Source organism: Papio anubis, chromosome 13 (assembly GCF_008728515.1).
Source record: "Papio anubis isolate 15944 chromosome 13, Panubis1.0, whole genome shotgun sequence".
Taxonomy (NCBI): Eukaryota; Metazoa; Chordata; class Mammalia; order Primates; family Cercopithecidae; genus Papio; species Papio anubis.
In genome coordinates this window covers 4509091-4745283 of record NC_044988.1, presented here as the reverse complement: position 1 = coordinate 4745283, position 236193 = coordinate 4509091, and the positions used below count along the sequence as shown (strand labels likewise).

At 49.9% G+C, this 236193-nt stretch overlaps 2 protein-coding genes, 1 long non-coding RNA gene and 1 other non-coding gene across 5 annotated transcripts; 3 read left to right on the top strand and 1 right to left on the bottom strand.

Annotated features, from left to right (window-relative positions):
- Positions 1–29556: 29556 nt before the first annotated feature.
- Positions 29557–165897, top strand: WNK2 (WNK lysine deficient protein kinase 2). The gene is given in 31 exon segments (XM_031654036.1): positions 29557–30237; positions 74390–74562; positions 75574–75794; positions 82022–82179; positions 85724–85812; positions 87213–87432; positions 94996–95254; positions 95257–95283; positions 100381–100580; positions 103841–103996; positions 104475–104666; positions 106470–107081; positions 109344–109637; positions 110197–110246; positions 111087–111255; positions 111409–111525; positions 115223–115393; positions 115496–115541; positions 116093–116212; positions 136424–137256; positions 137614–137683; positions 139938–140026; positions 140120–140808; positions 144776–144819; positions 144822–144983; positions 145989–146180; positions 146974–147072; positions 153632–153676; positions 155163–155419; positions 164218–164329; positions 164571–165897. Coding segments are annotated over 31 exon segments (6702 nt in total). The 3' UTR covers positions 164726–165897.
- A 14615-nt stretch (positions 165898–180512) lies between these two features.
- C13H9orf129 (chromosome 13 C9orf129 homolog) lies at positions 180513–188220 on the bottom strand. Of its 2 annotated transcripts, none has more exons than XM_031654037.1 (3): positions 187962–188220; positions 181617–181717; positions 180513–181397 (listed from the first exon to the last, which is right to left on the bottom strand). In XM_031654037.1, exons 2-3 carry the CDS (start codon positions 181692–181694, stop codon positions 181107–181109), a joined length of 369 nt encoding a protein of 122 aa, XP_031509897.1. In that variant the 5' UTR covers positions 181695–181717; positions 187962–188220; the 3' UTR covers positions 180513–181106. The 2 variants fall into 2 exon arrangements, with proteins under 2 accessions (XP_031509897.1, XP_031509898.1); XM_031654038.1 differs by having other exon boundaries at positions 181617–181714; positions 187962–188133.
- A 166-nt stretch (positions 188221–188386) lies between these two features.
- Positions 188387–194028, top strand: LOC116269984. The gene is made up of 2 exons (XR_004177786.1): positions 188387–188690; positions 193312–194028. It is a non-coding gene; the product is annotated as an uncharacterized LOC116269984 (long non-coding RNA).
- Positions 194029–211653: 17625 nt separating this feature from the next.
- On the top strand, positions 211654–211765 carry LOC116270216. The gene has a single exon (XR_004178131.1). It is a non-coding gene; the product is annotated as a U6 spliceosomal RNA (small nuclear RNA).
- The last annotated feature ends 24428 nt before the right edge of the window (positions 211766–236193 follow it).

Below are 236193 nucleotides of genomic sequence, written 5' to 3'. Positions count from 1 at the left end.
GAATTCCACATGCTCCAGGCCTGCCTGCACCCAGACTTGCTGCACGCCTGGCCAGCAGGGCCCCAGTTCCACAGTGCCTGCACCCCACCAGCAGCGGCTGCAGACTAGCCTGGCCCAGGCAAACCCACGGACCTAGCAGCAGACAATAGCACATCTAGTGGGCCTCAAACACACCTTCTCTGTGGAGGCCTCCTTCCACAAGGGCCTTCCTGGTGCCTCCCTCGGCCCTCGAGCACCTGAGTTTTCTTGTATCTTCTCAGTGTGTTTCCTATCCCTGATGACACGGCCACAGAGATACTCCTCTGTGTCTTCCTCTGGAAGCTTTAGGTCTATGGTCAATGTGACATGAATTTTCTTTTGCCATTTTAACTGCTTTTTTTTTATTTTTGAGACAGAGTCTGTCTCTGTCGCCCAGGCTGGAGCGCAATGGCGTGATCTCAGCTCACTGCAACCTCTGCCTCTCGGGTTAAAGCAATTCTTCTGCCTCAGCCTCCCAAGTAGCTGGGACAACAGGCACATACCACCATGAATGGGTAATGTTTGTATTTTTAGTAGAGATGGGGTTTCGCCATGTTGGCCAGGCTGGCCTCGAACTCCTGACCTCAGGTGATCCACCCGCCTCGGCCTCCCAAAGTGCTGGGATTACAGGCGTGAGCCACCGCGCCTGGCCTTAACCATGTTAAGTGTATAGTTCAATAGTGTAAGTATATCCAGATTTATGAAACAGATCTCTAGAGCTTTTTCATGATCCCAAACTGAAACTCTGTCCCCATTCAACACTGACTCCCTATTCCTCCCTCCCCCAGGCCCTAGCAGCCACCATCTGACTTTCTGTTCCTATGAACGCAGCTCCGCTGGGTATCGCGTATACATGGAATCATGCAGTATGCGTCCTTTCATGATCCAGTTATTTCACTTAGCACAGTGGCTAAATGATGAACCTCAAGGTTCATCCGTGTGTAGCACATGCCAGAATGTCCTTCCCTGTGGAGACTGAATAACATTCCATCATATGGAGACACCACATTTTGTTTATCTGCTCATCTGTTGCTGGACGCTTGTGTTGCTTCTGTATCCTGGCTCTGTGGATAATGCTGCTGTGAACCTGGGTGTGCAGATAGAAGAAAATGTGTCAGTGAATGCGGCAGGTAGCAACAAGGAGATGACTTCCCAGTGCCTGCTCAGTGCTAACGCAGGGCAGTGAGGCTCAGGGCGGTGATGGGGGAAGGGTGCCAATGGAGCCGTCCAAAGCCTGCACATGGTGTTTAGGATTTAGAAGACAAGCAAACAAGTGCAGCGCGGCCTGAGACTGTGCTTTTTCTGCGCTGGTCATGCTGGGATGGACCCAAGAGGCATTAGTACTGTGCTATCCGCCTCCCTGCCTCCCCTCCACACTGTCTCTCACACGCCCCTCCCCTCTTAGTTGACCGTAAACCTATTTTCACAAGTGTTCAAGGTGAGAAGGGCTCTTGACTAAGTTAAGGCTCAGGCGCTGGGCTTGGAAGCGGCCGAGTGCCCAACCCCGTGTGTGGGACCGCTGCCTGCGCACAGGGGCAGCCCAGCATGGGGCCTCCGCAGAACGTCACTGCAGGCTTTGTTCACTGGCGTCTGTGGAGCCTTTTCCATTCTGGGCTGCCATCCCTTTGGCACCCAGAGGACTTTCCTGCCACCCAAACAGCAGATGGTCAGGAAATGAAGACTCACACTAACATCAACCAGAGGAAAATCTCATTCAATTGGCAGAATCTGCAGTGAGCGAAGCACGCGGCTGGACACATGTCATCTTCTTAGGGCAATGCCCTCTGCCAGTGGGACAGTAAGTGCTAGAAACCGTGGGCACTCTGGCCTTCGAAAGCCGATGACCCGCAACCAACCGCTGGGCAGGTTGGGGCCAGGGCTGGCGGGACTTTGTGTCCTCCTCTGGGTCCGCTTCTCTCCCAGGCTCCCAGGAATCGCTGGGCTTCAGGACTGGGTTCCCTTCTCCCTGCTGCAGACATGGGGTTACTGGGGGAGGCTCAGCTGGAGCACCTGCCGTGAGTCAGGCCCTGAGCCAGGGGCTCTATATGCTTTGTCACTCGGGGCTAAGTGTCACTATGAGTGACACCAACTGCAAAGTACCAGTTGCTTAAAGAAGACAGACATTTCTTTATTACACAAATGATGTCTGGAGGTATGCTGTACAAGGCTGGGGTGGCAGCTCCACATTCTCCGGCACCTGTTTCCTCCTAGCTTCCTACCCTGCCATTCTCTACTTACAGCTTCCACCTCATGACCTAAGATAGCTGCTTGAGTTCCAGTCATCACACTTGCATCCCAGCCAGCAGGAAGGAGGAAGGGAGGAAGAAAGGTGTGCTCTGACCCTCCAAGACACTTCTCAGAGCTTTCTGGACACATTCACTCACGTGTCGTGGCCAGAACTTCACCACGTGGCCACACCTAGCTACAAGGGAAGCAGGGAGATGTAATTTCTACTCCAGGCAACCATGTTCTCAAGTAAAGTTCAGGGTTTCTGTGCCTGAGGAAGAAAAAGGGAATGAATAGCGGAGGACACTTAGCCATCTCAGCTACACACACCTAATTTCTATAAGTTCTAGTAATATTTAAAAGTTTAAACCTTATGTATATGTTTTTGTTACAGACTAACCACACAGTATGAAATTCAAAACGTGAACGGTTAACCTTTCCTTCCTTCTCCTATCCCCAAGGTGCCCAGTGCTACCAAAGGCCATCTACGCCAGCAGTCCTCAAAGAGGATCCCAGGACCACAGTGCCAGCATCCTTGGAAACGTGTTGGAAATGCAGATTCTCAGGCCCCGGTCTCCTCCACCCCACCGATTTAGAAGGTCTGAGGGCGAGGCCAGGAGTCTGTATTTTAGCAAGCCCAGTGGAGGGGCTCTGCTGCCTGCTGAAGTCTGAGCACCCCCGGGCTGAGCAAAATCAGGCTGATACATGTAGCTGTGGGTCTCCCTGGCCCCCATCCACACCACTCTCACATTGCTCTGCCCAAGCATTTCAGGGAACAACGTTCAGCACCGTTCGTTTTCCCTTTCCTATTTGTTTGTTTATTTATTTTTATTTTATTTTATTTTTTGAGATGGAGTTTCACTTTGTTGCACAGGCTGTAGTGCAGTGGCAGGATCTTGGCTCACTGCAATCTCCACCTGCTGGGTTCAAGGGATTCTCCTGCCTCAGCCTCCTGAGTAGCTGGGACTAATTTTTGTATTTTTAGTAGAGACAGGGTTTCCCAATGTTGGCCAGGCTGGTCTCAAACTCCTGGCCTCAAGTGATCCGCCTGCTTCGGCCTCCCAAGGTATTGGGATTACAAGCGTGAGCCACTGCAACTGGCCCCCACTTCCTTTTTAAACAGCTTTAGTAAGATATAATTCACATACCATACAATGCACCTGTTTAAAGTGTGCAATTCAGTGCTTTCTAGTATATTTACAGACTTGTACATCTATCAATGCAATTTTAGAGCATTTTCATCATTCCTATTTATTTATTTATTCATTTATTTATTTATTTATTTTGAGACAGAGTATTGCTCTGTTGCCCAGGCTGGAGTGCAGTGGCGTGATCTTGGCTCACGGCAGCCTTCGCCTCCTGGGTTCAAGCGATTCTTCGCCTCAGCCTCCCGAGTAGCTGGGACTACAGGCGCACACCACCATGCCTGGCTAAGTTTTGTATTTGTAGTAGAGACGGGATTTCACCATGTTGGCCAGGCTGGTCTCGAACTGCTGACCTCAGGTAATCTGCCCTCCTCGGCCTCCCAAAATGCTGGGATTACAAGTGTGAGCCACCACGCCTGGCCCCTTTTTATTTTTAATTTTGAATACTGATATTTAACTATTTACATTTTTAAAAGGCCTCCCAGCCATGCCTGTCCCCACCGCCCCACCCAGGTAGCCATGGTTATTTATGTATTTAGGTCTTCTGTTTCCTTCCAGAATGTCTTTTTGTAGATGTGTGAAGCAAACGCAAACTTAGGCTGTCTATCCCCACAGATGGACGAGGGTAGGGGCCCTCCTCTCAGCCCTACACTTTGTTTCTTTCTGTAACTCTTCTGTTTGGTAACAGAACCACTAGGCAGGCCCCTGGAGGGTCGGGGGGCACCTTGAGCAACAGGTTCTGCTTGTAGCAGGATCAGGACCACGAAGCTTCCAGTCCCTACAGTCAGACATCAGCACAGGGCTGTGGGATCCAGGAAAGTGACATTCCTTCCCCCATACTCCCCCCACAGACCCCCAACTCTAAACTCCAGAACCTGGCTCGTGGCTCCTGAGGGTCCTGCCTGGACTTCCTTATGGCTATTTTATTTTATTTGAGATAGGGTCTCACTCTGTGACCCAGGCTAGAGTACAGTGGCGCCATCTTGGCTCACTGCAACCTCCACCTCCCGGGTTCAAGCGATTCTTCTGCCTCAGCCTCCCAAGTAGCTGGGATTACAGGCATGCACCACTACACCTGGCTAATTTTTGTATTTTTAGTAGAGATAGGTTTCACCATGTTTCCTAGGCTGGTCTCGAACTCTTGACCTCAAGTGATCCACCCGTCTCAGCCTCCCAAAGTGCTGGGATTACAGGTGTGAGCCACCGCGCCCGGCCTTCCCCTAGGGCTCTTGTTTGTTGTCTGTTTCCCAAGACTGTGAGCTCGCCAGGACATGGTCTCTGTTTCTCTTTACTGCCATGAGCCTGGGCTCAGCAGGGGGTCTGTGTGAAGTACATCCTCACAAATGTTTGTTGAATGAATGAATGAATGAATGAGTCAGTCAGTCAGTCCCTGTTCTAGAGTTTAGTAACCCTAGAACTTTGAGCACTCACTTCATTTTCCTGAGTCTTGGTTTTCTCTGTTGAATGGGGATGAGAATATTGACCTTGCAGGGTCAAGCATGAAATGAGGAACGGCTGTGGTCTAGTGCTGGACCTGGGCAGGGGAAATGTTTTTCTTTCCTTCCCTTCCTGGGAAAATGACAGTAGCCGTGAGCACAGATGCTGGTCTGTCAAGTTTATCATTTCTAACTCCCATGTTCTCAGAGCCCCTCATTAAGCCAGTCGGCCTTGATAACCAGCCTGTGTGGACAGGGAGGGCAGCAGGCGCCTCCCAGGACTGGGTCTACAGGGCTGGAGATGCCTACAGCCGCCAGCAGGGGCCGCAGTGCACCTGGGCTCTGAGAGCAGGCCTGGTGTGGGAGGGGTAAGGAGGTGACCAGGGGCCCAGAGGGGAGGGGCAGGGACTCGGCCAGAGTGTGGCAGATCTAGCCGAAAGATTGATGGCACAAGCAGCCAAAGAAAAGCAATAGATTATCTGGATTTCATCAAAATTAAAAACTTGTGAAAAGACAACCCACAGAATGGGAAAAAATATTTGCAAGGATCTTATATCTGATAGGTGACCAGTATCCAGAATATAAAGAACTCTCTCTTTTTTTTTTTTTTTTGAGACGGAGTTTCCCTCTTGTTGCCCAGGCTGGAGTGCAATGGCATGATCTCAGCTCACTGCAACCTCCGTCTCCTGGGTTCAAGCGATTCTCCCGCCTCAGCCTCCCGAGTAGCTGGGACTACAGGCGCCCGCCGCCATGCCTGTCCAATTTTTTTCGTATTTTTAGTGGAGACGGGGTTTCACCATGTTGGCCAGGCTGGTCTCGAACTCCTGACTTCAGGTGATCCACCAGCCCAGCCTCCCAAAGTGCTGGGATTACAGGCGTGAGGCACCGTGCCTGGCCCATAAAGAACTCTTAAAACTCAACAACAGAAAGACAAACAGCCCAACTCACAACTGGGCAAATAATCTGAATAGACATTTCTCCAAAAAGAGATACAAATGGAGAATGAATATGGGGAAGCTGCTTGGCATCGTCAGCCACCTGAGAAAAGCATACCAAAGCCACAGCACGATTCTGCCCACACCTTCCAGCATGCCGGCGTTAAAACCAACAGGCAGGCCGGGCACAGTGGCTCATGCTTGTAATTCCAGCACTTTGGGAGGCCAAGGTGGGCGGATCACAAGGTCAGGAGTTCAAGACCACTCTGGCCAATATGGTGAAACCCCGTCTCACTAAAAATACAAAAATTAGCCGGGTGTGGTGGCAGGGGCCTGTAGTCCCAGCTACTCAGGAGGCTGAGGTGGGAGAATCGCTTGAACCCAGGAGGCGGAGGTTGCAGTGAGCCAAGATTGCTACACTGCACCGCAGCCTGGGCAACAGAGCGAGACTCGGTCTAAAACAAAACAAAGCAAAACAAAAAAACAACAGGCATAGGGCAGGTGATACCCTCCAGTATGCTGGCTTTAAAACCAAAACCAACAGTAGCATGAGTGTTTATTGCAAGCGTTGGTGAGGACCTGCAGAAGCTGGAGACAACTCACACATTGTCTACCAGGTGGTGAATGGATGAACAAACGGTGATCTAGCCATTCAGCAGAAAATCGTTTTGGAGCTACAGGGCGCGGTGAAGTACTCAAGCCTGCTAATCCCAGATCAGCTTTGGGAGCAGCTCAGATGACGAGAAGCCGGATCACTGAAGGTCAGGAGACTGCAAGATTCCACTTACCTGGCGATGACCCGAAGTGGAAACCCCGTCTCTAGACTAAAAAATACATAAAAACTAGCCAGGGGCTGAGGTGGCGGGCGCCTGGGTAGTCCCAGCTACTCGAGTAGAGGGTTTCTAGAGGTCAGGAGAATCGGCGTGAACTTACCGGTGATGGTTGCAGAGCTTCGTCAGTGATGCTGAGATCCGGCCACTGAATTATATACTTTAAAAGGATGAAACTTATGCTATGTGAATTTTGTCTCGGTAAACTGTGTTGTTCAGCTTGAGAATTTTGTAGCGGATGGTTGGGCATTTCCCTGCAACGCTGGCCTCTTGGCAACCTCCAGAATGTTGTTATGCATTTCTGCCCAATTTCCAGACCTTTCGACCTTTCTAATTCATGTTCTCATTCATTCACCCCATCATTCTTTCTCTGGGCTGGAAAGTAATGGACCATCTGGTGGTCAGCAGCGTGTCCAGGGACGCACAGCTGAGGGGCCGGGCCATGCAGGCGGGGGCAGGACGATTCACTGTTCCAGGGCAGTGACATGCGAGATGTGAATGCAGTGAGGCACCTCTGGGCAGACACCTGTCAGAGACTTGGGAGGGGCTTCCTGCATCCACTGGAGGTTGGACCTGACCATCCAGACTTTTTGTGTCATGTACAACTTATGCACATTTTCAAAACAATTGCAAAGTTACAAACAATATCTCTGGGTAAATTAACGTATTCAACAGAATGGCAAATTAATATTGTGTTACAAGTGGCCCTCCTGCAAAACTACCCAAAGCTATGTCCCTTTCAGTGAGCTGCTGGCAGTGAGCTGCTGAGCCGAGATGGCGCCACTGCACTCCAGCCTGGGTGACAGAGCGAGACTCCATGTCAAAAAATAAAAAATAAATTTAAAAAAATAAATAAAATTGGAGGATGATTCAGGCAGGGCTGCAAGCACAGAGGAAGGTCACCGGAGAGCCCTGCAGGAACCTCTCCTCTGTGCAGAGGTGACTTTTCAGTTGGGATCTGACTGAGGAGGCAGAACCACAATTGAGTACTGAGGACAAGGGTGTCGGGAGCAGGGAGGGAGATAGATCCAGAGTCCATGGCTGGGCTCCTGGGGTCCTCGGTGTCCTGCTCTGCCATCCAGCTTCTCCCTGGACACTCTGGTGATAGGGCAGTGGGGACAGGGAAATGGACCCAGTTGAGTTGGGGAATGGCCAGGGCCGGGACAAGCCTTTTGCACTGCAGAGCCTCACGTTCCCCTCGGTTAGCCGCGATGATCAGACGAATTTCTGCCGCCGGGCATCGCCGGACACTGACTCTTCTCTACATCCCCAGGAGGAGGTGCCGGTGTTGTTCCTGCTTTCCGGTTATGGAGATGGCAGAGCCCAGGTTTGAGCCCAGTGGTGGGCAGAGAGCCTGGCCAGTCTTGGCTGTGGGAAGGTGCCATGTCCACACCATGCCACACATGAGCTGAGAGCAGGCTCGTGTTGTGGCTGAGGCTCTCCTATTCCCACGGCCAGATACTCGGAGGCTGGGAGGCCTTGTCCTGACAGCCATGCCATCATTCAGGTGTCCCCACACTCAGGACTCATGTTGGAGCTCTGGGCCCTTATAATGGGGCAGGAAGTTGCCAGCCCCTGTGTGGGCAGTTGGCAGAAAAGCGGTAAGAATGACCCCTGACCCGGCCAGGTGCGGTGACTCACTCCTATAATCCCAGCACTTTGGGAAGCTGAGGCGGGTTGATCACCTCAGGTCAGGAGTTCAAGACCAGCCTGACCAACATGGTGAAACCCTGTCTCTACTAAAAATACAGAAAATTAGCCAGGCATGGTGGTGGTCGCCTGTAATCCCAGCTACTCGGGAGGCTGGGGCAGGAGGATCACTTGAACCCAGGAGGAGAGGTTGCAGTGAGCCGAGATAGCACCACTGCACTCCAGCCTGGGCGACGAGAGTGAGATGCTGTCTGAAAAAAAAAAGCCCCTGACCCATGGGAAGACTGCGGAGCCTCCCTTGTAACAAGAGACATGGAAATTACTGCTCTTCTAATCTCAAGGTCAATTAGCGCTCTCGGTGGGAGAGGCCGCAGAACGGAGGCTCCCCTGCCTCAGCTGCAGGGGGTGCGAATTGGTACAATCTCTCTTGAGTGCAATCTGACAAAAGCTATCAAAATTACAAATGCATACACTTTTCCACCCGATAACTTCACTTCTAGGAATTCATCCTACAGAGGGGCATGACACAAGCAAGTCACAAGCTCATTGCAGCCTTATTCGCAAAAGCAGAATGGCCTGGTTACATAAACCACAATCCCTGTCGGATCAGGGGGAATGCCACACAGCTGTCAAAAAGAAGCACCGCTCGTGTAGACCGTATAGAAGATCTCTGAAGCATAGTGTCAGCCTGACAAGGAAGCACTGAGGGGCGGCTTCTGCAGGCTCTTCTGGTGTGAACAAATGAGGAAATTTAAGCACCTGCACTCTTGTTTGTGTGTAAACTTCAGAAATGAGGGTTGGGGTTGTCTGTCAGTGGATGTGTGCTGGGGAATCAGGGGTGTGAGAGAGGCTTTATCTTTTATACCTGTTTATACGTTTTTTTCTTTTTTTTGAGACAGAGTCTCACTTTGTCTCTCAGGCTGGAGTGCAGTGGCATAGTTTTGGCTCACTGCAGCCTCTGCCTCCCAGGTTCAAGTGATTCTCCTCTCTCAGCCTCCTGAGTAGCTGAGATTACAGACGTGTGACTCCTCATCTGGCTATGTTTTTAAGTTTTTAGCAGGGATGGGTTTCTCCACGTTGGTCAGGCTGCTTTCAAACTTCTGGCCTCAAAGTGATCCACCTGCCTCGGCCTCCCAAAGTGCTGGGATTATAGGTGTGAGCCACAGTGCCTGGCCATACCTTTTCATGACAATAATAATTAAATATTTAATGACAATAATAGTTAAAAGATTTCTCACAGCCTCTCTTGGGTCTTGGGAAAGTTTTTTTTGTTTTGCTTTTCTTGTTTTGTTTTGTTTTGTTTTGTTTTTTGATACTGAGTTTCGCTCTATCCCCCAGGCTGCAGTACAGTGGCACGATCTCAACCTCTCAACCTCTGCCTCCAGGGTTCAAGAAATTCTCATGTCTCAGCCACCCAAGTAGCCACCCAAGTAACAATTACAGACATGAGCCACTGCACTTGGCCTTGGGAAAGTTTTATAGCAGACATCCAACACAATGCATTACTCTTGTTATCCTTAAAAAAAAAAAAAAAAAAAAAAAGCCTTTAACATTTATTTGTTGTTTGTAATTGCTAAAGTCACATGGTACAGCTGTAGCTGTCCGTCTGAAAATACCAGAAAAGCACCAAGAGAAAAAGAAATAACCGCAGATAATATTTGGTATAGTTCCTTGCAGTACTTTCTCTGAGGTCATTTCTTTATTTGATCTTTTTTTTTTTTTTTTTTTGAGATGGAGTTTTACATTTGTTGCCCAGGCTGGAGTGCAGTGGCACAATCTCTGCTCACCGCAGCCTCCACCTCCCAGGTTCAAGCGATTCTCCTGCCTTAGCATCCCGAGTAGCTGGGACTACAGTTGCATGCCACCACACCTGGCTAATTTTTTGTATTTTTAGTAGAGACAGGGTTTCACTGTGTTAGTCTGGATGGTCTCGATCTCCTGACCTCATGATCTACCCACCTTGGCCTCCCAAAGTGCTGGAATTACAGGTGTGAGCCAACATGTCCAGCCTATTTGATCTTTTAATAATTGTTCATTGAGTTTCTATGATACACCCAACTCTTGTAGTGCCAGGAACCCAATGCTGAGTGTATCAGTGAACATTTGCTGCAGTAACAAACAATCTCAAAATCTCAGGCACTTAGGATAACAAATATTGACCTTTCATTCAGTTTATGTGAGGGTTTTGTGACAGCTACACTCTGCTCCCTGTACCTTCCCATCCCACAGCCAGAGTAGGCAAGGAGTAGTCACCATCTGGAGGAATACAGGGGCCAAGAGAAACTGAAATCTTATCTGAAGCTGCTGCCAGTGCTGATGCACAGCCTTCTGCACTTGGGACTCTAGGCAAACAGAGTCTCCTTGCTGCGCCTTTCAGTGGGTGAGCTGAGGAGCATTTGCCCCAGGCAGGAACAGCTGCAGACACATGACCAGGAGGAATATATAATCTCCCTACAGTGGAGGGGATAAATGAATGGCAACAGCATTACGACGACCTACCTCAGGGAGCAACAATTAATAAATGTAGCACCTCTTCCAAATAAAAAAGTGAAATTGTTTTACAAGCATTTCCCCGCGCCTTTCACAATTTCCTTACAACCGTCCTCAGCCAGCGATTCCATCTGTTATGGAATAGGACATGTCCTGTTCTCAGCCCCAGGCCCTCTGGCCAGAACCTGTGACTGCTTCCAATCTTTTGGAATTTGTGTTTTTTTAAATGGAGTCTCACTCTGTCACCGAGGCTGAAGTGCAATGGCACGATCTTGGCTCACTGCCACCTCCACCTCCCAGGTTCAAGCGATTCTCCTGCCTCAGCCTCCTGAGGAGCTGGGACTACAGGTGCGCGCCACCACTCCCAGCTAATTTTTGTATTTTTAGTAGAGACAGGGTTTCGCCATGTTGGCCAGGATGGTCTCGATCTCTTGACCTCGTGATTCACCCACCTTAGTCTCCCAAAGTGCTGGGATTACAGGCATGAGCCACCGTGCCCAGCCTAGAACTCTTGACCTCAAGTGATCTGCCCACCTCAGCCTCCCAAAGTGAGCCACTGTGCCCGGCCTCTTTCGGCCTTTTGAATAACTCTTAGATAAACAACTTTATCCTTCAATCTCTGCTTTCCTTGGGGTAAATTCCTAGAAGTAGATCAAAGAGCAGGAAAATGTGAGAGACTTTTGCCAAATTGCTTTCCTGCAGGATTCTGCTGACTGGCCTTCCCACAGCAACATGGAGGGCACCCGTCTTGCCAGTCTTCTGCCAACTCTGGACCTTATTGGAACAAGAACAGCTAAACTCATGTGTGAAGACATCTGTTTGCCTTCATTGCCTCACAATTGTTCCCAATGAAACCACACTGTTGTCTTCTGGGTTTGTGACATTCTGTGACTCCTCCTTTCTTTTGGGAGCTTGGTTTTTACTGTGCCGATCCACATGAGTTTTGTGCATATTAAAAATGCCCTCTTACATTTCATGTCGTGTTCTCAAATCGATGGCTGCCTTCTAATCTCATTTAATATTTTTTAAATAGGTCAGATGTACCTTTTGCTTTTAAAATCTCTCCATCCTACCCCCATTGCTCTTGTGTTCAGGGACACTCCCCACATCTGGCCGATGCTCACAGATAACTAACTCCCTCTGGGCTGGCCGCCCAGGAGCCTAGAGACCTGGCTCTTTGGTGACCTGCTTGCTGGGGGCCCTTGGGCAGTTCTCTTTTCCTCTCTGGGCCTTGGCTTCTCCACTTGTCAAAAGAGTAGAATGTCCAGCCCAGGCATTTGAGGAGCGCCCTGGGAGAGGCCGAGGGCTCCTTGCGCCTGTCACCTCTGCAGCCAGAACGCCCACTGGCTTTCTCTCTCTGAGCCCTGGACGGGTCTGACCTCTGGCCTGGCCTGATGTCCACTCCTCAGCTTCAGCTCCAAGACCCCCTTTCCCCCAATCCTCCGAACCCACATCATCAGAGACCAAAGCCTGTTCAAGCCCCACAAAGCACAAGCGAAGCCTAAGCCACCCCATGTTCCGTAGCCTTGAGGGCTGCAGGGCTCTGCCCCAGCCTGGCCTGTGATGACCCTGTGGGAAAACACCCAGGGGCCCAGGCAGCTGGGGAGTAACCTGCTGCCGCCCTGCAGACATCACTCTTTTCCAGGTCTTTATTTAAAACAAAGAAGCCTTCTGGTCTCACCAAACCAATTATCTTGTGAAACAGCAATTCTTTTCTAAGATCAATATGTATTTGTTCATCAAAAGGGTCACTGCTGTGGTTTATTGATCAGTGACTTCCTTGAGCAGTTCACATAAAGCCTTTTAGAGAAACATAGGTTCCCGTTCCAAAGGCCACAAGAGAATGTGACTCCCTTGCAGGCATGTGCTGAGCACGGAGCCTGGGAGGACAGGGCTGGCATTTGATGGGCACCTCCCATCTGGGGGTCATCTGGGGGTCCTCCCACGACCCCCTCCACAGCTTTTAGTGAGCTGTTTAACAGACCAGCAAACAGAGGCCAAGAGAGTAAGAGTCATGCCTGGGAACCCCTGGGAATTAGTGGAGACCTTCAAGGTGAGCCAAACCAGCCTCCCCAAGATCAAGGTCATGGGAAGGTGGGACAGGTGACCTTCCCCCTTCTTCTGGGATCAACCCCTATTCCAGCACCCTGCCCTCTGACCCCAGGTGCATGTGACCCAGTCTGCCAAATCAGAACACTGCAGCCCTCTTCTTGGTGATTGGTTTAGGGATGAGCAAATCCTTAAGTCAGCCAATAAGATTCCACTGCAAGGCTTTTCCTTGACTGCAGAGACCAGGCCAAGAAGGTCATGTGGGAGCTGCTATGGTCATGGGTATCCCTCTAGGGGGAGTGGGACCAGGCATGACACCTTCATGAAAGGAAGTGGAGGCCGGGTGCGGTGTTTCACGCCTGTAATCCCAGCACTTTGGGAGGCCAAGGCGGGTAGATCACCTGAGGTCAGGAGTTCGAGACCATCCTGGCCAACATGATGAAACCTCGTCTCTAGTAAAAATACAAAAAATTAGCTGGTCATGGTGGCGGGTGCCTGTAATCTCAGCTACTTGGGAGGCTGAGGCAGGAGAATCACTTGAACCCAGGAGGCGGAGGTTGTGGTGAGCCGAGATCGCACCACTGCACTCCAGCCTGGGCAACAGAGTGAGACTCTGCCTCAAAAAAAAAAAAAAAAAAAAAAAAGGAAGTGGAGCTGAAAGAGGGAAAGGAAGCACTTGTGTGCCTGGATCAAGCCATCCCTGAAACTATTACTGCTTACCAGAGTTTCCACTCTAGGAGTCAATGAATTTCCTTTTGGGCTTAAGCCAGTTTGAGCTAGCATTTTGTCACTTGCAAGCAAAAATGCTGAGATGTGCACTAGAGGGAGGACACATACTAGAATCAGCAGTGTCTCCACATTTGAGCTCAGAGTTTTTGAGTGAAGAGAGGCTGGCCTGCAGCTGTGTGCAGGTCACTCATTAGGGGAACAGCCCAAAGGACGGCCAGGGACACACAGAGGCAGAGGCAGTGATACCTGAAGGCAGTCAACGCAAGCAGCAGGGAGAGAAAGCAAAAATCAAATGTGACAAAATCTCACAGTTTTTCTTGTGGGTTTGAAACTGTTCAAAATAAAAGTTGAGCCAGGCAAGGTGGCACACATCTGTAGTCCCAGCTACTTGGGAGGCTGAGGCAGGAGGATCACTTGGGCTCAGGAATGCGAGGCTGTAGTGTGCTATGATGGCGCCTATGAAGAGTCACTGCACTCCAGCCTGGGTGACACAGTGACCCCCCTCTTTATTTGAGACGGTGTCTCACTCTGTCGCCAGGCTATAGTGCAGTGGCATGATCTTGGCTCTTTGCAACCTCCAACTCCCTGGTTCAAGCAATTCTCCTGCCTCAGCCTCCGGAGTAGCTGGGATTACAGGCGCACAACACTATGCCCAGCTAATTTTTGTCTTTTTAGTAGAGATGGGGTTTCACCATGTTGGTCAGGATGGTCTCGATCTTCTGACCTCGTGATCCACCTGCCTCAGCCTCCAAAGTGCTGGGATTACAGATGTGAGCCACTGTGCCTGGCTGACCCCCTCTTAAAATTAAAAAAAGAATGAAAAATTTAGTAAGCAAAAATAACTCCGCTACCAGTCTCATTCTGGCTGACAAATGGGGAATGTCAGGAGGTGCGGTGTCAGGAGCTCTGCCCCACCCTGCTGGGCACCTTTGATTCTTGGAGCTCGGCCTCCTGATCAGTGAGGCCTGGCTCAGGACCACCTGCTTCAGTTTGCACACACTCCCCAGGTACCAGCACATGACCTTGGGCGGGTGACTTCGACTTAGTGTCTCAGAGCCTGGCTTATCTGTAAACCTAACTCTGTGGGAGATCCTTCGCAGTGCACTTTCACACTTTCTCATTTTTGCCAACTCAAGAAGTAGAACCTGGCATCATGAGGACTCTCATTGTGGTTTCCGTTGGCAGTTTTCTCTCCATGAGCAAAGTTGCGCATTTTCATATCGAGAAGCTATTCGTATTTTTCTGAGCAGAATCACAGTTCCTACTTTATAGGGTCACTGTGGGATCTTAAATCAGCACATGTACATCGGGTGTGGACCAAGCTGGTCCAGAGGATGACAGTTATTACTATGGAGTGTTGGAGGGGCATGTCCCGTGACTGCCCTGGGTCTGCCCTAGACCATCGGGCTGGGTGGCACAAAAGTTACCTGTGTGTCTGATCTGTGTGGACTCTCTGTGGTCCACACCCCACATGGGGTCTATAATCTGCCAGCACTGGGTAGGAGGTGGGAGGGGGTCATGGCGGGAGGGATCATGCCCCACCCAGTCCTCAGCAGAATGAGCTCACAGCAAGAAGGCTTGGATCTAGGACCCGCCCCTGCCTAGGCCCCAGCACCCATGCTGTGGTCCCCTCTAGGCCACTGCCCTGTGGCTGGGACTGGTGATCCTGTCAGAGACCCCCTGCAGGGGTTGCCTGAGGCCAATGTACTGGCTCCAGGAAAGGCTGCAGTCCTGCCCACCCACCCTACTCATCAAATGCCTGGGGCCTTGCTCCTCAGACTACTGAAAATGAGATGTGAAGATAACGCAACCCTGCACACACAACTGAAAGAATAGGATGAGCCCTATAGCAACATGAGGGAGAGACAAAAGGCAAGTCACTCATAATGAAATAGTCTGTCCTTGAGCCTATAGAGCAAGCTCCTGGGGAAGAACCCTGCCTCGGAGACCCCATGCATTTGTGACTTTCCTTGACACAAACAGTGGATGGCTGCCCCCAGCAAAGCATGGGACAGCCTGTCCCCACGGCCAAGCCTCTCAGTGCCCTTTCATGCTTCCTCATTTATGCTAGACCAATAGGTAGAACCTGGCGTCATGAGGGCTCTCGCTGTGATTCCAATCGACAATTTTCTTTTCATGAGCAAAGTTGCACTTTTTCCTACCTAGCAGCCATTTTTATTGTGTTTTTTTTTGTTTGTTTGTTTTGTTTTGTTTGAGATAGAGTCTCGCTCTGTCGCCCAGGCTGGAGTGGTGTGGCGTGATTTTGGCTCACTGCACCTCTGCCTCCCAGGTTCAAGCAGTTCTCTTACCTCAGCCTCCGGAGTAGCTGGGATTACAGGCGCACGCTGCTACGCCCGGCTCTCTCTCTTTTTTTTTCTTTTTGTATTTTAGTAGAGACGGGGTTTCACTGTGTTGCCCAGGCTGTTCTCTGAGCTCAGGCAACCCACCCGCCTCGGCCTCCCAAAGTGCTGGGATTACAGGTGTGAGCCACCACATCTGACCCATTTGTATTGTTTTCCTGTTAATTCTCTACTTACATTTGTCCCTTTATTTTCTGGGTTGTCAGTCTTCTGCATTCTATTTAGTGCCACATTTTCTGAGTTTTTGTTGGTGATTTTGCTGTTTCAAATGGCTGCAGGCACCGTGCTGAAGAGCTGCCCTGTTTTTTCTTTGTTTTTTGTTTTTGTTTTTGTTTTTGTTTGAGATGGAGTCTCGCTCTCTTGCCCAGGCTGGAGTGCAGTGGCACAATCTCGGCTCACTGCAAGCTCCGCCTCCCGGGTTCACACCATTCTCCTGCCTCAGCCTCCCAAGCAGCTGGGACTACAGGCGCCTGCCACCATGCCCGGCTAATTTTTTGTATTTTTAGTAGAGTCGGGGTTTCACCGGGTTAGCCAGGATGGTCTCGATCTCCCCACCTCGTGATCCACCCACCTCGGCCTCCCAAAGTGCTGGGATTACAGGCGTGAGCCACTGCGCCTGGCCTGCCCTGTGTTCTGAAGCATAGAGAAGCTGTGATGTGCCTAGGGGAGAAAATGTGTATTAGAGAAGCCTCCATCACATGTGAGTTATGGTGCTATCAGTGCTGTCAGTTATGGTGCTGTTGACTGAGGTTCCCTGTTAGCCAATCAACTGCCCGTCCACAAAGAGGAGAGGAAACGTGCCGGTCTGTACATGGAGCTGATCGGAAAGTGTGTTGTGTTTTGCTGGGAGACAATGGTTTGGGATTTGCTAATTCAGTGTTGGAAGAGACTACAAAGCATCACTTCCCCGGATCCAAGAATCGACTGTATAAGCTGTAGATCCAGCTCCTGGATTGTGTGGCATTCTTAGAAAGCCCTCCCGTTTGGATCCTCTAAGAAATGACATTGTCTCATCATCTTCTTCTTCATCTCCTAATCCTGGGTTCCGTGCCCCTCGTCTGGGCAGCTTCCCGGCTGTCCCGGGTGGATGATGCCTCCCACGTGGTCTGTCACATGCTACAGTCGTTTTCCAAGGCAAGCACTAGGCCATGTGCACAGTAGGCCATTTGATAACGGCCTCATGTCCACCCAGGCACACCTTCAGTCTGAGTGAGCCAGGCACTTCCAGGGACAGGCACAAGCAACATGGACTGAGTCTGCTGGAAAAAAACAGAAATCAGGCAGGCAAGTTCATCAATAAGTGGAAAAAACCCTCTTCTATATTCACATGGAGAATGATGCGGCCCCTTTGTGGGTTCTCAAGGGGATGTGATCGGCTCCAATTGCCAGGCTGCCTGGGGCCCCACTGGGTGCAAATTGGAAATTCTGGGCAGGAGAGACCCCTGCCAGTCCCAGGCCTGAGTCAGCTCCCCCAGCTGAGAGGACAACCTGGCCTTGGCCACGGTCAGAACCTGCCTGGACAGCAAGTGTAGACTCTGGTCTGAGGACCCCGCCAAGCCCATTGGGTGGGGGCCGACACTGGTGGCTGCCCAGCTCCTTCTTTCTGCTCTGTCCACACAGACCCCCGCTGGCTCTGTGGTCTTGACACACCTGTTGCTGTGTTCCCTGAACCCCCGAACCTCCGTGTGCCCCTGTGGAAATGGAGGTGAGGACCTGTGCCCAGGCAGATTGGAACGGGTGGCCATTTCTCTCTCTGTGGGCAGGCATTGCCGGCAAGGCGAGGACAAGGAAGCTGGGGGTCCAAGCCAAGGCCTGAGTTTGCCCAGAGTCAAGTGGACAGCAGTAGCCAGTTTCCCCAAGCTGCCCCAGCACACCTGATGGCCATCTCTGCAGCCTGCAAAAGCCAACACATCTGCCTCCTTTTGGGGCTGCTAAGACCTTCCCCAGGACTCTCTCACAACCAGGGATGAGGCACCTCCATTGTCCCTTTGACTAATGAGGAAACTGACATTCAGATAAATTAACCAGCCAGTTGAAGGTCATGGCCAGAGGGCGTCGCCAAGGCTTAAATCAGAGCCAGGAGCCTCCAGACCCAAGCTTTGAGCTGCGTTCAACACTCTCTGCTGAGCCCCCTCCTTCATCTCATGGTCTCGTTGGGGGTCTGTCAGCACCCCCTGTCTAAAGACACAGGCGGAACTGCCTCTTGTCTGACGTACAGACGTATGTACAAGAGCAGAAGCATTCACTGGCAGTGCTTTGGTGTATTTCCTTCCAGCGTTTCTTCCTGTGTGTTTTCACTTCACAGTATCTCTAATCATTACACAACTCCATGAAGAGAATTTAAATGGCTCAGCATTTTTTTTTTTTAGATAGAGTCTTGCTCTGTTGCCCAGGCTGGAGCTGGAGTGCAGTGGCACGATCTCAGCTCACTGCAACTTCTGCCTCCCGGGTTCAAGCGATTCTCCTGCCTCAGGTTTTCGAGTAGCTGGGATTACAGGCGCCCACCACCATGCCGGGCTAACTTTTGTATTTTTAGTAGAGACGGTGTTTCACCATGTTGGCCAGGCTGGTCTTGAACTCCTGGCCTCAAGTGATCTGCCTGCCTTGGCCTCCCAAAGTGCTGGGATTACAAGTGTGAGCCACCGTGCCTGGCTTGACCATATTTGATTATGTAGGAATAGCACTGTTTCCTTAACTATATTATTCATAATGTTTTATTACAAATAATCCTTCAGTGAACATCTTTATACAACACTATCTGCATTGCTGGTCACTTTGTTAGTGTAAATTCTCCAAAAGAGAATTACTAACTTAAAGGGTCAGAACAATTTTTAGACTCTTGCTCCAGTCACAAATTGCTTTCAGAAAGCCTGTACCAGTCTACACAGGTGACTCGATTTAAAGGCAGCAGGGGCCGGGTATGGTGGCTCATGCCTGTAATCCCAGCACTTTGGGAGGCCAAGGCGGGTGGATCATGAGGTCAAGAGATCGAGACCATCCTGGCCAACATAGTGAAACCCCGTCTCTACTAAAAATACAAAAATTAGCTGGGCGTGGTGGTGCGCAACTATAGTCCCAGCTACTCAGGAGGCTGAGGCAGGAGAATCCCTTTAACCTGGGAGGCAGAGCTTGCAGTGAGCCGAGATTGCACCATTGCACTCCAACCTGGTGACAGAGCAAGACTCTGTCTTGAAAAACAAAAACAAAACAAAAAAGACAGCAGGTATAAGACAGTGGTCGTAGGCTGAGCTGGGGCTGGCAGGAATGGTCAGGGCCAAGGGGGAAGGCCAAATTCAGGGCCTTGGCAGGCAGTGGTTATGCTGGAGGGCAGTGAACACACAGGGTTGGGCCTGGGGTGAACGTAGAATTAAAGGAGGGTCATGACTCAACTTTCCGTTTGTAAGAGAGGAGTCCCAAGAGAGAAGCCTCGAGGGAACCTAGGACTTGCCACTGAGGCCTGGGGACAAGCTGGATGGCAGCTGCAGGATGGAGTCATGGGCAAGTCCTCCTGGGCTCACCTCCAGGCTGCACGACCTGCTGGGTGTGGAGCTGTCATGATGGGTCCCCTCTCCATGCTGCATTTTCATCTCTGAATGCTGCCACATCCAGGGGGTCCTGAGGGTGAAACGAGAGCATTTTTGCAAAGCATTAGCTCAGCACCTAGCATACACTGAGTGCCCAGTAATGGTGGCCATTATTATCATTATTTCAGCTGTAAGACTTAACTGGGGTTTCACCACTTACTGGGCTCAACAATTCAACTCCAGCTTCTCACGAGTCCTAGTTCCTGTTCCTGGTGCCGTTTGGCAGTGGTCTGATCAGAGGAGGCTGGGAGGCAATGACGCTCTCCATGCCTGGGGGCTGGCCCCCCTTCAGCAGGAGTCCTGGTCGGCATCTCAAATACCTGCAATCCCAGGACGTTTGAGGGGCTAAAGCAAAACAGAAAATAGGACCTTTTATCTGGTGTAAGCCTAATCAAGTAAAATTAAATAATAACCCTGTAGTTAGAAGAAAAATGTTCAATCACGTTCATTTATTTGATCTGCACTCCAGCGTGGCCAGCTGCACACAGATAGAAGTGTACTTGCCACAGGGGCTGTGGGGGGGATCATGTTGAGGTAGTGACATTGTGCACAACTTAAAACACTTTTTTTTTTCTTGAGGCAGAGTTTCGCTCCTGTTGCCCAGGCTGGAGTGCAGTGGTGCGATCTCAGCTCAATGCAACCTCCGCCTCCCAGGTTCAAGCGATTCTCCTGCCTCAGCCTCCTGAGTAGCTGGGATTATAGGCACCTGCCATCAGAGCCAGCTAATTTTTTATATTTTTAGTAGAGATGGGGTTTCATAATGTTGGCCAGGCTGGTCTCGAATCTGCCCACCTCGGCCTCCCAAAGTGCTGGGATTACAGGTGTGAGTCACCGCACCCGGCCTAAAACACTTTTATTTGGACTTTTTCTGTTTCAAAATTTTTTGTTTTAGATAGTCTTACTCTGTCTGCCAGGCTTGAGTGCAGTGGTGTGATCTCAGCTCACTGCAACCTCCGCCTCCCGGGTTCAAGTGATTCTCCTGCCTCAGCCTCTGGAGAAGCTCGGATTACAGAGGTGCACCACCATGCTTGGCTAATTTTTTTTGTATTTTAAACAGAGACAGGGTTTCACCATGTTGGCCAGTCTGGTTTCAAACCCCTGACCTCAGGTGATACGCCCACCTCGGCCTCCCAAAGTGCTGGGATTACAAGCATGAGCCACTGCACCTGGCCTTCTAAATTTTTCTTTTTTCTTTTTTTTTTTTTTTTGAGACGGAGTCTCGCTGTGTCGCCCAGGCTGGAGTGCGGTGGCGCGATCTCGGCTCACTGCAAGCTCCGCCTCCTGGGTTCACGCCATTCTCCCGCCTCAGCCTCCGAGTAGCTGGGACTACAGGTGCCTGCCACCACGCCTGGCTAGTTTTTTGTATTTTTAGTAGAGACGGGGTTTCACCATGTTAGCCAGGATGGTCTCGATCTCCTGACCTCGTGATCCACCCGCCTCGGCCTCCCAAAGTGCTGGGATTACAGGCTTGAGCCACCGCGCCCAGCCAAATGGGAGGGCGTGCTGCATGGGCCGGGAAATTTTTCTATAATGAATTTGCGCTCTTAAAAAAATCAATCCAGGCTGGGTGCGGTGGCTCATGCCTGTAATCCAAGCATGGGAGGCTGAGGTGGGTGGATCATCTACCTGAGGTCGGGAGTTCAAGACCAGCCTGAGCAACATGATTAAACCCCATCTCTATTAAAAATATAAAAACTTAGCCTGACGTGGTGGCGGGCGGCTGTGATTCCAGCTACTTGGGAAACTGGGGCAGGAGAATCCCTTGAACCTAGGAGGCGGAGGTTGCTGTGGGCCAAAATCGTGTCATTGCACTCCAGTCTGGGCAACAAAATGAGACTCTGTCTCAAAAAAAAAAAAAAAAAAGAAAAAAAGAAAAAAAAAATCAGTCCGTATATCCACGCAATGGAATATTACTTGGACCTAAAAAAAGAATCGCGGCTGGGGGCGGTGGCTCACGCCTGTAATCCCAGGACTTTGGGAGGCTAAGGTGGGTAGATCACCTGAGGTCAGGAGTTAGAAACCAGCCTGGTCAACATGGCAAAATCCCATCTCTACTAAAAAAAATACAAAAATTAGCTGGGTGTGGTGGCAGGCGCCTGTAGTCCCAGCTACTCGGGAGGCTGAGGCAGGAGAATTGCTTGAATTCCAAGCGTGGGAGGCTGAGGTGGGTGGATCATCTACCTGAGGTCAGGAGTTCAAGACCAGCCTGACCAACATGATTAAACCCCATCTCTACTAAAAATATAAAAAATTAACCTGATGTAGTGGCAGTGAAGCGAGGTTGCAGTGAAGCGAGGCGGCACCACTACACTCCAGCCTGGGTGACAGAGGGAGACTCCACCTGAAAAAAAAAAAAAAAAGAATTGCACCATTGCACTCCAGCCTGGCAACAGAGCGAGACTCCATCTCAAAAAAAAAAAAAAAAAAAGAATCCAAAGAAATGAAATTCTGATACATGACAGAATATGAATAAAGCTTGAAAACATGATGCTCAGTGAAATAATACACAAAAGGTCACACATGGTATGATTCCATTTATGTGAAATGTCCAGAATAGGCAAATCCATAGAGACAGAAAGTGGACCAGTGGGTGCTAGGGGCTGAGGCGAGGAGGGCATGGGGAGCGTCTGCTAGCGGGGACAGGGATTCTTTCTGACGTGATGAAAATGTTCTGGAATTAGATAGAGGTGATGGTTGCACAACGCTGAATGTACTAAAAACCTCCTAATCGCACACTTTATGAGAGTGAGCTTTACAGTACATGAATTCTATCTAAATAAAGCTGTTATTTAAAAATCAAAGTGTTTTGATATTTGGGAGTAAAGGAAATGTTACATAATTTTTTTAAATTATTAAAAACAGAGAAATAAGGACGGTGTTCTAGAACATTGCACCTCCTCCCTCTGCCCTCCAGACCCCCATCTCTGACTCTGGCGGCCAGATGTCCCTAGCAGCAGCAGGGAAGCAGGCCAAGCCAAGCTCACCATCCCCTCCCACAGCACACCCGCTCCAGAGCTCCCTCTGACCTTCGCCAATGGCCCCACATTCTCCCCCACCTCTCTAGGCCCCGATGTCACTCTCCCCTGTGGGCCCATGGGGAACATGTGGTAGCCTAGGCTTGGGGTCAATCAAGGAGATTTGGCCAGATCACCCCTGGGAAGGTCATACCCTGAAGAAAGCAAAATCCTGGCACTTCCCTGGCTTGCCCTTCACATGAACCGCTCTGCTCTGGATGTAAGCTGAAAGCGAGCGTTACCCCGGCTGCTTCTGGTCCCCAGTGAATCCAACCTTGGGTATTTCCTTGAAATGTCAGCCTCAACTTCCTGCAAACATGGCCTCGTTTCCAATTCTTGCCAGCTGTGCCCGATGATTTGTTGTGGCCACTGGGAATACGTCACGCCGGAGGATGCTGCTGGTTTTCCACTACAAACGGGCTGGCGTCAATTCAGCAATCATGGTATGTCAGTTTTTGGCCAGCTGTGCCCCTTAGCTTTTCTCAGGCTCTGTCCTCTGTCTCTGAGGGACTGGTGCCACCCAGTCCTGCACCATCAGACAGGCCATGGGTGTGTCCTCGTGCCTCAGGTGGCCACTGCCCTGGGGCTGTGGACTGCATTGTTTATTTCCTCCTGGGGGCATGGAGCCCCTCCCTCCATGGACCTTTCAGTCAACCCTGAACTCCCTGAGGCCCTGCTGGACCCTGCACCTCCAAGAGCAGAGGAACAGGATTCTTTATTTTATTTTTTATTTTTTCCTTTTTTTCCTTCTTTCCTTCTCTCCCTTCCTTCTCTCTCTCTCTCCTTCCTTCTTTCTTTCTTCTTGACAGAACATAATCTCAGCTCACTGCAACCTCCGCCTTCCGGGTTCAAGTGACTCTCCTGCCTCAGCCTTCTGAGTAGCTGGAATTACAGGCATGAGCCACCACGCCCAGGTCATTTTTGTATTTTTAGTAGAGATGAGGTTTCACCATGTAGGCCAGGCTGGTCTTGAACTCCTTACTTCAAGTGATCCACCTGTCTCAGCCTCCCAAAATGCTGGGATTACAGGCATGAACCACTTCACACGGTCACAGGGTTCTTTAAATAGTGGGTACACTGCAGCCCCTCCACCCCGCTGTGGAGCCTCCCCCGGGGGGCCAGAGCAGCAAGGCCCCCATCATCTGCCCTTTGAGCCACACGAGCTGGCTTAGCTGGCCTGACCCACAAAAACGGAATAAAAGCCTGGGTGAGCAGGACCTGGGGTCTTTTCCGGGGGCAACAGGTACCTGCCTGCCCCTCAGGGCCACCTGGGAGCCGGGTGTCAGTGTCCAAGTCGGGGAAGCTGTGGGGCTCCAGGAGCTGAACTTTCATTCCTCGCCTGAGAGAAACAAGCAACCCCAAGGGGCCCGTGGCACGAGGCTGCTCTCGGTGAGCACGGTAAAACAAGATCTGCGGCCACCCTGGGTGAGCACGGCAATACAAGATTTGTGGCCAGAGAGTGCAGTGGACGGTCTGCTCTGTTGCTCTTTCCATGCAGGTGTGCCCCCCGACGCAGGCAGCTTTTATTGAGTGCCATTGTGTGCCAGACCCTCGCAGCACGTGGAGTCTCCGCAGGACCACCTGGAAGCTTTCAAATACCTGAGGCCAGGCCCACCCCATCCCACACAGCAGAATCTCCAGGGGGTGGGGCGCACCTCAGGCCTTGGAGATGCTGCAGGGTAGCTGTGTGCAAGACTCACTGCGCTAGAGGGCGTGAGACAGGGTCATGCAGGTCTGACAGTGACTTCTACCAGCAGCTGAGATGGCCCAGTGGGGCCCATACTACAGATAGAAAAACCAAGGCCAGAGGAGCTGCCGGGGAGGTCAGGGTGACTCTGCCTTCCTCCCACAACCGTGCACTCTCTTTTCTTCTGTATTTGCAGTTTTACTTTTCTTTTTTCTTTTCTTTCTTTCTTTCTTTTTTTTTTTTTGCGATGGAGTTTTGCTCTTGTCGCCCAGGCTGGAGTGCAATGGTGTGATCTTGGCTCACTGCAACCTCTGCCTCCCAGATTCAAGCGATTCTCCTGCCTCAGCCTCCCGAGTAGCTGGGATTACAGGCGCATGCCACTGTGCGTGGCCTTTTTCGTTTTTGTTTTTTTGTTTGTTTTTGTTGTTATTGTGAGACACAGTCTCACTCTGTTGCCCTGGCTGGAGTGCAGTGGCACAATCTTGGCTCACTGCAACCTCTGCCTCCCAAGTTCAAGCGATTCTTGTGCCTCAGCCTCCTGAGTAACCAGGATTACAGGCACACACCACCACGCCCAGCTAATTTTTTTGTATTTTTAGTAGAGACAAGGTTTCACCATGTTGGCCAGGCTCGTCTGGATCTCCTGACCTCAGGCGATCTGCCCGCTTCGGCCTCCCAAAGTGCTGGGAATACAAGTGTGAGCCACCGCACCTGACCTCCTTTTAGCTGTATAATCTGCCTTACCAGAACTGAACATTACCCCAAATCTCACCTCTCCCTAGAATTGCAAATAAAGTCCTACATAGTGAAGTGTTGACTTGGGAAACTGGGGATCGTTTTCTGATTTGTGTGTCATACTTCAGAAGATTTCTAATGGAACCCTGTTGCTGGAAGGAAACAAGTTCTTCAACCATTCATCCATCACAGCTGAGTCAGAAGCGTTGCGTCATCCCGTACCCGCCGATCTGCCTACCTCAGGCCCTACCCACCGGGAGCTTCCATCCTGCTGGTTGTCCTGAGGCTCTATGACCCACAGCACAAAGATACTGCAGCCTCGTCATGCCCTTTCCATTCTCTGACATCATCTTCCAGGAGTAGGAGCCCAAGCTTCCACAGCCCACCTGCTCCCACCTACTGCCACCTTCCTGCCACCACACACTGTCAGGCCTTTGTCCTGTCCCCATACCCTTCCTCAGGTCACAGGTCTTCCTGCATTCCCCCAAGCCACTTGCCTGGCCTCCCTGGGCTCTGCTCTTCCAGCACTGTCCTCCCCATCTGATGCTCCTACCAGGGTATCCTCCCCATGGTGTGACCCAGGGGGCATTCAGGCAAGTGGCCTGGCCATGCTGGACCTGTGCACTAAATAGGTTGCCTGACTCCACTCAGAGGCAGACCTACCCCAGGGGGCAATTGTAGACTGAGCTCCCACTGGACATGGCCAGACCCTGCTCTTCCTTCTACCCAGTGACCCTCGACAGGCCCTGATGTGAGCAGAGGCAGTGAGGCTGGCCCCATCTCCCTTCCTCCCTTCTTTCATGAGCATTTGTTGAAAGCCTTCTGTTGCCAAGACTGTTGGGCATGACCATTATGCCCATCTCACAGATGAGCAAACTGACACCATGGTCCTGTTGCTTGCTGGGGCCCAGCTCCTGGAACTGCATCTGCATGGAGCAGATGTGTGCCTGCACGTGCCCACTGGCTGGGGCAGGCTGGAGCACAGCCTGGACTTGGAAGAAACTTGTTTCACCAAAGGGGCTCCCTGGCATTGTGGAAGCTAAGGTGATAGCTGTGGATGGAGGTCACTGCCTCCACTCTGAGGCCTTGAGAAAGTTACTTAAAGTTGAAAAGTCTCTGGGCGAGACCTCAATGTACTCATCTGTTCTAAACATTGAAGACAAATGCTGCCCCGTAATCCCGGCACTTTGAGAGGCCGAGGTGGGTGGACCACTTGAGGTCAGGAGTCCAATACCAGCATGAACAACATGGTGAAACCTCGTCTCTACTAAAAATACAAAATTAGCCAGGTGTGCTGGTGGGCGCCTGTAATCCCAGCTACTCAGGAGGCTGAGGCAGGAGAATTGCTTGAACCTGGGAGGAAGAGGTTTCTGTGAGCTGAGCTGAGATCCCACCACTGCACTCCAGCCTGGGCAACAAAGCGAAACTCCGTCTCAAAAAAACAAAAACAAAAACAAAAATAGAAAACAAAAAACAAACCTCCAAAAGACAAATGCTGGCATCATGACCCTGGATCATGCAGCCTCAGGATGCCCAGCAAAGCAGACTACAGTACGTACACTCCCCGTCTTAGCAGCAGGGAGATGGAAGCTCAGAGATATCTAGTGACCTGCCAAAGGGCACATAGCCAGTGCTGTGAAGTCCTGACTTCCAAGGTCGGTCCAAGGATCCCTCAGGCTCCATCTGCCAGGATGCTGAGCTGCTCCTGAGCCCAGCCTGAGATTCCTTGCAGAGGAAACTGTGACCTGTCCACTACTGACTTAGCTGTGTACTCTAATGGTCATGGCTTGGCAGAGAGAATGAGCTCTCCACCATGGGAGGCGTGTAAGCAGGGATGCGTGAATTCACCCCAAGGGCTCAGAGAGCACACAGTGCTCTCTCAGGGACAGGCTGTCCCCCACTCCCCACAGCCTGGGCTGCTCCCTTGGGTGTAGCCATCCTTTCCCACGCATATCTACAAGTGTGAGTGGGCAGCAGCCATGGGTGCTGATGAACCTCCTCCAATGCTGGCAGGTACTTTGCCCACACACTGCCAGTGTGGCCTGTTGGGAGCAGGAGGAGGCCAGATAGGTGTGTGCTGGTCTCAGAACACGCTTAGCTCTGTCCCATCCTGGTTTTCCCTTGGATAGGCTTGAACACACCCACCATGAACAGGTCTGTGGACATGGTGCCCTTCCTAGACTGACTGAATCCACAAGGAATTGGTAGCCTTTTAAGGCGGGCAAGCAGGATGACCAGCCCGCTCCGCAGGGCTGGATACTGGGGCTCAGGAAGGATCAGGACTTGCCCAAGTTCACTCAGCTGGTTAGGGGCAAGGTTAGGGGGTCTTTAGCCTCCAAAGGGAAGACAAAATATCCTTTTCCACCCCTGACCTCTAGCTGGAAGACTCCTGCCCCAGGAGGTGCAACTTAGATCCCTGTCCCTCAGGCCTCTCCATCCTGCAGAGCTGGCATCTGCTGTTTGGCCTCCTCCTCATGTGAGCTCTGGGCTCATGCCAGCGGACTCGAGCCCCGGAGTGCACGCCTGTCTCACAAGGTAGATGTGAGGATTAGATTATATAAATAACAGGCAAGTGCCAAATGCATAGCCCCACACCTAGCACACTGTTTAACCACTGGCTCTCTGGGGAGAAAAGTCCTGATTTGAGGTGTTTGCCAATTTCCATAGTGTAAATACTCCCAGCATTGCTGACTTCAGGCTACAGGGTGGCACTGCTGAACCCAGAGCTGGGAAGGCATGTGCACTATTGCCCCTCACAAGTTAGTTTCAGCCAATGCCAGTGTCCAGCAGGACTCCAGGAAGTCCTGCTTCTCTGGGTAACAGTTGGCTTGGCATATTCTTCCCTCTACATTGCGAAGGTGAGATATCACCTCTGCTGGCTTTTATGCCACACGAGTTACTTTGTGCCAGGGGCTCCAGGACCAGCAGCCCACAAGCATCTTTTCATCTCTGGAAGTGTGTGTGTATCTGATGGGGGTGTCAGCCCAGGGAGATGGGGACTGAGATAAGAATACTCTGGTATCTCCCTTATGCCTCAGTTTCCTCACCTAGGATCATGCAGGCTGGGGTGAGAGTGAGGTGTTAGCTCAGGGCGTTGACAGGAGCAGGGCTCAGAACTTAGCAGTATGGTTACTGACACAGGTCACCTGCTGCATTATGGCCAGAGACGCCCAAGAGAGGGCTTGTCCGTGGGGGTCTAGTGGAGGAAGGACAGAGAGATCATGGAAGACTTCTTGGGAGAGGTGGCATCTGGCAGAGGTGGGAAGGAAGAACACTTTGGGTCAAGGGGCTTCTGGAAGCCTCTCCATATCCCATCCAAGGCATTCCAGCTCAGCCTCGGTCGTGGAAGTTCTGGGATTTAGAGTATATAACTTCTGCCTTTGGCGCCTCAGTTTGCTCTAGATTGTGAAATGGGCACAATGGTCACCAGTGCCTCCCTGGGTGATGATGAGGTCCTCATGGTTCCTGGTGGTGAAGTGAGGGCAGGAAATGACATGCTGACTCCCACCAGGCTTAGCCCCAGGCTGGGCTCCCGACGGTGGCGGTACCCCTGGTCCTTTTCTTCCTAGCCTGCCCATTCTGTCCTAGCACCGGGCCCTGAGGTCTGGCGCGCCGGGCTGCGGCGTGCTGAGGCGTTGAGCCTGCTGCCTCCTCTCAGGAACAAATAGGGTCCTCTGCAGCTGACAGCCCTGCGGAGCGTTCCAAAGAACTTCAGAGGCCAGGAGCGCTACCTCGAGCAAAGAGCCGCGGGTGGGACCCCAGGTAGCCGGCCCGCAGGTGGCCGCGCGCACCCGCCCGCCCGTCCGCCCGCAGCCAGGTGGGCGTGCCAGGCCCAGCCCCCTGCGCCGGTCCGGGGCGGGGCGAACGGAGCCCCGCCCTCCCCGCGCGCCGGGTCGGAGCCGGTGCGGGAGCGGAGTCGCGCGAAGCCGGCAGGAGCACGCGGGAGCGCGGCCCCGCAGTGGCCCGGCCCGAGAGAGCAGCGCGCAGGAGCCGGAGCGGCGCAGCGGCCCCCACCCCAGCGCGGACCTCGCCTGGAACTCGGACCCCGGCCCCGAAGCGTGATCTCGCCCTCCTCGCAAGCCCCGGCCGCCGGGCCGCGGGCATGGACGGCGTCCGCTCGCCCTGTGAGTGCCGAGCCTCCCCCCAACGCCGCTCGCCGCCTTTGTGTGCGCGCCGCGGCGCTGCAGCCCCCTCCCCGCGCGCCCCTCCCGCGCCCCGGGCCCGCGTCCTTTGTGGAGCCGCCGCCAGGCCGGTGCCTTCCTCCCGCCCCAGGGCCTCCCTATCCCCTTTACAGCTACCTCCGGGACAGCCTAGCAGGACCCTCCCGGGCCGGGGCTGGGCAGGGCGCGAGATCCCTCTGCCGGCCTCCGGGGCCCTCAGAGACACCCTAGCAGGTCCTCTCTCCCAGGGTTCCAGGGACACCACAGGCCCGTCCCTCTCCGCAGCCTGGGGCTGAGCCGGGCACGGACCCCTCCTCCCCAACCCGAGCCTCTGGTCCCGTCTGCAGCCCCCCTTTCCCAGGGCCCCCAGAGACGGCCCCCGCAGGCTCTCTCCGCGGTCGGGGCTGGGCAGGGCGCGGACCCGGGGCGGCGCTGTCTCATTCCGCGGCCTGGGCAGGTGCGGCAGGGCCGGCGCTCACGCGGGCCTGTGTGTCCTTGGCCCACAGAGATGGACGGCGATGGCGGCCGCCGAGACGCCCCCGGCGCGCTGATGGAGCCCGGGCGCGGCGCGGGGCCCGCGGGCATGGCGGAGCCTCGGGCGAAGGCGGCGCGGCCGGGGCCCCAGCGCTTCCTGCGGCGCAGCGTGGTAGAGTCGGACCAAGAGGAGCCGCCCGGCTTGGAGGCGGCCGAGGCACCGGGCCCGCAGCCCCCGCAGCCCCTGCAGCGCCGGGTGCTTCTGCTCTGCAAGACGCGCCGCCTCATCGCGGAGCGCGCCCGCGGACGCCCCGCCGCCCCCGCGCCCGCAGCGCCGGCCGCGCAGCCCGGAGCCCCCGGAGCCCCCGCGGACGCCGGCCCCGAGCCCCTGGGCGCGCAGGAGCCCTGCCCAGACCCCATCGCAGCCGCTGTCGAAACCGCGCCTGACCCCGACGGCGGCCCCAGGGAGGAGGCGGCGGCGACCGTGAGGAAGGAGGATGAGGGGGCGGCCGAGGCGAAGCCTGAGCCCGGGCGCACACGCCGGGACGAGCCCGAAGAGGAGGAGGACGACGAGGACGATCTCAAGGCTGTGGCCACCTCTCTGGACGGCCGCTTCCTCAAGTTCGACATCGAGCTGGGCCGCGGTTCCTTCAAGACGGTCTACAAGGGGCTGGACACGGAGACCTGGGTGGAGGTGGCCTGGTGTGAGCTTCAGGTGAGGGCGCCCCAGCACGCAGGGGGCTTTCCGCAGGGTCTTTGCGCGAGTCGTCCTTGGGCCCGTCCTTGCTCCTGCGCCTGGCCTTAACAAGCCCTGGGGGCGACGGAGCTCCATGTGCGTCGCCCTCTGTGTGGGTGGCCTGCAGGATGCGTACCAGGTGTGCGGACTGCATGTGCGGCCCGGCTGTGTCCCTGCGCAGGTTGCGGTTTGTGAGTCAGCTAGTGGCGAGGGCAGGCCTCTGGTGTGCTTTTGGTGTAAGTGTGCGCGCTGTGGGCATAGAGAGGGCCCTGGAGAGTGGGCCTCGGAGGCTGTGTCTCTTAGGCTGCTGCTTCTCCAGTCCTGATGACCTACTTTAATGACCCAGGGAGTCTGGACTGTTGTGTCTTTGCAAAACAGTATGGAGGCTTCAAGGCCCGGTGTGTGCAGTTATAGAGTGGTTTGGGGGTTCTGAGCTGCCCATAAATTAGTACTTTCCTGTGTCCGGCAAGCTGTGGCTGCCCCAGCAGGGATACCTGCAGAAACTGCTTCTGACCCTGGGCCTGTGACCCGGAGGTGGTGCCTGGTAGAGCTCTGGGGCCGGCTGGGCAAGGCCTGGAAGTGTGGTTAGTCGCCTCTGCTGTTCTGAGAACTCTATTTGTTCACAAAATGGACGTGTGAGAGGTCTTAAAACCGAGTCATGCAGAATGCGGGTGGGGGTTTTCTTGGCTGCAGAGGCTCTGGGTATGCATTTTTCATGATCCTGCCATCTCCGTGGTGTCAGCCCCAGCCCTGGAAGATTATATAAACAGCCACCCTAGCTGTCCTGGGCCAGCCTTGGAAGCAGAGGCCATGCCTGTCCAGGGGGTGTTTATAAGCCTCCCTCCTTGGAGGAGGGCAGCTGTCAGGCGTGAGCCAGTCTGGGAGAGTGCTGGCTGGAGGTGTAAATGTACTTCGTTGGCCTGTAAAGTTAGCTGGCCATCCAGTCCGGGCCTGACACGGGGCTGGGGCTAGCTGGGGCAAGCTGTGTTCTAGGGCCGCTGGCCACACTGCAGGACGCTTGTATTTTTGGTTCAGAAATGGGATTCAGTTGCTATATCCTCGGGCCCCTACAGGGTGGCCTGCATGTGTGTGCAAGCCTGGCTGATTCGGTGGGTGTCGACCTGTCGTCAGCCTTTCTCCCAAGACAAAGAGCTCCAGAGACCTGCCTCTCCACCACCTCTTGGTTCTGCCTTGGAGATGTGGCTTTTCAAGGCAGGGGTCAGTGGCATTGTGTGAGGTCCTTAGGAGGGACTGAACAGCTCCCCTTCTTCATGGCCCTGCAGGTTCTGATGGTACGGGAAAGGTGGTGGGTGGGGCAGGGGGCTGTGATCTGGGGGTCCTGGGGTGTGCTGGGCATTCCTGCTGCAAGGGAAGGCAGAGGGAAGAGAGGTCCTGAAAGGGGAGATGACTCTTGATTCTGGTGAGCAGTCTTCCTGCTCTTGCCCACCGACCCGAGCACCCTCAGGTGCTGCCTCCCAGCGCTGCCTGTGCAGGCTGGCGGATGGAGCAGGGGTGCTGCTGCAGACTGGGTTTGAGTTAGATCTCAGCAGCCAGAGCCTGCTGATTTGGCTGGGGCATCTCGGGCGCATGTGACTCTTGGAGCTTGTTCGTTCCCATTCCCTTTAAGGAGAGGCAAGCAGTTCTGTCTCCGGGTCTGTCCCCTGCGGGCATGGGGTGGAGCCTGGCCTCTGTCCAGGGGTCTCTTGCTCCATGACTCTAGATGGGAACAGCAACCTGGAGGTGCTTCTGGTCTATATGCTTCTTGTCTATATGTTGATGTTCCTTGCCGGGATGTTACTGGTGCCCCAAACTGGTGGTTTCCCTGCACCTCCCCCAGAAGAAGTACCTCCAACATTTGTCCCTGGTCGATGTGTGTCATTTAGGATCAGCTCCCTCTGTCTGTGCTGATCTGAGAGGGTTTTCCATGAGAGGGAGTCTGGACCCGCTTAGAATAGCCCCCCCTTTGCTGGGAACCTGGTGTGTTTTGGGGCTGTGCTGGAAGCTGCCTCATCACAAACTGAGGACTGAGGGGAGCAGCCCCCAAGGTCGCCAGTGAGGAGATGGCAGGGCACTGTGGGATCAGGGGAGGAGGGCCCCTGCCTGTGTGTAGAGTGGTGCAGGCTGACTTTGTGCAGAGCTATTGGAGGGACTGATGGGGCTGCCTGTGTGATGTCGTGGGTGTGGGCCAGGGGCTGGTGGGCGTGTGGAACGGAAGAGGGTGGGGTGTAGGGCTGCAGGGAGATCAGGGCTGTGGGAGGGGCGTTGGACTCCACAAGGGGAGTGTGCTTCCGGGTGGGATGTGGGGTCAGGTCTCACTGAGCAGAGGGGCCACCCTGCCAGGGAAGGGCGACAGGTGGCCGCTCCTTCTCTAGGTGTGTTGGCTTTGTGCCGGGAGGGGCTCTCTTAGTCCACAGTGTGGAGATGCCATCCGGCACATGACCCCAGCATTCTGGGCATGGAGAGGGTTCCTGGGAGTCACGCTTTACACAGCGGAGGGAGGGTCTAGGGAGATGTTGCGTTCAGCCAGGAGCCCTTCTTGGAATTGCTCTTGGCCTCCATCCCTTTATTCCCCTACGCCTGCAGCACCTGCAGTCTGCCCAGGTGCCTGGGCTCTGTTCCCCTTCCTGCCCTCCGCAGGCTGGGGGGGCCTCCCTGGAGAACTGAGAGGCACTGGTGGGGCTCACTTGTGTTTTTCAGGGTTCCCTGCCAGACGGGGAAACGCCTTCATGTGGACCTAGTAAGCCTGGCTTAGAGGACGTCTGATTTCCTTTGATAATTAGCGTTGAAAGAGCTCCGTGGAGAGGGTGATGTTTATTTATCTCACATCTAAGGGCAGTGAGGTGTTTCACCTTCTGAATTCTCCAGATGTGCAAAGCTGGAACATGCACTGTTTTTTTGTGGGAGAAGCCGTTTAAAAATACCTCCCTGTCATTCTTCTCTTGAATAAACTTTCATTCTTGGCAGCAGAACACATTACGGTAACAAAGAAGGAAGTAAAACACCAGAATCCCACCGCCTTCCTCCTTGCCCACATGTCCTGTGTTCCTGTGGCCATCTTTGGCCAGCCCTGGTTCCCCTGCAGACCCCTGTACTGTCAGACAGGGTGTGGGGTAGCCTGGGGCTCCGTGTCGGCTCTGGGAGCATCTGCCTCCTGCCATAGCTGGCTCAGCTGCACTGGGGATGCCCATCTGGGTCACTGGCCTGACCTTCTACAAGACCCTCCTCTAGGGGGTGATGAGGCCACAGTACGGCACAACGGGGAAATCCTGACGTGGTGCCGTGGCCACCACTTGCTCTGCCACCTTCTGTTGGGTCAGCACAACCTTGTTCCCTCCTCGTTTTGGTGTTGAACTTTTTTTTTTTTTTTTTTTTTGACGAAGTCTCGCTCTGCCCCCCAGGCTGGAGTACAGTGGCCAGATCTCAGCTCACTGCAAGCTCCGCCTCCCGGGTTTACGCCATTCTCCTGCCTCAGCCTCCCGAGTAGCTGGGACTACAGGCGCCCGCCACTTCGCCCGGCTAGTTTTTTGTATTTTTAGTAGAGACGGGGTTAGCCGGGATGGTCTCGATCTCCTGACCTCGTGATCCGCCCATCTCAGCCTCCCAAAGTGCTGGGATTACAGGCTTGAGCCACCGCGCCCGGCGGTGTTGAACTTTTGTGACTTCCTTGCCCTTCCTGGCTACCCAGGTTGCTGGACCAACACTGTTCCATGTGGCTCAGGGCTCCTGCTCTCACTTGCCTCCACCTTTGAGCTGACCATAGGTCCCCAGTTTGAGAAAAACTAGCCAACTCAGACTCAGGGAGGCAGCCTGTTCACCTTTCCTGGACCTTCCTGTTTCTGCTGTGTCTCCTTTGGGGACCTGGAGTAAGCTTGGTTTTCACCCCCTTTAACAACACTGACCCCTCCCTGTCAGCAGCTCCCCACTTTGGGGGACATAGGATCTTAGGACCTCGGTGCCGCTGCCCCTCAGCTGCTGTGGCAGGGCTGGAACCTGAGTTTCCCGAGGTGGTGCTAGGGCCTGCACCCAGCGTAGGGGTCTTTCTACTTCATGGAGACGTGCATTCCTTGATCCTTGGCTCACAGCACTTGCTGGGCCCTGGCAGGGCGGTGTGAGTCCTACAGAGGACTAAGGGTGGGGGTGCTGCTGCTAGTTCCAGAAAGTTACAAAGTAGGTCTTGCTGCTGTTTGGTGCTGCCCGGAGGGGGCAGGAGTGACGTGTCCTGCCCAGCCGGGTGTCTCAGTGTCCTGTCCATCTTCCTGGGTCTGGGAGTGGATAATGCCCATGGAGACTCGCCCTGTATAGCCTGTGCCAAGCGGGTGGTCCCCCCACCATCCTCCAAGGACAGCCTAGCCACCCGACACCCTCTCTCCCAGCCATGAGCAGCCCCGCCAGTGCCAGTGCTGAGCTGGCCCGCCGTCCCCTGCAGGTGGGATCCTTATCACCTTTCTAGGCAGGCCCTCTGCATGTCATGGGCCATGCAGCCTCCGGCCAGGGTTTGGGGCACTGGAGAGCCCGCGTGCTTTGCACCGATGGCCTCTTGTTGGAGGCCCGGCTGGCAGCCTCACCTGCTTTCAGCCCTGACCCAGCTGACATGGGGAGAAGAGGAGACAAGGGGGCGAGCCAGTGCTGAGCACAGAGGAGGTGCGTGGCACGCACTCACTGGGGCAAGACAATCAGAAGGCTTGACCTGATTTGGCTGGTGGTCACCCCTTTTTACAATTCTCTGAAGTGCTTGGTTTTATTGGGAGAGTTGTGATTTGAAATCATTTGGATGCCAGCACTGAATTCGTTTTCCTGGGTGAGATGTTTTCTGCGCCATGCTGACCATGGTTTTGGGTTAGTTGGCAAAAAAGGCTGGCGCTAGCTGCCTGAAAGGCCTGTGCAGACGGGCTTTCCCCCCCTGCCACCAGGGCAGAAATGTGGGCACTGAGCTCTCAGTGGTGCTTCTGTCCCCGAGTGGTGGTGGCAAGGGGTGTGTCCGCAGCGATGACAGACAGCAGCCTGTGCAGGTCACCGTCATGGGGGACACGTTGAGCTCAGGCACCACAGCTTGTTTTCTGCTAGAAGCAGGTGCTTCCTTGGCTCAGCCGTGCCTCGCGGGCGCCTGGCTGAGCTGAATCAGGACCAGGCCGCCATGGGACTCGAGCGTAGCTGTGCTGCTCTCTGAGCCCTGGAGGGAGGACCCCAGCCCTGGCTCAGATGTGTGGAGGGCCAGCCCCCACATGCTGCTCGTTTGATTTGGTTTTGCCAAAGCTTGTGTTTTCTCATTCCTCGTCAGCGTGTTAGGAGGTCTGCCAGGGCAGCTGGACACGCCCTCCCGCAGCACTGGAACCTTCCGTGGTGGCAGAAACATCCTGCCTCTGCATTTGTGTCTGCAGGCCCTGCGGAGTGCCCGGGATGTGGCTGGGGCAGCTGAGGGTCAGTGTTCTTATTTTTCCTCACATTAAATGCGGATGCAAATGTCCACACGTGCCCTGGCTGCTTCACGGGTCACCCGCATCTCCAGGCTTGGTCTTGGGCCCTCCTCTAGGCGGCTGCTTTTCCAGAGGATAAAACAGACCCAGGTGACCTAGAGGTGGCCACTGGGATACCAGACAGACCCAGATGGGGACAGCTTATAGACCACTTCACAGCAAGGGAGACAAAGGGGCCGGGACACATCAGGGCTGGAGAGGCCCAGGAGGCGTGAGATGGGGCCTGCTGGAGACTCCCGGGGAGGACAGGATTGGGGCACTTGGGCTGTGAGGACCTAGACTTGGTGACAGTGCCATGACCACGTCAGGCTCTGGGAAGCAAGTGGCCACCGAGTCTAGGACGAGCTCCAGGTCAGCGGGAGGATCTCGTGGGGCCTGAGAGTTGCATCCCCCACCTCTGCCCTGTCATTTCCTGGGATAGCTGGGGGCTTACTCTCAGGTTGGGTAAAGCTTTGTTGATGGACAGCTAGACAAAAGATATCATCAAGAGAAGGGGAGAGAGCAGATGTTCCAGAAGGTTCCAGAGGCCTGTGCCCGGGTCTCAACAACGCAGGCTTGTGTGTACGTTGACTCAGTGAGCATTTGTTGAGTGTGTGTCCTGGTTCTAGGCCTGGGGCTACCGTAGTGAGCAGGACAGGTCACCACCATGGGAGACAGAGCCTGCGAGACCCGGAAACGTGTTGGGCAGGTTGGGGAGCTCTGAGGGAGGCCGGAGGAGGGGCCGGAGTGGAGTCAGTTTTTGACAGGATCTCTCTGGCCACCTTGGGTACAGTTGGGGATGAGGGTAGAGGCAGGGGACCAGCAGGGAGGTGACTGCCACTGTCTAGGTGTGAGACTACAGGGCTGGTACTGGGTGGGATAGAGGCGGGGAGGGGAGAAGCATCAGATTCTGGGTGCAGTCGAAGGTGGAGAGCACAGGATTTACATCAGATCTGAAGGTAGAGAAAGTAGGAATCGTCCGGGCGCCGTGACTCACGCCTGTAATCCCAGCACTTTGGGAGGTTGAGATGAGTGGATCACTTGAGGTCAAGAGTTCGAAACCAGCCTGGCCAACACAGTGAAACCCCATCTCTACTAAAAATACAGAACAATAGCCAAGTATGGTGGTGGGTGCCTATAATCCTAGCTACTTGAGAGGGTGAGGCAGGAGAATCGCTTGAACCCAGGAGGCAGAGGTTGTGGTGAGCCGAGATTGTGCCACTGCACTCCAGCCTGGCGACAGAGCAAGACTCCGTCTCAAAAAAAAAAAAAAAAAAAAGGCCAGGCGTGGTGGTGGACGCCTGTAGGTCCCAGCTACTCAGGAGGCTGAGGCAGGAAAATGTTGTGAACCCAGGAGGCGGAGCTTGCAGTGAGCCGTGATTGCACCACTGCACTCCAGCCTGGGCAACAGAGTAAGACTCCATCTCAAAAAAGAAAAAAAGAGAGAGAGAGAGAAAGGTAGGTAGGAATTATGGTGGCAGCAGCTTTGGGCCTGGCAGGATGCGGCTGCTGTCCTCGTGCGGGAGGAGGAAATGTGGATTTGGGGGAAGAGCAGGCCTTGGCTTGGGATGTGCTTAATCTGAGTGCTTCGTAGGTGGCCAAGGGTGGTCTTCGTGGGAGTGGGATCTCCCAGGCTGATCCTGAGTTGGGAGCCTGGGTGGGCACCCCAGGAGTGCAGAGATGGGCCAGGACTGTGTCTCAGGGGGGCCTGGAGGGAGGAGCTCATCACCGTGCCCAGAGGGCCTGCCCAGGACAGGAGGGCGCTCCAGGATGCCAGCACTGTTTCAAAACATGATTCATGCAATGGGCAGCAGATGCCGAGTTTTAGGTGCTCAGACAAAATTGGGAACTGTACTGCACCTTAAAGACAACGGTCCCTTCCCTCGGGAGTTACCCTTCTTCCCACCCCTGGACCCTGCTGGCCACCATGAGTCCATGGTCTGGGTGGGGCTGGCCAGTGGTCCTGGGCTGGCTGGGCTGGCCCCTCACCTTCCAGGACAGCTGGGACCTGCAGCCCTTCTATGCCCATAGGCATCTTATAGGTGTCTCTCAGGGCCTGTGGCTTGGGCCTGGCTTCAGGCTGCAGCTGGAAGATACCCAAGGTGATGGCATGAAGCTTTAGGTCGCCTCGTTGATGGAGAAGAACTTGACCTGGCCCAGCAGAGGTTTGGGCCGTGTGTCTGGGTCTCCCTTGTGGTCCGCCCTGGCTGTGCAGCCGCGATGGGGCATCAGCATCTGCCTGCCGTGATGGGAAGCGGGGTTTGGGAGCCTCACAGCCAGGAAGGACATCACCCCAAAGGTCCCGGCCACCCTGCACTGGTGCACACAAAATACCTCAGGGTTAGGAGGGCCCTGCCATGTTCCCAGTGTGTGGCCGTGGAAAGGCACCTGTTTTTGTGAGCCTCGGTTTACCCTTTTGTGCAGTGCGGATGGTGCTAGCTGCCCTTCACGGCTGGGGGCACTATTGAGAGAAGTGTGTTTCACCTGAGCACACAGGGTCCTCAGGTCAACCTCTTTTCACCCCTCTTGCTCCCTCTGCAAAGTAAACAGTTGTCTCCAGCAGAGCTGTGGAGAGCAAGCTGAGCCAGCAGGTGGAGGCTGGTGCCCGGGGCTGCCTGTCTACCCGCCCAGAGCTGTGGGCACCCATGCCGCTGCTGCCTTAGCGCTTGAGCTCAGATAAGGAAAAGGGTGTGAACAGCAGCAGCTGGGATTTTTGAAAAGCAAGCTAGGATCTGACCATAGACAATTCAGGGCTGCGTTTTGGGGAATCCCAGCTGGGTGGAGAGGCCTGAGCGGGGCTGCTGGAGGTTGGCAACCTGAACACTGTCTGCAAGTTTCCTGCTTCTGAGAGTTTTCACATCCAGTTCTCTTCCCTGGAGCATTGAATTCTAAGGATTTCCCAGAATACTTGATTACAACTTCTAATTTAAGTTAGCTCTCATTAAATTATATTAACTTTTTTTAAAAAGGACAGAAGAAAAGTGGTCAAGGCAGTGCAGTATTGGTGAAAGAACAGACCAGTTGATCAATGGAATAGAATAGCAAGCCTGGAAATAGACCCTCATGAATAAAGTCAACTGATCTCTGACAAAGGAGCAAAGGCAATAAAATAGAGACAAGATCATCTTTTCAACAAATGGTACCGGAACAACTGCACATCCACATGCAGATAAATGATTCCAGACATAGAGCTTACACCCCTCACAAAAAGTAAAATTGGCCATATGCCTAAATATAAAATCCAAAATTATAAACCTAGTTTTGGCAGTGACTTTAGATAGAACACCAAAGCCACAGTCCTTGAAAGAAAATAATGATAAGCTGGACTTGATTAAAATTAAATGCCTCTGTTCTGTGAAAGACACTGTCAAGAGAATGAGAAGACAGGCCACAGCTGGGGAGAAAATATTTGCAATGACCCATCTGCTTAAGGACTGTTATCCAAAATATACAAAGAACTCTTAAAACTCAACAATAAGAAAACAATCAGCTAAAAAAAAAAATAGGCCAAAGAGCTTAACAAATACCTCACCAAGGAAGACACACAGATGGCAAATAAGCATATGAAAAGATGTTGCCCATCATAAGTCATCAGGGAATTGCAAATTAAAACAGTGAGCTCCCACTGCACACCTACTAGAATGGTCAAAATCTAGAACACTAACACCAAATACTGGTGAGGATGTGGAGTGACAGGAACTCTCATTCATTACTGGTAGGATTGCAAAATGGTACAGTTATTTTGGAAGGTCTTTTGGTAGTTTCTTATAAAACTAAACACACTCTTGCTATGCAATCCAGCAACTGCGTTCCTTGGTATTTACCCAAAGGAGTTAAAAACTTAGGTCCACACAAAAACCTGCACACGGATGTTTATAGCAGCCTTATTCATAATTGCCAGAACTTGGAAGCAGCCCAGATGTCCTTCAGCAGGTGAATGGATAAACAAACTGTGGCACATCCAGACAATGAAATCTTATTTAGTGCTAAAAGAAATGAGCTATGAAGACACGAAAACACAGAGAGGAACCAGAAATGAATATTTAAGTGAAATAAGCCAAATCCGAGAAGGCTGCATATTGTATGATTTCAACTAGATGACATTCTGGAAAAGGCGAGAAACCATGAAGACAGTCAAAAAAAAAAAAAAAAAAAGGATCAGTGGTTGCCAGGGATTAGAGGAAGGAAGGGATGAAGAGGCAGATTTGCAGGACAGTGAAACTGTTTTGTATGATACTTTACTGGTGAATACATGTCATTATACATTTGTGAAAACCCATAGCATGTACAGCACCCAGAGTGAACCCAAGTGTAAATGTTGGATTTTAGTTAATCATCAATATTGGTTTATCAGTTATAACAAGTATACCACACTAATGCAAGATGTTAATAATAGGGGAACCTGTGTGTGGATGTGAGGGAGTGTATGGGAACTCTACTTTTTGCTCAATTTTCCCATAAATCTAGAATGTCTCTAAAAATAGTTGATTAATTTAAACAACACAACAGCTACATTAAAGATGTTTGCAGAAATGGGCCGGGTGTGGTGGCTGATGCCTGTAATCCCAGCACTTTGGGAGGCTGAGGCGGGTGGATCACCTGAGGTCAGGAGTTTGAGACCAGCCTGGCCAGCATGGTGAAAACCTGTCTCTACTAAAAATACAAAAATTAGCTGGGCGTGGTGGCGGGCGCCTGTAATCTTAACTACTTGGGAGGCTGTGGCACTAGAATCGCTTTAATCCAGGAGGTGGAGCTTGCAGGGAGCCAGGATCGCACCACTTGCACTCCAGCCTGGGCGACAGAGTGAGACTTTGTCTCCAAAAAAAAAGGTGTTTGCAGAAATGAAAACAAAATCACCCATAATCCAAGTGAACACAACTGCTTTTATTTTTGAATAGGACCTTCTAGGTCTTGTTTACATGTATGTATCATTTAAAAATACAGCTGCAGTTCAAGGTGTCACGACTTAATATCTGTCTCTGGAGTGTCTTTAAAGCTATTGTTTTGCAAGAGGCCGTGGTTCTGAGGTTCGTTCACTGGTCTTAGTGCTGTTTTGAACCCTTATTGAGGCTGGCTGCAGAAGGGGTGCTGTCACTAGATGTGTTTGGGGAGTGGTGGGTCAGCCAGGTGTGGCTGTTAAGGAACTTCTCAGAGCCTTTACAGTGCCCACTGTGTTGTGAAGCTCTTGAAGTGTGCAACGGGGAAGGTGTTGGGCTGCCCTTTTTTTTTCTTTCATTTTACAGTTATCTTATAAGCCGGGACTGGCTTGGGGAGGGGCGCAACAGGCTGACTGGTGGTGGAGGATCACTGGGGCTCCCTCTGGTATCCACCCCCCCACCCATCCACCCCTCACCCCTGCTTTCTGGGCACTGTGTGTGCTTGCTCTCCGGTGGGGGAGATGGGACAGTTCTCAGCTGTGAGCTGACTGTGGGAAGCAATGCTGACCTTTGATCCTACTCAGAATGTGGAATCTGGAGATGGCCAATGTGACAGTCCTGGAGGTGGCTCAGCAACATCAGCTGGGACATGAGGCTTTCTCTCTGTTTCTTCTGTCCTCATCCGTGTTGGCATTTTGTCCCTAGTCTTGCTTGGCCTCATGGCTACAATAGGGCTGCCACAGCTCCAGGCATCACAACCACATTTGATGGCAGGAAACAAATGGGTGGTTAGGTGGGGGCCAAGCAGCCAAAAGGTCAATTTCTCAAGTGGCTTTATTCGTATTTTAATCCATAAGGAGAAATATTTAGCAGGGATTCTCTGGTCTCCTTGGTTAGCATGGGTTTGTGTGGCCAACTGTAACTGTGCGTGTATCTGGGAAAGGCTTGATTGGTATAACAGGTTATGATCTGTTCCCTGGGGCTGGGCATAGTGAGTTTCTGGGTTTCTGTTGGTCAGGAGGGGTGGCAGGCTGTGGGTGGAGCGTGCCTGCTGTGTCTGTCTTGGTTACCTTGTCCCTTCAAGACCGTCAGTGTCTGTGTGCTCTGGAGCCCTCCTCTGCCCGGGCCTGCAGAGAACAGCACAGCACACACGCCCGCTGCATCTGCAGGCTCCTCCCTTCCCACAGCTCCCACACCCAGGCATCTGTGGGCCCTGATGATTTTCCTTCCCTCCTGTGTGGCCACCCCAGCTCCCTACCCTCTGTGCCAACCCTGGCAAAGCTTTTTCCTCTCTGCCAACAGTCTCGTTTTCATGTACCCCTAACGTTTTATTTTGGAAAACTTTGGAAAAACCAACAGAGAAGTTGGAGTTACCAGTTGTTGGTGTTTGCCACTGTCCTGTATATCTGTGCCTGTGATTTCCTGACCCATTGGCCGTTCACCCCTGGGGGCTTCAGCCTGGGTCTCCTGGTAGGAACGAGAATGCTCCTACATCACCTCCACCCCCTGCCATGCTCCAGGCACTCCAGGATAGGACCTGAGGCGCTCAGTGAGGTCTCAGATGGGTGGACTGCGCGTCCCAGGGAAGGGATCCGGGAGCCAGTCAAGGATCGCGTGTTGTGTCTGGTTGTCATGTCAATTTCAATCCAGAACAGTCCCTCTGCCTTTTATTATTACAGTTCTTAAATCTGTCAGCATTGTCTTCTGAAGGTTTAGGGCCAGTGGTCTTGCATGGAGACCCCATCTGGATCTGTGTGGCGTTTCTTTTTTTTTCTTGAGAGAGTCTTGCTCTGTCTCCCAGGCTGGAGTGCAGTGGTGTGATCTTAGCTCACTGGAACCCTCTTGGGTTCAAGCGATTCTCCTGCCTCAGCCTCCTGAGTAGCTGAGATTTATAGGTGTACATCACCATGCCCAGCTAAGTTTTGTATTTTTAGTAGAGACACAGTTTTACCATCTTGCCCAGCTTGGTCTCGAACTCCTGACCTCAGGTGATCCGCCTGCCTTGGCCACCCAAAGTACTGGGATTGTAGGCGTGAGCCACTATCTGGCCCTGTGTAGTGTTTCTGTAGGACCGTGTGAGGTTGTGCATTCCTGGCTCGGGTGCTGCGTGTGCAGGTCAGACCTGGCTAGGCTGTCCCTGTGGGGGACCTAGAGGAAGTCAGAGTGCTGTTATTAACACAGAAGTGACCATGCTCACGTCAGTGGGGCACCGCTCTCGGGGCATATCTGCTCCCTGGGCGGGAGGTGCTGCGATTCCCCCCTCAGTAAAGCTTCCCAGTTTACTAAGCAGGAAACTGAGGTACAGGAAAATGCAGGATGTTGTCCTGTCCACCCGGGCAGCCAGGGGCTGAGTGGGACCGGCATGGCCTGAGGGGTTGTGGCACAGCCTGAGGAGGGTGGACTGCAGGCTCGGGTGGTTCTGGGGCTCAGGGTTGCCCAGCTCCCTCCTCCCTTTAGGTGCCTGAGGCACCTGAGCTGGAACTCAGTTAGATTGAGTGGTTGATGCTACCAGGACTTGCTGTCAGCCTGGAGGGAGCTGAGCGGCTGCAGTTTCCCCAGGCAGGTGGGGCTTGCTGGCAGGAGGAGGCTGATGGGAACCCACCTGTTGCCCATCCAGCTGCTTTGGGTGGGGCCCCTCCTCAGGCCTCACAGGGCTGTGTTGTTCCTCCCACCTGCCAGCCCTGGACCGACTCTGTTGAGTTGGGGGAGGGTGCCCGGGCATTGGGTTTCATGGGGATGGGGGGGATGGCCACTGTGGAGGGGATGCTTCCTAGGGAAGATGACATGATGGACATGGAAGCCTGACAGAGGAGGAGCTGTCCACAGCCTCCATCCTCTGACATGGCAGTTTTCACTTTGGTATATGCCCTTCTTAGCTCGTTTTTTATACTCTCGGGCATTTTTGCTAAGTCATGATCACAGCGTCTGCGCTGATATGTGTAGTGAAGTGAATAGCCCAGACCTCCTCTGGGCGCCCACTCCCAGCCCAGCCCCGGACCTGCTGCCCCTCTGTCCAGCCCTGCCCTCTTGCCCCATTGTCCTTCCACCCCTGTCCTTGCTGCCCGAGACCTGGAGTTGAGCTGGGCAGCTTTGGTGCAGTCTCGGGCTCGGGGCCTTCTCAGGTGTGAGTCAGGCGTGGGTCAGACCCACTTGTCATCCTCTCGCTGGCTCGGTTCGGGGTGGGTAGAGGCCTGGCTCAGTCCCAGCCTGGCCCCCTCCAGCTGGACCCAGGCTCCCACACACGCTGCATACCTCCATGCTGTCCCCTGTGGCTGGAGGTCCTTGTGTGGACCTTAGATGTGTGGGCAAGTCCCTTTGCCCTCTGTGGAGTGCGGCTTCTCAGCCTGGCGGTGCTGGGATCACACAGGCCTCCCAGAAGGAAGATGACCGATGCCTGGGTCTGAGTGGGCCACCTCTCTCCCGTTCTGGTGGCACCAGGACTGAGCCGAGATGCCCCTGATTTTCTTGTTTTCAGGCTTCCCCCAATGTTGAGGACAGTCCTGAGCTCTGGACCTCGTGACCTCCCACTGTAGCCCTGCCCAAGTTGGTGACTCTAGGCTACGCTGCTTCACCCGGTGGCGGCTGGGCTTGTGCGTCAGGCGGTGAGAGATGCCCTGGGCCTCCTATCTGGCCTTGTCCTGTGTCTTTAAGTTAGGCAGCCATCTTCCTGGGTCAGCCAGCTGCAAGGCTGTTGACATCTGCCCGGACAGGTCTCTTGGGATTTCTTGTCTTTAATTAAGAGTTTCGAGCAGTGTAGTGAATTTGTGTTTTGGAAGAAGCATTGAAAACACAAAGCTATGGGCCGGGTGCGGTGACTCAAGCCTGTAATCCCAGCGCTTTGGGAGGCTGAGGCGGGCAGATCACGAGGTCAGGAGATCGAGATCATCCTGGCTAACACGGTGAAACCCCGTCTCTACTAAAAATACAAAAAAATTAGCCGGGCGTAGTGACAGGCGCCTGTAGTCCCAGCTACTGGGGAGGCTGAAGCAGAAGAATGGCGTGAACCTGGGAGGCGGAGCTTGCAGTGAGCCGAGATCGCGCTACTGTACTCTAGCCTGGGCGACAGAGCGAGACTCCGTCTCAAAAAAAAAAAAGAAAAAGAAAAGAAAACACAAAGCTGTGGAGAAGAGCTAGGAGGGGCAGCAGTTGGGCAGGTTGTGTGTGTGTTCAGGGCAGTCCCAGCCTGGCGCTCCATCCCCTCAAGGGGGGCGAGTGGTGGGCCATGCTGAGCAGGCACTGCATGGGGATGCTGCCTGACTTAGTCTCAGCCTCCCCTGCCCTCGGCCCCACCTGGGAGTGCGCACCATGGAGGGTTGCAGGAGTTAAGGTGCTGAGGGGTGGGGAAGGTCCGTCACGTGGAATTGTTGACTCGATACCCCTGGGGACATGGATGGCTTACGGGGTGCCTCCTCGAGGCCTGGCCTTGCTCTGGCCCCTCGAGCCAGAGGTCCAGGGCAGGTTTGTCTGATGGGCTGTCCAGCCTGTGTCTGTCACTGTTGTAGCAGGTCCTGGGGCAGCTGGATATGGCTGGGCGATCTTCACAGGAGGGAGGCCCGAGGCTGTCTGTGTCTGCCCGGAGGAGGGCACGTTTCTGCACATTCCCTCGAGAGCCGGCGGTGGTGGGAGAGCCACAGCGTTGGGGAGCCCACTTGCTGGCTGGACAGTGATGGCCTATTGTCCCCTTCAGCCTCTCGGCAATTGGACGCCTACCCTGGGCTGCCAGTGCTCAGTTCCTCAACCTGTCAGTCCCTCTGGTGCCCTTGGCTTGGTGTGGTTGGACGCAGTGAACTTGGCACCCTCGTTTGCGGCTGAGCTTGGGGAAAACGGAGCCCAGAGGACGCCGGAGCATGGCCCTCCTGCTCTGGGTACCTCTTGGGCCTCTGGATTGGGTGGCTGAGAGGTGAGACAGCCACATGGGCTCGGTGTGGTGGTTGTAGTGGGCTTTGTACAGACAGCCACCTGTGCCATTTGTAAAAAGAGGGTTAAAAAGGGAGGCATGAAAGCGGATAAACTTGGCTAGGCGCATTTATGAGAAGGATGAAATAGGGTTAGCTGAGGGAAAAGGGCAAAAACCTTTAAAACAGCTAGAAACGAAACAGAAGAAGATGAAAAAATACATGGAAATAGATTTGAAGATAGAAAGGGACAGGTGATGTTTTTTAAAGGTAAAGGAAAATAAAATGCTAACAGCAGGGGGCCTTGCTTTTACTGGGATGGATTCTTAGGGACAGTTAGTGTGTGTGCAGCCCCTCCCCAGTGAGGACCTAGGCGTCCGCTCATGGCAGAGGGTCCCGGTACCACCGATCCTTTCCATCCTGTGGCTGTACTCTGCCTGCTTTAGGGTCCTGCTTGAGATGAGTCTGTGCTTTTAACACCCCGTCTGTGTGGCCGAGGGCGTTTCACTGTCTGTTTATCTCTTGCCATCTGTGGACACCGGGGCTGTCTGGGCTGAGACTGTCCCGAGCAAGGCTGCCTAGTGTTCACCCTGGGCTGGAGGAGCAGGGGGAGTGGGGACGGGTCCAGGTGGGCTGCTGACCCGGCCTTCACGGCTCGAGGCCCCTGCGTGCCATCCTAGGTGGGGTGCTCACGCTGCATGCTCTTGGCAGCCTGGGAGGTGGAACGTGGAGAACACGTGCCTGGCCACACGGCTCATTCTTCCTGCTGCAGAGCTTGTGGGAGCAGGGCTGGGGTGTCAGCCCGGCCTGGCCTGTTTCTAGCCCTGAGCACTGTGTGCAGAAAACTAGCGCCTAAGCCCCAGGTGGGGTGTGTCTGAGGGCTACGGACAGGTCCCGCAGGGAAGGCCCTTCGTTCCCTTCCCTGCCCAGGGTTATATGCCGGACCATGTGCCTCCCAAGTGCCCAGGACCTGCACCTCCCCCGTGTCCTGAGAAGAGCCCTTTTGGCTCATATCTGGCCTGTGTGAAATGGCCTGTCAGCCTCTGTAAATATTTGATGAAGGCAATGATAAAAAGACAAAGGCATGCTCTGTTCCCCCGAGGGGAGCAAGATGGTGACATTGGAACGTTCCGGCCCTGCTGGCTGCTTCCCTCAACTGTTTATGGATGGGGTTCAGGCAGGCCCTTTGTGTCCGTGCTCCCACTCACCGCAGGCCAGAGTGGAGCCCCTTGGGGCCTGGCAAGGCTGAGCAGAGGCAGCTGCCAACTTTCCACCTGGAAACCAGGCTGGGCCGATGAGAGTTGCTGGCTGCGCTGGAGGTCACGGGGGTCTCACGCTCTGATGCTACCTGGGACATACGTAGGCCTTGGCCTCCAGGTGGGCTTGGAGAAGTGAGGGGTGACTAAGGTTTGGCGTGGGACGCTGACCATACAAGATGGCTCTGTGCCCAGATACCACTGGGCCCTGGTGGGGCGGCTGCTCAGCACGATACAGGCCATCCCCACCCATGCCTCACTCCATGGCTGACCCCAAGCTCCCAGCCCTGCTGCGTGTGGGGGCCTGGTATGCTTGTCAGGGCCTCTGCTGGGTTCCGTGTGTACGTGTGTGTGTGTGTGTGTGTGTGTGTCTCGCCTTTGGCTTGCTTGCCGGGGAACAGGCCCGCCCCTCTGGCGCTTCCGTGGGAATGAGGAGCCCTTTGAGTTGACCTAACTGAGGGGCCACCTGTCCCGTGGGCGGTCGGCCCGGCCCTACCAGGGGAGAGGACAGTTTCTGCTTGGGAGGGGCAGGAACTGCTGGGAGCCGCAGCTCTCAGGGAGGGGTGGGTATTTGCACGGCTGATGGCCTTTCCACAAAAGGTTTCTGCTGTGTTTTCTCGTTGGGGGAGGGAAAATTACATGTGGGTGGGGCTGGGGCAGGTGGCGTGGTGGGGGCCGAATCAGGAGGGTTGGTTCTGGACACCAGTGTGATTCTGGACACCACTGCAGCTGGGGCTCAATGCTTCTCCCTCACTGGAGCCTCCCTGACGCCCCTGAGGAGCTTTCCCCCGGGGTGGGAACACGGAGGCACACATAGGCCGTGCTTGCTGGACGCTTGTAGCTGGAAGGCCTGCTCGGAAGGGCTAGGCTGCCTTTGCGGGGGTGGGGATTCTTGCTAGGGGAGACATCACCCTTTTTCCTGCAAGGACCACATCTAAGGCCATTTGCAAGCCACCCAGGCTGGATTCCACATGGCAACCGTTGGAGGAGAGGGGCCTCTGGGGTCTGTGTCCAAGTGGGTGACGCTGGAGGGTGGGAGGCACGGGATGCTCAGGGCCCCATAGGCCTTGTGGGGTGGGGCAGTGATGCTTCTGCTGGAGGGGTAGGGCCCAAAGCTTTTTGGGGGTGCTGGGAAGGTCCTTCCTGGGGGCTGCAGGTATGACCCCAGTAGGGGAACCCCAAGTATCCTTTGCTGAACTCAGCTCCAGGACCTTGAGCTGCAGTGAGTGGTGGGCCAGGGGTTTGGCCCAGGGAAAGATGTGGCAGTCAGGACCGTGGCTGGAGTGGACAGTGGTCTGAGCTGGGGGCATTGGTGGGGGGTGGTAGCAGAGGATGCAGAGGAGTGGCCACCCAGGTTGGGGAGGCGTGGCACAGGGTGGGGTAGGGGACTTGGGGGGGCGCCTGCCGAGTGAGGAGGTTTTGGGTTTTCACTGAAAGAAAAAGCAAATGAGAACAGGCAGCCCCGGGGAGCTGGGAGACCCTGGCCACAGAACAGGTTGGGAGGGAGCCTGTGAGGGTGGCTGTGGGGTCCAGGCCGGGGGCACAGGGGCTGGGTGACGAAGGCCTAGTCCCTGCAGCCTGTGGACGTGCCACTGCACGCGGCAGAGGTGACTTTGCAGATGGGATTAAGTTAAGTATCTTGAGACTGGGAGATCGTCTTGGGCTGTCAGGGTCGGCTACATGTCGTCTTCAGGCCGTCCTAAGTGGGAGGCAGGAGCTTTGGGACAGAGAAGGGGATGTGGGTGTGGAGGAGGGAGGAAGGGACTGTGGGTGAGGGAACGAGGCATCTCCAACTGTAAGAGAATAAAGGTGTTGTTGGAAGCCCTGTGTGTGGCGATTTGTTACTGAAGCCGGGGGAGGCTGCTGCAGCCTGATCACAGTCCCTACTGGTTACCCATGCAGCCCTGTGGACATGGTGCAGCCGGGGCCAGTCAGGCGCCCTGTGGGAGGGATGGCCCGAGGGCTTCCTAGACGAAGCTCCCTGAGCAGGGCCGGAGGCATTGATGGGGCCGCGGGATGGCAGCCTTGGGAACGGGTGTCAGGGAAGGCTGGCTGGTGTGTGTGTGTGGTGGGGATGGGGGGTGTATTCTAGCAAGTGCCGGAGAGGAGAGGGCTGACATAAGGCCACACTGAGGAGGTGTTTTAACTGCCTGCCTGGTCAGTGGGTACTAGGGGACCACTGAAGGCTCCTGGGGGAGAGTATATGAAAACCATTCAGAGATACAGGCTTCACAGGTGTCTGTGAGGTGCTGGGAGTGGGAGAAGCAGAGGCAAGGACAGCCTGGGTGCTCAGCATTTCTGCTGGGGAGGCAGATGAGGGTGAGCAGAAGAAATGATGGCCTCTGTCAGCTGCATGGAATGGAGAAAGTATATTAGGTTACAGCTTCCAAGAGTCAGGCAGGCCCAAGCACCTGCAGGTAGAACTGCCCAGGTTTGGAGTGGAGGCCAGAAATGCGCGGCCAGCCCTCGGGGCTGTGGGCCCCAGGAGGACTCAGGGTTCTAAATGTACTGGGAAGCTCCACTTTCCCCCAGCAAACTGTGGTCGGGTGCCCAAGGTGCCAGGCATGGGGGATGCTGCAGGAACAAGCTGCTGGCTCCCACTGAGGGGCAGGGTTGGGGAAGGGTGCTGACTCTGAGCCATCACGGGCTGGGTGTGCAACAGGAAGGGACAGAGTGGGTGTTTGGAGGCTCTGTGACCTGGGCTGGCGTTCAGCGTCCTGCCTGGCTCTGATGTGAATGTTGCAGCAGATTGTCAGCACTGTCCGGGGCTCAGGGAGGCTCAGAGAGTGAGGGATGTCTGAGGACACCAAGGAGGAGCATGGGTGTGTGGTGGGGGTGTGGGGACCCCCAAGCTGGGCAGGGCTTTGGGGCTGTGTGTCTGGTGGCCCTGGACTGACCCTGTCCTGCCTGGCCCTGGGTGAGGACAGAGGAGGCCTGAGGCCAGGAGGGCTGGAGAGCTCGTCATGCTGGAAGCCACAGGCCCAGCAGCGAACTGAGCTTTCAGGGGACAGCTTCAGGTCAGAGGAGGCCAGTGGATATTGGAGTTAGGCACTCTGTAATATGTTGAACGTGTTGGGCTCAGATCAGAGCTATGTTAACATCTGTGGGAGGTCCTGCTTTCCTCCATGCATTCTGGTACAAATTTTCCAGTTGAGCACACTACCTCCTCCTTACCCCTTCGTTTGTGGATCAGTGTTACCGGTGACTGGGAGGCTTGAGGAGCACTGGGCTGGGACTGTGCACTTTGGTAGCACCTTACCCACTTCCTGAGGTCAGGGCGTCTGTCAGCACAGATGTGTCAGTGAGCAGATGGCCACTCTGTGGGAGGGCCAGCACCAGCCTTCATGGGGAGTGGGCAGCTTATGTGCAGGTGGGAGCCCCTGGACCCCCCAGGTCTGGAGAGGCCATTGACCCCAGTGAGTGGAGGCTGGCACTCAGGCTTAGCCCTGTCCTGGGCCCCCTTGTTCCTGGGGGCCCACCCTGCTGGCCAGCCTCGGTCGTCTCCCCCACCCTGCTGGTCAGCCCCTGTCTGTCCCTTCACCCTGTGCCTGGCCCCCACTCTGTCCCTCGGCCCGCCCCGCGGCCGGCTGTCTGGAGCCTGATCTCCATAGCAACAGTTGCTGCTGTGGAAGCTGGCGCCCGCTCAGCCTTATCCCGTGGGGAGGTATTTTTGGCACTGCTGAGGGATTTTATTTTATCTTTGGTGTTGACTTTTACTCTTTGAGTGACACAGACGGAGCTGGGGGCAGGCTTTGAGAAGCTTCTCTCTGGGGGACGTGGTGTTAAGGGCCGTTCTTCGTGGCCCCTTGAGTGCAGGGTCCTCCGAATGGCTTTCTGCTGGGGACACTGGCTCCGTGTGACGCCGGTGCCTTCTGGCAGCCTCTGGGCCAGTGGGTCTCAGGCTCCAGACGTGCTGGGGGCTTTGGATGGCAAGAGGAAAACCAGGGGTGGGTTTGAGTTTCAGGTAAAGCCACTAGGTTGGTGGGGATACCCCTGGAGGCAATTGTTGAGTGCTGGCTGTAGTCTAAACCCCGTGCGGAGCCTCGGGGCACAATTTTATGGGATCCTCCTGCCCACAGCCCATTTTGTAGTTTAGGAAACGGATGCTGCAGAGGGTGGTGCCTGAGGGGCATGCGGGGCGCAGGGCATCGCTGATGCCTTCTGTCCTCCCTGCCAAGGCCCGTGTGGACAGTCTGGAGTGCGTTTTTTTTCTCTAATATGTAGGGCCCCATTTCTTTGGGGCTTGGGGCTGTCCCTTTTGAGCCCTCTGGTGCTGGTGGATAGGCCGAGGTGGTCACAGGGAGTTGCCAAGGGTCACCTGCAGTAACATGGGCATGTGGACCTAGGGTGCTGGGGGAAACCCCACCCCTTCACCTCCCTGACCTTCGTGGCTGAGGGCACAGCATTTGGCATGCACTTGCCCTGGCTCCAGTCCCTGCCCGGGGACCCAGGAGACCCTGAGAAGCATGTGGCCTGCCCCACCCTGGCCCTGGATGCACCCGGGAGTTCTGGCTGGGGGTGGGGGTGGATTTCTAGGCAGCCATATTTAGTGCCCTTGGATGGGACAACACTGTGGAGGGTGGTAGCTGCGTGACTGGGGGAGGTGGGCGGGCCTGTCCCAGGGGCCAGCACTGGGCAGACGTGTGCTTGGCCTGCCCTTGAGGAGTGAGTGTTGACCATGGGCCCCAGTGCTCCTGCTGCCATCAGGGCCCCGAGTCTGGGGGAGGGACAGGAGGAGGCGGTGCCCTCTTGGGGAGGGCAGCCAGAGTCCAGGCCCAGAGTGACACCTGCTTCCCCGAGGCAGGTCTCGCCTTGTGTTTGTAGGTTTTCTGGGGACGCACTGTGGCAGTGACTGGTGTGCAGCAGCCTGGGGTTCCTGAGAGCTGGACATGGAGGGGGAGGCAGTGCGTTTTTTTCTGGTTCTGCCACCCCCTGGGAGTGTGGAGGACTGCCTGGCCCTGTCTCTATCTGCTGAGTGGGGGGGCAGCTCCCAGCTTGGAGGGGCGCCTTGGGGCTGCTTGTGATGCCCACCCTGCCAGGCTTCCTTGGAGAGCAGAGAGGCTGCTCCCAAAGGTTAATATCCTGGGGCATCCAGATGAGAGGCCAGGCCAGCTATGCAGGAAGCTGAGACCAGAACCCCCAGGCATTATTATTAACCCGTTATCATGGGAACTTGCAAGCAGACCGGAAAGTAGAGGATGCCTGACAAACCTCACGTCCCACCCCAGTTAGTTATCAGGGTCTCCCGTATGTCCTTTACCTTGTTCTAAAATGCTCAGGCTTGGATAGCACTCCTAAGTTGCAGAGCCGTGGGTTTGACCTGCCCCAGATCCCTGGCGGGGGGCCTTGTCCACCGTTCCCCTGCAGGCAGCAGAACTTCAGCTCCCCACCAGCTCCTGAGGAGGGTGTGCATCTGTCATTCATGACTTCATGGTCAGCGTGCAGTAGGTGTCCAGTGCACGTCCGGGGTGATCAGGCCAGCCCCTCCTTTTTTGGACCCTTTAGGAGGAGCCCAACAGGCTGGTGAAAGCTCAGGCAGAAGCATCTGGGGTTTGTGAGCTTTACAGAATTGGTAATTCTGTCTCCAGTGAGTGTATTTGGTGCAAACCCCAAAGCCATTTATAGAACAGATGCCAGAGGGAGCACTTGAGGAAATTAAACTCCATGGTAACCTCACTGTGGAAATGAAAATAGCCTCACTGTCAGTGCTCTGCTGCTGGCCTAAGTCACGGGCCAGATCGCGGTGCCTGCAGCAGGGAGGCTCGCCTGCTGCCGGCACCCACGCCCTCTCCAGGCGCTGTCTCTTTTTAGTTTTGTGAAGTTCAGTAGATTGCAAAGAATTTGGGAAATACAGGAAAGAAAAAAAAAAATTCCCGTGGGTTCAGAGAGAACACAGCCACTGTTCTCGTTCACAGTTCCGTTCTCATGCCTGTGGACTTTAGGGGCACAGCTTCGTGTCCCGCCCCTTCCACGCGGCACCTTGATGCCTGCTCCCTTCCTCCTTGTCCAGGGGCTTCGTGACTGCCCTGAGGACCTTCATCTCCTCCCCAGGCCCTGCCTCCAGTGCCTGGCTTTTCTTGCTATTATAAATAATGCAGCAGTGACGATTCCCAGACAGAACACACAAGTATCTCCGTTTTGGTTGGTTTCCTGGAGGAGGGGACGTTCCCAGGTCCAAATTACCGGCTTTGGAGATGGGTGTCCCTTGTCACACCACCCTGCTGGAACCGGACGTTTCCACTGAAAGCAGAGTTTTTGTGTTCATGTTGTCTGCCGCCCCCTCACTTTATATTCTTCTGAGAAATATTTTGAAAACAATAGAGGTAACACGTTTTTGTAGAGAAAGGAGAACCACCCACACCCTTGTCACCCAGGCTGAAAGGGAGGCCTCATTTTTGTGTGTCCTGCCATCTGGCTGGTTTCTGTGTGCACGTTTTCTATGTGCATGTGTCTCCATGTATACATGTTCTCCGTGTACATGTGTTCTGTATGCATGTGTGTTCTCGGCGTGTACATGTTATGTGTATTATGTGTGTGCACATGTTCTGTGCGCATGTGTTTTGCACATGTGTGTATTCAGTGTGTTCTCCATGTACCCGTGTCCTGTGTGTGCGTGTTCTGCACATGTACGTGTTCTCCATGTGCACATGTTCTGTGTGTGCATGTGTTCTGTGTGTTCTTTGTGCGTGTTCTGTGTGTTTGTGTGTGCATGTGTTCTTGTGTTTTGTGTGTTCGTATGTGTTCTGTGTATTCTTTGTGTGTATTCGTGTGTCAGTGTGTTCTATGTGTTCTTTGTGTGTCCATGTCCTGCGGGTATTCCTCATGCGCCGCAGGTTCCGTGGTCCTGCAGGCACCTTTGTTCCAGCATGTTCCTCGGTGCGTGTTCCAGTGTCTTCGGCATGCGTCTGCGGGTGTTCTTTGCGCGGCATTCCAGGTTCCTTCCATGTGCGGCCTGCGTGTTCCTTCCATACGTGCGTTCCAGGCCTTTGTGCAGCATCCTGCGTGCGTTCCGTCTTGCGTGTTTATTCAGGTGGTTCCAGGTATCCTTCCATGTATGCGTTTGGTTCTGCGTGTGGTTCCAGGTCTTTCCGGTTCAGGTTCTCGCAGGTGTTCCAGGTTTCGCGGTAAGGTGTTCCAGCGGGGTTTGTGTGCGTTCCAGGTGTTCCTTCCATGTGCAGGTTCAGGTGTCTCCTTCCGCGTGCGGTGCAGGTTCCAGGTTCAGGTTCCAGGTTCCTTCCGAGTGCGGTTCCAGGTGGCTCGGCGGTTCTGCGTGTTTGCAGGTGTTCCAGTGTTCCCCGCAGTATGTGTTCCAGTGGTTTTGCGGTTTATGTTCCGTGTTCCTTCCGCGGCGGTGGCGTTCCAGGTAAGCGTCTGCATGTGCTCATGTCCCCCTGTGCATTGTTCCAGCCAGGTGCTTTGCATGTGTATTCTGCGTATATGCATGTTCTTCGTGTGTGTTCTGTGAATGCATGTGTCCTCCGTGTGTACAGGTTCTGTGAGTGTGCATGTTCTACAAGTTGTGCGTGTTCTTTGTGCATTCACATGCATGCAGCAGAGCCCCTCCCTCTGATGGCATCTTGGTGACCACAGCTCTGGGGGTGCTTGGTGCCCTGGCAGAGCAGCCTCATTCTTGAGATTTTCCTTTACAATCGGACCAAGATATTGCAGCTCTCATGTGAAACTGTGGCCTTGAAGATCCTTAGGAATAGCTTTTTTTCTTCCAAATGATTTCCTGGAAAAAAAACTGCTGAGCAGAAGGACATAGACCTTTGAGCAAGGGAATGTGTTGGTGGGGCCAGCTCCACCCCAGGTAGGTGTGAGCACCTGGCGGCCTCCCTGGGGTACGGAGTCCATGGCGATCTCCTGGGGCTGTACGGCCCACAGCACAGGCCTGTGGCTCCTGAAGGCACACTGGCGCAAGGCTGGGACATGCTGGTCTCTGTGCCTGCTCCCCGCCCCTACCCACCACGTGTGTAGCAGGACAGCTGTGGGCTGGGGCTGCTTGCTCTCCATTGGGGTGGCCCATGGAACACCTCAGCCCTTGTGTGCCTTTCAGACGGGACAGGTCTTGTAGCCTGAGGTGGACCTAGGTCCCTTCTCCCTCAAGTCCAAGACCCTGGCTGAGGCCTCAGGAACCTTAATTTGGAACATCTGGGATTCTTCTGGTCTTGGTTTGTTCTTACCACTTCAGAGGGGGTTCTGTAGGGTTTTGGGGTGCTGTTGAGGAGTAGCAGTTCAGAGGAGAAGGGGCAGCTCCCAGGGCTGTGCTTGGGTGGAAGGAGCAAGCCTGCATGTGGTGGAAGGGGGCTGGGGTCTCTGAGCCAGGCCTGCTGGTGGCACTGGCTGTGTGGCCTCTCTGGGTGCTTCAGGGCAGGGTGGAGTGAGTGCTGAAAGTCGCCATGGCTGATGGCCCAAGCCCGCCCTTCCCCCAGGATCCCAGGGGGATTCTCCATGTCATCCGCCAGGAAGCACGTGGGACTGGTCTATCAGGGTCACATGGTGCCTGTGCCCCCACTCTGACTGGGGGATTGGTGGGACACCCCCACAGCATGGCCAGGGAGGAGCCCCTTGCCTGTGGGCACCAAGATCATGGTCTTTCTGTGGACAGGTGGAAGATGCATTCCCATGCTGTGGTGGGGACTTGGGGGTTCCCCTCTTTGGGGCCCCACAGTGAGGATGGCGGGGTTGGGCAGCAGTCCCACGGCCTGACCCTGCCCGCTTGGGTGAGCAGGGCCCATGGCTGGTGTGGCTGATCCACCGGCGGCCTCATGCACTGTCCCCACGTGAGTGACTTCCCTGCCTCTCTGCAGTAAGCGTTCGCACCCCGGGGATGTGGGCTGTGGTGTTCCTGAGATTTGGGGAGGACAGTGGGGTGTCGAGGGAGATGGTGCTGTTTGTGCTGATGGAGGGGTGAGGAATGGGCAGCGTGGGCAGGGATGGGGGACTGGGGCATTGCTCACTGTTGGGCCCCTGCTGGGTGACTAGGGGCGCTGGCCACAGTATGAGCCGGGGCAGACCACTGGCTGCCAGGCTGTGGAGTTGGGTCAGGGGCGGCTGTCACGGGAGCGAGTGGGACCCCACTGTCTGCAGCTGCCTCTGGACCCATTGAGCCCAGGTGCTGGGGAACTCGCCTTTCTGTGCACATGGGTGCTGGGGCACTTGAGCCTGCCCCGCACCAGCCTGGTGACCTGTGCTCTCACTCAGATCTGTCCACCTCCTGAGCCTGCCGAGATCATACCAGGCCCCTTCCTTGTGAGCCCCCAGGCTCCACTCTGCATCCCTGAGCAGGTGAGGGCTCTCTGCCCTTCTGGGCCTCAGAGTAGAGAGCGAGATGGGCAGGCCTGCTGCCTGAGGGCCGGTCTCTCAGGCTCCAGGGCACCATCATGGTCATTTGTTCTCCAGATGTTTGTTGTCTCTTTTATGTCCCAGGCTGTGTGAGGCCAGCACAGACACAGACTGGTCTCAAGGGTGGTCCAGGGCTGCCATGGGAGCACCAGGGACTTCACTGGCTTCCAGGAGAACATGTCCTAGAGGATGTCTACCCTCATGTGCTCATATCATTCACTCATTCACTCCCTGCCTTCTTCACTGACTCATTCACTCACTCACATATTCACTCATTCATTCACTATACATTCACTCACACATTTACTAATTCACTTACTCATCCACTCACTCATCCACTCACTCACTCACTTATCCACTCACTCATTCACTCACTCACTCACTCATACATTCAGTCATCCACTCACTCATCCACTCACTCACCCACTCACTCATCCACTCACTCACCACTCATCCACTCACTCATCCACTTACTCACCCACTCACTCATCCACTCACTCACTCGTCCACTCACTCACTCATCCACTCACTCACTCATCCACTCATCCACTCACTCATCCACTCACTCACTCATCCACTCACTCACGCAGTCACTCATCCACTCACTCACTCACTCATCCACTCACTCATCCACTCACTCGTCCACTCACTCATCCACTCACTCACTCACTCATCCACTCATACATTCACTCATTCACACACTCACACATTTACTCATTCACTCATCCACTCACTCACTGTTCCACTCACTCGCTCACTCATCCACTCACTCACTCATTCACTCACTCACTCACTCATACATTCACTCATCTACTCACTCATCCACTCACTCACCCACTCACTCATCCACTCACTCATCCACTCACTCACTCATCCACTCACTCATCCACTCACTCACTGACTCACTCACTCATCCGTTCACTCACTCATCCACTCACTCACTCATCCACTCACCCACTCACTCATCCACTCACTCATTCATCCACTCACTCACTCATCCACTCAGTCACTCATCCACTCACTCACTCATCCACTCTGTCACTCACTCACTCACTCACTCATCTACCTCATTCACTCATTCATTCACCCACTCACACATCACTCACTCATTTACTCATTTGCTCACCATTCAGTTATTCATCTACTCATTCATCATCTGTTCTCTCACTCATCATTCCTCACTCATTAGTTGTTTATTCACTAGCTCATTCATTCATTCACCTAATTTTAACTCTTCAATTGTGGGAGGTGCCCCCAGACCCTGCAGGAAATTACAAAATGGAGAGATTTCATTCCCTTTCTTCCCAGGCTACTCTAGGTTTCAGCAAAGCCAGCAGCCAGACATTGGGATGAGGATAGGTTAGTCATGCATAGAGTGGATTCTGTTGCCGGGCTTGGTGTGGCTTGACTGCCTGGTGGAGTCAGTGTGTGAGTGGCCCCCCAGCAGGACAGCATCCCAGAGAGGCTGGCCCCAGGCCCACCCGTCTGGCTGACAGATGTCTACTCACCCTGCCTGCTCAGAGGCTCCTATCTTGAGTCTTCCGGGATAAACCCTGGCTGTGTTGTTTCAGCCAGGCCCTCCTCTCCCTCCCTGTGGCCCCCAGAGTGGCCTCTGGTCAGGGGTACATGATGGGGAGGTAGCCAGAGTCAGGCTGCTGAGGTTTAAGGTCCGGCCTGCCCCTTGCTAAGCTGCTGAGCCTGTCCGAGTCTCCACTTCTCTCTCTGTAAAATGGGAGCAGCATGGACATGCAGGGCTCATAGGACTGAGCCCTCAGGGCAGAAGTCCTGTCTCAAGGTCACCTTCATGGGCCCAGTGTGTGGTTGCCCAGTAGGTCATGACCATTGGCAGATGTTTGTTTAAGGGAGAGAGAGAGAGGAAGGTATGGAGGAAGGCGTTTCTTTATCTCTGGGTGTGAGTGAGAAAAAGACAGACTCTTCAAACTTGGGCTCTCCAGGGTGTGTGGTCTTGGGATGTTTGGACTCAGAATTTTGGACTCCGCCTTGGGGCTGTTCCCACCTTTTGAATGTGAAACGTCATAGGTGGAGGTGGAGACTATCATTTGTGTATCAGCCTACTTCCAGGGAGGGGCATCGACTGAGCCCTGAGCTCTGTGTTGTACTTTTGATCCTCTTCTGATCTTGGGAAGGGATACAAGAGCCGTCTTCCCAGAGTAGATTGGAGCAACAAGGATGGTTGTGCTTCCGCAATGGGCAAGTCTGGGAGGCCTGGGCTCTGAAGCTGGACAGCTGAGGAGGGCAGGGTAGCAGGTGACAAGAGGGCAGGGGTGGTGGGCTCTGCGAGTTGTGTTCATTGCACCTGTCATTTTATTTCACTTCCTAATTTTTGGTCATTATTTTATCACATACTCATGTATCCATGTTGGTAATTTTAACAACCAATGTGTATTCTCAGATGTGGCTGCCCTGTAATTAGATGAGCTATTCATGAATCTTTGGGCAATTTTGAGTTTGCACTTACAAAGTTCTTTATAGATTTGTTTATAAATTTTTAGTCTTAACTGGGCATGGTGGCTCACGCCTGTAATCCCAGCACTTTGGGAGGTGGAGACCAGTGGATCACCTGAGATCAGGAGTTCAAGACCAGCCCGGCCAACATGGAGAAACCCTGTCTCGACTAAAAATGCAAAATTAGCCAGGCATGGTGGTGTGTGCCTGTAATCCCAGCTACTCAGGAGGCTGAGGCAGGAGAATCGCTTGAACTCGGGAGGCAGAAGTTGTGGTAAGCTGAGGTCGCACCATTGCATTCCAGCCTGGGCAAAAAGAGCAAAACTCCATCTCAAAAACAAAGCAAAGCAAAAATGTAGTGGTTATGCTGGAGATTACAACATGTATCCAAAGTTATTGAAGTTTAATATAAACTAGCACTTTTCCCACATCGTGGGCAGTGTGAGCATCTTAAGACATTTGAACTCCATTTACCCACTCCTCTTACCCACCCCTGCTTTTTGTGTACTGTTATGTAATTTAACCCTTGCTGTCTTTTGTATCCCATATGACATTATTAAATTGTTCTTTTGTATAGTTAATACTAGCAGAGAGTGACAATGACTGGTGCATTTCTCCTTTCCGTTGCTTTCTGTTCTTGTGTTTCCGTCTCATACCACTTTCCCTTTACCTGAAGTTTTCCCCTTTGTATTCCATTTAGTACCCATTTGCTGCCGCTGCTATCTCTGTCTAAAAGAGTCCCTATTCTTATTTAAAGAATAATTTTGCTGGATACAGAATTTGAGATTAATAGTTTTCTTCTTCATCACTTTTTTATGTTTAAATTTTATTTATTTATTTATTTTGAGACAGAGTCTCCCTCTGTGGCCCAGGCTGCAGTGCAGTGGCACAGTCTCGGCTCACAGCAACCTCTGCCTCCCGGGTTCAAGTGATTCTCCTGCCTCAGCTTCCCAAGTAACTGGGATTAGAAGTGTGGGCCACCATGCCTGGCTAATTTTTGTATTTTTAGTAGAGACGGGGTTTCACCATGTTGGCCAGGGTGGTCTCAAACTCCTGACCTCAAGTGATCTGCCCGCCTCAGCCTCCCCACCGCGCCCGGCCTCTTCATCACTTGAAAATGTTAGTCATCACTTGAAGATACATAGTCATTTTCCATGGTTTCTGTTGAGGTCAGCTGTCAGTCTACTTGAGGCCCCTTTGAAGGTAGTGCCCCTCCCCCACCCTTTGCTGAGTTTAAGATATTCTCTTTGTGTTTGATTTTTTGGAGTTTTATACTATAATGTGCCCAGATGTGGCTTTCTCTGTATCTAATCTGCTTGGGACTTTTAGCACTTCTTGAATATGTGGGTGTCTTGCTTCAATTTTAGAAGATGTGGGGGCATTATTATTATTATTATTTTAGAGATGAGGCCTTGCTTTGTCACCCAGGGTGGAGGTAACTATAGCCTAGGACCCCTGGGGTCCCATGATCTTCCAATCTCAGTCTCCTGAGTAGCCAGAACTGCAGGCGTGTGCCTGGCTGTTTTAATTTTTTTGTAGAGATGGGATCTCACTGTGTTGCCCAACTATGTTGCCCAAGCTGGTCACAAACTGGGGTATTATTTTTATTTATTATTATTTTTTAATATGCTGATTTTTGCATATTTAGTAGAGACTGTTTTGTCATGTTGGCCAGGCTGGTCTTGAACTCCTGACCTCAGGTGATCCTCCACCTCAGCCTCCCATAGTGCTGGGATTACAGGCGTGAGCCACTGCACCTGGCCGTATTTTAAAAATAATGTTTTGATTTCATTGTTTATACCCTCTTTTCCAGAACCCCATTTACACATAGGTTGGACTTTCTCCTTTGTCTTCTATAAGTTTTTTATTTTCTTTTTCATATGCATTTGTCCATGTTTCAGTTTGTTTATTTTCTACTGCCTTCCAGTTTGCTAATCTTCTTCTCACCTATGTCTAATCTGCTGTCGAACTCAATAGATGGGTTTAATTTTACTTTTTTAGTTCTAGATTTCCATTTGATTCTGATTTCATAGATTTTAGTTCTGGTGAAATGATTTGTCCTGCTATTTTTTGGGCCATACTAATTTTACACTAATTTTAATTTTGCACAAATTTTAAAGTCTGTGTCTGATAACTGCAATATTTGGATCCCCTGGGAATTTGTTGTTATTGTCTATGTTTTTCTTCTTTTATTTTTAATTTTCGTCACTTGGTCTCGTCTCCTGATCTTCTTGGTCATTTTTTATTGATGTATTTAGAAATTATGGACATATTTGAGGCTCTGGATGATTTTGTCTTTCACTAGAGATTTACTTTTTACTGCCTCTAGTAGGCAGCAGAATAAGAGCAAATCATCTTAATCCAGTCTGGAATTGAACTGATTCAAAGCTGTGTTTCAGCCCCTGTGAGGGCTGGCTGGTCTGTTCTGTTTTATCTAGGCTTCTAGTATACAGCCCTTCTGGCAGGGTTAATCTCAAAGCCTGCACGTCTACCAAGGCCTCTCTTCCTTGGCAGGCTCTGGGCTCTGATTGCTGTCTTCTCGGCCCTGTGAGGCTGCTGAAGTTCTGCCCTGCTTCTCTGCTTTTAGTCTACTGCTTAGTGCTGATGCTCCAAGGCATTCCTGTCCTGTAGAAATGTCATGTGAGCCACAAATGTGAGCCATATGTGCAATTTTCAGCTTAGCAGCCACTTTAAAAGTATAAAAGGAACAGGTGGAAGCCAGGCGTGGTGGGTCACATCTGTAGTCCCAGCATTTTGGGAGGCTGAGTTTGAGACCAGCCTGGGTAACATGGCAAAACCCCGTCTCTACAAAAAATACTAAAATTAGCTGGGTGTGATGCTACTGGGGGGGGGCCGAGGTGGGAGGATTGCTTGAGCCTGGGAGGTCGAGGCTGCAGTGAGCCATGATCACACCACTGCACTCCAGCCTAGGTGACAGAGTGAGACCCTGTATCAAAAAACAAGAAACAAAAATTAGCCAGGCGTGGTGGCAAGCACCTGTGGTATCAGCTGCTTGGGAGGCTGAGGCGGGAAAATCGCTTGAACCTGGGAGGCGAAGGTTGCGGTGAGCCAAGATCACACCACTGTACTCCAGCCTGGGTGACAGAGTGAGACTCAGCCTCAAAAAAAAAAAAAAAAAAAAAAAGAAACAGACCTAAAAAAACAAACAGGTGGAATTTAGTATATTTAAAATACTATGTTTTTGATGTGAATCAATAAAATTATCAATAAGATTCAAAAAAATCTTATTTATTTATTTATTTATTTTTTTGAGACGGAGTCTTGCTCTGTTGCCCAGGGTGGAGTGCAGTGGTGAGATCTTGGCTCACTGCAACCTCCGCCTCCTGGGTTCAAGTGATTGTCCTGCCTCGGCCTCCCAAGTAGCTGAGACGACAGGCACGTGCCCCCATGCCCAGCTAATTTGTGTATTTTTAGTAGAGACAGGGTTTCACCGTGTTGGCCAGGATGGTCTTGATTTCTTGACCTTGTGATCTGCCTGCCTCAGCCTCCCAAAGTGCTGGGATTACAGGCAAGAGCCACCGTGCCTGGCCCAAAAAATCTTTTAAGAAGATACTATGTTGCTGCAACGTACTGCGCACTTACAGAACATCTCCGCCTGGACTGGCCTCATTTTAGGTGCTCATTAGCCACATGTGTAGCTACTGTTTTGGGCTGCACAACTTTACTGGGAGAAACAGTGCTGAGTGTGGGGTTTTCTTTTCTCCAGAAGAGTCAGAACGGTGGCATGAGGATGAGTGGTGCTGAGGTTTATCTCAGGTATATGTGCGCTCTGCACCTGCCATCTCGGTTGTGGTCCCCAAGGCTCTTGCCACCAGTTCTGGGAGGTACTGAGGAGTCAGTTAATGGGATTGGGGAGCAGATGTGGGCAGCAGGGCCTAACCTCATCCCCATGCTGCTTTACACTCCGTGGTCCTCCTGTGGCCCTGATCTCATGCTGCTGGGGCCATCTGTTGGTGCCCTCACTCCCCTGCCAAGCAGCCTGGTGCCATTCCTGGCTTAGAGGGACACCACAGATGTTTGTGCCTGGGTGCATGTTTATTCAGCAGACATCTCGACCTGAGGCCAACACTGGCCTTGAGCCCCAGTAGCCTGGCCTTCAAGGTCATCTTAGCTCTTGGTGATAGCTTGGGCCACCTAGGGACTCTGGGGAGGGAAGGAAGTGAGGCCTAGGTGACTTCATTCTGGGCGTAGGCATAGAAGACTGAGCCAGAACCAGGGCCTTGTACAGTAGCAGGCACCAGAATGCCCAGCCCTTGCTTAGTGCCCAGAGCCACAGGTCTGGGTATTTCCCTATGTTGGAGGGGTGGGATGGGGGGAAGGGCCTGCCTTTGAGGGTCCACGATATTCCACAGACTGTTAGACCCTCACCCACTGCCAGCTTGGGGTGCCCTGAGCCTTTGAACCCTGTGTAGGGGCAGGGCAGCCACAGGGATGACCCCAGTAGCTTGGCCTCTGCAGCTGTCTCCTCAGAATTCTGTGGGACTCCACAGGATTCCACAGGCCTTGCCCTGGGGCTGCCCTGCCTGCCCCACCCCACAGGAGCTGTTCTTGATGGTGGAGCTGCTAACCCTGCTGACCTGTGTCCCCGGTGCTATCCAAATCTATCTTTAGGTGTCCCTGTGGGAAGTGGCCATGGGGTGGGGCTGGCCCTTTCTAGAAACCAGATACCAGATACATGGTGTGGTCAGATGCAGGAGTGGCCACCTGGCCTGTGCCCACCGGGCTCCCAGTTACCTTGGGTGAGTGCCAATGTGTTCTCCTGGGGAGGAGCCAGGCCTGCAATCAGGAAAGTTTTTGGGGTGGGATGGCCCCATGGGGATTTCTCTTCCTCACTTGTGTGCCTGCTTGGCCAGCCCCATTTTCATTTCATCCTGAGGTGGTTGAACCACTGCTCTGGTCCAAGGCTGAGGGTTCGAGCAGACATTTCCCCATCAGGAAGTAATGTCAGTGTTCCCTTGAGAACAGGAAAGGCCTCCTCGTTTGGGGCTGGCCTGCACAGTGTGTGCTGCCTGCACAGCTGCCTGTCCGTGTTGGGGGGTGTCTGGGGCTGGCCCTGCACAGTGTGTGCTGCCTGCACAGCTGCCTGTCCGTGTTGGGGGGGTGTCTGGGGCCAGCCCTGCACAGTGTGTGCTGCCTGCACAGCTGCCTGTCCGTGTTGAGGGGGTATCTGGGGCTGGCCCTGCACAGTGTGTGCTGCCTGCACAGCTGCCTGTCCATGCTAGGGGTGTGTGTCTGGGTTGTCTTGCTCTCAGGGCCAGGGCTGCCCCGGCTCCCTGGGGTTTGGTTGTCCTGAGTTGGCTGCACCCTTCTGCCCCAGGGACACCTATCCTGGTTCTCCCTCTTCCCCCTGTGTCCGAGGGAGAACGGATGGGTGTGGGGAGCCTGGATGTGACAGGTTGGCTCTCAGGACTCACACAGGGCCAGGGCAGCCTGCTGACCTCTGGCCTTGAAGAGGGGGGTGGCCATCCAGTGACACGGCACCAGGACTTGTGGCTGAGACCAGGGGCCAGGACTGTGTCCCTCTGCCCCTCACCTGCCCGTGTTAAGCCCACCTGTAGGCAGGAGAGAAGGGCACCTGCATGTCCCTGGAAGGGAGGGGCATGGATTCAAGCTCTCTCCCTCCCTCCAGCCTGATGGCAGGTGCCCTGGGACGAGGTGGCACTCTGACAAGGTAGGTTTCTGTCAGCCACTTCCCCCAAATGTGAATGGTCGGTATCCACCAATGCCCCCAGTCCCATTGGTCAACATGCCGTGGGCGGGGCTGGCCACTGTCCTGGAGGGCCTGCGGCAGCCCTGGGTAATGCTGGGCTCGAGTCCCTCCTGCTTCTGTCTTTCAGAAAGTGCACACAAGGACAAATGCTCATCAGTTCTTCTGACCACAGTAGGGATACCTGCGTCCAAAAGTGTGGATATGGACCCTAGGGAGGAAGCCCTTTCCCTTTCCCCCCAGAGACCCCCTAACGTTAAGGATGAAGTGTGGATCGTTTCCAAGTTTGTCATTGGCTTCATTTAAGGATGCCGGTCCTTGGGGAGACCCCTGTCCACAGAGGGCTGGGCAGGCGTCTGCTCAGGGCAGTGTGGGCCGAGGCTTAGCCCATCTGGGGACCCGCAGTGCTGAGAATGGGGTTGCTCAGGTGGAAGAGGCTGTGTGGGGGCTCCTTTGCTTTTATGGAGCTCTAGGTCAGCCCTGCAAGCTTTAAAACTTTTATTTGGAAATAAAACACCCGTATGCCATGTGCCCAGCTCCACCTGTTGCCACCGGCTAGCTCACCTGCTTCCTTGCTTGGGCTCTGTCATTTCTGATCCAGCTGAGCACAGATGCAGATGGTGGTGCTGGCCTTGGTGCCCTGCCCTGGAAGCCTGGAGAGTGCAGGCGTGTCCGGGCCCCACCCTGCCTAGTGCCCGGCTCCTCTCGGCTGGGACATCACATTGTATTGGAGGCCTAGGACCAAAGGGGATCCCCTCTTCCTCCAGGACAGGGTTCCCTGGCTGCAGGGTTGTGGGGGAGGGAGTCTTGGTTGTTTAAAGTGGTTCCCCCAGGGTGTGAAAGAGCGTAGGTCCTGCCTGCTTGATCTGCAGTGGGCCAGGCCTCCCCTGGAGGCAGGTGCACTACCCAGAGCCCATGAGGGTGTATGCAGGGTGCATCTTACTGGCTGAGGGCTGGACACTGTGGGGGACGGGTGCTGCTATCCGCCCAGTACACAAATGGGGAGCTGAGCTGAGAGGCAGGGTCAGTGTCTGAGCCTAGGTTTCACCCTGTCTCTCTGGTTGGAATAGCCTTTCCTGTTCTGTCCACTCTGCCCAACACCAGTGCAGAATGGGGCGTGGTAGGGACGGGCCGAGGGTGAGGCCGGCTGTGGCAGCTGCAGTTCTGGGCAACTCCACCTGTTAGCACAGCCTTGCACCAACCCTGAGGAGACCTCCGACCTTTCCTGTTTTGTGAAGGGGGGTGGGGCCCAGTGAGGTAGAGCTGATGACCCTGCAGCCCAGCCAGGAGCTGACGGGCAGAGGGACTAACTGGACGGCGTGTCACAGCTGCTGTTGGGCAGAGGGTTGGGTCTCCCTGAGGCCCTAGCTGGGTGGGGAGACCTCCATGGGGTGGCCTTCATGGCTCCATTCTGTGGTCCTGCCCTCCTCCTGGACTGCCCACGCATTCCTGCCACGTGGTGACAGCTCCACTGGCTTCCCACAGTGGCCCTGTCTCTGCCCACGATGGAGGGTAATGGGTGGGCCTGGGATGGGGAGGGCTCCTGCAGCCTGCCCTGTGACCAGGGCCCTGCAGTGGGGAGGGTGGGGCCCTGCACAGAGGGCCTGGCCCAAAACTGACCTGCTGTGCTCATGCTGGGCATGGGGGCTTCCTTCAGGCAGATGGGTGGGGACCCCTGACCTTCCCTGGACCTCCCCTTGCTGCTGGCCCTTATGCTGGGTGCTGGCATGGGGGGCCTGTATGGACTAGGCACCACCCCCATTACATGTGTTCAGTAAAACCTAGAGGAGTCCCTGGCACGGCTGCCAGCTGGTCCCGGGGAAGGACAGCTGGAGTTTTGTACGTGCTCGAGGGAGCGTGGAGAGTTTGTGATAAGGCCATGGCAGACTGTCTCCACTCGTCTACTGGCTGGCAGGATCAGGCCTTCTCAAAGTTCAACATCCACACACCAGAAGGTGGACAGAACGATGCTGGGCCTGCCTCCTTCTAGACATGATTTAGAGTCACCCACGGACACCCCAAGTAATTGGCACAAGAGCTCCATCTGGCTCAGTAACGGAGGCACTTTCAACAAAATTAGTTATCTCTTTGCTTTGGTCAACTATGCACTGCTAATTTATGGTAGTGATTCAGTCCTGAAGAAAATCCTGTGGGCCTTAGAGTCTTATGAACTAAGGAAAGCTAGATTCCAATAGGAACGATGTGATGGCAGGAAAGTGTGGCGGGGCGGTCAGTGGGAGGCTTTTGGGAGGAGCCACGTCGTGTCCATCAGCTCCGTGGGAATGGAGGTGTGTGTCCTGGCTGGAGCTGGAGACGTGTTTATTCATGTGTTTAGAAACAACTGGTGAAGGACATCAGATTGCTGACATTTGGGTTCCATGGGAAACATTTCAAATAACATTTTTAAAAAGTCAGTATTTATAAAATGCTGGAAATGGCATCTTTTACAACTGTTTGAACCTATGATGACACATTTGACATCCCAGCTTACCCCTGGGGCAGGCAGGCACCTACTTCTTTCTGTGTGTGGGTGACAGGGTGAGTACCGGTGTGTATGTTGGGGGGCAGGGTGCCAGGTGGCCTTTAAGAGAGTAAAGCTCACTTGGCACCTCCCCCTGTTCCCTCTGCCCCTCCCTGCCCCCTTTCTTTGAGGCAGGGTCTTGCTCCGTGGCCCAGGCTAGAGTGCAGTGGCAGGATCTTGGCTCAGCTACACCCTCTGCTTCCGGGCTCAGGTGATTCTCCCATGTCAGCCTCCCAAGTAACTGAGACAGCAGGCGTGTGCCACCACACCCAGTTAATAATTCCTCCCTCCCTTTTCAGATAAAATAGTATGATTTACAAAAGCAACCAGGGGCCAGATGTTCAAGCTCAGGTTTCTGCCTCAGAGAATTATAAACTTCTTGGAGCCCTTGACAAAGAAGACTGAATGTGGGAAGAGCCCAGTGCTGCCGACTCACCCTCACTGAGCACCTCCTTCTCCGGCTGCACTCACCCAGATGGAGGGCGGCATCTGGGACGGGTCACTGGCATCAGGGTCCCTCTTCTGTGAACATTCTGGGGCCATATCAGCCTCTGTGACTCCTTGCACTCCTTGGCCACTTTTATTTGGTGGTGTCGGGAAAAATGTCCATCTTTATAATGATGTTCTCTTTTTTTGAGATGGAGTCTCACTCTGTCACCCACGCTGGAGTGCAACGGCATGATCTTGTCTCACTGCAACCTCCACCTCCCGGGTTCAAGTGATTCTCCTGCCTCAGCCTCCCGAGTAGCTGGGATTACAGGCACCCACCACCGTGCCTGGCTAATTTTTGTATTTTTAATAGAGATGGGGTTTCACCACGTTGGCCAGGCTGGTTCCAACTCCTGACCTCAGGTGATCTGCCCACCTCGGCCCCCCGAAGTGCTGGGATTACAGGTGTGAGCCACCATGCCCAGCTATGATGTTCTTTTTAAAAACATGAATTAGAGAAAAAACACAGTGGCTCACCTGTCAATACAGTTGTGTCATTTTGTTGCTCAAGATGAGGTTAAAGAGGGAACTTGGCTTTAAAGGAAGTGAGTGTGTTTTAAGACCAGCAGAGAATGTTGGAGGCGGCAGGTGGAAGAGCTCTGTCAGGCCTGCCCTTCGCTGGCCGGTGGCGGGTGCGCGGTGTTGATATCAAAATGGCTCCGCTGAGCCCACCGACCACTCACTACAGAGCAGGCCCAGCGCCTGCCTCTTGTCCAAGTGGTGCCTTGTTGCCTGGCCCTGTAGTGACGTAAACCGCCTACTGCTCAAACATCATGCCTGCCCCAGAGGCTGCTTCCTCCAGGGACCCCAGACCTGCCCATGCCTTAGGTGGGGTGGCGGGGGTACCCTCCTCCCGAGGCTGCCTGAAACTGGAGCGTTTCCTCAGGGCCAGGGTTGCCCTGACTGGTAATTTTTGGCACAGTGTGTAGTTGACTATTTATTGGTTTTCTCATTTGTTGGCTGCATTCCCATGGGGTTGTGAACAGCCCTTTCCACATCCGCAGAGCCTCCGTGACTATCTGAGCAACTCCAGACAGAGAATGGGGGATGGTGTGGCTTGCTCTGCAGCAGCCATGCCTGTCCACTTGCCAAACCCTGACCTCCTGGAACCAGACCCAGACCCTCCCTCCACTTCGTGATGAAAGGGCAGGCAGGAGCCTGCTGGCCCCCAGCTTGGGTCGACTGGTTCAAATCTTCCAGACCTGGGAATAGCAGGGAGGCCCTTCCCACCAAGAGGGTGTGGAGTGTGTGGGGATGCCAGGCCTCCTGAAGCAGTGAGGACACCCTCCCGGGGATGGAGGGGACAGAAAGGGACACATATATGGTGGAAGTCTCATGCTGTCTTCCCAGTGTGTCCCTGTGGATATCATGGCTTTTGGGTGTGAGCACTTAAGTGACAGGGAGGCGAGTCCTTGGTTAGGCCCAAGCTCTACCAGAGACCTGATGCCCTCCCATGCTGCACCTGGGGCCTCTGTCCTGGGCCAGTTCTCGTGCATGGGACTACTGTGGACAGAGATGCTCCAGGCTTCCTTTGGTTTTGATTTATGGCCCCATGGAACTGGAGCGAGTCCCTGCCGCAGGCTTGTCTTCCGGGGCTCAGCCTTGCTGGTTCTGGGCACTCCTCTGCCCGAGTGTGTGTGGGGCTCACCTCCTGGTGGGACCCAGTTCTGCCCCTTCAAGGGGTTGGATTTTGGGGTCCTGCCTAGCTGATAGGGGGATGCCGTGGAATCCCAAGTGTGCCCCTGGTAGGTCTGACATCTCCAACCGTTGCCCACTGGGGACTGTTCTGGCAGAGCAGGTGGCCCTGAAGTGTCATAGGAGGGGGCTGCCTGTAGACACCCTGGCACGTTCAGGGCAGGAACCTCTGATGCTCTCAGTCCACACCGAAGGCAATCCCCGGAGGTTTCCCAGGTATCCTGGGGGTGCTGGGAAGGCCCGTTGGGACCAAGAATCTTCTGACCATCCTGACTGTGTGACTCGTGCAGGCCTGGAGGGCTTTGCTGCCCGGCTTGGAGGGTGTGTCCTGCCTCGCCTGTGTGTGACCCACAGGGCCTTTTTCCTAGAGCAAATAAGAGCTGGCATTGTCCCAGAATGCCTTAAATCTGTTGTCGTCTGATTGATTTTCACCACTATGAGGGAACAAGAGCCGTGAATTTGCATAGCACTGGGGACTTGGTAGGAGGAAGATTGGTGCTCATTGACCTTACCCTCCAGTGTCTGGGAGGGAGGAGTATCATGTTGAGTGAGCAGCCAGGAGCCCCCCCCGCCCCTGACTCAACACCAAACCTTGAAGCACCGTGTGAACCTGGCAGAATTTGGGAATCGTTTAGGGATCAGGTGCATCTTCCTGCCGTGGCTTGTTGACTGTGAGCCTTCCTGGTAGGTTAATGAATGAGTTCAGCCCGCAGATGTTCATGGAGTTGCTCCTGCAATGCAGGCCAACCCGAGATCAGCAAACAAGCGATGAGGATGTGGACAGGCTCTGTGGGGGGCAGCACACCCTGTAGGTGGGCTCCGGGCAGGGCTCGGAGGGGGCACACTAACTGACCTTTAAAGTACCAAGCAGCCTGGGCGTGGTGGCTCACACCTGTAATCCCAGCACTTTTGGGAGGTAAAGGCAGGAGGATCTATTGAGCCCAGGAGTTCAAGAGCAGCCTGGGCAACATAGTGAGACCACCATCTCTCAAAGAAAAAAAAATTAGCCAGCGTAGTAGCATGCGCCTGTAGTCCTTGCTACTCAAAAAGCTGAGGTGGGAGGGTCACCTGAGCCCAGGAAATTGAGGCTGCAGTGAGCTATGATCACACCATGGCACTCCAGCCTGGGTGACAGAGTGAGACCCTGTCTCCCCTACCATAAAAATCACCAAGCAATGTGTCATGTTGATTAAAATAGTCGTGTGGCCTGGAATTTAAAATGAGATCCTCTTCCCTTCCAGGCCCACCTCTAAGAGGCACCATTGTTAACCATTTCTGACTTTCGTGTCTTATATTTATCAACTTCGGTAGGTGACTGCTGTGAAAAACAAGGACTGTAGTGCATGCAGGGTACGCCCCCCACCTCCTGTTTCTTCTTAGTCATTTAGAATGTGAACATTTTGCTCTGAAACTACAATGAAATCTTTTACACGTTACTGTTGGTGCTAAAACACTGGCAAAAATAACTTGTGCTATAAATGATTCTTTGAGTTTCTCCTAGAATCAAGGACTAAGCGCACTGAAAGGGAATCGTAAACTGACATGCTGTTTCCCAGAGAAGGCTTCCTGGGCGAACTGGCCTAGCTGAGCACTGCCATCTCCTCTCCAGCTTCCTTCACCCCCAGGGACCTCGAGGGTCACCCTGGGTGCATGTTTTTCTGTTGTGTTATGTTGTGTTGTGTGTTGTGGAAACATTTCTTCTGGGAACTTGTTCCACCTAGACTGCATGGGAAGTTAACTTTGAGCTCCTGCATGTCTGAAAATGAGTCCGGGCCGCCTGGCTTCGTGTCCATTTGGCAGGGTATAGAATTCCGAGTTAGCACGTTGAGGACACTGTCCCCGCCACCTGCACCCAGTGTCTCCTTTTAGAGTCACTGCTCATCTGGGCCGTCTTTTGTGGATAGGACTTGCTTGGGGTGCTGACGTTTCACTAGAACAGCCTGGAGGTGGGCTGTTCATTTACTCTGACCTGGCCTTGGTGGGCCGTTTTATTCTAAATCGTTCTCCTTCCAGCTCAGGGAAATGCTATTCTACCATCTGTTTATACTTCCTGGTTCCTGTTCCTAGAACCCTTTTGACATAGTTTGACTTCCAGGCGGTTCTTCCATGTCTCTTAATGTTTCTCTTCTGTCTTCTTTCTTCTACTTCTCTCATTTGGTCTTTGGATCTTTTTCCTTTTTTTGTTTTTACATATGAAAAATTGAAGGGTAATTTGCATGTAATGAAACACACAGAACTTACGTGTGCAAGTCGAGCTCTGACAAACGCACATAGAGGTGCAGCCCACGTGTGCTGTTATGATGTGGAACATGTCTCTCTCACCCCCGACCCCGAGATCTCTTGGCTCCCACTTCTACCCACCCCAGAGGCAACCATTATTCTGATGGCATCCCCCAGATATTAGTCTGTCTTTTCCAGAGTTTCACATGAAGATGGGGTCCTACTGGACATAGTCTTTTGTTTGGCCTCTTTTGTTCGGTGTGATGCTTTTGGCCTTCCCCTCTGCTGCTGAGAGGCAGGAGTGTGCTCCTTTTGGCTGCTGAGCCATGACCCCATTTGGATGGGTGCAGCACGGTTCATTCACCTGGCTCCAAACGTTTTTGTGGTTTCCAGGTGGGGCTAGGATGAATTATGCTGCTTCCAGTATCCAAGTCCATTTTTTATGGACTTATGTTTTCCTTCCTCCCAGATGGATCCTGGGAGGGGAGTGGCTGGACACAGAGCAGGTGTGAACCCTGCCAAGCCGTCCTCTGAGGGCTGCACCACCTGAACTGCTGGCAGCAGTGTGCCAGGTGGGGCTCGCTGTTCCCCAGCCTCCCCAGCAGCTGGAAGTATCCATCTTTTTTTTTTTTTTTTTTTTTTTTTTTTGAGATGGAGTCTTGCTCTGCCGCATAGGCTGGAGTGCGGTGGCGCGATCTTGGATCTTGGCTCACTACAAGCTCCGCCTCCCGGGTTCACGCCATTCTCCTGCCTCAGCCGCCCGAGTAGCTGGGACTACAGGCAACCGCCACCACGCCGGAGAGGCAGGTTTCACTGTGTTAGCCAGGACGGTCTCGATCTCCTGACCTCATGATCCGCCCGCCTCAGTCTCCCAAAGTGCTGGGATTACAGGCGTGAGCCACCGCGCCCGGCCATATCCGTCTTTTAATTTAGCCTTTCTGGTGGGTGTGGGGTATATCTCAGTGTGGTCTTTGTTGGCATTTTCCCAGTGACTGATGATGCTCAGGCACTTTCCGTGTGCTGTTGGCCATTTCTGTGTCTTTGGTGAAGTATCTGTTCACATGTTTATTACTGAATTTCAGGAGTTCTCTATACATTCTGGATCTGAGTCCTTTGTCAGATACATGTATTGAGAATAGTTTTTCCCAGTTTGTGACTTGACTTAAATAAATAACCATTTTTTTGGAGATGGGGTCCCGCTGTGTTACCCAGGCTGGTCTCGAGCTTCTGGGCTCCAGCCATCCTCTGCCTCAGCACCCCGAGTAGCTGGGACTCAGGTGTGAGCTACCGCACCTGGCTTAAAGAGTCGTTTTTGATGAGTAGAGCATTGTTTGCATTTTATTGTCTGGATTAAACATGAACTTTTTTGTACGCAATGTTTCACTGGATTATGGAATGTCTTATTTCTAAAATAACACTGAGCTTGTTAGGAAAGGCAGTCCCCATCCCTGTGTTAATTTGCAAGAGCTCTTTCTCGAGTGTTCCTTTCTCAATAGAAGCTTGATTTTACTCACTTGTGTCAACTTCTTGAGTCTTTATGGGAACATTAATTAGATGTTTTTGGGAGTTGCCGTTGGTCTCTGAATTCTTTGTTTTCTCGGTTGGCCCCATCATGACAGTGGCTTCTCTGGGTATTGCCTGGCCCTGTGGTGATAGTCACCGCGAAGTCCCATACTGGAATGAAGGGGCGCATGAGGATTCCTGCTGTGGGGAGGGGTCTGGCGGGTTGATGGAGGAAGAAGGGTCTCATGAGCGTGGCCGCCTTTGGGATGTAATTTTTTTCCCCAAGATGACCCTTGTCGCGATCCTGCCGCCCGCTTCTCCTCTCTGCTTTGGAGTCTGGCTTGCTTGACGTTCTTTGGGCCTTTCCGGAAGGATCCAGGGGTCTGGGCTTGCCTTTACTTTCACTCTGATCTCTCCCCTCATCAGTCCAGATTTCCTTGCTTTCTGTCTGTTTAGAATTCCCTGGAATTGTGCTGTTCTGTATTCAGTTATGTTTCTAGTTTCCTTCTGAAAATACACGTTTCTTTTCTGACGTTCTCATGGGAATGGTGGAACGGAGGCCGGCATTGCTCCGTGGGCTCACTGGACCAAGACAAGGAGTTGATCCTGGGGGCAGGACCCCGGGTGGAGGTGAGAAGGGCATGGCATGTGTGCAGCAGGAGGAGAGTCCTTGACTGGGCCTTTGGACATGGCTATCACCTCGTGAGGGGAAGTTGGAAGCACATGGAGCCTTCAGGACCACGTGGGCTCCCTGGATTTATTCTGAACCCTCTGTGGAGAGAATCTGTTGAAGTATTTGGGGGAAGGGAAGGGCCAGGATCCAGGGGGACTGCAGTGAGGGAGGAGGTGGGAGACAGGGTGGCGAGGAATGGGTGACGGGAGTCAGAGGGGAGAGGAGGAGGTTGGGCAGGCGGCGGGAGGGTGGCCGGTGCTGGGGCATGTTTGAATGTGGTGCCCGGGGTTGGTGGTCCCCTTGTGGGATGGTGGGTAGAGCGGGCGTGTGGGGCATGCACCTGGCCAGGGCTCCCGGGTGGTGATGGTCGTGTTTGTTTGCTATTTTCTATTGTAAACTTAGATCAGTGATTGGTTCTGCTGGCTTGTGTGGACACAGTGGGCCAAAGGTCTGGGGAGGTAATCTGCTGTGTCCCTCCTGCACTGGAGGGCCTGGGCTGCCCTCTGGGCTGCTGGCTGGTCAGTTTGTCTCTGCTGGGGCTTTTCTCTTCCCTCCATTCTCAGCTGTTGTCTCAGTCACCTGTCCACGTCTTCTCTGTTCCAATCTACTGGGCCCTGAGCACTTCCTCCGAGTTGTGTATACATTAGAAGTAAACTGATGGTTCATTCTTTTCACAAACACACAGAATGGGAGTGATTGTGGAGGAGGCAAAGGCCTTAGAGGTGTATTTTTGGGAGAAGTGCTCAAGTGTGGCTGTGTGGATTTACGAGACCTTCGGCTTCCTAGGATGTCTTTTTGCTGAGGTTCCTTTGTGGGGGCTGTGTCCAGGGTTGTGGGGGCCTAGGAGTCATCAGTTATGGTGCCAGTGTCTGCGTGCCCCTCTGTCGTAGCCGCTCAGCTGCCTGTGGGTACAGGAAGGGCTGGTCCTACTGCGCCGCTGGGATGTGACACCGCCGTGTCCCCTCCTGTGTCCCATCTCTTGCTCACTTAGCATGTCTCTGGCCCTCTAGGACCGGAAGCTCACCAAGCTGGAGCGGCAGCGGTTCAAGGAAGAGGCTGAGATGTTGAAAGGCCTGCAGCACCCCAACATCGTGCGCTTCTACGACTTCTGGGAGTCTAGCGCCAAGGGCAAGCGGTGCATTGTGCTGGTGACCGAGCTGATGACCTCAGGGACACTGAAGACGTAAGCTCCGCTTCCGGAGGGCTGGGGCAGGTCCTGGCATGGGTACAGGGCCACCATAGCTGGGGGTGAGGTCTTGGGCTGCTGGGGCGGTCCTGGCTGGTGCCTGTGGGAGGCTGTCTCCTCTTTCCTCTCCTGTGTGGGATGCCAGGAGGTGCTTTACTTCCCAGGGAGATGGTTGATGTGTGTGTGGTGTCTGGGCCTTGTTTCTGGCTGGGGTTCTGTTTCCGCCTGGGAGCCAGCCCGGCACATCCTCAGGCTCAGGACGCAGGCTGGGCAGGGTGCACAGTGGGGACTGTGGGATTCTGAGGACGTGGAGGTGGTTAGCGAGGGTTGGGGAGTGGGGAGTGGGGTGGCCACAGCAGCTTGTTGCTGCTCACTAAGCCCCCAGTCTGCACTGTGGGGATGGGGGCTCCCTGCCTGGTGCTGTATCCTGGGTCCACCTGAATCGTTGGACCCTGCAGCCTTAGGCAGGGCTTCAGTGCCCCTCAGCCAGGCGGTTTCCCTCATAGGTGGATGTGCTGCAAGGGGAGAGCCTTTTCTCAGCTTCCCCCACCACCTCCTCCTAGGTCACAGCTCAGGGCAGGCCACACAGGTGGCCAGTGGCAGGGAGAGCCCCGCCTGGCCCCTGTGGTTCTGACAGGCCCTGGGCTTTCGTAACCCTCACCCCCGCACCTGAGCATCTGTTGGCCGGGACTCTGTCCTGCCTTGGGCAACTTGTAAGTCAGCCTGGCACCGTCTCCCCATGAGGCCAAGATGGAGCTTAGTATGAGCTTTAGCAGCCAGGTCCTTGGCATGAGGGGAGCAAGAGGGTCGTGAGTCCACCCTGCTGCCTGCTCAGGGGCCTGGCTCCAGGGCAGAACTGTCTGGCCTTCCCATCTCACCTTCACCACCTGTCACAGGTGTGCGTCATGTGCACTGGAATGGACTTCCCGAGCAGTGTTAGGTGGGGGCTTTGCTAGGGGGCCGCTGCCGGGGAGCTGCTTGGTGAGCTGTGCCTGTGCACCCCTGCAGGTACCTGAAGCGGTTCAAGGTGATGAAGCCCAAGGTTCTCCGCAGCTGGTGCCGGCAGATCCTGAAGGGCCTGCTGTTCCTGCACACGAGGACGCCGCCCATCATCCACCGAGACCTGAAATGCGACAATATTTTTATCACTGGACCAACTGGGTCTGTGAAGATTGGCGACTTGGGCCTGGCCACTCTCAAAAGAGCGTCATTTGCCAAAAGTGTGATAGGTAAACCTGCTTCTCCTCCCCAGGCCCTGGGAGCCCATGAGAAGCCGGGCAGTGTTCAGGGCTGGCGAGCATCCAGTTTTGTTCAGACCTGGTGCAGGAGACCCAGTGGGAGGAGCGTCTGGGCACGGGAGCCTCAGGCCGGGGTGTCTGGGCTACGCCGCCAAGCCTTTGGTAGCTCAGCTGGAGGGCCTGCCCACTCGTTGGATTCCCAGGCCACTTGGGCTGGGACAGCTGACTTGGCTCCCTCCCTCCCCTGCTGCCCCCGCCTTGTCCGACTCTGGCCCCAGATGGTCTTTGTGTTCCCTCCCTGGCTGTGGCTTGGGTGCCAGCTCTGATTGTCTAGCAGGGGAGGTGGGCTGGGTGCCGATGCTCGCGGTATGTGTGGGCGCTGTGGGCACTCGGGAGAGGGAAGCTGCCCTGACCACAGAGGAACTTGGGAGGTTTGTAGCCAGTGATGCTGGAGCTGTCTCAGTGGGCAGGAAGGGGCCACCCAGGCTGTGAGGCCCAAGACAGTGAGAACTTGGAGTATCTGGGGAATCCACATACCTGCGGAGCGAGGCACACAGCAGGCGCTGTGCACAGGGGAACAGGGCGCCAAGTAATTAATTCAGTTTGTTGGGCATTTCAGGCCTCGGTGCAGGCGCCCCTCCTGTGAGAAGCCTTCCCAGCCTTCTTTTGGGCTGAGATGCCCTCGACCCTAGGGACAGCTTCTTTGCAGAGACCAGGGGTCTGCATTGTGCCATGTGCCTGGTCCCACGTGTGTTCCTGGCACAGTGGGTGTGAAGTGTCCACTGGTCCTGGGTGGGGCCTCCACGGACTTTGAAAAGATGCTTGGGTGGTCGTGGAGCAGCTGTTTCTGGGGTCAGGATGATGGGAAAGCTCCAACATGTGCAGGGCAAGAAGCATGGGTCAGGGCTCAGGAAGCCCAGATGGGACCCGATTGGATTAGACTGGGAGAGGCTCCCTGATTTTAAGACCCAGTGTGCCCCTAATGTGAGGGCAGGACAGTGAGCAGTCGATCTTGGGGCTTTGTGAATTCTTAGTTCTGCTGCATGTTTGGGGACAGAACTTGGCAGGTATGGGGAAAATGAGACTCCAGAACTGCTTTGGTTTGGGAAGTGTCTTCAGAATGTGAGATCTGGGGCAGGGTGGCTGCCCGGGGGTGGCCCTGTGGACACAAAGCCTCTGGCATTCTGGGGGAGCTGAGTGGTGGGGCATAGGGGCTGACCCAGGGTTCAGTTTCCCCATCTGTGAAATGGGTGTATGGGTGAGGGTCTCCACTCCCTCCTGGAGGGGCTGAGAGCAGGGGCCCAGGACCGTGGAGAGCCCATTCCCCAGGGCTTTGAGCTCTGCACACTTTCTGGGCAGATTTTGCAGGTTTGGCCTCGGAAGTGGTAGGAACCCAGGTCTCAAACCCCGGGTGCAGTCGAGTGGCAGGAGGGAGGCTTGGGATCTCCCACTCAGGAGTCAACACTCCTGGAGGAAGAAGCACAGCCCACTGTGAAGCGGCCGCACTGGCAGAGCCCCTCGGCTTCCTCCGGCTGGGTGGCTCTTTGCCCTCTTGGAGATGAGGTTTTGAGTTGCTGGATCGGGTTGAGATGAAGGCCAGGTGTTTCCAGCAGGCACAGTGTGGAGACCTTGTGACCCGCATGGTTGCCCGGCTCTGTGGGCTGTCCCTCGTCACCCCAGCTTTTGCTCCGCTGGAGTCCAGGAAGCTTTGGTTAGAGAGGCTGCAACCAGGGGTGTCCTCAGCTGCTCAGGCTCCTAGAGAATGAGGCTGTGTTGATGTGACACCCCGGGGCTCTGGGCAGTAAGGCCAATCTTCAGCAAGGGGCCAGCAGCTGGCGGGGGTGGAAGTGGGGGACTGTGGCCAGTTCGGGGGTTCCCCTTAGGCCCTATTACCTAGGTGTCCCCCAGCTCCTATGAATGGGAGCCCCAGGTCTATTTATAGGAGCCCCCCAGGCCTGTTAGTAGGGCTCCCCTGGCCTGTGAATGGTGTTGGCTTTGGCAACCCACAAGTGCTGGCCCTGGTGGTAAAGGGGTCCAACCCTCCTGGGGTCTGTGTCCTTCTGGGATGCATGGTCCTGTTGGAAGGACAGCCTCAGGCCATAGGCCCCTGTCTCCTCAGGAGGAGGGCCCTCCCTGCTCACCAATGAATGCCCTTGGGGCAGTTGGTGCTGTGGGCCCCTTTCAGCTGAGGCTCTCAAGGTCTCCTCTTGCAGATAGGAGAGGAGAGCAAGTAGGCATTTGGTTTGCACTTTACATGTGGCCTGTGCGAGGGACCAGGGTCAGCCACCGGCTTCCCAGGGCTGCTCTGGGAGGGACCTGGATAGATTGCGGGAGACGGGGTCCCTGTGCCCGATGTCATTCTCATTGTGAGGGCCCCGACCATGACCCTTGGGCCTAGCCACGTGAATGGGCAGGGTCTTGTGTGCCTCGGAGGTGCCCTGCCCACCTGGGAGGGCTTCCTGGAGGAGGTGATGATGGAAGCAGATTCAGTGGTGAATGAACTGAGGAGGGGCCAAAGTGAACCGAGGGTGGTTACTGTAGAAAGAGCCACCGGCTGCCCTGGATGATGGGAGGGGTTGGGCTGTTGAGTGGCTGTGGCACTTTATCCAGACCCTCTTTGCAGCCCCTAAGCAGCACTCGGGGGGCTCCAGGCAGTGGAGCTGTTGCTGCCAGCAGGTGCTGCCTGCTCGCCTGCCCCCCTGAGAGCCCGGGAGGTGGGTTCTGCCTGTCTGGTGAGAGGAAGGATGAGGGCTGTCTGTGTTGGTTTGGTTTTAATAGAAATGGTGAAGATAGTTAGGGCTAAGGAATCTTTTGATTTCCCTAAAGAAAGTCATTTGTCTTTCGTTACAGATCTGGAAACAAGCAAACCCTAACGCAGGGTGGTTTTCAGGGGATACAAGGTGATTTTGGCACGAGGCTGGAGTGGGTCCCTCCCTCCTCTTATCTGGCCAGAAGCAGGGACCCCACCCTCCAGGAACCAAGACTGCCTAGTAACCACAGAGGGCTGAGCCACAGCCGCTTCTCCTTGAAAAGAAGAAGGGCCATTCCGCCAGAGCCCTTATCTGCCTGCGGCAGGAGGGGTCTGGGGAGGGGGCTGTGTGGGGCCTACACTGCCAGTCGGCACAGGCAGACCCTGGCCTGGCTGAGGGAGACAGAGCCCTGACATCCTGACTTTTGCACAGTTGTTTGCAGGGACTTCAGGTGCAGATGAATGTGCAGAGGGGACTGCGGGCAGGGGTGCCCCATTGGGTGGCTCTGCAGCTGATGGCTGTCCACGGAGTGGGGGGCAGTGGGTAAGACTGTCCACTGGACACACACATACACGCCCATTTTTAGAATTCAGATTTAAGTGACTGCAGTTTGAGGGAAAGAGAAAAAGAGTCTGAGTGCATCAGTGTCTGAGCACCAGCGTCTGAGCATGTGCAAGAGTGGGCTTCATGAGGGGGTCCCTGTGCCCCGACTCAGAGCTGCCCCTATATCTGTGATCCACCCCTCAGAGCCAGGTTGTCTGGGGCCTTGGAGTAGTTCCTACAGAGTAGCATCCTCGGTTCCTGAGGGTCTCAGAAGAGCTGGAGCCCAGGGACACTGTCACCTCTGTTAGACCCCCCAGTACTGGGCTGGCAGCCAGGCCATTGGGGTCCTTGCAGGTGCCAGAGAGTGGCTGGCTCAGCTCCTGGCTTCCTGCCCAGCAGCCCTGGGGTTGGGGCTCCCTTGAAGCTTTTTTGTGCATACAGATATGGCCGGGCTGAGGGCCTAGGATGTGGCTGTGGGGCTCCCCGTCATACCCTCCTAGCAGGAAGGAGCTTTGTAGAAGTCCCTCTCTGCAGTCACAGGGCTGGGGTAGTGTGGGTGTCATTGTGGACAACCGAGGTGGCCCTGGGGAGTGAGTGCTTCCCACCTGTGGCTTGGGGCTTTCCCCTGAGTCAGCCGTCACGTCTCCCTGTGTGCCCGCTGCCATTAGGAGGGCCTCCTTGGTGGCTGTGGCAGGTCCAGGCCCATGCAGCAGGCAGTGAATCCCTCCAGGTGGCTGCCAGGGGACCCCTGGACACATCAAGAGAGTGGGAGAGGACAGGGAGCAGGTGTTCACGTTGTGATCAGGCCAGGCTCCCAGCCACAGCTCAGGCCACTTCCTTTTGTGGCATTTTTGCTTCCTGCTCCAACAGGGCCGCTATTTAGTGAGAAGCTTAGGAAAGGAAAGAAACTTAAAAATATTAACTTAAAAATTATCAGTACAGGGCCTGGCACAGTAGCTCATGCCTGTAATCCTAGCACTTTAAGAGACTGAAGCAGAATTGCTTAAGCTCAGGAGTTGGAGGCTAGCCTAGGCAACACAGTGAGACCCCTGTCTCTACAAAAAAAAAAAAAAAAAAAAAAAGAGAGAGAGAAAAAAAGAAGGAAAGGGGAAGGAAGGAAAGAGAGAGAGAAAGAGACAGAAAGACAAAGAAAGAAAGGAAAAAAAGATAAAGAAATTAGCCCAGCGTGGTGAACACCTGTGGTCCTAGCTACTTGGGAGGCTGAGGTGGGACGATTGCTTGAGACTAGGAGGTCAGGGTTGCAGTGAGCTGTGTTCATGCCACTGCACTTGAGCCTGGGCAACAGAGCACGATCCTGTCTCAAAAAAAAAAAAGGCTAGTGCAGCAAATTTTCAGTATAATCATGTGGTTGAAAAACCCAAAAGGATAAAAGTTTCCAGCACCAGGTCCCTCCACTCAGCTCCTGTTGTTTCTCATGGGTTCTTCCAGAGTTCTGTGTGCATAGACTGAAATCTAAACGATATTCTGGTCCCAATTTTTATCTAAAACGTTAACTTTAAAAAAGAGTGGCCAGGCATGGTGGCTCACACCTGTAATCCCAGCCCTTTGGGCACTTTGGGAGGCCGAGGCAGGCAGATCGTTTGATGTCGGGAGTTCGAGAACAGCCTGGCTAACATGGTAAAACCCCATCTCTACTAAAATACAAAAAAATTAACTGGGCATGGTGGCGACGCCTGTAGTCCCAGCTACTTGGAGGCTGAAGCAGGAGAATTGCTTGAACCTGGTGGGTGGAGGATGCAGTGAGCCAAGATCGCGCCCTTCCATTCCAGCCTGGGGGACAGAGCGAGATTCCGTCTCAAAAAAAACCAAAAAGTAACACATTTTAAATTGAAATGACGGGTAAACAAAACATGTGCTTTTAAAACGCACTAATTAGTTAGCATGAGCTTTTAAAAAGAAACTAGAACATTTTGAAGACCTTCCAAAGTCAACAAATATCCAGACTTTAAAAACATCCGTACTGAAGTCTCTAGTCGCCTTTCCTTGCATTCAGCGTGACAGACATGCACCCGGACTTATGTTAATAAAAAGGCCTTTCCAGTTGCTGTGTTATGAACGCAAAAGCTTATTATAGAGAATAGAGAAACCCCAGACCAATATAAGTAAAAGAAAAATCAGCGCTCGCGCCCGCAGACGTCATCTTGCCCTGGGAGTTTGGTTTTGCACAGGTGAGACCAGCCGGCACGTCTAGCCTCATGATCATTTTGCTCAGCCTATGGTAACTTCGCCACGTCCTTAAAACTTCAGTCAAGACACTGTTTGTGCATCTCTTGTGTTTAAGAGCCACGTGCAGTTCCCTTCTTAGCAACTCTGTGGTTCTGTCAGTGGGCACCATTTTCTACCCCACCCCCATTCAGGGGCGCTGTCTTCGGTGTTGCTGATTGTTGTACATGCTGCGTGACACTGTTGTGGGGTTGGCTGAGTGTACCCAGCCTTTCCCCGCGTTGGGACATTTAGGGGTTTTGCGGCTTTAGGTAGCTCTGTAGTAACCTAAGTTCTTTGTGCTCCAGGGCATCTGAACGTGGCTGCAGCCGAGCCTGTGGCAGGATCACAGTGTCCACAGGCGAGGGCGTGCTCAGGGGTTTGCCTCCTTCCAGGCTCGGACCCCGTGCCCTGGGAAGTCGTAGCCTCCCAGCTTATGAGCAGGGGATGGCTCTGTCACCTGATTTCTAACTCTGGACTCCTGTGGTTCCAGGTGGAACTTTTGGAACCCCTCCGTCTGTAAAGCACACCTGTGTCCCAAGTGAGGGGCAGGGCTGGCCCTGGGGTCCAGGTGTTCTGAGTGTGCCATGGGATGTGGAGGGGACATGGGGCTCTGGGCAGCCAAAGCTCCTGGGACACTGGCTCCAGCTCTTCCTGGGCCCGTGGCCAGCTGACCACTGTGTCTGTTGCTCCCGGGCGCAGGTACTCCCGAGTTCATGGCGCCCGAGATGTACGAGGAACACTACGATGAGTCCGTGGATGTCTATGCCTTTGGGATGTGCATGCTGGAGATGGCCACCTCGGAGTACCCCTACTCGGAGTGCCAGAACGCGGCCCAGATCTACCGCAAGGTCACCTGTGTGAGTCCACCTGGCCCCTTGGTTAATTAATAAGGACATGGAGGCCTTGGGCCGTGCCCTGGGCTGGGCTCCATGTGCCTCTGTGAAGCCCTCCTGGCAGCTGGGTAAAGAAGGAGATTGGCCATTTTACAGAGGGGAAATGGAGGCTTCGTAGGGGGTTGGTTACTCAAGGTCTCCTACCTGAAGTGATGGTGGTGCATGGGGCGCTGTGGGCAGTGCTTAGCCATGGAGGCTGTTGCTCTCACAGCAGGGACGGTGGGGAGACTGAGGCTCAGAGAGGCTGGAGCTTCACCATAGCCCCCTGCCCGGAGGCGTGCCCAGGCCACCCATCCCCAGTGCTCACACTCTGGGCTGCCCATGGCTGCCTGCTTTCCTATCTTATTTTGAAACAATGGTTTGATTTCTTTTTCAGCTAAACCAGTCACCCCTACACCAAGTGTGTCTCTAGGCAGTCGTTAGCACCGGGCAGCTGGGAACATTAATCCCTGTTTTGCTGTCGCTGTGGTTTTTTTTCTTTAATCGGATGGCTTCAGCTGCATAAACAGATCTGTCTTGTCCTCCCTCTGTGGTGGCCCCGCTGGGTGGGGGGAATGCAAACAGAACATCTGGAAATGGAATGGCCAGGCCGAGGCTTTCTGTGCCTGTTTTCTGCACCGTGCGTCTTGTCGTGAAGCCCAGGGGCCTGCAGAGCTGTCCCTGACACGTGGTGTCCACACTGAGGGCCCAGGCTGCCCTGATCCCTGCAGTCTCTGCTGTCTCCACATGCCGCCTGACCGGATGGGGCCGCGCTGCCCCTTAGTGCTGCTCTGCGGCACCATGGCTGCTTCTGCAGGTGTACCAGGGGCTGTGGTCCTCAGCAGCTGTGCAGCCTCACCCTGACCCATCTCTCCTTCCTGAGCCCTCCTTGCAGATTACTTGCATTTCTGTCTCTTGGTTGTTGTAAATCATCAGTCGCTTGGTTGTTCTGAGCCCCTTCTGTGTGCTCTTGAGGACGTGGGAGGGCAGACAGAGTTCTTGGCTCACTTGTGGGCCTGGGTCAGAAACTTCACAGACAGGTGCACAGTTTTCCATGGGTGCTGGAAGGAGTAGGGACCTGTGGGCTGTGTGCGGCGGCCCTCCAGGGAGGCAGGGATGGTCTGCAGCAGGGGGAAGTGGGCGCTCCAGAGATCAAGAGCTCCATTTGCCAGGACTTGGGGTGCTGGTGTGGGATGGGAGGGCCCCTGGGTTCGCTGTGGAGGGTGGATGGTGGTCTGTCCGGAAGCCATCCCAAGGGGCTGGTGGTGCTCCTTGACCCTGGGGGTGTACACTACTGGGCAGAGCCCTTAGGTTCTTCACTCCTGTGTCTGCCCCAGGCTGGGGGCTCCAGCAGCCTCGGCAGGTGGTTGTGCCCCCACCATCCTCCCTGACCTTGGGAAAATTTATGCTTTATATTCTGTATATTAAGAGTCAGGTGAAGCTTTTGAAGGCTGAATCATGTTGAAGGAAGAAGAATGTGATAGTTGGTACCCTCCATTGTGTTTAAAATTTTTAAAAATTAGTTGCTCATACACCGTCTCACTCCGCTTCCAACACAAAACAACCTAGCAGATTGCAAGCGGCACCTGGCCCCGCCCTGCTACTTCTGAGGTTTGAGTCCGGTTGCAGGGCTTGCCCTCTGCTCCCTTCATGCACAGCCATCGGCTGGGCGAGGAGCCACCGTCCCTCAGGCTGCCACCTGCACCCCCCTGCAACAAAGCCGCATGGCCTGGCCCTTTCCCAGCAGCAGTGACCACAAATAGTACTTCTGCACACTCAAGGAGGAGGTGTAGGGAGGAAGCCCAGGCGTGGTTAGAAAGGCCTGGCTCTGTGGGAGGCGTCCCATCCTCCGCGTCATGGCGCTGCCTCTGCCAGCCTCCTGGCACAGGGGCCCTCATGGCCCTACTTGGGAGGCTCGGTGAAGCTCTGATCAACACCTTTCCAGAGACTGACTGCTGCATTTGAGGTGTTAACCCCAGTATCGAATTCTGCAGCTTAGGTGGAGGTGTGCAGTGTGTTGTGGCTGGGGTGATGGTGGCTTTGACAGACATAGGGTGACCCAAAAGGTTCTAAATGGTAGGAGACCAGGCTCCTGGCTTCAAGCAGTGGGGAGGGGAGACCTTGGAAGGGAATTGCAGCGGTTTCACAGAATTATCCAATTATTCCCTGCTCTGCTTCATCTTGCTTCATCTATGGGCAGAGAGTTTCCATCAGAGTTGTGAATTTTTCAGCCATTATGTCTTTATGTTCCCTTATCCTTTTTGGGATTCCAGTTTTGTGGATGTCATGTGCCTGTGTGACCTTGGTAGCATTCCAGATTCTGAAATGAACGGAATAGAGCCTCAGTGACCATTTTTCTCTGCTGCACCACATCTTCAGGTTCACTCGTCTTTTTTCCGCAGTGTGTAATCTGCTGTCAGTCTGCTGCGGTGAAGTGTTCGATTCAGATGTACTTTTCATCTTGAGTTCTATTTGGTTCTGTTTTTTTTCTTTTCTTTTTTTTTTTTTTTGAGAGGGAGCCTCGCTCTGTCGCCCAGGCTGGAGTGCAGTGGCCAGATCTCAGCTCACTGCAAGCTCCGCCTGCCAGGTTTACGCCATTCTCCTGCCTCAGCCTCCCGAGTAGCTGGGACTACAGGTGCCGCCACCTCGCCCGGCTAGTTTTTTGTATTTTTTAGTAGAGACGGGGTTTCATCGGGTTAGCCAGGATGATCTCGATCTCCTGACCTCGTGATCCGCCCGTCTCGGCCTCCCAAAGTGCTGGGATTACAGGCTTGAGCCACTGCACCCGGCCTGGTTCTGTTTTTATCTCTCATTTTTGTATGTTCATTTTCCTTTACTACTTGTGTGTATCTGTGAAGAGTTTTCACCTCCCCGTTGCAGCCCCTCTCATTTGCAGGTCTCTTTCTGTTGGCTGGCTTTTCCGCAGGCTCGTGGGCCACGTTTTCTTGCATCTCAGCATTTCTAGTAATTTTTTATTGGATGCTGTACATTGTACACATCCTGACCTGTGTGAACTCTGCAAACTGCCCTGCCTGCAGCTCCCTGTGGTTCTTTGCCCGGCCCTATGGCGTTGACTATATACATGTGGTTTTGTGTTCTGGTCCTTAGCAAAGGCTGGAGGGGACCCAGGTGCAGATACTTCGGGCTCTTTTTTTTTTTTTTTTTTTTTTTCTGTATGCTCTCTTCTTTCTGGAATTCTGCCTGTGGCCTCCTCAGCCTCCCTGAACTCAGCTCCACCCCTCAACTCAGGGGGGCCACAGGGCTCTGCTGGGTTATGGTGCCTTGTTTGGGAACTGCTCTGGGCAGTGAGCTGGGGCCATGGGGGATTGTGTCCCTTTCTCCCAGAGCCCGCATTTGGCACTGCCCTGTCATCTGTTTCGCATACTTTGCCCAGTTTTCTAGTGGTTTGTGCAGGTTAGTCCAATACCCATGTCCTGCCGTGACTGGAAGTAGGAGTTCCTCCCACCGTGGTGGAGACCTCGCCTTCCGCGGCCGGTCGGGTCAGGTAACTCTGCTCTCTCCCTGTCAGGGTATCAAGCCGGCCAGCTTTGAGAAAGTGCACGATCCCGAAATCAAGGAGATTATTGGGGAGTGTATCTGCAAAAACAAGGAGGAAAGGTGAGTTCCCCTGAAGGGCTGGGTTCTGGGGTCCGTCTCCAGCTGAACTCATTCCAGCTGGCATTGAGAACTGTGTTCTTGATGAGAAGACTTCAGGACAGACAGGTTCAGGCCAGGGTGTCTGGGGCACGTCAGCAGGGGCTGGTGGGCACGTCGGTCCTGAGTGCGTGTGGGTGACGCCAGGCCAGGAGTCCAGGCCTCACGTCCTTGTCCGTCATCTGGGAACCCGCTCCTTGACTTTGGGGACAGCCCCCTCCTTGGCTTTGGGGACAGTCCTGTCCTTGGCTGGCTGCTCCTCCAGGACCCAGCCTGTAGTGTCTGAGCGCCCGGGGCTTCCCCAGCCCGTCTGCTGCTCCCTGCATGACTCCCATGCCAGCGGCTCTAGATGTGGGCCTCCCTTTGGAGCCCTGACGTGTATTTCGTGGACCTGGTTGGTTGACCCTTCTCAAAAACAGCAGGCCTGGAACCGCTCCACAAAGCCGGCTCCCCACCTCCAAGCAGGGTCTGTCCTTCCCAGCCGGTCAGGCGGAAGACTGGGGGTGCTTCCTCAGCCTTCCCTCCCCCTCACACTGGAGTACACCCACCATCTGATGTGACACCCCTCAGCAGTAAGCAGAGGTGGATTGTGGATACTCGGAACCACACAGGTGACTCTGGAGCACGTACAGAGGAAGCCAGGCCCCAGAGTGCGTGCTGTGTGGTTCCATTTACAGGGTAAAGGGGGTTAGGTTAGTGGTTAGGGAGGCTTCTTTGGGTGGCCAGGCCGTGCAGAGCCCCGAAGTGGTCACAATGGCAACAGCCTATGGCTCGCCCTCCTGGATCCCGCATAGAGCCTTCGAGGCTGGGTCTGGCTGGGCCCCCGCTTCTGCAGGTCCTCTCCTGTGGCTCGCCCTCTGCCCTGCTCTCTGTCAACTGGCCAGCGTCCTGAAGGAAGCCCCCTTGAAAAGGTCACTTCTTCATGGCACTGGGCACAGGGAGCTCAGTGTGTGGGGACTCTGCCTCTGCGTCCATTTTAGACCTACCCAGGACTAACACTAAAATGTTTCAGTTGTGTCTTCTGGCCATCGAAAACTGGCTAGAGCATCCACAGGGGCTGTATTTGCATAATGGGAGGACTCATGTTTTTCCAAATCCTCTTTTGTGTCATTGAATCTTTTGTGAGCATGTTTTTTTGTTTTTAATAATGACGGGGAATAAAGGAAGTCTTAAAACACTGTGTGTTAATAGTAAGACCAGATTCACTGAAATCTTTCCTTCACCCCTGGGAGTGCTGAGACGTGAGGCCTGGCCTCAGGCACCTGCAGGTGTGCCTGTCCGTGCCTTGGTGTGCGTGGCCACAGGAGCCTGGGCATGGAGGCCCTGGCACCCGTGCCCCCGCCTGTCAGCTGCTCTCCCTCCAGGTACGAGATCAAAGACCTGCTGAGCCACGCCTTCTTCGCAGAGGACACGGGCGTGAGGGTGGAGCTCGCGGAGGAGGACCACGGCAGGAAGTCCACCATTGCCCTGAGGCTCTGGGTGGAAGACCCCAAGAAACTGAAGGGGAAGCCCAAGGACAATGGGGCCATAGAGTTCACCTTCGACCTGGAGAAGGAGACGCCGGATGAGGTGGCCCAAGAGATGGTAAGCGGACTCAGGTGGGGTGTGGCGGATGCAGGTGTTCGCAGCTCGTGGCTTCCAAGGATGAGAACAAAAGTGGGCTGAGGGGTCTTGCTCCAGAGGGGACTGCGAGGCCGGCGGGTGTGGCGGTGCCATCCAGGCAGGTGTGGGCAGCTGAGGTCTCACAGCCCGGTCCCGTCTGCCTAGGGTCTGCACAGGGGTGGCCTAAGTGGGAATCCGCTCAAGGGCACAGCACCCCGGGGATTAGCAGCTCCGAGCCAGTGCAGTGCAGGAAGTCAGGGTGGGTGTGCAGAGAGCAACCCAGGACCTCTGACTTGTCAGAAAGGCCTCGCTTGCTTTGCCGGACTCTTGCTGACTTTGTGCCAATGTGGTGGCTTTGCGTTTGGGATCTTTGCCTTTCCTTTTGTTTGGGGCACTGTTGTATTGCGTTTCTGGGATCTGGGACTTTTCTACCTAGAAGGGCGGGTGGGGGGTACCTTTCCGCCTCTTTTCTTCCTCCTTCTCCTCCCATCATCTTCAGCTCTGTGGATGAGGAGTGGTTGGGCCGGGCAGCAGAAGTGCCCCTTTGTGCTGGGGCGTCATCTGGGCCTCAGTGGAGGGGGCACTGAGCCGGCTGGAATGAGAGGCAGAAGAGACAGAGCCACAGGCACAGGCAGAAGCGAGTGGGAGTGGTCCAGACGCAGTGGTAGGAGGAGAGGCCACGCTGACGATGCCAGGGGGTCAGTGATGGAGTGGGAATTGTGTGGGATGTGGGGACAGGCACAGCAGGTGGGATGGATCTAGATTATTCTGACTTGATTCTCAGGTCTCTGCCATCTAGTAAAATCGCCACTGCCCACTTGTGCTATTAAAATATAAATTAATTAAAATTTAAAATCTACTTTCTCAGTCCCACTGGCCACATTTCAAGTACTCAGTACCAAGGGTGGTTAGTGGTTCTTGTCTTGAGCAATGCAGGACGTTTCTGGCCTGGAATGTTCTGTGGGGCACTGCTGCCGTGGGGCACTGCTGCCCTGGGCCAGGGGCTGTTAGAAGTTCTTGGACAAGCGGGCTTTGGTCACATCCCTGCAGATAGGGCATGTTTGCTGGGCATTGGGCAGTGGACGCCAGAGAGGGACAGTGGTGGGAGCCTGGCCTGGGAGGGCCCCAGGGCCAACACTGCCTCCTGAGAACCCTCATGCAGGGCCTAGAGACAGACAGAGACGTCTTTGTTGTTGGCTACAAAACATGAACAAATGTTGACATTAAGTCAGACAACTTGATACGAAGGACAGGAATGTCTGCACCGGAACAGGTGAAAACAGAGTCACAAAGGGGAAGACCAGTGGGCACGAGAGGCTGGGAAGAAGGCGGTTCATATTGCAGGGTAGGAAAGTTGCGTATTTTCAGTGAACACCCGAGCAGAAATAAATCCAGTGTGCTCATGGCGGAGAGCCCTCGGCTCATGTGTCCTGACCACAAAGGTGCTCGCGCTTTTTTCTGTCTTTTAAATAAGCTTTTTCCTGAATATGTGACGTGTGTTGAAAATGTCCGTCAGTCACCAGTTCCAGGCTGATGATTCTTCCCAAGCTTCACTTCTCCAGGCCGGGCTGGGTCTCAGTAAGGGGAAGTGGATCATACCTGGATGGGGGTTGCACAGAAGTGGGAGGGGTGGCTGCTCTGGAAGGTTCTTGCGAAGGTCTCAGTCAGGTGCAGAAACTGAGGCTTGGCGATGCCGTGAAGGTGCGTGGGCCCTCAGAGCCAGGAACGCTGGGGTGCAGTGAGCTGCATGTTTGTCACAGACTCTGCTCCTCCTGGCAGCTCCTTGTCCGTGGGGGTCCTGGTGTGTGGTGCATGAGGGATTCAGTGGGCCACATGGTATAGGCTACGCCATGAGGTCAGTGCAGGGAGCAGCGGTCTCTCGGCTGGACTTCCTGCAACTGTGATCCCCGAGGAAGGAAGCAGGTGGAACGGGGCCGCTCCTGGGGCTGAGGGCTTTGGGCTGCATGAGCTAAGGTCCTGCTGGGGTCTTGGCACGCTTCCTACTGCTCCTAGCCTCTTCACAGCTGTAGGATGGGGTGCTTCTGGTATGGACCTGAGTGCAGGGCCTCAGCACCTGGGACTTGGATTGGAGGAGATGCCTCCTTAGGCTGCCAGTGCCTCAGCCAGGGCTCTGCCTTCCCCTGCACAGTGGCCCATGTCCTGGGCTGTGATAACACAATGAGGATGGCTACAGCATCCCACTGTGGGGTGATGCCCAGGCTGGCTTCTCTGTGGGGCTCCTGCAAGCTGGCTGCACCATCACCCCAGATGCTGCAAAGTGGCCACCTGTGTCCCCACCCGGCCCACTCTCATCTGGGTTGTCTCTGGTCACATCCCTGACCCAGACACAGAAGCCTCTGCTATGAGCAGATCTAACGGGGTTGATGAGCTCTGTGCTTCCTGGAGGATCTTTCATGGCTCTCGATGACTGTGTGGTGCACAGAGGTACATTTTCAGATCGAATTGCTCCAAGTTTGCTGTGAATTACTTTCGGATAATTAGCAGCACATCTGTCCTGTGACTTCAGGTGCACCATTTCTCTGCTGATGTAATACAGCTGTCCCTTCACACATTCAATGCAAATAGCAAGTGCTAAGTGAGGTGCTGCACAGGCTGTGTACAGCCTGCCAGCTAAGGACTGAGATGGTGGCTGCAGGCCAAGAACATCTTTCTGGAGGCACCTGGCTGGCTGCTTGGTGGGAGGGCTGAGGTTTTGAGAGGACAGAAGGTGGCCTCGAGGGAGGATGAGGATGACCTCTGGGAGTCTCACGCACAAGTGAGGATGAGGAAGGTCCTGGGGCAGCTGTGCTGGCTCTGCCTTGCAGGGAGTTACCTCTGTCCCAGTGCTGAGGTCTGGGCCAATGGCAAGGATAGGAGGACATTTGGATGACCTGGTTTTGATGTGGTGACAGCTCAGGAAGGACAGGAGAATGAGGCGCTCTTGTTCCTTCCACGAATGTGTTTATGCTTGGTCAGTGCTGGGGGGACAGGGTACGAGGGACTGGGGAGCCGTGTCAGGAGGCCAAGTGCTGCAGCGATGGCTGAGCGGCAGAGGGGACATCACAGCCGGCTCAGCGCTGATTCCAATATGGGTGGTGCAGCCTGGGGAGGGGCCCAGGATTCTATAGGAGCAGTGTTGCTGCCTCCAGCGGACCTCATGGCCTCCTTGCCTGTCTTGGGTTCTGTCCTAAGGTGGCAAAACCTAGAACCTGTCCTGGACCTTGTCTAGCTGTTCCCGAGACAGGCGAGCAGGAGGAGACTCACAAGACTCCGACTCCTCCCTGCTTTTCATTCACATGAATACTCGGCCTCCCCAGTCCCGCCCGCCTCCTGCAGGGTCGTTGAGGATGCAGCTGTCCCTTTAACCTACAGCCTCTTGCACCCGTCACCACACAAGTCCCCACCCCAGCAGTTGACTGAACTCTGGGGCTGTGTTCCTGTGTCAGTTCACAGCAGAGGCCCCTTGGCCCCAGCATCTTCACCCTCTTCTGCATCTTTTACATTTTTTTCATGGTGAGACATGTCTCCTGTGAAATAGAGCATCCAAGAAGAAGGGACACGACCTGTGCTTGGCTAAAGCACAACAATAAACAGCACCCGCCCCACTCTGCTAAGAACAGGGAAGGCAGCACCTCAAGAGCTGCCTGACAGCAGCTGGAAGCTACATGCTCCCACCTTGGGCCTCACTCCCTGGAAACAGCTTGTGTGCCCCGGCAGGTCGACACTGGGTCTCTATGGGGCCTTTCCAGGTTCTAACCTCACACTCTTTCCCACCCATTTCAGACACCAGAGTCCGTCACTGGCCTCCCTGGGGTCCTGACACCAGCCCTGCCATGGGCCCTAGACTGGAGGGGCCTTGCCATGATGCAGTGAAAACAGCTTGATGTCTGTATATCTGCTGAGGCTAGAGAGACACTAGCACCTGGCTCTGAGGCCGCTCTTGTTCCTAACATCTGAGATTAGGCTGGGTGCAGTCACTCACGCCTGTCTTCCCAGCACTTTGGGAGGCCGAGGCAGGAGGATTGCTTGAGCTTAGGAGGCCTTTGCCGTGAGCCATATGCCGCTGCATGACAGCAAGACCCTGTCTCAAACAAACAAAAGTCCCTGAGATTAGCAGGTGTTGGGTCTTAGAGATGTTCCGGAATCCAGGTGAGACTTCCTTCTGGAAGGACCCTGAGGGTGGGAGAGGATGCAGATGGGGCAGAGCTCTCTTTCCCCTGAAGTCACCTCTCAACGAGTTCCACTGGGCGGATGGAAGGGGCCAGATGGAGCTCCCCAGGGAGAGACAGAGGAAATAGCGGGCTCTGTGGGGCCTGGGCCAGCTTCGATCTGGAAGGGACTCTGGGAGTCGGCCCCCAAGGGGATTCCCAGCCAGCCCTCCCCTCCACCTTCATACTCTCCTGATAATGCGATGTGCCTGTGTGGCACTCACCATGGCTAAATGTTTTCCTGTTTGGGAAAAAAAATAGAAGAAACACTTTAGGGAGGAAGGCTGGGGGTGATGATGAAGACAGAGTCTCCAGGGAAAATGGGCTGCGGGCTGCGGCACCAGCAGCAGATAGTAACGGCAGCAGGAGGACGTGGCCTCGGCAGCCTCTGGTCACGTATCTGGGCCAAGGTGGGCAAGGGTGGGGCCACGCCCTGGATATGACCCTGAGGCTACATGGAGCCTCAGGAATGGCCTCACCCACGTGCTCACTAGGAGCAGAGGCCTGGGCCAAACAGGTCTGGCAGGCTGTGCATACCTGCCCCTGGGTGCCAGTGACAGGGACACCTGCTTCGGCCTCCCTGTGAGACCCCCTAGGGTTGGAGCCCGTTCTCTGGGGCTCCCTAGAAAAGAGTCCGCTCTGGACTCTGAGCCAGAAGAGAACCTGGTGCCTCGTTTCTCCTCCTTCCCAGCTGGGCTGCCCTGCTGCTGAGTGGCCTTGGGGCTGGTTTGGGGCCAGTGGTGACCCTGAGTGTGGGCAGGTCCCACTGACTGAGCTGTCACTCTCTGTCCCACCTCACTGACCCCCCTCCCCCACCCCACTCATGTCTCTTCTGAGTCAGGGGAGACTGACCGCAGCTGTTTTTGTTAGGGAACGTCATTCTGTGGAAAAAAATTGTCTTTTGAAACAAAGATTTTTGAATAATCACAAACACTGAAAAATTGCAAGGACACTACAAAGAACCATTTATTTTCCACGAACCATTTGAGACTAAGTGGCTGACCTGATTCCCCTGAAGCCCTGAATACTTTCATGTCTGCTTCCTGAATCTAGGGCACAGTCTTGCATCCGGAAGTACCGTCAATCCTCAGCCCCATCCTCCCATCCTCGGGCCACTCAGGTCCCCAGTTGTCCCAGTGACACCATCACGAGGCCTCTGGGCCCCTTCTGTGCCTGACTTCCATGTCCTGTCCCTAGGGACGGGCTCAGGCGTCCCTCGTGGGTGGGTCACAGTCAGGTCTTGCGTCTCCACAGGAATCTCGTGGAAGGGGCTGAGTTTGCATGTGTTTCCCAGGGGTGCACGGCTTCACCCGCCGGTTAGGCAGATGCTGGCTCTGAGCTTGGTGCAGGGCGCCTGTGGCTTCTCTAAGTGGAGCTCCTCTCACCTTTCGCAACTGTACGTGTCTCATGGAGAACGTTTGGGCGCTGGAAATATCTGTTTGTCACCAAGCTTCCCGCTTATTTCTTTACCTGTCTGTGGCCTCACGGTTTTCTGTTTTACTCAATGGGTCCTGCTCCACGGATGAGCTGTCCCATTGCTGCCTAGCGAGTCACTGGAAACGCCCTGGCCCCAGCCTTGGAGGTCAGGGATCAGGTGCCTGGGCTCAGGGCCCCAGTGAGGTGGGATCGGGTGTTGGCCAGGGCTGCAGTCTCAGACCCTGCCTCAGAACTCAGTTCTCTGCCAGGAGGGCCTCTGCATAGGGTCATTTGTGACATGGCTTCCCCTAGAGCAGATGATCCACAGGAAAGGGAGGGAAAGAGACTGGGTGAGGGAGCCACAGAGGAGAAACAGAGGGAGGGAGAGATGGAGGTCGAGAGGCCACACTTACCCGCCATCCCCCACCTGATACCAGCAGTGACACCTCGTCCCTCCTACCACCCCCATATGGAAAATGCGTGTCAGAGTCTGTGGACATGTCCTTCAAACCGTCATTGTGTTACTGTGCATTTTGATGCTCAAAATGCCCCAGATTTGCCAGCGGGAGGCCCTCGGCACTGGCTCCCGTGCCGTTTTGCACGTCCCTGTCACTCTGAGCACGTCCTCACTGTCAAGCTCATCCTGTCCTTCTCCTGCCGAGCTGGGAGCTGCCGCTTCGTGGAGCCTCACTGCGTTCCTGTCCTGGCTGAGCTCCGCGCGCTCCTTGCTGTGGGTCCTCCTGGTGAACTCAGTTCACAAGTACACATGTGTCTGTGCATTTACACCACGAAGGTGTGAGTCTGCCTGTGCAGTCTGTCTGTGTTCATTCACGTCTCTTGTGCGCTTCACACCAACAGCTCCAGTTCCCACCCGGCAAAAAGGTTCCTGTTGAAAATGTTTACCTCTCCACACCTGAGGAGCCTGGCGTCCACTACTCCTATATATTTTCTTGTTTGGTCCCTTTTGCGGGGTCGCCGGCCTCCAGTGGTGCTGTCACCACCTCCCCTCCCCCACAGCTGTGACTCCCTCTGCGCCTGGCACTGCCCTGAAGCCAGGATGCCCTCCTGCATGGGCACCTCTGCCCTACTGCAGAGGCCTGGTTGGTCCAGCCTGACCTAGCGCCTTTAGAACTGAGGTGCTCAGGAAGGGAGGGGAAGCGCAGGTGGATTTGGAATCTTTGTTCTCCTGTATTTTCATGTGTTTGTGATCACTACAACTGCAGCCTGGCAAGAGCGGCCCCTTCCAAAGGGATCTCTTTCATCAGAAGAAAGAAGGTAGTTATTCCGCGAATATTCTCTGCGAGCTTGGTAGTTATTCCACGAATATTCTCTGCGAGCTCATGATGTTTCCTGGAGACCTTGGGGCTCTTTTACAAATGCCCTCAAGGTTCTGCTTGGTAAATCAGTTTTAAAATTTGCCAGGCATCAGTGCATACCTTACTGGTCTAATACGAAACGCACATCCTTCCTCCATCTACAACTCGGGTGTGGCCCCGTTCCCCATCTTTGGGCAGCCCCAGACTCAGAGACATTTCAGGAAAATGCTAGCCCCAAAGCTCCTTGTCACCACTTCTGAGCATGGAGACAAGCAGGAGCTCCATCCCATCCGCCACCAGCCCGGGGGTGGCCGGGAGCTCAGGGAGCCCTGAAGTCCGGTCCAGGGGCTGCTCTGCTTCGCTTTTGGTGCGGACTCTGTGGGAGGCAAGTCAGGCCTGCGTGGTGGTGGTCTTCCTTTGCCTTGCCTGGCAAACCCCTGCCATGCCTTCTCTGAGCTGGCCCCGCGGATTTTACGCTCACTGGCATTGGGGTGGTGAGTGTGTCCTATGTGGATGAACCAATGATGGGAAAGCACTTTAGGTAAGGGGTATGGGCCGGCGTGGGCTGATCCCCTGCGATGCTGACAACATGACTGCCTTTACAGATTGAGTCTGGATTCTTCCACGAGAGTGACGTCAAGATCGTGGCCAAGTCCATCCGTGACCGTGTGGCGTTGATCCAGTGGCGGCGGGAGAGGATCTGGCCTGCGCTGCAGCCCAAGGAGCAGCAGGATGTGGGCAGCCCGGACAAGACCAGGGGTCCGCCGGTGCCCCTGCAGGTCCAGGTGACCTACCATGCACAGACCGGGCAGCCCGGGCCACCAGAGCCCGAGGAGCCAGAGGCCGACCAGCACCTCCTGCCACCTTGCCGACCAGCGCCACCTCCCTGGCCTGTGAGTGCTCAGGGGTACCCCTCCCACCTAGCCTGTAAGCTATTAGGCAGAAAATGAAGTCTCTCTCTCTTTTTTTTTTTTTTTTTTTTTTTTGAGCCAGTGCTTTGCTCATCACCCAGGCTGGGTGCGATGGCGCGAGGATCTCAGCTCACTGCAAGCTCCTCCTCTGGGAGTTCATGATTCTCCTGCCTCAGCCTCCCCAGTAGCTGGGACTACGAGCTTACGCCACTTAAGTCTACCAGCTGGATTTTTGTATTTTTAGTAGAGGCCGGGGTTTTCACACCTGTAGGATAGTCTCCCGATCTCCTGACTCTCTCATGATCATCTCCATCTAGGCTCCCAAAGTGCTGGGATTACAGGCTTGAGCCACAGCCTTGACCAGTCCTCTCTCTTTGTAGGTCTTTGTGAGGAAGGGGGTCAGCATAGCATCCCCTCGGAGGAGACATGGTGCAGCTCTGAGCTGTCCTCACGTAGCGTGGTGATTGCTTTAGCTGTAGGTGGTTCCCAGTAGTCCTGCCTGGGTGCCTGTGCCCCATGACAGGCTTGCCTTCTGCCAGCACCCTTGGTGCCAGGGCATGTCGTGAACTTCATAAGAGAGCAACTTTCAGGGTGGTGGGGCCAGCAGACCCAAGCACTGGGATGTGCAGGGCCTGATTCTGTGACCAGCCTGGGGCCGGTCCCCCCGGCCCACCATGCAAGGTGTGGACTCTAGATATGGGTGAGCCCCGTTTCAGGGAAGGGACTGGGGCTTTCTCAGCATTTCCCGATGGTCTGTAACCAGAAGGAGATTAAGGTTCACAGAAGTCCATGTTCTCAGGACAGATGGGGACAGATGGGCCCTGAGCCAGCGGGGTCTGGTACAGCCAGTTCAGTCCCACTCTCTGCTATGGATCTGTGGACTGGGGGCAGGTTCCTTAACCCGTCTGAGAATGACAGTTCTGGCCCCTTGGGGGGAATGTGAAGGCCAGGTGAGGTGGCGGCTGCGGCTGCTTGGTGGGACATCTGTCCTGGGAACAGAGTGTGCTGCTTGCTGGCTTGGCTTGTGGTGTTGCCATGGGGATCTGCCATCCCCAGTAGTATCTCCCTTCTAAGGCAAAACCTTTAGGACCTTTTGTATATTTTCAGCAGGGTGTTACTGATGAATTGGCAGGAATCACTTTGGATCAGCCTTCATCTAAGACCATTTAGGGAGAACCTAGCATCTTCTGCACATACAGGCAGAACCTAGGATCATTTAGGGAGAACCTAGCATCTTCTGCACATACAGGCAGAAAAGTTCCTGCCTGTGCCTTCCACATCCCAAGAACTCAGCAGTGAGCTGAGGACCGAGGAACATGGCTTTGTTCATTCTGTGAATACACATGGGATAGAATGACAGAGCCAAGGGACCTGCCCGGGCCAATATTTCAGATCATTCATGTGCAAAGACTGAAATAGTCTGTTTAATTTATTTAATATGCATGTCCTTCATTTATCATTGAAATGGCTAGTTCTTGAAAGTAGGCTATTTAAATTCAAACAAGCAGTCATCATGTCGAGACCGTTCGCCTACTATTTATGTCACTCAAACCCGCGCAGGTTTGCTTTGGAGAATAAAATTGGTACATTATTGCTCCATTTTCTGATACATCTAAAAAATTAAAGAGCACAGACTTTTTGTAAGAAAAAATTCATGTCCGACACAGCACGACACACACACTTTTAAATCATAATTGTGGGTTAAACAATTTCTAGGATGGGAGTTTAAAAATCTCCTTTTTTCAAACTTTGAAGAGATATAGTTTGAGGATATTTCTATATGTTTAGCTTGTGGTCAGATAGTCTAATTCAGGTTTGATCCACTGTGGGAAAATCAGATGGAGACATTGACGGACTGATGATTGCAGTTCAGGTGTGGGTGTTCTCTCTGCAGACAGGCCCACTTCCAGACTGACTGAGAAGGATTCTGTGTGTTTTGTGCAGAGGCCATGGCCATGCTTCTCAAAAACACTTTTTTTTTTTTTTTTTTTTTTTTTAGACGGAGTCTTGCTCTCTTGCCCAGGCTGGAGTGCAGTGGCTGGATCTCAGCTCACTGCAAGCTTTGCCTCCCGGGTTCACGCCATTCTCCTGCCTCAGCCTCCCAAGTAGCTGGGACTACAGGCGCCCGGCACTACGCCCAGCTAATTTTTTTGTATTTTTAGTAGAGACGGGGTTTCACTGTGTTAGCCAGGATGGTCTCGATCTCCTGACCTTGTGATCTGCCCGCCTCAGCCTCCCAAAGTGTTGGGATTACAGGTGTGAGCCACCACGCCCAGCTAATTTTGTATTTTTAATACAAAATTACAAATTTTTAATATAAAATTTTGCATCTTAATACAAATATAATAATACAAAACAATAATAAAACATGTAGCCTACCACACACATAGAACACACACAGGCACACATAGAACACACACAAATACATAGGCACACATACATATGCACATACATGTGGACACTCACACGTGAACACCTGCACACAGACATGCATGCCCCACGTGTGTGTACACATGCATGCCCACCCTGCATGCACATGGACACATGTATGTATACATGTGAATACCCTCCACAAATGTGAACACATTCACATGCACACATACATGCACACATGTCTGCACTCATACGTGAATATGCACTTGCACACTCACATTCACATGTGTGCACACATGTACACCCTTATCCCCTTCTGTTTCATAATGGATAGCACCCCACATAGCCTTCTTCACCTTGCTCTCGGATGTGCCAGGTAAGAGCAGGAACCCCATAATCCAAGAAGAACCTGGTCTGTGTAACAAGATTGGCACATAGACACACATTAGTGCATTAGAAGATGCAACAATATGTCAGTTTTTACAGTTTTCCCTTGTGTTTTCTTAAACTGCCCATCAAGTGTCCTGACCAAGCAGGGGCTTCCTTGGTGACTCCATTTAAGCAGCTGATGACTGTAGTAGCACATTTGCCAATAGTTTCAAAAATGTCTTCTAAAATGTTTAATTGTGTAAGTAATGAACTCATTCACTTTTTTTTTCTTTTTTTTTTTGAGATGGAGTCTTGCTCTGTCACCCAGCCTGGAGTGCAGTGGCACAATCTCAGCTCACTGCAACCTCTGCCTCCCAGGTTCAAGTTATTCTCCTGCATCAGCCTCCCTAGTAGCTGGGATTACAGGCATGTGCCACCATGCCCGGCTAATTTTTATATTTTTAGTAGAGATGGGGTTTTGCCCTGTTGGCCAGGTTGGTCTTGAACTCCTGACCTCAAGTGATCTGGCCACCTCAGCCTCCCAAAGTGCTGGGATTACAGGCATGGGCCACCGTGCCCAGCCCATATTCACTTTATTTTTTATTTTTTTAATTTTTTAATTTTTTTTTGAGATGGAGTCTCGCTCTGTCACCCAGGCTGGAGTGCAGTGGTGGGATCTTGGCTCACTGCAACTGCCATCTCCTGGGTTCAAGCAATTCTTCTGCCTCAGCCTCCCGAGTAGCTGGGACTACAGGTATGTGCCACCATGCCCAGCTGATTTTTTTTGTATTTTTATTAGAGGCAGGGTTTCACTATGTTAGCCAGGCTGGTCTCAAAGCCCTGACCTCATGATCCTCCTGCCTCGGCCTCCCAAAGTGCTGGGATTACAGGCGTGAGCCACTGTGCTCAGCACATATTCACTTTAAACATGTAAAATGTGGGCTGGGCATGGTGGCTCCTTTTGGGAGTCAAAGGTGGGTGGGTCACTTGATTCCAGGGGTTTGAGACCAGTCTGGCCTACATGGCGAAACCCCATCTCTACAAAAGATAGAAAAATTAGCCAGGTGTGGTGGTGTATGCCTGTAGTTCTAACTACTTGGGAGGCTGAAGCAGGAGAATTGCTTGAGCCTGGGAGGTCAAGGCTGTAGTGAGCCATGATCACACCACTGCAGTCCAGTCCAGATGACAGTGACACCTTGTCTCAAAAAAAAAAAAAATAAAATAAAATAAAATAAAATGCTACACATATGGTTAGAATCGCTCTACTTGAGACTTGTTGGGTTCATACGTGTTCTCCCCTTCCTCCCCATCCTCCTTTCCCCTCCCCTCTCCAAGTGGAAATGACCACTTTATGACCACTCAGCTCATTAAAAATCAGAGCTGCCTGTCTGATTGGTTTTGCTCAATTAAACCTCAGCATTTCTTATGTCTTCCTAGGTTACAATAGGTTGTATCCATTCCTGGGAAAAGTTATTTTAACGCCAAGCCAACGGGATTTCCCCTTTGTTTAAATTATAAATGGACACAATAGTCTGAAATGCAGCTCCTCGCGAAAATAGCGTGGCGTTTGTAAGTGGTAAATTCTAAAGTTTCTGTAGCTTTTGGCTTCTGGAAGCAGTAAACCCAAAGTACCGTTTCAGACAGGTTTTCGTTTTCCCCTCGGCTGGCATGACCCCACAGGTGAAGATGGTTCCAGGCACACCGGGGTCCTGTCTGTGCCTCTGCTAGCGGGTGGGCCTGTTTGGGTTTGATGGGGGCCAGGCCAGCCTGAGCCATGTGAGGCCTCTGGGGGAGCTCAGGCCGTGGGCGCTTGGTGCCACCCCTGCCACTGCATCCACTGCACAGGGGAATGGTGGGTGCATTTCCCTCTCAGGGCCTCTCTGTGGGTGTTCGGACACCTTGGCCCCATTTTCCAGCCAAGTTAGTTCTGGTCCCGTGACCTCAATCCCACACAGTGAAGACGTCAGCTTTTTCTTACCCTGGACGTTCCTTTGGCCTCCCAAGTCCCTTGTTCCCCTAAGAGCTGGAATGTGTGCTTGTCCCCCAGGCCGTGGCGGGCTGGTTGTGGGTACCTGTCTTGTGGGAGGGTTGGCACGATGTACCTGCCCTGACATCATGCTGGCCAGACATGGGCAGTGTTGGAGTGAGGCACAGTGACAGCGTCCCAAGTATAGTTCTGTAGCAGCCAATTGTATAAACAGTATGCACCGGTTATTTATGTGATCTGGAGAAACAGTCAAACCTTTATTTTGCAGAAGAAACTATGCAGATGAGCCAATGTTCGTTCATGTGATATTTGGAGATGTCCACTCTAAGTCTTGCTTTTGTCCTCTCCAGCGGACAGCACCTTCGACAGCGGCCAGGGCTCTACCGTGTACTCGGACTCGCAGAGCAGCCAGCAGAGCGTGGTGCTTGGCTCCCTTGCCGACGCAGCGCCGCCCCCGGCCCCGTGTGTGTGCAGCCCCCCTGTGAGTGAGGGGCCCCTCCTGCCGCAGAGCCTACCCTCGCTGGGGGCCTACCAGCAGCCCACAGCTGCGGTGAGTCAGAGCGCCACTCCCACCCCCTTCCCCATCCCCACTATCTGTTCTGAGGGCCCTGAGGGCTCTGAATTCTATGATGGGCTGTCCAGGCTGCACTGCACTGTGGTCAGCGTTAAAAGTGGCCTGTGGTCAGTGTCCAGTCACACTTCCCCTGGGGAGACATTCAAAAGCCAGGCCCAGAGGAAAGCCGCGTCCTTGCTGCCAGCTGCGGAACTGCTGGCCGAGTAGCCCTGATGTTCCTGTAAAGACCTACTAGATAGGAAAGACACCCTCTTGGAAAAGAGACCCCAGGACACCCAGAGTTTGGGAGGCTGTGATAGAGCTGAGTGGTTCCCCCTGGGGGGCGGGCACAGTGATAATGGTGACAACCCACAGCCCCAGTCATGATACCCATTGACTTTGCCCTGGGTCTGCGACATTATCCCAGACTGTTCCACAGATCACGGAAAAGCATCATTTGTAAGAAGGAAACCTGAGATTCGATCTCACTGCCCAGCCTCCTGAGGGGCTCCTGGCACTTCTCTCCCACATACTGTGTAGCGGTTAAAGTCAGAGCTATGAAAATAGGGCGGGGCTGAGGGGAACACTTTCGGGGAGCACGTGTGGCGAAGGAGTGATGGAGCCTCGGGCTGTGACGACGCGTGCGGGATGATTCCCACGGGAAAGACTAAGATGAGTGGGGTCACATTCGGCATGTATTTTTTTATTTTGATTTTTTCAAAACACTTTAGAAAGCAAAACACGGTGAAACCCCGTCTCTACTAAAAAAAAAAAAGAAAGCAAAACAATTGCTCTTTGCAGTCCCAAGTGCCCAGCCACGGAGGGGTTGCCCATGAGCCCCAGGCAGTAGATTGGTACCCTCAGAGGGTAGTTTGTTTATTTATTTATCTGAGACGGCGTCTTGCTTTGTTGCCCAGGCTGGAGTGCAGTGGCGCAATCTCTGCTCACTGTAACCTCCGCCTCCTGGGTTCAGGCAATTCCTCTGCCTCAGCCTCCCAAGTAGCTGGGATTACAGGCACATGCCACCACGCCCAGCTAATATTTGTATTTGTAGTAAAGACAGGGTTTCACCATGTTGGCCAGGCTGGTCTCGAACTGCTGACCTCAGGTGATCCTCCCTCGTCGGCCTCCCAAAGTGCTGGGATTACAGGTGTGAGCCACTGTGTCCGGCTGGCCTCAGAGGGTGGTTTATGGGGTGAGCACCTCCCGTGTGAGCCAAGAAGCCCAAGCAGGGACATCACACGTGCAGCCACTGTGTACTCTGGGCCAAGCTCCTTCTTCCCTAGTGAGCAGCTCCTGCCTGGTGCTTTGGCTATGCTGGTTGTCACTCGCACACTCAGCACTGTGGCCCGTCTTCTTGATGCCGTCTGAGCGTGGGCACATGGGCTGTTCTGGCCTCCTCTGTCCTGCTGGCTGCCCTGCTGCACCCTTGCATGTGGGATCACCCTTCCCAGGTCTGCTCAGTCAGAAGGGTGTAGAAAGGCCCTTTGGAAAAGCAGTTGAAGCTATTTGCCGAGTCTGCCTTTGCTGACTGCAGCCCCAGCACTCATTTGCAATTTGCATTTGCGTTTTCTTCATTTCACAAAATGAAGTGAAATACAATTTTAAACAGCAGAAAGACCTCATTTAAGGAAAGGTGAGGCTGGATGTGGTGGCTCATGCTTGTAATCCCAGCATTTTGGGAGCCTGAGGCAGGAAGAGCACTTGAGCCCAGGAGTTCCAGGCCAGCCTGGGCAAAAAACCGAGACCCTGTCTCTATAACAAATTAAAAAAAAAAAAAAGAAAAGGCTACTTGCTGCTCCAGAGTGATGGTTCTTGGCTTTGAGGATTGGCTGAACTGGGGCTGGACTGGAATGTTCTGTCTGGCTCTCATTCCTCCTCAGCCTAGGTTAGGGCTTCCTGTGCCATGTGATGCCACATGAGGCACTCCTGGCCTGGACTCCCACTGGTTCAAGTCCCTCTCCTGTGGCCTGGGTGATGCTGCTGGTGTCAGCATCAGCCTGGAAGCCAAGATACCTGAGCAGGGACATCACAGGTACAGTCACCTTGGACCAGGGGCCCGAGTCTCAGTCTTCCTACCCAGTGACACAGAGACAACTTATTCAAAAAGGATGAGGCCTGGAAGGAGTCCCCAGGTGCACTGAGGGCTCTCCCTACCACCCCTGTGCCTTTCCTGGGATGGTTGCCATGGTGATGTACCTGCAGCGCCCAGTGAAGCAGGAGAAGCAGCCAAGGAGGAGCAGCCGCCATGGGGCTGCCAGGCCGCCCTGGGGGCTGTTGGGAGCATGAGGCCACTTGCTCCTAGGCTGCCAGGCCCTGCCCGAGCTCCTGGGCTGTGCACAGTGCTCAGAGCTGGTAGACAGATGGTCCGGCCCAGTCAGGCCCATCCTCCACTCCCTGGCTTCAGGTGAATCCAGAATCCCAGCTCGATCCCAGATACACTTGCTCCAGCCACTCACACCACGCTGCCTTTCATAAAGCACCCACCGCAAAAGACAAGTGAGGAGAGCAGTTTCGGGCATGTTGTCACTCATGTGATCCAGAGAACCGCACGGGAGGGAACGTTCGTGGCAGGGTGGGACAGCCACGATCCTCTGTAGCCCCGCCTGCTCCTCACATTCTCATTGTTTTGAAATAAATCCCAGACAACAAGACACTTCCCCTGTAAATGATTCAGCCTCCGCCTCTGCACAATAAGGACTCTTAGAGAACAAAGCCCCATCCCATTATTACACCAACAAATTAACAAATTCGCAGCAATTCCTCAATGGCAGCAAATACCCATTCTGAGAGCTTAGATTTCCCATTCTTCTGTGGTCTGTGTTCGCTCCGCTGCCGGACTGCCCACACACTGTTCCAGGGCCCATTTCGCTTCATATCGTCTGTGAGTTGTGTATATGTTTTCATCTGACATAGTCACAGTCATACGGACTGTGAGCTTCCCCAGTTTAATGTCCTCGGGAGCCTTTCTCCACGGTTCTGCAAAGCCTCTGTGCTGGCCTTTGTTGTGGTTGTGTAACGTTCTGTGGGGCTGACATGCCCGGGCGCCCCTGGGCTGGGGACTGTGCTGTTCCTGGCCCTTCACTGCTATGAATGATGCCCAGGGCCGCCTCACTGCTTCTGCTGTCATGTTCCTGGGAAGAGGGACCCTGGTGAGGACCAGGCACAGGGATGACACGAGGCTACCCTGCCCCTGCCTGGGAGGGGGCCTGGTGGCCGAGAGCTGCTGCTGAGTGTGGCCCTGGTGCTCTCTGCAGCCTAGCCTGCCGGTGGGCTCCGTCCCAGCCCCCGCCTGCCCTCCGCCCCTCCAGCAGCACTTCCCGGATCCAGCCATGAGCTTCGCCCCCGTGCTGCCGCCGCCCAGCACCCCGCTGCCCACAGGTCCAGGCCAGCCAGCGCCCCCCGGCCAGCAGGTGAGTGTGGCACCTCCTGTGGCCACTGTCGCTCCAGGCAGGCAGTCAGCTCTGCTGGCCCCTGGGCCCAGGTCTGTGAGCACCTCCCTCAGACCCTTTGCTCACATCCTCTGTGGTTCCCCCAGGTATTTGGTGTGGCCGAGGGATGGGGGTAACTCTCGTATGTGCATGTGTATATGTGTGTGTGTACGTGTGTGTGTGCGTTTGCGTGCGTGCATAGTGTTTGCAGCACCCTGCACATGGAAGGCTCTGCTCACTCAGAACATCTCTGCAAGATCTGCTGTGTCGTGGCTCCAGGCTGACTGGAGTTATCTGAATGTGTGTATGTGTGACTGTGCAAGTGTGAGTGCAGGTATGTGTGAATGTGAGTCCGTGTACATGTGAGGTTGAAGGTTGATATCCTGTCATGTGTAACCACTGGGGTGTGCTTGTCTGGGCAGATTGGTGGTCTAAGAGGAGCTAACTTCTCTTCTTCCAGCCTCCTCCGCTGGCCCAGCCGACACCCCTGCCGCAGGTCCTGGCCCCACAACCCGTGGGCCCCCTCCAGCCAGTGCCCCCCCACCTGCCACCGTACCTGGCTCCAGCCTCCCAGGTGGGGGCCCCTGCTCAGCTGAAGCCCCTCCAGATGCCACAGGCGCCCCTGCAGCCGCTTGCTCAAGTCCCTCCGCAGGTACTTCTAGGTTGATGGCTGCCATCAGTGGTGGCGCACGCTTTGCCAGGCTCTGGCTGGTGCACCAGGACACCCACAGAGGGGGTTGTCTGTGCATGTGACCTGTGACCTGGGGTCGGGCTGGCCAGGGAGTTGGGGCTGGGCTGGGGAGTCCGGGCCGGGCAGCGTGGGCTTTGTGCACAGTCATATGCACCAGGAATGCTCCAGGGACCCACACAACCAGCCACGTATCCCTTGGTGGGTGGCTTGGCTGCTGTCTCCTGCCCTCCAGCCTCACCTTCTCTCCCAACCTGGCAGGCTGCTTTTGGTCCTTCCAGGCCATGACACCTTCTGGGCTGTGAGTGTCGGATGGGGTCCTTCAGGGAGGGTGGGCAGCCCAGCACCCCATCACCCGGCACCCTCCCAGCAACATGCCCATCTGCCCTCAGCGTACCCATGTGCCCAGGCTCATCCAGGATAGGAAAAGGCTTGTTAGTCCAAGGTTGTGGACAGCAGTCTTGAGGTGGTTGCTGGGCTGGCACAGAAAGCAGGTGAGTTTGCCTCAGAGGAGCGTTCTTCCTGTGGAGCTCCCCCAGGGCCGTGCGGCATGTGGCTCCTTGGAGTTCCAGAGCCAGCCTGTGGCATTGCTGACTGCAGGGAAGCCCAGCCAGCAAGGCTCGACTCACACAGCAGAAGTCACTTGTCCATCTGGGGACACTGTCTCTGGGGACACTGTCCATCGCTCGAGGGACCCGACTGCATGTAACTGGTGCAGAATGATTCCAGGGCCAGGGCACCATTGCCCAGGTAAATGGCATGGAGGATTCTAGGTGTTCCCGAGGCCTTCGGTGACCCAGACTAGAAGTGTGCTTCACTCTGAAGATGGGGCAAGCGCGTGTTCCTGTGATTCACGAGCCCCACCTGGAAGATTCTTTTGTGTTGTCTCACCCTGCTCAGGCCCAGATGTCACCATAGGACGTTAGGCAGCTTCAGAGTCTAGTGAAATCATTATCTTGCTCGTTCAGACAGACAGGAGTTCGTGTGCATTTTTGCTGCTTCTTGATTGCATGGAGGTGTAGGCCGTGACACACACCAGCATGCACAAGGCGGCTGTCAAAGATGGAAATGCTAAGTCCACGTCGCTGGGTGTCAGCCACCCCCAGGAGGCACATGCATTGCTGAGAAGATAGAGGCGAGGTTTCGGGAGTCCCTGCTGTGGGGAATGCTGGACAGGACAGGGGTGTCCCCTGAGCCAGCTAAGGGGGCTCAAAGATTTGCTTTCTCTGAGAATCCTCTGAGAAGTTAGGTTTCAACTTGAATTTGTGCATGTTGCAGGGATCAGGCTAAGGTGATTTCAGATGCTCAGGGCCAGTCTGGTGGCCCTGGCAGTCCCAGCCCTTCCAAATGAAAACTCTCCAGGGCTCTGAAGTCACTCCTCTATGACTTGTGGTCACTGCTCCTGCTGCTCACACTATGTGAGCTGCCCCTGACTCCCTCAGAGCCCCCAGCAGGGCTGTCGTGAGTGTGGACACAGGGAGATCTCCCTGCACTGGACCAGGGGTGATCTAGCAGGTCATTCCCAGCCTGCCAACTTTCCTTTTCTATTTGAAGAGCTTTACATGGTTGGGATTTCTGCTTCTGTTGGGTTTATCTTTGGGTTCCCTTCAACAGCAGCTACACAAAGGTGTCTCGGAGGGAAAGGGTCATGCTCTCTTCATCCCATGTCCCCTCGTCCCCAGTGACTGTGGCTGTCCTTGCATGCAAGTGCTGTGGTCAGGGACCCTGGTTGGGGCCCACACTGACACACTTCTGTGTCTCTTTCAGATGCCCCCGATTCCTGTTGTGCCCCCCATCACGCCCCTGGCGGGAATCGACGGCCACCCTCCAGCCCTCCCAGAACTGCCGACTGCGACCGTGCCTCCCGTGCCACCGCCTCAGTATTTCTCTCCAGCCGTGATCTTGCCGAGCCTCGCTGCCCCACTCCCCGCTGCGTCCCCAGCCTTGCCTCTGCAGGCTGTGAAGCTGCCCCACCCCCCTGGGACACCCCTGGCCGTGCCCTGCAGGACCATTGTGCCAAATGCACCGGCCACCATCCCCCTGCTGGCCGTAGCCCCACCGGGCGTGGCCGCCCTGTCCATTCATTCTGCCGTGGCCCAGCTCCCAGCCCAACCTGTATACCCAGTGGCCTTCCCACAGATGGCACCCACCGATGTCCCTCCTTCCCCCCACCACACGGTGCAGAATATGAGGGCCACCCCTCCCCAGCCGGCACTGCCCCCGCAACCTACGCTACCCCCGCAACCCACGCTGCCCCCACAACCCACGCTGCCCCCACAACCTGTGCTGCCCCCGCAGCCGGCACTGCCTGTGCGCCCTGAGCCCCTCCAGCCCCACCTTCCTGAACAAGCTGCTCCAGCTGCTGCACCAGGGAGCCAGGTAATCACTTGCTGGGCAGGGGCTCACCCTCCCAGCGTCTGGGGACCCTCAGGACCCAGAGATGCAAAGGACTCTTGGCTGCTCTGTCCTCCCGCTCCCTTGGCTGGGCCTGTGCTACCCCTGAGCACCTTGATTGAGGGGCAGCTGGGGGCCAGGCAAGGAGGCAGCTCTGCCCGGGGTGGCCCCTCTCAGGAAGAGATGTGTGTGAGGTTGAGGGAGGTGGGGGCTGGCGCCAGCGCGGGGCATCTGCGTCTCCTCCGTGTTCTGAATGCTCAGGAGGTGCAGGAGTCCGTGCCTGATAGGTTCTGTGTCCCTCCCTTCCCACGGCTCTATGGCCCCTGCTCTTGTGGTATCTTTGTACCTGCCCTCACCCAGGCCCGGTCTGGCAGCCTTGGTGTGGCTGGCATTGGGGCACAGGGCGTCTGTCTGAGGTCTGCCCTTCAAAGAGCACCTTGTCAGGATGAGGCAGGGTGACAACCCCATCTTAGGGAGGGTGAGGAAGCGAGGCCAATAGCGGGGTGGGGGCTGGGGGCAGATGGCACTGCTGGCTGCAAGGGTGGTCATGGTGGGACCTGGGGCCATGTCCTGGTGTCAGGTCAGGTGGATACCTCATGGCAGCATGCTGGCTGGCTGTGAAGGGGCGCTCTGGAACACAGGATATGTGCCCCACTGGTGGGAGGCCTTCCCACGGGGATCTGCACCCCTACCCAGTCCACTCACGTTTTGGGACTTGCAGACTATTCTGTTCAAACTTGAGTGAGGAGAGAGAGGCTGGCATGGGAGCCTTCCCACCTGGGCATTCTCGCACCTGGGCCTCTTTACCTGGGTCCCATCCTTCCTGGCATTTTCCCACCTGGGCCGCCTCACCTGACCTCCTCCTACCTGGCCTTACCCCAGTTCTGAGCCCTGTCAGTCCTGTAACTGTGGCACAGCCCTGCCTTTCGAGCCTCAGCCTCCGCAGGAAAGTGGCTGGCGTGGCCCTAATGTGAAGGGGTCTGGGGTGAAGCATCCCTGGTGCCAGGTGCCCCCCAGCTGTTAGTGCTGAATCCAGTCTGGAGTGAGCTGCCCCGCTGTGAGCCGTCCCTCCTGTCCATCACTTCTTGCTGTCTTATCTCCAGAGGGCTTTGTGTGTAGAGAAGGAAGGGGTGGTACATATTGGATAGCAGGGTGGCGTTTGATTAGACAGTGAGTGGGAAGAATCGCGTGCGTCCTGTGGCCCACCTGAGTAAGCACTGTTGGTCCCAGCAGGTTTCAGCGGCAGCTCAGAGCCTGCTGGTTCACAGTCAGGTCTGTTTCTCAGAAAGCCGAGGGCCACAGCAGGGAGCAGGAGGGGGACCTTGCTGTCTGGGCCTTCCTACCTGAAGAGCCTTTCTGGCCACAGTTAGTGGCTACAGAGGGGTGCCCTGTGACATGTGAGGGTCACTGCCAGACTCAGTGGCTGTCCCTGCTGTTTGGCTGGGGAAGGGTCCAGAAGTCTGTTGATGAGCTGGGCCGGCCACCCCGTGGGGTCCCCTGAATGCAGCAGCTGGGGTGTCTGTCCAGGAGGGAAGTGGCCACCGGCCAGGCTGGGGCTTGGTATTTCTGACCCGGCCACTGGCTGCCAACAGAGGGTCTCAGGGCCAGCAGGCCCAGTGAATGTGGCTGTTCCTTCCAGCCCTGAGAGGTGAGAAGTTCCTCTACATTTTCAGCCTTCCCACCTCCAGAATGGGGGAAGAAGACAGAGGGTACTTGCACTTCCCAGTCCATGGTTCCTCTTTCCCCACTTGTCTTACCTTTTACTGCCGAAGAGCTTTTAGAGGGAGATGAGAACAGTGAGAGAGCCAAGCCGAAGCCGCTGTCGCCCTCCAGAAGGCGGCAGGTGTCGGTGCGCACTCTGAGGCCCTATGCGCGCTCTGACCAGGGGGCCAGATGGGGCAGGCTGCCGCGGGCCCCAAGGGGTGGTGGGGGCCTGGCTTTGATGCTTTGTGTGTCCTCTTCTCTGACCCTTCAGCCAAGCTTGGCAGGTTCATAGAGCCCTGTTCCTGACCTTTCCACACAAATAGACTCTTCCACAGAAAGGGCTGTGAGAATGCCTATGTTTGTTTGCTTCTGCTCACTCCATCCGGCAAATGTGCTCTGAGACAGGGACTCCCCTTGGGGAGGGTGTGGACCGGAGAGGGGCGTTCCCATCTTGGCCTGGGGGTTCCCAGATACACCTGGGAATGGCTCCCTCAGTGAAGGCAGCACCGGCCCTGACTTGCATCTTGTCCCCTGTGTCCCCAGATTCTGCTTGGCCACCCAGCTCCCTATGCTGTGGATGTCACCGCTCAGGTCCCCACCGTGCCTGTGCCACCGGCTGCGGTCCTCTCCCCGCCTCTGCCGGAAGTGCTGCTGCCCACCGCCCCTGAGCTCCTGCCTCAGTTCCCCAGCTCCCTGGCCACGGTGTCCGTCTCTGCGCAGAGTGTGCCCACCCAGACCGCCACGCTTCTGCCACCAGCAAACCCGCCACTGCCTGGCGGGCCTGGGATCGCCAGCCCCTGCCCAGCTGTCCAGCTGACGGTGGAACCAGCCCAAGAGGTGTGTGCCCCTCCCCCCAGCTTGTCCCATGACTGGGCAGTTGCGGCCACCGGGGGTCCGCACAGTGACCTGGGGTCTTAGTCCTAGAGGTTGGGGTTGCTCGGCTCTGGGACAGTCACCCAGGTTCTGTTCTCACCTCTCCCTAGATTTCATACTTTCTGTAAGCCACATCAAGATGGAGGCTGTGATTTTTATAGATACAGGTTTAGAGGATGCTTTCCCTGGGACAGGATGCCAGAGACTGTGAAAAGCTTTCATAGCACCAATGTGTCCTTTTTGAGGGATGATCAAAGTGGGTTAACATTTTTGGAAAGGAAGTGGCTCCCAGCTTTTATTAATCCACTTGGGTCCAAGCGTTTCAACAAGATAAAAACCTCCATGCCTGCTCCCATTGTGATGCCCCCCGGGTCGTACCCACCTGGCTGCAGAAGAGACAGGAGAAGGCAGGGGAGCAGGCTGGGCCGAGGCGGTGGGGAGGGAGAGCTGACTGCGCGGCTGTGCCCACAGGGAGGCAAGAGCCCGCGTGACCCGTTCTCTTTTCTCTGGGTTTTTATTTCAGGAGCAGGCCTCACAGGACAAGCCGCCCGGCCTCCCGCAGAGCTGTGAGAGGTACTGTGGCCCAGCCTCGACCTCGCAGGACGGGGGTGGGGGCGCAGGCCCATACAGCCACTCAGCCTGGCTGCTGCCGCTGCTTCACCTGGAACCCACTGCAGTTCGCCCTGATGCCATTAGGGGTTTTTCAAACCTGACATGGTGGAGCCTCAGGGGCCTTCTCTCTGGGTCTTGCTGGCTGTTGGAGTTTGGTAGCCAGAGGCCCCTGGCTGGACTCTGGGTCCCTGCTCTGGTTTGCAGTGCTGAGAATGTTCCAGAACGGAGAGGCTATGGGCGGAGTTGGTAGTGCCCAGAGGCTAGGAGGGGGCTGGGAGGGTGGCTCCCTATGTACAGGGCTATATCCAGCCCAAATCCTGGGTCTCCTGGCCTCCTGGGCTGTGGACAGAGGTGTTTCAGAAAATGAACTGTATCCTTTTTTGAACCGTGACCATTTGTTCCACCCTTCTGGGGTTCTGGGCACTGCCTGTGCTTGGCATTTTGCAAACTGCAAAATGGATTGGCCTCACAACAGTGGTGGATGTGTTTCTGTTGCTGTGGCACAGATGGGGAAACTGAGGCACGGGGCAGATTCACAGGTCAGGAGACTGAGAGGACCAAGGTCACGCAGTTAGTAGAAAGCCCGTGCTTCCCTCTGCCCATGCCACTTGGGTGCAGCAGGGAGCTGGGTGAGGGCCCAGAAGCAGGCTTGGTGTATTCGCACAGGACAGGGGCTGCCTCTGTAGGTCACGAATTTGGGCCCTGGAGACTCCACACTGTTCCGAAGAAGTTGACTTTCCCCACCATTGCCAACGTGCTGGTTGTCCTTTGGTACCATTAATGTTCTTGGGTTTTGCTCAGCTACGGAGGTTCTGATGTCACTTCTGGAAAAGAGCTGAGTGACAGCTGCGAAGGCGCCTTTGGAGGGGGCAGGCTAGAGGGCAGGGCAGCCCGGAAACACCACCGCAGGTCCACGCGCGCACGCTCCCGGCAGGAGAGGGCCAGCCGGCCCCGGCTTACCATCTTGAACGTGAGTGGGCGGGGCACGCAGGGGGGCGGGGCGCGCGCGGGGCGTGGCGGGGAGGCGCGTGGCGGGGTGGGGGTGTGGGGGTGTGGCAGGTGCGCGCGTGGGTACGCGCATGGCGGGTGCGCACATGGCAGGTGCTGATGGCGCCCCTTCCAGGTCTGCAACACTGGGGACAAGATGGTGGAGTGCCAGCTGGAGACGCACAACCACAAGATGGTGACCTTCAAGTTCGACTTGGATGGGGACGCACCTGATGAGATAGCCACGTATATGGTGAGGCTGAGTCTAGGTGGCTTGCCTCCTGGTGTTCCTTGGGCATGTGTGGGCCTGAGCAGAGCGCCACAGGTCACATGTCGAGCCTGGCCCTGTGTGGAGGTGTCGGTTGGCCCAGGGGCTTTTCGGGGACAGTGCTGACCTTTTACGCCTCGGGCTCTTCCTCACACTGGGCGGAAACCCTTTGGATTTGGAAGAACAGCTTGAAGGATGTTCTAACCATTCTAAGATGCTGCTCCCTGAGGGCTTCCGGAGCATCCGAGCCCTTCCTCCAAATAAAAGGAAGCCTTGTGGGTAGGTTCCTTGAGTGAGGCATGGGGAGGACATCGCGGAGTCTAATGTCCTATGGTCCTTACTTAGAGCTTCTTCCAGCCTCCCCAGCTGGGGTGCGAGTTCTGAGCCCTGACCCATGTCCCATATCCCCTCCCAGCTCTGCTTGCGTCTCCCTCTGGAGCCACCCCTCCCTGCCTGTGCAGACCAACCTGAGTCCATGAGCACCTTGTAGGCCTTCACAGCCCCACACCTGTTGTCCCCAGCACCTGACCCAGGCTAGGAGTGGGGATGGTTTTCGGGCCCTCAGAGACTCTCCATCTGAAAGCACAACGAAGAAACATGGAAAGGATGCACATGTGTTCCTCAAACTTCCTGGTCCATCCATGACTGCCTCCCAGGAGGACATTCTCCCCAGACCGTTATTCCTGCACGAGTGAGGTTTAGGGAGCCAGGTCCTACAGGGGCCAGCAGCACACTGGACAGTGTTGTAGCGCTCACTCCAGATGGCCACCAAGTGCCTGGAGTGGGCTGGCATGAGTAGGGAATAGAATATTCCATTCAAGTTAATAAGATAGATTGCCCCATGTGCCTGCCTGCGGCTGCTGCATTGCACATCATCAGAAAGCTGCCCCCATTGGGCTGCATCCCCTTGACCACCCCTGCCCTGGCTTCATGAAATCCTCCTGTGGGCTTTGCAGGGGAAGCCCCTGGCTTTCTGCTCCTAGACAGCAAGTCCCTGCCTTAGGGTCTGCTTTGCAGAGACACCCTGGACAAAGCCCTCCCAGAGCCCAGGGCCAGGGCATCGTCCCCTGCAGCGTTAGAGAAATTCTTCTGACGCTTGCTACAGTGGTCGGGACGACTTTATTCAGGACTGTGGCAATGGGCGAGAGAGAATGAGTTTAACTCCGAATGCAGCAGACACCACAGGGGATTGGTAGCAGAGGAGCAGCACGGTGATGGGTGGCTGGAAAATAGCTAAGAGGAGACATCAAGGTTGGGGATTCTGGAGAAACTCTCGTAACAGGATCGGTGCTGCGGGCAGGTGAGAGGCTTTGTTCAACCTCAAAGGTGGGAGATGAGGAATATGGTCAGATACAAAGGCTGGGAATTCTTGCTACAACTGGCTTAGGCCGAAGACATGATGGGGCCTAGTCAAGCCTATTTGGAGGGTCAGAGGCGCCAGCTGTGCTTCAGTCAGGGAGGAGCCTTTGTCAGCAGCAAGCAGCTGGTTCGTCAGTGCAGCACGAACACCAGGTCCTCGCTGGGCTGCTGAAACTGGAGAACATTTCTTCTCTCATCTTACTGTGTTTTTAACCTGTGTCTTGTATTACTTCATACACACGTGTTTCAAACAGGATAAAGCATAATAATAAGTGCATTCCCGTGAAGTTATCACTCAGCCACCGGCTGATGCTGCGTGTGCGGCTGGCGCTGCGTGTGCGGCTGATGCCTCCAGCGCCCGTCTGCCGGAGCAGGAAGCCACACACGCGACATCAGCCACATCGGCCTGTGTCGTATCCACTGGCCCCCTGGTTTTCAGTCTTCTTGTGTGTCTCTGTGTGTGAGTCTGTGAGCTGCACACATGTAAGTCCTGCACAGTAAGCAATGTGGCTGTCTTTAGCTGTGTGCTTTGTAAAAATAGCATCTTCTCAAGCCTTGTTTTTTTCACTCAGCACTCGGATACTCCTCTCATTTTATTGCTTTTTCTGTCATCTTAGTAAACCAAGTCACCTAACATACCTGTCTGAAGTAAGCATGCTACAGATACACAAATTTGGTCTGTAAAAACAGTCCAGCAGCCCTCCTCCTCGTAGCCTGTTCCTATCCCAGGGACAGACTGGCTCCAGGGACTCAAGTTGAAGGGTGGGTATGTGGCCAGCGGGACAAGCTTCTGCCCGCCCTGTGGACTGTCTTCCTGTGAGCGTGAGGTACCGGCTGTCCTGAATGTCCCATCAGTGGTTCGAGGTAGGCAGGCCTTGGATTCATCATTCTGACCATGACGACCTTGCCCCTTAGTAAAGGTGGAACTGCAGAAGTTTCATTTAATTGGCGTGGATTCTAATGCCAGATTTTACCTGGACCCTGTAGTTTTAGATTTTTGTTTTGTGTTCAAGTTAATTTTATTCTCAACATACTTAAAAAGAAACATAATATGAAAACATTTTCTAGTTGCAAAGGGGTTCTAGTTCAGTTTTGTTTAGTGAAAGTTTCACAAAATTGGAACGTTGCTTAAATTCTCGTATGTGGCACTCCAGTCACAGCTTGCTGGATGCTCCAACTTTGGCCACAGTGTACTCCTCTTAGACAACATCGCAGTCACATGCTACACTAAATTAAGCAGTGAATCACGGAACACAGCACAAGCCAGCACTTCGTTTAGGGGTATATGCAGGTGGTGCTGCTGGGGTTGGGGTCTGGGGTGCCAGGGGAGTGTGGAGCGCAGAGGAGCTCTGCTTTGCAGCCAGCTCGTTATAGTATAGGGCAGATGTGCCCATCCCAGAAGGGATCTGAGACCACGGATGCCCCAGGCAGGGCCTAGAGCATCTTGGTGACTGCAGAGGTGAGTGCGTGGGAGGAGGTACCATGGCAGGAAAGGGGCAAGGTCTGGACCCCACTGGGTGGTGGCACAGGCTGAACTCTTTCATTGGTATGGTTTTATGAGATGCACAGCATTTCTCTCTGCCTGAGTGGCCAAGGATGTAGCCAGAGCCTGGTGTGAGCCCGGGGTCACGTGCCCATTGTGAAAGTTGGGGACTTGGACGTGTCCTGAGTCCCTGGTCTGGAGGCTTTGTGGCATTCAGGCTATGGTGTGGGACCTCCCCTTAGCCATGACAGGAGCTGCTCGTTGGACATCAGGCCACGCTTGCCTGTGTGCCGGGGCCATAGTTGAAAGTCAAAGCCTGAGGCTGGGAGAGCAGGGTGTGCACAGACCAAGAGGTGATGTGTGGCCATCCTGCTATAACCTTCCCATCTCTCTGTTGTTTTCTGTCTCCCACAACCTCCTGCTGACTGGAGCCTTTGCTTTCAAACCCACCCTGCTTGTCTGTCATGACTGCCTGGGCACCTGTGTCCAAATGGACCCCTTCCCCTCTTCCCAGTCCCCATCCTTGGCCCCCTCCATCTTATGCACTCACCTGTTCTGCAGATGGCTGGATCGGCCTCAGGGTCTGTGACCAGCTGCAGCTGGGGCAGGGCAGTGCTGGCCCAGGTCCCATGCTTGGAGAACGGAGTTGCTTCTCAAGATGAGGCTGTTCTCCTCTCATCCTGGGGCCATCCATGTCACCTGCTGTGCTGTCCAGCCTCTGTCTTGGGGACCACACCCTTTTACCATGTCTTCCCAGGGCAGACATCCGTCAATCTGGATGAAGACCCAGGGCGGTCTTGGCTTGTGGGCGGTCCTCACCGGCAGTATGTCCCTTTGCAGGTGGAGCATGACTTCATCCTGCAGGCCGAGCGGGAGACGTTCATCGAGCAGATGAAGGATGTCATGGACAAGGCAGAGGACATGCTCAGCGAGGACACGGATGCTGACCGTGGCTCTGACCCAGGGACCAGCCCGCCACACCTCAGCACCTGTGGCCTGGGCGCCGGGGAGGTGAGGTTGTGAAATCGGGGTGGGATGTGGCGAGAGTGCAGTGGCTGGGCAGGTGGGCGCTGCAGCTCAGTGAGCTCATTTCTGACCCTCTACCTCATTCAGGAGAGCCGGCAATCCCAAACCAACGCCCCCGTGTATCAGCAGAACGGTGAGTCTGCAACTTCCCTCCCTGCTTTTAGCAGGCATTTGATGAAAGTCCTCGCTCAGCATCTTATCAGGGGTTTGGCCATTGCATGGGGGGATTATGGAAGCATGTGGTGACCAGGGGCCCCAGTCTGGGGACAGCTGCCCCGTCTGAGGAGCTGTCATCTGCAACCAGCATCAGGCCTTCATGGATGGTGCCCTGGACATCCCAGGAACCAAGCCTATGCCAGGGGTTGGAGCTTCGGGGGCTGCCAGTGAGGCACCCCAGGTCGGCTGTGCACCTCTTGCCCTCTGGTGTGAGGGAAGAGCAGGCAGAAGCCAATCACCAAGGCCTCTTTACCAGGGGGCCTGGGGAACCACCTGCTTCATGGAGGGAAGTGATGGGGATTAATGACTGGGAACAGTGTTCTCTGCCCACACCCTTCCTGGAGAAAATCCCGTAAATGTAAAGGAGTTCCCCAGACCCACTGTGGCAAGTCTGGTGCAGGTGATGGGGGTCACACCGGCCTGGAGACGCTCGCTCACTCAGCATGCTGTTTCTGTTCTGCCCTTCAGTCTTGCACACTGGGAAGAGGTGGTTCATCATCTGTCCGGTGGCTGAGCACCCCGCCCCCGAGGCCCCTGAATCTTCGCCCCCACTTCCTCTCAGCTCCATGCCTCCAGAAGCCAGCCAAGGTATGAGCAGCCCGCGCCCACGCAAACCCCTCCCTGTTTCACGTGCAGGCCTCCTTCTGTGCATGAGCCAGCCGGTATGTGCACAGTGCCCAGGGCTATGCAGGGGGCTCACCCTGCCCTGTCACCCGTGGCACAGAGAAGCCTGTGGGGCTGTGCTCCTGTCCCTGTTTTCTGCCGAATCAGCTCAGTCAAAGCAGCCTCCAGGTTTGAGTCTGCCCTGTCACCCCACCAAGCAGGTGGCTCGCATGGCCACACAGGTGTGTGCTGAAGATCTCCACTGTCCTTCCTTCACAGTGTTAACCTGGCAACTCCTTGCTCCTGTCCCTTTCCTCTGCGCCGCACACCTGCAGCAGACACGCCTCTGCTGATTCTGCTTGCTTTGGGGGGTGGGATGGGAAAGTCCCTGTTGGCGCTGAGACTCTGATTTTAAAGTGTTCACACAGACGTTTATCACTGTGCATTGATCTGCACCTGCACCTGCCTGTACCGATGCCAACAAGCCCGTGCTTTGGGCTGTCAGTTAAATCTTGATAGTCCTTTGGGAGGCTGAAAATAGTCACTTGAACAAATTTAAGGTTTAATTCCCTATCAGTTGGCAGGGGTAAGTTACTGATTATATAACTTGACATAACCTTATAGCACATTCATAAAAAATATCTGTAAATCATTTTTAATTTCATATCATGTGCTTCCAGTGACTCCCATTATCTTTTGGAGATTCGTTCCCATGGGGGACAGGTCAGCCTAATAACAAAATCCAAATGAAGCAACGAGCTGAAACAAGGTGACCTCAGGTAAAAGGCTTGGGCCCAGCTTGGGCTGAGAAATCGGAGAGAAGCAGCCTTGCCTACAAGATTGAATTTTTAAATAAGTATATGTTCATATATTACTTCTGAATTTAAATACATACACACCCAATTATAAGAAAAACCCTTCTAAGAGCTAATTTTTCCTGTGACGTAGGGGTGCAGGGGACACTGTGGTGTAAGTTTAGGGGACAGTATGGTTCATAGAAAGAAGTTAAACCCTCTTTCCTTCATCTATGCACTGAGTGACCTCAGGAAACCTGTTAGAGCTGGTTTCTTTCTGTATTTAAAAAAAAAAAAAAGGAAAAATTGGTGGCAGATCTGTTAATTTAGATTAACCATCTACTGAGAATAACCAAAAAATGATAAACGTCATCTGTGTGAAGGCATTTGAAATCTGATCATAGTGGAGAATTATTAGGCTGGGATCCAAGGAAGGATGGAGACATAGGGACGTGAACCTAGTTTTGGCTCCTTTTCCCCAGGGAGCATCTCTCATTCCTGCAGGGGTGGCTAAGAGGCTGTGTGGCTTCAGCAGCCTCAGCAGGCTAGAGAAAGGGAGCTTATAGAGTCCAGGGCCCTGAGGGTGGTCTTGCTGAAGTGCTGTTCTGGAGAAGGAAGGACCAGCTGGAAGGAGACAGGCCTGCAGAGAGAGGAGCCCACCTCAGAGCATCTCAGCCCCTCATTAGGATGGTCTTGGAGTGCTGTGGATTCAGGCATGTGCACGAAAGTCCTTTCTGCAGGAAGGAATATTATTCTGGGCCTCACGTGACTTGTATGAACAATTTTGTGAATATAATATCTGGCACATAATAAAAATGACCAAAGAGTTGGGTTCTGGGTAAGGTAGAGGAAGCACACACACTCATTTTTCTTTCCACTGAAATGTACTGTAAATCCTGGACAGATGTGTGGCATAGCTGTCTGAGTACTTGGGAAAATTTTAGCAATGGGAAGATTGGGGACACACCCCAGAATTCAAAGTGCCACTGAGCTGCTGGTGAGTTGAATGTTTTCCTCTGATATTTCCTGGTTTGAACGAAGTACAGCCCAAGGACCAGAAGCAAATGCTTTGGTGCAGGCAGGAAAGCCTCCAGGAGAGATTCTGTAGTTCCAGCTCCCAGACCAGGAAAGGCAACTCCTAAAGCTCAGAGAAGAGAGAGAACTCCTCCCCATTTCTCACCCCGCTTCTCTTGCACCAGCACCCAGACAGTTCTGGAGGTAATGGGAGCAGCAGGTAATAGGAACATGCAGGAGCCAAAATAGTGAGAGCAGAGAACTGTTCTTTATTTGAGGAAGCCAGGGCTCTAGGAGCACAGAGCCAAAACCTGTCGCATTTTTTTTTCTCTGTCCTCTTGCCACCTTGTCATTCATGGCACAGTTACAGAATTGGGTGGTTTCTGTTCAGAGGTTTGGAAAGGTGAGTCCTAGGGAACCAGGAAGTATCATGGAGAGCACAGAAAAGGAGTTTGGGAAAGTAACCCTGTAGTTGTTTATGGACTCCTGGGCTCACCCCCAACCTGTGCATGCATGCATCTGATCCTAATAGCATGTAAGAAACTTTGGCAACTGAGCTAATGAGTAGACCTCGCCCAGGTTCCAGTACACCTGTTTCAGATGCGATTAGTACTGCGAAGGCATTAAAAGTGGAACTGACCTGTAGCCACAGCCCATAGAAGGCAGGTTGCAACTTGCAGTCTGAATCTAACTAGGTTGATTGCCTACTGAAGCAAAAATATTAACGTTCATCATAGGGTTTGAACAAGTCTCAGGATTTCCTAATGTCATGAAAATGTTCAGAATAGAATTAGAAATAATTTGGCAAATGAAAAGCCATGAAAATGTTAACTTGCATGGAAAAAGATAGCCATGGTGCCAGTGACAAGATGATGTAGATTTTGGGATGATCTGACAAAAACTTTAAAGTAACTGTTATAAATATAACTGAAAAAGCAGTGACAAACATTCTTGAAACAAATGATAAAGTAGAAAGTATCTGCAAAGAAACAGAAGATGCGAAGAAGAAACAAATGGAATTTTTAACATTGAAAGTTAAAATACCTGAAATCGTCCAACTGGAAAACAGGGGAGAAAGATAGAAAAAAATAAACAGAGCTTCAAGGAACTGTGGAACAATAACTAAAGGGCTAACTTGTGTGTCATTAGAGTCTCAAAAGGAAAAGAAAAAGAATGTAGTGCTGAAAACATATTTGAAGAAATAATGCTAAAAATCTCCCAAGTTTAGTGAAAGACATAAGTGTACAGATTCTAGAAGCTAAGCAAACCCCAAATAGGTTAAATGCAAATCAATCTGCTGAAAAGTAACGACAGCCAGACCCAAATTATGCATTACCTAGATTGGAACAGTGATTCGAATGACTATAGATTTCTCACCAGAAGGTGTGGTGTTCAGAAGAAAGCAGCAGGCCATTTTTAAAATGTTGAAAGAAAAAACTGACCATTCAGAATTCTGTTTCCAGGGAAAATACCCTTCAAGAATGAGGCTGAAGTAAGGCCATTCTCAAATAAAGAAAACCAAGGGAATACATGGGCTGCACATCGACTCTAAAATTAGAATTACTAAAGATCTTCAGGCAGAAAGGAAATGAGACTAGGAGATAACCTGGAATATCCGGGCTGAAGGAAGAGCAACAGAAGTTGTAAATATAATAGACTATTCTTCTCCTTGAGTTCTTTAAAACATTTCTGACAATTGAAGTAAAAAAAAGATTGTAACAATGTTTGATAGAGCTTTCAATGTATGTAGATGTAATATATAACACAACTATGATATGGCAGGTTACCTATACATTACTACATTCCAATTCAAGTGATAGACTACTAATTCTTTTTTTTTTTTTTTTAACCTTCCATTCCACCAGTGTGACAAATGGAAGGTAAACTACTAATTCCATGTAGACTGTGAAAAGTTAAGTATATATTTTGGAATTCCTAGAGCAACCACTGAAAGAATTGTAGAAAAAGATGTGTATAGGCAAAATCATAATAGATAAGATGAACTAAAAAACTTCAAAGGCCAAGCGTGGTGGCTCATGCCTGTAAACCCAGCACTTTGGGAGACCAAGGTGGGGGGATCACCTGAGGTTAGGAGTTTGAGACTGGCCTGACCAACATGGAGAAACCCCGTCTCTACTGAAAATACAAAATTAACTGGGTGTGGTGGCACATGCCTGTAGTCCCAGCTACTCAGAAGGCTGAGGCAGGAGAATCATTTGAACCCGGGAGGTGGAGGTTGCAGTAAGCTGAGATCGCGCCACTGCACTCCAGCCTGGGCAGCAAGAGTGAAACTCTGTCTCAAAAATTCAAATAACCCGAAAGAGGAAATGAGAAGAGAAATAAAATAATTTTTAATTAAAAAACTGAGAGAAAAAAACCCAGAAAACAAACAATAAAATGGCAGACCTTAATCTAAACATACTGATAATTAACCTCAAGGTAACAGTTTTAACACATCAATTAAAAAAAGTAATTATGAGAATGGATTAAATTTAAAAACCAAACAACTTGAGCTAAGTATATGCTATCTACTAGAAAGTTCAAATACAACGATACTGATGAACTGAAAGGTCAAAAGAAAAAGGATGGTAAAAGATAGCCCATGCAAACACAAATCAGAAGAATGCTGGAGTGCCTGTTTTAATTTCTGACAAAATAGACTTCAGAGCAAAGAAATTACCAGGGTTAAAAAGAGACTTTATTTACTTATTTACTTACTTAGTTTTTGAGATGGAGTCTCACTCTGTTGCCAGGCTGGAGTGTAGTGGAGTGATCTTGGCTCATTACAACCTCTGCCTCCCTGGGTTCAGGCAATTCTCCTGCCTCAGCCTCCCAAGTACCTAGGACTATAGGCACACACCACCATTCCCAGCTAATTTTGTATTTTTTGTAGAGACAAGGTTTCACCATGTTGGCCAGGATGGTCTCAACTCTTGACCTCATGATTCACCTGCCTCGGCCTCCCAAAGTGCTGGGATTACAGGAGTGAGCCACTGTGCCCAGCTAACATTACATATTTATAAAGAATAAATTCATCAAAGGACATAACAGCCCTAAATGTATACACACCTAACAGCAGAGCTTCAAAACTAACAGAACTGAAAGCAGAAATAGACAAATCCACAACTATAGTTGGAGACTCCAACACTCTCAATAATATATAGAACTAATAGAAAATTAGCGAGAATATAGAAGATCTGAAAACACAACTAACTTGACCTAATTGACATTTATAGAACACTCCACTCAAAAACAGAATACAGTTTTTTTCAAGTACGTATAGAACAGTTAATATAGCCTGAGTTATAAAATAAAACTTAACAAATTTAAAAGTATTGAAATTATGTCAAGTATGTTCTCCTATACAGTGTAATATAAAATTAAATAACACTTATAAATAATTTACAGGTAAGAGAAAAAGTTGGAAGGAAAACAATTTGAAATGAACAAGAATGAAAATACAGCATAATAAATTTGTGGGATATAGTTAAAGCAGTACTTAGAGGGAAATTTATAGCACTAAAATGCTTAGATGAGAAAAGAGGACTCAAGTCAATAACTCAACCTTCTACCTTAGGTAGAAACAAGGAAAACCTATAGGAAAATAAACTTGAAGCAAGCATAATGAAGAAAATAAAGACAAGAGCAGAAAGCTATGATATCTAAAACAAAAATCATAGACAAAAACCAATGAAACAAACTTATTTTTTTAGAAGTTAATAAAATGATAAACCTCTAGCAAGACTGCAAGGAAAAAATGAAATACCAATACTAAAGAAAACACATAAAAGACCAATATCAGGAATAAAAGAGGTATATTACTGTAAAGGATAAAAAGATAATACTGCAATAGTCTGAACAAGCCTACAGACAAATTAAACAATTTAGGTGAAAGAGACTAATTCCTCAAAAGCCATAAACTACTAAAAGTCATCTAAGATAGAATAGATAATCTGAATAGCCCTATACCTATTTTTGAATTCATTCTTTTAATAATGAATTTGTAGTTAAAAATCTCCCCAAAAAGAATTCTCCAGGCCAAAATAGTTTCACTGGTGACTTCTGCCAGACATTTAAAAGAGATTCAACACCAATACCACTTCCACAAAATCTCTTCCAGAAAATAGAAGAGGAAAGAACACTTCCCAAATCATTTTACAAGGCCAGCACTGCCCTGATTTTAGGACCAGCCAAAGACAGTACCAAAAAACAGAATGATAGACCAATACGTCTCATGAACATAGAGGGCAAATATTCTCAAAATATTAGCAAGTCAAATTCAGTACTATATTAAAAGGATAGTATGCCATGAGAAAGTGGGTATATGCTGGGAGAGCAATATTGAAGAGTCAGTCCACCATATTAATAGTCTAAAGAAGGAAGAAACATATGATCATAACAGTTGACACAGCAGAATCATTTGACTAAATACAACATCCATTCATGACAAAAATCCTCGGCAAACAAGCTAGGCACAATTGCACATGCCTATAGTTGTAGCTCCTTGGGAGGCTGAGGCAGGAGGATCACTTAAGGCCAGGAGGTCGAGGCTGCAGTGTGCTAAGATTGTGCCTGTGAATGGCCACTGCATTCCAGCCTGGGCAACATAGCAAGACCCAGGTTTCTTTTAAAAAAAAAAAAAAAAAATATATATATATATATATATAAAATTCTTAGCAAACTAAGAAAATAAGGGTACTTCTTCAGTCTGATTAATGTAAAACACACACACACACACACACCATAAAAACCCACTGTTTACAGCATATTAGACCAAATGTGTTCTCCCTAATATTGAGAAACAAGGCAATAATATGTTTTCACGTATCTTATTCAGCATTGAACTGTTTTAGCCAGACTTAAAGACAAGCAAGAAACAGAAGTGAAAGGTATGTGGATTAAAAAAAAAGAAATAAAACTATCTTATTTGCAGATAACATGATTTCATATGTATGTAGATGATGACATGGATTCTACAGCAACAACTCCTAGAACTAATAAGTGAGTTTAGCAATACCATAGGATACGCAGTCCTCATACAAAAATACCTCAATATTTCTATATACTGGCAGTGAACAATTGAAAACCCAAAATTTGAAGGCTCTACCATTTATAGTAGCTCCCCACAAAAGGATATACATGGATCCAAATTTAATGAAACATGCAGAATCTGTATGCTGAAAACTACAAAGTACTAATGAAATGAATCAAAGGTTACCTAACTAGAGAAGCATACTGTGTTCATAGATTGGAAGACTCAACATAGTAAAACTGTCACTTCTCCCCAACTGGATCTGTAGATGCATTGCAGTAACAAAAATTAAAGCAGACTACTTTTTGTAGATATTGACATTCTAAAATTTATATGGAAGTACAAAGGACATAGAAATGGCTAAAATCATTTTGAAAATGGAGAATCAAGTTAGAGGGATCACATTACTGAATATTAAGATTACTATGAAGTTACAGTAATCTAGACAGTATAATATTGGCAAAGGGATTGGTACACAGATCGGTGGAACAGAATGAGCCCAGAAATAGACCCACACAAATATGGCCATTTGATTTTTTTGACAAAGATGCAAAAGCAATCCAAGAAAAGATAATCTTTTCAATAGATGTTGGAACAATTGGTCATCCTTATGCAAAAAAATGAATCTTTAAGCCTCACATTTTACTCAAAACTTAATTCAAAGTGGATCAAATGTAAAATGCAAAAACTGTATAACTTTCACAGGGAAACATTGGAGAAAAATCTTTTTTGATCTGTGCCAGGCAGGAGTTCTTAGACCTGACACCAAAAATATAGTGTATAAAAGAAAAAATGGATACAGTGTCAAAATTAAAATATCTTGCTCTGTGAAAACTACTGTTAAGAGAATGAAAAGACAAGCCACAGACTGGTAGCCAATAATGGCAAATCACATATCCAACATGGTGTCTGTGCCAGGCATATGTAAAGAATTCTCAAAACTCAACAGTAAAATGAGCATTAAAAAAAGGAGCAACTCGGCTGGGCACAGTGGCTCACGCCTGTAATCCCAGCACTTTGGGAGGCCGAGGCGAGTGGATCATGAGGTGAGGAGTTCAAGACCAGCCTGGCCAAGATGGTGAAACCCCGTCTCTACTAAAAATACAAAAGTTAGCCGGGTGTGGTGGTGGGCGCCTATAATCCCAGCTACTCAGGAGGCTAAGGCAGAGAATTGCTTGAACCCAGGAGGCAGAGATTGCAGTGAGCCAAGATCACGCCACTGCACTCCAGCCTGGGCGACTGAGCTAGACTCTGTCTCCAAAAAAAAAAAAAAAAAAGAGCAACTCACTTGAGCAGATGACCAGACACTTCACCAAAGAGCATATAAGGATGACAATTAAGTCCATGAAGAGTTGTTCAATATTACTGACTCCTGGGGAAATGTAAATTAAAGCAGCCACAGGGAGGCATCCCTGGACACCTGTTAGAATGACTAGACTGAGTGCATCAAATCTGGGTGTGGCTGTGGAACAGCTGGAACTCATACATTTCTGGGGGGATGTAAAATGATACAGCCATTCTAGAAGACAGCTAGGCAGTTTATTATAAAAGATATACTTACTATATGTCATAGCAATTTTACTCAGTTTTTACCCTAGAAAAATGAAAACTTACGTTCACTTAAACACCTACGTATGAACGATTACAGTTTTACTCATAATTACCCAGTTGCCAAAACCGGAAACAACCCAGTTTTCCTGCAGTGGGTAAATAGATAAAAGCTATGGTACTTTGAAAAAGCAATATATCATTGGTAAATTGATCAACATGGGTGAACCTCAAAGGCCTTAAACTGAGTGAAATAGGCCAACCTCCAAAGGCTTCGTACTGTATAATTCCATTTATAATGACACTTTTAAAAAGCTAAACTATAATAAGGAACAAGGTCAGTGCTTTCCAGAGATTAGGAGAGTGTTCTTATATAGGGAGCATGCAAGGAGGTTTTTGGGGTGATGGAATTGTTTTCTATCCTGATTGTGGTGGTAACTAAATGGATATATGTGTGTCAAAACTCATAGAACCCTACCTGTAAAGAAAAAGTTAATGTTACTGTATGGTAAGTTTTAAAGTTCTTTTAAGTTTACATGTGTTGAAAAAGATGACCAGGCAGATAATGAGACAGCGATGAGATAGCATAAGGGAAAAGCAGCAGAAACCATCAACAATAAAAAGGGCCCTCATACTTCTGCTTTAGGCCAAGATGGAATAGTAGGCTCTAGATTTGTTTTCCTTCAGAAAACAACTTAAAAAGCATTCAAAATGTATATAACAATGTTTTTTTCAAGGCTTTGAACATCAGTCAGTGAAGGATCCTGCAAGACTGAAAAGAGTCACTACAGTTATCTCAGCCCACTGCCTTGAAAAAGTCTGTATTCCAGAGCGGGGAAGGAAGAGCCCCAGCCGAGCTTGGGAGATTGTGGAGTGAGGAGACCAAGCTGAGAATGTGGAGAGACCCAAATGTCAAGAATTTCCAAGGCAGAGTTCTGGAGAGGAGAGAGCTGCGGAGAGAAGAGTCTGAAGATAACGGGTGATTCCCCTGGATGATTTAGCAGAACACTGTGTGTGAGGAAACTCACCCAGGCCGAGGAGTGGCCCACCATGAAGGATCAGAGGCAGTGGACCTGGGAACTCACACAGGCCTGGGGATGTCTGTTGCTGCCAGCCAGCTGGAAAGCCTTATAATTCAAGGGGTTTTGGGTACAGTACAAAAAAGGGGCTTGCCTCAGTCCTGGAGGATAATTAGCCCTAGACTAAGTGCTTCTCTTATCTCACCTGTCAGATCTTAAGAGCAGGATCTGAGAAAATCAGATTGTTTCAGAGTAACTTAACTGCATCCCACAACACACTTCAAGAATGTTTATAGGAATACAAATTCATCCAGCACCCAATATGGTATATTTTACATCATCTGGCATCCAATCCAAATTATGAGACAGGACAACATAAGAAAAATGCAACCTTCTAAACCAAACCATAACTGATACAGACATTAGGATTAGCAGACAAGCACATTAAGACAGTTACTATAACTGTAGTTCATATGTTCAAAAAGCTATGGAAGTGTAATTCACCATACTGATCAACTAGAAAACAAAATTCATATGGTTGTCTCAATAAATGCAGAAAAAGCGGTTGACAAAACCCAACAATTGTAAACATCCTCAGAAGACTTGGAATTGAAAGGAACTTCCTCAACCTGATGAAGGGAATATACGGAATCCTACAGGCAACATCGTACTTAATGGTGAACAGCCGAAAAGCATCCCCAAAGATCGGGAACTAGGTGAGGATGTCTGTTCTTCCACCTCTCTTCATCCACCTGGAGCTTCTGGGCAGTTCACAAGAAAAGGGCACAAAACACATCCGGGTTGAAAAGGAAGAACTAAACCCGTCTTTATTTACAGAAAACCTGTTTGTGTGGAAAAACAAATGGAATCCCCATCACAACTAGAATCAATAAGTGAGCTGGGTGGTGAGATACGTGATCAGTATATGAAAAGCAGTTGTATTTCTGTATGCTAACAACAATCAAAGATTGAAATTCTAAAAAATTATTTGTGTATGGATTATTTAGGGTTAAACCTGACAATATGTGCAAGATCTGTACAGTGAAAACTGCAGAACAGTGCTAACGGAAATTAAAGAAGATCCAAACAAGTGCCCTATTCATGGGTCAGAAGACACAGGATTGTTACAATGCTCATTCTCCCTAAATTGACCTACAGAGCCAATGAGCTGCAGTGAGAAGACCAGCAGTCTTTGTAGAAACTGAGAAGCCAGCTCTGGATTTCACATGAAAACACAAAGGACATGGAAAATTGGAAACAGAACTAAATCAGAGAACTAACAATGCCAGATTTCAATAATTATTATAAAATTCCAGTAATCAAGACAATGTGGTATTGATGCAAAGACAAATAGATCAACAAAATGAAACAGTCTGGAAATCAACCCACACAGCCTACAGATGCTTGGTTTTTGATAAACATTTAAATGACTTTCAGGGAAGAGAGGATAATCTTTTCAGTCTTAGAACAGTTGATCATCCTTATACAAAAAAATATATATATATTTATTCATAGTGCATGCTATATACAAAAATCCACTCAAAATAGAATGGAGAACTAAATGTAACACTGAAGACAATGAAACTTATAGTAGAAGACCTAGGAGAAAATTTGTGTAACCTTGGGTCAGCAGAGATTTCTAAGATACAACATCAAAGCATGATCTGTAAAACAAAAAATGAGTAAACTGAATTCATCAAAGTTTAAACTGTCTACTCTTTGACAGACACAAAAGGAATGAAAACATAGGCTAGAGACTAGGAGAAAATATTTTCCAAGCATATATGTGATAAAGGTCTTGTATCCAGATAATATCAGGAACTCTGAAAAGACAATGGTAAGAAACGATCTAATGAAAAGGTTGGTACAGATGCTTCACCAAAGATTATGTGGATGTCAAAGGGGTGTATGAAAAGATGGTTGTTCAGTAGGGAAATGCAAATTAATACCACAATGAGACACCTATTAAAATAACTAAACTTTAAGAGATCACGTGTTGGCGAGGCCATGGAAGAGCTAGAGCTCTTATGCACTGTATGAAATGCTACAGCCACTTTAGAAAACAGTTTGGTAATTTCTTTTAAAAGTATATGTGCAGATAACCATGTGATCCAGCCATTTTACTTCTGTGTACTTAACCAAAATCAGTTAAAATAGATGCCTGTACACTGCAAAGGAATGTTCATAGCAGCATTATTAATAATAGCCAAGACCTGGAAACGGCTCAGGTGTCCATCCTCCACGTTTCTTGAGTTGAAATGTGCAGCTGATGAATGCTTTTGTGTTAATTTCATCTTCATTGAAATCAGATCCTTTCCCCAGGATTTGAGGCTGAGGCTTATTTTCTTCAGCACCGTGAGGACAGCACTATTCCTTGTCTACCGGCATATGTTGTCTGTACTGTGGCAGAATCTTCCAAACCTTTAAAGAACCTGTTTTTTCTCTGACATTCTTTGAATTTTTCCACCTGCCTTTGTGAAACACTTTGTGGTTTATTCATACACTATAATGCTACTCTGCAATAAAAAGGAATCAATTGTTGATACCCATTGCAGCATGGATGATTTTCAGAATAATTATGCTGAATGAACACAAGAAAGAATGCTTGCCATGTGACTGGACGTATATAAAATTCTAGAAAATGCACAGTTATTTGTGGTGGCTGAAAGCAGATCAGTAGTTGGGAACAAAGGCGTGGCAGGAAAGGAGAGGGGAGAACGGACGCAAGGTTCACAAGGAAACATCCAGGAGGGTGATGACTATGTTCATTGGATTGATTGTGATGATTTTACTTATATGCCTGTGTCAAAACTTAGATATGTGCAACTTATTGCAGCAATTACACCTAAATAAAGCTATTAAGATCCAAACAGCAGTAACAGAGCATGCCAGCAGAGGTTCCTGATGGTGGAGTTACCAGACTGAGAATTAAGTTTGCCTACTGCATTAAAAGAGACAAATGACTAGATTGAAATTTTTGTCAAAGAATTAGAAACTATGCCAAAGAAAAAAAGGAGCTAAATGGAAGTTGTAGAACTGAAAAATACATTAGTTAAAATTAAGACATCAGAGGATGGTTTGTACACTGCCAGAGAGAGAATCAGCAAGCTAAATAGGTAGCTCTAAAGAAACTAAAGTAAAATAAGGATAATGAAAACAGCAGAAAATAGAAAAGAGGTGCTAAGAAATATAGAGGTTACAGTGAGATGATCAAACACATCATGTAATTGGAGTCCCAGAAAGCAAGAGAATGCGGCAAAAACAAGTTTGAAGAGATAATGCAGAGAATTGGAAGGCTTGAAGCCACTAATTGAAGAAACTTCCAAACTCTGTAAGTTAAAAAATAAATCCGCACTTACATATATCATAAAGTGCTGAAAACCAAAGGCACACGGGAAAATTTAAAGGATGCCAAAGAAAAAACTGGTCCTTTAAAGGTTTGGAAGCCCCTGTCTCAGTACAGACAACATATGTCAGTGGACAAGGGATAGTGCTGTCCTCGCAGTGCTGAAGGAAATAAGCCCCAGCCTCAAATATTGGTGAAAGGATCTGACTTCCGTGAAGATGAAATGAAGAGAAAAGCAGTCATCACCTTCACAGCTCAATTAAAGAAATACTATCCCAGCACATTGGGAGGCCGAGACGGGTGGATCACGAGGTCAGGAGATCAAGACCATCTTGGCTAACCCGGTGAAACTCCATCTCTACTAAAAAATACAAAAAAAAAAAAAAAAAAAAAAAACACGCGGGGGGGTGGGGGGCGGTAGTCCCAGCTGCTCGGGAGGCTGAGGCAGGAGAATGGCGTAAACCCCGGAGGCGGAGCTTACAGTGAGCTGAGATCCAGCCACAGCACTCCAGCCTGGGCGACAGAGCGAGACTCCACCTCAAAAAAAAAAAACAAAAAAAGAAATACTAAAGGGAATATTTTTAGACAGAAGAACAGTGACTGCAGATGAAAGGCCAGAACGCAGGTAGGAACAAAAACCAATGGAATTATAATTGTATGAGTACATCTAAGTGCATTTTGACTGGATGTAAAAAATAATGTCTTGAGGTTTAAAATGTTTGGTATGTTACAATGCATGAAAATGGGGCATATTTATCAGGAGGCAGGAAATGCACTTAAAGGGCTCCAAGATTCCATGTTGCCTGGGCAGAGAGCCAAATCAAGAATGCACGTGATAGTCTCTAGAGTAACCCCTGTGAGACTCGTAGAATAGCAGATAACCTCCACACTTGTGGTGGAGGGGGCAGGTGGGGAAGGAGTTTTTTAAAATATGGCAAGGAAGGAAAGAAACAGAAACACTGAACATGGAGAGCACATAGAAATCTTTAGTAAGATGCTAGTTTTAACCCAAGTAGATCAGTAATTAAATGTAAATGGACTAAATCTCAAAGATTCTCAAAAGTGAAAAAAACCAGAACAAACTAAGACATAAGATTATAAAAATATTAAAAGTAAAAAAAAAAAAAAAAAGGAAAAAGAACACATAAATACCTAGAGAAAGCTAATGTCTATATTTTTATATCAATGTAGATTTTAAGGCAAAAACGTAATGGTGAAAGACTCAGCTGGCCAGGAGGATATAATAATTTAATGTTTGCTTATGTTTAGTAATAAAGCCTCAAAATGCATAAAGTAAAAATTAACACAACTAAAACAAATGGAGCAATTTACAGTCCTCATGGGATATTTCAACTTTTGGAATAGGGAGACACTGAGTAGGGATAGAGAAAATTTCAACCACAGAATTGGTATCTTATACATACAGGACACTGTACTCGGCAGCTGAAGAATACACTATTTTTTCATGCACACAGCGTATTTTTAATTTAACCTTACACAGACCCAAAACAAATCTCAACAAGTTTCAAAGAATCAAAATCACTTGATGCATGCTTTTGATTAAAGTTGGAAGTAAAGTCGAACTCATTAACTAGAAGATAACTAGAAAATATCCACATTTGATAGTTAAAGCAATGCATTTATAAATATCTCATTAGGCAAAGAAGGAATTACAATGGAAACTAATAAAAAATTCTGAATGATGATAAGAACGTCATGCTAATGAAAATATTACATACCAAAATTTGTGAGATGCAGTTTCAGCATATTGAGCAGAAACTTTGTAGCCTTTAAATGCATATATTGGACAGGAGAAAAGTCTGATAGTAATAAAAGTATTTACTGCAAAAAGTTAGCAAAAGAGAAAGTGGAACCCAAATAAAGGAGAAAGTAAAATAGATAAGAACATAAATTAATGAAATAGTAAACAAATATACAATAGAGTATCAACAGAGCTTAGCAATGGTTCTTTGAAAAGGCTCATAGCATCAGTAAGCCCCCTGTGATGAGACTGACTAAAGGAGTGAGAGAGAATACATACGTAATCAATATTAGGGATGAAAAGGTGGGGGACACTGCTACAATCCTATAAACATTAAGACAAATATAAGAATGTGAAAATTTCTTTGGATTGTGTCTTAGGGAACTACAACTTACCAAACTTATTGAAGAAGAAATAGAAAATCTGAAAAGCGCTATAAACATTAAAATGTCAAATCAGTCATTAGAAGCCTTCTCATGTCTACCCTTCCTGGTGGCAAGATTGCTGGAACAACTCAGAGTGTATAGTCTTTCAGGTTCAAGTGCAGGCAGAAAATAGAGACCCTTTTCAAAAGGTTTCATACGTCTGGCCCTGACTCCCATTATGCAGAACAAGGACACATTCTCTAAAGCAGTCGTGGCTAGTGGCTGGAATCCACGCTGACTTGTGCCCAAATTGCAGGCACAGCCCTGGAGTTAAAGTAAGTGACAGTTGTTCCCAAGAGGAAATTTGGAGTGGCACTACCCAACAAGGAAGCAAATGGATGCTGCATAGTTAAAACAAACAAACAAAAAAACAAACAAAAAAAACCCACACACACACAAGGAATGTTCACAATAATGAGAAAGATGGACTCACTCAAATGTTAGGGAAAGAGAAATCATAGTTGAAGAAAAGGCAGTGAGAAAGAAATCAGGCACATAAATTTGGACCCCTTGGCCTCCATCAAAGTGAGTGTCCACACACATAGGTGTGTATAAGGGGAAGAAAACCTTCCTATAAGGAAAAGTTTCAACTTGATGGCTTTACCACAGATACGTAAGTAAGAAATAATTCTGATCTAACCCAACACGTCCAGAGAACAAAGAAGCTTGTTTTATCAAACTAGCATAACTTTGACACAAAAATCTGACTGAGAACATTATAAAATAGGAAGATAACAGGTCAGTCTCTCCCTCTTCCATCAGCACTTGCAAAAATACTAAACAAAATAGTAGCAAATTAAATCTAGTGATACATGAAAAGAGTATGTATGACAGGTTACTAAGTTGCAGTGATTTCAGAATGCAAGGTTGGTTTAACTTAATTTAAATAAACAATTTATTGACTATGTCCCAATAGATGGGAAATTCTATTTTTACAAAAACAAAAACAAACAAAAAAAACCCAGCAAATATTCTTAATGGTGAAATGTGGAATGCTTTCTCTTTGAGATGGGGAACAAGATAAGGATGCCCATTCTCACCACTTCTATTCAGTAACCTGTGTCCTAGATATTGTAGGGGGCAGTGGGGGTTGGTGGGCAGGGAAGAAAGGAAGGGCTAGAGGGAAAAAGGGAGAAAGAAAAAGAAGGGAAAGCAATAGGATTGAAGAAGCCCAGGCCCTGCCTCATGCAGCTAAATCTGGATTTCTGGGGGTAAGACCCAACCTGCAGCCCAATTTAAGAGCCAATGCCCTGACCACTTTTTATAAGTATATGTAAGGAAGTGTCATGGTGGCGTCACAATCACTTTATTTTTCTTTTGAAGAAAATGGTATTTATTTCTGAACACGGTCTTCCAAAGAAAATGTTTGCTTATTTGAGTTGGTACTAACTTGAGGTTGGTGTTTTTCTATTATCTACTCCAATATCAACTACTCTGTAAATGGAAATAAATACATAATGTATGCCACATAGTAGACACTCAGCTGAATGATTGTTCTGATCAATATAATGCTATATAGTGTTACATTAAAGGTAATATTCCTTTTAGCATTACTATTTTTTGTTAAAAATGTGGGCAGAACAAGATAACTCTTCTTTGACTCAGAAGCTCTACCTATAAAATTATTAGGCTAAATAGCAGTTATTTCCAAGGAATACATTTGCTAAAACTTTTTCTATTTTGAAGAAGAAATAATCGTGGCCTTTTGGTAACACTGTAATTTTATCATTTTGCCTCAATATCTAATAGCATTAAAACCAATTACTGTTTTAAAAAGTGATAGGGATTGGAAAGGAAGAAATAAAACTATCACTGTTTGCTGATAACATGATTATATACATAGAGACTTAAATTTACAGATAAATTAGAATTAATAAGTTAGTGAAGTAGCTACAGACTGCAGTTATCTTTATACCAACAACAATCAGAAAATAAGGAATATTGAAAAATTCAATTTATATTAACACAAAAATGCCACACACCAGTGTATGAGTCTAACAAAAAGTATGTAAGATCTGTATACCAAAAACTATAAAACATTGAGAGAAATTTTAAAAAGAAATGAGTAGGAAGATATGTACCATATTCATGGACTGGAAGATTCAGTATTATAAAAACTTCTTCCCAACTAGGTCTGTAGATTCAGATTCTAACCATTTCTAAATAAGCATCAACAAGCTGATTATATACTCTTTATAGAAATGCAAAAGCCAGTCAAAACCAAGACAGCTTCTAGAGGAAGGATATCAATCTCCTAGATGTTGTGACTCATGTAAACCTGGAGTCACAGAGATAGTCTGGTCCTAGAACAAGGACAGAGAAATTGAGCAATGGAGTCAAGACAGCTCAGAAGCAGGCCCACATCTTTGGACACATCTTTGGTTGACAAGAAAGGTCGGATTGCCAGACAGTGGAGACAGGATGGTCTTCTTAACAGAAGGAGTTGGGACAGTAGGCTGTCCACACAGGGAGATGACCTCACACCACACACAAAACTCAGTAACAAGTGGCCTGTGAATCTCTAAGAGGGAAAACAGTAAAGTTCCTAGAAGTAATAAGAGGCAGTATCATTATGGCCCCCACGTAGAATATACATGTTCAAGTTCCACAAAATATGCAAGTGGGAAAGACTGGCTAAAAATCGGTTAAATTTGACTGTATTAAAATCAAGAACTGTTGTTCATCAAAAGACACCACTAATCGAGCCCATAGGCAAGTCACAGAGCGAGAGATGTCTGTAGTACAGATTGCCCCCAAATAATTCTCTACCCAGCATCCATGAAGAACCACAAATTAAAAAGAAAAGAATGACAGCTCTGCAGAAAAGCAGGAAAGAGACTTGAACAGGTGTGCCCTGAAAGAAGATACCCAGATGGCCAGTGAACACAGGAGAAGGTACTCGATTGAATTAGATATTATCAGGAAAATGCAAATCAAAACCACACTGAGCTATCACCTCACACCTGTTAAGATGGCTGCTCTCAGAAACAAAGGACAGCAAGTATTGGCTAGGATGTGGAGACAGGGCACCTTTGTGCAGTGTGGTATAAATTAGTACAGCCATTATGGAAAACAATGTGGACCTTCCTCAAAAAATTAAAATAGAACTACCATATGATCCATCAATCCCACTGCTGGGTATATGTTCAAGATAATTGAAAACAAGGTTTGGAAGAAGTATCTGCTCTCCTGTGTTCACTGCAGCGTTATTCACAATAGCCAAGATATGGAAACAACCTAAGTGTCTATTGACAGAGGAATGGATAAAGAAAACGTGATGTGTTTGCACAGTGGAGTACTATTTAACCACGGACACAAGGAAACTGCCATTTGCGACGACATGGATGAACCTGCAGGACATTATGCTCTATGAAATAAGCCAGGCACAGAAAGACTACACGATTTATTCCTCTCATATGCGGTATCTAGAACAGTCAAAGCCAAAGACAATCAAAGCAGAGAGCAGAATAGAAGTTGCCAGCGGCTGGAGGGAGAGGGAAACGGAGTTACCAAGTTCAGTGGACATAAAGTTTCAGTTGTATAAGCTGAGGAGGCTCTAGAGCTTTGACACACAACATCGTGCCTATAGTTATAATAGAGTATCGTGCTTTTAAAAATGTGTTAAGACAGCAGATCTCATCTTCAATGTTTTTTCCACAATTAAAAACAATAACGAACCACAATGAGACGCCATCACACGGTCCTAGGGGTGCTCAGAGGCTGCCGATGGTGGGGGCATTGACTCCGCTTGGGGAAGCAGCTTAGCACCCCTACATAAGGCTAAAGGGGATTGCAGGTCCCCACTGGCGTGTGCCTGGCGGGACACGGGCCCACGCACACTGTGCCTCAGTTTTAGTCGTGGTCCCACCCGGCCACAGCCCAGCCAGCACCAGCACAGAATGGATGTGTGCATCGTGGTGCAGTTGTGCAAACACAACAAGGACACATCTCACAAACACAGGTGAGAGAGCCCAGGCACCAGAGAATAGAGTACCATTCCATTGATAGAACATGCAGCCCTGGACCATGGTGTTTAGAGAGACAAACGGTAAGGTCGGAAAGAAGAGCAGTGGAGGAAATGCTTGTCAAATTAGTTTACCTTTGTTGGGCCAGGCCGGGGATGGGGGCCAAGGGAGTCTGGGGGCACAAGGGAGGGCATCAGGGCCCTAGTAATCTCCCCATTCTTACCTTTTATTTTTTAAACAGTTTTCTTTTTTTGTATGCATTTTCTTTGTGTGTTTTAAAAAGACAAAGTGGACTGGGCATGGGGGCTCATGCCTGTAATCCCAACACTTTGGGAGGCTGAGGCTAGCGGATTGCTTGAGCCCAGGAGTTCAAGACCAGCCTGGGCAACATGGTGAAAGCCAGTCTCATATGAAAAACAAAAATTATCCAGCTGTGGTCCCAGCTACAAGGGAGGCTGAGGTGGGAGGATTGCTTGAGCCTGGGAGGCAGAAGTTGCAGTGAGGTGAGATTGCGTTATGGCACTCCAGCCTGGGTGACAGCCCAGACCGTCTCCAAAAAAAAAAAAAAAAGGTTGGGTTGCAAGTGAGGAAAACTGGGCTCCAAGGCCAATTAAGTTTGAGAAACACTGCCCTGCCACCTCTCAGATGCCCACAGTCCTTGTGAGCCTGGTGGAGGCTCCGCGAGCTCCTGCACAAGGCACCGTGAGACTTGGTTAGACTGCTGGGGTTCTGGATTCCTCCCACAAGGTCACTGACCAGCCCTGGCTGCGCTTCTGACCATACCAAAGACTGGGGGTCTAAATCTGAAGGCTCCAGGCTCCTGCACACTCCTGGGCATGGAAGTGTGTACAGCTCACTACTTAAACTCTAATTTTTAAATTTCCTTGAATAACTTTTGTCCAGTGCAAGATAGACAAGAGCCGTATCTTTCCGGAGCTGTCCATGCAGGTGACAGACAGATGACAGGCAACAGCCACAGCTGATGGTCACATGCTGCAGAGGACACAGAAGGAAGGGTGGTGCTGGTTCAGCTGCAAGGGACACTATGGGAACCGGGACCTGGAGTTGTGAAGCTGGTGGCCCAGAGACCTGTGGGAGGGGTTACAGGAAGCAGCAGCCGGAGCTGGGCTGAGCTGCAGGCAGGCAGGAGCCTGGTGTGTCAGGAAACAGAGAAGACCAGCACGCTGGGGCCATGGCCAGGCCGTGTGAGGCATCTTTTTAGCCAGGGAAGAGACAGGTAGATAGGAACTGGAGTACCCTGGTACAAAGGCATTTTCCCCATTTCTTCTAGATCCAGCGCCCTATAAAGACCAGCTGTCCTCAAAGGAACAACCCGGCTTTCTAGCCGGTCAGCAGCTCCTGAGCCAGGCGGGCCCCAGCAACCCTCCTGGGGGGCCCCCAGCCCCTTTGGCCCCCTCCTCCCCTCCTGTGACTGCTCTGCCCCAAGATGGAGCAGCTTCAGCCACCAGCACCATGCCAGAGCCAGCATCAGGAACTGCCATCCAGGCAGGGGGTCCAGGGACCCCTCAGGGGCCGACCAGTGAGCTCGAGACTTCTCAGCCACTAGTGGAGACTCACGAGGCCCCGCTTGCTGTGCAGCCCGTCGTGGTGGGCCTAGGACCTTGCGCTCCAGCTCCAGAGGCCGCCTCAACCAGGGAGGCCAGTGCCCTAGGGGAGCCCCTGCCAGCTCCTGCACCTGAGCCCAGCCCCCACAGCGGGGCCTCACAGCCCGCCTTGGGTCAGCCCACTCCCCTGCTTCCTGCCTCAGTGGGGGCTGTCAGCCTGGCCACTTCTCAGCTCCCAAGCCCACCCCTGGGACCCACCGTCCCCCCACAGCCACCCTCGGCCCTGGAGTCGGATGGGGAAGGGCCGCCCCCCAGGGTGGGCTTTGTGGACAGCACCATCAAGAGCCTGGACGAGAAGCTGCGGACTCTGCTCTACCAGGAGCATGTGCCCACCTCCTCAGCCTCAGCCGGGACCCCTGTGGAGGTGGGCGACAGAGACTTCACCCTGGAGCCCCTGAGAGGGGACCAGCCCCGCTCAGAGGTCTGCGGGGGGGACCTGGCCCTGCCCCCAGCGCCTAATGAGGCGGTTGCAGGGCGTGCCCAGCTGCCCCAGCCCTTGGTAAGTAACTGCCTTGTCCCAGAGACACCGCCCTGGGTCAGGGGCTGGAGCCCAGGCGCGAGCCCGGGGGTGGGCAGGCATCTCGACTATGCAGAGCCACCCTCACTCAGGGCCTGTCCCTCTCTTGATGTCCCACCCACGTGTGTCTGACTCACCCGTGCATGTTTTGCAACAAGTGGCCCCTGTTTGGGGTCATGCTTGTGCAGCGTCAGGTGACACAGCCCCATCCATGCACACAGAGGGACTGGGACAGCCCAGGGGCAGCTTGAGACGAGGGGAGTGGATTTGCAGATACAACTGCTGAGATGCTGACGTGTGAGTCTCACAGCTCTTCTCTTTTTGTGTTTCTTTCTCCAGGTGGAAAAGTCAGAACTGGCCCCTACTCGAGGGGCTGTGATGGAGCAGGGCACATCTTCGTCAATGACAGGTAACAGCTTCCTGCTGAACCCTGCGTTCGCAAGGTGCTGCCCAGCTTCCTTGCCCCAGAACCTTCTGCATCCACATCCTCATCTTTCATCTTTTAAGGGATAAAAGCATTTCTTGAAGATCCTTTTATCTGTAAGGGATCCTTTAGCATCTAGGGTGGGGCCCAGACACAGCAGGAGCCCGTCATGATTTAATTCAAGCTTGTCCAGCCTCTGGCCCGTGAGCTGCATGTGGCCCAGGATGGCTTTGAATGGGCCCAGCACAAATTGGTAAGCTTCTTATGAGCTTTTCTTTTTCTTTTTCTTTTTTTTTTTTTTTTTTTGCAATTTTTTTTAAAGCTCATCAGTTATTGTTAGTGTATTTCATGTATGGCCCAAGACAATTCTTCATCTTCCAATGTGGCCCAGGGAAGCCAAAAGACTGGATGCCCCTGGCTTAATTAAAACCTACAGAGTTCTAGAAGGAACCACATGCTAACACTCCAGAGAGAGGAAGTCCTCCGGGGAAATGGATAAAGCCCCGGTTGGTGGGTGCTGGGATGTTGCAGGGACTTGTCACAGTTCCTGGACTCTCCAGTGGCTGAGGGTCTGCACACGTTCCAGTGGATCCACCCCAGCCCTTGCTTTTCTTCAGCAAGGTAACAAGATGCCCACAAAAACCCAGGCTTACTTCAGCTAAAGCCGAGCAGTGCGCTGGGGGGCCCTGTGACTGCTGGGAGCGCCAGGGCCAGGGCAGTCCCTGAAGACCTGGTGCAGGGCTTTCCCTTGTGGCTCCTGGCTGCCACTGCTGTCTGTGGAAACGCCTTTGCTTTGCTTCTCATTTCATTACCTGCCTGCCTCGGTGTCCCTTCTAAGGGAGCTGGACTGATCTTGTGAGGTCTGAGCTTCCTTCTCAGCCCGGGCTTTCTTGGGGGATGGGCACAATATGAATCAGGATTCCCGTGAGCCTCCTCACGGAAACCTCAGTGCACATCAGCCACAGGTGGGACCCTGTAGTCCCGGGCCATGTTTATTTCCAGACTTTAAGAGAGCTTGTGGCAGCTGGCACTGGGGTCAGAAGCTGTGTACTCAAGGAACTGGTGATGTTTAGCCTGAGGAAGATGAGGGACGGGGCAGAAGCAAGAGTGCCTTTGCACAAGGGTGGAAACGAGAGGTGGTGTTGGAGTGCCAGCCCTGACCACGCTGGGCTGCGTGTGGCGCTCTTCTTCCTTTGGCCTCGTGCTGTGAGATGTGTCCGTCCCATGGGCCCCTTGGGCAGATGAGCAAACTGAGCTTCAGTAACATACAAATGCTATAACTTGTACTCCAAGTCCATGCTCTTTCCAAAGTGCGGAACTCATGGGGGAAGCTCCAAGGACACGGATTCTAGTTTGGCAATAGTGACCTTTCCTGGGGGTTGGAGCCATTTAGAAGTGGAGAGAGTACATTTGACAGTGAGCCTCCTATCCCTGGAGGTGGGCACGGGGATGTGAAGAGGGGAGTCAGGTGTTGCCCACGGGTTGGGGACACGTGATAGGGACTAGATTTGGTCTCCTTGGGAATCTGATTTGGGTGTTGTTCCCTTGTGGGTTTCCAGTGGGGTGTGCAAAGGAGACACGTGTACATGTGCGGGCGGCCCCAACCTCCCCAGAGACTCCGTCTGCCCTGCCACCTTTCCCGCGGCCCATAGGTCTGGCTCATGCCCTGGCCTGCCCACGAGTTTCTTTTGTCACATGAGGGTCTCAGCTCAGGCGAGGCCCCCATGTCAACTTGCTTGGCTTTTCTGATTGCCTCTTCACGGCAACCCTGGGAAAGCTGGTCAGAAATAGCTCCCTAGACAGAGAGCACTGAAACAGCTGCAGGTGCAGTGGGCGACAGTTTTTGAGATACCCTGGGAGCAGGGCTGGAACCCGGCCCCGTTGATCTGTGTCGTGGGACCCTCTCACATCAGACGGTGGGGCGAGACAGGGTGCTGGCCTTCGGGTGCACAGAAGGCCTGGCTGCACGAGGGTGCCCGGGGCTGACGCCTCTTCTCTTGCCCAGGTTTATTGGGCGTCTGTCATAGAATGCCATGGGGCCAAGACATCGTGGTGTATTTTCAGTTCCCAAAACTGCTGTGAGCACCCACAGCTGGCTCCTCCCAGTGCCCACTCCCGTTGTCCTGCCTGGCTGGCGGCACTCCCGTGGGGTCACTTTGGGCTGCTTTGGGTCAGCTGTGAGCCATCTCTGCCTCTTCCTCCTCCTTCAGCCCCAGTAACGTTTCCGATGTTCCCACAGCAGAGGCATCTCCCAAGAGCATGCTGGGCTATGACAGAGATGGAGGGCAGGTGGCCTCAGACTCCCGTGTGGTCCCCAGCGCCCCCCAGGTAAGGGCGACTTGACGACCCCCTGGCTGGTTGGCAGGGTTTGCTCTGAGCTGATGCTCACATGAAACCTCTTCATCTCCGCTTTTTCCGAAGGATGTACCTGCTTTTGTGAGACCTACACGCGTGGAGCCCACAGACAGGGATGGCGTAGTCGCTGGAGAAAGCTCAGCAGAGCCCCCTCAAAGTGGCGTGGGCATTTCCACAGCGGGTGGCCAGGCCAGCCACCCCCAGACACTCGGCGCTCGAGCTTCAGGGTCCCCTCGGAAACGTACAGAGCAGCAGGATGTCAGCTCACCAGCCAAGACTGTGGGCCGCTTCTCGGTGGTCAGCACTCAGGATGAGTGGACCCTGGCCTCCCCCCACAGCCTGAGGTACTCTGCCCCTCCCGATGTCTACCTGGACGAGGCCCCCTCCAGCCCCGATGTGAAGCTGGCGGTGCGGCGGGCGCAGACGGCCTCCTCCATCGAGGTCGGCGTGGGCGAGCCCGTGTCCAGCGACTCCGGGGACGAGGGCCCTCGGGCGAGACCCCCGGTGCAGAAACAGGCGTCCCTGCCCGGGAGTGGCAGCGTGGCCGGCGACTTCGTGAAGAAGGCCACCGCCTTCCTGCAGAGGCCTTCTCGGGCCGGCTCGCTGGGACCTGAGATGCCCAGCAGGGCAGGCATGAAGGTCCCCACGATCAGCGTGACCTCCTTCCATTCCCAGTCGTCCTACATCAGCAGCGACAACGACTCGGAGCTCGAGGACGCTGACATCAAGAAGGAGCTGCAGAGTCTGCGGGAGAAGTAGGTCCTGTGGGCGGGAAGCGCCGCCCCCTATCCCGGGCCGTGGCACCGCTTCCCGGTTGTGAGGGAACCCTGGCACTGGGGCTGAAGTCCTGGCCAAGCAGCGCCCGCTTGGAGCTGCCAAGCAGGTGACAAGGGAGTGATGAAGGCTTTTGTTTTTGAGACAGTCTTGCTCTGTCACCCAACCCGGAGTGCAGTGGCGCAATCTTCGCTCGCTGCAACCTCCACCTGCCAGGTTCAGCGATTCTCCTCCCTCAGCCTCCCGAGTAGCTGGGACTACAGGTGCCCGCCACCATGCCCGGCGGATTTTTGTATTTTTAGTAGAGACGGGGTTTCACCATGTTGGCCAGGCTGGTCTCAAACTCCTGACCTCAGGTGATCCACCTGCCTTGGCCTCCCAAAGTGCTGGGATTTCGGGTGTGAGCCACCAGGCCTGGCCTCCCTGTGGTTTCGAGTAGGCAGTCTCCCACTCAGAGTCCTCCGGGCTGGGCCAGCCACCACCCTGCTGTCTGCCTGGCTTCTGGCTTCTCTGGATGCCACGCCTCCTGCTGCCCTTGGGGGTATGTCTTGGGGGATCGCTGAGGCGTGTGTCTTCCTCACTCTCTCTGCCTCTCATCTGTCTCCTTCCCTCTTTCTTCTTTTCTCCTTCTCTCTCTCTCTTTCCCCCCTTTCATTCCTTCTCTCCCTGTCTCGCTTCCCCTCACTCTGTCTCTGCCACTCTCTCTATTCCTATATGTCTCTCCTTTCTTTGTCTCTGTCTCTCTCTGTCTCTCTCTCCCCCTCTTTCTCTTCCTCTCTCTTTCTACTTGTCTCTTTCCCTCATCCAGCAAATATTTATTCTGTCTTGCTGCAGCTGGGGGGTTACTGAGATGTCCTTTGGGATGGGAGGGCTGACACCAAATTCACCAGTGCCTGAAGGCACATGTGTAAGTCGAGTCGTGTTGGAAATCACAGGCTTAGGTGGGAGGAGCCATGCACATCTTTCTCTCCTACGAACCCTCTCTGCACAGTGTGCACAGGGGCTAAGAGACTGTCTGCCCAGGCTGGTGGGGTGGTCAGTGCCGTGCATTGAGGATATAGTGAGTGTCTGTGTGTTCATGCAGAACTGAGGAGGGAACTGGAGCTGCTGGGAGAGGCAGGAAGGTAGGGATGGGTGGAATCACTGCTGATCTTAGAGGCATCCAGGAGGGTGGCCCCCATTGGCCACATGGCTCAACAGACTCTTGGTGGAGGCCAGAGAGTGGATGGGGCCCAAGGTGGGCATGACCTAGAACTTTTTGGGATAGAGGGCAGCAGATCCTGGGCACGTTTGCTCAGCAGGAATGTCACCCTGGGGAGACAGTGGTCAGAGTCAGCAGGAACAAAGGGGAGCTGAGATGTTGCCAAGCCACAGCCCAGCTGTGGCTGCTACGAAGAGAGGCTTGTGGGGGGCAGGAAGGTGTGGATGTGAAAACACTGGGGAGAGGAGCTGCTGTAGGCTCTGAGAGCCTATATCCTGGGTGACAGGGGCCAGGAGCCAGAGACAGAGGGTAGAGATAATGGGGTAGGGACTAGAAATGGCAGAAGTGGTTGGGAGCCAGGGGCAGGTGGGGCCTAGGGAACGGGCAGGGAGAGGACCGGAAGGAGAGAGTTCCAGGAGCCTAAGAACAGGAAGGTGGATGCTGGGAGGGCCGTGGAGTCCAGGGGGAATTGGGGGCTATTTAGGAGAGGGTGGGGTAAATTTTCAGCCTCAACTGGGAATTGAGGTGACTTGGCCTCTGATAGGCAGTAGCCAGCAGCTCCCCAACCTTCCTTTCACTTGAACCCTCTGAATACCGAGGTGCCTGTGCCTCACTGCAGCATTTCTGCCATGAGTGTTGGGGTTTCCTAGGACTCCAGGAACCCTGTGCTGAGCCCAGGCTGTGCTTTCAGACGTCCCAGGCTGCAGGGCTCTGTGGTGAGCAGCCCAGGGGCAGCTTGGAGCAGTCAGGGCACCCCCAGTGTGGGAGCCACATTGCAGTCTGGGACCGTGGGAGCTGGGCCATGTGGGTGCGGCCTCGGAGCAGAGCCACCAGCCTGGATCAGCTCCAGCCTAGATAAGACGCTCCCCTGCCCACGTAGCCGTTCCCCAACCCTGGGGCAGTCAGCACTCTCTTGAAATAGTACTCCCTTCCAGAAGATCATCTGATTCCGTGTCTCCCTGGTGTTTGTAGGGAGAAAGCCGTTTGGAGTTTTGTTTTTATTTATTTCCTTTTTTTAGTAGAGGAAGTCATTAAAAAAAAAAAAAAAAAGCCTATGTGGCGGGTGTTGAAATTCAGGAGTAAAATCAGAACTTGTTTCCTCATTTCCGACCTTGTGAACTACCTGTTTTCCTTGTCATCAAAGGAAGAGAAGGGGCACTTGGGGTGAAGGCAAGGGTTTACAGGCCTCCAGCCAGGGCCCCTGGGGTGGCCTTGGGCCTTGCAGAAGCTCAGAGCACTGTGATGCAGCAGGGAGGCCCAGCTCCTCCCCTCCCCATCCTCTCCTCTCCATCCTCCCCTCACCTTCCTCCCCTCACCCTCCTCCCCTCACCTTCCTCCTCTCTCCATCCTCCCCTCACCTTCCTCCTCTCTCCATCTTCCCCTCACTTTCCTCCCCTCTCCATCCTCAACTCACTTTCCTCCTCTCTCCATTGTCTCCTCTCCATCTGGCTGTACATCATCGTTCATCCGTCATTAATCGGCATCTCCGTCATCATCGTCATCATCACGAGAACGCATCATCCCGTCTTCGATCGGTAAATGTCGTTACATCTTGCATCATCATCGGTGACCATCGCATTTGTCATAAATTGGCGCGTTTGTATCGCCGGTAATATCGCGTCATCATCAGGCATCGCCATCGTTCATCATCGCGTTCATCATCGTCATCCGCATCGCGGCAGAAAAATATCGCGATCATCATCATCATCGTCATCATGATGAATGCGTGATCATCATCGCGTGCCGCATCATCAGGTCATCATAGACATGCGTCAGTCAATGCATCGTCATTGCTGCCAGCTGTCATGTGCATCCGTCATCACATCATCAAAGTTAATGCGTTGGGTTTATCGTCATCATCATTGCATCACATCAGTGTCAGAACAGCCATCATCTTATCGGCCGGATCACATCATTGACCAGATAATGCCATTTCCGTCATCACGGCTCGATATCACATCGCTGTTAATGGTAGACAACCATCGGCTGACGGCATCTCGGTAATATCATCTCCGTCATCATCGATGTGCGTGATCATCAAAACAGCCAGCGGTTTTCATGCGTCATCATCATTTCGCCATTTCGTCATCACATCGATGCATCACATATCGTCATCATCACGCATTTTGCATCACTCGGTTGTCATCGCGTGCATCATCATCATCCGTCATCATTGCTCCGTCATCTATCATGGTCGCCAGCATTTCCATCATCCGTTTCCCTCACGCCTTCCTCCCCTTGGCCTCCTCCCCTCCCGCATCCTCCCTTCGGCCTACTCCCCTCCCCATTCTACCCCCCTACCTTCTTCCCCTCTGTTTCCTCCCCTCTGCATCCCTTGGCCTTCCACTCTCTGTTTCCCCCATGGGGGAAGTAACACACATTTGCCTGATAAACAGAGGCAGTCTCCGGTGCCTGGCACCTGCTGGTTTCCCCTCGCCTGTGTTCGTGTTTGGGACTTTCATTGTAGTAATAGGAGACAGAATCTAGGTATTTGGAAGTTTGCAGGGGCTGGTCTGGCGTTGCCGTTGGGCCACATCGATTAGAGGCACCACTGCCAACACTCCCCACATTTAGATGTGAACAAACACAGTGTCGTTTACAGCCCGGGCAGCTTTGAGTGGTCCAGGCCAAGGCACAGGGGCGGGAGCCCACCCCTGCACCCATGATGTTCTCCCCACGAGCCTCCCTCCTGGAGGCTACAAGTGAAGCTTGCAGAGAGCCAATGGCTCCCTCCTGTCCTGCAGGAGGCACCTGAAGGAGATCTCCGAGCTGCAGAGCCAGCAGAAGCAGAATGTGAGGCTCTGTATACGCGCCTGGGCGGCCGCTGCCCAAGGCAGGCTATCCACTGCAGCACCCCCACTGGCCGCCGGAGGAAAACCAGCAAGAGCAAGCTGAAGGCGGGCAAGCTGCTGAACCCCCTGGTGCGGCAGCTCAAGGTCGTGGCCTCCAGCACAGGTCGGCCTCCGGGCGCAGGGCTGGGATGGGAGCGGGCCTGGGGACCCCTGAGTGAGCCTGGGAGGTAGGAAAAACCTGTGCAGAGTGTGACACCTGGTTCTCGAGACCACTTTCGGGGGTCTCCCCTTACTGAATCTCCTTTCCCTGGAGCAGGGGAGTCATTGCAGCATGAAGGCAGTCCTGGTCCTCTGTCCTCATGCAGAGAGAGGCAAGGTCCGTGAGTGGGCAGGGGCTGCTCAGTGCTGGGCCTGAGCCCCTAGGCTGCAGGCTGTGCCAGGGAAGCTCAGGCTGCCCTCCCTCACCTGCTCCTCTGCAGGGCACTGCGTGGACGGATGGCGGCTGCTTCCTTTGGCCCATTTCTCGGTGTGTGCCAGCCGAGCAGCTGTCGTTAGGGGCCGGGGAGGACGGGAGGACGGTGATGATCTCCCAGTCTTGTTAAAGCTGACACCTAGTCCTGGAGTGGCACTGTCCTGGCCCCGGGCAGTCACCAGCCCACATCCCTGCGTGTCAGGGCTTCCTGAGGCCTGCTGAGCAGCAGTGCAGCCTGCTTGCTGGTTGAGAGCCCCGGCACTCTGGGCTGGAGCCCCTGTGAGCCCAAGTCCCCAAGCATGCCAGGCAAGCCACCGTAAGCTCACTGTAAGCCCACAGCCTTCGGGGTACACATCCATGAATTATACCCATTACACGAATTCAGAGACAGTTCCCAGAGCTAAGGGAAGACTGAGATGAGAAGTACACAGGCCACTCTGTGCCTGGGTGTGTCTTCTGTCACTGTATTTGCTCAACACAAGTCCCGCATGGTAGTGGGGGCTGGTAGAGACTGGGCACTTTCTTTGCTCTTCCCCATCACTCCTGTGTGGGAGATGCGGCCACGTGCCTGTGCTCTGCAGGAGATGTGAGCTTCCCCAAGGTCACCCAGCAACGAGCAGGCAGAACAGACTCGATCCACACAGCCCCGACCCGGCGGGCCTCATCGTGCCTGTCGCCTCTTCTCCCCCCGCCCAGGTCACTTGGCTGACTCCAGCAGAGGCCCTCCCGCTAAGGACCCTGCCCAAGCCAGTGCGGGGCTCACTGCAGACAGCACGGGCCTGAGCGGGAAGGCAGTGCAGACCCAGCAGCCCTGCTCCGTCCGGGCCTCCCTGTCTTCGGACATCTGCTCCGGCTTAGCCAGTGATGGAGGCGGAGCGCGTGGCCAAGGTGATTTCCAGCTTGCCTGTCTCCGAGCATGTGCTAGCCACGTAGGGCCTCAGTGGTGTCCCCAGGAGCACGCCCGTATTGTGTAGAGGGGTTGTGAGCTGTGGCAAAGGCTGTTGAGAGGCTTCTTTTAAAAAGGAGAAAGAAAATAAAAAAGACGTAGTCTGTGGATGAAAGGAATGGAGTTGTCCCAACCACCACCAAGTCTTGCTTGTCAGCAGCTCAGGGGGAGGTGATGCTTTGCTAGAGCGGACCTTGGGGAAGTGGCTAGGACTGGGGAGGGCAGGGGACCTGGCATCCGGCCGTGTGCTCCGGCGCCAGTTCCCAGGCACTGGCTGCCCCACCCCCACCCCCACAGCGGAGCCAGATGGTGCTAAACACCGGGTCCTTCCAAAGTCCAGAGGGCCGGCTGGGGGGACGAGGGCACAGCTTTCGAGCTGGGAGTTTGGCCTTGAGGAGGAAATTCTCTCGTCAACGCTGCGTGGACAGCAGCAGCTGCTCAATAAGGTGCTCTCCTGTCCTCACCATCTCTGTCCAGAGAAATCATGGTGACCATGAAGCCGCCCCGCCCCGCCCACCCCACCCTGCCCGCCCCTCTCCGGGCTGCTTCTCTTCTGCTCTCCCGCTGCCTCCTTCCCATTACATGGTCAGTGGCTTTGGTGCTCCGGGCTGGGCTAGATGGAGCCGTGGATGTTAAGTGACGAGGCTGGTGTGGCTGTTGGTGTGGAGGAGGAATCGCAGCAACCTGTACTTGATGAGTGTCTCTTTGTTTTCTTCCCTTTATATTCATTTGCAGGCTGGACGGTTTACCACCCAACGTCTGAGAGAGTGACCTATAAGTCTAGTAGCAAACCTCGTGCTCGATTCCTCAGTGGACCCGTATCTGTGTCCATCTGTCTGTATTTGTTCTTTTGTATTTTATCACCTCCTGGCCCTTGGTTTTCTCCCCCGACCCCCTCCCTGTCTTCATTACCTTTCATACATTTCATAGGATGCCTCCCCCACCCCATTGAAGTCACCTATTTAATATCAAAGTGGAACCCCATGAGTCGGTCCCCGGAGCGGCGGCCGCCCGCACCTACCCCCCAGCCCCGCACAGCGCGTGTGCATGCTCATGGCTGGTGCCTGGGCACGGAAAGCATGTGCAGCGGCTGGCCTGCCTTCCGCCCCGGGCACCTCTGCCCAGATGGTCTGGGGCCCTTTGCGTTTTTTTCGTCACCTCATTTATTTAATTTTTTTTATGTTGGATGTAGTTTTTTTTTTCTGTTGCAATTGTGGCAAATATACATGTCCGCTGTTCCCAGTTCCAGCGACAACAAAAAGACAACCCCAACCTCCTCCAGATGCACAGTGTGTGTCACGCGTGTCTGGACTGTGAAGACATGCACATAGTGAGCCTATACGGTTCTAAAGGTCACTGGAGGGCGTGGTTTCTGTACCAGGGCCAGATCCCAGCACCCAGTACCCTGCCTACCCACCGCCCCGCGCCCTGCATGTGGAAATGCTGAGAGAACGTGCTCCAGTTCGGGCCTCCCCAGCCCCTCCCCACTGGAAGGGCAGGTCTGGTCCCCTCTGTCATTGCTCCTCACCCACCGCTGTCTCCAACCCAAAATAGGAGAGTGACGGCCTCCGGGGCAGCTCTTCTTTGGAGCATGCATCCTGCCTGGCCGGCTCCTTCCCTTCCTCCAGCCAGTGGGAGCACTTTAGTTGCTGTATTTTCCTGTCACCTCCTGTGACCACAGGGATGAAGTCAATGACACAGTTCCTCCAATCGCTACTAAGCCAAAACCCAGTCCCAGCCTTGCTCAGATCCCCTGGAACACAGTTAGTGCCCAGGATCTCCATCTCCAGGGAAGGCTCTGCCTGCCTGGGGCCAGTCCCAAAGCAGGCAGTCTGTTTTTCACCCTCAGGACAATCGGCCAGTGAACCAAAAGCTGCGAGATTTTTAGGCTTTTGTCTTTTTAACAGGAAAATTAAGCTTTTTAACAATTGGATTGGATATGCTGGTTTGGGGCACGTGACTTTTTGCTTGTACAATAAAGATACATTGTACTTGTTGGGAGCCAGAGGCCATGCCCGTGGGAGGCGTCCACTGCCATCCACCCACTCCATCAGAGGTCCACGTGGGTCATCGTTCTCCAGGCAGGCAGGTCGAGGACACAAGGGCCATGTAGAAATGCCAGGGCCTTCCCAGGGCTTCCCGTTCGTCTGTTTAACAGGCTGCCCTGTTTCGGCCACCGTGTCGTCTGGGCCGTTAGTCTGTGGGTCTGGGCGGCCTGGTGTCTGGTGAGTTGCTGAGTTGAGTCTGGGGAGGGGTGGGCGCCTCCCCCCACACCCCTGCGTCTCTGGGTCCTCTTATGGCAGCCAGCTGTGGTTCCTTCTCCGCAGCCGGTTCCCGGCCCTGCTGGCCTTGTGCCTCACTTGCTGCTCCTCTTCCGGCTCCTGCGTGTGTGGCTCGATCTGGGGCTGTCACTGGGGGCGAGGGCACCTGGGAGACTCAATGCAGGGCGTTGCTGTCGGGTATGGCACCTACCCAGGCCCCACTTCCACCCCCGTGCTGTGTTTTGTGGTATTGCTTGTTTTCACGGCTTCGCCCCCATCAGGCAAGTCTTGGTCTTAGTCTTTTTGGGCCATAACGTCTCCCCCAATCCCCTGACACTCTGAAGTTGCTGGCCAGGGAGAGCCCAGGTGGGCCCCTGCCCTGGGCACCTCTCAAGCCCTGTCTGGATCAGCTCCAGGCCTCTGAAGTCTCTGCCACTCTGCTGGGATGTGGCTGGGACGGGCCCCTCCTGTCTCTGCCCTGGGCTCTGGAGGCTGGACTTCTTGTTGAGCCATCCACTGGCACATCTGCCGCTCCTGGGTAACCCACAGGGCAGCGCAAAAGAGAAGGGAGAGCTGTGGGGTCTGTGAGGAGACCAAGCACCTCCAGAGGAAAGACTGCAGGGGCGGGGGCAGCCCTGTGAGCGCTGAGGCTGAGGACTTGGGCGGAGGCCGTGGGATTGCGCCAGGCTTGGAGGCCAGGAGGAAGGGATGCAGGCAGGGGTAGTGTGAGCAGATGGGCAGGAAGACGCTGAGATGGGTGCATGGAAGATGCTGGGGGGTCGGGGGTTGCGCTGCAAGTAGAGGAGGAGCGGGGTGGATGCCAAGGCGCGGCTAGGGAGGGGCAGCTGGCGCAGCCTGTCCAGCCGTCGCTCCCTAGGGCCTAGGGAGAGCTTTCAGCTCACTCTTCTGGTGTGGGGCACCCCACTTCCTGGAAGAGAAAGTTCCAGGAAAACAGAATGTGTTAAATTTTGAAGTGTAGAGGGATCCTGGCCTCTGTGAAGATCAGAGGAGATAAAATGGCCCCAGGCAGGGTGGGTTGAGGCCAGGCCAGAGGGTGGGCTGGGGGTGCCCAGGTGGCTGTGCCCAGGGATAGAGCAGGGCAGTGCCGCAGGCACCTCCAGAGGCCTGAGCTGACTCGAGGTGCAGGACAGGGAATAAAGCAGTGGAGGCTGGGAGCAGCAGGTGGACAGACCCCTAGGGAGTGCAAGGCCCCTGCTTGGAACCCCTATGAGCTGGGCCCCTTGGCACAGACCTGTCACCCAGCTTGCAGACGCCCCCTTGTGGTCAGCAGATGCTCTGGGGAGCTCACATGACTCAGTGCCCCAGAGCAGTCTTTTTTTTTTTTTTTTTTTTGAGACAAAGTCTCGCTCTGTTACCCAGACTGGAGTGCAGTGGCGAGATCTCAGCTCACTGCAACCTCTGCTTCCCTGGCTCAAGCAATCCTCCCACCTCAGCCTCCCAACCACAGGTCTGCACCACCACACCCAGCTACTTTTTTTTTGTATTTTTAGTAGAGACAAGGTCTCACCATATTGCCTAGGCTGGTCTAGACCTCCTGGGCTCAAGCGATCCACCCACATTGGTCTCTCAAAGTGCTGGGATTATAGGCGTGAGCCACCTCACCTGGCCCAGTGCATTCTAAGGGATGTTGCCCTTGGAGACGGGGAGGAGGGTCAGGTGCCGATGCTGAGATGGCACCTCTGGTCATGGTTCTGTTGGTTCTGCTGGTTAGAAACGGGTCCTTCTGGATCCTCCCAGCTGACCAGGCAGGTGCTGGCGCCCTGTGGGCCTTTCTCTGCACGCTACAGCCACGGGATTTCTCTTTGGGTTTTCTCCATGTTGGCTGTTGGCTGCAGCATGTTTGGCTCAGGCACCCTCCGGTGTCACTGCACGGTCCCTTCTAGGCCTTCTCCCACCGTGGAATGCTTTCATCCCTCCCGGCGGGGAGAGAGTGCGTGCTCAGCGAGCCCCTTTGCAGCAGGTGTTCAGGCGGCCTCGGGGTAGAGGGCATCCAGAGAGGAGGGCCCCCACCCTGCACTGCGCCCACCAGGCCCTGCCCTCTGCAGCCAGCGTGGTCAGTGCTGCGTACCACTGTGGGCTGTCTGTGGAGCAGGCCTGTGTGTGACAGGGCCTAGTGCAGTGTGGGGTCATTTCGCTCAGGGCAACAAGAAAACAGCCTCAGGTCTCCCTGGGCAGAGCCAAGGCGGATCCTGCTTCCCAATGCATGCTTTGTAGACAGTTTTTGGCTCAAAAACATGGTTGTTCAATACGTAGACACCCTAAAAGGGGTTTCGTCCCTGGATGCCCGTTTTTCTCTTGTGAAAAAGGAGCCAGTGCTGACCGTGGTGGGGGCTGACCAGCTGAGGGCGCGTGGGAGGTTGTAGGGGACTGAGGTGAAGCCACCAGGGTGCCCGTGACGGGAGGTGAGCTGCCCTGGCTGTCTTGTGGGCTGCTGGGCGGTATTGAGCCCTGTGAGGTGAAAAGTGAGTGTGACAGATCGCTCAGGGGCTGACCACGTTTTAGGCCCCCTGTCCCAGGCACACACCCTCAGTTTGAATCCTTCGTGGTTGAGATGTCTTCTTGGCCACAGGCTGAGGGTCTGGACGGGGCAGGTGCTCGGGCCACCCAGAGGCCAGGGCCGTTGACCCGAGAGCAGGCTGTTTCTGTGCCGGAGCGAATCAGGGCTGGAGTGGGGAGGGAGCCTCCGCTTGTGCCTCGGGGGTTCAGCCGATGTCGGCTGCACAAAAGCAGGAGATGCCAAGTCCAAGAGCCGGCCCTCCTGTCGTCCTGTGTGCTGCCACTTTACATTCTGGGAAGAAAGCAGCGGATCTCCCAACAGCTGGGATGAGGCCGCCAAGCCCCCACCCCAGCACCACTGAGCAGTCCAGGGCCTTGGCGCTGCCTCTTCCTGGGCCTGGCTAGGGACGGAAGCCCCACCGGGAGACCGAGGTGGGCCTGGCATCAATCAGCAGCCTCCTGAAAGTTTCCTTCGTTCTCCCATTGCTGCCTTATGGACAGGAGGTGTGGGTGCTTGTCCTGGCACAGAGCGAGTGGCAGGGGGCCGGGGGGCTGTCTTCGGGTGCCATCTGCATGGTGGGCAAGTGAGGGGCAGCGCCCAATGCAGGCTGAGGCTCTGGAGAGGTGGACTAAGGAGCCACCTAAGGATGGGCAGGGCTGTCCAGAGTGTGGAGAGGTCTCTGCCCCAGTCCAGTTGTCTGCTGTGAGTGGCCTTGAAAGGCTGGCACCCATCAGTTTGCCCGGAGGTCTAGGAGCCGTATGCACACTGGTCACTGGGGCCCGAGTTTAGGAAGGGCCCATGGAGGCCTCCGTGGGCCAGGGTTGCTCCCTGGCTCTGAGCAGGTGCGGTGTCCACACACCCCAGACCCCGGGTTCCCAGGGTGGTGAGTCAGTCCCAGCTCTGATCGCAAGTCCAGGCTCCCTCTGGTGGTTCCCAGCCGGCAGCTGGCCTGTTTGGTGTTCTTCCCAGCATGGCAACAGCCAGGAATTAGCCCTGAATGTAGAGTTCCAGCCACACCAAGAGCTACCAGATAGGCACAGAGCAGCTTTTTGAAGCACCTGGCTTAGGGCCATCTACATGGGACCATGGGCTATAGCCCCCCACAAAGCCTGCCAGGGAAATTGGTGCTCACCCAGTGCCCCTACACATTGGATCCCCCCTAGGCTACATCATAGACTTCAGGGGCCCCTCCTGCGCTACAGAAAACCAGCCATACCTCCCCTGCAAACTTCAGTGAGCCATCGAGGGGATATCAACTCTGTGTTCCTGGCAGGGTTTCATCTCAGAACAGAGCAGCCAGGGAACAGCCCTTCGGAGCTGCTCACCCAGAGCCTACTGGTCTGAATCCCCCCCCGCTGGGCTCCCTCCTTTTTATTTGAACAGTAAAGTCTGCAACAGAACGCCACCTCACCTTTCTTTCCCCACATTAGCTCAGGAACAGACAGAATGGACTAAAAATACTCAGTTGAGCTAAGTTTCCAAGTCCAGGACGCACAGCTCAGGCCGAGCGTGGGCCGAGGAGCTGGACAACAAGTTGCCCACTGTCCCCCGAGGCAGGAGGCATGGGCCCTTCTGGAGAAGGCAGGCAGACGTTGCCAGGTTTTCTGAGTCCCTGGAAGATCAGAGTCGCTCCTGTTTGGGTCTCTCGGGAACAGCTCCCTGCTGCGGAGGGAGTGTGGGCTGGAGTGTAGACAGAGCCTCCGTGCTAGTGTGGCTTTGCTGAGTGACCTTGGGGAAGCCTGAGCCTGTTCTTGCCCGTCCCAGCTCTGCCTGCCCATAAGGATAAGCGGGGATGGCCGCGCCTTCCGGCCCAGCCTGCCCTGGGGACCTTGTCCCCACCAGGCTGGGCACTGACTGGCTAGGACGTTGCATTCAGTGTACACCAGGTGGCCTCTGGGTAGTTGGGACCAGTCAGTTTAGTGGCGGTCCCAATTACAAGGAGGCCAGAAGTGTTCCAGGCTGAGGCCTTGCCCTACCCCTTGTGGATACTGACTTGTAATGAGGCGGCAGTGTCCCCAGACATTGGGGTCAGTCCCTAGATAGAAACCCTCGGGTCCTCTACTCAATGCCTGCCGCTGACCTCATCACCTGAGGCAGCCATCTGAGATCCAGACTTGGCCTCCAACCTGCAAAACAATGTATCTTTTTGCACTTGGAAAACCTCTGATGGGCTTCGGCGGCCAAGCCCAGCCGTGCCCGGCTCCATTCCAGAGCTCCCGTGGCCGACTCTCAGCAGGGTGTCCTGCCTCCGTCAGTGGGGCTCCCAGAAGCCTGATGTTTGAAAGCCAAGCGCTGTGCTTTGCTTTTTTCTTTTTTTCTTTTTTCTTTCTCTTTTACTTTTCTTTGAATATGCTTCTAGAGACAAACACTTCTCCCTGAAGCTTGGGGGCTTGGCCCTGGCACCTCTGCCCCCTCGGCGAAGCTCGTGGGAGCCTGCACCCTCTCTCCGGGGGCTGCCCCGTTTCCCCCAGCCGGGTCGGCCCTCTCTCTGAACTGCTGCCTGTGTCTGCCCCTCCCTGCACACTGACGACTTTTGCTTAGTGTGGTAGCGTGTCCCGGTGTGTGCTGTTCTGCCTAACTCTGTGGTCTTGTGTCGTTTCTTTCTCCCTTGCAGGGTCTGCCCTGAAGCGTCTCTGCCTAGGCAAAGAACACAGCAGTAGTAATTATCCGGGTTTTTTCCCCCTTTGTCCTCTCTCATTGCATGGGCTTTCTCGTGGCTAGTACACATCAGGGTTCCCGCGGCTGGGCGGGCGTGGGCCGGCCCTGTGCCTGCCCCGCGCCTGCTCCATGCCTCTCGGCCAGGCGCCGCTTCGCTTCTGCCTGGCGGGATCGCTGCCCTCGGCTCCCCCGTGTGTCTCCGTGGCGCCTAGAGTTTGTGCGGTCTCGCCAGTTCACATCTAACGGGCTTATCCTTCCCCGGAACACCCGCGAATTGCCAATCATTAATTGGCTCCTTTTCCAAAACCATAGGAATGAGTATTTCCTTGAAGTCCTAAAGATGAGTGCCTCCCCACGAGGAGAGATGCCAGGACTGAGTGGATATTAGTCTCCCTGGGCCACTCACCTTCTCTCTCTCTCTCATCTTTCTCTCTTGAAAAAAATTTTTTTTTCTTTTCTGGCTGAACTTTTCATGTAGGAATAGCTCCATGTGTGTCAAATCTCATCACTAATTTTTAATTGTCTGTGTCTGTGCTTTTTCATTGCTAGCCACTAAAGTCCACTACATTTTGGGACAGCTTGTTTGAAGAGATGGTCATTAGGCTGTTTTTCTATGCAGAACATTTTTAAATTGGCTTATTCAAAATTGCCAACCAGAAATGACATGTGTTGCGTGGAAAGGGTATGATTTAAAAATTTTAAAGTCTCGTTTATGCTTTGAATGAAGCAGCCGAGTGCTCTGGTGTGCTAATAGTCAGCAGAGCGGCTCCCAGCTCACTCCTGCAGCAGGGCGTTGGCCGCAGCCCACGGCAGGAGCCGGTGGGGCCTCATGAGGCAGCCCCAGGCATGGGTACCCTTTATGAATACCTTCCTCTAACGCTCTGGTCAGGACAATTTCTACGTCTGGAATTCCAAACAACCAGACCATTAAAATTCATGGGAATGCAAGTCAGACAGCCCTGGCAGCCATTTTCCCGCGGGCCAGGGGGCCGCCTGCAGGCCAGCCAGCCGCGTGTGCTGAGCGCCCACACAGTACTCCACCGCCCCCGCGTCCTCATGTTACGGCTGAGGATGCACAGGCCAGAGAGAGCCCGAGGAACCTGACTCTAGGCACCGTGACGCCGAAGCCCAGTGTGTCTGGCTGTGCCAGGAGTTTCCTGAGCTCTCTCACACGTGAGTCTGGGGACGGGCAGCGGTGGGCACAGAGTGGATGCTGAGCAGAGGCTGCCGGCGGCTACAGGGTCCTGTCCCCTGGCCTGGCTTCTGAGGTGGGTGATGGCCACCTGGCACAGCCCGTGGAAATGCCCCACCGTGTCTGACCCTGGGCAGCCAGGCCCCTTAGTCCGACCGCCTCTTGAAGCAAGGTGCTGCCTGGCCCAAGTGAGACCATTGTCTCAGCTGTCACGTAAGAACGAATGCGGCCAGCCCACTGGGGGCCTGGGCGCATGTGTGGCGTCACCAATCCTGGCCTGTGTGTGACTCCCCAGGGTCCTCCACCAGCAGCCTGGCCCCAGGCCCTGAGCCAGGCCCCCAGCCCGCCCTGCACGTCCAGGCGCAGGTGAACAACAGCAACAACAAGAAGGGCACCTTCACGGACGACCTGCACAAGCTGGTGGATGAGTGGACGAGCAAGACGGTGGGGGCCGCACAGCTGAAGCCCACGCTCAACCAGCTGAAACAGACCCAGAGGCTGCAGGACATGGAGGCCCAGGCAGGCTGGGCTGCCCCTGGCGAGGCGCGGGCTGTGAGTGCCGGGCGGGCGGGGCGGGGGCTCCTGGGGTGGGGTAGCCTTGCCTCCAGCATTTGCTAGTGCCCTGTGTGGCAGAGGGGCGTCCAGTTAAGCTCTTCACTTTCATGATCCGAGTTCATTCTCCCCACAGCCCCAAGAACTAGGCTTCTCCACATTACAGATTGGGAGGTGAGCGACGCGCCCACAGCTCTGCAGCTGGCAGGTGGAAAGGCCAGGCCAGGCCAGGCCGGGGCTGTGACCCCACAGCTCAGATACAGCAGCAGCCCCAGCCTGGGCAGCCCGAGCCCTGCACTCAGAGCAGGTGGCCCCGGTCTTGGCGGACGGGCCCACCTCTGCCTGGGTTCTGTTTGTGCCCAGGCTGGAGACCAGGGCAGCTGGCCATGTCACCCAAGTGACACCAGCCTCGGGCCGTAGCTCACACGCACCTGAGCCAACGTGGGGCAGAAGTGAGGACCTGCTGTCCTAGGTTTCACACCTAACTTGTTCTGATGTCAGCGCGAGTTGGAGAAGCATCTGCTGTTTCCCAGCTTTCTGGAGGGTTCGTGGAAGACTGGTGTTATTTCTATCTCAGATACTTAGTAAAGGTCATTTGTGAAGCCATCTGGGCTGGAGTTTTGTTTTTCTATTTTTTAGCGTGGGATACTTTCCTCTATGATCTTTTACCTTACAAATTTTCAAACACACAGGAGAGTTGAAAATTCTGCCGTGAACATCCTTAGTTAGACCCACTATGTACACTCTAACTGACATTTTTGCTGTATTTATCACACACCTATTCATTCCTTGAGGGTCCAGTTGTTACTATGGATTCAATTTCTTCTAACCTTTTCACACCATTTGGATTTTCTGTTTCGTTTTGTTAAATTCTGCCTTTCTGGCGATTGGTATCTCTCCTCTAAATTTATCTAAAATTGTAAATTGCCATAAAATTATCCATAATAGCTTTTGTTTTTTTCCATTTGCAGGATTTACAGTGATGTCCTGATTTCATTCCTGATGGTGGTGATTTCTGCCTCCTCTCTCTCTGCCTCTCCTTTGCTCTTTCTTTTTCTTTATGCAGTCTCCTTAGGGGTGTACATTTTATTAGCCCATTCAAAGAACACATTTTGTGTTTGATAGTCTTTAGTGTATGTTTCATTAATTTATTTTCTTATTTCTTGCCTTCTATCTTTGGGTTAATTTTGTTGTTCTGGAAAGTTTCTTAAGACATGTTCATTGATTTCTAGCCTTTCCATGATAATGTAGGCAGCATTCAAGGGTATAAAGTGCCCACTGATGGTTTTAGCTGCATCCCAAAAGTGTGCAGCTTCTCATTAACTTTTGTTTGAAAATATTGTATAATTTCTGTTGCTATTGGAAGTAAGTGTGGTTGTTAGTTTTCAGATGACCTTTTGTCAGTGTGTTTTCGTGTGGCTGCACTGTGCTAGGAGAGCAGACTCGGTGCTTTCGGTCTGTGGAGATCTTCCGGGACTGGCTGTTGACCCGGCTGTCAGTCTTTGTTGCTGTTCCAGATGCTGGAGCTGAATCTGTTTCCCTCTCTCCACATCCACACTCCCAAGCTCCACCACTGTGGCTTCTGTTCTGAACCACTGCAGGGTCCTCTTGACAGGTACACCTCCGCCAGTCTGAGTCCTCAGATTGATTCTCAGTGGAACCCCATTATTCTAGGACAAAGTCAGGAATCCTGAACATGGCCCCACAGCTCTGTGAGGCTGCACCTGGAGCCTGGGCAGGCTCGTCTCTGCTGCCTGGGCTCCAGCTATATCGGCGTTCAGAATTAGCAGAGCTAACTGTTGTTCAGATATTCTGGATTCTTTTTAAGTATAAGGGTTTTTTTAAACTATTATTTTTGTCATGGCAAAAAATATAAAACACAAAATTTACCATTTTACCCATTTTCAAACGTACAGTTCAGTGGCATGAAGTACATTCAGAGCACTGTGCAACCATCGCCATCCATCCACTGAACCTTTTCATCTTCCCCAAGGAAACTCTGTCCCCATTAAACACTAGTTCCCCAGCCCTCTCTCTGGCACCTCTGGTTTCCCAGGCCCTGGTAGCCTCTGTCCTTCCTTCTGTCTCTATGACTTTGACAACTCTAAGTACCTCATATAAATGGAACCATACAGTATGTGTATGATTGGTGAATGGCTTATTTCATTTGATACAATGTTTTCAAGGTGCATCCATGTTGCAGTATGTATCAGAACTTTTTAAAATCAGCCAGGCGTGGTTGCACATGCCTGTGGTCCCAGCCACCCGGGAGGCTGAGGTGGGAGGATTGCTGGAGCCCAGGAGTTCGGGGCTGCAGTGAACTATGATCGCACCACTGCACTCCAGCCTGGGCGACAGAGCAAGACGCTGTCTCAAAAATAAATAAATCCAGAATACTGTGCTGCCACCACCACTGTTCATCTCCACCTTTTTTTATTGTGTGAAACTCTGTACCCATTAAATAATAACTCCCTATTGTCCCTCCCCCAGCCTCTGGCAACTTCCATTCTGCTTCCGGTCTCTCTGACTTTGACCCCTCAATGTACCTCATAGAGTGGAATCACACAGTGTCTGTCTTTTTCCACTGGCTTATTCCACTTAGCAAAACGTCCTCCAAGGGCACCCTTGATGACATCCATGTTGTAGCATGTCCGATTTCCTTTCCTTTGAAGGCCGAGAGATAGTTCATTGTATCTGTGTACCACATCCATTCTCAGTGGAATCCTGTTATGGGATTGTCTGTCATTTCTGTCAGTGGACAGTTGGGTGACTTCCATCTTTTAGCTGTTATTAATCTGCTGTGAACATAGTATCCCTTCAAGATCCTGCTTTTATCCTTTTGGGTATAAACCCAGAAGTGGAATTGCTGGATCATATGATAATTATATGATAGTTTTTCGAGGAACTGTTTTCAATAACAGCTATACCATTTGACATTTCCACTAACAGTGCACAGAACTTCCAGTTTCTCCACATCTGTGCCAACAGAAGATTTCCTTTCTGGGTTTTTTGTTTTTGTTTTTTTGTTGTTTTCTTTTTTTTTTTTTTTTTGAGACAGAGTTTTGCTCTTTGGCCCAGGCTGGAGTGCAATGGCACGATCTTGGCTCACTGTAACCTCCACCCCTCAGGTTCAAGCAATTCTCCTGCCTCCCGAGTAGCTGGGATTATAGTTGTCTGCCACCATGGCCAGCTAATTTTTGTATTTTTAGTAGAGGCGGGGTTTCACCATGTTGGTCAGGCTGGTCTCGAACTCCTGACCACAAGTGATTCACCCGCCTCAGCCTCCCAAAGTGCTGGGATTACAGGCGTGAGCCACTGCGCTTGGCCATCCTTTCAGGTTTTTGATGGGAGCCATCCTCTCAGGTGTGAATTGGTATCTTGTGGTTTTGCTTTACATTTTCCTAATTAAGTAGTGACATTGAGCAGCTTTTCATGTGCTTATTGGCTGTTTCTATGTCTTCCTTGAAGAAGTATTTATTGAAGTCTTCTGCCAATGTGTGAATCAGCTTGTTTTTTTCATTGTTGAGTTTTAGGAATTTTCTGCATAATCCAGATATTAATCCCTTATCAGATATATGATCTGTTGGTAGTGCCTTTGGATGCACGAAAGTTTTAAAATTTGTCTTGTTTTCATTTGTTGCCTATGCCTTTAGTGTAATATCCAAGAAATCACTGCGAAATCCAATGTCGTGAAACCTTTTCCTTAAGTTTTCTATTAAGAGTTTTCTGGTTTTTGCTTTGACATTTAGAATGAGTTGATTTTTTCTTCTTCTTCTTTTTTCCTAAGATTGTGTCTCACTCTGTCACCCAGGCTGGAGTGCAGTGGCGCAATCTCAGCTCACCACAACCTCCACCTCCCGGGTTCAAGCAGTTCTTCTGCCTCAGCCTCCCAAGGAACTGGGACTACAGGCGCCCGCCACCACGCCCAGCTAATTATTTTATTTTATTTTATTTTTAGTAGAGACGGGATTTCACCATGTTGGCCAGGATGGTCTTGACCTCATGATCCGCCTGCCTCGGCCTCCCAAAGTGCTGGGATAGAGTTGATTTTTGTGAGGCAAGGCAGGGCTCCACCTTCTTTTTTTGGTATGTGCATATCCAGTTTTCCCCACAGAAGTTGTTGAAAACTGCTTTCCCCCTTGAATGGTCTTGGCCCCCTCGTGGAGAGTCACTGCAGCGTGAGTTAACCTTCATCTCTGGGCTCTCCTGTCCTGTGACTCCCGCAGTGTGTTACTCATCCACTTCATGGTGGACCACAGACCCCTCTGGCTCTGTCCACTCTGCCACCTTTTTCCTCTGCTTCTCACACAATCATTTCAAGTGTCTCCAGCTTGCTGATTCTTTATTCTGCCTGCTCAGATCTGCCAGTGAACCCCTCTAGTGAATTTGTAAATGTCAGTTACTGTTTTCAGCTCTTCTAGTTCCACTCGGTCCCCTTCATAATTCCTGTCTGTTGATATCCTCGTCGTGTTCCTGTGTGATTTTCCTGACTTCCTGCAGTTCTGTGTCCGTGGCTTCCGTGAGTTCTTTGAGCACATTTAGGATATTTGATTTAAAGCCTTTGTTTACTAAGTCCAATGTCTAGGCTTCCTTGGGGATGTTTTTGTCAGTTAAATATTTTCCTCTGAATGAATCATACCTTCCTGTTTTATTTTCTTTAGATTTTAGGTCAGTAAATTTTTGTGTCTAAACTGCTGTTAAACCTATCTATTCAGTCTTTAATTTGGGTTATTGTGTTTTTCACTTGAATTTTTTTTTTTTAACCACATCTGCCGTATCTTTAAAAAAAAAAATGGTTTCTAACTCTCTACCAAAAATCTCTATCTTGTATCTCCTTCACATAATATTTTTTAGTTTTTGTTTGCTCTTTGGCCTAGTTTTTCTTTACATTGCCTTGTCTTTTCTTGTGACTTTTAAAATATTGTGTGTAGAACATTGTAGTTGAAATTTTATTTGCAAAAAAAATTTGAGGTCTAATAGTAGTTTTCTCATTATTGTTTAATTTGCCTTAGAGCACCTTTTCATATTCTTATCAGCCATCTTTTAAAAAGTGACTGGTCAAGGATAGTGACCATTTAAAAGTTGATTTGTTTATCTTTTTATTATTGATTTGTGGGTGTTCATTATATATCTTTTGTCGTATACAAGGGGACTTCCAAAAGTTCACAGAACAATGAAATTAAAAGATAAATATAAGAAATATATGACTGGCCATGGTAGCTCACACCTGTAATCCCAGCACTTAGAGGCTGAGGTGGGTGGATTGAGTGAGTCCAGGAGTTCAAGACCAGCCTTTGCAATATGGCAAAACCCCATCTCTACAAAAAATACAAAAATTAGTTGGGCTGCCAGGTGCGGTGGCCCACGCCTGTAATCCCAGCACTTTGGGAGGCTGAGGCGGGTGGATCACCTGAGGTCAGGAGTTCAAGACCAACCTGGCCAACATGGTGAAACCCTGTCTCTACTAAAAGTACAGGAAAAACAAAAACAAAAACAAAAAAATTAGCCCAGCATGGTGGTGGCTCCTGTAATCCCAGCTACTCAGGAGGCTGAGGCAGAAGAATCGCTTGAACCCAGGAGGCAGAGGTTGCAGTGAGCCAAGATCGCACCATTGCACCACAGGCTGGGCGACGAGAGCAAAACTCTGTCTCAAAAAACATAAAAATAAAAAAATAGCTGGGCATGGTGGTTCATACCTATAATTACAGCTACTAAAGAGGCTGAGGTAGGAGGATCGCTTGAGTCCGGGAGGTCAAGGCTACAGTGAGCTGAGATGGTGCCACTGCACTCCAGCCTGGGTGACAGAGCAAGACCCTGTCGAAAAAAAAAAAAAATAGCTGGGCATGGTGGCGCATACCTATAGTTACAGCTACTAGAGAAGAAATATAAACTTTTTTCTTAACACGAGCGCCATCAAGTTCAAGACACTTTTATGAGCAATGATGCCAGCCATTTAGTCCCTCCCTAAAGACCTAATGGTTCTGGGAATTTAACCATGGCCATTGAGTCTTTGTTACATTATTAATTGACAAAATGGGTACCCTTTACAGATGTTTTAAAATTAGGAAGCAAAAAGAAGTCAGAAGGAGCCAAATCAGCACTGCAGGGTAGATGCCTGATGATCTCCGATGGAAACTCTTGCAAAATCAGCCTTGTTTGCTGAGAGGAATGAGCAGGAGCACTGTCATGATGGAGATGGACTCTCTGGGGAAGCTTTCCCGGGGGGGTTTTGCTAAAGCTTTGGCTAATGTTCCCTAAACACTCTCATACTAAGCGGATGCCACTATTCCTTGTTACCCCTCCAGAAAGTCGGCAAGCAGAATGCCTTAAGCATCCCAAAAGCTGTTGCCACAATCTCTGCTCTTGACTGGCCCACTTTTGCTCTGATGGGACCACTTCCAGCCCTCAGCGCCATTGCCTTGACTGCTCTTTGTCTTCAGGACCACAGTGGGAAAAACATGTTTCATGTCGTTACAGTTCAAAGAGAGCTTCAGGATCTCCATCCCACTTGTTCAAAGTTTCCACGGACAGTTCTGCTGTTTCCCTGCGCCCGATCTCGGTGCAGTGGTTTTGGCACCCACTGAGTGGAAAGTCTGCTCAACTTCCATTTTTCTGTCAGAATTGTGTAAGCTGAACCTACTGAGATGTCTGCGGTGTTGGCCACTGCTTCTGCTGTTATCCAGTGTCCTCTGCACTTACGGCTCAGACCAGATGAGTGTTTTCCTCACCAAGTGATACGGATGGCCTGCCACTGTGGGCTCTGTCTTCAGCATGGTCCCATCCCTTCTTAAAACAAGTCAACCATTTGTAAACTGCTGTTTTCTTTGGGGGCATGGACCCTGTAAACTTTTCAGAAAGCATCAGTGATCTCACCATTCTTCCACCCAAGCTTCACCATCCAGCTGATGTTGGTTCTTGCTTGGCAGAATTCACGTTAGTGTGATGGAGGCTCTTTTCAAACTGAAATCTTCTCCTCCTTAGCGCCTCAGACTGCCTCCTCTTCAGACGTGTTATCATGAGTTAGTACAAGTGTATTTGGGTGCGAAGATCTTTTTTGAAAGTCATGCATAGTTTTTTCATGATATGTATTTTCCATGAACTTTTTGAAGACCCCGTAATGGATATAGTCTACTGATCTGTGGCTTCTGTTTTTGCTTTCTTAGTGGTGAACATGAAATGGCAAAAATTTTAATTTTGTTTTTCCTAAAAGCTTTGCAGCTTTAGCTATTGCTTTTGGTCCGGTGAGCCATCTCAAATGAACTCTCGTGTATATTCTGATGTAGAGGTCAGTCTGTTTTCTTCCTCTATGCATATCTGATCGTTCCAGTCCCTTCCTCTCCATATTGAATTGGAATTGGGCAGACATTTGTCAAGTGGCCTTCGGTGTGTAGGTCCATTTCTGAATTTGCTATTTTGTTTCCTGTAGCAATTCCCTTATTGTGGCAACACCACACTCTCTTAATGACTGACGTTTTCTAGGAAGTTTAATCTTTGCTCAGGAAAGACTTTCAGTATTGATCTTCTTCAAGAATTTCTTGATTTTTTTCAGGTCGTTAATATTTGCATATGTTTTAGGAACAGCCTGTCACTTTCTGCAGGCTAGCCTACTGGGATTTCGATTGGGAGTGTACTCAGTCTGCCGATTAGCTGGGTGAGATTAGACATACGAACAACACGAGCATTCCTGTGAACGTGGTGTCCATTTACTGGCATCTTTTTTGTTTCTCTGCAGTGTAAAGATGTCATACATCTTTCATTAAATTTATCCCTAGGTAGCTGATGTTTTGGAATGCTATCATAAATATTAGTTTTCTTTAAATTTCCTTTTCCAGCTTCCTGTTACTAGAATATAAAACTATGGTTGACTTTCATATCTCATATCCTGCGATTGTGCTAAATTTGCTATTAGTTCTAGGAATTGGTTTGTCCGTTCTTGTGGGTTTTCTGCACACACAGTCTTATCATCTGCACGAGGCCAGTTCTCCTTCTCTCTGTCCATTCTGTGCGGGTGACTCCTTTTCCTGCCCGCCTGGAGATCCCTGCTGTGTCGACTGGAAGCATGGAGGCACCTCGGGGAGGTGTTGGGCATTTTGCTGTGGGCAGGGGCTCAGCTGTTAGTTCTGTAGAGGCCCTTCCAGATGAGGAGGCCCCTCCAGCCCTGGCTGCTGAGCATGATTTCCAGGAAGGGGTGTGGAAGCCGCCGAGTGCCCTCCATGCACCTGTGACCAGTGCCTAGTGGGGCCCTCCCTGGAGTGGAGCGGAGTGACTCCCCGTGGCCAGCAGCCTTGCCTTCCTGGGGCACACCCCGCATACGGCTTCTCCCCGGGCTGGGAGAGTGGAAGGGCTGCCTTGCCACCACCTCCCTGCATGCTTGCTTTGCCCAGGTCCTGGGGCGTTGCGCCTGCCAGCTCCTGGGTGGTTCATGCTCCTGTGCGGGCACTGAGCAGCCAAGCAGGAGGCCTTTGTGGTGGCTGAGTAGAGGCGTGTGGGGCCACTTACGCGCCCTCAGGGGCCAGGCCCCACCAGTCCTCCTCCAAGGCCCGTTCTGGCTGGTGGACATCGGGTGTGTGGCCTAGAGACTATCAGGCTGCAGCTTGGGGAAGCAAACAAGGGAGGGTGATGGTTCGTGGCCCCACACCATCATTCTGGTGTCAGCCCTGAGGGGGTGCCTGTCACCGCAGGTTCCAGGACCACTGTCTCCTGAGGATGGAGAAACCGTGGCACCTTGGGGGCCACTCAGGGAGGCCAGCTGATTGCAGCCACGTGTACCTTCCTCTTCTCGTCTCTGTGTTTTGTAGATGACCGCACCTCGAGCAGGAGTGGGGATGCCACGTCTGCCCCCAGCGCCCGGCCCTCTCTCCACCACGGTCATTCCCGGAGCCGCCCCGGCCCTGTCCGTGCCCACACCAGGTACTGCCCTCTCCAGCCTCCCAGCCCCATCCTGTGCGCTGCCTCTGGGTCAGTACGGAGGCCTGCTCCCAGCTCCAGTGTCCTGGGGGCCCTGGGCAGGCCAGGTGGGCCAGCTGGGGGCACAGGGCAGCTGGAGCCCCCCGCAGGTGCCCGTGCTGCCGGTCTTCTTGCGGCCACCTGTGGTCAGCATGCCCGGCGCCCGGCTGCGGATCACGTAGCCTTCTGCCCTGTCCCTTGCCAGATGGTGCCCGCGGAACCGCCCGGAGAAACCAGGTGTGGTTTGGCCTCCAAGTCCCCCCCACCGCCTGCTGTGGGCACAGCACTCAGCCGCGAGGGGGACAGCGGGTGGGCAGCAAGACTGCTTCCTTTGCGGCTTCAGACCCTGTTCGCTCCTAGGTTCCTGTGGTCCACGCGCCGTCTCCACACCCACTTCCTATACTTGAGTTGGTGGTTAGAAACTTGTCGTCACCCTGCAGAAGTACAGTGCCTTGAATGCCAGCTTTTCCGTTCCCTGATGAAAAGATATGTTTAAAAAAATTATCGGAAAAGGTTTCATTTGCAATTGGCTTGTGCATTGATAATCTTTATTTACTGTTTTAAGTTGCAGAGATGTGAATGGTTTACAAATCTGAAGCTGAAGTTCAATCTTTGGTTTTCTGTTGTAAATGCCTTTTTAAAACATTGAATTAGCTACCTTAAGTACTGAAGAGCTTCCAGTGCTAGGCGAGCCCTGCTTTGTCCTCAGTAGAGTGCCGGTTCCCTGGGCTCATCCAGGGGCTGAGAGACGGCAGGACGCTGGGGCAGGGCACACTGGCGGAGCTGCTTGCGCAGTAGGGAATGTCAGCTGCTGCACTGGGCCATGAGAAATCCACCAGAAAACGTTAGGTGAGCAAACATGCCTCGGCGCCAGTGGGCTGCTGTGAGGATAAGGTGTGTGTTGGGCGTAGAAACTCTGGCTGCCCGCCCACCCTGTGGAGACAAGCACAGCTCCTTCAGCTGGAGAGGCTGCCCTCTCTCCTGCCCACTTCCCTCCCTTCTCCATGATTTCCATGGAGGCCTGCGGCTCTGCTCACCCCTGGCACGCAGACCGCTCTCCTGTCCACCACTCAGTCTGCTCTGCGGAGGGCGGGGTCATTCTTCTGGAGATTTCAGTGGGACTCGTCCCCAGCGGGCACAACGTAGCCCTTGGTGGGAGGGGAAGGCCCCAGCCTCCTCCACCTCCTGCTGGAAAGCAGGCTGCTTGGGACTGCCCAGCTGTGAATTGTATAGTTTCTGTACTTATTAGAACTGGGTACATTATTTTGGTTCAAATCTATTATTCCATCAATTCAGTTAGAATTGAATTTTCTAGGTGTTATGCAGAATCTTCTGCCAGGGCACGATGCTGTCGTAAGAGATTTCTGTTCTCTGTACTGGGCCCCCTTGCCCTGTTCCTTGAGTGAAGTGGGGGCTGCCCTCACCTGTCCCCCTTGCCTGTGAATCCCTTCCTCGTACATGGTGGTCAGTGGCACGGAATCCCCAAGAGATTGTATATCTGAAGGAGAAAAATAAACACTTTTGCTCGAAAACAGTGTGAAACAACATCTTTTTCTTACCCTCTGTCCATATAAAATCCAAACCAACCAGCCTCCTAGGCAGCACAGGAGTTGGGAGCCAGTACTGGGCTCAGCTGCATCCACACCTCTGGAGGAGGGCACTGAGGGGCTGTGGGTGCCACCGGATGCTGGGCAGGGCTGGCCCTGGCAGGGGTCTGAGAGCAGGGCATCTGGCAGGGCTGCCTGGCCCCCAACACTGCCCCTGCCAGCTGTGGCCTGGGCCCTGAGCACAGTCAGCTCTGCCGGTCGGGTTCGCTGGCTGGGCTTCCTACCACTGTGCACCTGGTTACGCTTAGCAGTGCCACAGGCTGTGCCCATGATGGAGGGAGCCAGCCTCCTGGTCAGCGAGACACACCTGCAGCCCCTGTCTCCAGGAGGCTTGGTTTGCATCACTTGCTGCAGCCCCTGGGGCCACCCTCTTTGCTCCAGGTGGGCCGAGCTCAGGGGAGGTGGGAGGTCCTTGGACGAGCTTGGGCTTGTTGAGAGAGGACTTGGGGCTGGGGTTGCCCGGGTATTATGCAAGGGGCAGTGGCTTTCCTGGTAGGCACAGGGGCCTTAGGGAAAGTGGCCATCCAGGGTGGGGACTCATCCTGGGGGCACAGTGCATGGTGGCAGCCAGCCCCCCGGCCTCCCACTAAAGACAGCCTCCAGCTGACTGCAGTCCCTCCTGCACATGCTGCATCGCAGGCCTCACCGTGAGCAAGCTGAGGGTCCCAGTGTCTCCTGCCCGGTCCACTGTGGGGGCTGCCATGGCTGTGGGGCCACCTCCTCAGAGAGCTGCAGCGCCAGCCTTCGAGCTTCTGCATGGAGGGAGGAGGAGCGCTCGTCCCAGAGCCTCCTGTTTTGGGTGTTGGGGGCAGCTCGCTCCCAGATGCTCCGGACAGTCCAGGAGCTGAGCGTCTGGGTTTCTGGCAGCCGTTCAGTGTGCTGACCGGTCACACAGAGAAGGGCGGCCCAGGTGACAGAGGCTGCCAGGGCTATGCTGAGGACAAGACCATCTACACAGGGCGTGGGTCACGGCAGAGCTGGCGCGGCCTTCCTGTCGGCAGCTCGGGAGGGCGTCAGGGCCCGGCCTCGGCGAGCGGCCAGCACCGCAGCGGGCCCACAGTGAGTGCGCGGTTTTGTTTTCCAGATCCTGAGGGTGAGAAGCCTGACTGACCCCGCCTAGACGCCAGGCCCACTTCACGCCGTCTAAGTGGAGACATGACGGACCCTCAGGGCCAGCTGCTCCTCCTGTCCAGTTCACGCTGTTTTGTAACCACTTTCTAAGCATTTTTTATTCACAATTGGAAACACAAATGTAATGCAAGAATAAAAAATATTTTGGGGCAGAAAGGACTTTGGTTTTTCAAACTCTTTCCTCTCTGGTGGCCCTCTGCCAGCCAGGTGACTGGGATGTGACGGCGGTGGGGGGACATTCCCAGAGCCCTGGCACGCTCAGGGCAGCCCTGTTCCCTGCAGGGCCCTGGAGGTGGCGGCCCCCGGGAGGCTGATCTCCACGTTCCCCCGATGCCAGCTGGCATGGACTCGGGGTGCTGGGTGCCTCCTGGCCTTTGCTCACAGCGCTCCATGAGGCAGGGCCTTCCCTCTGGTCTTCGGAGGCTTGAAGCCACCCACCACCCCCACGCCCACCTCCCAGGCACCCTCCTTCCAGAATTCACTTGCACTGGCAGGGAAAACACCAGTGGCCTGGGGTCGGAAACCTCTGGCTGTGGGTGGCAGGCCCGAGACCACCGGCTCCTTGGAGGGCTGCATTCCCCCCACTCCTGGGCGGGGTCCTAAGTGTGAGAAACGAGGAATGTTGGCATGGCCTCACCAAGAAAACATGCCGTGGTAAGGTCCCCAAACCCTAGCCTGGCCAGCAGGCACAGGGGCCTTACGCTGGGTCCAGAGGTCTAGGGAGAATTTGGGGCCCCATGCATCACCATGAGAAAGCATTGCATCTTTATTGTCATTAATGTCTAACTGCAACTTAGCATGTCCTCCATTAACAGCACCTGGACTTCATCACCCCTAGAAACCACAGATATTGCTGTGCCGTTTCATTTACATCCACGACACGGTGCCCTTCCCTGAGATGTAAAACTGTCCAGCCGGCTGATAAGAGCGGTGCTGCCTGCCCGTCTCAGACATGAGTCTTCAGGGCACGGCAACGCTGCTTCCCCACAGCAGTGTCGGGATGCCACCCCGGTGTGTGCGGGTGGCCTCGGAGCCCTGGTTCTCCTCCGTGTGATCAGCAGGGCAGGCCTCCTCCAAGCCTCAGCTGGGAGCAGGGACGGCACAGTGCTAGGAACATGGCTTCCCTTGGTCTTAGTTTGTGTTCTCTTCTGTTGGCGGCTCATGTGACTGGTTTTCTGTGGACCATAGTAATGCGGTTTGCCTTTTCTTTCTTTTTTTTTTTTTTTTAATGAGACAGAGTCTTGCTCTGTTGCCCAGGCTGGAGTGCGGTGATGCAAACTCGGCTCACTGCAACCTCCGCCTCCCAGGTTCAAGGGATTCTTCTGCCTCAGCCGCCTGAGTAGCTGGGATTACAGGTGTGCGTCATCAGACCCGGCTAATTTTTGTATTTTTGGTAGAGATGGAGTTTCAGCATGTTGGCCAGGCTGGTCTCAAACTCCTGACTTCGTGATCCGCCCGCCTCAGCCTCCCAAAGTGCTAGGATTACAGGCATGAGCCACCGTGCCCAGCTGCAGTTTGCCTTTCAAACTGCACATTTATTTTAATCATTCTCTGTAAGTGAATAATAGTGTAAACGTCAATGGTAAAACTTGGTGGTAGTGTGGTAGTAAATAGTAGTAAAATGGTCAATGAAACGGTAATGGTCAAGCCAGCTCCCTCTGGGGAGATTCTGCACAGTGCACTTCCAGGACTCTGGGGCCCCGAATCCCAGCTTCATCTGCTGCTCAGAACCACCTAGCAGCCCTCCAGGGGCCCCAAGGCTCAGTCTCAGAATCCAAGGCTCTTGGTGTTCAGCCTCACCCACTAGACGTGTCCCTGCTTCGGGCTTCACTGCTGCCGCATAGCGTGCGAGCCGGACCCGGATTCATTCTTGACCCCCCCAGTCCCCACACCCCCTTCCATCCAGTCTCCGCGCTGCAGCCTGCAGCCTGCTCTCCCCTCCCCTGGGTTCTAGCGCACAGTCTGGGTGGATGGCTCACCAGAGCCCCAGAGACCTCAGCCCCTCGTGTAGAGTTCTTTCTCATGGATGCATGTTATTCGTTATGCTTGACTTCCTGAAAGCAGGGACTTAAAATTGTTTTTTGATAGCCCTGCACCTTCCAGAACAGTCACTGAGTGAATTGTGCTGATGAAGGCAGACTCTACTTTGGGCAGGTGAAGCTTCCAGTGGGAGCTTACTGGCTCTGATCACAGCATTTCCGGGATTGAAAGGACCCTGCCAGGCCCCTCCTAGGACAGCAAAGGCAGCACCACCTGGGGCCAGTCCAGGCTCCTCCTGCAGGGGCAAGGCAGCCAAGCCACAGCCTCTGTTCTCCAGTGTCATTTTGTTCTTAGCTGACCCCAGCATCCAACCAGACTTCCAGTGTCCAGGGTGATATCTGTGCCTCATCTCCAGGCTGAAGAGCTTCAGTTCTCTGAAAAGTGCTTATTACTAAAGGGCTGGTAAGGCTAGGCACGGTGACCCATGTCTGTAATCCTAGCACTTTGGGAGGCTGAGGCAGGAGGATCGCTTGAGGCCAAGAGGTCAAGGCTGCAATGAGCCGTGATCACATCACTGCACTCCAGCCTGGGTGACAGAGTGAGACCCTGTCTCTAAAACAAACTAAAAAAAAAACAAAAACAAAAAATAAACCATCCAGAATCGTGTCTTCATTCATTGGAGAATGCAGTTAAGCCTGGGCCGGGACGCCTGCCTTCCAGGTGGTTGAGGGAGTTCAGCAGTGGTGACCACTCTGTACACATCGTGGTTGTGGTCCCTGAACTTGGCTTTATTAGACTTGCCCTTGAGAGGGGGCAGAAGGCCCGCATGCCACAGGCATCACTGTGCTGGTGGTGGCTCATGCAGTCCTGCAGAGGTGCGGAGAAGAGTCCCTCACCCTGAGAGGACACTGGGGGTCGAAGGCTGCCCGAGGCCAGGCTGGAGCGGGAGGCAATGCTGTCCCATGCAACTCTGTGAAGAATCGTTCATTTCTCACTGAGGGGACAGCAGGGACCAGGGTCCTGGGCTTCAGGGATCACAGCCATAGCCAGCTGGTTCTGCTTCCCACTGAGGCTGTGTGGGCTGGGGCAGGAGGGCTTTGGAGCAACAGCAGTTCCTAAGAGTTGATCCTTTTGGGCCCAAGCCCTCCAAATTTGATCTCCAGCTCAAGGTTCTGTGAACTTCCAGACCCGTAAATCCAACTGCCTCTCCCCTCTCCATGGAGACCCTCAAAGTCATCTGGAAGACGCTCCACGTTGTAAGACGCTGTCGCTCCCAAGCTTTGTGGGGTCTTCCCAGATGTCCCAGTTTCCCAGGCTGGCATGACCAGTCACCCGGTTCATTCTCAGTCTAGGACTCAGACTCATCCTTGTCCTCTCATTTCCCAAATGTGGGCTGCGAACAGCCGAGTAGATGTTTCAGCTGAAATGTCCCCAACCCCCCTTCCATCCAGTCTCCCCACTGCGCCTGCATGATCTCTTCAGAGTCAAACAGTGGATGCTCCGGTCCAGCCTCCCTGCCCGGCTCTGCCCTCTCCACGTCTTTCCTACCTGCTCCTCCCCTCATTCTGAGCCCCACCACTAGGCGGGGGCCCTTGAGCCCCAAGGGGCCCGGCTCCGTCCTCCTAGGGCCTCACAAATGCCTACTAGGCCCCCGGGGCGTGCTCCAACTTCACTTCCCCAGGCAGCCTCCCCAGCTCAAGGATGGGTCAGCCTGCTGCCCCTGTGCTCCCTTCTGAACGTGGTCTTCCCTATGGACCTCCTGCCTCACTTTTCAGAGTGTGATGATGCACGGCAGAGGCCACAGGGGATGCCATGTGTGTCCCCCTCCGTCCCCCTCCAGCCTCCCCTTGGCTGCCGGCCACCTAGGCACAGAAGTCCTGTCTGTTTCACTTCCTGTTTCCTCCTGCTCCTACGAGGGAGGCGCTCAGCCCGATTCTGTTGAATCAGTGAGTGGAGGCTGGGGACAGGGAAGAGGGTGTGTGGATGGAGGAGGGGTGGGCAGGGGACGCGAGAGCAGCCGGATCCTGGGCAGGGTGAGGAAAGAAGGTGAGGACGCAGCCCCTGGGGAAGCTCAGGTGGAGCTGGAGGAGCCTGTGCCTGCATGGAGGGTAACAAGAGTCAGAAGCCACAGTGGACAGCCCCGGTCCCCACAGGCTTACCTGTTCAGGCAGCACAGTGGGCTTAGGGAATGTTGACGGGCATGGGTTTCCCTTTTCGACCTGCTTTGAAATAAGAGCCAAGGACAGCACACCCTGTCAGGGAAACAGACAATGCTGGAACTGGGTGACTTTGAGGAAGCTTCATACATAAGGAACTGTTTCCAAAAGTGTGGGTGTCTGGAAGTCAGTGTTGGTAGACAGAATAATGTCCCCTCAAGGGGCCCACATCTGAATGCCTGGTCCTGTGCATGTCACCTTCACATGGCACCAGCACCCTCACCGATGGGACTTGGGACAGGATCTTCTGGTGGGGAGAGGCCATGATAAGCCAGGCAGGTGCAGCATTATCCCAGGGTCCCTCCATGCAGGAGGGAGGGGTCAGGGGAGGAAGTGTGACAGGAGCAGCAGGACCGGGAGAGCAGATGCTGAGTGGAGACTGGGAGGGGAGGACAGGGCGGCAGCCCAGGGCCTTGGGCAGCCTGGGAAGCCCGAGAAGGCAGGAGGAGCCCCCAGTAGGAGCCTGCCCTGCCCAGACCTTGACTTTCGCCCAGCAAGACTGATTCTCAGTTTTATCTTCCGGGACAGGAGGAAAATAAGTTTGTGCTGCTTGAGGCTGCCAGGTTGGGGTGAGACCTCAGAGCAGCAAGAAACACATGCATGCAGGAACGTGGGGCCGTCCCCTTCTAGCCATGACTGGCTCCAAGCCTGGGGCCACCACAGGAGGGTCACGTTGGAGGAGCCCCAAGGAACAGAGCTGTGAGAGTCACCCCGGAAGACGAGCACAGCCTACAGCCCACGACAGAGCCAGCTGAGGTGGCCTCGCAGGAAGGAGCCGGGAGGCTCAGTGCCTGGCCCCAGCCTGCCCCTGCCCCTGGTTTCCTTCTGGGGTTCCCCGGGGGCTGGACCCCAAGGAAGCTGGCAGAACAGGAGTCCGTGTGAGCTGTACCCCGCAGCTCAGCCACAGACAACAGATGGCGAAGACAGAGCCTGGGGGTGGAAGGACAGGCTGGTCACACCGCAGACCACAGGGTCAAGAGCCGGGAGAGGCCAGGGGCCTGCGTGCTGGACCTGGGGAACGAGTTCCCGCTTCCCAAGTCTCAAGCAATGCCCTTGGAGAGGGTCCCCAGCTTTGCTCTGCTTCCGAATCCTGAGCGGAGCCTGCAGAAAACACAGATGTCCAGGCCACACCCAGCAGCATCTGAGTAAGACACGGAGGTGGGGAGGGAAGGGGCGGTGGAGGGCGGCTGAAGGTGAGTGCTCACCGCTGCACCCGCTTCCTCCCCACTGTCTTCCTAGTAGCTCTCTCCTGGGAGAACAACTTCCTGTCCTCACAGCGTATCTGGAGACTTGGTAGCTGACTTCACCATGACCATGCCCTTGACTCTGAGTGGAACACATGGGTCACGTGTCTGGAATCCATGTGTGCCCAGCATCCCATGAGCTTGGCACTAGAATGGGCTTTCGGAGAGAGAATGGCAACTGCAGTCTCTTTTGGTTCCTCAGTAAATTGGAGGGACCTGAACTTTGCCCAGGCAGGCTTGACATTCTGTTTATTCCACACAGCACAGTTCAGGAAGAGATTGAACTCGGCTAAGCCATCCTTTTGTGACCTTGTATTTGACGATTCTAACTGGAGGATGTTAAGAGTGAGAAGCAGAAGCTCCTAACAACAGGGCAGACAAAGGCACCATGTGGAGAAACGCCCAGGAGCCCTTCGTGACCCAGAGCCGGGGAGCCGGGCGCAGGCAGAGGCTGCTGCACATTCACCACACTCAGGCCACGTGCCGGCCTCAGGCTGGACAAGCTCAGGCCTTTGGTTAAAGCCTTTCTAGCACATCGATATACTTTCCATTCACAACCTATCTGAAGTGAAGGGCATTCTACGTGGACAATATTCACAGCAATTCTAGAGACAGGTCTTATCCTCCCTATGTCACTCCCAGTCATTGGTCCCGCCTCTGAGAGGAAGACAAGTCTCTTAATACTCAACAGACAGCTTCCAAAGTTTGTCTCTCCTCTAAGTATCACTGGGTCTTCTTTTGTTCACAAGGATGCAGAACAATGTTCCAAGTACTATTATGTTTCTAAACTTTAAGATTGTTGATTTTCAAGAAACAAATAACTATAACCACATAACTATGTATAACCAATAACTATACCCTTGATAATATTTCAACATACTCCAAAAGGAAACTTTGAGTCCATTTTACATTCAGCAAGTTAATATTAAACTATGTGGCACATCAAAAGCTTTAAATTAATAATGTGTGTTTTAAGTGTTACAAACCACGTCAAGTGTACATCTAATATACGAAACAACAACTTAAAATACTACAGTTGAGTAGGCTGTGAGTTCCTTGTAGTTAAATAAATTATTACAAAGAGTATTATTATGAAAGGTATGTGCTATGCCAAGCACTAACAAGATGTAGATGTGGTCATGAGCTAGCTACAGTAAAATGAAAAGGAAACCTGTGCTTGAGACTTCTTTTGTGTCATGATTTACCATAATTCTGAAGCAAAGTGTTTATGGCTGCTATTAAAATTAAAATTGAAGGGGAGAAACAAAGCACCCTGAAATTTGAATGAAAATTAAAAAGAAAAAAGTATGTAAGCTGTCATACAGTATTTATGTTTTCCTAGGATGCTAGATGTTACTAAAAACTAAATCTCAAAAATATTTAAATAGTCTGAAAAATAAAGATCTATATAGACTACACTTTTGGAAAACTTCAGAACCTTATCAAGAATTTAGTAAAGGGTTCTTTTTATCATAACACTGATTCAACTATCTGGTCAAATCACTCATTAGTCTTCTAGGTAGTCTTTAAGGAAAGGAGTATGATGGAATGTTCAGTCTTCTGAAGTCAAATCTACACAAGGATATTAAATTACATTAGAGTTTTTTTTTTTTTTTTTTTTTAATAGAGATGGGGTTTCCCTCTGTTGCCCAGGCTGGAGTGTAGTGGTGAGATGACAGCTTGCTGAAACTTCGACCTCCCTGGCTCAAGCCATCCTCCTGTCTCAGCCTCCTGAGTAGCTGACTACAGACTCACACCACGCTGGGCTCACTTTTTTTTTTTTTTTTTTTTTTTTTTTTGAGACAGAGTCTTGCTCTGTCACCCAGGCTGGAATGCAGTGGCACGATCTCAGCTTACTGCAACCTCCTCCTCCCAGATTCAAGCAATTCTTCCTGCTTCAGCCTCCTGAGTAGCTGAGATTACAGGTGCCTGCCACCACGCTCTGCTAATTTTTGTATTTTTAGTAGAGACAGGGTTTCACCATGTTGGCCAGGCTGGTCTTGAACTCCTGACATCAGGTGATCCAACCACCTTGGCCTCCCGAAGTGCTGGGATTACGGGCGTGAGCCACCATGCCTGGCCTACTTTACTTTTTGTAGACACAAGGCCTCGCTATGTCGCCCACGCTGGTCTCAAACTCCTGGCCTCAAGCAAACTGCCTACCTTGGCCTTCAAAAATGTTGGGACAGATGTGAGCCACCACACCTAGCATAGAAATGTCTTACTTGCAGAAAGGTTCTAAAATGGCTAATCAAAGATTTTGGCATACTTAAATTGTCCAAAAGACAAAACCTATTCTTTTAAATCAATGGATTGATGGGAGTGAGCATCACCAACCAAACAAGGAAGCAACACAGATGCTGAAGCTCAGGTGACTTTTTCTTCACCTGCCCGTGTTAGATCAGCTGCTAGACGCCGATGACAAACTCTATCATTTTACAGACTTTATGATGGTCAACTATAAGCTACAATTAAATATTCCCGGGGCTGGGTGCAGGGGCTCGTGCCTGTATTCCCAGCACTTTGGGAGGCTGAGGTGGGTGGATCACTTGAGGTCAGGAGTTCGAAACTAGCCTGACCAACATGGTGAAACCTCGTCCCTACCAAAAATACAGGAAAAGGTAGCTGGGTGTGGTGGCGGATGCCTGTAATCCCAGCTACTTGGGAGGCTGAGGAAGGAGAACTGCTTGAACCCGGGAAACAGAGGTTGCAGTGAGCCGAGATTGCACCACTGTACTCCAGCCTGGGTGACAGAGTGAGACTCAGTCTGGGAAAAAAAAAAAAAATTCCCCAAATTGCCTCTATTTTACCTTCACTGTTTAATTTGAGTACAGGATAGTGAAATGTCAGTCCTCTTAATCATCCATTTTGCTAATGTGTAAGATACATTCTACAATAAAACTTTACAGCTGCTAATATAAATAGCAGTATTCAGTTTATTCCAATTCTGAACTTAGTTCACCAAGGAAAAGAAAGAATCAGGTACAATGTAAAGAATAACTGAAAATCCAGAAATACCATATTCCCAGACATGATCTAACCACTAATCATGATTTCATATTTTATGCTATTACTTGAATAAATTTTGCTATTAGAATTTTGGAATTAAAAAAGCTTTTGTTATTCTGATACCATCAGTTAGTTGTTTGCTAACTACTTTTTCTTAAAGGTCAGTGAATTGTAAAAAGCATATTTCACAGAAAATATAAGATGCCTTGTGTTGCACTTTAAAAATCAAATTTTGGAGTTGGAATTATACTATTTAACTACTTTCTATGCTAGGTAATGTCACAAACTACTTTAAAAGAGTTACATCTAACATATAAATATTCATGAAACACAGATTATATGTATAACACCCATGGGTGTAGAAAAATACCATTCACTCCCATTATCATATGCAATAAAAGAAATGTTTACTAACCCATTTACAAGGGCACATTTGCATTCTTTTCCTATTGGCTCAGCTTCTTTTTAATGAATGTCCACAATCACTAAGTGATACCGTGGCAAACTCTAGTCTTCCAAGATGGCTAAGAGACAGCTAATCAGCATCACATTTTATTAATAATTCCAAAGACCATAAAAAATGTATGTTGTAGGAAATATAACTTTCAGCAAAAGTCACTTTTTCTGATGCTGCCAACCTGTGAATCAGCTGTTCTTGGAGGCACAGCTATTTAGACACGACACCCTTCCTTCAGACGATGTGATCTTAAGGAATTTAGTAATTATGTGATTTATTAACATAAGACAGTATTTACTGACATGACCGGACAAACTGAAAAGGCCTTCTCACCTACTCCTGGAGTCCTCCCAGATTCCAGACACCCAGTGTAAGAAAACAGGTGTTGAAAGCTCTGCTGTCACTTCAAAGAGAATAATCACAACAATAAATGCAAAGGATAATGTACTAGAAACTGCGGAAATCTTAACCTCAGGTATGAAAATGTTCAAATAAAAATACTACTGCATGCTAATCACACAGCAACAAAAAGAAGCACTGCAAAAATGGTTGTGAAGCTTTATGAGAGCAAAAACAAATGAAGAGGGAAAACACAACAACCGTTAAGAAATAAGGACAAAGAAGGCATTGCGGGAAAGAAGCACAGAAAAAAAATATTATCCCTGAAAGAAAATCTGTTGACTAAAAAAAATCTGTTCTAAATACTTAATTTAAAAATTTCTATTCTAACACACTGTCCATTTGGGAGGCCTACACAAACATTTCCTTAAAAAGTTAGCATGACTTCAACTATATTTTTAAAAAGCCTTGACACTTGGAAAAGACTATGATAATAATTAGAATAACTTGTCTCACTATTTACTTAGAAATATTCTATTTAAAAGTTGACCAACAATAGGAACTTCGCAATTGCACAACAGAGAAAGTAAATGAACAACACTCAGTGGCCAATGGCATGTTTCCACATCTACTAGAACATTCTGTGACTTACACCATCTACCCTGAACCATTCACCACGTCTCCATTCATGCAGTGGTTCAAATAGAGTTCCTGTGTTCATTCCACAATAAACCTCAGTAATTCACACGTCACAGTAGCTGTAACCATTTGTTAACAGAAAAAGAATATGTCTTCATACGTAAGATGGATTTCTTGTAGGTACAAATAGCTGGGTCTTGATTCCATCAGACAGCCTCTTTCTTTTAATTTGCATATCTACATCACTGATGTTTAATTATTGATATATGTGGATTAAGAGCTACTTACTATATTTGTTACTGTTTTCCATTCTTTCTCCATGTCTTCCATTCTTTTTCTTCTTTCTCTTGTTTCAGTTGAGCACTTTATATGATTTTGCTTTTTCTCTTTACAGGGGGGCACAGGGTCTAAAGTCCAATCATTAGGTGAGTCTTATAATGAGTCTCTGGGCTGTGATCTTCACGTGATTCTCAGTCCCTGACCCTGCTTAGCTGGGACAGGATGGCTATGGGGAGCTAGATTTGGGTGTTTCCTTTCCCTCAGATTAATTAGGTTCTGGTGAAACCCAGCGGGTTAGGCTCTGGTTAGGTAGTTTCTCCTGAGAGAAAGCCTTGTTAAGAACAGAGTGCTCTGGCTGGGCGAGGTGGTGGACACCTGTAGTCCCAGCTACTCGGGAGGCTGAGGCAGGAGAATCGCTTGAACCTGGGAGGCGGAGGTTTCAGTGAGCCAAGATCGCGCCACTGCACTCCAGCCTGGGTGACACAGCAAGACTCCGTCTCAAAAAAAAAAAAAAAAAAAAGAAAAAAAAAGAGTGTTCTGTCACATTTTAAAATAATTCTCTTTTCCTTTCCCTTGCCACAGGTACAAGGGATTTTTCTCCAATATTTACCATGAGAATTTGGTAGAGATCTAGCAGGTAAAATCACAAATGCATGTGGACCCCCACATCACCAGGCCCTCTGGAGTCTTTAACTCTCAGGTTTGTCCACGTTGACCCTCCAACAATCTATCAATGACAGTTTAGGTTTCCTTGCACCCACACTGGTTCCTGCAGAGGTTTCTACTCGTGTGTTTCTGCTCCACTACATACAACGCATTCAACACGCTAGAACTCTTGCAGGAAACCATGAACATCGTCCCTATTTGCTAGCTGTGGACACATAAATCCAAGTCACACCCGTGCACCTGCCAGAAGCAAAGGATGCCCGTGATCAAGGGTTTGACCCCAAGTTGAATGCTAGTTTCTGACCCCAAAGCCTTCAGGAACAAGCACCCTTGTCTCCTCTGCCTTCGTTCATCTCAGGTCTAACATGTCTGTCTCTTCTTTATTATAATAAAAGTAGAAACAGATTCAAGGAAATTAAGTCACTGCTAAGTCACACAGCTTGAATCCAATCTTTTGATTACAGGGTGTACCCTGCATTCTTCACGGCATTTCATACCACAAGGATCGGAAAACGCAAGCCTCTGAGCAGGTCAAATTCCAGTGGCAGAAACAAGACGCATCTCCAGAAAACAGTAAAGATGCCATACCAGGGATAAAGACGATAAGCACTGCAAGAGGTCAGAGGGAGGCCAGATGCCCAGAACTCCAAAAAGCTGATCAGAACCTTCACAGACAGGTAGGAAGTGCATACCCAGAAAAGACAGGACATGCTCAGGCAGTCCTACTCACTCCAAGTTCAGCTCATCCTAACAAAGACGACGATATGGTTTGGCTGTGTCCCCACCCAAATCTCATCTTGAATTGTAGCTCCCATAATTCCCACGGGTCATGTAGGTATCTGGTGGAAGGTCACTGAATGTCTTCCCTGTGCTATTCTCATGATAATGAATAAATCTTCCAAGATCTGATAGTTTATAAAGGGGAGTTCCCCTGCACATGCTCTCTTGCCTGCTGCCATGCAAGACGTGACTTTGCTCCTCCTTTGCCATCCACCATGATCATGAGGCCTCTCCAGCCATGTGGAACTCTGAGTCAATTAAACCTCTTTCCTTTGTAAGTTACCCAGTCTTGGGTATCTCTTTATTAGCAGCATGAGAATAGACTAATATAGACAACTTGCCAAATTAGATGGGCAACTCACATTCTTCTCATTCCTTCCCCGCTGGAGGAACAAGCACCTCAGCTGAGACGTGCTCCAGTCACCACCTACATCCCCAAGTCAGCACCCTGACCTGGTTTCCACATCTCCATCACTAGCACTGAACTCTTGTTGGGGTCATAAAGCTTACTGCTTTTTGTCTTACTTCTTACCTATGTTTCAGAGTTCAGAAAGAACATTTCTCACTAAGATGAAAACTGTATGGATAGACACTTTGATCTTGCTACCTGAGTCACATTTTACAACAAAATGCACATGCCTTAGAATTCTAGTGCATAAGGGCTTCTAAGACCATCTTGCGGTTGTTCTTGTTAGAGGTTAAAACTTTGAATATTCAATTGCAACTCTTTACTTCATTTTAGAGTTTTAGCACTGCACACATAGCAAATAAACATTTATTAATTTTACACTTCTCTGCACATACAACAAATAAACATTTATTAATTTTATACTTCTTTGCCATAAACAGGGTATGCATCCCTGGATGGCAGAGAGCCCTTCAGTAACCTCTGCCCTGGGTCAACAGACATTCGTTCCCATTTTACAGATGGACAGAGGACAGAGAGGAAAGATCACCTGCCTCAGGTGACACTCCAGGTAAGAACCGGCATGGAAACTGACAACTACATCTGTTAGATTTCTTACATCAGAAATAGATGTAACATCAACCAGCCCTGGTTATCTACTCTGTAGAGTTTACACTAAGGAAAAGGAGACACTGACTTAAAGGAAAAACATTTTCTTTCTCTTTCTTATCTTTTTTTTTTTTAATATAAGACAGTTTAAAGGTAGGGGAGGAATACAAATTTAAAATTTCCTTGATCAGAATTTTTTTTTTCAGAGATGGAGTTTTGCTCTGTCACCCAGGCTGGAGTGCAGTCGTGTGATCTCGGCTCACTGCAGCCTCTGACTCCCAGGTTCAAGTGATTCTCCTGCCTCAGCCTCCACAGTAGCTGGGATTACAGGCGAATTCCACCACGCCCGGCTAGTTTTTATGTTTTTAGTAGAGATGGGGTTTCACCATGTTGGCCAAGCTGGTCTTAAACTCCTGAACTCAAGTGATCTACCCGCCACTGACTCCCAAAGTGCTGGGATTACAGGTGTGAGGCACCACACCCAGCCTCTTCAATCAGAAACCAACTATATATTTGCGTACTCATTTACTCAAGGACACACAGTGTTTTTATTATTATTATTATTTTTTTTTGAGATAGAGTCTCGCTCCGTTACCCAGGCCGGAGTGCACTGGTGACATCTCAGCTCACTTTAACCTCCACTTCCTGGGTTCAAGTGATTCTCCTGACTCAGCCTCCTGAGTAGCTGGGACTACAGGCACATGCTACCATACCCAGCTAATTTTGTATTTTTAGTAGAGATGGGGTTTTGCCATGTTGGCCAGGCTGGTCTCGAACTCCTGACCTCAGGTGATCCACCCACCTTGGCCCCCAAAAGTGCTGGGATTACAGGCATGTGCCACCACGTCCAGTCCACACAGTGTTTAAAATACTCCTGTAAGGAAACAATCAGCCCGGGTCTAGGCAGCTTTCTAGGGTTTTGCTTGGACAAACAGTGTTATTTCAAAAGTGTCCTCTGATCTGCTGAGTTTAGGAGAAGGAGAGGAAATTCAGAGCTCCCTTGATCCAGGAGCCAGGAGATCAATGTTTCGGGGGTCGGCAGGGGGTTGCTGTGGTGGGTGTGAGTGGCACCACACCGGACAAATGGCCCCATGTTTGGGGCATCACACAAACCAGTTCTTGTCAAATTCCTCCCCAGAAAGGTTCCTGTGGCTCCAGGCCATGGGGCTGGGATGATGCAGGTTTTAAATCATGGAAACTTTCAAAGAACTCTTCCTCTCTCCTCTCTGTCCAAGGAGCCCCCGTCTGAGTACAGACTGACCATCACCCACCTGCAACAAACTACATCTTTGAGCACAACACCAGCTGGGCTGGCAGGCCAGAAGGCAGCTTCCCCAGGTCACTACCCGCCAGGAAGCACCCCACAACCTGTGCACCACTCACTTTGTCGCCCCTCCGCTGCCCTCGTCGTTGTCGGAAGATGACGATGTAGAAGAGCCAGGGAAGTAGGCGGAATCCACGTGGTTGGGGCTGCCGCTCTGGGCCGGGTTGATGGGCGAGGACCGCTCATACAGCGGCGTGTGCTTCCCTTCGTGAGGAATGTTGCTGTAGCTGTTCTGCTCCGTCAGATTCTTCCCGCTCGTGTCCAACGTGAGAGGTGCTGGCTCAGAGAGGCTGTACGGGTATGGACCCTGGCCCGGGGCGCCCCCTGGGCTGGGTACCTGTGGGGCCTGAAGCGAAGGGCACAGGTCACGCGCACGTGGCCAGCAGGACCCGACTCAGGCCCAGGCCGACGTTTCCCGGCTCATTTTTATTTCAACAAACACTGGCATCTATTTCACACATCAATTCAAGAGCTTAGGAACTTATTTTGGCATTCACTGAAATTCAATGCACACACCGTGTCTGAGACCGGCCACCCGACCCAGCGCACGCAGGGAAGGCCTTACCACGGGCTTTGCTTGCAGAGAGGTCTGCGGAATGTTGAGCATCTGAGGAGGAACATGCGGCGGCACCATCCCAGGCATTCCAAACGGACCGGGTCTGGCTGCTTCACCAACACGGAAAGAAAAGAATCACACAGCTGTGAACAGAAGGCGTTTCCCAGGGCATCCTGGCGGCCAGCCCATGGCGCCAGGGATCTCACCCTCACCTGGCTCAGACATCGACACCACCATGGGTCCCACTTCTCAGAAATCATTACAAATTGCCATTTCACAGTAAGGACAACTTAATTTTATGATGCTCGATTTGATGGACTGGGACTGGGATTCTAACTTTCCAGATCTCTCGGTGAATTTGCCTTAGTGGTTCTGCTCTCGGACCGAACAGTTTCCTTTACCTTTGTCAAGCAAAAGGACTCTTCTGTTTAAAGTACATTGCGGCCGGGCGCGGTGGCTCACGCCTGTAATCCCAGCACTTTGGGAGGCCGAGGCGGGATCGGGACCGTCCTCACTAACACGGTGAAACCTTGTCTCTACCAAAAATACAAAAAATTAGCCGGGCGTGGTGGCGGGCGCCTGTAGTCCCAGCTACTCGGGAGGCTGAGGCAGGAGAATGGCGTAAACCTGGGAGGCGGAGCTTGCAGTGAGCCGAGATGGCGCCACTGCACTCCAGCCCGGGCGACAGAGCGAGACTCCATCTCGAAAGAAAAGAAAAGAAAAGAAGAAAAGTTGCAACTACCATTAGGTTCTCAGCTAACTAGTGAGTTTTTTAAATATAAAAGGAATTGTTTTTCATTGTTCAGCAATTAGGTGACACACTTTAACACGTATTACAAGATGACTAATTTGGGATTCTGTGTTCTCTTAAAACCTAATTTCGTAAACCTGTCCTGATGTGTGCCGGCACGTGCTAGTCTTCATTCCCGCCACCTTGCAAAAGTGAAGAAACCTGTTTGGGAACGGATAGCCACGCGGAGGAACTGAAGCAGGACAGCAGGACAAGGAGCCGGGCCAGCCTGAAGCTGGGAAGGAAAGCAGGGCCTGGAAACCTCCACACTCAACATTGCAGCTGGCCTTGAGGGGTCTAAGGACAGGAAGAGAGCTCAGGGGCCATGTCAGCCAACAGAAGCGAATGAGTGAGTAGATGGTGCCCATAAAGGGCTGTTCCAGAGACGGCACGAGACCCGCAGTAACAAGGACAGACTGGGGCCCAGATGTCAACAGTGCTTCCAAACACCACCAGCAGGAGACACGAGGACATGGGACATGGACCCCCAGGAGCTGCACTCCCTCTTGGAATACTTAGGGGCTGAGCGCCTGTGATGTGTCAGGCTGAAGACTGGGCTGGGGGATGCCAGGAGCCCTGAGGTGGTGTCAGTAAGACATATACTATTGAAGACACAGAGAAAATAGAAGACCTGTGTGAGACACAACTGATCTGCCAGGTGCTCACCCGGTTGCACCATCTTTTCCTTGGGTTTGTTTTAAATGTGGGAGAAAACCAAGCCTAAAGCTTCCTGACTCCAGTTTCCCTCTTTACTCAGTAGATATGCTTCTACAACCTCTTCATCTGAACACCAGGTGATATGCTTAGGCTTCAGGTCCCCACCCAAATCTCATCTTTAATTATAATCTTTATAGTACCCATAATCCCTGTGTGTCAGGAGACACCAGGTGGAGGTAACTGGATCATGGGGGTCGTTTTCCTAAGCTGTTCTTGTGATAGTGACTGAGTGCTCACAAGATCTGATGGTTTTATAAGGGGCTCCTTCCCCTTTGCTCGGCACTTTTCCTTTGTACCACCTTGTGAAGAAAGCGCCTTGCTTCTCCTTTGCTTTTGCCAGGATTGTAAGTTTCCTGAGGCCTCCCCAGCCATGCTGAACTGTTAGTCAACTAAACCTCTTTCCTTTATCAATTATACAGTCCCAGGAAAGTTTCTTTATACTAGTATGAAAATGGACTAATACAGTAGTACTGAAGAGAGTGGGGTACAGCTATAATGATACCCCAAAATGTGGAAGCAACTTTGGAACTAGGTGACAGGCACAGGTTGGAACAGTTTGGAGGTCTCAGAAGAAGACAGGAAGATATGGGAAGCTTTGGAACTTCCTAGAGCCTTGTTGAAAGCTTTTGACCAAAATGTTGATAGTGATATGGACAATGAAGTCCAGGATGAGGTGGTCTCAGATGGAGATGAAGAACTTTTTACAGCTCAGTTACCCACTTCCTCAAAAGAATCACTTACGCCTATATGCGGCTGTGTGGCTTTTGCTCTGAATTAAAATAAGATACAATTCCCAAAGGAATGGTGTTAAACTGGAACCTCTTAGAACTATAGTCGGCCTTACCCCAGTCCCCATTCCTAGCCCAACCTAACAAATGCTCATCCATTACTTGGCATATTATTCTGAAACGTTATGTTAAACAAAACAAAAAAGACTACAAAGTAAGTCTTAAAAAAAAAAAAAAACCAACTATATGGGCAAAAAAAAAAAAATTATACAGGCAGACACTATAATTTTCAGGTGTTACCAAAAAAAATATAGCTTTGAAAATGTTGACTCCAAGATTAAATAAGTCAATATAATTCCTACCACCTTTAGTTTTTGTTGCTTGCAAACATAGACAAGGCAAAACTTTCCAACCATTTTAAGCATGTATAAGCGGACATGTTTACTAAATCTCAATAGTCTACAGAAGATAAAAAGGTATAGAAAGGAAACTGTCATGTGACCTGTTCCCATTACACTACAGATCCAGTGTCCAGAGAGGCCGGGTGGGGCCTGGAGCACAGTGGGAGGGCGCGGCGGCTGGCCATCCTGTAGGGAGAAGAGGACCAGCAGAGCCGGGGCCGAGCCTGGACTGAGACCAGGTGCAAGGTCAGTGCCCAGGCAGGCAAAGGATGGAGGAGCAACTCCCAAGAGCTAAGAGCCCAGGGGCAGCTGATGCTGGTCCAGAGCCTGCGGTGCTGGCCAGACTCCATGGGAAGAGCCAGATGCCAGTGCCCAGACGACAAGGCCTGGTGACAGGAGGAGGCAAAACCTGAGGGATGACGAGCTTGAAGAAGGCTAAGTGCAAGGCCCATGAGAAGTAAGATTATGAACTCAGTGAACAGGCACGTCCTGTGCGGCACGTGAAAGAATTCAGAACAGCGGGAAAAATTAAACCACAGAAGTAAATTTCAAGTCAACAGAAACAAGAACGTTCTAAGAACGAGAGCAGTTCAACAATGAAAAGGGTTGCTTTACTGACTGCTCGACTGCTCGTACAAGAACATTCTACAGCAGGGAGCTGGGCTGAACTTCACTATAAGCATTCCTCACTCTCCAAATCTCTTCCATCCCTGAATGTGGATAGTGAGAGGATAGACATCACGAATACGGCATCATTCAAATCCACCCGGTGCCCAAGTCTCAAGTAGCAAGTTTTACCTAAATGTATTCAGTTCCTGGGTTCAATTATTCAGTTTGAACAGAATATGTGTACTGATTGAGCGAGGTTCAAGAAGGCACAATAGAAACATTACACCTCATTAAGGCTGGTTACGGCGGCTCCTGCCTACAATCCTGACACGGGGAGGCTGAAGCAGTTCAGATCAGCCCAGACAACACATCAAGACCCTGTCTCTACACACTCACAAAAGCAACACAAAAAGCAAACAGAAATCCCAAATCCCATTTAGGCACCGAAATGTGTTTTGTAAGTCTATGATGAAACAAGATAAATGAGTTTCTGACCATTTGTGGATTTTGGAAAAGCACAACCTAAAAGGAAACTCTACCAGCTCTCTATTTTGAAGTCACTGGTACACTGAACTGACATTCCTCATTTGTTACCAAATACTGAAACGCCAATAACAAACTCAACGTTAATAAACCTAAATGCATCCACTTTGGGAAGACACACGCTGCAGTCTTTTAAATCACACAATGGCTCAAAGGAGGGTTCTTCCAAAACATTTGAGTTTTAAATTCAAAATAAAAATGACCTTCCAAAACAGCCACAAGATCAGGCAGCCTGTGTCACTTCCTACTTCACTCTAGCTACCACGAACTCACTGAAAATGGAGTGAAAGGTCGCAGAGCAGACACTGAAAGCAAAGTCCCCAGCACCAGCAGGAGAATCCAATTTCCTACTTGGGAATTCTGGACCAGAAGCGCAAGATGAGTGGCCTTTCTACTCAAAGAGAGTAATGCCCTGACTTCCCTCTGGTGCCCTTTATTCTGTCAGCCTCCAGGGCTTAACATCAATGTCATCTGCATTAGCTTTAAAGATAAAAACTGGCCGGGCGTGATGGCTCATGCTTGTAATCCCAGCACATTGGGAGGCTGAGACGGGTGGATCACGTGAGATCAGCAGTTCGAGACCAGCCTGGCCAACATGCTGAAACCCTGTCTCTACTAAATACACAAAAATTAGCCAGGCGTACACACCTGTAATCCCAGCTACTCAGGAGGCTGAGGCAGAAGAATCACTTGAACCCAGGAAGCAGAAGCTGCAGTGAGCCAAGATCGCGCCACTGCACTACAGCCTGGACGACAGAGTGTGACTCTGTCTCAAACAACAACGACGACAACAACAAAACTGATAAAGATGAACAAGGACACATCTCAAAAAGAGCAAGTGCAGACTGGCATGTACAATACAGCCTTTAATTAAAAAGCAAAGCAATGCTATTAATTATCCCATAGGTATGAGGTGAGAAAATCTAAAAACATATTCAAGGGGGCTGTACATGACTTAGGCCTGATGTATCTCTTTTTAAATAAAAGAATGATCTAAAGCACAGGTTGCCATTTGTGTAACCTGAAGTAGGTATGCCACCACTCATTCTACTGTTCCTTCTATTTTTTGTTATGTTAACAGGTTTTCTTAACAACCACAAAAAAAACTTCAGTGAAAACCTAGGAAAGGACGAGTGTAGTAAGCAAAGTTATAGGACAAAGTGAGGATTTAATGGAACACATTTTTAAGGAATGTCAAAAATTTAAAGTTATTAGTAAAATACGGCAAAAGTGTAATATTGAATACCTGGTGAAAATAAAATTCTTTTTTAATGTTAATTTTTATTTTAAGTTCTGGGGTACATGTGCAGGATGTGCAGGTTTGTTACATAGGTAAACATGTGCCATGGTGGTTTGCTGCACCTGTCAACCCATCACCTAGGTATTAAGCCCAGCATGCATTAGCTATTTTTCCCGACGCTCTCCCTCCCCACACCTCAACCCCCAACAGGCTGCAGTGTGTCTTGTTCCCCTCCCTGTGTCCGTATGTTCTCATTGTTCAGCTCGCACTTACAAGTTAGAGCATGTGGTATTTGGTTTTCTGTTTCTGTTAGTTTGCTGAGGATAATGGCTTCCAGCTCTTTCCATGTCCCTGCAAAGGCCATGATCTCATTCTTTTTTTTTTTTTTTTTTGAGACAGGGTCTTGCTCTGTCGCTCAGGCTGGAGTGCACCAGAGCAATCTCAGCTCACTGCAGCCTCCGGCTCCCAGGTTCAAGCGATTCTTGTGCCTCAGGCTCCCGCGTAGCTGGGATTACAGGTGCGCACCACCATGCCAGGCTTTTTGTATAATGTTTTTAGTAGAGACGGGGTTTTGCCATGTTGGCCAGGCAGGTCTTAAACTCCTGGCCTCAAGTGATCCTCCCACCTTGGCCTCCCAAAGTGATGGGATTACAGGCGTGAGCCACCATGCCTGACCTGATCTCATTCCTTTTTATGGCTGCATAATATTCCATGTTGTATATGTACCACATTTTCTTTATCCAGTCTATCATTGATGGGCATTTGGGTTCAAAAGTCATAATAATAGCAAAAAACATACTATTGATGCTGACAGCAGGGACATGGCTAAATATGGCACCTCCACACTGTGGAGTATCATATCATCTCTGGAGAAAATAAGGAAGTGGTCACCGGCTTCTATAATGGGCCCCACTTACCAGTCCTAGTCCCCAGGCTTGGTCAGTCCCCAACCCCCAAGGCCGTCCCTGCCCCCTGCTGAGCCCACTCCTCTGCAGGAGGCCTGGGGTGGGGGGGCTCCGCTCCTGCCCTGACCACAATAGGCCAGAACGTGCACCGGATGGATCAAGCCGTCCAGCGGTCAGCCAGGCCTGGCCTGGGACAGTGTGGGCCGCCATGTGGCCTCTCTCACGTTTTCACTCTTTCTTCCCTAGAGGACCTGCCTCTATCCTTTGGCCCTTTTGCTAGAGCAGTCGGCTGTCTCAGGCTGTACGACTGCAGAAAATCACGTTTCAAGGGAATAAATCTGTAAGATTTTACGGTGAATGAATATTTCAACCTCTTTGGATTACCGCATGGTCCACGCTGATCCCAGAGGCGTTTACTCACCCACGTAGTGTGGTGGCTGCAGTGACGGAGGCTTGCTGGTCCCAGGATAATGTCCGCTTGCTCTGTTACATCCCAGAGCTGATTCTCAGGGCTTGGGGGCTGGAAAATGCTCGGCAGGCGGCAGCGGCCGCGGCGGGGCTGGGCTGGAGAGAAGGCGGCGGCGTGAGGCTCCGGCGGCGCTGGAGCCTCGGGGGGCAGCAGCCAAGGCAGGGTCGTGCTGGGCCCAGCGCGGGCTCCAGGCTGCGCAAGCGAGGTACCCCGGTCCCCGCCTCCGCCCCGCCTCAGCCGACGCCCCCTAGCCACGGAGGGGAAGGCGGCCGCGGGCCCGGGCCTGTGAGCTCCGAATCCTGCGCCTTCCTGCTGCCGCCGGGCTGGGGGCCTCGAGGGGCGCGGGGAGAGAACGGGGGTTTGCAGGGACGCCTGGAGGTCCGCTGCCGCCTCCTCTCGGCTTCAGTCTGCAGGGAGCTCTTCCCACCAGAGCGCGGCGGGGCGCCCCCAGCCAGGCTCGCCTCTCCCGGCGCCCGCCTCATTTGAAAACACGGCCTTTCCCACGCGCTTCCCGCCGGTTCCGCCCGCGCTGCGCTCCGCTCTTCGCTCCTCTGAGGGCCCTTCGCTCTCGGCGTCCCACACCCGCTCCTTCCTCGTCGACGGCTTCCTCTTCTGCTCCCACACCGGTTTCCCGCCTGCCTTCCAGCACCATCCCTTTCGGATATGGTTCCTCACAGTGAAGTAAGCGTCAGCGCCCCAAATCTACTGGGGGTCATCAGCAGTACAGACTGGCCGGCTTTATGTGCCAGGTCGGCTCTTAAAAAATATGCTTTAAACCTAACGGCCTCAAAAAAAATTGTATTATCAAACGTAGAGTGTGAAAATAACACTGAAATAATTTTTAAACTAAAAGGCTAGGCCAGGTGCGGTGGCTCACGCCTGTAATTCCAGCACTTGGGGAGGCCGAGGCAGGTGGAACACTTGAGGTCAGGAGTTCGAGACCAGCCTGGCCAACATGGTGACACCCCTTCTCTACTAAAAATACAAAAATTAGTTGAGCATCGTCCCAGCTACTCGGGAGGCTGAGGCAGGAGAATCGTTTGAACCCAGGAGGCGGAGGTTGCAGTGAGCGGAGACTGCACCACTGCACTCCAGCCTGGGAGACTGTCTGGAAAAAAAGAAAAAAAGAAAAGAAAAGAAACAGAAACAGAAAAAAAAAAAAGGGGGGGGCTCAGCGACTGTTGGAAATCATTTATTTTTTTCAAAAGTGCATGGCCTCTCATATCATATTTAGCAGATGTAGGACATTTGCCCATCTTACTTGGCAAAAATGCTTCTTAAGGATTTGATAGCGGCCCAAATTCATCAGTGTTTAAGTTTTTCTAAAACCAATTTGAAAACTTAAAAAAAAGAAGAAACATTATATGAATAACGAGGAAGCTGTTTCGACAGTCACTGTTAAAGAGCTTTTACAATAGGCGCCACATGTTAATGTATGAAAAGGAAGCTGCCAGGCTGTCTTGTAAGGGATTATTTAGAAATTTGAGTAGTCTTAGTGTTATGTAGCTGTTTTAGGAAAAACATTCTTTTTCCATTAACAAATGTTTACAACCACTGTGATGTGAGAGTTATTGAGGTTCATTGTGGGATTAACACGGAAACTCTCTTTGAGCCACCACATGGATGGAGTAAATGGTTCAGAGTAGATGGGGTAAGTCACAGTATGTAACATGCCATGGACACTGAATGTTAATTCATTTACATTCTCTGTTGTGCAACTGCAAAATTCCTGTTGTTGGCCTACTTTCATTCTTTTATGTTTTGAGGCAGAGTTTCATTCTTGTTGCCCAGGCTGAAGTGCAATGGCATGACCTCAGCTCACTGAAACCTCTGCCTCCCAGGTTCAAGTGATTCTCCTGCTTTAGTATCCCAAGTAGCTGGGATTACAGGCACCTGCCACCATGCTTGGCTAATTTTTGTATTTTTAGTTGAGATGGGGTTTCACCATGTTGGTCAGGCTGGTCTCCCTCTCCTGACCTCAGGTGATCCACACCCCCTTGGCTTCCCAAAGTGCACTGTGCCCGGCCTAGCCTACTTTTAAATATAGCATTTCTAAATAAATAATGAGACAAGTTATTCTAATTATTAGAACAGTCTTTTCCAAGTGTACAGGCCTTCTAAAAATATAATTGGCCAAGGTGGGTGGATCACAAGGTCAGGAGATCGAGACCATCTTGGCCAACATGGTAAAACCCTGTCTCTACTAAAAATACAGAAATTAGCTGGGTGTGGTGGCAGGCTCCTGTAGTCCCAGCTACTCAGGAGGCTGAGGCAGGAGAATCGCTTGAACTCAAGAGGCAGAGATTGCAGTGAGCTGAGATCACGCCATTGCACTACAGGCTGGGCAACAAGAGCAAAACTCCATCTCAAAAAAATAAAAAAGAAAGAAAGAAAGGAATTGGCAGTGAGGTAGAGAAACAGCTGGATTGGTTACAGGTTGGCATTTGCCGTATTTGAACACAGTTTGAACACTTATCAGTGTATGAGTGGTTGAAGTATGGTCAAGACTCAGCTGTTGTTACAGGCACAGACTCCTAAATTAGGTTTTCAATCTTGTCTTCCTATTAAGCTACCTTACAGTTTGTCCACAAGAACCCAAATATAGAAGTACAGAGTCTTTCTCAGGCCATACTTAGTTTGCTTTTACAGAAGTGACAGCAGAGCTTTCAACACCTGTTTTCTTACACTGGGTGTCTGGAATCTGGGAGGACTCCAGGAGTAGGTGAGAAGGCCTTTTCAGTTTGTCTGGTCATGTCAGTAAATACTGTCTTATGTTGGTAAATCACATAATTACTAAATTCCTTAAGATCACATCGTCTGAAGGAAGGGTGTCGTGTCTAAACAGCTGTGCCTCCAAGAACAGCTGATTCACAGGTTGACAAGGTCAGAAAAAGTGACTCTTGTTGAAAGTTATTTTTTCCTACAATGTACATTTTTTACGGTCTTTGGAATTAAAATGTGATGCTGATTGTCTCTGGGGAGTCTTGGAAGAGTACAGTTTGCCACGGTATCACTTAGTGATTGTGGACATTCATTAAAAAGAGGCTGAGCCAGTAGAAGAAAGATTGCAAATGTGCTCTTGTAAATGGGTTAGTAAACATGCCTTTTATTGCATATGATACTGGGAGTGAATGGTGTTTTTTCCACACCCATGGGTATTAGTTATACATATAATCTATATTTCGTGACTATTTATATATTACATGTAACTCTTTTGAAGTATATTGTGACATTACCTAGCATAGAAAGTAGTTAAATAGTATAATTCTAACTCTAAAATTAAATTTTTAAAATGCAACATATGATATCTTATATTTTCTGCAAAATATGCCTTTTATAATTCACTGACCTTTAAGAAAAAGTAGTTAGCAAACAACTGATGGTATCAGAATAATAAAATTCTTTAAATTCCAAAATTCTAAAAGCAAAATTTATTCAAGTAATAGTATAAAATATAAAATCATGATTAGTGGTAAGATAATGTCTGGGAATATGATATTTATTTCTGGATTTTCAGTCATCCTTCCCATTGTACCTGATTCTTTTTTTTTTTTCCTTGGTGAACTAATTTCAGAGTTGGAATAAACTGAATACTGCTATTTATATTAGCAGCTGTAAAGTTTTATTGTAGAATGTATCTTGTACATTACATTAGCAAAATGGATGATTAAGAGGACTGACATTTCACTATCCTGTACTCAAACAGTGAAGGTAAAAGAGAGGATATTTGGGGAATATGTAATTGTTGTAGTTTGTAGCTGACTGTCCTAAAATTAGTAAAATGACAGAGCTTGTCATCAGTGTCTTGCAGCTGATCTAACAAGGATGGGCAAAGAAAAAGGTACCTGTACTTCACCATCTGTGTTGTTTCCTTGTTTGATTGGTGATCCTTACTCACATCAATCCATTGGTTTTCATCTTTTGGACTAATTAATGTATGGCAATATCTTTGATTAGCCATTTTAGAACCTTTCTGCAAGTAACACATTTCTAGTCTAGGTGTGGTGGCTCACACCTGTTCCAACATTTTGGGAGGCCAAAGCAGGCAGATTGCTTGAGACAAGCCTGAGCAACATAGCAAGGCCCTGTGTCTACAAAAAAACGAAGTGAGTCCAGTGTGGTGATGTGACCCTGTAGTCAGGCTGAGGCGGGAGGATGGCTTGAGCCAGGTAGGTCAAAGCTACAGGGAGCTGTGATCCCACCACTGCACTCCAGCCTGGGCAACAGAGGAAAACCCTATCTCTATTTTAAAAATATTTTGATGTGATTTAATCTCTTTGTATAGATTTGACTTAAGAAGATTGGACATTCCATGTATACTCCTTTTCTTAAAGACTGATTTGACCAGATAGTTGAATTGGTGTTGTGATAAAAAGAACCCTTTACTAAATTATTGATAATGTTCTGAAGTTTTTCAAAAGTGTAATCTATATACTGTAGATCTTTATTTCTCAGACTATTTAAAGATTAAAGATTTACTTTTTAGTAACAATCTAGCATACTAGTGTGAAAGGAAAACATCTTGGGCCCCCAAAATCACTAAGCTAGAGGAGAAATTGAAGCTGGGAACTGCTCAGGGCAAACCTGCCTCCCATGCTATTCAAAGTCATCCTCTGCTCACTGAGATAGATGCATATTCTGATTGCCTCCTTTAGAAAGGCTTCTCGGAAACTCCCGAGAATACAACCATTTGTCTCTCACCTACCTGTGACCTGGCAGTCCACTCCCTGTTTCAAGTTGTCCCTGTCTTTCTGGACAGAACCAATGTATTTCTTACATATATTGATTGACGTCTCATGTCTCCCTAAAATATATAAAACCAAGCTGTGCCCCGACTACCTTGCGTACATGTTGTCAGGACTTCCTGAGGCTGTGTCACGGGCATGTGTTGTCAACCTTGGCAAAATAAATTTTCTAAATTAACTGAGACCTGTCTCAAATTTTGGGGGCTCACATTTGGTAACCACGGAGGGATTCCGAATGGAGATGACCCTGACCTTTGGCAAATCTATCGATGCTTGGTACCAGCATGAGCTAACTTTATGACTCATACCAATAGGAAAATTTGCTGAGGTCTGAGAGCACCACCTCCAGAAAATCTCTGCTCTTCCAAAATTTGGTTGAGATCTAAAGTTTATTTTGCTGTACAACTCCTCTTTTTTGGAGTTTTACTTGCTTCCAACACAAGGAGGTCAAGGTTTTCCTGCTTCCGTAACGACGGAAGGCAGGGAACTCCTGTATGAAGTTTGAGCTTGCTTCCACAGGGAAGACGTGTTTATTTGTATTTTTTCCCTGCTTCTAGGATTGTGGAGCGCAGTCTTCAGCCTGAGACCCATCCCTAGGTAAGTCACTGAACTGGAGTTTTGTCTTGGCTAAAGTTAAGATTAACAACCAGCTGGTCTTAATTTCTCCTTACCATTAGAGTGTTCAGTGATCATATTGTTGTTGGCTTTTTTGTTGTTGTTTGTTCTGGTCTGAAGTTGTTGTTTAAGAATCCTAATTCTAGTTTGGAGATGCATTCTAAAGGATCTTCTCTACTGCTCTTTCTCTCAAATTTAATCTTAATTTGGTTTGTCTGTATGCATTTGCATAAGGAACTGAACTGTTCTTTTCATACATTAATGAGAGACTGAATTTTCTCAGCTCCAAAGGGAAAGAGCATTTACTCCTCCCAGCTGAAAGGTGCCCCTGGGTGATGGGGGGCCTCGTGGGAGTGTCTAGGAGGTTAACCCCGCCATGACATGCAGCAGCCTTGCAGGGAAATCTCCAGCAAAAATTAATATAAAAAATGGATCATCCAGGAAACACATATAAGGGCTGATCGCCCACCGTTTTGAGCCCTCTCTGAGGTCACAGACCTCTAGAGAGACAAACTGAAACATGTAAGAAGGAGGAAACGATGCAGTAGTGACATACTGTGGAGTCCGGTGCACAAGCAGCACACATAAATCCACCACACAAAAACCCTAGGCCACAGCTCAGTTCCTCTTTTTAAGGAGAAAAAAAAAAAAAAAAAAAAGCAGGAAACAATCTAAGAATGAGGAGAAAACAGGAGAATGACCCCCTTTTGAGCACTCCATAGGTTTTATGGCACCTCTACTTGCCAAAGTTTATGTAAAATCAGAATAATATGGTCTTCATGCACATTTACATCAAGGAAAAAGCCCTAAGGTCGACCTGCAAACTATAGAGTTTCTAAGTCCTCTTTTTCTCTATTTTTTTTCTTTTCTGGCTGCTCTAAATCTGCTGTTATTTTTTCTATTATGACAAAAACCACTATTTAGATCCAACAAGTTCTTTTTGCAAGCCAGTGAATTTGTGTTTATCTCACGGCTAGAAGTTCTGAAGTAAAAGCTATAGGATCATTGTGTGTGTGTGTGTGTATTTAAAAGGCCTTATAATTTCTGTAATTTTATGTTTAATTGGCAATTAAATGTGTTTTAATTTCCCTCTAGCACACCAAACTTTTTCTATCCATACCTTATAATGTAAATTTTGCTATTTGACTTTCACCTGAGTTGCTTCCTTTAACAGGCAATTTCAAGGCTATTTAGTTGACAACTGCCCAGGGTTGTGAAACAGGTTATCAAGAATCTGAAAGTCTAAAATAGGAAAAAAACAGGTTTTTATGAATCTATAAAATGTACTTCTGTTGGCATGCCTAATATGTCTATGTATTTATGCATTGTGTACACAATATTTCACTACTACAAAATATATAAAAGAGTGCTCATTAATTGGCTTAAAAATGAAATAAAAGTGCTGAAATCAGATAGTAAAAAAGGAAAAGACTAGTCAAGTGCTTTTTCAAGTTTATGTAACTTAATTAAAATATTTAATAAGTAAGCTAACTTTAAAATTATTGGCAAAGTAATCTTAGAAATGTCTTAAGAATTGCCAGCATACATTTTTGTTTGCATTTATTAATCAAGCAATTTCATACTATCCCTGCCAAATACTATAAGGTGTCAAAATTTGGCATAAGGGTTACAAAGCTGTAAACCCAGCCCAAGACAGAGTGATCTTTGCTTGTGTAATCTTTAATAAATAAGACATTGATATTGGTTTAATGAAAATAGCTACATCTTGAATTATTTAGTAAAATTACCATAACTTATAATCTTGTAGCTTTAGGCAGTCTAGTCCACAGGCAGTAAGGAGGTGTGTTTTGGGAAAGAAAAAGGACTGTTAATATATTTACTTCAAAGCTAAACTATAAACTAAATTCCTCCCAAAGTCCAGGAATGAACAAGGACAGCTTGGAGGTTAGAAGCAAGATGGAGTCAGTCAGGTTATATATTTTTTTCACCGTCTCAGTTATAATTTTGAAATGGCAGTTTCATGGCTTTAAATCATGACTATTGAAGTTTTCATAAGTAATCTAGCTAAACTAAGTAAATTATAGTTGTTTGTCTCTAACAGGGTAAATGTAATGTTATAAATACTTGTAGACAAACTTGTTATACTTTAGAACCTAAAATTTCATTATTTGGGTATTTTCCAACAAATATATATTATAGGAAAACATTCTTGCTAAAAAACAGTATGTGTTTTTTTAAAAAAGTGAACAAGTTTTATATAATACAAAGCTTGTTTATAGGTTATGTATAGGCTGGGTGCAGTGGCTCATGCCTGTAATCCTAGCACTTTGGGAGGCTGAAGCGGGCAGATCACCTGAGGTTGGGAGTTCGAGACCAGCCTGACCAACATGGAGAAACCTCGTCTCTACTAAAAATACAAAAAATTAGCTGGGTGTGGTAGTGCATGCCTGTCATCCCAGCTACTCGGGAGGCTGAGGCAGGAGAATCACCTGAACCCGAGAGGTGGAGGTTGCAGTGAGCTGAGATTGCACCATTGCACTCCAGCCTGGGTAACAGGAGTGAAACTCCATCTTAAAAAAAAAAAAAAAAAAAAAAAGGTTATGTATAAACCACGGTAAAAGGAACCAGGAAATAAGAGAGATGTAAAGAAAGTTATAAAACTAAAGAGGTTCACTGGGCAAAATGGCTGATGCCTGTAATCCCAGAATTTTGAGAGGCCAAGGCAAATGGATCACTTGAGGTCAGGGGTTCGAGACCAGCCCGGCCAACATAGCAAAACCCCATCTCTACTAAAAATACAAAAAAATTAGCCAGGTGTGATCGTGCATGGCTGTAATCCCAGCTACTCAGGAGGCTGAGGTGGAAGAATTGCTTGAACCCCAGAGGCAGAGGTTGCAGTGAGCCGAGACTGTGCCACGGCACTCCAGCCTGGACAACAGAGTGAGAATCCTTCTTAAATAAATAAATAAATAAATACATAAGTGAAGAGATATTTTTGTGGGAAGAAAGCTTAAAAAGAAATAATTTTATATGAGAAAGAATCTTGTATGGTAAATTTAGTCCTAAAATAAAATGACTGGTTGTTTAAGAAAGAGGGATGTTCAAGACAAACCAGAAAGTCCAAGAATGTCATGAATGGTCAGTATAAGTCACAATAAAAGAATTTGTTTAAAAAAACACACAAGAACATTTATAAAGTCAGGCTGTCATATTGTCATTAAGTTTTGGTTTGCTATAAAAACGGATGTTTAAATCTTTTTTTTTTTTGAGACGGAGTCTCACTCTGTCACCCAGGCTGGAGTGCAGTGGTGCAATCTTGGCTCACTGCAACCTCCGTCTCCCATGTTCAGGCGATTCTCCTGCCTCAGCCTCCACAGTGTTGGGACTACAGGCGCATGCCACCATGTCCGGCTAATTTTTTGTGTCTTTTTAGTAGAGATGTTTTAAACATTTCAAATTACAAATTATGTCTTTTTCTGACCTAATTAATCATTTAAGATATTAGGTTCCCTAAAGTCCAAAAATGCCATAATTTGGCTTATTTTGGTGCAAAAATTATACAGGAAGCACTGTCAAACATGAAATGGTGTTTGGTTTTCTTTGGGATGTATTTGTATAAATATGTTATTGGTATGTGTTCCAAAATTATGGGAAACTCCTATAATTCTGATATATCTTAGAGGACATTGTCAGTAATAATTATAATTATTACATTAAATTATTGTGTGCCACAGAGATAACAAATTTCCTTGTCAATTGTGTCTTTGATTATGGCTGCCCTACAACTTTTTGTCATGGATGGACAATTGTTGTCTTGTTTAGGTCCTCTTTAGAAACTGGTTCTATAGGCCGGGTGTGGTGGCTTACGCCTGTAATCCCAGCACTTTGGGAGGCTGAGGCAGGTGGATCACGAGGTCAGGAGATTGAGACCATCCTGGCTAATATGGTGAAACCCTGTCTCTACTAAAAATACAAAAAAATTAGCCAGGTGTGGTGGCAGGCGCCTGTAGTCCCAGCTACTTGGGAGGCTGAGGCAGGAGAATGGCATGAACCCAGGAGGCAGAGCTTACAGTGAGCTGAGATCTCCCCACTGCACTGCAGCCTGGGTCACAGAGCAAGACGAAGGAAGGAAGGAAGGAAGGAAGGAAGGAAGGAAGGAAGGAAGGAAGGAAAGAAGGAGGGAAGGAAGGAAGGGAGGGAGGGAGAGAGGGAGGAAGGGGTTCTATAATCAGTTATAGAACTCTAACAGGTGTTCTTTGTTTTGTTCTTTGAGACAGAGTCTCGTTCTGTTGCCCAGGCTAGAGTGCAGTGGTGCAATCTCAGGTCACTGCAACCTCTGCCTCCTGTGTTCAAGTGATTCTCCTGCCTCAGCCTCCCAAGTAGCTGGGATTACAAGTGCCCACCATCAGACCTGGCTAATTTTTGTATTTTTAGTAGAAACAGGGTTTCACCATGTTGGTCAGGCTGGTCTCCAACTCCTGACCCCAAGGAATCCACTTGCCTCAGCCTCCCATAGTGCTGGGATTACAGGCATGAGGCACTGCTCCCGGGCTCTAACAGGTGTTCTTAAATGTGGGCTTCTGATAACTTTGGAGGTTGTGACATTAGAATAGAGGGAAAAAACTTTCAGGACTTACATGAAGAGCTGAAGTGTTCAGGAATATTAAGCAGAACAGGAGTTAACTGCATAAACTGAACTGATAGAAGACTAATATTTTCAACTTTTGCTTTAAGTGTTGCTAATCCTTTGTTTTGTTTTTTTTAGTATTGAAACTTTTCTTTGAACAATCATATATACAAAATTAGGAGCATATTTGTTTCTCTCTACCTGATTTCCCCAAAATCTGGAAACTATTTGCGAGTATTCTTAACTTATGGCAATACAATTATTTGCATAAATGCAATAAGAATCTGTTTTCATTTGTAACAGGACACAATTGGAGGAACTGGTTATTTTACCAAGGCTTTGACTGGAATGGTGTGCTCTCCTTTAAGGAATCAAACTTCACTTATGGAGCCAATAAAAGCCCTTGGTATTCTATGTTTTTGGTGCTATTTTGAAGAGCTTTAAAGACATTTTTATCTTCAAATGCTACATAATTTGTGTATGTGTGTGCACATGTGCAGAGTCTTCATTGCTTGGAATTGGATAGATTATATCCCTTGGTACCTCACTGTTGATTTGTACATAGCAAACAACTTGCATATATAACTGTGTATATTTTCAGCAACATAATAAGCACCCTCTAAATCTCCTCCCAAAACAAAAGCTTCACTGACAATAACCCATAGCTACTTTCTGGTCCTTTCCCTTCTTCTTCTTTTTTTTTTTTTTTTTGAGATAAAGTCTCACACTGTCACCCAGGCTGGAGTGGAGTGGTGCAATCTTGGCTCACTGCAACCTCTGCCTCCTGAGTTCCAGTGATTCTCCTGCCTCAGCCTCCCAAGTAGCTGGGATTACAGGCACATGCCACCATACCTGCTAGTCTTTGTATTTTTAGTAGAGATGGGGTTTCACCATGTTGACCAGGCTGGTCTCAAACTCCTGAGCTCATGTGAGCCATGCCAGCCTCCCAAAGTGCTGGGATTACAGGTGGGAGCCACTGTGCCTGGCCTTTATTTTACAGGTGGGAGCCACTGTGCCTGGCCTTTATTTCCAAATTTTTTATTGTGCTATTAAACATAAATTCATTCATATGATGTACATTTTATAAATGGTAACTAGATGTGCATCTGATTTATAGAGAACATTTTTCCCTTTCAATTTTGAAGATTTTTTGTGATATACCACATATACTTTGAATTTTTATGTAGTCAACTCTGATAAATTTCTATTTATGCTTTTGTTTACTGTTTTTATTGCTACCAATGCCAAATTCTGATAGACACGAAACTACATTTTTTCCAGGTTTTACGTCATTTCATTTTTTCATTGAATTAGCTCTAAATAGCTTAGCCACACACCTAGGGTGTGTTTAGTATTGCCTAGGCACTCAATCTCTGAATCCTCACAATGATACTAGGAATTGCTAACTCCTATTTGAGACTTGAAGGGGTGAGTAGTCCAAGGTGGTGCAGCAAGTAAGCCATGAGGTAGAGATCTGAACCCAGATCTCATGTCTTTAGTCACCACTCTAAATGTATGGTGGAGGCGTGGCTCTCACATTTTTTCTTTTCCTTTGTTTCCTAAACAGTTACACAATATTTCAGGAATTTTTACTGAATTTATTATTTGAAAAATTTTTAATTTTATTCTAAGTGTTATAATTACTAGAGTCTGGTTTAAACCAGTGTCTTTCTGTTCCATTAATTTGTCTTTTGAATTTTCTGCCAAAATTATGTGCTATATTACTTTAATTATGATAGGTTCATTAAATACTTTAATGACTGGTAGTATAATTTCTATTGATTACTCTTCCTTTTTCTCTAAATGTCTATCTCGTCTCATTTCACCTGTTTATTCTTCCAAATGAAATTTTCTTGAGTCACTTTGTCAAGGTACAGGAAAAATTCCTTTGGGATTTTGAGTCCCAAAGTTGATGTGTTAAAAAACTAAGTTCTTCTGATTCAGAAGCATGGAATGCCTCTCTTTTTATTCAGGTCTTCCTTGTGAATCTCTAAGTGAAGTTGTATTGTTTTCCTCCAACGGGTGCTGCATGTTAGCAGTGCACAGAGGAGACTGGTTTTCACATTGGCATTGTCTAACCACAGTGCATTCTCATTCTCTGTTCAGTCTCTATGATGGTTCAGTCTCTATATTGTAACAAGTGTTTATTGAGCACCTACTATGTGCAGGCACATACCACTGGGATACAGTGGTGACCAAGACAAAGTTCCTGCTCTCATGGAGTTGACATTCTAGATGGAGACATAGTCTGTATAGACAGAAACCACTCACTGTGTCCTCATTGGGTGGCACTATGACTGCATATGGTTTGTTCCCACCAAAGTTCATGTTGCAATTTGACCCCCAACATGGTGATGTGGGGAGGTGGGAGCTAGTGGGAGGTGTTTTGGTCATGGGGATGGATCCTTCACGATGTCTTGGTACCGTACTCCTGGCAGTGAGTTCTTGCTCCGGAGAGACGGGATTAGTTCTCACAAGCCTGTACTTCTTCCCATAAGAGTGAGTTGTCATAACGACATGATGCCCCTTGGGTTTTGTCTCTTTGCACTTATTTGCTTCCACTTTGACCTTCTTTGCCATGTTAGGGTAACACACAAAAGCTCTCACCAGAAGCCAGAACTGTGCCCTTGAACTTCCCAGCCTGCAGAATTGTGAGCTAAATATAAACCTGTCTTCCTTATCAATTATCCAGTCTGAGGTGTTGTCATAGCAATACAAAATGGACTTAGACAGATAATGATAAATATTATGAAGAAAAACAAAAATAAAGTAGGTGTAGCAGGCTAAATAATGACCTTACCAAAGAAATTCACATCCTAATTCCTGAGTTGGGGAGGCTACCTGGGGAAGTGAAGCTGGAGCAGAGATCGGGCACTGAGTAGGCACTTGTGAGGCCCTAGGAGGATGAAGCTGGGCCCCTTGGGGCTCAAGGGCCCCCGCCTAGTGGTGGGGCTCAGAATGAGGGGAGCAGCAGGTAGGAAAGACCTGGAGAGGGCAGAGCCGGGCAAGGAGACTGGACCGGAGCATCCATTGTTTGACTCTGAAGAGATCATGCAGGCGCAGTGGGGAGACTGGATGGAAGGGGGGTTGGGGACATTTCAGCTGAAACATCTACTCGGCTGTTCGCAGCCCACATTTGGGAAATGAGAGGACAAGGATGAGTCTGAGTCCTAGACTGAGAATGAACCGGGTGACTGGTCATGCCAGCCTGGGAAACTGGGACATCTGGGAAGACCCCACAAAGCTTGGGAGCGACAGCGTCTTACAATGTGGAGCGTCTTCCAGATGACTTTGAGGGTCTCCATGGAGAGGGGAGAGGCAGTTGGATTTACGGGTCTGGAAGTTCACAGAACCTTGAGCTGGAGATCAAATTTGGAGGGCTTGGGCCCAAAAGGATCAACTCTTAGGAACTGCTGTTGCTCCAAAGCCCTCCTGCCCCAGCCCACACAGCCTCAGTGGGAGGCAGAACCAGCTGGCTATGGCTGTGATCCCTGAAGCCCAGGACCCTGGTCCCTGCTGTCCCCTCAGTGAGAAATGAACGATTCTTCACAGAGTTGCATGGGACAGCATTGCCTCCCGCTCCAGCCTGGCCTCGGGCAGCCTTCGACCCCCAGTGTCCTCTCAGGGTGAGGGACTCTTCTCCGCACCTCTGCAGGACTGCATGAGCCACCACCAGCACAGTGATGCCTGTGGCATGCGGGCCTTCTGCCCCCTCTCAAGGGCAAGTCTAACAAAGCCAAGTTCAGGGACCACAACCACGATGTGTACAGAGTGGTCACCACTGCTGAACTCCCTCAACCACCTGGAAGGCAGGCGTCCCGGCCCAGGCTTAACTGCATTCTCCAATGAATGAAGACACGATTCTGGGTTTTGTTGTTGTTGTTGTTGTTGTTGTTGTTGAGACAGAGTCTTGCTCTGTTGCCCAGGCTGGAGTGCAATGGTGCAATCTCTGCTCACTGCAACATCTGCCTCCCGGGTTCAAACTATTCTCCTGCCTCAGCCTCCCGAGTAGCTGGGATTATAGGCGCCCACCACCATGCCTGGCTGATTTTTGGTATTTTTATTAGAAATGGGGTTTCACCATCTTGGCCAGGCTCGTCTTGAACTCCTGACCTTGGGTGATCCACTCACCTTGGTCTCCCAAAGCACTGGCATTACAGGCGTGAGCCACCATGCCCAGCCATGTTGTTTTTTTAGAGACAGGGCCTCACTCTGTCACCCAGGCTGAAGTCCCATGGTGCAATAATAGCCCACACGATATCTGGCTAATTTTTAAAGTTTTGTAGAGACAGGGCCCTACTATGTTGCCCAGGCTGGTCTTGAACGCCTGGCCTCAAGCAATCCTCCCACGCTGGCCTCTCAAGTGTTGGGATTACAGGTGTGAGCCACCGCACCCAGCCTATTTACTTATATGCACTTAAAAAACTTGCAGCATTTTTTACTGCTCCCATTCTCACCATGTGATGTGCCTGCTTCCCCTTTGCCTTCCATCATGATTGGAGGCTTCCCGAGGCCTCCCAAGAAGCAGGCACCACTATGCTTCCTATACAGCCTGCAGAACTGTGAGTCAATTAAATATCTTTTCTTGTGAATGACCCAGCCTCAAGTATTTCTTCATAGCAATGCAAGAAGGGCCTAATACAGGGCTATTTCTCTCTGTTTTTTTGAGTCAAGTTAGACTTTTAGTTCATTTAACCTAGAACTTTTACGCTAATGCGGATGAAGTAAGAATTTTGTAGGTTTCTTATCTGTTTCACTTCTAGGACCACCATGATCAACTAACAAAGGCCATAGATTTGTGGAATCACAGTTTTGAACTGCTGCTTTGCCTCTGCTGTTCCTTATGGTAACTATGCCCATCTTGCCTTTGGTGATTGAGTGCATCCACTTGGCCTCTGTCACCCTGGAATCCAATGACTCCTATTGCACATAGTTTTCTCAATTCAGTTACCACATCTCCTACGTAAGTTCTGGCCTATAGAGAAGAGCTATCACAGAGCTTTTCAAGAATGCTGGGGATCTCTTCACATGTTTTTTCCTCTTTTTTTATTTTAGAGACAGAGTCTTGCTCTGTTGCCCAGGCTGGAGTGCAGTGGTGCAATCATGGTTCACTGTAATTTGGAACTCCTGGGCTCAAGCCATCCTCCCAACTCAGTCTTCCAAGTAGCTGGGACTACAGGCACATGCCATCACACCTGGCTACTTTTGTTTTAGAGATGAGGTCTCACTATGCTGCCCAGGCTGGTCACACAGTCCTGACCTCAAGCAGTCTTCCCACCTTGGCCTCCAAAAGCACTGGGATTACAAGCATGAACCTCCACACCTGGCCACCAATTTATTTCTCACAGTCATGAAAGGTGTATCTTTTGGACTCTTTCAGGGTGGGAGAGTAGGTCTTAGTTGACATATCTATTCTAACATTCCAGTCTCCCTAAGCCTTTTTATACTTGTTTTTTATTTTTAACTTTTGTGGGTACATGGTAGGTGTATATGTTTGTGAGGTACATGAGATGTTTTGATTCAGGCATGCAAAGTGTAACAGTCACATAAGGGTAAATGAGTTGTCCACAACCTCAAGTATTTATTCTTTGTATTACAAACACTCCAATTATACTCTTTTAGTTATTTTATTTTATTATTATTTTGAGACAGAGTTTTACTTTTGTTCTTCAGGCTATATAGTGCAATGGCATGATCTCGGCTCACTGCAACCTCTGCCTCCTGGGTTCAAGTGATTCTCCTGCCTCAGCCTCCTGAGTAGTTGGGATTACAGGTGCCCACCATCACACCCGGCTAATATTTTTGTATTTTTAGTACAGACGGGGTTTCACCATGTTGGCCAGGCTGGTCTCGCACTCCTGACCTCAGGAGATCAATCTGTCTCACCCTCTCAAAGTGCTGGGATTACAGGTGTGAGCCACTGTGCCTGGCCTCTTTTAGTTATTTTAAAATATACAAGTTATCATTGATTGTAGTCATCCTGTTGTGCTATCAAATACTAGATCTTATTCATTCTACCTAACTGTAGTTTTGTACCCAGTAACCATCCCTACTTCCCCTTCCCAACACTACCCTCCCAACCTCTGTAGTCATCATTCTACACTCTACCTTCGTGAATTCAATTGTTTTAAGTTTTAGCGCTCTTCAGTAAGTGAGAACATTGGAAGTTTGTTTTCTGTGCCTGGTTTATTTCACTTAACATAATGACCCCCCAGAATTCCAGCCACGTTATTGCAAATGACAGGATCTCGTTTTTTTGTGGCTGAACTGTACTCCATTGTATATATGTACCACATTTTCTTTATCCATTCATCTGTTGATGGACACAGGTTGCTTCCAAATCTTGCCTATTGTGAACAGTGCTGCAATAAACATGGAGTGCAGATGTCTCTTTAATATACTGACTTCCTTCATTTTGGGTATATCTCTAGCAGCAGGACTGCTGAATCATATGATACCTCTATTTTTAGTTTTTTGAGGAACCTCCAATTGTATTAATTTACATGCTCATCAACAGCATACAAACATTTTCTTTTCTCCATATCATCACCAGAATTTGCTGTTGCCTTTTGGATAAGTCATTTTAACTTGGGTGAGATGATATCTCATTGTGGTTTTGATGTGCACTTCTCTGATGATCAGAGCTGGTGAGTACCTTTTCATATACCTGATCGCTGTTGGTATGTCTTATTTTGAGAAAAGTCTATTCAGACGTATTGTTCATTTTTTATTCTGATTATTATTAGATTTTTCCCATAGAGTTGCTTGAGCTCCCTATGTATTCTGGTGATTAACTGCTTGTCTGATGAGTAGTTTGCAAATATTTTATCCTATTCTGTGGGTTGAAATATTCTCTTCACTTTCTTGATTGTTTCTTTTTTTGTGCAGAAGCTTTTTAGCTTGATGTGAATCCATTCATCCATGTTTGCTTTGGTTGCCTGTGCTTGCGGTACCTAAGCCTTTGAATCCCTTCCTCTACATTTGATCAAGGCAGATCAGTCATTTCTAACTTGCTCACTGTGCCCTGACTTTCAGCCCTTGTCCTGTGGGTTTCCTGCTTTTGTTCTTTTGTCAACATTTTAGGGGTTTGGGGAGGAACAGAGATGAACATGTATGCTCCATCCACCATGTTTAAAAGAGACATCTGTCTGTGCCTGTTATAGTCCCCAAAGATGAGATATGAAGTCACTTCTGAGAAGGCTGATCCGCAGGGGTACACGGGCCAGACTTGGGGGATTCTTCTCTTTCTCCCACTCCTTATCTCACACCCATCACTACAAATCCTAGCAGTTCTGCTTTCAGAACATGACCAGACTCTGGGCACTTTTCCTCTCCATTGCTCCCACCCTAGCCCAGGCTGCCTGGATTCGTCTCTCACCAGGATTTCTGAGTCGCCTCCGACACCACTTTCTTGCTTTGTCTTCATTGGTCTATTCTTAGCACATCAACCAGAGAGATTTCTCTTAAAAGTCAGTTCCTGTGACTGCTCAACTGAAACCCTCCGATGGCTTCAAATTTCACTCAGAAAAGTATTTCAGGTCCTTACCATGAGCTATAGGGTCAACACAATCCACATCCACTACCTCCTAACACTGGCTCCCTGCTTTTCTCAGCCTCAGCCATCCCAGCCTCCTTTCTGTTTCTCACATGCGCTAAGCACGTGCCAACCCCGGCATCTTTGCACTTGCTACTCCTTACCCAGACACTCCCATGGTCATTTCATCACTTGCTTCAGTATTCAGCTGAAATGTCATCTTCTCAGAGAGGCCTCCCCTGCTTGTGTATCCACTTGTGGCCTTAGCACACTCATCATTGTTCTTGATCTCTAAGCACCCCCTTTTGACCTCAGCCCCACTACAACAAACAATTAATGCTGTTTGTTGGTTTTCTCACTTCTACTTTGGACCCAGGAAGACTCCCAGGACAGCACCTCTCAAACCGAAAAGTGTATATAAACCAGAAAGACTTAGAACAGCACTTCTCACAGCATAATGTGCAAATTGCTTGGGGCTCTCATTAATTTCAGATTCTGATTCCACGGGTTGGGGACATGGCCTGCAATTCTGCCTCTTTGACATGTGCCCAGGAGGTGCAGATGCTGCTGACCCCGGGTGTTACGGGCTGATTTGTGTTCCCCAATGTTTATGTTGGAACCCCGTCACCCAGTACCTCAAAAGGTGGCTGTATTTGGAGATAGGGACTCTGAAGAAGAAGTAATTACGTTAAAATGGGATCATTAGGATAGGCCCCGATGCAATATGACAGGTGTCCCTATACAAACAGGAAATTTAGACACAGAGTCACACAGAGGAAAGACCATGTGAAGACACCTCAGAAGAAGCCAAACCTTCCAACACCTTAGTCTCAGACTTCCAGCCTCCAAAATTGTGAGAAAATTAATTTCTGTAGTTTAAGTCACTCAGACTGCAGTACTTTGTTATGTCAAACCAATGCTAATTTTGGTACTGAGAAGTGCGGTGCTGCTGTAACAAATACCTGGAAATGTGGAAGTCACTTTTGAACTGGGCAATAGGTAGAGGAAAGAAGAGTTTTGAGGCACCTAATAGAAAAGCCTAGATTGCCTTGATAAGATTCTTGGTAGAAATATGGACATTAAGGGGCATTCTAGTGAGAGATCATAAAGAAAAAAGGAAAGTTGGGCTGGGCACAGTGGCTCACGCCTGTAATCTCAGCTCTTTGGGAGGCCGAAGTAGGCGGATCATGAGGTCAGGAGTTTGAGACCAGCCTGAACAACATGGTGAAACCCCAGCTCTACTAAAAATACAAAAATTAGCCAAGTGTTGGTGGCATGCACCTGTAGTCCCAGCTACTCAGGAGGTTGAGGCAGGAGAATTGTTTGAGCCTGGGAGGTGGAGGTTGCAGTGAGCTGAGATTGCACCACTGCACTCCAGCCTGGGTTGCAGAGTGAGACTCCATCTCAGAAAAAAAAAAAACAGAGAAAAGAAGAGTTGTTGAAACAGTTTCTACCACCTTAGAGAATACATATATTGCCATAAACAAAATGTTGCTAGAAATATGAATGTTAATGATGCTTCTGATGAGGTCTCGGATGGAAATGAGGAACATGTTGTTGGAAACTTGAGGAAAGGTGATCCTTATTAAAAAGTGGCAGAAAACTGGACTGAATTGTGCTCCAGTGTTTTGTAAAAAGTAGAGCATCTAAGTGATGCCCTTGGATATTTAGCTAAAGAAATTTCAAAGCAGAGTGTCAAAGGTACTGCCTGGTTTCTCCTTGCTACTTATAGTAAATTGTGAGAGTGTGAAGGTAAATTGAAGAAGGAACTTTTAAGCACAAAGGAACCAGAATCTGAAGATTTGGAAAATATTCTATCCATATTGCAAAAACTGAGAAAGTGTATTCTGGAGAGAACACCAAGAATGTAGCTGGAAAAGATTTGCTACAAACAGATTACAGTGTGGCTTGTGGACCCAATTAACCATCTTAGCAGAAGTGTTGCCAGCCTGTACTGAAAGGAACAGACAGCACAAAATGGAGGAAGACTGTCAGATTTCTAAGATTCTACAGGATAAGCCAAAGAGCTGTCCAACTGTGAACATCCTTCAAGAAAGAGAGTAATGACTGAAGATAATTCAGAAACCAGCAAGGCTCTGCCGCAAAAGGCCAGAGGGCAAAGGTCTGGGGTCATTTTGTTCCCCAATATTTCAATCCTTCAAACCCTGAATCCCTTCTCTTACTGCTCAGGACTTGTGCCTCCCCTATCTATTTAGTTTTAAAGATACCGCAGGCTTCAATCCATTGCTCATTCCTTTTTTTTCCCAGTCCACTCTATGTTTTTCTTGAGGTTCCTCTGGACTGAATGTTTTTTCAGGGGTGTTGAGTGTTAAACAGGTAACAGGTAAATGTTTGTGTTGCCTACTTCTAAGCTTTAAAATATACTTATCCGGCTGGGCATGGTGGCTCTCGCCTGTAATCCCAGGACTTTGGGAGGCCAAGGCAGGCAGATCACCTGAGGTCAGGAGTTCGAGACCACCCTAGCCAATATGCTGAAACCCCATCTCTACTAAAAAATACAAAAATTACCCAGGCGTGGTGATGGGCACCTGTAATCCCAGCTACTTAGGAGGCTGAAACAGGAGAATCACTTGAACTCAGGAGGCAGAGGTTGCAGTGAGCCAAGATCACGTCATTGCACTCCAGCCTGGATGACGGAGTGAGACTCCATCTCAAAAATAAATAAAATAAAATATATTTATCCCATACATATTTATCACAATAACAAGCACCCTCTGAACACAGGCAAACACTGATAACACATACTCACACTCGCATATACATAATTTTCAAATGACCATAAACATTCTTACCACAAACAAAATTTGTTAATGGAGTCATCGATACTCTGACCATACACACACCCAAACCACCAACACAGACCGCACTTTATCTCAGAGCCCGTATTGACCATACACCCTCTAAGTGCACATACACATTAACCAAACATACCAACACACAGATTACACAATGGCTATGCACCCTGTGGCCACACAAAATTGCTGAACACAAACACACACATTCACACAGGAACTATGGCTGTGCATGTGTGCTTTAATTATGGTCATTCCATACCCCAGTATCAACATGGATGTCAAGAGTTGGAAGGGGCAGACATGGCACAGGGACAGAATGTGGGGGCCGGTTAGGCTACTCTTCCATCAAGTAAATCTGATACCCACAAAGCTCATTGCTACATTTACTTGAGATACAAGAAACAGGAAAGGCCAAGAGGGTATAAAATAGTATTTTTAAGTGTCTTATGCAAACCCATCACCAAAAATCAAAATGTAAGAGACAATGATATTTTAATAAGCTGTGAGGAGAATGAATTAAAGATTCAATGTAGTTCTAAACAGTGAAAGGCAAGATATTCTGACTGGAAGAACACTCATTATTGCTATTGAAATTCTAGGCAAAATATTCATTGGTTTAAAACAGTTCAGGATAAAATATTTCACTTTCATTGAGTAGCTTGCATTGGACAGCAATAAAGAAAGCTGGACAAAATACACACACACACACACACAACTGAAGGACCAGAGATCTCAATCTCATGCAGACAGAGCTTGGGGGGCTACAGTCCCTGAGAAAAGGGAAGGAAGCACAAGAATGAAGCAACAGGTTCACATGGGCTTTTCTCCTAAGGCCTTTACACATTTGCACAGCAGGAGCAGAGAATGCAAGCAGAAAAAGGTAAGTTCTCTGAGTTAAGGAAAAATATACAAAAACTCCGTTTAAACAAACAACTATGACTTCTTCTAATCAGATATAGTAAATGTATAACAACAATGAAAAATCAATTTAATAAGCACTGTATGTTTTTAAACCCCAAAGGAATGTGGAGGCAAACAGGACTAGGTCACAGACGATGTGAGTGAGAGAGAGAGAGAAAGAGAGAGGGAGAGAGAGAGAGAAAGAGAGAGGGAGAGAGAGAAAGAGAGAGGGAGAGATGGAGTGTCTCTGTGTGTGTGTGTGTGTGTGTGTGTATGCAGGTGCATGTGTGCATGTGTTAAAGGAACTGGCTGGCCCAAATGTGGAGGTTAGCAAGTCCCAAATCTACAAGGAAGTCTGGCAGGCTGGAGACCTAGAAAAGAGTTGACTTTCAAGTCTGAATGGAGTTTTCCAGCAGAATTGCCTTTTCTTCATTGGAAGTCAGTATTTTTCTTAAAGACTTCCAATGATGGGATGAGACCCACTGACATTATGAAGGGCAATCTGCTTTACTCAAAGTCTACTGATGTAAACATTAATCCTATCCAAAATATACCTTCACAGAAATATCTAGAATAGTGTTTGACCAAATATCTGAGTACCGTGACTGCTCAAGTTAACACATAAAATTAAAGTGTTGTTCAAGTTTTCTATTTTCTTATTTCTCCTGTATCTGGTTGTTCTATCCATTATTGAAAGAGGGATATTGAAGTCTCTTACTATTAGTGTGGAACTATTTCTCCCTCTATTCTGTCAATGCTTGCTTCTTAGATTTAGGAATTCTGGGATTTGGTGCACGTATGTTTACAATTGTTATAACTTGGTAAATTGACACTTTAATCAATGTATCGTGATTTTTGTGTCTTGTAACCATTTTTGATTTAAAGTCTATTTTGTCTGATATTAATATGGCCACCCCTGCTCTTTTTTTCTTTTTTTTTTTTTTTTTTTTTTGAGGCGGAGTCTCGCTCTGTCGCCCAGGCTGGAGTGCAGTGGCGCGATCTCGGCTCACTGCAAGCTCCACCTCCCGGGTTTACGCCATTCTCCTGCCTCAGCCTCCCGAGTAGCTGGGACTACAGGCGCCGCCACCACGCCCGGCTAATTTTTTTTGTATTTTTAGTAGAGACGGGGTTTCACTGTGTTAGCCAGGATGGTCTCGATCTCCTGACCTCGTGATCCGCCCGTCTCGGCCTCCCAAAGTGCTGGGATTACAGGCTTGAGCCACCGCGCCTGGCCACCCCTGCTCTTTTTTTGGGTTACTGTTTGCACGAGATATCTTTTTGCATCCTTTCACTTTCAATGTAGGTGTGTCCTTAGATCTGAAGTGCTTCTCTTGTAGACTGAATCTATTTGGATCACATATTTTTATCTCTTCTGCCAATCTGTAACTTTTGATGGGGGAGTTTAATTCATTTACTTTTTTAAAATTATTTATTAATTTATTCTGAGACAGAGTCTTGCTCTGTCACCCAGGCTGGAGTGCAGTGGCACAATCTCTTAGTTATGTACATGTCGTCTCCAGAATTTTTTGTTCATTTTTATAATTTTTCTCTTTGTTGATATTCTTACTTTTAATATATCATTTTTCTTATTTCTTTTAGTTCTATTCCCATGTTGTCATTTAGCTCTTTCAGCATATTTAAAACAAATTTTTAAAAGTCTTTTTTAAAAATAAGTCTGGTGCTGTGTTTTCTCATGTATGAAGATCCACAGAAGCAACTTTCAATATTTTCAGTTGTTGCTTCTAGTATTTACCTATATGTTTCCAAATAATTTGTTATTTTGCTAAATTGACTTATTTATTGTATACATTATCTATTGACACCTGTTGAGTATTTGAGGTTTAATTTTTCTTTCTTTTTGCTCATGTTTACTTCCTCCTCCCCTCATGTTTTCAATGTAATTCTATTATAATTGGAGTTTTAAATGGTAGTTCATGTTTACATTATCATGATTATGTAAATATTGTTTGTTGCTGAACACAGAATTCTTGTGGAGGAGGTTCATTCAATGTCCCTCTTCCCCATGGGGGAATAGTTTTTGTTTCTGTTACTTATAACTTTAAGTATATCATGTGTTTATCCTGTGAAGTGAAGTTGTAGTACCTTACCAGTTTCCTCATCATGATGAAATAAATGAAATCTGTAGAGTATGTTCATTTTATATCTGTATGAGAGTCACAATTTTATCCTGTTTTGAAAATAGTTCTTTTACAAGTGCCCCTGACTGATTAGAACATCTATCCAAAGAAATGTAGAACAGAAAAACACAAATACATTTTTAAAAGATTTAGTGTCACGGGCATTTAAAAATTGTGATTATATATATATAATGTACAGTTTACCATTTTAACTATTTTGGTGACATTAAGTGCATTTGTATTGTGCAACCATCACTACTGTCCATCTCCAAAACTTTTTATTATCTCAAAGTGAAATTCTCTACCTTGTGCTCACTTCGGCAACACATATACTAAAATTGAAGTGATACAGAGGAGATTAGCATGGCCCCTGAGCAAGGATGAAATTCTCTACCCATTAAACAGTAACTCCTCGTTATTTCTTCCCTAAGCCTCCAGGAACCACTGTTCTATGTTATGTCTCTACAAATCACTATATAATGTTACCTATGGGTTTTTCATATATACTTTTTATTATGTTGAGGTACCTTCCTTCTTTTCCTAGTTTGCTGAATTATTTTTAATCATAAAAGGATGTTGAATTTTGTCAAATGCTTTTTCTGCATCATTTGAGATAATTATGGTTTGTTTTCCCCATTCATTCTATTAATGTGGTGTACTGATCAATTTTTGTATGTTGAACCATCCTTGCATTACAATAATAAACTTCACTTGGTCACAGTGTATAATATCCTAGTTTTAATGTTACGAAATTCAATTTGCTAGTATTTTTGAGGATTTTTGTATTAATATTCTTAAGGTATATTGTTCTGTAGTTTTCTTTTCTTGTAGTGTCTTTGCCTAGTTTTGGTGTCAGGATAATGCTGGCCTCACAGAATAAGTTAGAAAGTGTTTTTTCTGATTCAACTTTTTGGAAACGTTTGAGAAGGATTTATGGTGGTTCTTCTTAAATATTTGGTAGAATTTACCTGTGAAGCCATCAGGTGCAGGGATTTTCTTTGTTGGGAGGTTTTGTTATTATTATTAGTTATCTGTCTATTCAGATTTTCTACCTTTTCATGGTTCAGTTTTGGTAGGTTTGTGTTCCGAATAATTAGTCCATTTCATCTGGATCATCTTACTTCTTGGTGTACCGTTGTTCCTAGTACTCACTTAAAGTCATTTTTATTTGTAGAATCTGTAGCAATGGCTTCACTTTCATTTCTGACTTCAGTAATTTGAGTCCTCTTTTTCTTGTCAGGCTAGCCTAAGGTTTGTCAATTTTGTTGATCTTTTCAAAGAACTTACTTTGGATTTCATTTATTTTCTCTATTTTCTTTCTATTCCTTATTTATATTTGCTCTAATCTGTGTCATTTCCTCTTTCTGCTAGCTTTTAGTTTAGTTTGTGCTTTTCTAGTTCCTTAAGTTGTAAAGTTAGGTTGTTGATTTGAGATTTCTCCTTATTAAATGTATGTTTACAGCTATACATTTCCCTTTTATCTCTGCTTTTACTGCATCTCGTAAGTTTCTGTATGTTGTGTTATCATCTTGATTCATCTCTAAGTTTTTTCTAATTTCCCCTGTGATTTCTTTTTTGACCCACTGGTCATTTAAAAGTGTGTTTAATTTCCACCTATTTGTAAATTTACCAGTTTTCTTCTGTTATTATTTCTAACTTCATCCTGTTGTGGTCAGAGAAGATAATTTGTATGCTGTATATCTTTGTGTATCTATTGAGACTTGTTTTGTGGCCTAACATACAGTTTATCTTTGTGAATGTCCCATGTGCACTTGAGAAAAATGTAGATTCTCTTGTGTTTTTGGAGTATTCTGCATATGTCTGTTAGATCTAGTTGGTTTATTGTCTAGTTGGTATTCAAGTCCTCTATTTACTGACATTTTCTGTCTCCCTTTCATATTCATTTGTAAAAGTGGAGTATTGAAGTCTCCAACTATTACTGTAGAACTATTTCATCCTTCTGAAATTTTTTGCTTCATATATTTTGATGGTCTGTTATTAGATGTATAAATGTTTATATTTTTGGTAAGTTGATTCCTTTGTCAATATATAATGTCCTTTTTGTCTTTTGTAACAGTTTTTGAGTTAAAGTCAATATCATTTGATGTTAGTATAGGTCCTCTTTTGGTTACTATTTGCATGAAATATCTTCTTCTGTCCTTTCACTTTCAACCCGTTTGTGTCTTTGAATCTAAAAAGTCTTCTTTTAGACAGCATATAGATGATCATGTTTTTAAAATTCATTCTGCAAATCTCTGTCTTTAGATTGGAGAGTTTAATCCATTTATATTTGAAGTAATTACTGATATGAAAGGACTTACTTCTGCTATTTTGCTATTTTTTTCTGTAGGCTTGTAGATTTCTTATTCCTTATTTCTTGCTTTACTGCTTCCTTTTGGTTTAGTTGACTTTTTGTAATGAAACATTTTAATTCTCTTTATATTGCCTTTTGTGTATGTTCTATATCTATTTTCTTTGTGGAGTTGCCATGGGGATTGCATTTAACAGCCTAAAGTTATAACACTGTAATTTGAATTTTTACCAGCTTCACTTCAATAGCATACAAAATGTCTGCTTCTACACGGTTCTGTCCCTACCTCTTTCACTTATTGATGTCACAAATTACATCACTTTTCTGGATTTTTAAATTTTTAAAATAGATTCAGGGTGTGCAAGTATGTTTTTGTTTCATGGATATACTGATTGCATAGTGATGAAGTCTGGGCTTTTTAGCGTAACCATCCCCTGAATAGTGCGCATTATACGCAATAAGTAATTTATCATCCCTCACCTCCCTCCTCTCACCTTTTGGAATCTCTAATGTCTAGTCTTCCACTCTCTATGTCCATGTGTACACATTGTTGAGCTCCCATGTATATAAAATATAACTTTAAACATTTTAAAATTTTATGGTACCTTTGAATTTTCTGTTTCTTTGTATGCTTTGTGATTTTTATTGAAAACTATACATGTGAATCTATAATATGATAACTTTAGAAATATGACTCTTCTTTCTCCAGAGGTTTGCTTTTTTTTTCTTTTAAACAAAAATTGTTGTAGGATGTCTTTGTGCTGGGAATCAGACTTAGTTGTAAACTTCAGGTTTTCTCAGGTTTTTTTTAAGCCCATGTCTTTCCCTGAGCATGTGTGGTGCCTTCCTACACTCCCCCATATATGTGGTTGCTTTGGAATGTCCTAATTCTTAAATGTCAGCCAAGTCTTCCCCTGGAAGCTGCAACCCTTCAAATAAATTCCAGAGTTTCAAAATAATTACATCAGGCCGGCGCAGTAGCTCATCCCAGCACTTTGGGAGGCCGATTCAGGCAGATCACCTGAGGTTAGGGGTTTGAGACCAGCCTGACCAACATGGTGAAACCCCGTCTCTACTAAAAGTACAAAATTAGCTGGATGTAGTGGTACATACCTGTAATCCCAGCTACTTGGGAAGCTGAGGCAGGAGAATTGCTTGAACCTGGGAGGCAGAGGTTGCAGTGAGCCGAGATCACGCCATTGCACTCCAGCCTGGGCAACAAGAGTGAAACTCTGTCTCAAAAAAAAAACAAAAACAAAAAACAAAAAAAAACCACAAAACCGCACAAAATAATTACACCAGTTAGATTCATCCAGCACAATTGTTGTTAAAGTGAAGACAGGGATTCTTCATGCTTCCTGTTCACCCATCTACCCTAATGACACAAACCCATGTCATGGGGTTTGAAACCTGCATATATTTTATCAGACTGCATAATGAATACAGTTTCTCTGAAATGTTACTTTAAAATTAATCTGTCACAGAGTATATGTGGCAAAGCCATTTAAGAAAAAAGGAAACTTTAGATCTGTCAAATAGAGATCATCTGACCAAACTGACATGATAGATAGTGTCACATAAGTTCACCTTCATTGCCAGTCCAACTTAACACAATATAGGATTGAAGATGAACTATCTGTAGGAATATTGGTGCTGCACTCTTTTTGCTCATGTCCCAGAGGGTGGTAGGGGTATTGCACTGCACTAAAATCTTCTCTCTCTTGAACCTGATGCCTTTTATAATTTCACAAATACAATGTGTCACTCTGTGCTACTAATAAGTATTTAATGTGTATCTATCATTTTAAAAGGAGATGCGAATAACCTGTCCAGTGTCTTGGCTCTTACATGGAGCTCTGGTGTCTGGAAGCACTTCACCTCTCAGAACGTGATAGCCTTATTTCACTTAGAGAATACATAATCTTTTCTTTAAAATATATATACTTATAAACTTATAAAAGCAATATGATACGGCCGGACGTGGTGGCTCATGCCTGTAATCCCAGCACTTTGGGAGGCCGAGGCGGGCAGATCACGAGGTCAGGAGATCGGGACCATCCTGGCTAACATGGTGAAACCCTGTCTCTACTAAAAATAGAAACCCTGTCTCTGCAAAAATTTAGCCAGGCATGGTGGCGGGCACCTGTAATCCCAGCTACTCGGGAGGCTGAGGCAGGAGAATGGCATGAACCTGGGAGGCGGAGCTGGCAGTGAGCTGAGATAGCGCCACTGCACTCCAGCTGGGGTGACAGAGCAAGACTCTGTCTCATAAAAAAAAAAAAAAAAGAAGCAATATAATACAATACCAACATTTTGAAAAGTATATATATATATTTTTTGAGACAGAGTTTTGCTCTTGTTGTCCAGGCTGGAGTGTAATGGCATGATCTCGGCTCACTGCAACCTCCACCTCCTGGGTTCAAGAGATTCTCCTGCCCCAGCCTCCTGAGTAGCCGGGATTACAGGCATGCGTCACCATGCCCGGCTAATTTTTGCAACAAGAGCGAAATTCCATCTCAAAAACAAAAAACAAAAAACAAAAAACCAAAAAAAAAAAAAAAGAAAAAGAAAAAGAAAGAAACACGGATACAAAATACTAGAATAAAAATGAACAGAACATCAGTGAGTGGTGGGAAAACTTCAAGTAACCTAATATACACGTAACTGGAGTCTCTAGAGAAAGATAAGGCACAATAACTCAAAAAAATAAAAATAAAAACTTTTCAAATCTGATGAAAATCTAGACTCTCAGAACCAGAAACCTCAACAAATCACAAGGACAAGAAACATGAAAAAAACTAAGCCAAGGCACATCACAGTCAAATTGCTGGAAAACCTGACGTCAGTGACAATGGCAGCCAGAATAAAGAAAGACACACTGCATAGGAAGGAATGAAGATAAGGAGAACATCAGGTCCTTCTGATTTTTGTGTTTTGTTTTCGTCAGAAAAACACAAGCCTGCATATAATGAAGCAGTACCTTAAAGTACTGAAAGAAAAAAAACCACAAAAAACCTGTCATCCTAAAATTCTGTACCGAAAGAAAATAGCTTCCAAAAACGTAGACATAATAAAGACTTTTTAAGGCATACAAAAATGGAAAGACTAAATTAGCAGCAGATCTGCACTATAACAAATGTGGTTTTCTACATTTTGAAATGAAGGAGATTGATCCCAGAAGGAAATCTGGATGCACACCGAGTCATAAAGGGCAATGGAAGTGGCTGGTGTGGTAGAAGATCTATGAAAGACTTCCCTCCTTCTGTTAAAATTTTCTTTAAAAGGTAATCGATTGTTTCGAGCAAAAATAATAACAATGTGGCTGGGTGCAGTGGCTCATGCCTATAATCCCAGCACTTTGGGAGGCTGAGGTGCATGGATCACTTGACATCAGGAGTTCGAGACCAGTTTGATCAACGTGGTGAAACCCTATCTCTACCAGAAATACAAAAATTAGCTGAGTGTGGTGCCGGTGCCTATACTCAGGAGGCTGAGGCAGGAGAATTGCTTGAACCCGGGAGGTGGAGGTTGCAGTGAGCCAAGATCGTGCCACTACACTTCAGCCTGGGTGACAGAGTGAGACTGTCTCAAATAATAATAATAATAATAATAATAATAATAATAATGATACAGTATGAGGTCTACAACATGTAGGTATAAAATATATGACAGCATTAGCCCAAAAGCTAGAGGATACCAAATGGAAATTCACTCTTGTAAGCCTCTTTTTTATATGCAAAGAGGCGTGATATTATTTCACAATAGATAACTATAGATTAAAGATGCATATTATAAACACTGAATCAACTTTTTTTTTAGATGGAGTCTCGCTCTGTCACCAGGCTGGAGTGCAGTAGCGTGATCCCAGCTAACTGTAACCTCCACCTCCTGGGTTCAAGAGATTATCCTGCCTCAGCCTCTGAAGTAGCTGGGACTACAGGCGCACGCCACCGCGTACTAAAAGTTTTATATTTTTAGTAGAGATGGAGTTTCACCATATTGGCCAGGATGGTCTCAATCTCTTAACCTCGAGATCCACCCGCCTCAGCCTTCCAAAGTGCTAGGATTACAGGTGTGAGCCACCATGCCAGGCCTTGAATCAACTTTTATAGGAACAAAGGAGTTGTATCTACTAAGGCAAAAAGTAGGAAAATCTAGGATCATAAAAATTGCTCAATTAATTAAAAAAAAAAAAGAGAAAAAAGGAAACAAACGACAGATAAACATATAGAAAACCAAGAGCCAGATGATGGATTTAAACCCAAGTATGTCAACAATCACATTAAATCTAAATGTTCTAAACATTCCAATTTTAAAAGATTATCAGACTGGAAAGATTGCAAGACCTATCTAATTACTGCCTATAATAAATTAAAAAGGCACAGGTTAAAAGTAAAAGAAAGGAAAAAGATATGTTTAAAAAATGAAAATAAAGCTAGAATAACTACATTAATAGATTTAGTGCAAATATTGTTACCAGGACAAAAAATGGTCATTTCGTAATTATAAAGGAGTCAACTAATCAAGAGAAAATAATAATTTCTAATTTTTCTATACCTAATAATGGAGCTACAAAATACAGGAAGCAAAAACTGATAGAACTGGAAGGAAAAACAGGCAAATATAAATTATACTTAGAGATTCCAACACACTCTCTTGACAATTGATAGAACAAGTATACAGAATATCAGTAAGATTATAGAAGATTTGAACAACAATATCAAGTTAACCTGATCTAATTGACATAGAACAGTCAAAAATAGCAAATACAAATTATTTTCACATGCACATGGGAAATTTACCAAGATATTTTCTGGGCCATTAAAAAATCCCAAAAGTATAAAATGACTTAAATTGTACAAAGTATGCTCCCAGACCATAAATGGAATTAAATTAGAAATCAATAACAAAAAATTATCTAGAAAATCTAATATGTGGGAACTAAATTAATTCTAAATAACTCAGAGTTCAAGAAGAAATAAAAAGGGAGATTAGAAAGTAAGTTGAACTCAATAAAAATAAAAACACAATATCTAGAAATCTGTGAGATCAGCTAAAGCAGTACTCAGAAGGAAATTTATAGCAGTAAACTATTAGAAAAAAGCAAAAGGAAGAATCAATAATCTGTTTCTACCTTATACAGCTAAAAATAAGTCAAATGCAAAGTAAGCAGAAGAAAAATAATAAACAGCATAAATGAATGAAAGAGAAAAAGAAATAGAACAGAGAATATCAATGAAACCAAAGCTAATTCTTTAAGGCAAACAGAATGGATAAATCTCAAGTCAGACGGGTCAGAAAAAAGGAGAGACAGAAGAAACAAATAACCAGTATCAGGAATGATAGTGGTAACGTCACGACTGATTCCACAGATACAAAAGATAACAAGGGGATACTACTTTTAAAAAACCTTTCTGCTAACAAATGGAAATTTAGATATACAAATTATTTTAAAGACACAGTCTATCAGTGCTTACTCAAGAAGAAACAGATAACCTAAATGGCTTCATATCTGTGAAGCTATTTAAGTTGAAGAAGTTTATTCTGTAGTTAAAAATCTTGAACAAAGAAAGCTCAAGACTTGTGGCTTAACTAGTGAATTCTGTCAAAAATTTAAGGAAGAAATAATGCTAAATCTAACAAACTGTTCCAGAAAATTGGAGATGAAGGAATATTTCCCAATTTATCCTTTAAGATAAGCATTGCCCTGAAACCAAAACCGGGCTTTTTTAAAAAAAAAAAAAAAAAAAAGGAAAGAAAAGAAAACTGCAGGTTGATGTCTCTGTGACTATAGATGCAAAAATTCTTAACAATTTTTTTTTTTTTTTTTGCAAATCAAAACCAAAAATATATGACCAAGTGAGGTTTATCCCAGAAATAGTATCCCAGGGTTGGTTTAATATTTAAAAATCAATCAGTAGAATCCACCATATTAACAAACTAAAAAACACCATACAATAGTCTCAATTGATACACAAAAAATATTTGATAAAATCCTACTTCCATTCCCGATTTAAAAAAAAAACAAAAAACTCTCGGCAACTAAAAATAGAAGTGAACTTCCTCAAGCTGATAAAGAATATGTGCAGAAAATCTACTGCTAACATTAAACTTAATTGTGTATGATTAAAGCTCTCTTCCTAAGTCCAAAAATAAAGCAAGGATATTTGCTTTACTCACTTATTTTCAAAATTATGGTAAAGCTCATAGCCAGTACAATCAGGGAAGAAAAAGAAACAAAGGCATCTAGAGCGATAAGGACTAAGGAGAAAAAATGTCATTCTATGCACAATAGGATCATCTATGTAGAATATACAATGGAGTCTACAAAAAAGCTTCTAGGCTGGGCGCGGTGGCTCACGCCTGTAATCCCAGCACTTTGGGAGGCTGAGGCGGGCGGATTGCCTGAGGTCAGGAGTTTGAGACCAGTCTGACCAACATGGTGAAACCCCGTTGCTACTAAAAATACAAAAAAATTAGCCGGGCCTGATGGCGTGCGCCTGTAATCCCAGCTACTCGGGAGGCTGAGGCAGGGGAATTGCTTGAACCAGGGAGGTGGAGGTTGCAGTGAGCTGAAATTGTGCCACTGTACTCCAGCCTGGGCCACAGAGTGAGACTCCATCTCAAAAAAAGAAAATCAAAAACACAAAAACCTTCTAGGACAAATAGATGACTTTAACAAGTTGCAGGAAACACAATCTATATATTTTTTTAAAAAACTTGTTTTATTTCTAATAATCATATCAAATAATGGGAAACTGAAATTTTTTTTTTTTTTTTCCAGACAGAGTCTCGCTCTGTCGCCCAGACTGGAGTGCAGTGGCGCGATCTCGGCTCACTGCAAGCTCTGCCTCCAGGGTTCACGCCATTCTCCTGCCTCAGCCTCCCGAGTAGCTGGGACTACAGGCGCCCGCCACCACGCCCAGCTAATTTTTTGCATTTTTAGTAGAGACGGGGTTTCACCATGTTAGCCAGGATGGTCTCGATCTCCTGACCTCGTGATCCTCCCGTCTCGGCCTCTCAAAGTGCTGGGATTACAGGCTTGAGCCACCACCCCCGGCTGGGAAACTGAAAATTTAAAAACATCATTTACAGTAGCATCTAAGTATATTAAAATAGGATAAATCATTCAAAAGATTTACGTTACATATGACCATACATTTTATTTATTTATTTATTTTTATTTATATATATTTTTTGAGACAGAGTCTCACTGTGTTGCCCAGGCTAAAGTCCAGTGGCACAATATCGGCTCATTGCAACCTCTGCTCCCGGGTTCAAGTGATTCTCTTGCATCAGCCTCCTGAGTAGCTGGGATTACAGGTGTGCGCCACCACGCCCAGCTAATTTTTGTATTTTTAGTAGAGAAGGAGTTTCACCATGTTGGCCAGGCTGGTCTTGAACTCCTGGCCTTACGTGATTCTCCAACCTCAGCCTCCCAAAATGCTGGGATTACAAGCGTGAGCCACTGTGCCAGGCCTGATCATACATTTTACTTATACATGTGTTATGAAGACAATAAAATATTGCTACTTTTTTTGCTTAAATACAATTAACTTTTAAAGATACTTAACAAAAAACATGTTTTTCACGTTTTCATTATTGTTTGTACTCTTCATTCCTTCTTGTAAATCCATATTTCCGTGTGGTGTCATTTTCCTTCTGCCTTAAGGACAGACATCCTTTAACATTTCCTGTAGTTCAGGTCTCCTGTCAGCTTTGCTGGACTAAAAATATATTTGTCTTTTTAAAAATCAACTTTATTTTTTGGAGCAATTTTAGGTTCATAGCAAAATTGAGCAGAAAGTACAGCATTTCCATAAACCCCCTTTACCAACACACGCACAACCTCTCCCACTATCAACATTCCATACAAGAGAGGTACATTTGCTACAACTGATGAAGATACATTGACCCATCAATATCACCCAAGTCCATCCTTGATATTAAGGTTCACTCTTGGTATTGTACATTCTATGGGTTTGCACAAATATATAATGATGTGCATTCACCATTACAGTATCATACAGATTACTTTTACTACTTCTGTGCCCCACTTCTTCATCCCCTTCTCCTCCCTAACACCTGGCAACCACTGATCTTTTTACTGTCTCCATAGTTTTGCCTTTCCCAGAATGTTTTGTTATCACACAGTATGTAGCCTTTTCAGATTGGTTTCTACCACTTCGTCATTTGCATTTGTTCCTCCATGTTTTTTCATGGCTTGATAGCCATTGCTTTTTAACACTGAACAATATCCCATTGTCTGAAGGCACCATAGGTTATTTTTTTCATTCACTTACTGAAGGACATTTTGGTTCCTTCCAAGTTTTGGCAGTTATGAATAAGGCAGCTGTGTGCAGGTTTGTGTGTGGACATAAGTTTTCAACACCTTGGGCAAATACTTAAGAGCTTAATTACTGGATCATATGGTAAGGGTGTGTTTAGTTTTATTTGGCAAACTGTATTGCCAAGTGGCTGTACCGGCTGGGTGCGGTGGCTCATGCCTGTAATCCCAGCACTTCGAGAGGCCAAGGCAGGTGGATCACCTGAGGTCAGGAGTTTGAGACCAGTCCGAGCAATATGGTGAAACCCTGTCTCTACTAAAATTAACTGGGCCTGGTGGTGCATGCCTGTAATCCCAGCACTTTGGGAGGCTGAGGCGGGCAGATCACTTGAGGTCAGGAGTTCGAGACCAGACTGACCAACGTGGTAAAATCCCATCTCTGCTAAAAATACTAAAAGTAGCTAGGTATGATGGTGCACACCTGTAATCCTAGCTACTGGGGAGGCTGAGGCATGAGAATCACTTGAACATGGGAGGTGGAGGTTACAGTGAGCCAATATCCCACCACTAGACCAGCCTGGGCAACAGAGCGAGACCCTGTCTCAAAAAATAAAATAAAATAAAATAAAATAAAAAATAAAATAAAATAAAATAAAATTAAATTAAATTAAAAGTGGCTGTACCGTTTTGCATTCCCATCAATAATGAATGAGAGTTCCCACTGCTCCACATCTTCACCAGTATTTGGAGTTGTCAGTGTTGTGAAGTTTTGTGATTCTAACAGGTGTGTAGTGGTATCTAAATGTTAATTTACAATTCTGTAAAGACATATGATGTTGAGCATGTTTTCATATGCTTATTTGCCATCTGTATATCTTCTTTGGTAAGATGTCTGTTCAAATTTCATTTTATTTTAATTAATTAATTAGTTTATTATTATTTTATGTGCACATAATCTTAACACACTTTTAAGCACACAGGTTAACTACAGGCAAAATGCTATACAGCAGCTCTCTAGAATATTTTCTCTTGCATGACTGAAACTATACCCACTGAACAGCAATGCCTCATTTTCCTCTTCCCCTGGTAATCAGCATTCTACTTTCCACTTCTATGGTGTTTGATTACTTTCCTCATATAAGTGGAATCATGCAGTACGTTTCCTTCTGTGCCTGGCTTATTTCACATAGCATAATGTCCTTAAGGTTCATCCATGTTGTCACATATGATAAAATTTCTTTCTTTCTTAAGGCTGAATAATATTCCACTGTGTGCATATAGCACATTTTCTTTATTCATTATCTGTTGATGGACATTTAGATTGCTTCTACATCCTGGCTGTTGTGAATAATGTTGTAATAAACATGAGTTTGCAAATATCTCTTTGAGACACTGATTTTAATACCTTAGGATAAATAACCTAGAAGTGGAGTTGCCAGATCATAGGAATAATTCTATTTTTAATTGTTTTGAGGAACTCCATGCTGTTTTCCACAGAGGCTGCACCATTTAACATTCCCATTAACAGTACATAAGTGTTCCAATTTCTCCAAATCTTTGTCAACGCGATTTTTCTAATAATGGCCATCCTAACAAGTGTAGTTTTGTTTTGCATTTCCGTCATAATGGATGTTGAGCATCTTTTCATATACCTAATGGCCATTTGTATTGTCTTCTTTGGAGAAATGTCTATTCCAATTCTTTATGCATTTTTAAATTGATTTATTTGTTTTGTTTTGTTTTGCTTGGTATTGAGTTGTAGGAGTTTCTTAGGTATTTTGGATATTAATCCCTTATCAGATACATAATTCACAAATATATTTTCCATTCCATAGGTTGCCTTTCCACATTGTTGATTGTTTTTTGTTCTGTTTTGCTGTGCAGAAGCTTTTTTTTTTTTTTTTGAGACAGGGTCTCTCTGTTGCCCAGGCCAGAGTACAGTGGCACGATCTCGGCTCACTGCAACCTCTGCCTCCTGTGTTCAAGCAATTCTCGTGCCTCAGCCTTTGAAGTAGCTGGGACTACAGGCACGCACCACCACACCCGGATAATTTTTGTTTTTTTTTCTTTTTTTCTTTTTTAGTAGAGATAGTGTTTTGCCATATTAGCCAGACTGGTCTCGAACTCCTGGCCTCAAGTGATCCACCTGCCTCGGCCTTCCAAAATGCTGGGATTACAAGAGTGAGCCACCATGCCTGGCCCAGAAGCTTTTTATTTTGATGTAGCACCACTTGTCTATTTTTGCTTTTGTTGCCTGTGTTTTTGGTATTGTATCCAAAAAATCATTACCAAGAACAATGTCATGAAGAGTTTCCCCTCTGGTTTCTTCTGGAATATTACAGTTTCAAATTTTATATTTAAGCTCTTAATCCATTCTGATGGTTTTTTTTGTTTGTTTTTTGGTTTTTTTTCGGTATATGGTGTATGGTAAGGGTCCATTATCATTCTTATGCATGTGAATATCCAGTTTTCCCAACACCATTTACTGAAGAGACTCTTCTCTCATTGTGTATTCTTGGCATCCTCTTGACGATCAGTTGACCATATGTATGCATGGATTTATTTCTGGGCTTTCTATTCCATTGATCTGCGTGTCTGTCTATATGCCAGAACCATACTTTAAAAATAATTGTATCTTTATAATGTGTTTTAAAATCAGGAAGTGTGGTGCCTCCAGTTTTGTTCTTCTTTGTTTTGGTGATTTGGGGTATTTTGTGGTTCTGTATGAATTTTATAATTTTTTTTTATTTCTATAAAAAATGCTATGGGGGCGGTGGCTCATGCCTGTAATCCCAGCACTTTTGGAGGCCAAGGCAGGCAGATCAGGAGGTCAGGAGATCCAGACCATCCTGGCTAACACAGTGAAACCCTGTCTCTACTGAAAATACACAAAAATTAGCAGGGCGTTGTGGCGGGCGCCTGTAGTCCCAGCTACCCTGTAGGCTGAGGCAGGAGAATGGCATGAACTCAGGAGGTAGAGCTTGTGGTGAGCCGAGATGGTGCCACTGCACTCCAGCCTGGGCGACAGAGCAAGACCCTGTCTCAAATAAAAAAAAAAAAAATGCCATGGGGATTTTGATAGGGATTGCATTGAATCATTGATCATTTTGAGTAGCATAGACATATTAACTACATGAAATCTTCCAACCCATGAGAACAGGATGTTTTTCTATGTGTTTGTATCTTTAATAATTTCTTTCATAAATGTTCTATAGTTTTCAGTATACAAGCCTTTTGCCTCTTTAATTAAGTTTATTTCTAACTGTTTTATTCTTTTGAAGCTACTGTAAATGGGATTGTGTTTAAATTTCCTTTTAATTTATTCAATGCTAGTGTATAGAAATGAAATTGTGGCCCAGACTGAAGTGCAGTAGCATGATCATAGTTCACTGTAACCTCAAGCTCCTGGGCTCAAGTGTTCCTCCTGCCTGAGCCTCCTGAGTAGCTGGGACGACAGGCGTGTGCCACCACATCCGGCTAATTTTTGTATTTTTTTGGTAGAGTCGGGGTTTCACCATGTTGGCCAAGTTGGTCTTGAACTTCTGATGTCAAGTGATCTGCCCATCTTAGCCTACTAAAGTGCTGGGATTACAAGCATGAGCCACCACTCCTGCTTTTTAAAAGCAATCCCCAGCCATGTAGAATGTGCCAGGTGTCAGGTTCCACTTTGAGCTGGGGCCTGAGGGGAGTGGGTGGACGGGTGGCAAGTAGCTGAAAGAACACTCGAGCGACCATAGGCAGTTGGGACATGGATTTATTCTCTCTCTCCTACAGAGTCGGCAGTGCACTTATATGACTTACAGACAATAGTGGCTCAAAGCCAGGTATAAGCTCACACAAACAGGTTACATTAAATGGCTACATAAATATGATCACATAATGCACAGGGTTGTGCGCCCGCACTCTAGACCCGCTGTGTCATGCTGTGCTGGATGTCTGCCTCGGCCTGCTCCTGACTGAAGCACAGCCATTCTTTCTACACTCTATCCCCTAGACTGGGAGAGCCCTCGTCGTGGGAAGACGTACCCACAGGGAGGAACCCTGGTCTTATAGGTCACAGTAGCAATACAGGGAGCAACAACTCATTACTAATACTCCCATGGTGCTGCCTATAATTATTAGGGTCCAGCGTAGGCCAGAGCCCAGAGACACCCACCGTGTCTGTAGGAGGTTGTCAGTTAGGCTCTCAACTGCCTTGATTTCCTGGGGAACTCCCTGCAAAGCTGCTGTTACGTTTTGTTGATTGTCAGGGATGAAGGTACAACATTGAGTTCCCAAAAGAGCACGGGTGCCACTTTGGGCAGCTGTTCATATATCTAGGACCATCCAGCTCTGCAGTACCACCTTCCTGGTTTGATCAACCTCGTCTGTCAGCAGAAGGAGGGCAACTCAGGTGTAATTCGAGGCCCAAGCAGCGTGCTCCATGAGGGCTGTAACTTGCATTTCCACAGTTATGACACTTGTTCCAGGAATGGTTAATGCTAAGGGGTAGAGCCATCAGGGGGCTCGTCAAACTCACAAAAACCAGGAAAGTAGGGCCTCCCAGTTAGGTGGGCATCTAGGCAATGTGGGAATGACAGTGGCAGGCACATAAGGCCACCCCCAGGTACAGCAGCCAGTTCAGTTCACTGGCACATGTGACCGTGTCTCCACAGACCCATAAACTCTGTAGGGACACAAAGTCCACTGGGGCTCGACCTTGATGAGGCCGCCTATCCCATCATAGCAGGTGTGGTGACATGTTATATTTATGCAGGCTATGGCGGGCAACTGCCCCACAGTGATGTTACCCCAATGTTGCTCTATACATCGTGGTACCTGTGGTGGGGGCACCATGTGTTCTCCCACTAACCAGCTCCATCCATCGTAGGCACTGTGGGTCAGCCAGGGGGCAGGCATGCTGTGGGTTTTGCCGTGCTATGTTCCAACGCCAGCCATGGGACCCCAAGTCTCTAACCGTGTCCAGTTTTCCACAGAAGCTGGATGTGTGTGCCAGGGCAAAAGCCATCTGCACTGCTGCTGGAGGGGTGGTGCAGATCCGACAGTTGGAAGCTTTGGTCACCTCAGCGTAGGCACGGGCCCCAGTCCACGATGCTGTGGGAGCATGTCAACCTACTGTTGAAACGACAAAGCAGGCGCAGGTACCAACAGGGGTAACTCATAACCCTCAGGTAAAATACAGGACAACCTTTCATCTCCAGATAACAATGCAGCCACCAAGGACTTCTGCCCTGGGCGAGGGTACCACACCTTTTCAGCTCCCCATGGTTCCCTTGGGTCCTGTATCCATGCCAAAGTAATCAGGGAGCTCATAATAGGACACACAGACAATACATATGTCCCCCAAAGGAGGGTTCCTTCCCCAGCCATTCCCCTATGAACAGTCAACCGTGGAGGCCACATACTAAATACCTGAGGAGTGGCATGTAAATCATACTGTAGCCCCCCACCCCCACACGTCCCCCGCCACCAGGGAGGTACAATAGCCAGCCATCGGCAATGGGGGGCTTGGAGGGTCCAGGACCAAAGCCAGGTGTTCTCTTCCCCTGCCCTCAGGGCCGTTGGGGCAGGCAACAACAATTACCATTCATCTCCATGCCTGGTCGGGGGAGGTCATCCTTGGTGTGTGTCTGTAGCTGGGTGCGGGTGGCGGTCCGGTGTAGCAGTCCCTGCACCAGCGCCGGGCCGCCTTTCCGTGGCTGTTCATTCAAGGTGTGCAGCACCAGGTCCAACCTTGGACTCCAGCCCCACAAAGATAGGGGAGTAACATACAAGCATAACCTGTTTTTCAGGGGTCTGTTATATCGCTCAGTCATACCAGCAGCTTGTGGGTTATGTGGAACATGGAACCTCCACTTTATATCCATCCGTTGTGCCCACTGTTGTATCTGCTGTTCAGTAAAATGTGTTCCTTTGTCACTTTCAACAGTCAGAGGACGACCGTATAGGGCACACAAGTGTTGCAGGGCCTGAATGGTCTGTTGCTGGTCGGCTATCCTGCAAGGGTAGGTAAACAACAGACCGGTGGCCACGTGTGCAGCTGTCCGCACATGCCTATGCCCCTGCAACCTTGGCAGCGGCCCGATGTAGTCTATTTGCCACCTAGTCAAGGGAGTCTGCCCTACTGTCGCTTGTTGTGTAACCTTGGACAACTGTCTCCAGCTGGGGTATGCCTGTGCACATGCTGGGCACTTCTAGCAGGCCTCCCAGGTATCTTGTGTGGGCAACGATAGACCCCAGCACTTATTGACCTGTTGCATTAGTTCACCTCCTGTATGGCCCAATTTTCAGTGCAGTCATTGGGCTACATCTTGTGTAGGTGCTGACTCCAACCACCGGACCTTGGCCAAAGCATCTGCCTTGTCATTCCCAGGGGCAGCCAAAGGCACATGGCCTGACACGTGACAAATAGTTACATCTTTTTGGTAGCCCCATTTCCCAGAGGTCTTGCCACATGGCCTGGCCCCAAATGGGCTGATGGCCAACTAACCAATTCTGTAACTTCCAGGCAGTTAACCACAAGGTCAGGCCTCGATAAACTGCCCAGCTATTGGTACAGATTACCATAGGTGTCTCCTCCTTGGTGATCACCATCTACACTGTCCTCAGTTCAGCCCATTGACTACTTTGCCCACACCCGGTATCAAACCATATGGTATCAGTACTAGGCTGCACCACAACAGCGGTCCAGGCAGCAATAATACCCCGGCCAGACCCATCCGTATACCATGCCCCAATGGGAATGGGGGAGCATCCTTCTTTAAATGGTGATGGCTCAAGGTTTAAGGGTGCCTCAGGAGACCCATGGCCTTACCTTGCATCTTGACTACAGGTCCCAAGACTTCTTGTAATTCTACTGCTAAGGGGTTCATACTCAGGGTACTCCACTATTCTAAGTAGGCACCCCACTTTGCTAAGGAGGATGTCTGTGCCATCTCAGTCTTGGGGCTCATTATCCATGGACATACCCACCCTGCTATTGGATAAGTCATCTGCACGATGACTACAGCCTGCCTCGTCACACTCTCACAAGCCTGAAGGGCAGCCTATGTAGCTGCTAATTGCTTCTTTATCAGTGAATACCGGAGCTCAGCTCCCTTTCAAAGTTGGGACCAAAAGCCTACCCATGTTCTAAAGTGCTCCGTGCGCTGCCACAGGCTCCAGCCGAAACCATCTGTGGCCACATGCACATCAAGTTCAAATGGGCACCCTGGATCAATTACTCAAAGGGCCTGCACTTGCTGTATGGCCTGCTTGGCTGCCAGAAAAGCCATCTGAGCCTCATTGTCTCAATCCCAGGTAGCTCCCTTTTTTGTCAGCTGATACAGTGGTTTATCATCTGAGTCAAATGGGGCCCAAATGCCCGCCAATATCCCAAGAGGCCCGCAAAAGTCTGTAGCTGCCTCATCATTGTGAGCTGGGGATATGCCTGAATTTTATCAATGATGACCTCCGGTATGGCCTTTGTCTTACTCAACCAGATATCTCTCAAGAAATTGACAGACAATCCAGACCCTTGAACCTTGGATTCGTTGATGGCCCAACCGCATGCTGCCAAATGTTGTCACAAGAGGGGTGCTGCCGCTTCTAAATCTGCACGAGAATCAGAGGTTAGCATAATATCATTAATTATGACATTTGCCATTTCCAGGTGGCTAAATCCATGGCAATGAGACCATGACATATGGTGGGGCTATGCATATAGCCCTGTGGCAACACTGTGAAAATCGATTGTCGCCCTTTCCCTGTAAAGGCAAACTGTTCCTGACTCTCTGGAGCAATGTCAGTTGAGAAGAATGCATTGGCCAAGGCCACCACATAGTGGAATTCCATTGTCAAGCAGACTATCAAATCCATGATAGACGATACAGCTGCATGTAAAGGGCATGTTACTTTATTTAGTTCTGGATAATTCACCATCATTCACCAAATTTCATCAGGCTTTCTGATTGGTGATACCAGAGAACCAACCACAGGGACTGTGGGTGCCATGCCCTATCTGCACCTCCTCTAACTTCTTAGTCCCAGTTATCTCCGTATGCCCACCTGGCAAGCGGTATTGATGGGTAGAAGTAACCCGTCAGGGTTGTGGCAGGACCTGGGGCCGATGATCCATATATCCGCACAGTACTGGCTTAACCACACGTACTTGGAGTCTGAATTCTCCAGCTGTGGTTTGTAAAGCCAAGCCATGTAGAATATCCTTGTTCCCCAGAATGTATTCAGGTATGGGAGAGATGTACACAGTGTATAAGCAGGGAGCCAAGCAGCTTATGCCAAGGTGCAAAGATACAGGTTTTACTTTCACTGACCCGCTTCCATAGTTGTCTACATAGGCAGCCTTGCCTGGAAACTTATCCGGGTTCCCACGGATGAGGCTACAATCTGTCCTGATGCCTACCAGCGCCACCACCCGCTGTACGTTGGTGGGGGACCAGTGGATTGCCAAGTCCACATGTGACTTCTGGTTGTCCGGTGTACCCCCAAGTTGGGCACCTTGGCCAGTTCGCGAATCAGACACAAAAGGCTCTATACCTCAGCCCGTCTGCAAGTAGTCCTTGAGCTAGAGCCTCTGGGGGGGACTGGGCAGAGCAGCATTGTCCTTCTCCCTCTCGGGCATTTTCTGGAATTGCTGCTCCCGGGACAGTTGCCTCCACAAAGTTAACAGCACTTCAGTGGGTTGCTTATAAATTTTCTCTCAGTCAGCCCGAATCAAAATTAAATCAATCTACATCTGCTTGAGGGTCACTCATTGGGACCCCTTTTTGTCTTGTGAGGTATCCCATGCAGAAGGGGTACCTTCCCCTTTTTTATGGTGTGGATTCCCGGGTCTCGCCGACAGTCCTCTGCTTCCCTGAGGGACATCATGGCAGTAATCACCTCATATGTACGGTGCCCCACATACGGAATGAGGACAGTGGCGAGGGAGCCAAAGGCCCTCAGGGGCGCAGAGCCCAATACGAGGTCCCTCATGTGGGAGGAAAAGCGTTCATCACCTGGTCCTTGGATATTCAGATGGAACAGAGCCTGCCGTATACCCAACTCCCCAATTACTTGCACTAAGTCTGTATACGAGTGCCATTTACTCACAGTTTCTGGTATTTCTCCAGCATCGTTCCATATCGTTTGTATGGTCACCATCAGCCATTCAATTAGGGTGCGGTTGCCTTGCCCCAGTGCTAACCGCCTGCTCACCTGCAATCGCTAACGGAGGGAGGGATGAGTCGTGATGGAGGCCAACCTTTCCATTTCAGAGGTGGAGCAGACGATAGGCTCGGCTCCCTCATCCTAAACGCATCCAGGTGGGTAGAGGTTCCCCCGAGTGCTGCCGACACTGCTTACCTAATTCCCGCACCTCAGTTGGCCTATAGGCACTGTATGACGTGTGCTCCATCACAGTAGGGGGTCCCTGAGCCCACCCCTGGGGCCCTAACGGCTGTTCATGCTGTATTTTCTGACGGACCACTGGGTGAGCCCGCAAAACAGATTCTTCCTCCTCGGTATCAGACGGAGCAGGGGTCTCTGACCACGATGGTGGGCCCAGGCCTGCACTAACTGCAGGCCCTAAGTCTGGTTCCAAGCTGTGTAGCTGGACCTCCAGGCACTCTGCTTGCAGCTGGAGGTTCCTTACCTGCACTGCATCCTGCAGGGACTGAGCGTGCACTTCCCATAGCGCAGTAAAAAATGCCCATCCAACTGTGCCGGCAAAGGCACGCTCCTTCTCGGGGCTCTGTGCTTCCAGGTGCATCCGCAGCCTACGCTTGCATTTATCCATGAAGCCATCAGTTCTAAGGCTTTTCTTTTTTGGAAAGATTTTAAATTACCAGTTTATTCTCCTTATTAGCTATAGGTCTATTTAGAGTTTCTATTTCTTCATGATTTGTCTTGGTAGGTTTTGTGTTTCTTGATGTTTATTTCCTTTAGGTTATCTAATTTGTTGGCGTAACTTGTTCATAGTATCCTCTTATAATCCTGTTTATTTCTCCAAAGTCAATATTAATGACCCGCTTTAATTTGTGATTTTAAAAATTTAAATCTTCTCTCATTTTTCCTTAGCCCATCCAGTTAACAGGTTGTCAATTTTGTTGAACTTTTCAAAGAACAAATTTTTATTTTCATTGATTTTCTTTATTGTTTTTCTATTCTCTATTTTATTGATCTCTGCTCTAAGCTTTATCATATTCTTTCTTCTGCTAGCTTTGGATTTGGTTTGTTCTTCTGTTTCTAGTTCCTTAAGTTGTAAAGCTACACTTTTTATTTGAGATCTTTCCTTTTTCATTTTTGAAATGGAGTCTCACTCTGTCGCCAGGCTGGAGAGTAATGGCATGATCTTGGCTCACTGCAACCTCTGCCTCCTGGGTTCAAGCGATTCTCCTGCCTCAGCCTCTCAAGTAACTGAGACTACAGGTGTGCCACCACACCCAGCTAATTTTTGTATTTTTAGTGTAGACGGGGTTTCACCATGTTGGCCAGGATGGTCTTGATCTCCTGACCTCATGATCCGCCCGCCTCGGCTTCCCGAAGTGCTGGGATTGCAGGCGTGAGCCACCACGCCCAGCCTGATCTTTCCTTTTTATTTCCCCCTCAGAACTTCTGTCCCATATGTTTTGGCATGTTGTAATTTCATTTTCATTCATCTGGAAGTCTTTTCTAATTTACTTTCTAATATATTCTTTGATCCACTGGTTGTTTAAGATTGTATTGTTTAATTTCCACAAATTTGTCAAGTTTTTAGTTTTACTTCTGTTATTGATTTCTAACTTCATCCCATTTTTGCCAGAGAGGATATTTTGTAGGAGCTCTAACTTTTTAAGTCTACTGAGACTTAATTTTTGATTAACTTATGGTATATCCTGGTAAACGGCCCATGTGTACTTAGAAGAATATGTATGCTGCCGCTGTTGGGTAAAGCATTTTGTGTCTATTAGATATAGTCGGTTTATTATGTTGTATCCTACTATTATTATAGAACTACTTTTATTTCAATTCTGTCAGTTTTTGTTTCATATATTTTGATGGTCTGTCAGTAGGTGTATAAATGTTTAAAATTTTTAAACTTCTTGCTGTATTTAACCCTTTATTAATATATAAAATCTTACTTTGTCTTTTCGAAATAGCTTTTATTTAAAATCTATTTTGTCTGATATTAGTAAAGTTACCTTTGTTCTATTTGGTTATTATTTGCATAGAATATCTTTTTCTGTCTTTTAACTTTCTATCTCTTTGTGTCTTTGGATCTAAAGTGAGTGTTCTATAGACAGCACATAGATGATCATGTGTTTTTAACCATTCTGCTAATTTTGCCTTTCCATCAAACAGGTTAATCCATTTACACAAAAAGTAATCATTGATAATGGGCTGGGTGTGGTGGCTCATACCTGTAATCCCAGCACTTTGGGAGGCCATGGCAGGTGGAATGCTTGAGACCAAGAGTTTGAGACCAGCCTGGCCAACGATGGTGAAACCCCATCTCTACAAAACATACAAAAATTAGCCGAGAGTGGTGGCTAGCACCTGTAGTCACAGCTACTCAGGAGACTGAGAATTGCTTAAACTCAGGAGGCAGAGATTGCAGTGAGCCAAGATCATGCCACTGCATTCCAGCCTGGGCAACAGAGTGAGTCTCTGTCTCAAAAAAAAAAAAAAAGTAATCACTGATAAGGAGGGATTTACTTCTGTCATTTCGTTATATAGTTTCTGTGTACCTAATATTCTTTAATGTCCCTCATCTTCTGCATTACTGTCTTATTTTGTGTTGAGTTTTTATAGTAAAATGTTTAAATTCATTTCTCATTTCCTTTTGTATACAGCAATACTCACTTATTCGTAGTTTTGCTTTCCATGGTTTTAGTGACCTACAGTACAGTACAATAAGATATTTTGAGAGAAAGGGAGAGCCCACATTCACATAACTGTTATTACAGTATGTCATGATAATCATTCTATTTTATTATTAGTTATTGTTGTTAAACTTTTACTGTGACTACTTTATAAATTAAACTCCATCATAGGCATTTATATATAGGAAAAAACATGGTATTTATAGGGTTCAGTACTATCTGCAGCTTCACGCACCCACTGTGGATCTTGGAACATATGCTCCACAGATAAAGGGGGACTACTATGTATTCCATATCTTTTTTTTGTGGTTACCATGGGGATTACGTTTAACACCCAAAAGTTATAACACACTAATTTGAATTTATACCAGCTTAATCTCAATGACATACAAAAACTACTCCTTTACAGCTCCTTTTCCCTCCTTACAGTTGTCGATATTACAAAATTACATGTTTATATCTTTTGTGACCAGAAACATAAACTAATAACTCTTATAAGTACATTGGTCTCTTACATTTGTAGACAAGAACATCTGGAGTTACACACTAAAATTACAATAATACTACTTTTTAGACTGATGATTGTTTTTAAATGTATTCTAAAATGTATTGGTTTAAAATTATTCATATCTTAAATAGTGTAGAAAACATAAATTGGAGGTACAAACATTATTATTGTTACAATAGTGCTAACTTTTATAATTACCTATGTGTTTTTCTCATAGATAAGTATTTCTTCACATGATTTCAAGTTTCTGTCTAGTGTCCCTTCATTTCATCCTTCAGGACTCCCTTGAGCATTTCTTGAAGGGCAGGTCTAGTGGTAACAAATTCCCTCAGCTGTTGTTTATCTGGGAATTTAATTTCTCCCTCACTTTTGAAGGAGAGTTTTGCTGGATATAGAATTCTGTATTGACAGGTTTTTTTTCTTTTAGCACTTTTAATATATTGGCCTACTTCCTTCTGGCCTCCAAAATTTCTGATTAGAAATCTGATGATCATCTTATTGAGAATCACTTTTATGTGATGAGTCACTTTTCTTTTGCTGCTTTCAAGATGTTTCTGTCTGTTGAAAGTTTGATTATAATGTGTCTCAGTGTGAGTCTCTTTGAATTTATCTTACTTAAAGTTTATTGAGCTGCTTAGATGTTTATATGTGTGTCTTACATCAAATTTGGGAATTATTTCTTTGAATACTCTCTCTGCCCTTTTTTCCCTCTCCTCTCCATCTGGAACTTTGACAATGGATATGGGTCCACTTGATGGTGTCCCACAGATTCCTTAGGCTCTGTTCACTTAAAATTCATTTTCATTTCTTTATTAGGCCATTCTTACATTGCCATAAAGAAATACCTGACGGGGTAATTTATAAGAAAAGAGGCTTAATTGCCTCACAGTTCTGGAGGCTATACAGGAAGCACAGTAGCATCTGCTTCTGGGGATGCCTTTAGAAGTTTATAATCATGGTGGAAGGGCAAGTGGGAGCTTGTATGTCATATGTATTAGTCCGTTTTCATACTGCTGATAAAGACATGCCTGAGATTGGGCAATTTACAAAAGAAAGAGGTTTATTGGACTTACAGTTCCACATGGCTGAGGAAGCTTCACAATCATGGCAGAAGGCAAGGAAGAGCAAGTCGTATCTTATGTGGATGGCAGCAGGCAAAGAGAGGGCTTGTGCAGAGAAACTCCATTTTAAAAATCATCACAAGGTGTGGTAGAGGTTGCAGCACACCGAATTGTGCCATTACACTCCAGCCTGAGTGACAGAGCATGACCCAATATAAAAAAAATAAAATAAAATAATAAAAACCATCATATCTTGTGAGACCTGTTCACTATCACAAGAACAGCATGGGAAAGACCTGCCCCCATGATTCAATCATCTCCCAGCGGGTCCCTCCCACAGCACATGGGAATTATGGGAGCTATATGATGAGATTTGGGTGGGGACACAGAGCCAAACCATATCATTCCACCCCGGCCCCTTCCAAATCTCCTATCTTCACATTTCAAAACCAATCATGCCTTCCCAACAGTCCCCCAAAGTCTTAACTCATTTCAGCATTAACTTAAAAGTCCACAGTCCAGAGTTTCATTCAAGACAAGGCAAGTCCCTTCTGCCTATGGGCCAGTAAAATCAAATGCAAGTTAGTTACTTCCTAGATAAAAAGTGGTTACAGGCATTGGGTAAATACAGCCATTCCAAATGGGAGAAATTGGCCAAAACAAAGGGGCTACAGGCCCCGTGCAAGTCTGAAATCCAGCAGGGCAGTCAAATCTTAAAACTCCAAAATGATTTCCTTTGACTCCATGTCTCAATCCAGATCACGCTGATGCAAGAGGTGGGTTCCCATGGTCTTGGGCAGCTCTGCCCCTGTGGCTTTGCAGGGTACAGCCTCCTTCCCGC

Bases quoted from the DNA above. Each gene is read 5' to 3' on its own strand.
- C13H9orf129 (XM_031654037.1), bottom strand. From the start codon at position 181,694: ATGCCTGGGATGGTGCCGCCGCATGTTCCTCCTCAGATGCTCAACATT. The intron at 181,398-181,616 runs GTAAGGCCTTCC...CCTTCGCTTCAG, and splicing joins CTCTGCAAGCAAAGCCCGTG to GCCCCACAGGTACCCAGCCC.